Source organism: Idiotropiscis lumnitzeri, chromosome 10 (assembly GCF_059441095.1).
Source record: "Idiotropiscis lumnitzeri isolate Australia: NSW breed Sydney's pygmy pipehorse chromosome 10, RoL_Ilum_1.0, whole genome shotgun sequence".
NCBI classification, from domain to species: Eukaryota; Metazoa; Chordata; class Actinopteri; order Syngnathiformes; family Syngnathidae; genus Idiotropiscis; species Idiotropiscis lumnitzeri.
The window spans coordinates 6,330,227-6,608,523 of record NC_142400.1 but is presented as its reverse complement, the minus strand read 5'-3'; the positions used below and the strand labels follow the sequence as shown (position 1 = coordinate 6,608,523).

The 278,297-nt window shown below is 41.4% G+C and overlaps 25 protein-coding genes and 3 long non-coding RNA genes across 43 annotated transcripts; 9 read left to right on the top strand and 19 right to left on the bottom strand.

Annotated features, from left to right (window-relative positions):
• Window positions 1-4,358: 4,358 nt before the first annotated feature.
• On the top strand, window positions 4,359-13,077 carry tbx20 (T-box transcription factor 20). Of its 2 annotated transcripts, none has more exons than XM_088306739.1 (8): window positions 4,359-4,655; window positions 6,187-6,490; window positions 7,478-7,642; window positions 8,964-9,072; window positions 9,540-9,698; window positions 10,068-10,144; window positions 11,369-11,481; window positions 11,753-13,077. In XM_088306739.1, exons 1-8 carry the CDS (start codon window positions 4,526-4,528, stop codon window positions 12,076-12,078), a joined length of 1,383 nt encoding a protein of 460 aa, XP_088162865.1. In that variant the 5' UTR covers window positions 4,359-4,525; the 3' UTR covers window positions 12,079-13,077. The 2 variants fall into 2 exon arrangements, with proteins under 2 accessions (XP_088162865.1, XP_088162864.1); XM_088306738.1 differs by having other exon boundaries at window positions 11,366-11,481.
• LOC148328856 (uncharacterized) lies at window positions 6,062-8,080 on the bottom strand. Its single transcript, XR_015845596.1, has 3 exons — window positions 7,946-8,080; window positions 7,590-7,635; window positions 6,062-6,455 (listed from the first exon to the last, which is right to left on the bottom strand). It is a non-coding gene; the product is annotated as an uncharacterized LOC148328856 (long non-coding RNA).
• Window positions 13,078-17,894: 4,817 nt separating the features above from the next.
• On the bottom strand, window positions 17,895-22,619 carry LOC148328854 (homocysteine-responsive endoplasmic reticulum-resident ubiquitin-like domain member 2 protein). Of its 2 annotated transcripts, none has more exons than XM_088307727.1 (9): window positions 22,486-22,619; window positions 21,443-21,724; window positions 20,904-20,981; window positions 20,481-20,561; window positions 20,269-20,393; window positions 20,114-20,188; window positions 19,201-19,527; window positions 18,859-18,982; window positions 17,895-18,249 (listed from the first exon to the last, which is right to left on the bottom strand). In XM_088307727.1, the coding sequence occupies exons 2-9, from the start codon at window positions 21,587-21,589 to the stop codon at window positions 18,091-18,093; spliced, it is 1,116 nt and encodes a 371-aa protein (XP_088163853.1). In that variant the 5' UTR covers window positions 21,590-21,724; window positions 22,486-22,619; the 3' UTR covers window positions 17,895-18,090. The 2 variants fall into 2 exon arrangements, with proteins under 2 accessions (XP_088163853.1, XP_088163854.1); XM_088307728.1 differs by having other exon boundaries at window positions 22,548-22,599.
• A 113-nt stretch (window positions 22,620-22,732) lies between these two features.
• pkdc (protein kinase-like domain containing) lies at window positions 22,733-24,872 on the bottom strand. Of its 3 annotated transcripts, none has more exons than XM_088307729.1 (3): window positions 24,705-24,872; window positions 23,988-24,373; window positions 22,733-23,767 (listed from the first exon to the last, which is right to left on the bottom strand). In XM_088307729.1, the coding sequence occupies exons 2-3, from the start codon at window positions 24,362-24,364 to the stop codon at window positions 23,176-23,178; spliced, it is 969 nt and encodes a 322-aa protein (XP_088163855.1). In that variant the 5' UTR covers window positions 24,365-24,373; window positions 24,705-24,872; the 3' UTR covers window positions 22,733-23,175. The 3 variants fall into 3 exon arrangements, with proteins under 3 accessions (XP_088163855.1, XP_088163856.1, XP_088163857.1); XM_088307730.1 differs by lacking the exon at window positions 24,705-24,872 and adding an exon at window positions 24,461-24,692; XM_088307731.1 differs by lacking the exon at window positions 24,705-24,872 and adding an exon at window positions 24,529-24,689.
• Window positions 24,873-25,133: 261 nt separating this feature from the next.
• On the bottom strand, window positions 25,134-35,682 carry dpy19l1l (dpy-19-like 1, like (H. sapiens)). Its single transcript, XM_088307432.1, has 22 exons — window positions 35,118-35,682; window positions 34,864-34,888; window positions 33,555-33,642; window positions 32,951-33,088; window positions 32,134-32,254; window positions 31,581-31,674; window positions 31,292-31,349; window positions 31,126-31,217; window positions 30,757-30,856; window positions 30,550-30,627; window positions 30,089-30,175; window positions 29,944-30,003; window positions 29,771-29,851; window positions 29,390-29,491; window positions 29,251-29,322; window positions 29,089-29,174; window positions 28,785-28,809; window positions 28,243-28,362; window positions 27,993-28,167; window positions 27,592-27,691; window positions 27,383-27,508; window positions 25,134-26,579 (listed from the first exon to the last, which is right to left on the bottom strand). Exons 1-22 carry the CDS (start codon window positions 35,317-35,319, stop codon window positions 26,417-26,419), a joined length of 2,193 nt encoding a protein of 730 aa, XP_088163558.1. The 5' UTR covers window positions 35,320-35,682; the 3' UTR covers window positions 25,134-26,416.
• Window positions 35,683-37,057: 1,375 nt separating this feature from the next.
• On the bottom strand, window positions 37,058-39,063 carry gbp (glycogen synthase kinase binding protein). Its single transcript, XM_088307787.1, has one exon. It carries the CDS (start codon window positions 38,944-38,946, stop codon window positions 38,437-38,439), a length of 510 nt encoding a protein of 169 aa, XP_088163913.1. The 5' UTR covers window positions 38,947-39,063; the 3' UTR covers window positions 37,058-38,436.
• Window positions 39,064-67,983: 28,920 nt separating this feature from the next.
• Window positions 67,984-145,592, top strand: LOC148328850 (neural-cadherin). The gene is made up of 34 exons (XM_088307087.1): window positions 67,984-69,172; window positions 104,839-105,027; window positions 107,323-107,548; window positions 108,994-109,198; window positions 111,429-111,540; window positions 111,614-111,863; window positions 112,425-112,567; window positions 114,296-114,468; window positions 114,544-114,712; window positions 114,955-115,125; window positions 117,821-117,993; window positions 118,299-118,466; window positions 120,801-121,050; window positions 121,748-121,875; window positions 122,126-122,312; window positions 122,393-122,536; window positions 127,606-127,889; window positions 129,138-129,767; window positions 129,967-130,963; window positions 131,890-131,983; window positions 135,084-135,268; window positions 136,198-136,433; window positions 137,300-137,577; window positions 138,362-138,579; window positions 140,240-140,367; window positions 140,689-140,819; window positions 140,904-141,015; window positions 141,115-141,295; window positions 141,711-141,880; window positions 141,958-142,222; window positions 142,833-143,016; window positions 143,239-143,489; window positions 143,642-143,799; window positions 144,677-145,592. Exons 1-34 carry the CDS (start codon window positions 68,254-68,256, stop codon window positions 145,175-145,177), a joined length of 8,610 nt encoding a protein of 2,869 aa, XP_088163213.1. The 5' UTR covers window positions 67,984-68,253; the 3' UTR covers window positions 145,178-145,592.
• A 489-nt stretch (window positions 145,593-146,081) lies between these two features.
• On the bottom strand, window positions 146,082-153,430 carry ccne2 (cyclin E2). The gene is made up of 12 exons (XM_088306742.1): window positions 153,078-153,430; window positions 151,331-151,369; window positions 150,668-150,749; window positions 149,836-149,892; window positions 149,209-149,351; window positions 148,985-149,120; window positions 148,728-148,874; window positions 147,829-147,924; window positions 147,601-147,735; window positions 147,207-147,318; window positions 146,937-147,094; window positions 146,082-146,716 (listed from the first exon to the last, which is right to left on the bottom strand). Exons 1-12 carry the CDS (start codon window positions 153,170-153,172, stop codon window positions 146,600-146,602), a joined length of 1,317 nt encoding a protein of 438 aa, XP_088162868.1. The 5' UTR covers window positions 153,173-153,430; the 3' UTR covers window positions 146,082-146,599.
• Window positions 153,431-154,120: 690 nt separating this feature from the next.
• tp53inp1 (tumor protein p53 inducible nuclear protein 1) lies at window positions 154,121-163,846 on the bottom strand. 2 transcript variants are annotated; one of them, XM_088307430.1, is made up of 4 exons: window positions 163,569-163,846; window positions 160,746-161,064; window positions 157,586-158,069; window positions 154,121-157,435 (listed from the first exon to the last, which is right to left on the bottom strand). In XM_088307430.1, the coding sequence occupies exons 2-4, from the start codon at window positions 160,876-160,878 to the stop codon at window positions 157,216-157,218; spliced, it is 837 nt and encodes a 278-aa protein (XP_088163556.1). In that variant the 5' UTR covers window positions 160,879-161,064; window positions 163,569-163,846; the 3' UTR covers window positions 154,121-157,215. The 2 variants fall into 2 exon arrangements, with proteins under 2 accessions (XP_088163556.1, XP_088163557.1); XM_088307431.1 differs by lacking the exon at window positions 163,569-163,846 and adding an exon at window positions 161,635-161,775.
• A 3,397-nt stretch (window positions 163,847-167,243) lies between these two features.
• Window positions 167,244-173,024, bottom strand: nagpa (N-acetylglucosamine-1-phosphodiester alpha-N-acetylglucosaminidase). Its single transcript, XM_088306823.1, has 11 exons — window positions 172,837-173,024; window positions 171,557-171,777; window positions 170,124-170,391; window positions 169,679-169,818; window positions 169,483-169,591; window positions 169,222-169,350; window positions 168,950-169,155; window positions 168,820-168,867; window positions 168,521-168,649; window positions 168,310-168,361; window positions 167,244-167,846 (listed from the first exon to the last, which is right to left on the bottom strand). Exons 1-11 carry the CDS (start codon window positions 172,923-172,925, stop codon window positions 167,633-167,635), a joined length of 1,605 nt encoding a protein of 534 aa, XP_088162949.1. The 5' UTR covers window positions 172,926-173,024; the 3' UTR covers window positions 167,244-167,632.
• Window positions 173,025-173,808: 784 nt separating this feature from the next.
• On the top strand, window positions 173,809-178,412 carry ndufaf6 (NADH:ubiquinone oxidoreductase complex assembly factor 6). The gene is made up of 9 exons (XM_088307619.1): window positions 173,809-174,043; window positions 174,732-174,831; window positions 174,983-175,105; window positions 175,423-175,479; window positions 175,602-175,704; window positions 175,773-175,906; window positions 176,058-176,159; window positions 176,558-176,614; window positions 178,044-178,412. The coding sequence occupies exons 1-9, from the start codon at window positions 173,871-173,873 to the stop codon at window positions 178,170-178,172; spliced, it is 978 nt and encodes a 325-aa protein (XP_088163745.1). The 5' UTR covers window positions 173,809-173,870; the 3' UTR covers window positions 178,173-178,412.
• LOC148328845 (beta-2 adrenergic receptor) lies at window positions 175,337-185,485 on the bottom strand. Of its 5 annotated transcripts, none has more exons than XR_015845691.1 (3): window positions 185,469-185,485; window positions 181,166-183,323; window positions 175,337-176,463 (listed from the first exon to the last, which is right to left on the bottom strand). XR_015845691.1 is itself a non-coding variant. In XM_088307618.1 (2 exons), exon 2 carries the CDS (start codon window positions 183,287-183,289, stop codon window positions 182,255-182,257), a length of 1,035 nt encoding a protein of 344 aa, XP_088163744.1. In that variant the 5' UTR covers window positions 183,290-183,323; window positions 184,110-184,908; the 3' UTR covers window positions 181,118-182,254. The 5 variants fall into 5 exon arrangements, 1 of the variants encoding a protein (XP_088163744.1); XR_015845692.1 differs by lacking the exon at window positions 185,469-185,485 and adding an exon at window positions 185,299-185,368; XR_015845690.1 differs by lacking the exon at window positions 185,469-185,485 and adding an exon at window positions 184,110-184,908.
• A 5,350-nt stretch (window positions 185,486-190,835) lies between these two features.
• plekhf2 (pleckstrin homology and FYVE domain containing 2) lies at window positions 190,836-199,355 on the top strand. Its single transcript, XM_088306414.1, has 2 exons — window positions 190,836-191,052; window positions 195,454-199,355. Exon 2 carries the CDS (start codon window positions 195,465-195,467, stop codon window positions 196,191-196,193), a length of 729 nt encoding a protein of 242 aa, XP_088162540.1. The 5' UTR covers window positions 190,836-191,052; window positions 195,454-195,464; the 3' UTR covers window positions 196,194-199,355.
• A 153-nt stretch (window positions 199,356-199,508) lies between these two features.
• On the bottom strand, window positions 199,509-205,095 carry wdr73 (WD repeat domain 73). The gene is made up of 8 exons (XM_088306411.1): window positions 204,958-205,095; window positions 204,109-204,176; window positions 202,193-202,281; window positions 201,920-202,008; window positions 201,765-201,832; window positions 201,527-201,688; window positions 200,426-200,770; window positions 199,509-200,224 (listed from the first exon to the last, which is right to left on the bottom strand). The coding sequence occupies exons 1-8, from the start codon at window positions 205,014-205,016 to the stop codon at window positions 199,974-199,976; spliced, it is 1,131 nt and encodes a 376-aa protein (XP_088162537.1). The 5' UTR covers window positions 205,017-205,095; the 3' UTR covers window positions 199,509-199,973.
• pdcd7 (programmed cell death 7) lies at window positions 202,288-205,046 on the bottom strand. The gene is made up of 2 exons (XM_088306410.1): window positions 204,958-205,046; window positions 202,288-204,176 (listed from the first exon to the last, which is right to left on the bottom strand). The coding sequence occupies exon 2, from the start codon at window positions 204,050-204,052 to the stop codon at window positions 202,757-202,759; it is 1,296 nt and encodes a 431-aa protein (XP_088162536.1). The 5' UTR covers window positions 204,053-204,176; window positions 204,958-205,046; the 3' UTR covers window positions 202,288-202,756.
• A 749-nt stretch (window positions 205,096-205,844) lies between the features above and the next one.
• Window positions 205,845-208,060, bottom strand: cfap418 (cilia and flagella associated protein 418). The gene is made up of 6 exons (XM_088306415.1): window positions 207,784-208,060; window positions 207,550-207,643; window positions 207,105-207,169; window positions 206,963-207,028; window positions 206,773-206,868; window positions 205,845-206,479 (listed from the first exon to the last, which is right to left on the bottom strand). Exons 1-6 carry the CDS (start codon window positions 207,912-207,914, stop codon window positions 206,320-206,322), a joined length of 612 nt encoding a protein of 203 aa, XP_088162541.1. The 5' UTR covers window positions 207,915-208,060; the 3' UTR covers window positions 205,845-206,319.
• A 972-nt stretch (window positions 208,061-209,032) lies between these two features.
• On the bottom strand, window positions 209,033-211,975 carry cd83 (CD83 molecule). Of its 2 annotated transcripts, XM_088306416.1 has the most exons (5): window positions 211,878-211,975; window positions 211,684-211,808; window positions 210,514-210,751; window positions 210,208-210,305; window positions 209,033-209,698 (listed from the first exon to the last, which is right to left on the bottom strand). In XM_088306416.1, exons 1-5 carry the CDS (start codon window positions 211,915-211,917, stop codon window positions 209,624-209,626), a joined length of 576 nt encoding a protein of 191 aa, XP_088162542.1. In that variant the 5' UTR covers window positions 211,918-211,975; the 3' UTR covers window positions 209,033-209,623. The 2 variants fall into 2 exon arrangements, with proteins under 2 accessions (XP_088162542.1, XP_088162543.1); XM_088306417.1 differs by lacking the exon at window positions 210,208-210,305.
• A 595-nt stretch (window positions 211,976-212,570) lies between these two features.
• On the bottom strand, window positions 212,571-227,023 carry LOC148328838 (uncharacterized). Of its 2 annotated transcripts, XM_088306404.1 has the most exons (27): window positions 226,019-227,023; window positions 225,388-225,648; window positions 222,965-223,049; window positions 222,816-222,878; window positions 221,479-221,642; window positions 220,297-220,434; window positions 220,163-220,216; window positions 220,015-220,068; window positions 219,792-219,845; window positions 219,660-219,713; window positions 218,430-218,483; window positions 218,307-218,360; window positions 217,481-217,534; window positions 217,313-217,366; window positions 216,976-217,020; window positions 216,135-216,188; window positions 215,940-215,993; window positions 215,813-215,866; window positions 215,641-215,712; window positions 215,536-215,571; window positions 215,337-215,381; window positions 215,233-215,265; window positions 214,517-214,663; window positions 214,207-214,383; window positions 213,993-214,083; window positions 213,827-213,904; window positions 212,571-213,512 (listed from the first exon to the last, which is right to left on the bottom strand). In XM_088306404.1, exons 2-27 carry the CDS (start codon window positions 225,406-225,408, stop codon window positions 213,313-213,315), a joined length of 1,989 nt encoding a protein of 662 aa, XP_088162530.1. In that variant the 5' UTR covers window positions 225,409-225,648; window positions 226,019-227,023; the 3' UTR covers window positions 212,571-213,312. The 2 variants fall into 2 exon arrangements, with proteins under 2 accessions (XP_088162530.1, XP_088162531.1); XM_088306405.1 differs by lacking the exon at window positions 226,019-227,023 and having other exon boundaries at window positions 225,388-225,829.
• Window positions 219,616-223,673, top strand: LOC148328839 (uncharacterized). The gene is made up of 2 exons (XR_015845575.1): window positions 219,616-219,910; window positions 220,131-223,673. It is a non-coding gene; the product is annotated as an uncharacterized LOC148328839 (long non-coding RNA).
• Window positions 227,024-227,034: 11 nt separating the features above from the next.
• snrnp48 (small nuclear ribonucleoprotein 48 (U11/U12)) lies at window positions 227,035-230,303 on the bottom strand. 2 transcript variants are annotated; one of them, XM_088306413.1, is made up of 9 exons: window positions 230,022-230,302; window positions 229,632-229,745; window positions 229,508-229,568; window positions 229,350-229,430; window positions 228,306-228,488; window positions 227,632-227,753; window positions 227,446-227,561; window positions 227,256-227,372; window positions 227,035-227,178 (listed from the first exon to the last, which is right to left on the bottom strand). In XM_088306413.1, exons 1-9 carry the CDS (start codon window positions 230,163-230,165, stop codon window positions 227,088-227,090), a joined length of 1,029 nt encoding a protein of 342 aa, XP_088162539.1. In that variant the 5' UTR covers window positions 230,166-230,302; the 3' UTR covers window positions 227,035-227,087. The 2 variants fall into 2 exon arrangements, with proteins under 2 accessions (XP_088162539.1, XP_088162538.1); XM_088306412.1 differs by having other exon boundaries at window positions 227,035-227,372; window positions 230,022-230,303.
• Window positions 230,304-230,373: 70 nt separating this feature from the next.
• LOC148328836 (sorcin-like) lies at window positions 230,374-234,347 on the top strand. Of its 2 annotated transcripts, none has more exons than XM_088306420.1 (8): window positions 230,374-230,760; window positions 231,832-231,882; window positions 231,964-232,033; window positions 232,317-232,360; window positions 232,437-232,584; window positions 232,729-232,842; window positions 232,939-232,997; window positions 233,453-234,347. In XM_088306420.1, exons 1-8 carry the CDS (start codon window positions 230,722-230,724, stop codon window positions 233,477-233,479), a joined length of 552 nt encoding a protein of 183 aa, XP_088162546.1. In that variant the 5' UTR covers window positions 230,374-230,721; the 3' UTR covers window positions 233,480-234,347. The 2 variants fall into 2 exon arrangements, with proteins under 2 accessions (XP_088162546.1, XP_088162544.1); XM_088306418.1 differs by having other exon boundaries at window positions 230,378-230,760; window positions 231,829-231,882.
• Window positions 233,503-240,460, bottom strand: LOC148328835 (uncharacterized). Its single transcript, XM_088306406.1, has 11 exons — window positions 239,971-240,460; window positions 239,315-239,692; window positions 237,717-238,079; window positions 237,232-237,585; window positions 236,487-236,504; window positions 236,158-236,221; window positions 236,040-236,083; window positions 235,797-235,947; window positions 235,052-235,165; window positions 234,815-234,882; window positions 233,503-234,211 (listed from the first exon to the last, which is right to left on the bottom strand). The coding sequence occupies exons 1-11, from the start codon at window positions 240,358-240,360 to the stop codon at window positions 234,188-234,190; spliced, it is 1,968 nt and encodes a 655-aa protein (XP_088162532.1). The 5' UTR covers window positions 240,361-240,460; the 3' UTR covers window positions 233,503-234,187.
• Window positions 240,461-240,715: 255 nt separating this feature from the next.
• Window positions 240,716-243,834, bottom strand: mettl25b (methyltransferase like 25B). 2 transcript variants are annotated; one of them, XM_088306409.1, is made up of 8 exons: window positions 243,383-243,834; window positions 243,182-243,303; window positions 242,837-243,053; window positions 242,685-242,747; window positions 242,458-242,598; window positions 241,401-242,053; window positions 241,004-241,188; window positions 240,716-240,935 (listed from the first exon to the last, which is right to left on the bottom strand). In XM_088306409.1, exons 1-8 carry the CDS (start codon window positions 243,491-243,493, stop codon window positions 240,850-240,852), a joined length of 1,578 nt encoding a protein of 525 aa, XP_088162535.1. In that variant the 5' UTR covers window positions 243,494-243,834; the 3' UTR covers window positions 240,716-240,849. The 2 variants fall into 2 exon arrangements, with proteins under 2 accessions (XP_088162535.1, XP_088162534.1); XM_088306408.1 differs by having other exon boundaries at window positions 241,433-242,053.
• Window positions 243,835-243,943: 109 nt separating this feature from the next.
• isg20l2 (interferon stimulated exonuclease gene 20-like 2) lies at window positions 243,944-246,940 on the top strand. The gene is made up of 4 exons (XM_088306085.1): window positions 243,944-244,126; window positions 244,636-245,247; window positions 245,927-246,127; window positions 246,230-246,940. Exons 2-4 carry the CDS (start codon window positions 244,672-244,674, stop codon window positions 246,338-246,340), a joined length of 888 nt encoding a protein of 295 aa, XP_088162211.1. The 5' UTR covers window positions 243,944-244,126; window positions 244,636-244,671; the 3' UTR covers window positions 246,341-246,940.
• A 1,003-nt stretch (window positions 246,941-247,943) lies between these two features.
• On the top strand, window positions 247,944-257,428 carry bcan (brevican). Its single transcript, XM_088306082.1, has 14 exons — window positions 247,944-248,098; window positions 249,968-250,047; window positions 250,275-250,673; window positions 250,749-250,926; window positions 251,416-251,543; window positions 251,617-251,865; window positions 252,033-252,506; window positions 252,744-253,355; window positions 253,902-254,006; window positions 254,069-254,227; window positions 256,053-256,135; window positions 256,206-256,350; window positions 256,850-257,032; window positions 257,109-257,428. The coding sequence occupies exons 1-14, from the start codon at window positions 248,094-248,096 to the stop codon at window positions 257,228-257,230; spliced, it is 2,922 nt and encodes a 973-aa protein (XP_088162208.1). The 5' UTR covers window positions 247,944-248,093; the 3' UTR covers window positions 257,231-257,428.
• LOC148328832 (uncharacterized) lies at window positions 249,824-254,221 on the bottom strand. The gene is made up of 3 exons (XR_015845560.1): window positions 253,062-254,221; window positions 252,736-252,925; window positions 249,824-250,953 (listed from the first exon to the last, which is right to left on the bottom strand). It is a non-coding gene; the product is annotated as an uncharacterized LOC148328832 (long non-coding RNA).
• Window positions 257,429-258,076: 648 nt separating the features above from the next.
• hapln2 (hyaluronan and proteoglycan link protein 2) lies at window positions 258,077-261,339 on the bottom strand. 2 transcript variants are annotated; one of them, XM_088306083.1, is made up of 6 exons: window positions 261,102-261,339; window positions 260,139-260,248; window positions 259,584-260,062; window positions 259,188-259,304; window positions 258,905-259,087; window positions 258,077-258,739 (listed from the first exon to the last, which is right to left on the bottom strand). In XM_088306083.1, the coding sequence occupies exons 3-6, from the start codon at window positions 260,023-260,025 to the stop codon at window positions 258,462-258,464; spliced, it is 1,020 nt and encodes a 339-aa protein (XP_088162209.1). In that variant the 5' UTR covers window positions 260,026-260,062; window positions 260,139-260,248; window positions 261,102-261,339; the 3' UTR covers window positions 258,077-258,461. The 2 variants fall into 2 exon arrangements, with proteins under 2 accessions (XP_088162209.1, XP_088162210.1); XM_088306084.1 differs by lacking the exon at window positions 261,102-261,339 and adding an exon at window positions 260,932-260,950.
• A 6,235-nt stretch (window positions 261,340-267,574) lies between these two features.
• On the top strand, window positions 267,575-277,385 carry rhbg (Rh family B glycoprotein). Its single transcript, XM_088306072.1, has 10 exons — window positions 267,575-267,938; window positions 272,176-272,362; window positions 272,543-272,693; window positions 273,197-273,344; window positions 273,749-273,915; window positions 274,387-274,524; window positions 275,027-275,160; window positions 275,270-275,391; window positions 275,923-275,996; window positions 276,829-277,385. The coding sequence occupies exons 1-10, from the start codon at window positions 267,761-267,763 to the stop codon at window positions 276,904-276,906; spliced, it is 1,377 nt and encodes a 458-aa protein (XP_088162198.1). The 5' UTR covers window positions 267,575-267,760; the 3' UTR covers window positions 276,907-277,385.
• The last annotated feature ends 912 nt before the right edge of the window (window positions 277,386-278,297 follow it).

The following is a 278,297-nucleotide window of genomic DNA, read 5'->3' as shown; positions in this document are numbered from 1 at the left end:
ACAAACAGAAACACTACCGGAGGTTCTAGAACTCTGAATTTTATTTCTAATTTTTGGAAATAATATACCTTGATCTTGTATAAAAACTTGCTTTGTTCACTTATATTTGCAATTGGAGTGTAAAGCGAAATGCCAACAAGATGTGGACATCTGTAGGATATAAGTATATATTTTGAGGAAAAGGTCGTAATCTAGCAAAAAAAACTAAAAAAATTTTTTTTTTTTAATGTTTAAACAGTATCGTTTTAAAAATATATATATATTTTCAGGGAAAAGGCATAATCGGAAAAGAAAAGCCGCCAATAATTGTTTTTGAGTTAAAAAAAAAATCTTACATGATGACGCGTGAACATTTATTTTAAATCAGAGGTGGAAAAAAGTCGTAATCTGCATTTGAAGTTAAAAGTAAAAAAAAATGTGTAAAAAAAAATCTTGCATGGAAAAAAAAATCTAAAATGTTATAACAAGGTGAAAATCAAAATCGTGAGTGGGGGAAAAAAGTCAAGGGGAATGAAATGACATTAACCAGGGTTAAAAAAAAAAAAAATCTGCATTTTGCCTGAAAAAAAACATTGCAATCTTTTGTCACAAAAGAGTTAGTCTTGCAAGTTGTAAACTTAGTGAAAAAGTTGAATGGTAAAAATCCCAGGAAAAAAATTGTAATCATGTGTGGAAAAACTCACACTCTTGAGTGAAAAAAAAGTTGTCATTGCCATTGTCATTGGCGGAAAAAAAATTTGAAACACAATTTTGTACAGAAAAATGACTTTGCAATCTTGTGAGCGGAAGTTGCAGTCTTGTTTGGGAAAATGTAATTTTACATAAAAAAAAAGTGGTAGAAAAAAGTAATGGAAAAAAAAGTCAACGTGTGAAAAAGGTCAATCTCAAGTGAAAGTCAGCGCCTTGCCTGAAAATGGAAACGTCTGAACAAAAATGAAGTTGCCAATGAAATTGTAACCCCACATGGCATCAATGAACTGACAAAGAGGAAACAGCAATGGAACGCGACACTCTCCTCTCGAATTGTTTGTCTTCTTCCCATTCTCAACTTGGTCCCCTTTCGCCCACCGCCTGCCACCAGTTACCAAAAATAACAGGCACAGTTGAACTGAAGTGAACTAAAATGTCGTGTTTGGGTGAACAAGTGGATTATGGTGGAGGTTACAATTAGGGTGGGGGGGGGGGGCTAAGGGGGGCTCTTGGGAGTAGGGGGGTTTGGTCCTGCATTTGAACTTAACCCGACTGACTGACGCGGCAATTAACATCAAAAGCAGCAGCACAGTGTGACGCTGCGCTAATTAGTCATATGAACCAGACAGTCTGTGTGTGTGTGTGTGTATCCGTGTATGCGCGTGTCGGTGTGTGTGTGTGCGTGTGTGTACTAACAGCAGGTGGATGAGAATGGACTGTGAAGTGTTGTTCAGTCATCTAATTGGAATTTATTTTCACTGGAATGAATGGAAATGGAAGTAATCCATTCCAGGGCCAAAGTGTTGGACGTTTTCATTTTCCCGCAGCAAAGAGCTAATAATATGTTCGCATTTTCACAGAGGATAAAGAATACATGCCTGTGAATACGTTCACGTTGTCTGTCTACATGTGTTGCACCATTTGTGTTCAAATATACATTGCATAAAGGGTTATAACACAGCAACATCTACGCTAGTTTTGTTCGCCCATCAATGGGATTTTGTATTTTGTGTTAGCATGAAGATAACAAAAGTTTTAATGTGGTTTGTTAAACTAGAGAACACAATGTTTTGACTCAGGGTGGACTAGAAATAAATGATCTTTTGTTTTACATTCACTGAACGTGTCACCTATAGAAAAACAAAGTAACAATTTGCCAGGTGATAGTATTTTTAATATAGTCTTTCTACTTTAGCCATAAATCGCTTAGAAAGGATCCGGAATGAAAAGCGTGTGATGGGTGAGTGGCACATAACAAGATCTGCGTTGCACTCAGGGATATGACAATGAAAGCATCTCCGCCATTATCCCGGCGGATAAATGGCCTCCGTGCCGCGAGGTCGGCCGCCCGCGACGGCCAATTCCCCTCAGAGTGGAATTTGGTGGAAAAATAATCGCCCCGTGATTGAATTGCCCGGCGGGACGTTTGAGCTCGGCCCGTAATGAAATGGCTGTTGTCGCGAGCTGACCTTTTTGGCCCCGCGTGGCCACTTTTCCGGCAGATTACGCCGACTATTTGCCTACAGGAAGACGTGTAATGTATGTACATGCCCCTGTTTTGTCAATGTAAATCCCCATTACCGCACACAAGATTCTGTTTACTACACAAAGGCTGTCACCCGTATGCCTGACCGGGCCACGCTCAAATCTGTGTAGAGCCCCCCAAACTCTGCTTACAGTCTTTGCCTGCATGGCTAAAATGCTAAACTAATACAGTTTAAAGTGTCTTGAAGTGCTAAAAAGACACATTTTCCAATTCTAGGCCTTTGCAAAAAAAAGTTGCAATAAACGGTGAATAGGCTTTTTTTTTTTAAACAAAGGTAGAATCTTGCAAAAAACATTTTCAAAAAGGATATGCTTCGTTCAAAAAAATAAAGTTGGATTTTGTCAGGAAAAGGGTGTCATCTTACAACAATAAACAAAGTTTTTCTTGCGAGGTTTGGGACAGCGCTAAAGGCTAACTGCTAACATCTTCTCTTAGTAGAATTGTGTCAATTTGGCTAAAAGCACTCAAATGTTCAGATATTTTTGACACCACTCCTCAGAATTGAAAGCAACACCCGAGGAGCCGTAATTTTGACATATTTGGAGTACGCGCTATCAGCTAAAAGTGAAGCTCGACTATTGAGCATTGTTTTGAAATGCTTGAAAAAGATTAAGGCGCTGAAGGCTAAATGCTAATGTTTGCTATTTGTTTTTATCATGACTAACGCGTAAAATAGTTTCAACTTAACTAAAAGTGCTAAAATGGAAAAAAAAAACCTCCCCCGGAGGAAGTTGTATTTGCTACATATTTGGTACAGGTGCTTAAAGGCTAAATGCTAACGTTTAGAGCTAATCCTCCATCATTATGGCGGATTAAACTGTGTAATTATATTTCCTGAATTGTACAACTTTATTGTTCTCAACAACCTCATTTAGTGAAACATCATTTCTCATGATCCTGCCCTGTAAATATGATTTAAAACGTGCCGTTTTGAGAGTCTTGCAGTTTGTGTGAGTGACTTGACTGTTTGGCTTGTAGCCGCGTTGCCCCTCCAAGGCCCCGCCGGCTCCTCAAAGTGTGAATAATATCCAGCGAGCAGCGCAAGGGAAAGCTTTTAGCACATTATCCACTGCAGACGCCAGCGCACGCTAATCCACTTTGTCAGCGCGGGTCTCTTATTAAATATCTGCACAGGCGCATTTGCATTCTGGACTCTGCTAAAGGCTTTAAGACCTTCGCACATCGTTCTCCAACATGGAGGACACACACACACACACACTCGTTTCTATTACTTTAGAGGACACACCATACACACACACGATTTTAAAAATTTGTGTTTGTTAATAATGGTCTTTTGCTGTTTTGATATTTTTGGGGTGGGTTTAAGCAAGCAATGAAATACAAATTTTGCTTTTTGTTGTTTATGGCTGTGTTGATGTTTTTGGTTTGCTTTTGCCTGATTTATTGTTTTTAAGTAAATCTAATGCATTCTGTTTTTTGTGAACTTTCTTCCCTTTTCCATCTTAAAGGACAGTCAAGTCAAAAAAAAAATAATAATATGGATAAAAACAGGTGGATTTTGCTGCTTAATTCATATTCCACCAACACAATATTAATCATAATACCATGCTAAAACTAGTGTGGACGCATAGAACATATTAGTGTTGACTTGACTTCCCCTTTAAGAAATCAAATACTTTTTTTTCTGCTTCAGGTGTTTTTATTTTTACTGAATGTTTTAAACATTTGCATTTGATTGTTTTTCTTGGTTGCTTTTGTGCTTTTTTACGAGTAATTATTATTAGTAATTTATTAATTTGGCTTTGGGATATTTCAAGCAATGCAGTTTAGATTGTTTTCCTTTATTTCTATTTTTTGTTGTTGTTACATTCTTCTCCTCCAATGCCAGGAAGCTTGTGTGATTCTAACAACATGCTAATGTGTTTTGATACCCAAGAAGAAGAAGTCAAGGATGATAGCAGATGACTTCCTTTTGCAGCTCCTGCTGACCATGACGTCTTCATTGGCCCTTCCCACAAGGCCTCCTCTGATTGGCTACTGTGGCGGGACAGCGTGACAAATGAAACCTCTGCAAAATGATTGGAGTGAAAGAAAAAAAAAACTCAAGTTGGCTCCAAGCTTTCCACAAAAGTCTGTAAAGCACCTCCAGATCGGCCTGGAAGTCACCTGCAAGTCGTGGATGTCCGCCTCCTCTTCCTGCTTCTTCTTTTTCTCCTCCATCATGCGACCACACTGGCCTTTATAAAGCAGATCAAGCAAAGGGATTTATAACTGTCTTATTGTCAAGCTTGTGCGGAGTTTCTTCTTTTTTTTTTCCCGCGGAGCGACATGGAGTATAGTAGCTCCCCGAAGCCGCAGCTGTCCTCGAGGGCCAACGCCTTCTCCATCGCCGCGCTCATGTCCAGCGGCAAGCCGAGCAAGGACAAGGACGGCGGGGACAGCACCATCAAGCCACTCGGTACGTGCAGCTGCCCAAAGGAAACATGCACTTCAACTCGTTACGTTTGCTTTTGGGTCAACTCCACTTTTTAACTTCGTATGAATCGGAGTGGAAGAAAGTAAAAGAATATGGGGAAATGTGGCATTTTTATGATTTTTTTTTTTTTTTGCCCCTTGACATTTTTTTAAGTTGGGATGTCTAAAAGCAAAAGTAAGACGTTATAATGTTGATTGTATTAATGTTGGTTATAGTAGCAGTAAAACGTAAAATTACAAAAAGAACACGAGGCATATATTTTAATAACTTTAATATACGGAACAGACATTCTGTTCCGTGCCGTATTTGTATTTATTTAAAGCTTATTATGGGGTTAATAATAATAATGGGACTCTATTGCTGTGGCGGGAAATTAAGAGATCAAATTTAAACGAGAACACTGGACCTGTTTTGATAGTTTGGGCATTTTAAATGCATGCTCTCTAAATAAAATCCCCCACTGACAATAATTGTATTTATAGGAGTTATGTTGTGAGTAGTCTATAGAATAAAAGAAACACGTTGAGTTTATTCACGCACAGAAACAAACATAAAAAGCAAAATGAAGAGAAAGTGATCAATCTGCAGTGGACTCTTAATTATTTCTGTGTCAAATCTACATTTGATGACTTGTTTTTTTATTTATGTATTCTATGGTATTTTATTCAAACATAAAAATACGTTTAATGACAACTGCATATTTTATGGCAGGATCAGGCGTTGATCTATAAACAGGATTTTTCGTTTAGTCACGTGTTTTACTTAAGACATAGCGACAAATATTGACTGACAACTTGGATTCGTACAAGTAGACTATCTCTGTTTGCATTGTGTTTGTTTTATTTTCGGTATTATAGCGAGTTAGTAACTAAAATGTGGAATAATGTCTACTTGTATTCATACGTTGATGTGTAATATTGTGTTAAGAACGCCGTATTTAATGACAAATCACTGTCGTACTGTTTGTTGTATTTTTTTTATTTTAGCTTTTATACTGAGTTTATATAAATTGCAACAACGAGTAGAGAAGAGCATTTCGTTTCACGTAGTTATTGAGATAAATGCTGTCTGTATTACAGTAGCATTTTTTTTATATAAGCATGAACAACCTAATGTGACAGATTTTTTTTCTATACAACTGTCATTAGTTTGTTTTAAATGAAAGACAATTATTAAACGCAGATATATTAAAAGGCACCCATGAAAAAAACGTATGAGATAAAAAATTAAAAACGGATCTAATCAATCAGAGCGTTACCTCCCTTATTCCCTTCATAAGATGTATAAAAATAAATATATATTTTGATTTTGTGACGCTATACAACATCTATCACCAATGCCAGCATCGCGGTATGCAACATTATTTACCCTTTAATTTCCTTTATAACAAATTTATCCCCGGGCGGGAGTGACATAAATCTCCGTATAACTTTTAAACATAAAATTAGAAAATGTTGTGTTGAATTTCACTTTCGCAAATTAATGAATTCAAATTCCATGTTTGCCTTCGCAGAGCAGTTCGTGGAGAAGTCGTCGTGCAGTCAGCCGCCCCTCTCGGAGCGCTCCTCGTCATCTTCCTCTTCCTCCTCCTCCTCGTCATCGTCGTCACTGGACGTCCTGCAGCCGCTGGCGGGAGAGCTGGTCGGGAGCGTGCCGCTGTCAGCCGCGGGCGCGTGCACGGAGCCCCTCATCCCCACCAGCCCCGCGCTGCCGTGCAGCGAGGAGATGGCCAACATCTCGTGCAGCCTCGAGACCAAAGAACTCTGGGACAAGTTCCACGAGCTCGGAACCGAGATGATCATCACCAAGTCGGGAAGGTGAACAAACGACGTTGTTGATATATGAAAAAAATGTAATTTCATGGTTTTGTTTCATTTATTGATTTTATCTATGTTTAACTTTCGAAATCCAAATGACTTGTTAGAAAGCTGAATGATTTGCGAATGGGCACGTCATTGTGTTTAATTTTTAAGTCAAAATCAGATGAAAAAAAGAGTAGATCATATTGGTACAAAGAATATGAACAATAATACAAATTGAGCCCAAGTATTAAATATTTACAGCGTTAGGTGTAATTTGAGTTAATGAATTACAAAAGTAAAACGTCAACATGGTGGACATTTCGATATTATATTTGTCCATAATTTAACAAATTGTGAAGGAGTCACTTTGCAATGTCTTTTAATCGAGTTTATTATAATAATAAAAACACAATACTAATAATACAGTTTATTTTACAATGCTGTCCTCAGAAATCTACATTGCTCACATTCGTTCAAATATTTTTTAGCTCTGAAGATGTTGTGTATTTAATGATTTTTGACATAACTGTCAATGTTAAAAGAATATCAGTAGTAGAAATATTTACATTCTCATCAATTAAAAATAATGCCTTACTGATATTTAAACATTTATTAAAACAATGCACATATTGGCATGACTATTTTTTACAGAGTAAATATATGAGCGGCACGGATTTTTGGTTCTTTTACTATTTATTTTCAAAATATTTTTCTACGTCATAATTTGAGATTTGAGTAGTGTGCACTGACTCGCCCCAAACACATTATTCATTTGGTGCACGTAGGATGTCTAAATGTATCGTTATATTACAAAAGAAAATACTGAATATTATGATAAGTAGCCTATGTATTGCATACTCCTGGACTTGCATATCTATTTTTTTCGTCAGTGTATTGACCTTGAGAGTCCTGAAAGACGTTTCTAAAATAAAATGACTGATCATTTTAAAAAATGCTAACAGTATAATAATGATGAAGTGTGTGGTTTTGTGTGTATTCGAGGCGGATGTTCCCGACCATTCGGGTGTCTTTTTCGGGTGTGGAGCAGGAGTGCAAGTACATCGTGTTGATGGACATCGTCCCGGTGGACAACAAGCGCTACAGATATGCTTACCACAGATCCTCGTGGCTGGTGGCCGGCAAGGCTGACCCTCCTCTACCTGCCAGGTAAGAAAAATAAAAAATATAAACTATTAAATATAAAACCGTCGATGTTGTTTGTATTTTCCTTTTCTGCATGGTAAGGCTCTAAATTGCATTAGACAGCAGTTAGATCCAGCCAAACAATTTGATTGGACAACTACAAACCGCATTCTAACTGTAAGTATCACTGCGCCTCCGGGTGATCAAACAAGGTCGTTTGATTAGCTAACCTGCTAACGCAGCTAAACACTGTACGATCGTTAATTAGCTTCATTTCTTTACCTACGGACCACCATGAGTGACGTCGTGTAGTCGGGAATAGCTCACCAAATGATGCAAAATCGTGATGTGAGGTGGCTCAATCGTCCAAAGGTCTCAGTGAAAATGAAACGAGCTTCATTTTTTTCACCCTTTGGCCACTGTTAAAGCGATAACTCCAAGTTTGTGGAACTACTTGTCATGGCGGAGCTGCAAATCGTGACGTAGGCAGTTCATAATTTCGTTGTCGCACATTGCGCTGAACTAATAAATTGCGCTTGTAGAACTTTTGTAAAAAATATTTTATTTTGGACCGGCGAGCAACCGATGTTATTATAGAGAGTGCGGCATCGCTTCCCTGAAATATGATATTGCTTAAATATTTTTATTGGGAGTCGCAGTGTCGTGTCAGTAGTTAATGGAATTTGAAATAATACCTGAACTGGATGTTTTTCCTTCACTCTTAAAAGTATTATAAGAATGTTGTTTATCGCCAAATCCTTTCCCAGAATTGAAGATACTTAATTTTCCACTAATTTCCACCTATTTCGAACGTTTTGCCAACAATATATATTTTTTTACAACAAACCAGGGGTAAGTGAAATAATATGCCGTACAATTATATGACTTCAGTCAGTGGGATGGAAATTTGTTTGACACCTGTGCTTTATGGGCCGCAGATGATGTTGATCATGTGCATTTATTTTATAGTTGGAAAGCGGTAATTACTTTTCGTGAAATACCATTTCCAAAATACAAATTTGATTACCTGTGGAATTAATGGCAATATGCAAACAAATTACCAACGACAGTGTAATTTTTCAACAATGCATAGAATTACACAAATAACTAACGTTTAATTTAAAACAAGGAAATTAAACATTTAATTCATTTTTTTATTTACTTTTGATATTTCCCCATTTTATTATATCAGAAAAGACCAAAACGGCCAAAACGCAGCATATAATTTGAATCATTCGCCAAATCCGAGCGCTTATTGGCTACTCGTCTACTGATTTTTAAGGGCTCTGGGCGAATCAGAGGCGAGCATATGACGCCTGTGCTTGTGGTGGTGTTGCGTTCACAGGTTGTATGTCCATCCCGACTCTCCGTTCAGCGGCGAGCAGCTGATGAAGCAAATGGTTTCTTTCGAGAAGGTCAAACTCACCAACAACGAGCTCGACCAGCACGGACACGTCAGTTTGTATTTTGGTTTCCATATTTTGTATTAAAACGCATACTGTGGAATATTTAAAGTAAACTTTGATATGCATAAATATGTTGGCTTTGCAGGATTGAGGTAATAAAAATAATTAAATGCTTATTTCTAAGAAGGGCTAATATTTACCATAATAAGTTTTTTTTTTTTAAAGAATGCGGCGCTGACAAATATTTTATATGCATTTCATATATGTGAGTTATGAGTTATTCCAAATAAATAAATATGATCTCTTTAAGCAGATGAAAGCTAATTAAAAAAAAATGCAAATCCAATTTTTTAACAAGGAATGGCCCATGTGTCAAAATTGGAACCACACCTTGATGTAGAAAAGTATTAATTTGAGGGACAAGCCTCTAATAATTATTTTCTGTTCTTAAAAATGACCAAAATGCAGTTAGCCCACTGTAGTTATCCGTGACTCAACTGTGTGTGTGCCTGCAGATCATCTTGAACTCCATGCATAAGTACCAGCCTCGGGTTCACATCATCAAGAAGAAGGAGCACACGGCCTCGCTGCTCAACTTCAAGTCGGAGGAGTTCCGCACATTCGTCTTTGTGGAAACCGTCTTCACCGCAGTCACTGCGTATCAGAACCAGCTGGTGAGTCGTCACCGCCACAAACCCCTTTCACGTGGCCCATCAATTTTTCCCAACGCTCATGTGAAGGGTTCTGATATGGAATTTAGGGACAAAGTTGATTGTTTTTACAATGGGAAGACAGTGTGAAAGCAATGTGTTATGGTATATAAAAGGGGTGTGAAATTAAACACACTTCTACCACCCGGGTGTGAAGTTGAGCACACGTCATATGTGATTTTCCTGTTATGTTTTTTTGTTTTTATTTTGCGGGATATCTGAGTGAAGTTCAAGGTTTTTCTATTGAAGGAATTTGTGTTTTTCCACTTCAACTAAATCTGTATACTGTTCAACATGAAAAGTAATGTGTGTGTACGTATGTGTGTGTGCCAGATCACCAAGTTGAAGATTGACAGTAACCCCTTCGCCAAAGGATTTCGGGATTCATCACGGCTGACGGACATGGAGAGGTACAGGGAATTCTGGGAACGCCATTTTGTGTGCGTGTGCGTGTGTGTGTGCATGTATTGTGCAGACAGGTTGTACCACGGCACCAGATTGATCTTATTGTTCCAAGATATCAATCAAAAAGGTGCGGAAAGCCTTCTAGAACATCTGAAAAATTGTTTGGGATTAATAAGAGGCGCTTAAACGGTGGCAGGTGTTAGTTGATCCCCATTTAACGTGAGTTTGAATGTGATTGAGTAATTTACAACAGAGGCCTATCCCTAATCATAAGAGGGTGTGCACACTTGTGCAAACATATTTCAGTTGTTTGTTAGTACTTTGACTATTTTTTTAAATGTGTTGTACAGGTTAAAGGTCACAATAATTGTGGGGAAAGTATTGAAATAATGCTTCTTGGTAATTTTTTTCCCGTCATTTCAGCAGGGGGGGGGGGTGTAGACTTGTTATAACCACTGTTATATCCACACACACTTGGAGGTGGTGTCAGAGTGTATTTGAGGGCTGTGAATTGGAGCTGGTCAATTGATCTTTGGGGAGCAGCAGAGGGAAAATGTGATTAGGCAACAGTCGCCATGCAGCTGCACTCAAACACACTTTTAATCCAATTGGACGACTCTGAGTGATTGAAGCCAGCAGGCCCCGCCCCCCTTCCCCTCCGTCTCGCAGTGCATTATGGGTTTTTGCCATAGGGTCGGCCTGATAAAAACACACACATTTGTACTGGTCTGCTGACACATATTGCACTTTACTAACCTGATTGGAGGGAGGGAGGAGGGGCTAATGTGGACACATGGATGGCATCATGCACGCATCATGCAGACCACCACGTATGCTGAAAACACACACACACACACATACACATACAATAACAATTTGTGTCACTGGGCTTGAGAAGTGCAGCTTGACAAGACTCAAATGAGCTAATGCACTTGGGGATGTAGAGGGTACACGTATACACATAAAAAAAACTGTTGCAAACAAAACAATGTCAGATTTGATTATCACATGGCTGATGTCACATCAAGGAAGAAACTCTCTCTCTTTTTCTCTCTCTCGCTCTCTCCCTCTCTCTCTCTCACATATACCCCTTCAAGCCAAATCACTGAATCGAACCCTCCTTATTGGAAACATGCACACCCCTACTATATATGTATATAAGTGTGGTGGTGAGAATTGTAAAACAAAGAGATTTATTTTGGGCTCTTGCTCTTGGACTTCTGCTGCAGGGAAAGTGTGGAGAATCTGATCCACAAGCACTCGTACGCCCGCTCGCCTATTAGAACATACGCCGGAGAGGACGATCACATGCCTGATGACGGACACCCGCCACATGCCAGAGGTGACTAACCCCATTGTTATTATTATTTACATTTACGACAAGAGGCCGCTAATGTTTGGTGACGCAGCATGTGGCTCATTACTCAAGATTATTCCAAACATTTGTTTTTTTACCATGAGGCGTGTCAATTAGGAATACATTGTCACACCATCTGAACAGAGCCCGCAAATTATTATTCGATTTTTTTATTTGCCATGCCCACTCGTCCGAATGACCAAATTATCAGCCACCCGCGAACATCAACTGAACTATATCATTTGGATGTGCACAGGCTCAGCATTCACGGCCTCGGACAACTTGTCGCTGAGTTCCTGGGTGAGCGGCGGCACGTCAGCGGGCTTCTCTGGCTTTCAGCACCCTCCGTCGCTGTCAGCCATGGGGGCCGGTGGAGCCGCCTCCCTGCCGCATCCCATCCAGGGCTCGCTGCCCCCCTATGGCCGTCTGGGTGTGCCCCTGACTCCCGGCGCCCTGCAGGCCGGCGGCCCGTCCTTCCCGTCCTTCCACATGCCGCGCTACCACCACTACTTCCAGCAGGGGCCCTACGCCGCTATCCAGGGCCTGCGCCACTCCTCCGCCGTCATGACACCGTTCGTATGACTCCGTCCCGCCCCCTCCCCAAATTTCAGACCACCTCACTCTCATCTTGTGTAAATAGCTCACCCGCCTCAGAAACTGTCACGAAAGGATGAAGAGAAAAAAAGGACCAGAAAGCGGAGTCACCCATGTTTTCAAAAAACACAGTTTAACCTCAATACATTGGCTCACTATAGAGACAAACAAACGCGAGCGCGCATGTTGGACTAAAACCTTTCAAGAAGAAAAAAAAACATTGCTTCACTTTTGAGTTGTTGACTTGACTAAACTTTCTGGCTTGTTAGTATAAGCTAACTGGCCACATATTTGTCTGTTTTTTTATTTGAAAGGGATAAGAAAAATGTGTCAGTCTTCCTCGATCTTGCCAGCAATGCTTGTCATGTCATATTCATTCATTATTATTTGATTTCAATTGCAGTGATTATAAAAAGTCTACACACCCCTATTCGAAAGCCATCTAAAATGTGCTTCACTCTACACAAATTTCATATTTGTGAGAGAAGGTAAATCTATATATATAGGCATTTGAGCTGGGGTGTGTAGATGTTAAAATTGGCATACAAATGTTGGAGTATACTGGAAACATCACTTCAGTGAAATGGTAACCTCGTTTTTTTGATGACTTTATCCTCACAATTATTTAAAGCAATCCTTTTAATTAAAAAAAATTATGAAATTATAATTTCAACTCCGGTTTCATGAACGTCTTCCTTCATTTATAATTTTTATATCCTAAATACGTGAAGGGGAGTATGAATGTGTACAAAAATACCTTTTTTTTTGTCCAGGTCAGCTGCATATTTATTGTTTTTCAAGAATGTAAAATGTACAAATGACTCACTTGTTTATTTGTTGTCATCTGAGCAACAAACAATCTTGCGTTTGGTTGACATTCTTTTTTTTAAGTGCAATATATTTATTTTGTTGTCTGAAAATGTTTAATGTATCACCTTGAAAAAAAAGTTATTTGTCAAACTTGAGAAATATATATCACCACCCAAAGGCTGACTGTTCTTTCTTTTCAACAAATGCTGACTTTGTTTTTCTTTTCACTTGCACTTTACATGTGATTAACACATCTATTTATTATGATTTATATATATGTATAAAGTGTCATTGTTAATGTTATGGCGTTATAATGATTATATAGATGACGCTGTTGCTCTTCTCTCAATACGATTTGTAGTCTTAAAACTAGTTAGCGCTGAAAATACAATACTGATCCTACAGCGCACTCTAGTGGCGATCATTGTGTAGGCATATTTAAAATGAAGTAATTTTCGTGCTGCTGCCCAAGGGAAAATAAAATTAATGAATTAATAGAGAAAACAAAGAAAAAAATCTAATCTAAACAGCAAAAAAATGATGATATATAAAAATTAGGTTTCCAATGGACGGTTGAAAAAAAAACAATCAATCAGCAAAAAGGAAAATAAAAATGAAAACAAATTCAACACAGAAGTAATAATATATTTTTACTCCTATGAAATTAAAAAAAAAGAAAGAAAAAAATCAAGTGGCAAAATTTCCATTAGTTGTGAAAATAAACAGTACAGTAAAATCAAAATAAATAAATGACAAACATTCATGAATGTGGCAAATAATTATATTAAGTTTGAAAACAACTTCAGAATAAATCAATGCATGAACATAAAAAAAGACAAATGAAAATAAAACCTGCATGTACAAATATTTTACACAGACACGTCTTTAAGTAGTGTCATTTGAAAATAGGCATCAGCGGAAAATAAATACACAAACAATTTCAAGCTCGCCAGTGATTGGATCAGAGGGCAGGCGAACGGAAAGGTGACACCCCCCACCGCCATGACGCATGGCCTGGCAAACTGAGGCTGTCTCTTGTCCATTCTTACGTCCTTGTGGTTTCTTGTAATGTCATCAGTCGCGACCCGAGCACAGTTTCAATTGAAAGTACAAATAAACAAAGAACGCACCAAATACCCGGATGTTGTTCTTGTCTAGAGATATCTCAAACCAACCTCCGGGTATTCGCGTGTCCATTGACTTTTTATATGCATAGAATTTATTTTATATAATATACAAGTCCCACATTGAATTAAGTTGCAGGACCAGCCAAACTATTCAAAAAAAAAAAAAAGCGCGACAGTAGAAAGTACAGAAGTTGACAACCTGTACTTTTTCAGCCTTTTGTTTGGTTTTTTTTGTTTTTTTTACTATATACTCTGTATTCCTATAACAGTTCAGTGTGTGGGTTCTTTTACCATCTCTGCCTTCAATTTAGCATTTTGGCTCATTTTCCTCTACTCAGGCTTTTCGCGATCGCTATGGGACAAGCTAACAAGTCAGCTTGGGAGTGCCGGCAGGCGGCGGCCATCTTGCTAACAATATGCTAATAGGTTAAGAGCAGGCCGGGTGATGGATGGCGTGTCTGCGGGCATTTAGCGACAAAGTGCTTTCAAAAGCCAAGACGCCACCAAAGTGCTTCAAGGACAAGCGACATGTTTGTGATGAAACGTGAACTAGACAGGAAGTGGACGCGGGATTTAAACGAAACGTCGCCATAACGCGTTTAGCATAAAAAGCTCCCAAATATTTACATTTATAAACTGATTTTTGCGAACATGCACACGACTTCGCGTCGACTGAATTCGCTGTCTGAATTCATGACTTTGTTCACACTTTTATAGATGTACACTTTTATATATGGTGTTATTTTTTGGTCACAAAGATCTTTTGAAATCATGAGTTAAATTAGATGAACAAAAATTATTTGGCATTTGTGGGATGCGTTTTCTTTTGAGTATCTTTTAAATGTGTCATCATACTATACCGGGGATGTGCAATTTAAATGTTGGAGGAGACCACAATTTTTTATCCGTACTACTTTTTGGGCCGCATTGGACCACGTATTTCCAAACCAGATGTACGACAAAATTAAAAAAAAACATTAAATGTGAGAATTCATTTTGTGCATTTTTTTTTTTTTTACACAAAAATCCACTCACTGAAAATGTTAACATTATTGCCGTCCCGCACATCATTCCAAATCCACCCATAAATATTAGGCCTGCTCACGTTGTATAGGGCAATATAAACCACCGTCTTATGTTTAAAGTGTCATTTTTATTTCTGGGAGACTTTTGGGGTTTTGAAAAAAAATTCTAAACAAAATTTGGATGCGACCTGTGGGCTGCCAATTTGCCCATCCCAGTACTATACAGAAAGACCACTTCTTTAAGTACACGTATAACAATAACATAATAGTAATTGCGTTACTACTGTCTTATATTAGCGATTACTCTAGTTGTCTTTATTGCTATTATGATAAAGTGTACTATTATTATTTCTATTGATGATGTCAAAATGAGAATATTTTGTAGTATTATAATTAATATTTCTGTAATTATTTCAGTAAATTAGCATTTGGAATCTATTGGGGTGTACCAAAAAAAAATAAACATTTGAATAGGAAAATTTTTTGATTTATAGAACCAAATCTTTGAATTGTATCGCACCCTACGTATCGAAATAGGTACCTAATCGAGAGATGTACACCAGATATAAATTGGCTTGTTGTCGCTGAAGATTTGTTGTTTCTTTGAATTTAATTACATTAGATTAGTTGGGCTTTGGCAAGTTTTCATATGTTGTTGCATATTAATAAACACAACGAAAGCTACAGACATGCCATATTAAATTGAAATCCATCCATCCATTATCTGTTCGGCTTCTCCTCACGAGGGTCGCGGGTGTGCTGGAGCCTATCCCAGTCGTCTTCGGACAGTAGGCGGTTTACACCCCAAAATGGTTGCCAGCCAATCGCAGGGCACACAAAGACAAACAACCTCACAGTTACACTTAGGGCCAATTTAGAGTGTTCCATCAACCTACCACGCATGTCTTTGGAATGTGGGAAGAAACCAGAGTTCCCGGAGAAAACCCACGGAGGAACAGGGGGGAACATGCAAACTCCACACAGGAAGGCCGGAGTCGGAATCGAACCCTACACCTCTGCGCTGCGAGGCCATCGTGCGAACCAGTTAATCATCGTGCCACCCCCGAATCGAATCATTAGATCTTAAATCAAATCATCTATAGCGTAGGTATGAACAGTCCACGTGGGAATCTTAATTTATTGCAATAGTTTAATTCAAAATGTGACTGATTGTAAGGTCCAGTAAGTCCACTGGAGCAAGTCGCCAGCGTTTCGGTGTGCGATTAGTTGACTAGATACTACTTATGTGCACGTGTATGTGACCTACTACAAACTCTGCAACTGTCACACACACACACACACGCACACGCACACGCACACGCACACGCACACAAACAGTGTAATGAAGTGAGTATGTCCTCTAAAGACAAGGTTTGATACGAGGGAAACAGTCTGCATAACAACAACTTATTAGGATGATGAAACGTCCTACAAGCATCCAAACACTCTTAAAAGAAAGCTCAGCTCAGATAAGGAGCGAGGGAAGGCAGGCGGACACGGGTGGGGCGCTTACGATCCTAACCCGATTGGATCGACGACTCGAGGCGGGGAGGGGACGTAACCAAATCAAAACGTCCGTCAGGCCCATGTCATGCATAATTAATTGAGCCCGCTACACAAAAATCCATGCTGATTGTATTAGGACCTTTCAGAGAACTCGTCCGAAGTGCATAGCGTCATGTCGTTTGATGCCGCGGCTTATTCTTGCTCTTTTTGTGCACATTCACATCTGATATTAAACTAGTATGCTCAACTCTGAGAGTTAATTAGTGGTGTTAAATGCGTAAAGAGAGATTATTGTTATTATACATGCGAAATACGATGCTGCTGACTCTTTTTACTCTTGGTGTTCAAATTATTTCTAGTTTGCCCCGTATCAATAATAGTTATGTTATTGGCATTTAATTGACCATATACTTCTGTGATGTGTGCCTGTATGGTATTTTGCTACATGCAATGCTGTTGACTATTGTAGCTGTGCTGTTCGCTCACTTTTAATCAGTGGCGGGCCGTGCATTTCACAAGTAGGTCTTAGGTGAAGTCATACTTCGTCCGACTTGCATCAATCCCTCTCATATTGGCATAATTTATGACACTAAGCTGGAGAAATAATAAACAGAAAGACACTTACACACTACTGAGTGTTGGACAACCTAGCTTCTTTTGAAAGGTCCGACTTGAAAATGGCCTTGCAAGTGGATCTGCAATTATCCACACTTTTATCCATTGTGGTTTAAAAAAGCAAGAATATATTTTTGATTTTCGAACGTACGCCAGTTATGACTTCCGGGTGTGTTGATTACGCATAGCGCTGCCGCCTCAGTCGTCAGTATCCAATCACAAGACGAGTTCATCACCTTCAACTGCAACTCACTGTACCACCTCGCGATCTGATTGGCTATCACAACTGCCGATCAACTCTGAAAGCCCATTGTCTTTCACAAAACAGATGCTAACACGATTGTAGGCCTCGGACGAATAGTGCGTGCTACCGGTATTATGAAATCTGCCTGGCAACCCAACAAGCTGAATTCTGATTGGATAAAAACGTTCACCTAGAAATGCGCTAGAATGTAATATGACATTAACGTGAACAATATCATGATTTCTTGATATATAAAAAAACGTAAGCATGACTGTAGCCTTTTCTGGGTACGCATATTTTGTTTTCCCCTTTTTTCACATTAGTTTAATATAAATTAATATCGACACTCACTGGCCAATCCCTGCTCTGCCCAGGAATATTAAGCACCGAGGTCCTCCCTATACTCTGCACCTTTAAAATGGAGCTATGCTGACACCTACAGGACTGCAGAGGACATACAAGAAGAATAAAAAAAGATAACGCAAAACTTTTTATTCTCCAAAACAGAACAAAAAGACATGAATTGCATTAAATGAAATAAATAAAATAACTTATGTTTGAATGCATCCATTCACAGCTTGATAGATGTTATATTTCCAAATATCCTTTCATCAGGCCTCATAAAACGTACATGGGTCAACTAGATTGCAGGCTGATTGAGGCCTGTTAAGGACTAACGAGGACGGAGCGCTGGGGGTAAGACAGGTGGTCTTTGGGGCCACCCCACTGGAATAAGTGAAGCGAAGAAGGTTCTGACAAAGGAGCACGCCGTGGTGAGCAAGCCGGGGTCCTCTAGCGGGGCGTCCGCCGAGCCATCGTCCATCACCCGCTCCTGAAGACGCACAAACATTCTCTTAATCCCTCAGGTCTTGTTGAATTTGACCATCGTTGTCACCTGTTTGAGGCTAGTTAGTAATTTCGACATTTTTTGGCTTTGTTAACTGCATGATGTTTTTACCAAACTTCATTTTTTGTCATTACAACAAAATGTTAATTTATTTTTTCATCCTTCACATTCCAGCTTGTTTACACGATGTGCAGGTTGTGAAACAACCTCACAAATAACTTTTCTTCAAAACTGGTGGATGCATTAGTACAATATCACCTTTACAATGCTAAGAGTACAGTTCTTCTACAGCCAGCAGGGGGAGCGTCCACATAAGTCAACGTAAAAGTGGTTTTAAATTTGCAAGGCGGTGTTCTGAAAAAATTGTTGCTAAAGGGGTCAAAAATATGAATCGAGCGACCAAATAGCTAAATTGGCTCAACTGCGCTTTTTGTAAAGTCGGTCCTCTCTGTTGGCAGCTATGTTGCTAGTGTGAGCGTCTCACATCATGACACACTTTGAACGAGAGAGCGCAAAAAAAAAAAATAATAGTCTCAAAATATGATGAATTGCTCAGCCCTAGTTTCTGTTTGTATTGAATAAGTCAGAACAAACCAGTTCCCGTATGCCCTGTTGCATCTCTGCTTCCTCCCAAGCTTGGGCTTGTTGAGGATCCTGAAAGTTTGGCGGGTCTTGCTGCTGCTCCACCGTCCTGAAGGGAAACCAGCCAACCTGGTGCCTAAAAAGAAAAAAAAAAAACATCTAACTTCTGCTTCAAGGCAGAATTTAGCGTTTAAAAGGGTCATATTATATTAAACTACTTTTTGACTTCAGTTGTGCATCTAGCGCGACTGTCAACTCATTGAATTTCTCAACTGCCCATTTCTAAAATTTCCAATGTTAAAGCCTGCCTAATTCACGGCCAGCATGCACCTCGCTTCTCTCCCAGTGACTCACAGATAAACCAGCATCATGACCCCCACCACCACCACGAAGCGGCCGAAGGAGCAGTGGAAGTACACGAAGATGAGCAGGACGCAGACACGAAACAGTGCGTACAGCCAGTCCAGCCAGTCGCGGTTGGGCTCGACATCATTAAGCACGCCGCCGCCGCCCTGTACGTTCATCTGGATGTTGGCGTTGGCGGCGGGGGGCAGCTCCAGGTTCTCCGGCAGGGGTTCGGCAGCCAGCGGGGGCTGCACCGCTTCGTTGGACCGGGGAGGCTGCGGGTGTGAGGTGGCAGGGGGCATGCTGGGAGTCTGCAAGGCCACCACTGCCGCTTGACTGCAAAGACAAAGACAAAGGGAGAACATTTTAAAGAAGAAACTAACATTATGAAAAGGTCTGTTGAATTTTTAACAAGATCATAATTAGAGGATTAAATATATTGGTCAAGGAAAGCAGCCTTATCTTTGATGTCCTATTTTCAAATATAGGGATAAAAATGAAAACATTTTTAAAATCTGATTCATCAATTATTAATTAAAGTCAGATTAATAGATTATTAAAATAATCATTGGTTGCAGTCCAAATTGCTGTAGTGCATTAATGACGTGCATTTGTTCTTAAGAATCTCGAATAAAACCACATCACTGTTCAACTCCCGCAAGTGCCATTCATGCAATTATTTTTTTTAAGATTGATAATTTATTGTGAGATTTAAGACAATTTGCAATCATAAATCTTACTTAAATGCGTTTAAAAATTAGACTTTTAAAAGATGGATTTAATTCATTTTAACGTCAATTAAGGCCTTGTTTTACAACTATGGATTTAATGCCATATAAGGCTTTTTAAAAATCCGCATGGAACTCTGTAGGTTAGGCTTGCACAACAAGCAACATCCCAGAGTGAGGCATATTATACTCACTACTGCATGTAGTAGTGCCTTGCGTACATCTGCTGCCACCAGAGCATGTGCGTCAACATCTGACCACCTTGAGGACTGAGAATGAATATGTTCAAGAAAAAGAAGCAAACTTGTCATCTCAATGAGTAAAATCCCAAGTAATGTGCTCTGCGTACAATTGAGGGATGCCAGCGGGGCCCTCAGGGTTCAAGCTGACGGTGCCACCACGATGCCTGAGATCACCAGCACCTCCCGAGATGGAGGCACTGTCACAAAGTGCTGACCTTGCACTTTCGGAACGCTAACAAAGACGAGAGGAACAAGCAGAAGTTGATGCGTGAAGGAGACGAGAACACAAACAGAGGTAAGGTGGGGGTTTTGTACTCACGTCAGCGCTGTGGGGTGCAGGTGAGCCTGGCGGGGTGCGAGAGTTGCACACCAGATGCAACATGTGATACTCGTCATGTGGCTGGTCGACATGGTACAGAGAGTCCATTTTAGGTTCCATTGTGTTTTGTGTATGTGCTTGCAGGTTATGTGGAGAGTGAATATCTACCGTAAAGAGCAACTTTTTGCATGAAAAGAAAACGGTTAAAAAATGACTTTGCTAGCAATCGGACAAGAACTCTCGGACCAATTCATTTTTGAAGGCCATCGGAAATAACCAAATTGAGCCCAAAATGTCAACCCCAAACCAAAATGGTTGACTTCCTGCATCTTTCCCGGCCGGCAGTCCATATTGCGCCACTGATTATGTATTTTGAAATAAACAAACATGCTCATCTGATGTCCTGCTGTGGTGAACGTGTACCTGTCGCAGCACGTCTCGCAGCCGCAGGTGGTCCTGCAGGAGCTTCCCCGAGTACACCAGCCGCTGATCTCTGGAGCGCTGCAGTACACAGTGAGGGCATCTCTAATAGACCATTTCAAAATGTTTTTAAACAGCAGGGGGCATGATACTTCTGGGTGGTAGAAAAGTGACTGACTACCACTGACTTGAACAGATGAAAATCATTTGTAGTTTGATATTGCGTTGCCAGATATACAGTGCCCAAAAAAGTGGGGGTTTGAATTCCTGCCTGAAATGTTCTAATTAAGCCCATGCAATCTGTGGACCAATCAAGTTTAGTTTCAGCTGCTCTCCCTACTTAGTCTGAGCAACGTTTAGTCAGTCCCTCTTGACTTATGTAAAACCTGGACGTAAACAGGATTTTAGGGCACATGAAAGAGCATTTTAGGGCTTCCCCTCCCAAAAGTTTTAGAGTGTACTGTACATGGCAGCATGGTGAAAAGTCCTATACCAACATTGGTTACATGAAGTCATGACATAGACATCCAAGCGTGACTCACAGGCTTACTGGGGTACACAGTAGCGATGTGACTCTTGAGCTTTTCCACCGTCCAACTCATGAGGCAGTTGATGGTGCAGTCCTCAAGCTTCTGGTCGGGAGCCTTGATGACCAAGGTGACCGGGGTGTCTGTTCCCCCTGACTCCATAGCTCATCGTCGTAACGTCGACAAAGGTCAGTAGCGGGTAGGAATTGGCGACCACCAGAGGAGGAAGCTCCCTTCAAAGCATCATTAGGGGATGCTTGCCCTTCTACATCATTGGTTGGGGCTGTGCTTTATTGTCTTTAAGGATATTAAGTGAGAAAAGGAAGATATTGAAACCATTCATATCCACTCACAAGACACTGAAGGGATTTAAAATTACATTGGAACTATTATTCAATGAGTTTGAAGAACTAGGTTTACTTGTGTATCAATTTAAACTTCGTAATTAACTGATCTTATGACATTGACATCTTGGCCAGGTCACCCCTGTAAAAGAGATCCCAATCACATTGTTTATTTTCGAGTTAAATCAATTAATTCGAGCTGCCTGGTAATTTGTCGTGTCCGACACTACATTAACGAGTATCCACCATATTGCTCTGGAGGCAAATATTGTTGTTCCTTATTGCAAAATGCGTGTTATAGATATGATCTATTGAGTGATACTTTGTTCATCCACTATTAACTACAGCAAAAAGTAGAGATGGAGCCCTCAAAGTCTAATTACTAAAATTAGCTTCTCTTGATGTTGTGATAACTTTATGACGTCACATAAAAGCGGAATTGGTCAAACACAGGGACGATTTAGGGACCAAGTTTAGTTTTTTCACTAATTTAAATGTTATACACGTGGAACGGTGGGAATATTTGTAACATATATATCGTACCGAAGTAAAAATTCACCAGCGTTAGCTCGGCGGCTATCGCTGCCAGCTGGCGTTAGCTCGGTCGCTAGCAAAATAGCCCCGATTCTCTCCAGGGCGACTCGCGGCTTTAACAGCATGACTAAATAAGGCAAACGCGACATAAATGTAGCGGCAATCTATTTGTTTGTGTACCTTTTTAAATGGCTCGATGGTGAAATGCCGCCGTCGCCGTTTTCTATTTTTGATTTACTCGCCTGCTGTTGTTGTCGATGACGTCATCGTAAAATTCAATGTACGTCATGATTCCGCGTCATGATACGTCACATGCGCGACATCTGTGCATTTTTTGTGCAAATTAAGGCCTTAAAGTTGGAAAATAATAAACTGTTGGGTGCAAACTGTGGCAGACCTTCCTTTTAAATAAATTTTGTAATACAAATTTTAGCCATACATTCACAAGATTTATCAAATATCATTCACGTGACATTAATTTAACTTTACCTCTGAGTAAGTTTTTAAAATCAGTTGCAACCTACTTGCATACACGAACTTGGATGTAAAAGAAAAACTTTCCTAGTTAAGTGCAATTTGCAAATTGGATCATACTTTTTAAATACAAATTTCAGGCATACTGTATAGTACATTCACAAGTTTCTTATTTCGTATTATTCACATTGTATTGAAAGAATATGAGTGTCTATATTTTTCTTCCATCTGGAAGTGTATAAGGTGTTGAAATTAGTTATTTCTACTTGTGAGTTTTAAACAACATGAATTTATGGATATTGGGCTTTTGTGATACTGGGTGCGAGAGCCCAATAACCCAAACCTTTTGTGAGCATTGCATCTATAAAAGCGTTCAAGATGATGCTTTTGTTGCATTCAAAGCTTGAGCTTGCGCAGAACCTCCTCGGCCAGCCTCTTGTTGTAGCGGTTGATCTTCCAATGTCCTGGCATCCACCCCAGCAAGAAGCGGTGGAAATCAGTCCACGCAAAGGTGAACATTTCCCTCCACTCTTTCTCCAGTGCCGCAAAGTCCACCTGAGTGCTCACTGCACACTTTAACTCAGAAAAGTAGTGGTCCAGCAGGTCCGGCACCTTCTTGTCACACTGCCTTTCTTCAAGGCAGCTGCCCAGGAAGTATGCAACGTCTTTCATTCCACAGCCACCACCTACATACTGAAAGTCCACAGCCGCTACATCCCGTCCATCGGGGGAAAAACAAAAATTGGCCAGCTTGGCATCACCATGCACGATGGTAAGGAAGCGGCACCCGTTCAGCGCTTCGTCCACGGCGCTGGCCGCCGCCTTCAGTCTGGCATCATCCATGGCCTCCAGCTCATCTGGGCGTGTCTCCAGGTGCCAGTAAGTGCCCACTGACCACAGACCCTGCGGGGTTTTGCCCAGGAAGTGACCATGAAAGTGGGCTAGCCAGCTGAGGCATGCCTTCATCTCATGATCTTTCACATTGGTCCTGTCAGGACAACAAAAAGGTAATGTAGAGCAAAATACTGTATCTGGTGAAAATTTCCAAATGTATTCAATTTGTTTTTGTTATAAAATACTGCACATTTGTGCGGGGGTGTGCGTGTGTGTGTGTATGTGTGTAGGGGTAAAATATACAGCTGCTTACTACATTGTATCTTTTTTCCATCACAAAGATGCATGATTTTTTTTTTTTAACAAAATAGTACCTTCTTTGGTCATAACCAGCCACATCCAGGTCTTCCAGCACGATGAGCATCTCGTCTCCATGGGAACAAGCGGTGAGGCTGGCGGGTATCCTACACTTGGAATTGGTGGCGTAGTTCTGGTACCAGTGGGTCTCCACCTCGTAGGACCTCACCTTCCTCATGTGGGAGCGATGGGCGGCGGGGTCGGCGGCGGCGTGTTCGTCCCCCTTAGGAGGAAACTTGACGTGCTTGACGACCACCGATGGCCGCTCGCAGCCTTCCAGGTGCAGGCGGACGATCTCACCGTAGCCGCTCCACAGTGTCTGGATCTTTGCGCCGACACGCAGCGAGGCAGCACCGCACGCCCGAAGGACGGCTTCCTGGTGTTCCGGCCTCATTTATGGTCACTGTTGAGAATTAGAGAGAATATGAATTAAAACAAATGCTGGAATTGCACGACGATTCAACTTGGACTAACTATGGTTGCAAACTACCTCAATCGCTGCACTTTCGCGAAAGCAGTAAACGAAATTAAATCCCGTACTTGATCACAAAAACACACCTGGCAACTGGCTAATGCTAAAGAATTATACGGTAAGTCCATTTGGAGCAACTTCATTGGTTGCAACCAGCTGTGTCTCGGCACCTCCGCCAAATATTCTTAAATCCCGTTCGTCCTGACAACGGATGTTTCGCTCATTACTTGCACAAATCCTCTTGTATAATTTCAATACTTACCTAACCGGTTTCTAGTTCTTGGCAGAAAACCTTTTAAAATCTTCCTCGATATCGAAAGTGCAATGAGCACACTTGCACTGGAATCAAATAAGTCCGGAAGTTTAGTACGGCGAGTCCAGTTGGACAAACATGATAGTGGCATGCTGAAGTTCTCAAAATTGTCGAATTGAGTATTAATCACATTAAAACGTTCGTGCATTAATAGATTAAATATAGAAAAAAAGAAACAATCGTCACCCATTACAGAAATATTGCAAACGTGACTATTATACTTACGGACCGCTTCTTGTTCTGGGCCGGAAATAAGGCAATCTGGTTCGGTGCCACTCTGCCGTTGTTTTTTTAAAGTAGCAAACAACCTTAATAGTTCGGTTCTTAACAAAACTGACATCAACCATTCATAAGAGTAATAATGTAAAACAAAACAAGTCAATTGTACCCTTTATTTCAATACAAAACAAATATAAAAACACATGTGCAACACGCCTAGACAGCGAGAAGAACCATAATAAACATTATAATGACTGAAAACAGTAATTTTTGTTCGAGCAACCCTTTGGCACATCGAGGAATTCAGTTTAGCTAGTCACTGCAATGCTAAACTCTTCTTGATGTCACTATAGCTTCATATTTTCACCTTTGCTTTTCCCCACACACTGCTACTGTTAGGATGGGATGAACCGCTACAGTTAGTTTGGCAGTGTGAGAGGCTAAAAATTAAAACAAAAATGGGCTACTTTTTACAACACAAAACTAACTTACCATAGTGCAGCTGTTTTAAGAATAACTTGCCCAAAACGTCATGGAAATTATTCCACACCATATTCCCCCCATAAAACTTTAGATTTTTTTGTAACAAACAAACCAAAAAAAAAGTCTGCAATTAAGTTATATAAAAATAGTCAATTACGACGGCACCACTGTACAAAACGTTTTTGCCGGCGGTAGTAGTCCCTTTCACACAGAATCCGAGGTAGTAGCCAAGGTGTAACCAAAACGAATTAAGTTGATCAAAATGTTTTGTTTCTCAGGGTTTGTGTGAAAAGAGTAAATGAATATAAGGGCAAGTGTTTTGTATAAAAGGTAGTGGTGGAAAAATGATGCGCCGATTTTTGTTGGATCTCTGTACTGAAATACTTCTCCATTGATCCAATTGTGGTACCGAACTATGTCCTACTTTGCTGGCTTCCATGTGACAGATAAAGGTGCATTAATCAGGTGTTGCTCCAAAGCACTAAATTCCTGGTAATATTCCTCTTTCTAGATATAAAAAAAAATAGTTGGATAAATCTTTTGGAAAAAGTACCAGTTTCAAAAGATAAGATAAGGTTTCTCGTGACTAATTGTCTGATTGCGGAAAGCTGATCTACTATATAAAAACGTACACAGATGCAGCAATGTCCCACTTCGCTGGGTTCTGTGTGAAACACAGAGGTGAATAAATCCAGCTTGAGCTTTGATTCACAACACTTTCCGCAATATCCTGCTTTTGCTGAGGTTGCTATAAAAAAAATAAAAAGATCAGGCGGATAAATCCCACAAAATCTGCCACATTTTTTTCAGGGAACTCTGTACAAAAAAAAGGCTACTACACCAAAGAAGAGTCCGCCGCTCCCATCGAGGAGACAATAATAGACGTCCTGTAACAAACTTTCCTTCCAAAAATGATTTAAGGATTCTGGGGCAAGTTGAAAAGCAGAAGTTGAGTTCTGTTATCTGGCATCTTTGGGCACTTCGAGGACTTTGTAAATGTGATTGGCAAAGACGGTGTTGAAGTGTGGCCGTGAGTTCCTGGACAAGTGAGTGCACAGAGGAATTTTCCCCACGTTCTCGAGATCCTCCACGTCCCAGATCTCTGGCATGCTGCAGCCAGACCTTGTTGAATGTGGAAAAATACAATTTTACTCTCAATCATATTTTAAAAACATTGTCTAACAGGGCTATTAAAAAGAACATCTTTTAGCTTTATTCTGAATAGCAATGTGAGTTTTCACAATACACTTTTGACTGTTTATTGTAAAGTAAATAAATAAGGTTACGTTTTTAGGATCGTCAAGGCTCGGTTTATTAAAATAAAGTAATAACGGTCACCTCTACTCTTAAAGTATTTTTGAGACTTCAGTCTATCTGCCCAGAAAGGAATGAAACCATGTTTTAACCAGAAGCTTGACAAAAAAAACAAAACAAAAGGCTATCAAGACTTTAAACGACTTAAAAAGATCTTAAAATGGTCAGCTTCATTTTGTCGCTGTAATGCGTCTTGGGTATTCCATCCACCTTTTAACCAAACCATTCCATTCATATCTTATCACTCATCTGGTTAAAACATTTAATTATTTTTTTGAAGGTAGTCACTTATTGATCCACGTGATTTATTAAAACAATGTCATAATAGCCTGACATTGAACTTACTGTTTCCATGTCGTATTTTTTTGTCAATCATATTTAAAAACATTTATTTTCAATGTTTTTTTTTTAATTTAAATAAACGGTAGGTCTGAAGTCAAATTGACTTTATAAGACTACTGCAGTGAAAATAAACCTTTAATTTCTCAACCATCTGTTCAACACAAGCACTTTTCCAAGATGTTCGACAAACAAAGCAGACACAATAATGCTAAAATATGCCCCAATTTGGCTATTTCACCCCAGCCCTTCTGTGCTGTGATTTCTCATACCTGGTTCTCCTGGTGCACCAAGAATCTTCCAGAACAAAAAAGTCAACTCCCAGTTTGTTCAAGTTGCTCTTGACAGTCTGTGCAGACATGCGGCTATACATGGAGTACACCATCTTGGTTCTCTCCCTGAGAAACACAAACACAACATTGTCATGTTCGCATCACCGTCCAATCACATGATGACTAGTGGTCATGTGACGCCCATTGACCTCAGACCAGCGTCTTCGTAGTGGGGATGGTTCACGATGGGGCGACCCGTGGACAGTTTCACGCTGGCCATCGTGGGCATTGCACCCGCAAACACAGCATCTGCATAAAATGACAAAAAAAATAAAATGTAAAAGCATGTGTGTTCGATTGTGTACTGTAATTGAAAAGTTGTTTAAAAAAAAAAAATCACGACAATTGTAATCAGACAATTGCAATCAATTTCCGATACTTTACAAAGCATAAAGATTGCAAGCTTGCATATCGGTACAGAGATAAAACTCCTTAACCTGTTCTTCATACCAAAAGTTTTGTATATTTATTCATGTATTCCGCCGCCACACAGACCAACGGAAATTTCCATAATCGAGTTTGTGTCGACAGAGCGAATATAATCCGTCACCAGGTAGGGTGTTCTCCTGTATCCAATCCAGCAGCTCCTCCTGAGGCACGTTGCTGAACTCCCCGATGATGCCCCACTGGGCCTCCAAGTTGGCCAAACCCTTCACCCCCATGAGAGCCAGCACGAGGACCACAGCAGCCCGATGTTTGACCTTGTCCCCGATCCAGCCCAGCAACTGCGGAGATGACAGATGAGAGGCTTAGTGACGTTAAAACGCAACCACAGAGCGGCGGTGCCATTAGAAAGCCACCTGTCTGGAGCAGATCAACGATGCCACGATGCACATGTGCGGCGTGAGGAAAAGCTTCAGCCGCATGATGAGGATGGCGAGCACACCGAACGCCAGCAGCTGCAGACTGTGATACGCCATCTGCATGAGCACACAGAAAATGCTTGCCATAAAATCATCTACAATAGTTCAATACAGTGGTATCTTTAGTTCAGAGTTTAATTTGTTTCAAATCAAGTTCCACGCAATAAAATGAATGGAAATGGCATTGTTTTTTTCCTGCCTCCCCCCCAAAAAAAATGTATTTTTCTAATTGTTGTGTGATAGAAAAACATACAGTAATATAAGAATTTAAATCAAATTTAAAGAATTATAGTTTTGCATCATGACGTCATGCCTTAATTAAATGGACATTGTGACATTCCTTCTGGTATGTATGCCTTGACCACCAGGGGGCAGTATAATTTTTCAAAGGGGCCATGAGACAAAAAACGCTCTATACGTCAATGTACCACTGTACAAAATATAGAATATGCGAGGGAACATGGCGGAACATTGCTCACCTCTCCTTTAGTGACAACTTCAGACCTATAACAGAGAAGAGAAGCTGAATTAAGCTTTTACTGTACAATTGTGTCCAAAGTTTAATGTCGAAAATATGTAAGTCATGTGTAATACATTTGCGTGTACCGGATGTTTTTCTTGTATGTGTACCAAGTTCTACTTTGTGTGCATAGTATTGCGTGCTTCTTTTTCCCAAATAGAGTTTGTGTTTTAAGTATACAGTACTGTGACTTCAAATTCCTGGTAAACAGTACAGGTGTACCAAATGAATTGTCATGTCAGTGCACAGTGACATCAACTGACCTCCCAACTTCCTCGTCCTTATGATCATTATTTTGATCAAACACTTTGCGTCCATCCCTCAGGTAGCGGATGACATCCTGCATAATCTAAAAAAAGGACAAATAAAAGATCAATTTGTGCATCATACATTCAAATTGGCCACATGGAAAATAATCTGTTCACCGTCTTCGCTATCAAAGCCACCAGCAACAAGTTGATGGGCAGCAGCAGCGTTTTCAGGTAGCGTACCGGAGTCTAGTGGGGGGGAGAAAGAGGTGGTACAAAACTTTACACTTTACACATGCACTCACTTCAATCTTACCTCCCACTCCATGAAGTCAAACTCTGCAGCGCAGGTGTACATGAGCGTGTGGAAGTCCTTGTAGCTGGTGAACTTGGACTTGATCAGAGCACTGATGTGAGCCTGGAAAAGAACAACAAGTAAATATACAATCATTTCCTAGTTTGAAAAAGTATATTCTGGGACCCCAGTTTAAAAGATTGAAGTTGCTCCTTCTGCGACTCATTTGGAGAGTAACATTAGAAGTGAAAGTAGCATTGAAAAATATTACTAAACAATTCAAACTTATTAACAATAACTTTTTAAAAACAAAAGTAGTCCAGTCTAGGTCACAGTAACATCTGAAGTGTCAGTTTTAGGAAGATGACATTTTTTTTTTTTTTTTAAGAAATCCTGACTAACATCATCCGAAGCACCAAGGATGGTGGACAGCAGGAATTTGAGCAGGACAGTGGACCCCACCCAAACCAAAGCCTGCATCACCTGTAGAAAACAGAAGGAAGTTCAAATAAAGAAAAATATAGATTGTTACATCTAAAGTTGAGTTTTCTATGGGAGATGTAAATCATTCCTACCCATAAAATTAAGCCAGTTCCGAAGATCCGAGTGAAGCAATCCCTCAATGCAATGACAGCCTGAGAAAGAAAATAATTGTATTTATTTTGAAGAAAAGAACATCAACTTAGACACCATCATCATCATCATCTTGAGTCGACTCACCCAAATTGAGAACAGCGAGGAGGCGTAAAAGGACGTGAGCAGCATGGCATTGCCAAACATAAACACAAAGCAGAAGGCCAGTGCGACCTGCAGTTTGAGTAAACAAAAGAGAGGAGGCGCCAGTGAGCATGTTTTTTTTTGCAATGGGGGAGGAAACCGAAATACATGGAGAAAACAAATGCAGGCACGGGGAGAAAGTGCGAACTCCATACTGGAAAGTCATGCTCTGTGCAAAGGCAACTAAAATATATTTAGTTGGGGCCTTCTCTGCCTCTTCTTCTTGTTCTTAACTACACTGCATCAACTCACGTAGAGCTCAGTGCTGCCCGGCACCTTGTGGCAAAATATGAAACTACATTTAAGGCACGCAACTCTAAATTTGGGATTGCATATAGACTGTCGAAACCCATGAACGATGAACTGCGATTTTTGGGGACTGTGATAGTTAAGATCCACCATACCATGTGAGTGACCAACAACGACTGCATCTTAGCCGCACTGAGGTAACCCAGGATGTAGGACGCAAACAGGGAAGCCACCTGAAAAAGGAAAAACATTTTCTAAATAAAAAAAGCCAATATAACACTCATAGTGATAATTTTGTACATTTCGTTCTATTAAAAATGTCAATATGTTCCTTTGGACTTTCTGACTGCCTTGCTTTTTACCTGAGTGAGCAGCACAAACTGGGCAAACTGCCATGGCAGCATGAAGCACAGCGTGGAGATTCCCAGAGCGACCAGGGCTATCCTGCTCGGGTTCCGGGTCCTGGTGGTAGGGGGTGTTAAAGACGGCGAGGGGAAAACCAAGTTAAACACACACCCACTAGTCACTTCATTAAGTACACAATTGAATGTAATCCATAAAAACTACATCAGAAATGCTTTTAGAAAGACCAACAGGTCAAGCCCGGACTTCTACCACGGACAGTCCATAAAACGTGTCAAACAGTTCTACTCCAGTCCTGTAGGTGTCACTAACAAGCAACACAATTCCATCTGCTGCATTTAGTGGATGACATGACAGAAAACGTGTACCTCAAAATAAACGTGAGGAGCAGCATCTGAAGGACCAGGAAGGGGTAGGCAAAGCTTTCCCTCAGAGGAGGAGTCCACATCACACGTGTGCTCTGACACACAAGCGCACAAAAAGGTGAAAGATTAGCTGGTTTTTAACCATAACATTCCAAGAAGCGGCACCCACCTCGCCGTGATTATAGAAGAAACACACGGTGGTCACGACGCCGCCCAGTCGGCTGCCACTAGAAAGGAAACGCAAAGGGACTCATTTATTAAAGGTTAATAACCAAGTCAGATATTTGGTATTGCGACAACGCCAGCGCGGTAATCTTAGTAGATCACACCTAACACACCCAAAAATGAATGTTAGTAAGTCAAAGAGAGGTATGTATCAACCGTCCAATATGTGGTTGGATAAGCGGTGTTGATGATGACACATGACATCATCACACGGCCCAAATTGGCGTGATTACCTGAGGTAAGCGCCGTACAGGAAAAACAGGCTCATCATCACCCCGTTCAGCAGGAACACACATGCCACGTAGAAGTAAGCTGGATCGCCCAAGCCTGACGTAGAGACACGCACCATATTAACATACATACTGTCCGAAAAGCTAAAATGTCAGGTGGAAAATTAAGGGGTGTAATTTAGGTTTTACACTAATATGTCATTAATACAGCAAATAATTAAAGTCAAATATTTTGAATTTCCAAGCAGTTCCAAGAATTTCAGTATCCTTTACAAATCATTAACTTGATCTCTTTTTTAACAAGAACTGACACTGTTGACCCTCTCATGACTCTACCAGAGTCTCATGGAGAACAAATAATCCACTGTTGCATCACATTTATGTAAACTTTGACTAATCGATAAGTGAACCATCTTCAAACAAAGTGTTTGTGTGCCAGTTTCGTTTTGGAGGACTTCAGTCATAACTTTTCTTCTTCCTACCGACCACAGTGGGTACACTTGTCGTGTGTGATCTAATGCAGACGGCATAGGGTCGCCACGGCAACCGTCAGTACCTTCACAACTGTCCACGGGCGTCAGGCCTTCTCCTCTGTTGATGGACCAGCACATCTTGGTGGGAACGCCAAAGTAGCCCATGACAGCTGTGTATACCCGATACCAGCTGGCCAGGACCACCTGGGATACAAACACAAAGACACAAACATAATCAGTAAGCTTAGTGAGCATCTCAAGGTCTGGACCTACAAGTTGGACTTTTTCCTTGTTTTGGTGTTATCTTAGAGAATTACGAACCAAGTTTGAGAAAGGGAAGTGGTTCTGATTAGGGGCTGGCTGATTTTGATTTTTTTTTAGGCTGATGCCAATTCCAATATTTGGCAGAATAAAAATTCTGATAACCGATTAATCAGCTGATTAATTAAAAATATATATAATGAATAAAATACTTACTTTATGCGTCAAGAAAACACTTATGACAAAGATGTGAATTACAGGCAGACAATATGTTGTCCTTGTCTTAGCATTTGTTTACCTCAACAGAGAAAAATCACCCAAAAATAAATCAATACAAATTAAAAAAAAAAAAATCATCAGAATAGTTAAGAATATTAAAATATAACTTAAAAATAAACTTGTCCCAATACGATCATAAATTGTGGCCAAGTACTTAATTATGAGCTCTGGCTTCACTCAGCAGTCTACGCATCTAGGTGGGCATCACCTTTCTCTCCAAAGTTTGGATTTGAAATGCCGGCAAGCTTTTGTGCGCATACGTAACTCAAAAGATTGAAAGGTGAAAAAAAAAATGACACTTACAAAATAACAGCAGCATTAGATGTGTAATCAAAAGCCCCCCACCACCACAAAATGTACCTCTGGGTAAAGATTAAACCTCTTGAGGGTGTTAATGACAAGCGGGTACTCGGTCAGCCGGTCGTTCATGACCATATGCAGGCCCTGCAGGAAGGAAGGCGCCTCAATGATGGTCTTGTAGTACGAGTAGTACAAGCCCTGCAACCCAGAAACAAGACAGACACAGAGAATCAATTAAAAGGCCTCACACGCAGACTGACGAGTGGTTATGAAACAAGAAAGAGGAAGGAGGAAGTACTGCAGCTAATCAACAACACACACTCTGGAAGCAAAGAAATGTTGACTTTTTGTGGCACAAGTAGAACATGTGTGACAAAATGCATGTGCAATTTTTAAATCGGGACATTTTATGCACAAAGTGATTTCTTATGGTTCATGGTTTCGTTTATTGCAGGAAACCGACTATATGTGAAAATGAAATTATTTAAAAATATTTGTCTTCCTTTTACCCCCATGAGTGAAGATGCTTTCATTGTCTTTATGCATGCTTGCACCCACCATATCTAAAAGGGTCCCATTTAAATCTTCACTTACTATGACGCAGTGCACAACCACAACAATAAACGTATTATATTATCTGAAAAGCTGTAAAGCTAGTTTTCACCATTTCGGTCCGGAAAGCCATTTCCTTCTCCAGGTTGGACAAGTGTGAGAAGTGTCTGTCATTCTCAAAGAGCTGCGTGATATGATACCTGCAAGTGGAGAATAAAAATAATAGACATTACCCAGGAAAGGTCAAATTGCATTTTATGTTAGAGGACATTTCCTAGTCATGAAATTTAGATGCTGTGCTGATTCCTCAGTTGAGTTTTTTGCACGCCTGTATATTACTGTATTTGACTCAAACGAAAATGTGTTGCAACTTTAAAGACAGCAAACACAATAAAATAAATAATGCAGAGTCTTACGCTGAGTTAGCCAAAGTTTTTTTTTTTTTTAAAGACGAGCTTTAAAAATGGACATGCCTAATGTTTATTGGATAATTACTCCAAAGAGAGGGATCGGCAACAGAAAGAACTCTGTTGAGTCCTCTGTGCCTGGAGTAACATCTGGTCAGCTGACCTGAGACGCGGGGCAGGTACAAAGAGGAGGACAAGCGAACAAATAAAAAAAATAATCTTAAAATGAACTTTATAATACAAAGGAAGCTCGTGAAAGGAGGCCAGAATCTGAGTTATGTGCTCCCTCCTACATGCTCCAGTTAAGAGGTGAGCAGCAGCATTTTGGACCAACTCGGGACATTTGAGGGATGAAATTAAAGCAGGGATTAGTGTTTGAAAGTGCAGTTGTGAAAATAGAAGCGTTACTTTAGCATCTGTATGTTTTTTTTTTTAATCTGGTTTTAACAAAGAAGTAGAAAATATGTAATAGGCTATGTATCTAGAGCAGGGGTGTCAAACTCATTTTTGTGGACGGGCCACATCGTAGTTGTGGTTTCCCTCAGAGGGCCGGTATGACTGTGAACCCATATAAATTGATTGGAAAGCCAGTTTTGAAATCAGAAGCTAGTAAGTAATTGTTCAACAATTTTTCAATTTATTTTAAAAGGGGAAGATTGGTAACAAATAAATGGCAATATCTCATATCTCAGTGTTGTTAAAAGTGAAGAAAATATGCTAGAAACAGGAAGTTGATGCAGATGATTTGCCCTTTGCGGGCCACATAAAATGAGGTTGCGGGCCAAATCTGGCCCCCGGACCCTGAGTTTGACACCTGTGTTCTAGAGTATAGGACCAGTCCTGGAGGTTTTCTGACACATCTCTGAACTAGATTTAAGGCATTTTCCCAATTTAAACTGTGCATCTTTTAAGGGGGGTGAGTTTACATTAAACTGTTCATTTGTATTGAAATGAGCATTTAAAATTCACCGTTAAACCCGGCACTCGTTAAATAACACTCTTTTTATAACTCACCAGTGGAGATATCCGCTGAGGGCAGCTGTGGGCAGACAGATATACAATTTAGTGGGAAAATGGACACACGTTGTAATTGCAAATAAATTAGTAATGAATGGTGGTTAACAATCTGGAGCTAACGCAGACCGATGAGCTAACGCTAGCCCGGATGTTGACGTACGGTAGCGATGACAAGTTTGCTAGCCGCATATTTAGCCCAGATTTGAGTGTCCAAGTCGAAGCTAGCGACGCTAGCGCACCTCGGAGCTTACCGAGGAGAAGCGTGAATCCCAGCCCGGCCGCTGCGGAGTGAGTAAGCCCCAGTTTGTGCCGGATGCCCGATAGCCCGTTCGCGGATTTCGCATCCCTGCCAGCGGCTCGCTTGGCGCCGCTTTTGTTGCCAACAGAAGCGAGCGATGCACTCTTTTCGCTTTTGTCGCTCTTGCCGCTCTGCTTTCGGTTTTTGGCCGCCATAGAGAGCCGCAGGAGGAGGAGGCAAGCGAAAAGGAAAGCCGGAGGTGAGTGAGAGCTGAGCAGCCAAAGGGAAGCGGTGCGTGCCAGCTCCTGAGCTCCAGTCCTGGAGAAGCTTTCACTTATAACTACAGAGGTGGGCGGATCGGTCCAAATATCGATAATGACACATATGTCGATATCAACTTCATGTATCGATCGCTAACTACCTACTTTCCCTGGCTGCTTGTACTATCCATTCAAATTATATAAACCGCTAATCCTCGCGAGGGTCTCGGGTGTACTGACGCCTATCCCAATTGTCTTTGGGCAGTTTCAGTATCGCACAATACAAGAGCCAAAACAAGCTTTCACGTTATGGCTGTAAGATTGGATCTCAAGCAAATTCGGTGAAACGCTGTCCTCAAGTGCACATTTAGCGCAACTACAGGAAGCTTGATTCGTTACCATGGTGACGCCAAGCTGCTCAACTCAAGCTCACCTACCCTGAGACTGCATTGAATTCCCTGAGGGACTGTAATAAAACTCTGTCATAGCTCCGTCAATTTGGAAGTTTTGGTTTTAGAAAGAACATTCCAAATTGAAAGAAGTGTAAAAAAAAAAAACACGCTGTACACAAGTAGAAGTACAGATACTAGTGTAGAAAATGGAAAATACTGATTCAATACCTGTACCTAAGTAAATGTTGGAAAAACAAGTCAATTATTAAGTTTAGTTTCCCTCATGTTGCAGGTCTCAGAAAGTACAAATCTCTAATATCAAATGTAGGGAGTTAAAGTTAAGAGTCAAGTCAGAATAATGAATACTTAAAGAAAGTGCCGATACCTGAAAACATTTATTTAGGTACAATTTCAAAGTAGTTGAATGTTTTACTTCGAACTTTGTCAAAATGCTAATTTCAATCTTCCAAAGAAGACTCTGTATACATTTTTTGTGACTGTTATTCATTGATTTGTTAGAAATAAACAGTGGTCATGTGAACAGATTTTTATAATGAATACCACCGCACCAATCCACTGGACATCGGCCCTCCACGCCTGATGACCACTCCAACCCAGGATAACAGCCCTCAAGGAACACCTCGACAGCATCTATGACTTTGTCTTCAATATCAAAATGTTGACCGAGCAGTTCATGTTTCAGTCTGTGTTACAAAATTGCCTGCAGTCCTCTCTGAAACCTGTCGTGTGAGCTGGGTCATTAACCTGCAACAAACAAACACCACGTCCAAGTTTCCTGCGACGTTTTAAGAAATATTGATCTCTGCTGAGTGTGCAGCTGTATGAATATAGATGCGCATTTGTTGTCAAGGTGAGACAATTTTTTTTAGGACGCCATGGCAGTCTAAGAGTTGACTTCAAATCAAGTGCTTTGATATTTTGTGTCGTTATGCTTTAGCCTTTGAACTTAAATCTTTGAATTACTCACTTTAATCGCATTTCTCTTTGTTGTGTCTGAGCTCCGATCGCTTCCTCTACTGCAGGGAAAGATGACACTCACACACTCGGTGACAGGCAGAGGGAGCTGCTGTAAACAACATGGAGGACACTGCAAAACATGTTTTTCTCCCCTCTCTTTTTTGCAGCCTACTGTGCTCCTCTGCATAGTGGGGGAAGAGGAGGGGGAGGTATTTATAGACTCATAATGAACATGTGTCCGCCAACACCACGTCGTACACACTCACACACTTTCAATGAGGTTTGAGTCACGAGGCGTTCCCGGAAGTCAAGTAGACAACAAGTTTGGAAAAACAAAGTGTGTTTATTAAGACAACCCAAAAAAAGGCCCTGAATACTCAGGAACATTATCAAGATACTTCGTTACGAAGCAGTCGTGCATTTTTCTTTACACGGAGCACAAATACAAAAAAAAAACATTTAACAACAACAGAACTCCTCGTCGGAATTCCCAAAAAAGTGAAGAGCACCACAAAAGTGTTGTCATGTGACCGTCGACAATACACTTCCCCCCTTTTACAAGCAAACAAACAGACCCGAGTAATAGTAAGCCCTGTGGGAAACGACCTTGCATTCACATGCCACCCCGCGCCCCCAACCCCCACTTATCCTGCATATTTGCCCACCGGGATCCCCTTTCAGAGGACACCTAGAAGCTTCCAACCACAAGAGACTTTTTGTTGTCACGTTGCTTGTCTAAAAAAAAAAAAAAGAGGAAACTTCCAATACTCCTCATAAGGACCATGGATGAGGTGGAGCCTATCCCAGGGAAACATCCACGACTGGTTGCCAGCCTATGGACAATTTAAGCGTATTCAATAAACTTATCAGCTCCAAGTATGCTTCAATTAAGTTATATGGAATGTGGGAGGAAACCAAAAGCCGGGATTTGAACCCCGTGCCGCAAAACTGCGAGGCAGTGGTGCTAACCACATCTACCGTGCTGTGTAGAAAAACTGTTTTAGAAAAATGACACAAGTGGTGTCGTATATGAGGTTTGTGGTGGTGACAGTAGCTGCTCCGAGGGAAGTCATGTAAGAGAGGGAAGAAGGAAAGGAAGGTACACACTTGCTTCCTGTCTCCTCTCCCCGAGTGTAAACAAAATGGCCACACTCACACAAAACACTAAACCACCATAACGCTCCTCCACGATGAAGTTCAGGTGTGTGTGGAGTGTATAAGGCTAGTAGTTTGAACTCCAGTCCCTAAACACGACAACGGATTAAGGGATATGATGGGAGAAAACAAAAAACGCGTTTCCATGTGCGGGGAGCTTTATGAGTCGTCTTGAAAATGGCGTCCATTTTACCCTAAAAAAATCACACACATAAAAAGCCCCGATGTGAAATGTCATTCAAATGAGAGAACAGAGGCGAAATGTCGATGCAAAATTAACAAATTCCGGCTTGTTTACAGCCCCTTAGCCCCCCCCCCCAAGTCCCCCACTTGAGTCGAGGAGATTTTCAAACATAAACAACAGCTCATTAACCGGGCGGCTAACTAGCGAGCTAACCGCCTGTCGCTGACGCAACGGAGCCAAGATTCCGGATCAAAGGAAAATGGGAAATGGAAGGAAGGGGAAACACAGGTACCAGTCTTGAGGAATTTAACGTGAAAATCAAAGAGCGGTCATCTGAGGAGGGGAGACGTGTTTGAAGCCTCGTCAGCATGGCACGTTGTCCGTCGCCTTCGGGAAGTCTCCACAGTCCGCAGCGGAGAACTGGAGCCGTCTCACAGCCTCCTTGATCAGGTTGCCCGAAAGGATGAGCTCCTGGAGCAGGCGGTGCGGGTCGTCCTCGTCGGCGTTCAGCCTCTTTTTGTTCCACGGTTTGATTTGGTCCCACTCCTGGTCGCTCGAGCCGGGGATGTGGTAAGGGCTCGCTCGGCTGCTGCCGCGGTTCCGCAGCCGCATACAACATCCTTGCCGTTTCGGAATCTGCGCCCCCGTGGCGGTGTTGGCTCCAACTCCTCCGCCGCCGACCCCCGCCGAGTTGACCACGCTCCCCACGCCGGTAGTGAGTCCGTGCAAGCAGGCCGCCTTCTTGGGGTGGCCGCCGTTATTGTTGTGGAGCTGCAGCGCCTCGCCGATTCTCGTCACCAGAGCGTCCACCTCTTTGGAGTCGACGGTGACGGACTGCTCCAGGAAGATGTAGTTTTCCTTTCGACAGGGCATCGTGAGCGCCGGTGCGTTTGTTGTTGTTATCGGGGATGAATGAGAGGCACCGCTGCTCCCAGCGCTCGTCCGTCCTCGCTCTCGCCACGCTGCAAACCTCCAACAGGCAGGGTTGATTTGTAAACAATGGGTGACGTGTAAAGAGGAACATACCAAGTTTCCCGCCATGGGGGGGCGACAGGAGGTGTTTCGAAACAAAACCACCTGACTCGTGTCGAAATTCTTTTTGAAACGTTTTCTAAACGCATTTGTGTATCAGATATATTTTCAATAAACAAGTCTAATACCATCAACAGTATCGACCTGATGATTTCCTAACATGTCAATAATCTTCACCCACCCTAACCGCTGTCCTGCTTTTGGACTCTTCTTGCCAAATGGACGTTACATAACTCCCGAGTCCTAACTGCTTGGCAGGGGAAATCAAACAAAGCACGTTTTTGGTCAAATGAACTGAAAAGCAAGCCGTTAACGTGCGAGTTTTATATTTTAACTCCACGAGGAATAACATATTTATCTGCAGTATTGTTTTCTCGAATAACGTCTTCATGTAAACTAAAAACAAACCAACTGGAAGTCTTTTAAAATATATCATAATGGGATAAATTGGACGTATCACCGGGTGTGTTCTTTAAATGCACTTTCAATGCACGCCGTGCAAAAAATCACAACATTTTGGAAACAACGTTTTTACGGCCTAAACCAAAACAAAACCAAGTGATCTGTAAAAAGGTGTGTTGTGGAATTGTGTTGGTACGTGACCTTTTTGTTCCCATATCTACTGCCTTAACAGTGACAAACGTAAGATTGAGCCTAAAACACAACTAATAAATACAGACAGATACACACTTCTTTGTTCATTGAAATATACAAGTTTTCCCTTCACATTGGCATTTGGCATCCTGATGTTCAGAGGTTTTATTCGTCTTATTGCATAGTCTGCATGTGTCAAGTTGTTTGACAATGGGAGAGACAAAGTCTCCACTAACCAATGGGTGCATTGTCTCTAAACTGATGTTTAAATGTAAACAAACAACTGACGTTTTTTAACAGCTATTAGTTCTTGCATTGGCAGTAACAAATACAGAAGTAATGGGATTGTTTGTTTTGTTTTTGTTTTGTTTTGTTTTTTTGCATACATTTGACTGCTTCTAATGAAACATGTGTCCAAAGAACCAACAAAAAGATTAAAAAATAATAATATAATCTAAAAATATATACCCTTTAGCAAAAATTATTGTGTTTTTTTTTGTTGTTTTACTTTTAGCAACATAGACCTCATTAATTTTTAGAACAACATCCTCATTTCAACCAAAACTAATTAATTGCACTGTTTAAAAGATTTTAGGAGACATAATTTGGAGCTGTGTTTTTATTCAAACCATTTTTAACATGCACACAAATGCATATTATTAAAGAAACCATGCATCCATTATCTGAACACATATCCTCAGGAGGGTCGCGGGCGAGCTGGAATCTCTCCCGATTTTCTCCGGTCAGGCGGTGGTGTACACCCTGAACTGGTTACCATGGCACACATAGACGAACAACCAGTCAAAATCCTATTCCATAAAATGTTATCTTAAGTCCCATTTTTTATTATGAGGAAAGAAACTCACCGTTTAGCATACAATTGTCTGTTTTTTCTTATTTTTTTTACCTCTAGCAAGAACATAATAAACCCAATGTGAACACGTGTTGTTGTTTGACTTTATCTACATGCACTTGAATGCATCCCATGAAACAAATCATATTAATCAAACTTAAAGATAAGTGAATAAATGCGTTGCTGTCTTCACGTGAGGCTTTGGAAATAAATGTTGTAGCGCATAGGCACCCAGCATGCATATGCTGACAATAAGCGAGTGTATGTGTGTGTGTGTGTGTGGCTGTGAGGAGTACATAGTGTTCAGTTGTGCTTTCTGAGAAACACTACTGCTAAACCTGATGCGCCAGTCAATGAGAGCCCTCGTAATGCCTCGTCACCATATAAGGAGCGAGTATGGTTGCCATCACGTGACGCGGCAAGCCAATCAGAGGGGCCGCGATGCGGACTTCATGTGTGGCTCAAAGGCAAGTGGCAAGTACCATGGCGGGGCTTGAGACAGCGTCTGCGAGTGCGAGTGGGAGTGAAACCGCAGTTGGGAGTGGTACCAAAAAATGTTGGAAATGAAATTCAGTGCCAGCAACGGCATGAAGCCAAACATTATACTCAAAGCAGCCTGATCACGTTTTAGTAAACACTTGCCTACGAAACAACTTTTACACGGATGGGAAGTGAGGAAGTTAAAACCCAAATGTATTTTTTGATTTCCTGGAAGTGTTGATGCAAGAAAAGTTTTTAGCGGATGCAATAACGTGTTTGTTTCCCCTGACCCAAAAAAGTTTTAGAACCCGGAAACGAAAGCAAGCATTTTATTAATTGCTCTCAAAGTTCAAGTTTAATGTAGACTCAACTGAAAATGGAGCAAGTATTAAGGCGCTGGGGTTGGGGTTACATTTGCCCAAATATTATATTTGGAATAAAAAATAAAAAATCCTATTGGATATTACAATAAATGTCGAGCGGAAGTGGTGTTTAAAACCCAAATAAAAAGGAGTGTTGTGAACATAGACTGGGTAAAGATATTAAAGGGACGCTTGATTGATGTTAATATTGGCATTTACGTCATAGCTTTGCATATAAAAATGACATCAGTACAAAAACGCCCCCTGAAAAAAAACAATGTAGTGATTTAACTTTTTTCTTATGATGAGATTTACGGCTTGTAATTTTTCTTCTGTGCTCTAAAATGGCGACCAATCGCCAGCAAAATGCAAATGCACATTCCTACCCTTGCCCACTTCAACTTGAGAAAGTAGAAACGCGTTCTGCAGAATAGTTTACCACATAAACATAAATGCACACATTGTGTAGCGACTACAAGTTGGATTCTACATGAGCAGAAATTCAAGATGTTTACGCATCATTGTCAACGTGTGAATCAAAATGTCGATGGCGTAAGGTACCTTTAGTTTTAAATGGATGACACACCCAGCAACTATTTAGGGCACGGTGTCTATTATAAAGTTTGACGGTATGCGATAACGTCACAAAAATAACAATTGCAAACCTCTGTACTTTCTGTACTACTTGCGTCACGTCACCTTTTTTCTCTAACACATGCCGGCACAGGCTATTCTCAAACGCAAAATTTCCCCATCAAAGAAAATGCAGACTGCCAAACTTCAACTTCTTTAGAAGACAAGCTCAAGTTGTTTGAAGGGTGAAACACGTTTCGATTGACACTCAAATATCGAAATATGTGAGGATTATTCATATTGCGTGATGAATTGGAGTGCATTATCTTGAGAGGTGTTATACTCGGCATACAGTAAGCACAGACAAGGTAAATAATTAGAATACAGTATAGTGTGGGAAAACTACGGCCCGGGGGCCACATGCGGCCCGTTAAACGTTTTAATCTGGCCCGCCGAATTGGAAAAAAAAAAAAATGAATAAACCTTTTTAATGTTTTATTTTCTAAATACTGTGGTTTTTCAAAGACATATATATTGTTGTAATGCTTTTGGTCACTTTCATTTAAAATTAAATGTATTTTTTTTCTCCGATGAGGTGAGGTTACCAAAACACTCCATCCGTCTGCTCCTGGTCCGGCCCCTCTGTCAAATTTTAGAACCCATTGTGGCCCGCCAATCCAAAAGTTTGCCCACCCCCGCTCTAGAGGGCCTCAACCATTTTCACCTGATCAGTCTAGTTTGTGTTGTTTGCGAGTAGTCCTCAACTATGGCATCGCCAACAACTGCCCTGGCCTCGTCTTCAGTCATTTTCTAAGCAAATTTTGAGCATTTTCATCTTGTCATGAAAACTATAAACAAGGAAAAAAACTGTTACCCCGGGAGAGAATGACAAAAACATCAAAACATTCAAGAGTGAGATTAAAGGTTAAAGCAAATCTTGTTATTGAGCATGTTTTTGTCTTGTTTGTTCCGCTTGTGTTGCTCTCCATCTGTTAGCGGGATTATACCCCAAAGATAGCCGGATCATTCTCGACGCACGTGTTTGGACCACACTTGTGTTCATTTATAGTGGCGGATGTCTAATAAATTAGAACTCGACTATCAAGTGTGTGGCAATAGACCGAGAGCTAGTTGAAACTTGTGAGGTGAGTCGCGAGGTGAGTCGCGAGGAGAAACTACAAAGAGGAGCATTAAAAAGAAAAAAAAATAAATAAATTTTTTGCTCGTTCATTCGCAGGTCACACAGTTCACACAATTGAAAGAAACAAGCGCGGGAAATGATGTTGAAAAATTAGCTTGAGCCACTTGGTGTTTTATTGCCATAAACTCGCCCAACTGTATTTTTTTTTTGTTTGCTTTCATTCTTGTAAAACAATAGGAGAGGATGTGTGAGAAATTAGCACAAGCTTCGCCAACAGAATGATTACGATCCACTACGGAGACGTGGCCTCCGAGCAGAAGAATGTATCCATCGGAAGCGGAGAAGAAAAGCCTGTTTGTTGCCATCATGCCTTCCCCCGATTAAGAAAGAAAAAACATGAGTCATCGTTTAAAGTGTGTCCAACGTTCAGTTTTAAAGAGGAAGTGAAGCCAGCCTTTTAGAGAGGAATGGGGACACGTGCTTCCTCGTTCTGTTTGTTTGTATGGACGAGAAACATATGAGGTGATTGTCAATTTACAATCCTCCACTTTGTGACGGGAAATGAGGATTGTAAAAAAAAAATGATTCATGCGCATTAAAAAGCGATAAAGGTCATCACCACCTGGATATTTGTTGACAGCCTGATTATCAATCCGACAAACACATGTGCAGTAAATATAATTTGTTAGATTAGAAACAAAAGGTTAAACGTAGTTTTTTAAACATTCATTAAATTCAAATTGTGAAAAATGTGCTTCAGAGACATTTTGACTTTGAGTTTACAAATTGTCAAGAAATAATAATAATTTTTGGGCTAAGCTTTAATTTATTTTAAAATGATAATATATCATTTGATTTTCAATGAAATTCATTTGATCAAATTTCACCTGTTTTTAAATTTTATTTAATTTCTGACCCCTAAATATTTTAAATTGATTCTAATTTAATTTGGGATGGAATTTGAGGAACGCAATTGAATTCTATCTCCTTGGATTTTAGTATCTCGTAAACTAAATTAAATGTAATTTCATTTCTGGACTGGACGCTTACTTCTGTTGAAATGTATTCCATTTAATTAAATTTGCAAATAAATTTAAGTGAATTATGGTCAAATTTTATTTTATTTTGATTTTATTGTTAAAATATTATACTATTTTATGATTAGATTAAACATTTCTATTTATTTTGTTAGTGATTGGGTCATGGGCTATCATCAAATTAATTACAATTAATTATTTTTTAATGTATTAAGCATGGGTCATTTAATTTTAGTTCATTTAATTCTAAGAGATCACGACATTTTCAAATGAGAATGAAATGTTATTTTGAGGTTGAAATAAACTGCTTTGCATAATTTACGTAAACACATTTGAACTTTTTTTTTAAAGAATATTATTTTGTTTTTCCTCAACTACAAATGACCTGGCCAATGTGTCCTTTTTAAACATTTAAACAAATGTTTGCCCACCCTCTAGACTGTAATACAGACATTCCAAATACACTGGCCTTTCACCCCCTCCCCAAACAAAATTAAATATTTAAAGGTTCGCGATTAGCCGAACAATTCCAAATCGCTCGTTGTTGATGTCGTCAAACATTTGCCTTTGTGCTGGTGCTCCCGTCTGGAAACCAAAATAAGAGGATCAACTTTGATAGCAGTTGGCAAGCATCCAGACACTCAAGTTCACAGAGTTTGTTTCCTCCATTCAGAGAGAGTGAGAGGGACGAGAGAGTGAGAGAGAGAGTGAGAGAGAGAGAGAGACCGAACATTTTTATACTCTCTCTGCCGAGGAATGCAAGGCACATGGCTGCCAGTACTATGAAAGGATTTATGTGTTGCACATTTGTAAACACGCCCGGGAACGTGATCCCCGGCTAATAGCAGCGTATTTAAAAAAAAAAAGTTTATTAATACACGCAGAAGAGTTTGCGAAATGATGGCATTGAACCCTCCTGAAGGCCACGCAACTCACCAGTGACCACATAAACACCGCTAAGCTAAATGCTACATGCTAGCCAATTGGCATCTGATGTCAATAAACCGCCAATTGAATGATTTTGATGTCAAACTGATGTTGAATTGACATCAGATGCCCACTGGGACTCTTGACCGACTGATTAATGTTGGCTATCGCGTACAAGCTACCTGCTTGAAGGCCATGCCACCGCACAAACACGGCTAAGCTAAATGCTATGTCATCATCTGTGATGTATGCTAGGGGATTAACTGCACATGCTACAATCTAAAAAAATGCTATGTTTTTGTGTTGTTTGTTTTGTACTATATACTACATATAGTATTAACCCAGATTTAGGCCAACCATTTTGTGATTAAACAACATGGCCGAGCTAAATTCTACATGCTGGAGCTCTGTCCACATTCATAGGCTGGGTCCTCCAAAGGCTCCTCCTCATGTAGCCTCTGTGTTCCGCCTAAACTGTAGCGAATTGGTTAATTTTAGCTCAGCCGCACATGTGTCTGCTGAGAGCAGAAGATGTCTTGAACACTGTACGCAATTAGCTATATGCTACAGGCTAACCCTCAGATACAACGTGCTTCTGAAGAACTTTTTGACCCTGTCTCCACCAGCCGCCACCAAAAAATTCCCTGACGCAATCAATGATTTGTTAATTTGCGGACAAAATGGCAGCCACTCTTCAAACATTGAAGTTCACCTCGAGGTGAGGCAGTTAATCATCCACGTGGGTCTTTAAAAAGTACACCCAGCAACCAAGTCACTCACCCAGGTGTTTTGGCAAAGCACATTTTACGTTATATAATCCTTCTCGCATGGGGTAGCTCTTCACATGATCCTATGCCAATAATTTATTGATTCCTGTTGTTCCTGTTGTGACCACTACACCTGCTGGACGGCGCTGTAAGTAAAACACGTGGACAAAAGTAATCGGACAAATCTCATGACTGAAGTTTTACGCTATGTTCCAAAATGAGTCAAGCAAAAGTAGAATATATTGAAAAAAAAAAACCTACTCAAGTACTAAATAACATATGAGTCTCTTCTGATTTATTATTTTTTAAATCAGAGCATCGATGTCAAATGGACAATATATAGAAAAGGAATGTAAAATTCAAATACTGCCCTACAATACTGCTTGAACTAGATTACATATTATATCTTGAAATTATTCAACCTAAATAAATGATCTTATATTAACTAAAAAAGTTAACAAAGAATGTTAACACTTGTGGAACAACATAAGGCTCACCAGGCCGGGATTACATTGAACACTACAACCTGTTTTCTCAAATCGAAAGTGGAGTTTTTGTAGGCTGAAATGTCAACATTTTTAGGCAGACACAGATGACAGCGCTTGCCTTTTTTTTTTTTATCCGTTTATTTTATAGACTTCTTACAGATATCTGTATTAGTATGTGTGACGTGATGTGTGAAAGGCACACATGGAAGAAAGTTGTCTCTTCTATTACAACTCTGATGTGGCTTTTTTTGCAGGATCTCTGCGTGGAAGAGGCTACTGAGTATTCAAGAGTTCGTTGTGTTGTCCATCCTTTTTTCCTTTGTCTGTGTTCCGTGAGAAAGACACAAATGAATGTTGGCACACCCATGCAGCTGTTTTGCAGGATCACTGTATGAAATTGGTTCGCGGATCTTGGTTGTATTCAAGATTTTTTTTTTTTTTTTTTTTACTGGCGCGTTTCTTTCATTTGCCCCTTTCATTCACACTGTCTGGCTGCTCTTTTCCCCGTGTTGTTATTCCGTTTGAATACTCAGCTCTGATTTTGTAGAATCTCCATGTGAAAGAAGTCTTTTTTTCCACATAAATCCACTTTTTTTTTTTTTTTTTTTTTTTACTGAGAAGCTTTTCCCTTCACGAGCCCCTTGCGCCCTCACACTCCCCATCAGTTTTCGTTTGGAACACGTGCTTGACAAGCCGTAGTGTTGCTTCTTTACGAGGAGGACTCGGCATGATGCAATCGGCAGCTCTGTACACATCAAGTGTGTTACATAATGCCAGTAAGCGAGACCAAAACATGTCTTTTGTGGGATGTTCCGCACAAGTGAAGAAGACAAGCTGTGCAGAGACAGTACAATTTGATTGACTGGCCGGCTGGAGGAGCGGAGCGAGGAGGGCACGGTGACCCTCACACACACATCCTCAAATTACTCACTGTACACACACCACTCCCGAAACACCAAATTATGTAATGTTCCTTTACGCCACGTGTGTGTGTGTTTGGATGTATGTGTGTGTGTGTGCGGGATTGCTGACTGGGTGAGTTTTGGAAGGCAGACTGAGACGACTCGTGTTTTCACTTCATGAACCCACTGAACCCATCATATGGTTTGCATCTAATAATATTCCCATGATATAATATTATATATGGCATTTTGATCCTCTCTGGTTTTAGTTTTATTGAGGACAGTCTGTACAGTTACATACACTGCAACCACACTGATAATAATAAACATTGTGAACCCCGTTGCACGACGCTATATGGCAGATATTTATTGCATTTTTTAAATGTTTTTTTTCCAGTATGCATGTAAGTTTTCAAAATTATTATTTATTTGCAGATGTGCAAAAAAAAAAAAACGCCATGAACTGCGTCATCTTTTCTCACAATCTTACCACACTCACTACTAAAAATCCCGACACATACTCTGTTCATTCTATACTGTTCACCAAAATTTGCCTGACTTCCAACTTTTGGCATTTCTCTCCTTCCCTCAGACTCGAGGAGAATCAGTGCTTAAGCGACTCAAACGCTATGCTTGGTGTCCGTCTGAAATCCAAATGAGTGTAACATCGCCATCCAACTTTGTTTGGGGCTGTTTATCTTAAGTTGGAACCGGTTCCTTTGACAAGATGGAAAGATTTTGAAACGGTCCCCCCCCCCCAGAAAAAACTTTTGCCTCTGCTGGAAAACAAAACAGAAATACTGGAAAAGCCTATCATAGAATACCTGAAATCTATCTTTAATCAGAAGCATTTAAAATGATGTACCACACCAAACAATGTGATTATGATTATTGTGATTATCATCGCGTCGCCTTGAAAACACTTTTTTTCTAATGGCTCCATTGTATAAAGCCATTCAAAAAAATAAGTGCGATAAAGTTTATACCACTTATAAGTCACATCTATCAAGATATATGATGTTGACATTTTGATATCACAAAACTCCGGCCTTTGAACAGGGTGTGTAGACTTATTCTATCCATTGTATGCCTGTGTGTTAAGGAAGCCGTTTTTTGAAGGTTTATAATTCCAGTGACACACATGCTAATGAACATTAATTATTGTCCAGCGATGTCAATATTATGCCTCATTAAAATAGTGGTAGTTAAAATTAAATGACATTTTGGTTCTTAAAATTCTTAACAAATTCTAATACATTATTATTACTACTAATATTATTAGAAACATATTTACAGTTCAAGTGGCGCACACGTGCACACTCAAAATGAAACTAATATATTTATGATTGCACATTGGAGCTTTATTCCGGTTAGGTGTTAAATTACCCAATGAAACACACCCACACACACACAAACACAAACACGTACAGATGTAGCTGAAAAGTCATTTGAGCTGATAAGACGTTCTCGTTCTTTCTATTTCTGCTCTTATCTAATAGGAAGAAATAGGCCGCAATCCAATTCGCTTTTATTGGGGGCAAGGGGAAGCAGGTAGAACTGGGAGATGGACGATGACCCATCACGTACGTGCATGCATACGCGCACACACACACACACGGATACGTGCACAACACAATCGCTTGGGCTGTGCATTAAAGCGACCGGTGTTTCTGCCTTTTTTCTTTGTGAGTCAATGAGGAGAAATGCAACAAGTTACGTTGGAGATAATCAGGAGTCAGGGTGTCTGATAAATGGTAGATGTATAAAATATAAAAAACATCATAAGTGTTGTCTTTTTAGATACAAACACCAGATGGACAAAAGTACTGGGACACCAGGAGAGCGAAAAGGGTAGAAAAGAGAATTTTGTGATGTCTAAGGTCTTGGACGCTTTTACCTTTCTCTGTGTTCTCCCGCAGCAATCTCAGCCAAGGATGTTTTTTTAATGACCTTCGGCACTACAGGAAAAAAGAGAAAAAAAGACCTTGTTTTGTAGAAATTATGTGTTTAATTACAAATCCACATGTTTGCGTGCAGCTCATATAAAGTACCATCACTGCACTGTTTTGGTTTTTTGTTCTTTTTTGCAGGAGTGAACTGTTCAATAACATGTGGTCCAAAAATAAAGCATTCAAGATCCAGCAAGTCCTATCCCAGACGAAATACTTTCAGCAATGTTCAATAGTGTGCTTTTGCTGATAAACACGCACGTTGTTTTACTGTTTTGGCTGACCTTATCAAACAAGTGCACACACACAAACTGTCGACGATGTGCATGGACATTCCCGCCTTTCAGTTCGATTACGTAACACTCTAAACTCACATTTTTCCCATACCTGGGCCACCTGGGTGAAAACCAGGAATCCTAACTACTAGAGCGTCTGTGACTGCTGCCATGTGTTTGTGGAGTACTGTACTTGTTCCTAAATGAGGAATGCTTATTTGGTGTGAGCCACGTTTTTATGACACAGTTAGAGTATTTAAAGGCTTGGAACATTGAACATATGTGTGCCCAAGTTTTTTTTATTTATTTTTTTTGCTGCCGTACTGGAGTGACTCCAACAACTTGGCTAATAAAGATTCAGAGTTAGAGGAGTTTGTCCAAAGTGAAAATTGATCAAAATGTCTTGGGGCTGTTTCTTTTTTTTGTTTTTTTTTTAACATTACAACAGTAATTGGAGCACAGTCACAGTATCATTTTTTTGAACAAGATAATTTTGTCTTAGTTTGTGCATGAAAAGTAGGGTTTTTTTACAATACGCCAGAAATTCATTTGGTGTATTTGCCTTTTACGGTGATGGGTGCAGTCAGTAAATGAAAAAAATTGCAAACCATAAAAATACAGATTTTTTTGTCTACATGTGTTGTGCACCGTTTGTTTTTCAGATATCCGTTACTTAAAGCATTACTACATGACACATAGATGCAATTTGCTCGCCCGTCTATGGCGTTTTGCAATATGTGTTAACATTATGCTAGCAACAATATTTTATCTTTCATTTCAAAGTAAACTTCAACTGAGAGTGTCAATAAATCCATTTTCACATTTCTCAAAAATATATTTTTTTTTTATGGCACGGTTATGTTCGAAAGTAATCATTCATTGTCTCAGTTAAAGAGATGCAACAATAAAATTGACAATGTAAGTACTGTAGACAATATGCTGCCGCAGAAATTCAAGTTAATTTGAATCTATTTTGCCACACTAGAGAAAATCGCAAATAGGTGAGTTTTCTCCAAACATGTATAATGTATATCATTGGCATAAGCATCACTCACAGCTAATTTGCTTCCATGCCGACGCCCCTCACAGCAGGTCATGATGCCAAACAGAGTCAACAGTGACTGAGCACCAGTGAGCTGCTATCACACACACGCGCACACCCCCGCACACACACACACGCACGATCCAATGCTATTCCTGGCCCCGATGTCCTTCTTGGAAGCTACCAACCTCTGTGAAACTTCACACTGACCTGACTTAGATGCTGAAAATAGAATGTGAGCACATAAACTGGCTCACGGTGTGACGCTGCAAAGTCCGTCGCCTCTGTTTGCTAGCCGTCTGCGTCCGGTCAATGACTTCTTGCTCCAGGAGAGTCAGTGCATCAATATTTGTTTACCCATTGGCTTCTTAAAATATGCCATAATTGGTGTTAAATTGGTGTTATGTTAATTTCTGTGGTGTCATTCTATGAATTAGCATGCTTCAGCTGTCATTTTAGTCAGACATCAACAGTGGAGGACCCCCAGCTGTGGACCTCATTGTTGAATGTGCTGTTACCATGGTAACTGAAAGAATACAAAAAGGATGCTTGTCAGAGGAAACATGTTCACTTGCATCACTATAGCAATCAATAGCGCATAGTCACCAGAATCACTATATTTACAGCAACCAAGCATCATCTGCTTCTGTATTTCCATGGCAACCAATGGGCAAGAGCAACAAAAGCATCCTTCAAACCTGCATCACTATGTTAACCAAAGCATCATGCTCACCTGTATCTCCATGGCAACTCAAGCACCAGCCTCACCTGCATCACCATTGTGAACAAAGCACCACCACCTGAGCTGCAATGTAATGGCAACCAAAGCATCCTACTCCCATGTATCTCCATGGCAACCAATGAAGCCAGAAATACTCGGGTATAAAAGCATTCTATCTACCTGTATCACTACAGCAACAAACATCTGCTCACCTGCTTCGCTATCCACCTGTATGTCCATGGCAATCAAATCGTCTTCCTCACCAGGATTTATTTAAATTTATAAATCCTGCCCTGACGCTATGCTGTATATTTCCGCTAGAGGGCAGCATGTATGCATGACACGTCTGCTATGAGGTCTGAAATTATTTCCCCCTTTTCATTGGATCTAATTGAAAGCTTTAATTTACGTACTCATACTGTACTCCATGTTGCTAATTGAATGCACTGCTCTTTCCAGTACAATAGATCACCTTATGATACCCTTATAATGGCTACTTCATTAAGCACACCGGCACAAACTGTCCATTAATTTTATTTCTGTAATTCCCTCAAGCGCTATTTAAGTGCACTCCATTTATTGTTGATCAGATGAACCTGGTGTGAGTCATTCACAGCAGGCCGTTAACCTCAACATGTCTTTTGCTGAGATTGACCACTTCCATCACCATACGTGCTACATTGAACGACTGATTGATTTATTAATTGATTGTTTCGTTTTGCACGTGGCTATGCGCACAGACTGCGAAGTGAGAGCCGTGCGCACAAGCAGGTATGAATATTGCTCATTTTCTCATATGTAAATAATAACAACGCCTCGTTAAAGGGGAATTGTGCCCCTCAAATGCACGTGAGATTACCACGTAATTCCTACTATAGCCGTTAGGGGGCTGTATTGTGACATTTTCTGTTGGCAAGACAATTTATATGGGTTTTTGGTTTCATTTTAGTGTCGCGTTTTAAGACGGATAGATAGCTAGCTAGCTGGCTAGTTAGCTAGATAGCTAGCTAGCTAGCTAGCTAGATAGATAGCTAGATAGATAGATAGATAGATAGATAGATAGATAGATAGATAGATAGCACCATCTAGTGTTAAAAATAAGAAGTACAAGGTAAGGCGAGCACAAGTTTAATGACCATTTATTTGATATCTTTGATATACAAAACTCTTAAGGTCCTTGTACTGGAACTAGTTAAATGACTGTTTTACTAGTAACGTTTTTCCCAGTACTGTACGACATTATTGTACATTAGTTGGGCAAGTTAGGCATACTAGTAGGCCAACTACATGTGACTCATGTAGCAAAATTACTAATGGTCATTTTGGTATTACTGAGGCTACTAATGCGTAACATGGTTACTATCTGGCCCTATTATTGTTACTAGATCAGGACAGTTGTTCACTGGTAAAGTTTAATTACATAAGTAGGCCTTTGTGGCAGCGGAAAACGTTATTAGCAAAACACGGTCATTCTACTAGTGTGCTGGATTGTCTTACTCATGAGGTCAAAGAGGCTAGTACACTAGCATATGGATCTTTAGTGGATATGAAGGATATGGAATAAATGCTTCAACGGCTTTCAATTCAAGCTTAATATTGTGATGCATGCCTGTTTAATTGTATTACTGTATTACAATTTGTGTGTGGGCCACAAATCTCCCGCGAGGCAGCCTTTGTTTCTTCCTGTTTGAATGTGTATCAGCAGCAAAGTCATGTGATCAACGTGGCAGCCAGCTAGCATAATTTACACCGTTTGTGTTAGTGTGTGTGAGTGCAGTAAATCCATGAAGGAGATGAAGTAACAGGCGGCATGCTTGTAAATGTCCGCTGACATTTAAATGATCAACAACAACAACCGGCAGCAGTCATTCACTCCTGCTGAATCGTCACTTATGTGCAACCGCGGCAGTCGCGTCACTGCGATAAAACTTTGTCACAAGGTGACAGGCAAGGGATAGGGTTTTAAAAAGATGGTTAAGGTTTTAAAACAAAGGATGGAGTTTCAAGTTAGGATTTCAAGTCATTGTTACAGTGCCCCAGTTGGGTTTTAAACAATGATTAGGGTTCAAAGTTGGATTTAAGGGTTCACAGGAAGCTTTCAAAGTAGAGTTGTGAAGTTGAGGTTTTAAACCAAGCTAAGGGTTTCAAGTTAGGCCTCAAAAATAGGGTTTCAAGTGAATGCTGTGGTTTTAAAATTGTGTTTTAAAACAGAGTTCATGTTTCAAGTAGGTGCATCAATATTAGATTTGGCAAGAATCTTAGGCCTTCAAATTTGGATTTCAAGTCAGGGTTGGGGTTTCCAAGTAGGGTTTGAAGTCCAGGTTAGGGCTTTGAAGGAGCATTTCAAGGTAGTATTGGGGTGCCAAGTTAGGTTTTTAATGGTAGTTCCAACATGGATTCAAGTTTCAATTTAGGATTTTAAATTAAAACGATTTTAAATCATAATTTCGGATGTCAAATTAGGATTCATTTTTGGAATTTCGGGTTTCAAGACAGGATTAGGGTTTTGACCGTTCAGTGGTGTGTGGTATGGTCTCTCCGTTGTGTATTTGTGTGCTGAACATCCGAGTGTGGATTTATTTCCCTCCTGGCTCGCCTTCTTCTTCCTCTTTTTTGATTCATGTTGTGTATGCGGCCTCAAGGTTGACGCCGTCTTCTTCCTCCCGCACTGACGAAGATGACTTATGCGCGCGCGCGTGTGTGCGACTTGTTCGTGCGCGGAAGTTTTACGCGCGTGTTGCCACATCCCGAGGCCTCATCCATCTCAGTGACGCTGCCGTAAATTATCCTCGTGAAAGCGCCCAAATGATTGGTTGCCGCGCCTCCGGAACCGGCGGACGGTCAGGCCGTGGAGCCTCTTTTGTCCCGTACGTTCGAATGCCCATTTCCGAGACGGCGGCATGGTTTCAAGTTAAGGTTTCAAGCCTAGGGAAGAATTTTATAGTAAGTTCTCAAAACTGGATTAGGGTTTCAAAAATGAGTTTCTCGACAGTGTTAGAGTTTTAAGCCAGTTTACAGTCTGGGTTTGGTTTTTTTGACGGGGTGAAGGTTTTAAATGAGGTTTTCCAGCAAGGTTAGGGTTTTTAAGAAGGGTTTCAAGCAAGGATTAGGGTTTCAAGGTTGAGTTAACATTTCACATTAGTGTTTCTAGCCTGGATTTGTGTTTCATGACAGAGTAAAGGGCTCGTGTTAGGGTCTCAAATGAGGGTCCAGAGCCTTTGTTAAAGTTTATAAGTAGGGTTTCAGAGTAAGGTTTCAAACCAGGGTTAGGGTTTTGAGACATTGTTAACTTTTCCCATTAGTATTTCAAGCTTGGATTAGTGTTTCATGACAGAGTAAAGGTTTCATATTAGGGTTTCAAATTAGGGTCCCGTGCCTGGGTTAGGGTTTTTAACTCATTTCCTGCCATTGACGGATAAAGACGTCAAAGATCCATTTTTTTTTTTTGTTTGTTTTGACTGGGCTGGTAGTAAAAGGGTTAAGTAAGGTATCAAGCCAGTGTTATGGTTTCAAAGTAAGGTTTCAAGCCAATGTTGGTGTTTTGAGACAGGGTTAACATTTTACATTGAGGTTTCAAATTTGAGTTTGAAATTAGGGTTCCAAGCCTTTTTAAATTAGATTTCAAGCTAGAGTGAGGGTTTGAAGACAGGATTAACATTTTTAACGTTAGGGCTTCAAGACTGGATTTGGGTTTCATGATAGGATAATGGTTCTTAAGGCTTTTAAATTAAGGTTTCAAGCAAGAGTTAGGGTTTCAAATTCAGGTTTCAAGCAATGATTGTTTCAATACATGACCAGGCCTTCGGTTTGGGTTTCAAGTTATGTTTATGGATTCCAATTGGGGAGCTAAGAGAGGATTATGGTTTTAAAACAGGTTTAGGGTTTCAAGATAGGGTTTCATAACAGGTTTAGTGTTGTGCAACCAAACCAAAAAACAAAACATAAAATTTTCTTCTTTTAAAAGCTCATCCGTCGCATCGCATCTTCCGCCCCGCTTACACCGAACGGTCACCGCGTCGAAGTTTGGACGCCGCCGTTTGTTTGCACCACCATTAAATTGGAACTTTAAATTTTTTATTAGAATTTTTAAGTCTTTTTCATCCCATTCAGCCTTTCTGCCGTCGTCTCGGTTTATGGCAAACACGACACAGATGAACCGAAATGGAAACGTAACAAAAACAAAACAAAAACCTCGGGAATGCTTAAGAATGTGTCTTTGGATAAGTGAAATTAATTTATAAAACGTGTAGGATGACGGCAATCTTTATATTGTGGATCAGAATCAGAATCAGAATCAGAAATCCCTTTATTGTCATTGTACTCAACTGTAAAAAAAAAAAAAAATGTCAAATGAAGCTAACACAATGGTTGCTTTTAGATAGACTCGCAATGTATTGCACACACTTTGTGGGAATCGGCCAATCAGCGCTCAGCTGAGTGATCGCTTTCACAAAAGTTGACATTGTGGAAATTTATGCCGCGCAGGGGCCTTATTTCATGCAGGCTTATATGTGTATGTGTGTGCGTGTGCATGTGTGTGTGCACGTGTGTGTCTCAGGGGGTGTGTGCGTGTGTGTGCAGGGGTGTGTGTGTGTGTGTGTGTGGGGCCACTGGGAGTGAGAAAGAGCAACATGATGCTGTAAATCCTCATCTTGTGCCTGCTTCCCTCTTCCTGAGATTACACATCACTGTGTGTGTGTGTGTGTGGGGGGGGTGTGTGTGCGAGTTTGTGTGTATTTGAGTATGACTTAAAATAAATAAATAAAAATATCCTGCCCACAAGTGTGTGTGTGTGCGTGTTTGCGATAATAATAATCCCCTTCCTTGGGGTGTGTGCATGTGTGTATACTGTATGTATGTATGCATTTGTGTGTGTTTGCCGCATCCTCCTTAAATTCAACCCCAATAGACAGTTTCACATCGCCAACATGAAATTTGGTAGACATGTATATAAAATGTAGACCCACAAAAAAGCCTAAAGAAGCCATGCTGCAAAAGATAAAGGAAGTCTGCCCTATTAGTTTGAAGTAGCCCATCTCCAAAGCCTTCAAAAATGGCTCCATCAGGCAACATGGAACATTTAAAAAAAAGAAATCCTTGCCTTGAAGCCAGTTTCACATTGCAACATTAAATTGATCCTTAAAATAAAAACTCACAACGTATTTTAGACTGACTGATGATGCTCTCTTCCGAAGGATTTAAGTTTCCATGATTGCATGTGGGCGGTGCGTTTTTGATAACTCTCCATAAAACAAGAAACTGTCATAAGTCAGCTCCACAAGGTCAGACGTCGTGTGTATTATGATCACCACGCCTTGAATAGACACAAGAGCTCCACCTACTGGCAAAGACTGACTTTACGCCCACATTTATCATAAAACTGTCGTGTTATCGTAAAACTGACAATTTTAAAACCAAAATGTTCCCCCAAACGGTACAGTATAATTTCATCTAACGTGAATCTGTTATTTTAATGCTATCAAATAATGTGAAACTTTCTGTGAGACTGGCTAATGAACATTATGTCACAGTAATCATAATCCTTTAAACAACTGCTACTCTAACACACATAAACAGAGCAAACAAACATTTTCTCTTACTCTTTGATTTTTTTTTTTGAGGAACTATTTCTGCCTCTTCTTCTTGTTCTTAATCGCGCTGCATTTTAGGAGAGCTCAGTGCTGCCCCGCAGGCTGTGGCACAACGTGGTACTACACGCACGGCACACAACTCTAAATTCAGCTATAAAAAATTATTGTGTAAAAATCTACGACGATGCGGTTGCTTAAACAACATAGCTGATCTAGTAATAATAATAAAATCTAAAAAAAAAAAAAAAGCTTGTCTATGCTTGTGACAGCTGCTGCAGGTTTGCGTCAAGTCGCACAGACGCTCGCTCAGTTGTGCCGAGTCGGCACTCCTCCCGTCACATCAAGTCAGCTTTTTACCTCCCCATCCCAAAAGTTCACCGTGTGTGTGCGTGTGTGTGCGTGTGTGCACAAGTGTGTACGTGTATACACTAGGGAGTTAAAGACAGATTGAGAGCTTGTGTGGTTGTCTGAGCTTTTACTTTTTGCAGACTTTCAAGTTCATGTTTGTGCATTTTCCCCAGATTGAGAAATTGAGAGCCTGGGTGCGTGTGTGTGTGCGTGTACGGGTGTGTGTGCGTGTGTGTGTGTGCTCGAGCTGTCGCCCAGGATTTACCCTCACTGAGAGTTAATCTGAGTGTCGGCAGGATTCTCTAAAGGTTAGAGAGACGGGGAAGGAGTGTGTTGGAAGCATCGCGGCTGACCTCATTTTCAACGCAAAGCAAACACACTCAGACACACAAAAACACACACACCTATGTGGTGTCGAGGACAAAAACAAAACATGCGTGAAATTGGTCAAATTGTGCTTTCAGCCTCCACCTGCAGCAGCACACAGCATACACTAGCAAGGAGACATTTGTTTTTAAATGTTGATTAGTTTGTTCGTTTAATTAAAAAAATGTTTTCAGGAAGCAAAACAAGACAGATATTTATCGCTTCTGTCAAAATGTACCCCAAGGTTACCCTCGTAAATGGCAAGTTCATAATCATGTCATAAAGTTTGGATAAGTTATCAATAAAGTTTTAGAAATGACTTTTGAACAATTATGCGGGCTCACTATTTGGCAACACGTAGGTTACAGGTTACATCAGTGTGTGTGTGGTTGATTAGTGGGGTGACATAAGTTAACACACTTAGCAATTTTTTTTTAAATGGCATAAATATTGGAAAAAATTGAGAATGTGTTTTGAAATTTGCTGATTTTAATATATTTTGTGTTTTTTTAATTTAATTGTTTTTTGTTTTCAATTTTTTGGGAATATTTTATTAAATCCAAATACGAACACAAATACACTGATGCCTTGAGTTACAAGTCAAATTGGTTTTGTGACCAAGCTCATATCTTTCAAATTGATTTTTCATGTCTTAGATTTTTGCTTTTATCTTAACTCATTCACTACCAGCCCAGTAAAAAAAAAAATGGATCTTTGACGTATTTAGCCGTCAATGGTATTGAATGAGTTAATATAAAAAGTAGGCTAAGTGACAGTTTGTATCTTGAAAAACTCACAAGTCAAAGCATTCGTATCACAAGGGACCACTTCATTTTAGTTTTTGGGATACGAAAGAACCCTGGACTAAATTTTCAGAATAATCAGTGTGGTTAAAACACACCCTACCTCACGGGTAAAGTTCATGTGGTTACATTTAGTGTACGTCCAGTCATCAAGTGACATCCAAACACAGCATCAGCATTGATTTCCTCACATTTTAATTAAAACTAAAAAAAAAAAAAAGGAAAGCGTAGCGCAGTGTGAGTGGTCGCTGGCGTTCACGCCTCTTTGAAGCCACGCCAACTGGCTCCACTCCAGTGTGCTCATCTCATCCCAAACCAGGAAGCACGTCCATCCCTTTTTTTTTTTTTTTTTTTTGCTGCTGCAGTCGTGCACCAGCGTGATCGTTTAGAGGAGGGGGTGTCAGACAAGCGGCCCTCAGGCACGCACAACCTCTGCGACCCAATTTATCACACACATAGACACACACACACACACACACACCTAATGTGGGCAGGTCAGCAGTCAGGTGACAAACAACCGTCTCGTTCCTGCGTTCTACTTTCATGTCGTTCGAGCGCTACAAGGAATGACATCATTGGCTGTTTTTACGATGTCGGGCTACGATGTGCAGCATAGCTACTATGTTTATCTATGATGTGTAGCTATTTAGCTACAACGTATAGAAATTGTGCTATTGTTGCCAGGCGAGGATGTGTGGCTACCAGAATTGTGCACTTGACCCCTTTTGCTGGTCAGACCCTCGCCCTCCGGCCGTGTTCTAGCTACCGTTGCGGCCTCAACCCTCCGGCCTTTTTCATAAAAATTGTCGGCCATCCACTCCACTAGTTGGCAGTGGTGCTCTCCTTGCCCATTGTGAGCAGCGAGTATTAACTCTATGGTATAGTTTTTTTTTGCAACAAAAATTATATTCATAACTGCGGCGGAGAGTGGGTGGTGGGGGCGTGAATTGTTTTCTTCTTGCTAGGGGGGGCGTAACAGAAAATAATTGAGAAGCATTGCGCTATATAAATAAAGTTGTATTATATTGTATAAAAGTGACTGACTTACGGTAGGAATTAATTCTACAAAAAAACGCTGCAATGTAAAGCTACAGTGTAACACCACAAAGTAATGTTTCTGAGCCACACAAGAAATTACACTCGTTACTCTGCCGAGTTACGATATCAAGTTACGCTATGAAGTTGCTACATAGCTACAAAATTACGCTGCAAAGATGTCCTACGGAGTGCACTACAAACCTACGCTACAGAATATATGCTGTGAAGATTCACGACTGCGTTACACTACGGCGTTATGCTCCAAAGTCACGCTATAAAGTATTGCTACAAAGCTATGCTACTGAGTTAGGCTACAAAATAATGCTACAAAGTAACGTTAGAAACTACACTCGAATTATGCTGAAAAATAATGCTGTGAAGTAATATTTCAAAGTAAATCGACGACAAAATGCTAAAAAAATAATGCAACAGAGAACTGCTATAATATGCTACGAAAGTTATGCAGCTATGCTACATGAGTTTTGCTTAATAAGTTCCAGGAAGTTGCAAAGTTAATTAATGGGATTCCTAATGATTCCTCCAACCGGGAGGGAATTATCAAATGAGACAGGATATCTTCTTTGAAACTGTGCGCGTGGGTGCCTGCGTGTGTATGTTTGCGACAGGCGTCATGTCGTCCGGAGATTTCATGAGTTACGTGCTGAATTGTGGAGGACGTCTGGTGGTGCGTTCAGGGACCTCTGGGTGCTCTGGGTGTCCTCGTCACTTTCCCGTCTGTCTGTCGCTTTCAGGCGAGCAACAGAGATGAAAGAATTTAGGCCGATGAAACAGACTGGATGAGCGTCACACGTGCACACGCGCACACACGCGCGCACACGCACACGAGTCACTCAAACGCTATTGGAATTTCCTTTGGGATCAATAAAGAAAAACTATGAATGTGTCAAATTTAAGCGCCTTTCCCGTTTCTTGTCAGAGTGAGGGAATAACGGAGAAAACGAATGCAACTGTGAACTTGGAAAGCAATTGTGAACGATTTTTTAAAATGCCTTCCTCGGTAAAATCAGGAGCAAGAAATATCAGACAGTAACTAACGACAAAAGAATTGGGTATTTCTTATTATTTGCCATGTCGTCCAATTAAATGCCTTCATTTCTTTTTGAAATAAAAAAAAAAAATAATGCTAGTATTATACTTATACCATGTTTTAAATATGAGCTAAAATGTTTGGGGAAATTCATTTCAAAGTAAAATGATTTGTTTTGCTCTCTAACCTGGGGTGAGATTTACTGCCTCTGGTCATTTGACATTAAGTCCTCGTGAATATTCAAAAGGAAGTCACCGAGCAACATCACCCTGTGGTTGCGTTTAAAAGTTGTTGGGGTTCACGCTTCACTGACCCGACGCACTTCACGGCAGCAAGTCCCCCGGCGGCCATATTTGCAACATCCATGTCGTAATTATCATCATAGCTTCCATTAATAAACATGTTGCGTACCTGTTAGCATGTTGCTAACATGCTAATCTTTACATGGCCCTCTCAATACAGGATTGTCATGCTAAAATTTTAAACTGCGATATGCTATCACGCTGATGTTTAGCATTGATATGTCTCTTCTTTCTGTCCGTCCCACCTGTTTTTCTTTGGCCTGTCTGTCTCCCGGCTGTCTCTCGCCTAGCCGGATCCCCTGCCTGTCTTTCCAGCCTGTCTCTCTCTCTCTGGCCTGTCTCTCCCATCACATCAGTTGTGCCGGTGGTCCGTTGCTTCCCGCCGTCATGCGGAGAAACGCCTCCGCTTTTCCGCTCGGCTGGTGCGGAACAAAAGGAAGATTTTAGATATTCCTGGTGTTAGGACAACAACAGCAGTGAAGACTGTAAATGGCTGAACGAATCCATGGAGGACAATTAAGATGATCCACAAAACTCATCAAAAGCTAATTTTATTCAGAGATGACTTTACGTGTCTCTAAATGTTTTTTTTGTTTTTTTTAAAAAAAAAATGTGAACCAGTGTTATTGTTTTCCTTGCTCTCGTGTTTCTGTCGACTGTGACGATGTTTAACCCCGATTTCCAGTCCCAACTCTGCCTTGAAACCCTGACTTGAAACGCGAACCTTTGCTTGAAACCCCAATTTGACACCTTGACCCAATTTTGAAATACAAATTTTAAACCCCAGATTGAGACCTGAACCATTGTTTGAAACACTAATCCAGTTTGAAACCCTAATTTAAATCCCTAATCCTGTTTGTAATTTTAACACATAGCCTTGTCTTGAAACCCTAATTCTGTTTTGAAACCCAAAATTGAAACCCAAATACTATTTTGTAACGCTAACTTGAAACAATTTTAAAACCCTAACCCTGACTTGAAACCCTACTTTTTCCCCGTTGAAACTCTAACCTAGACTTGAAAAGCAAACGTGAAGACCTAATTTGAAAAAAATTGTTTTAATCCTGTTTGGTAACCCAAATTTGAAACCCTACCTCTTGTTTAAAACCAAACTCAACTTTTCTCGTCTGGTTCCTTTCTTGACTAGTAAGTGTTCCTCAAACATGTTCTAATTTTTGTGGAGGGTGGCATTTGGTTGTCGTTATGATTTTACTTGTCCTCTCAGTAAATTGAAAAAAAAACATTTTCCCCATCCTCGCTTGGTTCCCCCCGCCGTGAACGTGCCCTAGTCTGGTCTCGACGAAGCGTTCCTCTCTCGGGAAGCGTCTCAGCTGCCCGTCGCGTTGCATCATCATCATCATCAAAGTGGCGCGCTACGTGGTGGCGCGGCGCTGTGGTGGACGTATTACAGCGCATTAGCACACGTAGCAGAGTCGACCATGATGGCGGATCAGGCGACGGGATTCCACGCTCGCCGATGACTCCTTTTATTCCTTCAGTGAGAAAGTGATGCTTCCCGGTCTGTCTTTGGAATCAGTCACTAATTCCCAACTTCCCACTCGCTATATAGGGATTTTCATATACTGCCAATATCAAAAGTCTCCACACCCCTGTTCAAATGCGAGGTGGTTTTTATGGTATGATGTGTGACTACTGAACAGCAATACGAAATGTCGAACTCACTGCATATGGAACGATACAGTAACTATGGAGTGATTCCCAGCGCAACCCCAGTCAGAACGCGATCCTCTTCTTTCTCTACTGGGACTTCCTGCCACTTCCTTTTTCGCCTCCAGCTTTACTTGTGCCTTCCTGCTCTGACAAAGTGCTTTTTACCCGCAGCATCTGCTTCATCCTGATCATCTTTTCCCTACACGCGTCCCCCGTGGCCTCACCACGCCGTCGCTAGCCATGCTGCCTGCTATCTGTCATGACTGCTTTCATGTGTGACCTAACAGCTCGTCATGGTCCAAATACTTTTGTGCAAACTCCACATTTTCTTTTTGTCGATTCCCTGTATGTTTTCCAGTGGTTGCGTCCAAACTCTGTTTTTACACCTTTTAAAGGGGAAGTCACCCCCCCAAAAAAATCTTAACAAGAATAATCAAGAATCATGGCATTCTGATCTGCTTCAGAAAACAGCTGAATGATTGTTACCTGAGTCTTGAGCAACTGTGATGTCATTTTCAGTTGACAGAAGTGATAAAATGGCCTCCCCCCTGAGATTTTGCTTCTGAATTCATATTCCACAAACGCAATATCAATAAGAATACCATGTTTAGAGTAGTGAAAGCACATAGAACAAATTATTGCAAATATTTTTTGGGGTTGACCTCCCCTTTAATTTTCTGTCAGTAACTCAACACTTTTGTCCGCACTCAAAATGTCACTTTGTGTTGCGGTCCCAAATACTTCTTTCCTATGTCCCTATTTTCTTTTCACTTCATCCAGGTATACCAATGCATTTATCCAAAACCTAAAATGGACTGTTATTCACAGCACATGTCCCATTTTATTTTTGGTTCAAACTCCTTTTCTTTCTTTTCTCTTCTTATATGTGTCACATATGTCTCAAGCTGCATCGTTTCGTCTTTGCACTTTTGTGTGGTAACTGTCCCAATACTTTTGTCCAACACTAAAGCGATGACAATATGACTTCTTTGATGACGATTACGATCACTGAGGTCAGCCAGTGGGGTGCACGGACGTGATGTTGAAACACAGACACACTGACTGAGTGACTGGTTGATGGCCATTTCCTGTCCGTCTGTGTGTTTAAACGCTTGAAGATGTGAGAGTGCGTGGAACAAGACACAGGCGCAACTCGTGTGTGCGCGCGTGTGCGTGTGCGTGTGAGCGTGTGTATGCGCTCGTGCGCAGACATGAAATAGTCTGTGTCAGGGCTTTCACTGAGTTGGAGCTCCTTAGAAGTCGGTGGCGTCACATTCGGAACTGGGAAAGATGTGGAACAAATGTAATAGACGGGAAGGTGCCACAGCTGAAAGAAATAGACATATTGTGTTGTTGTTTTTTTTTCACAATTCAAAAGAATTCCCAGAGGTCTCTTAGTAAAATATCTGACACTCTTGTGTCAAAATCACAAAGGATAAAGAATGACAGCTCTTTTAACATTCAACTTGTCACACTTTTCTTAAAAAAAAAATCCAAAGGACGCAACCAGGGGTGGCGCCTCGCTGTTTTGACAACTTCACTTTGTGGTCGTGTGACTTCACACAAAACAGTGCGATCACGTGACTTCACTGTGCGTCTTCAATTTCAGGAGGTCAAAATGATTTTTTTTATTTCTTGTTCTTTTTTCCAAAACTTGCAAAAGTGACTGGACAAGGATTGTTGGCTTCCATGCTTGTTAATCATCTTAGCATTTATGCACATATAATATACACGCACGCACACAAACACACACCTTATTTTTATTCACTTGCCTGCTAAGCATTCTCGTTATTTATTGCAGCTAATTTATCGACACACATTAGCGGCTTTACCACGCGTGATGCAAACACACCACGTGCAATATTGCACATTATCCCTTTTAGTGTGCACATGTAATCCCTTTACGACGTGTAATTAATGTCGTTGTTGCTCCGGCAGCTGCAGATTGAGGACATCAAAATATATTTTTAGTTAGCATTAAAAATGGTAATGATGTTTTTTAATTTATTTTTTTTTGTCCACGCAGGCACATGAGGTGCTTTTATAGCCCAAACAAGCCTCCTCTAGCTACCACACATTTTAAAAGCCCAACAGCAGAAAGGAAATTGTTACATTTTATGCAAATGATCCCTTTTAAAGGTTTAACCACAAAGTAGATATTTTGTAAAAAAAATAAATAAAATTGCATAATTGTGATGGCTTAAATCGTCATATTTGTTAGGTTTCTTCATCCTGGTGAATTATTACAGCTGCAATTGATGTCAGGCGTGATTCCACCTCAACAAAAAAAAAATACTTGCTAGGGCACGCTAGAATGTTTGAAAAATTCAGCCCATTGGAGCCTGTTTTAATTGATAACATGAAATTCAGAAGGCATACCTACAATAAGTCGACTTACAAAATAAAATGTCTTAAAAAGCCAAGTCTGAAGAGAGGAAGTCTGAAATTTGCTGTCGTTTGGCCATTTTGAGGGATGCTTCAAAGAAATATTTTGTCTGATTGCTACCAAATTTAATACTCGGAAAACCGGAAATTTACTAGGCAAGTCTTTCATGCGCGGAGCTTTTAAAAAGCCTCAAGAAGACACAGGAAGTCCGCCATTTTGGTTATAAAGCAGCCATTTTAGGGTCAATTGGTCAATTTCCTGGAACTCTTTGAATGTTTTGGAAATTCAGACCGTGAAGTCTGTTTCATTTCGCAACATAAAATTTTGTAGCTCTTTTGATCTATCATGAGTGGAGACCCACAAAAAGTCGGAAGAATTCATGTTGGAAAAGACACAGAAAGTCTGCTATTTTGGTTTAACGCAGGCAGTTTAGGTTAATTTCTTTTAAGGGCAAACTTATCCAACAGACTTTTCCCGATTGTTACTAGATTTGAACCACATATATGAAAAAAAAGAATCAAAATCAGAGTTTTTGTTCTTGTTTGTGGAAAACAGCAAGTTTGAAGACTTGTCAGACAAACAACAAAACTTGACAAAAGCAGCCCCAGAAACCATTTTAATTCCGCAGCTTGACATTCGGAAGTCATGCCTATCATAAATCGAGCCGCAACAAGTCTCTAAGCAGCCATTCCAGAAAAGAATCGGGAGCCGTTGACTCTCATTTTTGCGTTGAGTCCATCCGAACATCCCTTCAGTTCGTTTTCTGGGGAAACATCCCATCGCATCCCATCATGCATCTGTGCACAGAAGATGCGGGCCCCACGAGATTGACAGCTCTTTGAAAACACCGTTATTAGAGGCAGAGTGGAAAGAAATAGCTTCAAACACCCACTCAGTGTGCGCGTTTGTGTCTCACAATGTGTGTGTGTGTGTGTGTGTCTGGCGCGCCTTCAACTCTGAAGAGCCCAACAGCCATCACATATTTTACTCGGCTACATTTTTTGATTCGTTTGTCAGGCCTAATTATAATTACAGTGAGCGGCCGTTAAGTGTGTGTGTATGGGCTGCATGGGCGTGTGTGTGTGTGTGGTGTGTGTGAGGTGTTAGATAACCACACACTTTTGCCTGTCAGTCACCTGTGATTGGGAAATGCCGCACAATTTCGAGTGTCATTTGGCGGCTGGTCTCCATCTGCTGCGAAAACGCGCACACGCTACACTTGCGTGTCACTCAGGTTGATGGTTGTCAGATTGCCGCGTGACATTTTTGAGAACAGATGCATACTGATTTGAACCATCTGTCGATGGCTGGATATGATCGACAAGGTGCGGGTCATGTGACTTGACTTTGCGTTCTCGATGTTATGGGTGACGCAGTGTGGTCATTTGACTTGATAAATGATTTGGTGTGGTCATGAAGCTTCATTGTGCGGTCATGAGTGTTCAGGGTATGGTCGTGCGCATTTACGGACGACACGGTGCGGCCATGTGACTTGACTGTGCGCCCATGTGGCGTCACCGTTTAGTCATGCCGTTTCACAGTTTGCCGATGTGACTTCTGACAAGACGGCGTTGTCATGTGACTTGGTGAAGACAAAGGTGTGGTCATGTGACTTCACCTTTGCGTTGAAAGTTGTTAAGCAATAAAGCTTCTACAAACACTTTTGAATATCAGATGATGTTTGACCAAATTTAGACATAGGAGGTTTTAGCAATACGTGACTCAACACAGTTGGGATGACTTCAGCACATGTTTCCTGTTAACTTTCTATTTTCCTTAATGTTCCAACAAATTCCTTCAAACGTCCAGAGATTATTATGTTTCCCGGTGATAAGAAGAATCCTGTTGATTTGGGTGTGGTTTTGATGTCCCGTTCTCTCCGTTTTTCCGCCGTTTACTCATAAACGTGAACAAGCTAATAAAAAGAGCAAAGTGATTCCATTCATCCCTTCACATCATTTTGCCATCTCGCCACTCGCTCTCAAAGCGTCGCTTTGCTTTCATCAGGCCGCCGCCGCCAACATGTGGAGATAATTCTGACGTCTCCGAGGGGGGGCTTCCTCTTCTCGACGCAGCTTTGAGCTGTCACAAATTTCAAAGCAAAGAAAACACATTCAAGTCTGAAAAAAAAAAAAAAAAAGTGTGCTTTTTTTTTTTTTTCCAATTCGAAACATCTGAGCTGACGGATAAGCTCCGCTGGGGCTGGTAACAAGTGATGTCATCGCAAAGCAATTAGTCAAAACATAAGAGCGACCATCTTCGCTCCATTTGAGATCAATATTTGATCAATGATCAGTCAGCATGTAGATTGATCACAGGTGTCAGTGTGTGTATTGATAAATTTTGCTGTGCTGTCACCTAACGACTTATTTTATTATTTGATTTCCTTTTTGTGTCCAATCAGATTACACCATCAATGTGTTACCAAATCATTCAAATCTGACGAGGGCCTCCACAATCAGTACTGCTGCTTGATGTTATTTAACTATAATAGCAGTGGAACTGTTTCTTTAACTGATTTTTTATTAACTAAATATACACAATTTCTTTAACAGAACAGATTCCAAATTAGCCTTGATGACATCAGCATTTTTATATCCTCTGATTGGTTGGTCACAGCAATGTGTGTTATAGCCAAATTCGACCAACAAAAATTATTATTATTTATTTTTTTTCTTGGAAAAATGTTGGACTCCTGCAGAGGACGTACATAGCACGTCTACGTGCTGTTTTATTGTGTTTACTGTGACGTGATAATGAAGTCCGCACCTCTTTTCTGAGTTTGGTCATGTGACATTTGCAAGCAGAGCCGTGATTGGTCATTACCCGAGCCCTAATTGACGACTCCCCCTTTACACAGATGGGTTTTGCTTTTAAAGAGGAGTAAACCGCAAGTATTGGGACTTTTCTTAACCAAAGCTTTGTTCTTGATGATTAACCCAAGTAAATTCTAATCTAGAGATGTCGTTGGGATCATCGGAGATACTAAACAACTCATTTGGCCCCTTCATGCCCCCCACCACCCAAGAGCCGACACTGTAGGTAGGACCAAATCTGTTTTCTCTCTCCCGAAGCTGTCTCTTCCTGCCTGTCAATCAAATTTCATTCCTGCTCCCCGATTGGTCCATATCCGCGTGGGGTGGGCGTTGCCCACCCAGCCACATGGAACCCGTTGGGTTGCCTCTCCCGGTCTCCTTTCTCCCCCCCTTTTCACTCTCATCCAGCCTCTATCCAGCGATGGATAAAGTCGCCTTTTCTTAACGATAAACGTTTCACATTTTTATATTTATATGCATTAAAAACGTATTTTTCAAACTCAAATAGAACAATGTTAAACAGATCACGTTTCATGGAGCAGAGGATGGATTTTGCGGTCCCGAATGCAGATTTAGGAGTTGGAAGTTTGACTAAATAGTCTTTTTTGAGGGGTTAAAATTGGAGTATTGAAGGACTACTGTTGTTGTTATTATTTGTTAATGGAAACATGGCCCAAAAAGAAGTATCCCTGCACTTTCTCCTCCTCTTTCTCTTCATTCACCTGCTTCCCGCTTCCTCTCGTCGGTCTTACTTCTCCGGAAGAATCTCTGAGAACTCCCCGGCCGGGACGCTTGTGGACGGAGTGGCCGTGCCGGTGTTAGCCGGCGTCTGCCCTGGTAGTGAGGCTACGCTGAAAGGGAGCTACGCGTCCGACTTCCGGCTCGTTCTCCGACACGGACGCCGCCGCCACCTGGTTCTGGTGTCATCCAAACGTTTGGACCGGGAGTTCATCGCCATGTACGAGCTGACCGTGGAGCGGTGTGCGGGGGGTCCGGTGCGGCTCCAGGTGGAAGTGACGGATGTCAACGACAATACGCCCCGCTTCACAACCGCTATTGGAACCCTGCAGGTGGACGAGTTCACCCCGCTCGGCACCGAGTTGGCCCGGTTTGACGCCAAGGACGGAGACGCGGATGTAAACGGACGCGTCACTTTTTACGCACAACCGGAGTCCAACTTGCTCCACGTGGACGCTGAAAGCGGACAGGTGACGCTGGTGGGTCCCCTCCGTGGGCTGAGCCGAGTCACAACCTGGCTTTACGCCAAGGACGGCGGGGAAGAGCCGCTGGTCGGCGGGCCGGTCGTCCTGGAGGTCCTGGTGCGCCGCTCGAGCAGTACCAATGCAGCCAAGCGGAGGTCGCGCGCCCTGGTTGAGGAGGTGACCTACGCTGTGAGCGTCCCCGATCAAGCCGGCATCGGGGATCTGGTGTTCACGGTGCCCGACCGGAGGTTCGAGCAGCGATGGTTCGAGGTGAGCTCCGACGCCGACTCGCCGGTGCAGATCGAGAGGGATTCCGGGAGAGTGTTCCTGGCGCGCAGCCTGCCGGAGCCCGCGGAGGTGATGATCAAGATCCACAAACACAGAGGTATGAACAACTCATGATTTGATCAGATAACGACTCTTTTGCATCTGCAGTGAATGTTTCTCATTGATACATTGATTGCGCAAGGTTTTTGCGCGCTGACTTTTGGATGGAATATTCTATCTGGTGGTCCTTTTGAACTGACTATTTCGGAGATTTATGATTTATGAATAGTTAATTAAAAGCCCCCCCATCTGAATGAACTAAATTCGTAGCAAAATGAGTGTCTGTCTGCGTGTGCAAAGATAATGCTCACTTTTATCTGACACTATCAAAGCTACTGATTTCACAAATGTTCTTTACTGCCCTTAGTGGCCAATGGCCAGTAACGAAGTACAAGGACTTTGTTCTTGTACTTCACCACCGGTATATACCTGAAAAATCAGCATTTGACTTGAGTATGTTTGGAAAAAAAAATACACTTTCTCCACTTACTTACAAATGGGTGTATGTTTTTTTAACATTGACAGTAAAATTAAAAATATATTTATTTTTATTTTTGCACTCGAGTACATTTCAGAGTTGGTATTTTTAACTTTTATTTTAGATATATGATGGTAAATCAGCACTTCTGGGATATCTATTGTACGCAAGTATATGAAGTTCTACTACACTATATGACTACTTTGTTCCACCAATAGTTTGTTCACATTCCTCTGTGCATAGATAATGTTCACTTTTGAGTGACACTGTCAGTTATTTATTTAATCTTTTTTGTAGTTGTAGTTTCAAGTAGTGTACATCATGACAGTTGTTTAATATTTGTCCCTACTTTTATGCGCAAACGTGTTCGTGTGTGTGAGCACTTCAGCACACTTGACACACGGTTGCTGCATAAGCATAAAATACAATGGACTATAAAGGCCGTCGCTCATCAAGTGTGTGTTTTTGGCACTTTGTCTTTGTCCTTGTTTGTCTTGCAAAGTTGTTTACGTTTGACTAGTCAGCTGTGAGATTTCATGCTCTCATGCTAACGAAGGTGTGATAATTGGGGGTTTAAAAACATGCACTCATTGGTGTTTTAACTTGATACAAAGGTGTGTTTGCGCTAAGAAATGAACTGTAACAGTTAAATGCAACACAGCATACCTTAGCAATCAGTAAGAAAGAAAAAAAATCATGTTTCTTGAACAAGATGGAGATTTTTTTCCTTGGCTGAGTTGTACAAGCAGCACTGAATAGAGTGCCACCAAGGTGACAGTTGTTGCCTTTTTAGCTATGGCATCACAGCATTTTGGCAAATGCACGCCAGATACATGATGGTTCCGATTTTGCTGCAGTCGGACAAAGATGTACGGCAAGTTTATCTTTAAAGGACCTTTGAAAATGTCACAATCAAACCAAAACGACAGACTTCCTGGTTCTTTTTACGCATGGCTTCTTTAAGCATTTTTGTGGGTCTATTTGGGATCAATTTTTACACCAAATTTCACGTCGCCAAATGCTCAATTTGGTAGCATCAAAGACCCCTAGAAATTGCCAAAATGTCCAAATAACGGCTAATTCAAACAAAAAAGACAGACTTCCTGTGTCTTTTTAAGATTCTTGAGACTTTTGGTGGGCCTCCTCATGACAGACATGACAATAAAATTTTATTTCACTTGTCTAAGGACAAAATGAAAAAATATCAAGGTGGCTGTACTGAACCTTTTTCACGGGGGTGAGGGGATTTGCCTTCAACCAAATGTAAATTTTCAAAATCTGCTGAATTTGTGCATATGGAAAAACCCATGAAAATTTCAAGAGGGCCTTGCTTGCTTTGGCCATGAAAATGTCTGTTTTTTTTTTAAACTTGATTGACATCATGTTCATGTAAAGGTTAATGATCATCCAAACTGCGAAGTGGAGATTGAACTCTTTTCAAAACAAAGTTGCGCAGTACTGAGGATGACAATGTCCTGTTTGACAAGATGAAACGACATCCAGATGTTGGTCTCACCGCCGCCCCCCCCTATAATCCCACCGTCCTCCTGCACTGCCACCAGCAAAGTAAATGTTTAAGCAGGACTCTAAACTGGCCCCATCTGGGCGGCGATTTAGCATCCGGGTCACGTTTGTTCAATCAGTGCGAGCTGGCCGCGTGGCTATTGTTTATTTGCGCTAATTAGCCATGTTTGCTCACCTGGACATTTCGCCAGGCCCCGCTTCTGACGGTGGGGGGGCGGCGCCCATACCCTCGGGCTACTCCGACAGGAAGCTTTGTTTTTGTTACGGCAGACGGGCCGCGCCGGCCTTGCCTTTTGTGTGATTTGTGGGACATGCTGCTGAACGCCGCGTAAACTCCAGCTCTGATTGAGGCGCTCTGCTTTTTGTCACCGGTCAAACCAGGGCGGATGTGTTGCCACGTCAGGGTCTGATTGGTCCCCCTTGGTCTCTGGAATCAACAAGAGACAAGGGTTTGATCCATGGTTGAATGTAAGCTAAGCTAATGTAAGCAAAAGGTAGCTAAAATTAGCTAACATAAATTGAGTTAACAATTTTTACTTTCAAAAGATTAGTGTTCAATTCATTTGAGGTATTTCAAAAGTTAATTAAAACCAGCTAGGTTATGCTAAATGAAGCTACTAAGTGACATTGTTAACGTGGGCAGGTACTCAGTTTGAATAAGGTATTGGAAACGTAAACTATGACCGGCTAGGCTAAACTAAGCTTATGCTAAACTGAACCGTGTTCAATCCGAGTAAGGTATTGGAAAATTAAATTTTGCAGTTTTAACCCAACATCTTAAATAGACGGAGATGTTCAATCTTAATTAGATTGTAACATTTTGGAAATGTATGCCAAGACCTGCTAGGGCCTAGCTCAATTTAGCTTAGCCTAGCAGCTAGCCCAAGATAAATTAAGCTAGCTAGTAGCAGACCTCTTAAATGGCCAAGTTATTTGGAAACCTTAAATAAGACAGGCTAGGCTAACAACAGATACTTTAACCGAAGACCACTGTTCAATTCTTGCTTGAATTCTTTTCTTTAACCTCCGCTGTATCAAGCTAGCAGCAGTCCCCAATCTATATCAAGGACTCCCACACCATATTGGGAACAACAAGTTATGTAATTATGCCGCGTTGCAGTGTGAAATCTTATTTGTGGGGACATCCTGACGCCCATTTTTCACTGCTCCTCAACGTCAACTAGCCTCTAGCGACGCACGTTGAAACTAAAAGAGAATCACCATTTGTTTTCCTCTTCAATCGGTTAAAAAAAAACAAAAGAAACAGTTGATCACAGAGACAAACAGTCATTTATAATCCCTTAAAGTTGTCTTTGCCGCGCGAGAGAAACGATTATTTCAGCCAAATAAAGATCAGTGCCGCATCGAGACAAAAGGGATTGTCATGTAATGAAAACGCGGCCAGAAAATTTCAAAAGCGTAACTTTGATTATTTCACACAACAATACTCGGAAAACAGCAGAAAGAAACATTTTTAACTGCAGGAAGACAGAGCTCATACATGCCTCCTTTTCATAGAAAGATGCCTCAGTATTTCCGCAACGGAGTTTCAGTTTAGTTGACAGCATTTACCCGATCCATCTGCGCTTTTCACACAGAACCCAGCGAGGCCGAAAACTGCTGTGAATATGTGCACTTGTAAATAAAGAACTTATTTAAAACAAGGCTTTTATTGCATCCACAAAAGTCTTTCTCAATATGTACCAAAAGTGTTTATGTGAGTGTCGGAATGAGAAAAACGCTCCCATCGGCCACAGTTATCGCGGCCGACTCTTCTCTCATTAAGCCGTTAACTAATATTTATAGTCGCAGTCGCGCACTGTGGATACACACACACACACGCATATACGGCGGCCGGTTGTGTCGCCGCTTTTTGTGTGTGAGCCCCGAGGTGACACGGAAGGTTTGTCGCTCCGGTTTATTCCATTGTCTTTATTTGTGGATTTAGCCAAAGGCGGGAAGCAACCTGCCACCGCTGTGAGTCCGTTGGAGTGTGTGTGTGTACGTGTGCTCGTAACAGCAAACACTATTGGATTGTGTCATGTGTCCTGGAGGCAGCCGAGCTTCACAGAGAGTGCATTTGTGTGCCTGTCATTGTCACAAACATTGATCACACCACTCTCGATACGCACGTTTTCTCGCTAGTGCGTGTGTCTGCGTGTTAATGTTTGTGTGTGCGAGCGTGCAAAAATGCCACGGGCTAAATTATGGTGGCCACATGCTGACACTCCCGAGATGACCTTTTAAAGGAGAACAAAGCAGAAACACATATAAAAAAAAAATATGCGTTTTGTTTTTAGCGTGAATGCTAGCCAATGCTTTGCTAGCTTTAGGTTTCGTCTGTAATAGCTTAGCATCAGAGGTGGCTAGTAATCAGTTGTCGCAGTTACCGTGAAAAAGTAGCTTAATTACTTTACCGTTAATCGCTCTAAAGTAATGAATTGTGATCTTGCAAAGCAACTGGAGTCGGATTACTTCACTGAAAAAACATGTTCGATAAGACGTAAGGTGTTACTTTCTACAGCGTTATTGGCATCACTGGTTGTAACACATTGTACTGGTTGGAATAGTTTTTTGACGCATACTTTTTTATTTTACTTGAGTGTTAAGAAAAAATTCTGCTTTTACTCCACATTGCTTTTATATTTTTGTCTACACTATGTGATGATCATGCTTCGATTTGAAAATAAATATAAAATAGTAACAGTACTCTAGCTACTTTAACCACTTTTGCTAGCATCAAGCAAAGGGACATCAAAACCGTGTCATAGTGTTTAATAGAAGAGGCAAAGAAGGTCCCCAACTGCCGTAAGCTCCAATCGTAGCAGTAAATATATATATGTCTTTGAGTCCATTGTTTTGTGCATTATATGCTAGCAGAGAGCTAGCGGACTTTCACGAGGATTAAAAAAAATAGCTGGTTTGATTGAATATTTTGGTCTTAAAAAATATAATCCACTATGTTTCCCTAAATACTGAATACTGGTACCTTTTACATGGAACACTCTTGAATTTGTCGCAGAACTTTTAAATCAAGTGCACACGATGTCTGTAATGCATTTGATGGCCTTGAGGTGGCGCTATCAATCACAGAGTAGCTTTGTGTGCGTCCTCGGTTCTCTGTTTTGTTTCGCTTTGGCTTTAGAGGAACGTCCTAATGGCTTATTGACAGCCAATCAACCATAGCCTGGGGCGAGGCCAGCGAGGACAAGGTCGTCCAATCAGCATCAGCACGCATCCCTTGGAACCAAGAGCCCAAATAGTCACCATGGAAACCTAAATCTCATTCCCTGAAATTCTCTTGCCATCAACAGAACTTCACAAGCATAAAAAACTCGTTTTCTTCATGATATTTTTTTTATGTGGAATAGGTTTTTGAATTTCACTGTTGTAAAAGAAAACGAGGTAATTCCTCCATTCTTACAAAAATATATTGCAAAAATATGTTTAAGATACAAATTATTAATGATATAAAATACTCATTTCAGATGTGCAAGTGTAAAAAGTTTTGAAAAAAGAAATTCAAGGATTTAAATATTCCATAGTACATAAAAAATAAAAAAGTAGGAAATATTGTACCTTGATTAAAAACTAATAGAGTAAATTTGACACTTATTAAGTGACTTAAATCCAATAAAAAATTATTTAAAATTTTGATGTGTCATTTAAAATGTAATACTTGAATACAATTATGTACATATGATATAATTATGTCATAGACATAAAATGTTTCATGAAATTTCCGACAAATAGAAATGAATCAAATAAATATTAGCTTCACGAAAAACATACTGGATGTATAAATAATTGGAAAATACATCAATAAAAAGAGGGAAAAATAATATAATAGATGCAAGTGAATAAAGTATCACAGCATATTCCATTCATGAAAAATAGCAACATAAAACAAGAAAGTAATAAACTAAATTTATATCCATATGGCATTTATAAAAATATCTAAACAGAGTTTAGTGGATTTCTAACAGTATTCAATAATAAAGACATGATGCTTTTCTCAGCCGCAAGCAATCTCCTTTTCTGTCTTTGCTTCTGACAGCCAATTATAAACATTTACCAGCGACACATTTGCATAATATTATACTGTAAATAATAAAACCAAACACATTTGTGTGCACGTGTGTGTCTAGTGTTGACAAACGTGTGTGGGGGTGTGGGTGTGCGTGTGTGTGTGTGTGTGTGTTTGGGGGCGGGGGGGTTGAGTGCAGAAGTCCCTAAACAATTAACATAAAAATTTGAGCTCAGCTGTGATGTGTGTTAGCATGTTCGATGCTGCACGTCTGTGCGCACACACACACACACACACACGCACCCCCACACCCACGCGCCCCTGTTGGGCAAACACACATAAATGCAGTGCATGTGTGTTGACGTGCGCTGGCTAATTGTCTCCATGTTGCTCCTCTCCTCCAGCTTAATGATGCGTATTTGACTTCTCCCTCTTCCATCCTTATTCAACTTCATGTGTAATGTTGGATGGAAAAAAATGACTATGTTCGTGATTTCTGGAGCTTTATTGAGACAAAATTAGTGCTTTGATGCTCTCCTTCAGCATATTTATGCCAAAGAAATGTGTCAAAGTGAGTTGAGGAGCTTTATTTGGACAAAAGTAGTGCTTGGTTGCCATCCCATTTGTGTCTGCAAAGGATCTATGTTGAAGTGAGCTGTGGAGCTCCAATTGGACAAAAGTAGTGCTTGACTTCCATCTTGCGGCATCTTGGTGACAAGGAAGATTGTTGAAGTATGTTGAGGTGTTTCAGTTCGACAAAGGTAGTGTTTTGCTGCCATCCTTTGGTATCACAAAACTATGGGGAGTGAGTTGAGGAGCTTCTCCAAGACAGATGTACTGCTTTGCCACAATCTTGCGACATTTTGGTGCTGATGAACGTTGATGGAGTGAGTTGAGGGGCTTAATTTGGACAAAAGTACTGCCTTGTTACTCTCTAGTGACATATTGGCGCCAAGGACGGCTCACCACTGATTTATTATAATTATTCTTATTAAAAGTTTGACGAACAGACTTGAACAAAGTTATTTGAAAGGCAGCGTGGCCAATGCTGTTAGAAAGCTTGACGTCTCCTCTTGCTGTCCGTCAATCTCCAGCGCGACACCCCGTGCTCTATCTGGCCCCCTCCCAGCGGACCCCCCCTCTAGGGCAGTCCCTCTGCAGGCTAAGAAGAGGACCAGGGGACAAGCTTTTCTTCCATTGCCTTGCAGCTTATCTGCTCCCCGTGCGTCTACCCCCGGGGGATCGGGGCCCCCAAGGCAACCCGGTGATCAGGAAGTCAAGAAGTTTTTTTTAATATATTCACTTTAAAAAACTTTGCGGAGAGACTTCAGCTATGTGCAAAGATATTCAACTGTAAATGTACTTTGAATTCTAAAGAAAAACAAAATTGATTTAAGTACATTTTTTTAATCTGTAATTTTCCTATTTCTTTAAATTATAATACATTTTTTAGATCAAGATATATATTTATGCATGTTTAAAATGTATGAATTTTAGGAGCCTCAACAATATCTTATGTACAGAATTTTAAATTTCAATTAAATTGACTTTAAAAGGGCCAAAATAACAAATAAAAAAAACTGATTTATAGGGGGATATTTTTAAATATATTTTTTAAATAATGTATTTTTATTGTTTTTTTTTTTTTATTTCAATTTGAATTGATGTTTTAGATTTTATTCATCTATTTTTTCGCCTTATTGACTGTCAAGTACCTTTTGGGGTAGTTTTCTATTTGCATTCCAAGCAGACGGAAGTCTGCTCTTCGAATAAATATTATCAATGGTCCGACGTAATATTTAAATTAAAATAGACTTTAGGCACTGTCATGGCGTCGCCTGCAGTGTTGCATTCTGGGATGTCTGTGTCATTGCCAGGTTACGAGGTGACTTCAGGTCTGTTTGTAGTCAATTAAAGCACAAAGGAGAAAGTACAAGCGGGACTGTTGTAATAATTACTTCAATCATGGCTGACTCCCATCTCACACACGCACACACACACACACACACCCCCGCACGCACGCACACGCACACAGCCAGCTGTCAGCAGTCCCTGGAAACCTGACCCACATGCTTCCCTCACCACATGGACACATTCTGGCTCGCGCACGGACGCACGCGCACACATTAAATACACAAACACTTGCTTTCATGTTTTCATGTCAGCTTCTTTGCTACGATGTGAGTTAATCACATTGTCTTTTGTTCACAATAGAACTAATTTCTCAAATTATTAACATTAGCAATTGCTTTTTAAATCCAAATAACTTCCTGTCAGGAGCCGTCCAAACAGGAAATGCTGCAAACGAGAAGGTCGTTTCATGTATTATGACAATGAACCTGTGTGCACACACACACACACACACACCCACACCCACACCCACACACACGCACGTTTCGCTGAAAATAAAGGTCTAAACTTGTTTCAAGAGTCGCATAGATAGCTCTTCAGGGAGGACAAAACACACACACACGCACAGATGAGCCCGAGGGTGCGAGCGGTGGTCGTCTTGTCAGAGCTGATTTGAAGCTGCAGTGTCGCAAACACAAACCTGCTTCATATTGGATTACCAGCTCGACGATGAAGAGGTGTGCGCTAACACGTTTGTGTGTGTGCGTGTGTGTAGTTTTGCTTAGTTGTTTGTGTGTGTATGGGGGGGGGGGGGGGGGTTCCGTGCCAAGAGGCCCGGCCTCAGCAGTCGTTAACACCTACTTGAGCCTTTTGTGTGAGTGCGTGTGTGCACGTGGGGGTGGGTGTGTGTGTGTGTGTGTGTGTGTCACCGATGATGCTCGTCATAAGCGGAAAGCACAACATTGGTTGTCTTCTTGTTGTGCGTGAATCTTTACGTATTTGATCTGCACTGTTTCAGTTGCCAAGGCAATTGTAAAGGTCACAGTCAGAAAGCAATAACGTATTTTTTTTTTTAAAGAAGAAAAGTTGTGACCTCCCTGGACGAAAGTTGTTTTGAAGAAAAAAAGTTGCAGTTTCATGATAGTCAGATTTTTTTTTTCCTCCAGAAAAACTTAAAATATTATGAGATTAAAGTAAAAAATTTGGAGTGTGAAGCGGTTTGGATGCAAATCGGCACTTCCAAATCCGAGACCACAAAGGGAGGATGAAGCGTGAGATCCGATGAGGTGGCTCGGGCATCTTGTCACCCGGCCGCCTCTCTCGTGAGGTCTCCCGGGCATGTCCCACTGAGAGGAGAGCCCGAGGACGACGCAAAACACGCTGGAGAGACGATGTCTCTCAGCTGGCTTGGGAACATCTCGTTATCCCGCCAGGAGGAGATTGACGAAGTGGCGTGGGAGGGGCAAGTCTGGGCTTTAGATAAGCGGGAGACAGTGGATGCATGGATGGAAGTCAAAATGCCCTTTGTATGTCCTTCTTTCACTTTTATTTGTTCTTACAAGATTATACCATTTTGCTGGTTATATGAATTTTTCTCTATATTAAAGAAAATGTCACTCTTGGAAAATGAAAACCTTTTTTCCTCATAATTATGATGATTAAAAACTTACTTTTTCTTGGACTTTCCCCTTTTTTTTCTTGTTCGATATTCTTTTTTTTTTTTTTTTTACATTTCCTGCAGTATACCACAAATATTATAAATTCCCCAAAAATAATTTTTGACTCACTTGAAAAAAAAAACGTCTTCTTGATAAAAGCGCTCTATAAATAAATATGAGTTGAGTTGAGAAAAACTTTATTTATTTATTTATTTTTTTAATTCCAAGATTCGAATTTACTTCCAGAACAAAAAATAGTGAAATGATGATTTCTCCTGATTCGCGTTTCTTCTGGAGATGACTGCTTTTTGAAGTTGGATGATTAAGATGAGGAAGGCGAGGAGGCGCGTTTGAGTGTTTCAAGAAGATTCAGGATGCCATCTTGCTGTGTTTGATCTTACAGTCTCTCTCTCTTTCTTTCTCCACTCTAATCTGGTAATATTTGGACTTTGCAACTTAATTTTTGTAATATTCGCCAAAGCAAACATTGGTTACTGCCAGCACACTTCCTTTTGCTCAATGAGACATGAAGCGGCGCCTTTGTGTTCGTGGTTGTGTGTGTGTGTTTTTATGGGTGTTGCCTTCCAGTTGCGTTGATGACAGACGCCATGTTGGCGTCCCCTCAGCTGACACTCAATCACCTCTTTGAATGCACTCACTCGTCGACCGCAAGATTTTGCACACCTGCGAACCGCACTGCATCATACTGACATGTTCTTTGTTTTGTTGCCGTGGCGACGCAATTCCACCAAAGTTCTCATTGGAAAGATAAGTTTTCCATGCTCACATGCGTCTCCCACTTCGCTTAGTCCGCTGGAATTGGACTCCAACTCACCCACGTGATGATAAGCGATCTGGAAAATGGGATAGATGAATAGATGGCATGCAGATGTCCGAGGAGGCCCCGCGTCGGGAAACGCCGCCGAGGGGTGTGGGGAGGTTAAGGGTTGATGACAGACGGTGGCGGGTGATGGACGGCGGCGGCGCGGCGAGATGACAGCGGCGACGTGAGCACGCTGGGGCAGGTTAGCGAGGAGACGGGAGAAGAGGAATGATGACAGAGGGGAGGAAGGAGCGCTTGAACCTGAGAGAAACTCAGAAGTTGCTCGTTAAGGGGCCCCCGCTAGATCACAGATTTTTTTTTTTTTGTGACCATTGTTCTTTGTGTGTGTTGCTGCACCGTTTTTGTTGAAGTAGCAGTTGTATGAAGGTTTCGTCAGACTAACATTTATGATCATTTCCTTTAGTCTGAGGCATTTTGAATGACATGTTAGCATTAAATCTGGCATCCACACGTTTATCAATGCATCTCCGAGTACTGAATGTAGCTGACAATTTTGGTGAGGGGGGGCAAATAAAAAAAAAATCTCGGTGGGGGCCACCATCTTGAAATAACGTGTAAGGCCGTTGCGTTTTGAACCTGAATTTCGGTCTGGTAGCTCAAGTAGCTCGTGCATGGGGAGTCTTTTGCCTTGTGAGGCAAAAAAAAATATCAAACAAGTTAGAAATTCGTCTCAAGGCCTCATGGGGAAGAAGACTCACTAAAATGACTTTTTGCCGAGTTGAAAGCTCTAGTATGTGGCAGGCTTTAAAGTAGCGCTTATATGAAGGTTTGGAACTGCTGTAACATCTATGCTAATTTCCGTTAGCCTGTCAATGGCATTTCACATTATATATGAGCATTAAGGTAGCATATAGTGTTCAATTCTATTGTTTTATGTTTCAGGAAACTTCAACCAGGAGTGACAAACACCTTCACGTAAACTTAAAAACAAGAAAGTGAGAAGAGGTGCTAAGAGTATTAAGTTAAATATTTTTAAAAGGTGTTAAGAGAGGTACATTTTGCCTTTGCTGTCTCACGTGGGCTGAGCACAGCGTCCAATTATTATAATCAATTTAAGGATTCTTTTCAAAAACATACAGTGGGATACACTACACATTTTTCTACATTGCAAAATTCTGAAAACCTAACCGAATTTCCTGAAATCAATTTTGCTAGCCCAAAGCTAATATACAAGCATAACATCACAGCTGGGCTGCTGGAAGTTAGCATTGATGTTACAATAATTACAAACCTTCAACCACAAACTTTAACACAAACAGGGCACCAATATACAAAACAAAAAATAAAACATAAACAGCGTGTACAATTATGCTAGCAGTAGGTATGGCCAAAAATTTGATTTTGATGGTTTAATAACAGCTCCATTTTGTGAAGTGACGTTAGAGCCGAAATGAACTGATTTTAGCCATGCTAGCTAGCTAGCTAGCTAGTCTCCTCGTTATCTGCCTTGGTCGTGAGTTTCTCTGATGTATTTTGCTAATTCATTCGACATTGTAGCTGGTTGCCAACAGCGTTACAGTAAAATACAAACATTACCTTGAATTTGTTAATTTTCTATACAACAATAATTCAAGCTAGCAACAGCGCTAACAATGAACCACAATATAGCATGGGTTTACTTTAGTTCTGTTTTCTCCGGTTCATGTAAAAGTACTGAGTGTCATCTAAAACCCAACCTTTTTTTTTTTTTTTTTTTCAAACGCACCCTGAGAACATGCAAAATCTGCTGATCTGTGCTTTTTAAAATTCCGTCTAATTAGCAAATATTGTTAATGAGCAGCAGTCCAACAGCTGGAGGCAGCACTTGCGTGTCCTTAGACGTCCCTCGGAGCCTTTGACCACTCGCAGTCACGAGCGTCCGACTTCAAACCGGTTCTGATCTGACGGCTCACTCGCCCAGTGTGAACATCCTCTTCCTTCATCTTCGACTTTCTTTTCATCCTTCCTTCTCCCCTCATCCTCAGGTCAAACACACACGCGGACACATTCACACACACACACACAGTCGCACACATTTACAAACACGCGCACCTGACTCAGCATGGTGCTTTTTTTTTTTCGGGCCCAAAACAAGCTTGATGGAGTAAAGCTGAACATACAGCCTGCAGACACATCAGAAGCACCTCCTCCACTTCCTCTTCTTCATCTCCTTATCTTCATCTTGCTTTAAAGGAGTCCCCCCCCCCAAAAAAATTGCTCCACAATTTAAAAGTTCAGAAGTTGTGTTATGGAAATTTCTCTGACATTGTTTTGACCAAAATTCACAACGGATAAAGCATTAAAGTATACTTCACAGCCCCTATGCTTTAAATCCCTCTTTTTTTTGTGGCCGTTCTATCTCTCCGTTACCATGACGACCGAGGCTGCCCAACTTCAACATCACTTTCGCATATTGAGCGAATTTCCAAACTCTCCAGCAACTATTTTTCTGCAAAAGTGATGAGAACTAAAACCAGTTATTGGAGAAAATGGAAAGCCACCGCACCCACTGGTAAAGATTTGATTGCGTTTTCACTTGTGGAGGCAGCACTTCGTCATCAAACTGCCTAATTCTACCGTAAACACTGTGGAAGCTCTAAAATGAAATGATCAAACTGAATCATTTTTGAGGTTATTATTAAAGGAGAAAACGTTCCCGGTGGTCTAAATATAGATATCAATGACCAGACTCAAAAGTTTTTCAAAATGCGCAATACGTATTTTGCGATTTCATCTTCCACTTCCGGTTTAAAAAACATGAATAGAAAATAATCTAGCCGTTTTTTTGTAGTGTTATTGCAAACTCTGAAACTCACTCCATAACAGGAAATATTCCCCCCATAATCACCCCTCAGAAATAAACTTCCCATCAAGATTTGAAGGTATTTTCCTTGGTGGAGGCCGCACTTCATCTCCGAGCAGCGAAATTACACTTGACAGTGTAGCGTCATGCACCTCAAATATGTCGAGTATTTAGCCTGACAATGGTAGTTAAGGCTTATTTGTGCTGGCATTGCAGCTCTGCTTACCTTTTGGCTTTGGAATGATAGCTCGTTCATGGTTCTAAAATACAGGTGGGGAAACGGTTTGTGGGCGGGGATTATGTGAATTGGATGAATTCTGACATTACAGTTATACAATTTGTAGGTTTTTCTCCTTTCTTGCCCTCTTCTTCCTTCAGTCTCTTCAATCCATTTTTATGCATGCTTGAGCATATGTACCTAATGAAGTGGCCTTATGGACTCCTCACTGCTCACTTTTCCTCCCTTTCTTCTCTCCTGCTCCTTCTTCAATCGCCCATTCATTGATTTTCTTTTCCACTCATTGTGTTGAGGGTGAGGCCATGCAAGTTTGTGAGATTCAAACCTTGAGCCACTGATGGCGTGCCCGAGGTATTAGTCCTACTTTTACCATGCCAACCTCCATCTCCTCCTCCCACCTGTATTGTCATCCCGCCATTCTTCACTTCTTCATCTTTTTCAATGCAGTTTGCGTCACATTACACCCCTGCTGCTAGACACACAAACACACACAAACGCAATCACACGCGCACATCAACTCAGGGTCAAAGTTCGCCACTGAAAGGGGTCTTTGATCAAAAACATGTTCCATTACTTCCTTATTCTATCACTACTTCCTTGGGCGACATCCTCCGATATGTGAGGACCAAATGCGGTGTTGAGGCTAAAGTGTGTGTGAGTGTACGTGAGTGTATGTGTGTGCCCGTGATGGGGTGTGTGTGTCTGTGTGCCAGCTGGCGTTGTGTTCAGAGCTGGTGGAATGTGTACCGCAGGGCTTCGGAGTCTGCGACTGGGACCGATAAGGCAACCGGACACACACACACACGCACACGCACACACAAGGATGATGTTGCCAAAGATGCTTTCAAGTGAACACACCACACACTCACACACACACAGGCGGGAAAAGTGTTTGCTCAAGTAGTTCAAGTAGCAGTTGAAGTTGCTCAAACAAGTCATTTTGGAAGAAATAAAATGAGTAAACTGGCAGCCGTGGTTAGTATTTGATGTGCCTCACAGTTGTGAAGTCCTGGGTTCAAATCTCTGCTTCTAATGCCGTTTTTTTTTTTCTAGTGCTCCATCTTCCTCACACTTTTTCCAAAAACATGGATATTAAAGATGAAGTTCTACAAAGGCGTTAATATTTACCTATATGTATGCATTTAAGTGTGATTTTTAAATGTCGACAAGCTATAACAATGGAACACCGCACTACTATGAAAAGTCACATTTCTTTGAAATATGACAAAATTGCCAGTAAAAAAAAAAAAAAATTAAAATGTCCGCAGGGGAGCTCCCGTTTTAATTGAATGAGGTTTTTATTGGGGTCATCATGATGTTGAATGTGTGTGCGCTCGAGACGGACTCCGCTAACACCCAATTTGTCTCCATAAAGCTCAAAAGATGAGAAGAAGTGGAGCAGACTGTGAGTAAGGAACAAGATGCAGATTTGGCAGCTAATCAGGAGAACAGAAAGCGTCACCGCTGCGCGATGCCGCTAACGACTTCCTGCTCGGCTAATTGGGAAATAAAAGTATGGCGTGGAGAAGAGCCACTCCTCCTATTTTCTCCATTTTCACATCTTCTCGCCCGCATCCACTTATTTGTCCTGGTTGCGTTCCTCCTCCCGCTTCCTCCTCGATTGCGTGCTAACAGGATTAGCGAAGCGGCGTACTTAATTAGCAGTGATAGCGACAGCGTGCCTCATTAAAGTCAAGGCCACAAGTCTCGCCACCCTTTGGCTTTTTTTCCACCCTGCCTCACAAATAGCTTTAGCTCATATGCTAACACTTCAAATATATTAGAAGGAAAGTCAATGTTAGCTTCCAATGTTAGCTTCAACAGCAGCGCCATCATTTCATAAGTTGGAATTTATGTTACCTCTATTGTTAGCTATGATGTTAGCTTCAAACGATAGCCTTCAGTATTGGCTTCAGAAGTTTCTTCCAATAATACAGCTAAGGAAAACCATATCTTCTCTTTCAACATCAACTCCACTGTTATCTTCCGAAGTAACTTCTAATGAAAGCTCGATCAATAGCTTCCAAGTTAGCTTCAATGTTACTTCTAACATTAGCTTCCAATATTTTTCAAAGTTACCTTTAACTAGACTTTTATTACCTCTAACTTTTAGTTTGCAATGTTAGCTACTTAAGTTAGCTTCCAAAGTTACTTCAAATGTTACCTCACTTGATAGCTTCCTAACATTACCACTAACGTTAGATCAATGTTAGCTTCCGATCTTTGCTCCAACAATAGCTTCAAATGGTTTCCCGCTTCTGGTTCGTTAAATAATTAATACTGTGTTTTTGGATTACAGGCCAGAAACCCACAACAGCTGCTGTTCACTTGAACAACAATAATCCTGCTCACCGGAGCACAGGCGGCGTTTTGTTTATTTGTACTACACGCACACACAGACACACTCGCGCAAGCAAAAACAAAGAAAAACACACAGCAGCGGCATCCATCTGTTGTGGGATGGTGTCAGATCTCCTTGGCTGCCAGGATGGCCGAGTGGTCTAAGGCGCCGCGTTCCGGACCCAGTCTCCCCAGGAGGCCTGGGTTCGAATCTCGTGGCTGCCAGGATGGCCGAGTGGTCTAAGGCGCCGCGTTCAGGACCCAGTCTCCCCAGGAGGCCTGGGTTCGAATCTCGAATTTCCCCTTTGTGGGACTAATAAAGGCATTATTATATTATTATATTATAAAAACCCCAAACCGACACCACCGGAATCTGCTCTGTGGCCTGGCGTACCGCAGGGCTCTGGCCGAGGCCACCGCCCACCCCTCTGCTGCATGCCGGATTAGTACAACAGGCATCTGGTCAGATTTAACGGCCCGCTGAGAGGTGAGGAGCTTTAGCTGGCTAGCGCTGAGCTAACATACCCGCCAATAAACAAATGGGATGATTTGTCTCGGAGCACCTAAACAACACCAAAAACAGTTGAGATAATAAAATCACATTAAATGTGCGCAGTACGTAAGTGCCATGTGTTATGTGTGGAATAGTACGGGGGTAATGCTAAGTAGCTTGGTTTTAATGTGACACTTGGGTTTGAAAAGGGAATGAAATGTACAGACGAAAAACCACGTATCATTGAAAAGAGTGTATTTAACTCCCTAAAAATAAAAAAAGGAAAATTTTATTTCAAACTAGACGAAACTAAAAGCCCTCCCAAAAATAAATAAATCCACATCATGCAAATCTGCAGGTGCCGACTGTAATATAATCAGGATTCGATCCTCATGACTGCACCCATGGCAGTGGAAAGCTTTGGTACACGCGTTAGCTCTCACATCTGACTTGTTTTTCCACCCTACTCGCTCTTTTTCGCCTTTCTCTCTGACGTGCACACAATCATGGACAACAACGAGGCACTCTAGAGAGGCCTCTCAAGCCTGAAGTCCGGGTCCACATTTCAGCTGTGAAGTCGAACTAATAAAGTCTTCCGACTCTTGCTCTTCCACCTTTCTCCATGTGACATACACTCACTCACGGCCAACAATGAGGCACTCTAAAGTGGCCACGCCCGCAGATTTTCTGAAATGTGTTTTCTGGGCGTAGACCGAGCTAGCTAGCTAATTGCATGCTGCAAATGCACTTGATTACCACGGACCAGAACAAAGGCGTTCATGGTTTTATTTAGCGGGGAATGTGCTTCATCGGGCACGGTTTTGGCCACGCCTCCAAATAAATCAGGAAAACTGACATGAGTTAAAACAGTTTGACACTTATACCTCCACAATGCAGGACAAACTCAGACTCACTTTTTCAGCAATCATCTCCTAACATGTAATGTATTTAGAAACTAATTTAAGCACAGTATGAAGCATTTGTACTTTGTTACTTCTCACCAGGGTTATTAACTCAAACGCCATTTTAAAGTCGACAAATGCTATCTTTATCTTAAATGCGCACACGTAAACAATCAAAGCTGTCATGTGAATGCAGCAAAGATGTGTGAATGCTGTGTCGGGGTCTCTGCTGCACGGGCCAATTATGCCCCCCCGACGTGGGCTAAAGAGCCCCACAAAAGGCTCCATTGAGCGGGCGTGACAGGCTGAAAGGGCGCCGCCCCGCCTGATCTGAGCGGCCGCTTGCGGGTCCTCAGAGACGCAACCTTTTGTGTTTGTTTGCGCTTGTGATTGACAGCAATTATGGGAGGGTTCATGCGGGAGGGCACCCGCTTGCGTGCTTGTTGTGTGCGCTCACGCATTCAACAAGTGTGTTCATATACATCTGAAGTAGAGGATTGTTTGTTCCGCGTTGCAATTGAAACGTCTCATTTGAATGGAAAATGACGCAGGCTGACGATGAACGAGAAAATAAAATCTCTGCATTTGGAGTCATAAAAAAGATTTTTTTTTTTAAATTGCGTGTCAGTGTAATTTTAATGATATTATATCATTTAAATACACCTCAAAATCCAATTTCATTATCTACAAAAAGGCCGCATTATCGTATTGGACGTGTTTCGAGGGGGTTCCTAATGAAGCGACCCGTGTGTTTTTCGGCCTTCTACGAGGACCCGGGTGCTAATTAAAATTCTCGCCTGTTGTCTTTTTGTATTTTCCACCGTCAATGTTTTCACACAACAGCGCCGCCCTTTAACCTCGGCTGCCAATCACACGTGAGGGGGGCGGGACCTTGGAGGTGGGAAACGACATTGGGGGCACAATGGGCGAGGGGCAGGAGGGCACCCTGGGGTCCCGTGGGTGACGGCACGCAGCTGGCGGCACTTATGTGTGTGCGTGTCGTGTGTGTGCGTGTGTGTGTGTGAGTCATTATTGACATGACAGAGGGCATAAACTGTGTGTTTGTCATGCCCTTCTTGTCCCCAATACGCCTCATTGTCTCTTAAGCATGAACACGCACGCACACACACCCCCACACATACACACGCGGTAGCAGCTTCATGGCTGGCTGCTTTGTGTCATTGAATTGATGCGTTTCTCATCTTTTTCATGCCCCTCAGACATTTTGTAACATATTCTGTGTAATTATGACGAGTCGAATGGATGACGTGTTTAACCATTTGTGGTCCCTGCTTGTATTATGCGCTCATTCAAGTGCATGAAGCCCTCAATATGCGACGGTGTTATGGAAATGTGAAGTTAGGCAGATGTGTTATGTCTGAAGACGTTTGGTCAAGCTCAAACCTTATCAGAGTTTGGTGATGAAAATGTTTACATTTTTGCATTTTGGCATCTTCCTCGTGGTTTGAATTTGGTAGCCATGGTTTGTCTTTGAAGGACACCTTGAAATGGAGAAAGGAACCTAAAATGGAGGCTTCGAACCAAAATGGTTGACTTCCTGTAATTTTGTTCAGGCATGGCTTTTGTCATAGAATTTTATAATGTCACCAGTAGTACTAGTGGCACTCGGTTGGTTATCAACTAGTGTCAACAGTTTTGCCTACTAGTATGTGTAGAAATGTCATGTATTCGTCAAAAGCAGTTGTGGGAAAACCTGACAAGTTAGACAGTTGTTCTAGTAGCGCAGTCATTCTCAACCTTTTACACCAAGTACCATCTAAAAAAATACTGAGCGCTCAAAGTTCCTAATACAGTAGCGTAGTAGGTCTAAGTGTTCATGTAACTAATATACTGCAGGTCGCTAATATTTTGCACAGCTTGAAGTAAAACTGTGCTAAAAAAAAAGTACAGGGACAGTGATTCTTTCATCTACCACTGGAGTGAGCCCGAGCACCACTCGTGTTACTAGTTCCGCACTTTGAGAATCTTAGTGCACATAATTGTCTGACACGTGAGGGCAAAGAGCGCACTAGTACATGGACGTTCTACTTTCAGAAAGCCGTTTGGACATTTATTCTTTATCATCCAGCGTGAGATGTAATGTACTAGTATCATTTTGTGCTCACTCGTAAGAAAATTGATCACGTTAGTAGACCAGATTGGGAACACTAGTAAAACGGCTGTGACATTTCTGCACATTTGTTGAACAATTTTGGATTGTTACTAGTAAGGCAAAACTACTAGTGGATGTTTTCCATAACGCAACTAGTGTGTGACGTAGGACTACTTGCTTTGCCTACTAGTGCATCACATTATTTTATTTCTTGACTAAGCTTGACTGTAATTGCGTACTAGTCGGCCAAAAGTGGGACTAAGTAGTGCAAAAAACGTTCCTAGTCAAATATAGTTGTTCTATTTGTGGACAAAAAGCGCACTAGTACTTGGACCTTAAACTGGATTTGAACGATGTGGAATAAATGCTCAAACATCCCTATGTTAAATCTCAGTCTGCTGCATTTGCACGCTCAAGACGCCATCTCACCGGCGCATAATAAATGTGACATCACTTCCTGCGGCGAGGAAACGTCGAGCCGACACGCTCATTCATAATTTATCGCAAAAACTATTTTGGAGTTTGTGTGTTTTTATAGGATTTTTTTATTATTTTTTTTTTGGGTGGTTGGGGGGCTTTACAGCAAGTGGCGTTTCCATGGTAACCAAGGTTCAGCCCGACTGTTCCGACGCGCGCGCACATACACTCTTGGCCTGTGTGTTTAATTAAGTCCATTAAGAGTCTGATGGGCTGGGATCAATCCTCACCTGAATGCTTGCTGAGTAATTGAAGCGTTAACGGAGGGGGATTGGGTGGGAAGGGGGGCGGGGGGGGGTTTACGGACAGATCAAAGGCGTTGTTAATTAGCTGCGAGAGAGAGCGAGGAGCGCAAATTAATGAGGAAGGATGCTGTCATTTTGTTTGTTTATTATTATTTTTGTAATTTTCACTTGAGTATGAGCGAGGGATGATAAGCTGCAAATGAAGACATTTCACGCCAAGCGTCACCCTCACCTGAGGTGCGAACCACCATAAGAGGAGGAGGAGGAGGGAACGATTGAGTGCTATAGCAAAAGATGTGATGAGAAAAGATAGAAAATCAATTAAAAACGAGAAAAGGAAGGAAGGAAAACCGAGGATAAGGAAACGATGAGGAGGGGGCAAAGTGGTGGCAAGGAAGTTGAGGACAAGAAGAGACCCGCAAGTGAAGCCATCGGAGGGGAGGCAAGGAAGCCAAGAGAAGAACATACTGGGTAAGTAAGAGAAGTCGAAGAAGTAGACAGCAAAAGTGAAGACGAGGAAGCGAATGCAACAAAGTTAAGTGAAGACGAGGATGCAGCGAGAATTCAGCTGAGACGAGAACGTGAAGGCAAGATGAGACCAAAAAAAAACCGAGACGAGGGAATGGAGAGAAAGAAGCAAAAGAGAAAAATGTCCAGACCGGGAAGTAAAGATGTGGAAGCAAAGGAAAACAATTGGATGCAAGGAAGTTGAGGTAACAAAGTGGCGTGAAGGAGGCGAGAGGAGACCAGGAAGTGAAGGATGCGAAAACAAGGAAGCCAAGTGAGAGGGATGAGAAATGAAAATGAGGATAGGACAAAGGATGGTGAGATGAAGAGTCAGCCTGGTGAAAGAATGAACAAGTTACAGCAACACCCACAAAATAATGAAGTGTGTGTGTGTGTGTGTGTGTAGCCTGCAGGGTTGCTGCAACTCTTAGCCCTGATGTCCATCCGGCCTCGATTACAGCAGGGCCCGCCAGGCTTGCATCACACACACACACACACACGCTTACGTGCACACGCACGCACACACCAGCTCTAAGAGTGTTTTCCAGTTCACAGCAGGCTTTATAACATATTATCTTCTCGTCTTTCATCCTCCTTTTCTTCACATCCTCCTCTCAGCCACTCCGTCCGTTTTTTTCCCCTTCCGTTCATCCCTTTTTTTCTACTCTTCCTCCTTTTCTGATTTGCGTCCATTTCTTCTCTTTGTTTTTTTTTTCCTCACATCCTGCTCTCATGCACTCCTTCTCCTCCGCTCTTCCCTTCTTTTCTTCATCTCCTCTAATTGGTCCTTTCCATTCCTTCTCCTCCGTTCATCCCTTCACTTCTTGAGCTTTACCTCTCATCAGCTCCGCATTTCTACTTCATTCCTCGTTTTCTTCGCATCTCTCCTCATCCCCTCTTTTCTTCACTTCCTCCTTTCATCAATTCCCTTCTTTTATTCTCTCCCACTAATCCCCCTTTTCTTCACCTCCATTCATTTGATCTCCTCTCCGCATCCCTTCGTTTATCTCTCTCCTCCTCTCACCCACTCCTTCCGTTTCTTCTCCTCCGCTCCGTTCGTCATTTTGCCTCTCCACTTTTCTTCTTCATCCTGCCGCCTCTCATCCTTCATCCAAATTTGTTTTATGTTCCTTCTAATGCACCTCCTTTTTGTTTCATCTCCGGCTTGGCATAACGGAGTCAAAACACATTAAGTATGAGGGGGAACGAACGTGGTTATTGTCTTCCTTTTTTGTCGCCGCTCTGCGTCTCCCCCGATCGACTGGCTGAGATTGTGCTCCTTCATAATGGAGGAGCGTTCTAGAGCGACCGGGCTCCATGACAAGTTCCTCCTGGTGTCGCCGCGTCCTCGGGGAGGTTGAGCTGCGTCTGCAAAGATGATCCCGCTCGCTTTCTGGACGCTTCCGCGTGTCGGGTCTCCTCTATTGTCGTTCACGACTTCAACTGCAAGTTAATAAAATACGATCATGTGAACAGTTGCGTATATTAACAAAGCGCAATATGTCAACCTGAGATTGATTGTAGATGCGAACTGGGCGGATGCAGCAAGAAAGCGCCCTGACTACAAATTGTGCTAAGGCAAGCCGAAGAAGGGTTTTAAATGATGGCCTGTCATCGGCTACAATTTTAAATTATAAAATGCTAACTTGCTGCTAGTTGGTATGCTACAACCTGAGTTCACAATGGAAGATGTGGATTTTACACATCGTCTGTTTGAATGTAATCAGGTTTTATCTAATTTGACAGTTGATAAAAAACGACCTTACAGATGCAGCAAGTTAGTTGCTTACAATACAAAACGGGCAAATTAATTAGGGAGAATGCCAACGAGGTCAAATGCTTGGATGCTAATAGTATGTGAGTATGCTATATAGCAAGATAGCAAAAGTTCGATTGTGTTCTAAAGTCAAATGCTGTTTCAAATTAGTTGATAAAATGCTAACACACACGCTAATAAAGATTTTATCTCATATTCTGTTTTTGGGAGGATTTAGCACCATGTCCTGGAGTAGGCTACTATTCAAATAATAAAGCGCTAACATAGTAGCAGTTGCTATGTTAGCACCAATTGATAGCAACCCAAGCTTACGAAGGACGATGAGTTTTTTGCCAGTAGCCTGTCAACAGAAACCTACTAATGCAGATTGTTATAGATTTTGTATGTGTGTGTGCGTGTATGCGCGTGCGCGCGCACGTGCTTTTGCGTCCCATCATTGCAGATGATGAGTCAGGCAGGCGTTAGCATTTTCTTGACTGTCTCTGGGATGTGAGTCACCTTCACTCTGCCGTTGAGTCCAACAGGAGCTGAGAAGTGGATGAAGTGAGACATAATGAGAACACTCAAATGAAACAGGGAAGGGGGAAAAAAAATAAACCAACAAGGAAAAGTTCAACTTTGGTCACTTCCAATGTTTTCATTCACGACTGCTTCTCCTGAGACGATCCTCGGAGCTGATGCTTGTCTTTACTTGTTGTGAGATTGTGTTGTTGTACGTGACACATTTAACGTCATTGTGTTCATGAAGAACTGCTGGCCACCACACAATGGAACAATGCTAACTGCTAGCATGCTAGTTGTTATATCCTATCCGGCTGCTAGGTGCTGTTTAAAATTATGACGCCAAAGATTGATTAAATGCTAACACGCTAACACTTGCTAAGCTCCCACCTGGGTACAAAAAGCACTAAGACAGCTCAATATAGATTTTACATCATCATATGCATCATGTAATTCATGCCAAGTATACTAGTTAAAGTTTTAAAATGGATAAAAGATGGTGACAGTTGGCATATGATCTTACCCCAAAATGTGCTCAATAAGAACCGCTAGGATTCTCGTCATCTAGCACTTTTTCTACAAATTGATAAAATGCTAACATGTTAACAGCTGCTAGGCTAAGAAACCTTAGTTGAGGGAAATCTATAAGGATTCAAACATATGCCCTGTTGTTTATTACTATTTCAATTCCAAATTTAAAATGCCAACATGCTAACAATTACAACGCTAACATATAGCAAAAGCTGAATATAAAAAATTCTAAGGGACACATTAAAGTTTAAATGTATTGTCTGTATTATCTTGATTGTCACTTTTAAAACTTTTCTAATTTGTTGCAACACCTTGTAGTTTCTGGAATCCTATTTTTCAAAAGTCACACACATATACACAGACACACACACCATGAGATGCTCAACAATCTGCTTTGCGGCAAACACTTCACAATCGCCTACAATGGGCTTAAGCCATGACAGGACTCAGGAGACACACCCACTGCTCAACAGACACACACACACGCACACACACACGCACACACCCCCACACACAAACCAGCAGCTTTATAAGATTGGGCCAAATTGGCTGAATGCTGCTGTTTGTTAGATGTGTGTTGCTGTTTGTTTGCATAATGGAACAAATCTGAGCCTTTGTGAACGTTTGTGTGTGCGTGTGTGTGTGCATATGCTTGCGAGATTCACAAGTGCATCAAAGTTGTTCAGAGACTCAGCGTGGATTAATTCCATTCATCACAGTTTGTGTGTTCTTCTATTTATGTTTCTGTGTAAGCGACCTCACAGGATTTGCACGTCTTTGCATGTATGTCCATGTGTCATAATTGCTGCATCAAGTCCCCTTATGAATAGTTTCACTTCCTTGACATATGATAATAATTAATAATATTTATTAATCCAGGTTTTTCAAAGATTTTTGTTTTTGTCATTTTAATTGGGTAATAGTTAAAAGTTGAACTGATAATTTGCTAACATGCTAATTTTGATATTTAAGAATACAATTCTTTGTTGAAAATGCGGGAATTAAATATAGTAATATTAATTGATTAATATTAAATATTAAAATATTTAGTTGAATTGCCCATCTTAAAATTTTTGCCAAAATGTTTGCCTTGAAATTTCAAGTTCATTCACCATTTAAATTAATTTAGTTTTTTTTTTTTTTTTTTAACTGTGTAAGAACTTCTTACAGGAAGAACCATGGACCAAATGGTAATATACTAAAAATTAGCCGGCAGACAATGTGAGTACAAAAACCATTGAGGAAGATCAATAAGGATTTAGTTCATGTCCTAAGTCAGACACTATTTCAAATGACCATTTGAGCAAATGCTAACCTGCTAAGAGTTCGTTCTACTACCCAATTTTTGACAAATGATCTTACTCTGACTTTGTCTGGCTCATCAAAGGAATGTGAAACTTCCATTGAGCTAAAAATGGTAACGACACGCAGAGAAAAATACACAAACATGCTGGAAAAAACACACACGTACTTACACACTCAGATGAAAGGACGTGCGAAATGACACTGGAGTGTCGATGCGTCTTTGTCACTGCAGATGACGGCCGGCGATAATTCCTTTTGAGTCATGGAGAGGAAATCCCTTCACCAAAGTTGAAAGCGCTACAAGCTGACAAGCAAACACACGTGCACATTCGCGAACACTAAAATAATTCCCAGTTGTCTAAAAGTACCGAGCTGCCTTAGCAATTTTTGAACATGGGTTGCTTTCTTGCCATATGGTAGCATGCCAACAGTTAGCATTTTATCAATTCTTAAGTGAAAGAGTGTCGCAATACAGTGAATGATATAAGATACTCGTCGACGGTTTAATAATTTTTGTGCTTAGTTTGCTATCTTGCTCAATGTTAGCATAATAGCATTTTATTGAATCTCATTTGAAAGAGTGTCTCCCTAAAGAGAATGATATAAGGTACTTATCAGTGGTTGTGCTTCAGTCGCTATTTTCGTATATGTTGGCATATCAACTGTTAGCATGTTAGCATTTGATCAATTATCATTTAAAACACAGCGGACTGAAAGGCATAATATAAAATCCTTATGAATATGCCTGAGCACTTTCTAAATTCAGTTTGCTCTGCTATTACTGCATATGTTAGCTTAGCAACTGTTAGCATGTTATCAATTGTCATATATAGGGATGAGAGCGTCTCCCAGGAGAACACGCATGTACAACGGCGTGACACGCGCTTGTGGCGGACGCACTCGCACACTTGTCAGCGCGCCGCGCCATCAATAATGGACGAGGCGCCGCATTAAACATTTAGAACTTTATTTTTTAATGGCTGACAAAAGTCTTCAGATATTCATAATTCAGACTAGCCCCGCTCTTCTCGCGCATCGTACCGGATCCTTCTTCCTCCTCGGGCGCTGTGACCACGCTGCACACAAAGCACATATCCTGGATCCTCCTCATCCTCGTCCTCATCCTCCCAGGGGTCCTCTGGAACTGCGATACACACCCTTACATTTGCCTCCCCCCCAAGCTTGATTCGGTTGGGTTCGCTAGTTAAAGTAGCGGCCCCCAGAAATTTTTTAAAATGTATCCCCTGAAGCAAGTTTTACTCAGACATGAAATTTGGTAACGCACAAAAAAGTTCCCATAATGACACATTAAGCTTGCCATCTGGGTTTGAACGGGACATTTTAGGAGTCGAACATGTCAGCTAGGTTGCACTTCCTGGATTAAAAAAAATCTGCCCTCCAAAGCCAGTTTTACTCATGAACATGCAATTTGACAGAAATGTCTGTCATGAGTAGACCCACCAAAAAAGTCTAAACAAGCCTTGAAGCCGTGCGCCATTTTGTTTTGGAACAGCCATTTATGTTAAATGCGCGCATTTTGCAGTCCGTCCTCCGGTATGTCTCTCTGAAACACACACAAATGTCTCAAAAAGAACCCATCCTATAAAATACACAATAAGTCTTTTGGACATTTGGTTCAAAATTTGCATTTTTGGTTCAATTTCCTGAGACTTTGCAAAGGCAAACTCCTCCCAGAGAGTTTGTCCAATTGCTACCAAATTCAGCACTTTTCAAAATGGAATGTGGTTGGCATGTCTGTCACAAATGGACCCACAAAAAAGTTTATTTCAAGTTACCAGTTCACGATGATAATTTCCAGGATTTCCCCGAAAAAAGCAAAATTGACTCGGTTGCATTTCTCGATTCATTTGAAGATTCACTTAGCAGTAAGACTTTTTAAAAAAAAGATTTTATGGGCATGGCTAGCAAGAAAAAGCCCATAAAAAGTATCAATAACCCATGCCCAAAATACAACAGGTAGTCTGCTAGTTTGGTTTCAGGGGCCACTTTCTGTGGTTTTGGCTATTTCAAGATTGGATCACTTTGCGACTCGCAAAATTGGACTCACTGACCACTTTTTGAATCATTTTCACCTTGCAGTAAAGGTCAGTTCAGTATGCAATTGAATGTATTTCCAATTGAGAACTTTTCTCATTTTTCATCATGTTTACTTTTGAGTTTCATCTCCTGGCGTAACTCTTGCACGACTTAGCAGGCCTGTGCACATATACACAGACACAGACACACACACACATGCACACGCACACATCAACTGGCCTCTGGAGAGTCAGTCTCCACCCGTCTGTTCCTCGAAGGTGATTAAAACAAATGCTGTGAATTATCAGTAAATCCTGTTCGACCCGGACGCTTGCCCCACTTCCCATGATGCCTTTCCCATCCATTTCTCTCTTTGACATCACATTTTTCTCCGCTTTGATTTCATTCTCTATTTTCCTCTTTGTGTGTTTATTTTTTTTTACGTTTGTTTTGGTTGCTTCAATATTTCTTCTCTTGGTTTCCTTGATGTTCCTTCTCCCTCTCATCTGGCCGCGCCGCCATTGATCGTCGATCGCCACGAGGCGTGTGAAGCTGAAGCGGACTGGAGCCGAGTGCCTCCTGAGCGGCTGCATCATGGGCCCCGCAGGGTCTGCGTGGCTCGGCTCCGTGGGAAAGAGGGAACGGGTTTGGCGCGAATGGAACAATAACGCCACTGATGCAACCACCTCATCATTTTTCCTCAGTGGCCATATTTCATTTCAAGTCTCACTATCACAGCACGGCGCTTAAATTGACCTCAGATCTGGAAGGAAAGAATATGAGGTTGAAATATGGATGTGAGAGAGTCCACTTGTGACGTGGCTCTATTTTTCTCCAATGTAAAAGAATATTCCTTTGTTTTACATTAATTTAAAGGTGAAGTCAACCCCATTTTTTTTTTTTTTTTTACAAGAAATGTTCTATGCAAGCCTACTAATGGGAACATGAAATTCTGATTAATATTGCGTTTGCGAAATATGAGTTAAATAGTCAAATCCACCTGTTTATGTCCATCTCACAGGGCGGCCATTTTGTCACTTCTGTCAACTAAAAATGACATCACAGTTAGCCAACAACCAATCATGGCTCAGCTTCAGAAAACAGCGGAGTCATGATTCATCGTTACCTGAGCCCTGAGCAACAGTGATGTCATTTTCAGTCGACAGAAGTGACAAAATGGCCGCCCCCTGAGATGGCTAAAAACGGGTGGATTTTGCTGCTTAACTCATATTCCACGAACACAAAATCAATCAAAATGCCATGTTTTGACAAGTGAAGATTTTATTGTAAAGAATTTTTGGGTTTTGCCTTTATTCCAGAATTTTGTTATTACAGCCGTTTTTAACATTTCAGTCGCCACAAGAAAGGAAAAAAAAAAAAACATCTCAGAACGCTGCTGTGTTTTGGGTTCCTTTTCAAATCATCTTTTCCTCCATTTTTTTTGTTTTGTTTTTCTTCATTCATCGGGTTCTCTTGTTTTAAAAGCGCATCTTCTCCACGCTAACCACAACTCGCAGCCCTAAGTGACTTTTCATGTTGCTCCTCACTTGGCCTGCACGCTTCTCTTGAGAGTCTCCGGCAAGATTCTTATAGACGGGGTGCCGGCGGTCAGATACACACAAACTTAAATGCATATAAAGACACACACACTTGCACTAAAGCACACGTATACGTCACAATAAGAGCCATACAACAACCGCCCAATTGGATCTGTGTGGTTGACTCACGTAGCCCGTCTTCACTGTTACGCACGACACTGCGCGTAGGGCTGTCACTAACGAATCTTTTTCGAATCAATTATCGTATCGATTTTTCAATCTATTTTGTCGTCATCACTTTTATATAAGCCAGGGTCTGTTGTCATGCTCTGTTGCCAGGGTAAGAGCCCTGTTTAGGCTGTTTGGATGTGCCGCAGTGGACACAAGAATTTATTTAAAAAAATAAATAAATAAAAAACAGGAAAAAATAAAAGCTACTGTCACGCTCGCCTGGTCGTTATTTATTATTTGCTCACCTTTTCAACAATAATCACGTCATGTTACACTCACTCAATCACTGCTTTACAGCGTGTTTAGAGAGCTAGCTATGCTATGCTAGTTAGCTGGAGAAGCTTTAAATGTAATTATTAGCAACCATTAAGTGGAAGATCTTTTGCTCTTATTCTTGTTCACTGATGGTGATTAAAAATGAGTTGTTATTAGAAGTTGGTATCCACCAAACGACCGGCTTATCGGCACGTGTACACGTTTACAAAACTCACTCACTCACTCAATTTCAAGGATTCTCAAAAAGTTAAGATATTAGCCGCGGACATCAGTTTAATTGAATGACACCAAATTGATGGGAAATATCTGTCATAACGATACACCCAAAAACGTCTCTCTCCTTGAAAAAGTCAGCCATTTTGGTTTGAAGCAGTTGTTTTATGACTCTTTCTTCGACAAATTTCTAGAATAGAATTCGTATACGTGAGCTTCATTCCGAAGCATGGAAACCACACAAATGAGAATATCGAAGCTTTTTGCCTTTCTTTTTTTGCCTGTGCTGTCTTATGTTGGCAGAGCATGGTGTCAAAATTTGACGATCACTTTGAGGATTCGCCATGAAACAGGCATGCCGCTTTAATTATTATTATTTTCATTTCCTGCATGGCTCATCATCAGCAGTGCAAATGAGGTTTAATTAAGTGTGTGCCTGCAGGACTTTGTCTTTCTGTGTGTGCGTGCGGGGGTGTGGGCGTGTGTGGGGGTGTGTGTGTGTGAATGAGAGTGAGTGTAAAGTAGGCCAGTCTATAAGGTTGCTAATTAGGATGCAGCAGGCCTCTGTCCGCTGGATCCCATGGACCAGATGGAGTGCCCGGTTCACCAACAGAAGCGTGTTTGTTTGTTCGCTGTTCGAGGCGAGTTTGATTCAATGACCTCTCTGTAACTTCTACGGGAATCTGAAGTCGCACACTTTTGCTAGCGATGACGCGCACACGCATGTTCACGCACACACAGATGAGGCAAATAGAGAGTGTTTCTCACATGTCAACTTGACATGTCGCCATGGCACCCAGCCCTCCGTGAGGACACCTGTGCCGCTGCGGGTTGCCATGGAGATGTCTCCCACCCTGTCAATCACACACACGTACAAACACACATGAACGTTTGCAGAGTTAAAATGGTTTTTCAGCCCTGCAAGCTCAACCCACATAAGTGGAAGGAAATGATAAGATGGATGGAGAGAAAAACAATATTTTGACTCGAAAATGATGACTTGTTTGGCGTAGACAAAGCGAAAAAAACACTTGTAAACTTACAAAACACTTAAAAAAGTATACCATCGAATCTTTTTGCATTGTCTCTCGCTTGCACAGTTCTCCAAATAAAGCATTAAACTGACACGTAAAAAAAAAAAAATGTAATTCTGTATATTTAAACACCAAAATGTTCAAGCAAACCGTCTACCAGGAGTGTCAAACTCATATTTGTTGCGGGCTACTTAGTAGCTACGGGTTCCCTCAGAGGGCCGTTATGACAATGTTATGATCGTATTATAACATTACCACAACAAATTGATGGATTACTAGTTTTAAAACCCGAAGTAAAACCTAGTAGGATGTTCAATTAATGTTGAAGTTACTGTAAAAAAAAGTGAACCAAAAAATTAATATCTGAACATAATTATTTATTACATGCAAAAAAATTGGTTCAAATTTTCAGCAAGGTCCATGGAAGGTGACGCAAAATTTGCTTTCATGGACCACATAAAACGATCCGACGGGCTGGGTGTGGCCCCCAGGCCTTGAGTTTGATACAAAAAATATATATATATAATTACATATAATCCCAAATGATGTAGATGGGCTAACAGAAATTAGCATAGCTGTCAGGGTAATTCTATACCTTCACACACCTGTTACTTTAAACCACATGGAGTAGCAACACATACAAACACAGCATACAAAGAAGGCACATATTCTTTCCGGCTGCTTTGTGCGAACAACACATTTTACTAATTGGGGACCTTCTCTGACTATGCATCTCTACTAGCGGCCTTGCTTGTTGTGGCACAACGTGGTACTACACTAAAGATGTTCAACTCTAAATTTGCATTTGTATACTGTGAAAAACATTTTTTTTTTTCTTAAAGATTGCTTTAAACGATGAACCCCACAAAAGTGGGGGTTACTTGTAATAATAAGCATATTGATCCTTGGCCACCGTAATGAATATGAGTTGGCAGAAGGTTACTTCTTCTCTTGTATGTCTTTGATTTATTTCTTTTCCCGTCATCCCGTCTGCCCCCCTCCCTCCCTCCCACCTCCTCCTTCCTCCCTCCTCCCCCAGAGGCATCTTGTTTTCCTTCCCTTTGCTAATTGACGCTCCTCCGGTGAAGCGGCATGCAGGAGATTCTTCGCCTTCTTCGTCTATTTCTACAGCGCCTTCACGCTGAATAACATCAAGTAGCAGTCGGTTCGCGTCTGCTTCCTCCCGCGTGGTGAAAAGCTGCCGGTGTGACACAAACATGAGTACACCAACGTGTACACGTTGACGTTAAAAGACTTTTGAGCATCTTTCACTTCCTATGCTTATTTGGCTTAAGCTGATCTGAATGTTTGTCATGATGAACTTCAACAATGTTCCAACTACAAGCTGGACACTTTTTTTTCCCCAATAGAATCTCACGACTGAACGAACACTCTGTCATCTAAAAATTAGTTAAAAGAGACATCACAGAACCCATTTCAGACCAACATAGTTCCAATCGAGGCCCATAACAGACCAACACAAAACCGACAGAAACAAGACAGAACCGTTGTGAAACCAACGTAGAAAAACTACAGAACCAACACAAAACTGACATAGGGCCAAGATTTTACTGTTCATGAATCCAAGCTAGAACAATTCCAGCTCCCAACTACAGTAGAATCAGCGCAGGACCAAAACCAGACATAACAGAACCCACATAGGACCCGCAACCTAGAATTGTCCCAACGCAGGACTAACATTGGACCAACACAGAACTATCACAGAACCATCATAGACCCTCTCAGAACCAACCTAGACCATCACACAACCGACATGAGACCTGAAAAGTTCTGGTGGATTTCTACCGGTCCTTTTAATTTTTATGCTTGTATCATATCATACCAACAGTAACTACAAGACTGTATCTTCTCAGTTGAACTATTTAATGGAGGCCAGAAAAATTAAGAAATGGCCATGGAGCCGTTTTCAGCCAGATGCAGAAGAAGAATGAGTTCAAAATTGTTCCTACTCTTACACGGTCTGGAGGGTGGTGCTGCCTAGACCATGTGACAAAGTGTGAGCTGGTGGTCTTAACTGCATTCAATTAAATATGTTCGCCGCAGAGTGCCAAAGATAAGAAAGCCAAGTAAGAGAGAGGTCACACCTAATTATCTGTGCCAAAGAAGGCTAATCTAACAAACGGACGTAGGAAAACCACAATGAGGAAGAGTTATCTTGTTCATGTCACGCTCGGTCAGGTGGAGGCGTGGCTAATGAGGAGAGCATTAAGGCAAGTCAACTCACATTCAAATCTGGTCCTAAGACTCATCTACGTCGAAGTTCATTGAGCCTCGAACTCATTGGGCCACGGGAAGTGACCCCCGAGGGCATCTTGACTCTCGCCAAACTCGTATTCATGAGCTCCTTGGCGTGCGGGGGGGTCGGCCCCACCCGGAGGGTTTCGCTTTCTGCTTTGCGCTTTTCCCGCCGTCACCTCGGCGCATGAAAAATGCAGCGGACACCAAGTGACAAAAGAGCGACGGAAGGCAGCCCGCATCCTAACAATCCGTACGACAAGCGCTCCTTTTGTGTCTGACAAGCGTCAAGTTAACACGCGTGAAAGCGCCTACGTGTGCGTCCCTGCGGTCAGCGCTCGGCTTTTTAACATGCGTCTTCCGGTACGCTCCAGCAAGCTGTCTACACGTGCATTGCTTTGACTTTTTTCAGGCGGTTGCTTCACTTTGTTTCGCAAATACTGTAGCCAACTAGCACAACGGTGTGTGTTGATATACTGCACGTGTATTGCATATTTAGTGTGTGTAGACTGTAAATATATGTGGCCAGTTTTACTAATGTAACAATATGATATGTTGTTGTTATCGGGTGCACCAGTAGGGGGCACTGGGGGGCAGTTGGGTGTGTGTTTAAGCCTGTATTTATGATTAGAGGGAATGGGAGAAGCGGGTTGTTGCAAATAAAGGCTGGCCGAGTTGGGTCAGAACAAAGAAACTGGACGTGTATTTTTCTTAGAAAACCCCACTTAAACAACTAATATCCCAAATAGAGTCGAGTGTGGAGTTTATGGGCTGAACTAAAAAGTAAAAGTGTGTGTAAATATAGATGGATATATATATGTATATTTTTTCTTTTTTCACCAATTTCTCCCCCTCGAACGCCCTCCACCCATTCTTCTCCACACCTCCTTCTACCTGCTCCTTCTCCCTCCTCCTCCGCGGTCTTCCTGAGTTCTGAGCCGTCAGGCTGCGTTGATGTTGATTGTGCTAATGGGCCGCGTTCCATTACGCCGCTGGAGGGGTACAGCGTATGTAAAACAAGACACTTTAAATAGACGCCATTATTCTGCATTTAACCAGTCAGGAGTGACAGGCATCCAGGCTGAGGAGGACGTGAGGAAGAGTTCATCTTCACTTCTTCCTCCGCTTCACTGAAAAAAAAAAAAGTGAAGCCACTGTCATTTCGCTAAAGTGCATTTTTACAATTTTGTCGAAAATTGTGGTTCACTTTCAACACAAATCAACCAATCAAAGGCGTTTGTGTTACTTAAACAGCATTCATGTTTTACACAGAAGGTGCATGTCCATAGAAAGTGAAACTAAATATATCTTGTAAATTTGACTCACCACAGAAAAAAGTGTTGTTAAGAACCCCTGCAAATTTTCAATGATTAAACAAAAATTAGCCCATAAAATGAGGTTTTACAATCTCACAATTCTCGCAGCTCTTCAGCATGTGCTGTAATTACATCCGACTCAACTGTCGCCTGCCAATCAAACAAAATGAGAAGGCGGTGGCTGGAAAATATCCCACAGAGTTGTCGCGGGCTTTCTTGGCCCCGACGAGAGCCGCTAGCCACCGGCTAGCTTGTGTAAACGGGATTCTAGAAGTTTGTAAATCTGCGGTGTCATCTCTGCACTTGTCGTTCACATTACGGAGACGCTTTAGGCAAAATCCACCATTTATTAACCACGGCGGTATGTGTCGTTTAATCTGTCTCACACTAGATGACAGACTTTTGAACACAGACTTCCTGCTCACTGAATACCCACAATGCTTTGCGTTTCAATTTATCGCCGTAGGCAGAATAACACAAAATACTCACTACTTGCGAATTCCGATAAAGAATCAAGTTGGTTTGTAAATTGTGGCATCCAGAAAAGGTGCATTTCAACGTGTGGGCTAGCTAGCTAAATGTAGCTTACAATTGCACTGGATAACTGCGCTCGAGTGCGTTCCGTTTTTGCCACGCCCTTCCCAAAATATCTGAAAAACTGTAATCGTGAAAAAAGTTTAATGCTGTCCATAATTGAGTATTACATATAGTTTGGCACATACTTTCAGCAATTATTTTCAAATATGTGGACTGTATTTACAAAAAAATCTCTAAATTAAATTTACAGGGGCTTTTAAATATTTGTATTTGATTTTTTTAAAGTTTTTTTTGAGATGTAACAATCAATAAATATTGGTCATTAAAATATATTATATTTTTCCTCGAGGCTCGGTGGCCGACTGGTTAGCAAGATGGCCTCACAGCGCAGAGGTGCAGGGTTTGATTCCGGCCCCGACCTTGCTGTGTGGAGTTGGCATGTCCTCCCCATACCTGCGTGGGTTTTCTCCGGGTACTCTGGTTTCCTGCCACATTTTAAAAACATGCATGGCGGGTTGATTGAACACTCTGAATTGCCCCTAGGTATGTATGAGTCTGAGCGCGGGTGGTTGTTTGTCTATGTGTGCCCTGTGATTGGCTGGCAACCAGTCCAGGGTGTACTCCGCCGGATAGGCTCCAGGACCCCCCCGCCACCCTAATGAGGAGAAGCGGTACAGATATATTTTTACTGGTATTAATGTAAATATTTGCAAATGTGATACTTTTGATTAGGATCAAATAAAACCAGTTAATACATTTAGCTGTAGCAAATTAGTCATTTTTTTTTAAAGTTGGTCCAAAGTATCATTTCTTTTCAGTGTTCCTCTGACACAGTTTGTTGGCAGGAGTTGACACAGAGTTGTTGTTTTCCAGTGTTCTCGTCAAATCCCTCCTCGGGAAAAAAAAAAAAAAAGCACACGACCTGGAGTTTCAAAACAAAAACCTGTGTCTTTTTTTGTAGTCATGAAAAAAAAAAAATGTCGCTGTTTTCTACCGGGTAACAGGAAGCAGATAAAAGGCGTGATGTGAGCTCGTTGACTAATGTCAACGCGTCCCCTTGGGGCCTGCAGAGACGCTGGCTTTCATGATGCCAACTGAACAACGCGCAGCGCTTGCTAGTTTAGCTACAAAGCACGGCGGCGTAACAACAGCTAACGACGGTGACAAAAGGAAAACAACAGCTAGAACACCTAAAACAACAGTTGAGTTTGTCAAGTTGACGGCATGATGCGGTAGACGACTAAAGCGCCGCGTCGTAGTGTAAGCAAACAGCTAACTAAACATAAATGCAGCCCAAAAATCATATCACTATGCTTAGCAAACAGCCAATTTGACGCTAAATGGCAAAAGTCAAATCAAAACGGTTGAAAATGGCGAAATGCATCGTTATATGATGAGCAAATAGTAAATGTGACACTGTCAAATCTGCTTGGCAACACAATCTAGCTGAATTTTGATTGGATAAAAATTCTCACTAAAAATACAACCCAAGGATATAATATGACATCAATGTGAAGAATATGATCGTGATTTCTTGATTATGTTAGGCCAGCAGAGAATGCCTTGCCGGTCCACCACTGGTAACATTTCTTTCCACATATGACTTCCATCAGCCTTCTAATCGGCTCCAATGAGCTGATGATTGTCACTTGTTGCTTTGATATGCGACTGAGTCTCTTTCTCTCTCCTGCAGGTGACGAGTGGTACCTGTGCCGGTTGACTCTGAGCTCGCTGAGTCAGGCCCACCTGCAGTGGACCATGTTCCCGGCCCCCTATCTGGCGGCCGTTGGTCCTGACGCCGCCGCCGGGTCTGTGGTCTACCGCTTGTCGTCACGGCAACTTGACGGCACCCTCGGACAGCCTCAGTTCCTCCTACTGGACGGTGAGCATTTGTACATTAAATGTTTCAATCCTGTTTTGTTGTCTTTATTGAACTTTTGACTCAAAATGGCATTATTACCAAATTCTGATGTGGCCGTCCACGTGATGAACTAAATCCGCCGAAACTTAATCACTGAAGTAGTTATGATGAATATTAAAATGTTGTCTGGGATCCGTGTTTCATTCTGAATTTGTGTGCGTAGTCATTGAAATGAATTGATTTGCTTGCTTTGCTTTTGAATGTTGTTAACTGCTGTATTTGTAATTGCGTTTAGGTGTTTTGTCTGTACTTGTGTGAAGCACATTGAGTTGCCTTCTCTACGAAATGTGCTTGATAAATAAAAATGCCTTGCCTCGCTTTAGTTTAGCTAAGCAAACAACGTGAAGCCTTTTACAATGAAAGTAGTAATAAATGTTAAATCCAAAATATATGAATGGTCATATAAATTCATCGCCCTTCCGATAGCGTGAGATTAAATCCTGATATATATGCAAATGTGGTCGTTTATATTTATCCTTATACATACATGACATGCTTACATGCAAATAAGAATGTATATGTATTACCTGTCATGCGAATTTGCATGTGGCAAACCTGCTTTTGCTCAGAGCGCCGCAGATTTATATAAATCAAAAGTGACTTGTTGAATTTCAATTAGCGTCATGAAACAGGAGAGAAAGGGGGAAAAAAAAATACACTTTCAAACGTTGCGACCCCAAGCCGCTGCTAAACGCTCCCCCAGGGGGCCGAGCAATCTCCCACGTTGGGGAATAATAGGAGCGTCTCCGGAGAGGCGGCAAGGTGGGCGGATGGGTGCCGGTGGCTGTGAATTTTTGTATTTTTATTTTTTATTTTTTTGGAGCAAAAGAAGAAGATATTTTCAGAGTTGATTTTATTTTTTATTTTTTTTACTGCATCCCTCTGGCATAATGTGACGACACGCGGCCTCGCAAGTAATCCGCTAATTTGCCTTATTCTTATATGTTGCCAACGTGGATTTAAGTGAGACGAAGTCCCACTTCACTTAATTCTATTTATACAGTCACCACGTTGTGAGCTACAACATTTCATGAGACCCGATGCAAGAATGCTCCTCTACAAAAATGATAATGCTCACGTTTCAGATGAAGAACTAAAAAAAATATTAGTCAAAATATTTGAACCAGCTTTCAGTTTAATCAATTTAATACTGCGTAAGTTTTGGTGGGGGCTGCATTTGAGACCCCTGAAGTGTCGACTGTGCCCGTCCAGCAGGATGCACACGCTTCACATCTTTGGTGAGCACTGAAAATGGTGATCATCCACCACAATCATGATGAGCATCATCATTGAAGCGGCAGGATGAAATGATTGACGGGTGGGATGCAGCTGCGACCAGTGGAGGCCCTCTGGTCAACAGCTGAGGATCCCACTTCCTCTTCTTCCGTCTCTTAATCGTCGTCATCTTCATCTATCCCTCTTTTACCTTGGCCTCTTTGCAAAACTTTTATGAACCATGCTGCTTCAAAAAACAAAGGATTTTATCGAAAAATTATTGATGCGATAATTAGTAGAAAACCGTATTCATGTTTTCTTTATCGTTAATAGTTAATGCAATCATTTATGCAAAGATATCAGATATTAAATACAATAAAATATCGTAATTAATAAGGAAATATTGATTAAAATGTTAAATTACATTTTCATTTATTTTTTAATTAATTTCACATATATAAACTACTTACAAGGCAGTAATAATAATAGAACACACACGCATATTTACATTAAAAAGTCTCAATTTTCTTCATTAATTGATGAAATGGAATTTATTTTATTTTAAAAATAAATATATTTAATTTGTTTGTGTTACTAAATTTAAGTAAACAATATGTTATTTTTATTTATTTATAACTGTTAAATTATTTTACGAATAATATGATATATTCATGTTTTTTTCATTCATCCTAATTTAATGTAATAATTTTCTTTTATTTTTTTTCATAATTTAATTTTTGCAATTGTATTTTAATGCTTTAAAGAAAGTTATGAATATTTTTGTAGTTTTTTTCTACAAAAGTAATTCAAATAACACAGAAGAATAGAAATAATAAATAATACAGCACATCTATATTTTAGTATTGCTGTATGTATGTTTTTTCTTATGCATTAGATTTGAATTCAGTTTATTTTTGTTACTGTTTATTATTATTGTTTTGAATATTTTTGAATGTTTTTGTGCAATGGTTAATTCATAAAATACAGTGCATAAGAATATATAAAAAAAATATGGAATACATTCTTTCTCCCTGTTATCAGGCGGCCTAGACTGTTTTGAAGTGGACCGGCGCTCAGGCGATGTCAGGACCACGGGGCGCCCCCTGGCCCCCAGCCATGAGTACCATCTGCGGGTGCAGGCCGTGGACGCGGAGGGCCGCAAAGGTCCGCCGGCCACCGTGTCGGTTCTCGCCGGCTTCCGCCCGCCGCAGTTCACCAACGCCACCTACCAGCTCAACGTGGCCGAGAACGTGGCGGTTGGACAGCCGTGAGTGTCAACCATGACTTTTTTCATCTGAATGACTGCATTATTCACTTTGCGTCGCTGATTGATGGAACCTGGAGACAAATAACATGACATGACATGATAATTAGAGTGAGGCTTTGTTTGTCTTTGGGATACATTACAGAACCACTTCCGATAGGTGAGAAAGTTGTGACTTTTGAACTTGGTTTTCCCACTCCCACATCTTTTAAATACATTTAAATTTATTTTAAAAAAAAATATTTTTTTTTTATTAAACATTGTATATTTTAATACTGAAAATTTTACCCAAACAATATTATTTTGATAAGATAAATCTGCTGGCGAATTACTTTATTGCTAACATATGATGTGAAACGCCGTAGACAGACAAGTGGAATTTAGTTTAGCTGTAATGTGAATTATGAACTGCAAAAAAAAACAAACAACAACATTATTTAATGCACATGGAGCAACGACACAAACAACAAATACAAAAAAAAAAGGAATTACATATTTTATACATAATCTCAAAAGTCCAATAGCTTAAATCTCACATATATTGCAAAATACCATAGAGAGGCTGGCTCCAAATTCGGACATGAGTATGATGTGATTTTTGTCATTATGGATGGATGGAGGGATGAGATGAAGATGAGGAAGAGGATGGAGGATGGAGGTTAGGGGCTGCATGACGGATGAAGAGGACCCAGATGCAAGAGTGTGTGTGGCCCGAGGCTGAGAGTTTGAAAGTGTGGCAAATTCAAATATTTATTAAAAGCGAGGTCTGGATAAACATGAAGGGATGTGTGTGTGTGTGTGCGTGTGCGTGTGAGTGTGTGAGTGTGTGAGTCCCTTTGGGCGTCTGGCGCAAAGCACATTGTGTTAATAATATCCAAGTGTCCATGCCACCCTGTGAGTCGTGTGTTTGGGGGGGCATGTGTGTGTCGTGCATCCATTTGTGTTCATTTGATGTGTCGCCAATGTCGCATTGAGATTGCATTTTTAAAAAAAAAGCCATTTTGAGCCTCGCTCATTTGCTAAATCAAGGGGAACTACATTTCCCACAATGCCCTGCAAAAGAATCACTGACAATGTTTATCACACTGTTCAGTGGAACCTGTAGCTATGATTTTGAAAACGCATTTTCTTACAGTGATTCTTGAAGTGTAGTTGTAGTACCATTAATGCTACATGAGCTCCCTCTAGTGGTGCGCAAAAGAATCAGTGCTCAAAGACAGTTCCGTTGTATTTAACTTTTACGATTAATACATTTACAGAACAGATTTTCATTTTCAATGCCGACGTGGTTAAAGACAGCAGAGTAAAACACCGGCCCAAAAAAACAAACAAAAAAAAGCAAATATAAATACATGATGAACATAGTTACATATTTATTACAGATATTTTATCTATTCTGCTGAGCGAGAACAACTACACATTCCTCCAAACTGTGTTTATGTGTGCAGCGTGGGCGCAGTCCAGGCCGTGTCCTTTCAAAAGAAGACGCTGGCCTACGTGCTGCAGTCGAATCCCGGCAATCTGTTTAGCATCAACCAGGAGAGCGGCGCCCTCAGCCTCACCCGTACCGTGGACTACGAGAGCGGACACAACGTGCACACGTTGCAAGTCCGAGCCTCCGAGCCCGACACTGGCCTCAGCGGCGTGAGTGAGGTACGGGAAAAAACAAAACAAAAAAAAAAAAAAACAACAGACACGACAGGCCACGACAGGATATTGTGAATGCAATGAGATCCAATACATGAGCTAATAATGGTCAAATTACCGATACTCAATTTTTATTATCAATATTGTGCTGAAAAATGTAACTAAAAATATAATTCCCAAAAGTCTCTTTTGAATTTTCCTTAACCACGCAGTAGTAAGAATAATCAGCAGAATTTATATAGAATAAAAAATATATTACAAAAGAGTCTTCAATTAAGCTTAAATTCATAATATGGGAATTTGGCAAAAGTACCTGGAGAAATCCACTCAAGAACAGGCAGCGCCATAGGTCAAAGGTCAAGCATGAATCCAACAGGGAGATGTATCGTAATTTAATTAATTAGTTTATTTTAGTTAGTAGCAGGACTCAAGTCCTTTCATTTTCAAACTTGTCTTCAATGATGCCTGTTTCGCTTCCAAGCGCAGCTGCTGAATCAGACTTTGTGATGCAACGCTTCGACTTGCCGCTTGTGCCGCTCATCACGCACACTCGCGCCAGAGCGCGCACGCGCCGCCATTGCCCTCATTTCCATCGGGGCACTTGATGAAAAGTCAGCACATCAAAGCTGCGTTCACAAGCTCAGTGATCAGACGCCCTCGCCGTCACGTCAGCACTTATACACACACGCACTCTTATTATACACACACAGACTCTCATATGCACACATGCTTATACACACACTTGTGTAAATGTGCAGAAACTTAGCTGACTCTTCATGGGAAGCTCTGAAGATGTCATAGCGCTTCACATTAATACACACACACACCCCCACGCCCTCACACACACACACACGGACAGACACATATACCTGGAGGAGTCCATTATCACCTCCCCTGCTGTCCAAATGTTGGTAAGTGCTTTAAAATGGCTACCAGTGGCCCCTAAAGGCTCCGGATACTCTATTAGATTGGCTGGCTAATCCACTACAAGGGGGTGTGTGTGTGCGTGTGTGTGTGCGTGTGTCATACGTGCACACAGCCTGCTTCTCCCTCACACTATTTATAGCGCACATCATGGTAACATCTATAGGATGCGTTGCCTTCAGCCCCAAAGGACATTTTAGAAGAAATGTCACCCAGCGCACAACATTGTGGAGTGATCCTACTTGAATGTTAATCAAAAAAATAAATAAATAAATAAATTCTTTACATAATGTAAGACCCTTGTTAATATGGTTTATTTCACATAATTTGGTCAGGACAATTTTTTATTCTGATGAGTAATTGTTTCCATACCTTGATGGGTGCTGCTGTTTTGGTTAGCGACAATACTACTGGTATACAGATTTTTGAGCGGTTGTTTGTTTAGGGTTTTTTACAGGATGCAAGAAAGTCTGAATTTAGAGTGGAGCATTTTCCTTGTAGCACCACAACATGCTGAGTAGCACTGACTTCTACTGGACAATCCTGTGTAATTAAGAGGAAGAAGAAGAGGCAGAGAAGGTTTCCAACTAAACTCTCGTACTCTGCGTCATTCCCACAAAACAGAGAAATTATAGGCCTGGGAATATTGCTGCATGCTTTGTTTGTATGTGTTGCTGCTCCGTTTTATGTTAGAGCAGCAGACGTCTGGATCGTACCTGCCATGATAAACAGGTGTCTCCAGAACACAAAATCACATAATTACGGAGCGATCACACATGTCAGAGTTTACTGGAATGCCAGTTGTTACAAAAATGACATTGTCTCCCCCAAAAAAAAAGCTTGGTGACTTGTTTTCAACATCCTTAAGACTCGTCGCTTTAATTCATGTGGGAGATCGTTTACCTGCCTCCATAGGTGCTGCTGTTTTGAGCATTTCATGCTTAGGGTGTTAATTGGGCCACGGCGTCTATTTTTCAGGCGATAACGTATTCTGCAGCTTCCGTCTGAAATTGCCGGAACAGTTTATCGAAGCGTCCGCACATCCCGAACTTCTCCCTCCACTCCCTCGTTGCCGTTACCAAAACATTTGGCATGTCGAAAAGCTCGCGACTGGAAAATGAGCAGCCTCTCCTAAATTAAATTACGAGCATGGAAAACTGCATATTGGTTTGCGCTCCAACGGATCGAAACGTTTGCGACAGTGAGTCAGGATCAGGATTGAGAGCAAGAGAAGGAATTTGTCTTCATTTTCTCTCCAAATAAAACAGGGAGTTTATAAATGTACTTCATAACGCCAAGATGCTTCCTACAGGTCGTTGTTTACATAACAGATGAGAACGACTGCACCCCGGAGTTCCTGCACTCCATTTACACACGGGACAACGTTCCCGAGAATGTCGCACCCGGAACGTCACTGCTCCAAGGTAAAATTGCATCACAAAACATTCCATCTCACGTCTCCATTTTTAGAGCATCAAAGTCTTATATCATCATCAGTTCTGGCCCGGGACTGCGACTCTGGCGTCAACTCGGAGCTCTCCTACTCAGTCCAGGCCGGCAACTTTGACATCACATCTGCGGGTGTGGTCAGCGCCGCCCGCCGGCTGGACTACGAGCGGCCCAATCACGTGTACGAGTTCATGGTGGTTGCCGTGGATGCAGGAACGCCACCGCGGACCGGCACCGCCTCCATACGGATCCGGGTGGCCAACACTAACGACGAGATTCCCGTCTTCTCACAGATGGTGTATGACGAACTCTCTCACTCTGTGTAAACAGGAAAAGATGGGCGAAAGGAAATTGGGTTTTTTTTTGGTTATCAGGTTAGCAGAAGATGAATCCAATCTACATGTTACGAGATAATCAGAAGAAAAAGCAAATGTATTATTTAGTTGAAGAAGAACTATGTTCCTAAATTAGTAGAAAATGAAAATAAAGAAAACAGATCATTTTTTTCCAGACGAGTAGACAAAGAAAATCCTGCATGATAACCGTTGCCAGATTAGCATACGTAGGAAGAAGCTAGGCTATCTTTTATCAGATTAGCAGTAAAAGAGTTTCTGTTACAAGATCGTCAGAAGAAGTTAGGACGTCTGGCACCAGATTAGCAGAAGAAGAAAATCACAAGTTAACTCTTGTAGGATTTGTAGAAGTTAAGATAGCTAATACCAGATTAGTAAAGCAGCAAAGCTAGCTCTTAAAGCTGTTTGGCTAACTTTTACCAGCTAGGTATCAAAAAAAAGAAGACGCAAGGCTACTTCATCCACGCGTTAGCTCAACTGAATTTAACTTTTTTTTAACTTTTCAGATATAAGACGTTCTTAAGTGAGGACGCGGGCCCCGACACCCTGGTCGCCATCGTCCACGCCAACGACCCCGATGGCGACGGCGTCTCGTATGCTATCACCGGCGGTAACGAGGACAGCAACTTCCTGTTGGACAACCAGAAAGGTGAGGAAGACTCTCTATTTTGAGTTTTGAGTACCAGGTGGTGGATAGGCCATCGTGAAACAGCAGATTTTGAGGTCCTCAACATACCTAAAAACCCTCATGTCTTGTCAAGAACAGTTAGCCGATGCCTCAGATGATTCATTGTAATATTGGCTATCCCTGTGTATTTGTAGCTGTAATATAATCAACCTAACACAATTTTAATTAAAGAGTTAAAGTGGAGGAGCAAAAAAAAAAAAAAAATCAAAATGTAAACCGACTTATAATAAATTCCAATTATTTTGTCACTGGTTTACGTAAATAATAAACACCCCGTCGTTTTTATGAGAAACACAAAGCCGTGTTGGCGCTGGTTCTCCCTGGATAGTCGCTATGTTGTTTGTTAGCGTGCATTAGCATAACAACATGCAACAGTAACAGAAACATCAACGCACACGCACTCGTGCACACCAGTACAGCGGGTGTTGCCCCGGTAACCAGTATATTGGGGACAACGCTAGCGAGTCCCCGAACAGGCGTGCATACATAAAACGTGAATACACACATAATTATTTATTGATATTCAGCCGTGTTGCTCATGTTTATCTTTTTGTGTGTTTTGCACCTTATCGCCCAGCATGCACTCCTCTGCTGCACACACAGGGACACACACACACACGCACGCACACGCAGATATCCAGACACATAAAATACACACAGCAAAGCGCTAAACACATAAATGGCTATAACAGTGTTTTATTGTTACGCACACACAGCAGATAGCCTTTGGCTTGCTGGGATGTTGGGCTTTGTCACTTCAAAGTGTGTAGTAAGTATTTTCATGTAGATGCACTCCCTGGCAAAGCTGCTTATGTGCAAGTTTGTTTGCTGTGTTATGCTAATGCACACCTGATTGTTCGCACATGAGAACCCGACATTGGTTTTTCAACGAGGCGGACTAATGTGGGGTTTTTGCCACCCACTGTGAAAGTTGATGCTAAATAATATTCATTACGATATAACGGACATGTGAGGCTCTCGTCCCAATTTGGTTTGAAGTACAACTTCTGGGGACAAGTTATGGTAAGTAATGTTCATGCAAGAAATACAAATCAGGCATAGCAGTGAAGTTAGGAAGTATCTTTGCTTCATAGCCTTGTAGCTAACCGCACAATATTGGGAAAAAAAAAAGCCATATGGATGTTGACTATTGCGATAACGATATTATTGCGATATTTACCATGTATCAAAAGAAATTACAATTCTATTATTTATTAAAAGAAGTAAATTTTTTCATGCGGCAAAATTAGCAAGCTCTATGTCTTAGCTAATCGATAGCAGATAATGTCCAACTATTGGGTGGTGATGCACATTTAAATCTGAATCTGACTCGTCAAATTCAGATAAAAGCTTACAATTTCAGTAGCAATATCGAAATTCTTTCAATATATTGTGCCGCCCTACTTGCAGCTAGGTGGTTATAACGGTCCCCCTATTTCCGTTTCGGGGGCTGACAATTTTTCTGAATAAGGTCCGAGAGTCAAGGCTGGAAAGCTAGCCAGATCGCGGCTGGAGGGTGGGGGACTGACGGGAAAAAAAGGGTCAAGTGCCCAGCTCTGGTTTAGGGTTAGATTTCGAGTAGGAGTTGATTTTTAGGGTAGGAATTTGGGCTTGGATGTAAGGTTGGGGACATCCCCAAATCATATTCCTTTATTTCTGCAAGATTGTCTTAACGTCTTATGTTTCAAGGTATCATTAAGCTACGGCGGAGCCCTCCTCCTAGACTAAAAGGTCCTCAATACGTCCTCACCATCACCGCCACCGATGACAACGCATCCGGCGGCCCGTACCCTCTCAGCAGCTCAGCTCAAGTCATCGTCGGAATCAACGACATCAACAACAACAAGCCTGTCTTCCAGGAGGTGGCGACCATTTAATGAATGTCTCAACTGTTTCAAGATTCAAAGTGAGCTGACGGTTGTTATGTCTGTTTGTAGTGTCAGAACTACAGTCTGAAAGCCGCCGTTCTGGAGAATCAGCCCCCCGGGACTTTTGTGCTGAGGGTCCAGGCCCAGGATGCTGACATGGGGGTGAACGGCGAGGTCAAGTACGGCATCATGCACAGGGATGGGGTGTCGTCTGGATTTGACATCCATCCAGACACTGGTAGGTTTCAGCGCCATGTCTTCATTGGTGTAATTACAAAATGCAATTACACTTTATCAATTTTTTTTTCATTCAATTTTATTTTGTTTTTTGGGAAGATTGAATGTTATTAATACCATATCAGTTTACTTCCACAAGGAAAAAATATAGAAGTAAATTCACTTTGAAGCATTGTTACGTAAAAAAATTAAACTTGTCTTGTACATCAAGCTAGCATTTCATTTGGTGTCTACGTTTGTCAGGAGTGATCACGACGGCAGTGAGTTTTGACCGAGAGCGTCAGCGTGAGTTCACGCTATCCGTAACTGCCACCGACCAGGCTGAGGAGCCGCTCATCGGCATCTGCCAGATCACCGTCCTCGTCGCGGACCAGAATGACAATGACCCCAAGTTTGAGAACAGCCGCTACCAGTGTGAGTGTTTGGTTACCATTTAGCATTAGCATCTCTTGCTAGCAGAACCATCTCACAACACGTTAAAAGATTGAACTGATGTAGGAAAGTTTCGGACAGTTTTGACACTGTTTGAGTTCCTTGGACTCGTGTTTCTTGTTGCGTTTTTTTCAATTATTGGTTTTATTCAAACAAATCATTTTAACAGAACCTAGCATATGCCGTTGCTAACGGGGTTTTTTCAGAAACCTTACACGAGTGTCAAGCTTAAGTTAGACTTTCAAAGGACGATTTCAAGACGGTGTTTGATTGAAATGAGGGTTTTAAACCTGGAGTAGTGTTTTAATTAAAGGGGGTTTCAAATCAGGGTTTAAATTAATTGTTGGGTTGAAATGGTTTTCAAGACAAGTTGAGAGTTTAAAAAAATGATGAGGGCTTTAAAAAGCCGTTTCAAATCAGGAGCAGGGTTCAAAATTTAGTTTTGAGTCACGTTTAAGGTTAAAAAGTGGAATTTCAAATTAGGGTGCCAAGAAAGGGTGAGGGGTTGAAATTAGGATTTTAAATCTAGATTAGTGTTTAAAATGAAGTCCGGATCAGGGATGGGCAAGCTTTTTGATTGGCAGGCCACAATGGGTTCTAAAATTTGACAGAGGGGGCCCGATCAGGAGCAGATGGATGGAGTGTTTTGGTAACCTCACCTCATCAGCGAAAAAAAAATAAATTTAATTTTAAATGAAAGTGAACAAAAGCAATATATATGTCTTTGAAAAACCACAGTATTAAGAAAATAAAACATGAACAAGGTTTATTCATTTAATTTTTTTTCAAATTCGGCGGCCCGGATTAAACTGTTTACGGGCCGCATGTGGCCCCCGGGCCGTAGTTTGCCCACGCCTAGTTTAGATCCTTCTAAAACCATCAACTGAAAGCATTTAGCTGAATGTATATTCGGTATATTTCAGACGAGGTCTTTATTTGAGCTAACAGCTCTCACTTGTACTCGGGTGTTCTTAGCGCACATCTGTTGCCGAGCTCATTCATATTCACAGTTAGCTCACGCTCACACATTCTGCGCTCGCTTCCGAGCGCATCGTCCCTTGGATTTGTTTCGCCTGAGCCTTTCTGTCGGGATCAGGTGAAGTTTGTCAGTCGGCTGTTAGCCGTCAGTCTGCATCTGCGTCAGGCCGGGAGGCGGGCGGGGATGAAGGAGGGATGAAGGAGATATGAAGAAGCTCTTCAGGCTTCAGTGTTTGCTTGTTTGTGATGTGTGTTGTTTGGTGTGTGTTTTGATAAGCGGCGCGTCACAAGTCGTCCTCATCACATTAGCGCATGCGGACCTCATTAAATATTTAGCGCACACGTTTGAATGGTTCTGGCATGTGTGAGGGTGCGTTGGTGTGTGTGTGTTTTAGAATTCATCGTCTTACAATAAAATCAATATTTGATTGGTTCATTAAAGTGAATGAACACCAATTGCAATGTTTGAACTGAACTGCTTCCCAAACGTCGGAGCGAAGGTTGTTTTTTTTTCCAAACAAGGTTTATGGTTACAAATGAAGGTTTCATGAGTTAATAAAATGAGGCGAGGGTTCGTAACAGGAGTTAAGTTTATGATTTTTTTTCAAGCCAGTGTTGGGGTTTCAAATGAGAGTTTCAAGAAGCCAAGTTTAAGGTTTTAAAGTAGGGCTTCAAGTTATTCATGTAAGGATCAGGGATTCAAAATAAGATTTTGAGTTAGGGTCTTAACAAGGGTTGATGTTTCAATTTATTGTTTTAACAGGACATTATTAGGTCTTCAAAAGGGGGTTTTAAGACTTGGTTCGGGTTTTAAACAAAGGACTGAGTTTCCATAGCGGGGTTTGGTCATCAAATTGGGGTTTTAATCCGAGTTTAGGGTTTCAAACGAGGATTAGGGTTTTCAAGTTAAGGTTTGGAGCCTCGATTAGGGCTTCAAAATAGGATTTTAAGCCTGTGTTTGGGTTTTCAAACGATGATTAGGGTTTTCATTTAAAGATGCAAATTGTAGTTTCAGACATGGGTTACGGTTTTGAGTTTGGGTTTTAAGAAGTGTTAAGGTTTCTAACAAATAGTTGGGGTTTCAAAGTAGGGTGTCAAAGGCGACATTTACAAAGTAGGATTCCAAATTAGGCCTTCAAATGACGTTTTTAAAATCAGTTTTAAACAAGGATTATTACATTTTTAAATTAAGGTTTCTAGTTATAATTTTTCAAAACAACGGTTAGGTTTCCAATGATGGGTTTCAAGCTAAGGTTAAGGTTTCACGTTTACGCTTCAAATTAGGATTTCACGCACGGGATAGGTTTCAAACAAAGTGTTGAGGGTTAAAAGTAGGGTTTCAAATTATGATTAGGGTTTAAAATTAAGGTTTCAAGACAGGATTTGAGTTTCAAAAGTGACGGTGATGCAGTAAACACAGTATCAGCAACGCAAACATTTCAGTTTTTTGTCTTTGCCTGATGAGCGTTGACATTTGCCGTCCAGTCAGCAGGAAGTCTGCAGGATTTCCATAAAAGTCCAAATGTCAGCTGTTGACTTTGCAGCACGGGGCAGAACAAATCCGACACAATGCTGCGCTCCACGTTATTTTACACATCTGCTGTCATGTCGGTGGCATCAAATATTTAACGCAGCCGCGGCGTGTTTGCCTCGCTCGATGTAGACTGACGCCCCTGTGCGTCCTGTCCTCTCCTCTCAGACTTCCTGCGAGAGGACACAGCCGTGGGGACAAGCTTCCTGCGGGCGGCGGCGCACGACGATGACCAGGGCAGCAACGCGGCCATCGCGTACTCGCTGTCGCCGCAAAGGCCGGCGTACCTCCACATCAACCCCAGCACAGGATGGGTTTACGTCAATCAGCCCATCTCGCAGGTGTGTTGGTGATGGACTCAGTTCAGGATAGTAAATCCTATTAACTGTTGATAAGGGAGAACGCAAACCATCAAAAGCCATCTTAGGCATCTTTATGACAACTTTATTTTTTTTATGTTACACGACTGAAAATAACCGGTTCTAGTTTTTAGCATAGAGTTGGCAAATGCTTCGCATTTTTATGCTAATCAATTTTGACAGTAGGAACTTGACCACGATTCAACAATATAACACATTTTAAAAACATTAAATATATAATAATACCCTAAAAAAAACAGCCTCTTTGGTCTATTTCTTCATGCCAGACGTCAAAGATCAGCCAACAGATTGTTGCGTCCGACGGCGGCAACCGCAGCAGCTCGGTGGAGCTCACCGTCATCATCACCAACGTCCACAACCAGCCGCCGCACTGGGAGCAGCCCGAGTACTGGGTCACCGTGCCCGAGAACACCGTCAGGGACGCCAAGATCCTGGTAAGTACTACTCGAAACATTCTCACACTCGATACTTAAGAGGGACGGATGCTAGTGGGAGAAAAGAAAGACTCTGGTCAGTACGTAATTCAACTTTTGTACTTTTACTGAGTAAAAGTGTAGATTAATGTAAAATATTATTGACTTTATTACGAACAACACCTTATTACAGATGAGTCGGTACAAAAGTAAAACAATAAATTACTTATGTGCAATATTGTCAAAGCTGTGTGTTTTTTTGTTTTTTCAAGCTCACCAGTGAGAAGTGGCATGCTATGCCTTAACAAATCAAGCTAACTAGCTCCAAGCTGGTTAAGAAAGTGTAACGACTATTGGGCTGTGGCATATCCGCTACAAAAGTATCACGTCGTGTCCACGACAGGCCACATAGTCACCCAATCCTCCTTCAGTCCCTCTTTCGCGGCTGCTTGCTAACGCTAGGCGCTAAGCTAACTTAAGCTAACATGCTACTACAAGCTGCGCGGTGCAGGTCCTCTCCTCTCTTTTTGGTTAAACTGAACGTCCTCAACATTAGGTATGGAATCCAATGAGATATCTTGGATTCTGTGTAGTTTATCCTCACTAGGGTGGCGGGTGTACTGGAACCGATCCCAGCTGTGGTTTAGTAATAAGCGGCGCACACCCTGAACTGCTTGCCAACCAATCGCAGCCAATGAGAACATTTCATCCAGTTTGGATGTGAATGTAATGATATTGTCTACCTAATGAAGTGGCCCCCAAGTCTCCCTGTTTGGCTCCTTGCTCTCCCGCTTCAGTGCTAATCACACACCGGAGGAGCGCTAGTTTTAAATTTAGCCGTCCTGTTAATTACACCGCTAACGAGGTAGAGAGGCAGTCTGTCATGTTGTGTTAATAATTTTTTTTTTTTTCAGAACGACATATGTGCTGAGATTATTTTTAAACTACTTCACAAAAGTTCACTTTTCTCCACCAAAACTTTGTATGTAGCATAACATGTTTGCGGCGTAATGGTTGTTGGTGGACCGGAATTACGAATTTTTCGAGATATATGATATTCAGATATCGATGTGGCTGTGATTTATGATATTACATGCAAACAATTATTGTTACTTGCCTGTTATTTGTGATCACCGCCACTTTGCGCAATAGAAATAAACCGAATGAAATACTCCACACAGTCCAAAATAAGTCCAAGGCGCCTGGCCTCAAGCAACATACTGTACCTGTTATTTTTTGAACACTTCTCTCGTCAGTTGTTCATGATAATCCCACAGGGTCAGAAAAAAAAAAGTAAATGAGTCGTATAATTAATTGGATCGCTACTCTCTCCAGAATCTATTGCTGTTAATTTAATAACCAGCACCTCCTACAATGGAAATAAACTCAACGGCTGGAAATAACCCACAGTGTGTTAAGCGTGTTGTTTAAGTGTACGGAAGACAGTCAAGCTGAGAGTCTTTCTGTGTTTTAAGTGCTCAGACAGCGTTTCTCACTCAGCGTCACAACAGGAAACGCGGTACCTTCCTTGGAAACATTCCTCCTGGAGCTTGTTTTTTTTTTTTTTCCATCTTTTCTTGACTGAGGTCAAGTTTGCTTTTTTTGTTTTGTGTTTTTTTTTTTTTTTCTTTTCAAAGTGGAGCGCAAGAAGGTAGTTGAATATCGAATTCAACAATTAGAGAGCTGTACACCTTCAGAAAATGATATGTTCCAAATCCAAATAAAACCACGACACGGAACCAACATAACTCCAGGAGACAACCAAAATAGTACCAGCACAGTCTAACAACGGAGAACAACGCACCACATTATCAACATAGAATGTTCAGGAATGTTCTGTGATGTTGGCCCTTTGAGGCTGCTCCTTGCTGTCCTTACAAGGATGATGTGCAGCCTCGCAGTGCTCAAAGGTGAAGCGCGCCAGGCGTTCTTTTCACGCGTCGCTCGCTCGCTCGGCGTGTCTGATCTTTGTCAAGCGTCGACGTGAAATAAATGAACGACCTCCAACGTGTCGTGTCAGGAGCAGGAGGAGCTCTCATATTCCATCCAACTTTCACGTCAGCTACTAGAAACACAAAAAATACTAAAGTGAAGAGCAAACATCAATGAAAACATCCTTTTCGTTAGCTGTCATCAATCAGAAGCAATTAGAAAATAAAACCGCAAATTCACAAATTCAGAGAACCAACATAGACCCTTTACAGAACCAACAGCCCAAATACAGAAACACGGCAACAACATAGACCCAGAACCAACACAGACCAAATACAGCACCATTAGCATCATCAACCAGACGCAATCAAATTCGAATTATGCCTCATCTAACAAATGCCGTCCGCTTGTTCTGGTCCCCAGACGGTGAAGGCCACATCCGCCCTGGGTGACCCGCGGGTCACCTACAACCTGGAGGAGGGTCAGGTGCCCGAGACTAACATGCCTGTGCGTTTCTACATAAAACCCAACCGCGCGGGCGGCTCGGCGTCCATCCTGGTGGCCGAGAACCTGGACTATGAGACCACGCGTTTCTTCGCTCTGAGGGTTCGAGTCCAGAACGTCGCCGCCGTGCCGCTCGCCTCCTTCGCCACCGTTTACGTCAACGTGACAGGTGAGGACCTGGGTCAAATTCCTCATTGAAGGCGGTAAGGTTTTCAAACTACGCTTTTGAAGTTGCTCTCATGTTTGTATATTATGTGCTAAAACAATGCATCATGCATTCATTATATTAACACTATATTTAATTGTAATTGATGATATAATGATATTTGAATAGTAAGCAAATGAATAATTTGGGGGGTATTTATTTATTTATATTTAATTAATAATTTTTATTTATATTTATTTGACATTTCATCCGCTTTAATTTTCATTTTATAATTCATAAATATTAAAACAATATATACTATAAATATAGTTAATAAAATTACATTTAATTTCATTTAAAATTTAATTTAATTTAATATATATTATTTTATATATATATTGCATATACAATAATATTATATCATATATTATATATATAATGATTTACATACAGCAAATAATAATTAATTCAATTTTACTGTATTCTTATTTATATATTAAAACTAACTTTTTTTATAAATAAATTAATCATTCTGTTGGATTTTTCATAATCAATTACCCAACTATTTAGGAAAATACATTTAACTGTTTTTTTACATAATAACCAACCAATTTTGGGGGAAAAAATGCTAAATTAAGCCAACAAATACAGTACAATTGATCATGTAAACGCTTAACGATGCCCTCCAATACAGCTCTACCATGATGTCTTCTTTCTACAGACGTGAACGACAATGTCCCTTTTTTCCTGTCCTCCACGTACGAGGCCACAGTTCCCGAGGGGGCCGAGGTGGGCACGTCGGTGGCTCAGGTGTCGGCCATCGACTTGGATTCTGGCCTTCATGGCATGGTAATAACCTTCCTATCGCTCACATGATTATTACTCGCTTTAATCTGCGGGGCTATGTGCGGAATCACTCAGCAATTAAATAGAATGTGAAGAATTAAACAGATTTCATGCTTCAATTGCTATTGACATTGGACTTCTTTTGGTGTGCGCGTCTGTAGTCCGTTAAATAAAAATCTCTTTATAGGGATTAGCGAGTAGGGGATGAGTGAATAGTTCTGAACACAGCCATGGTCTTTCCTGGTTCGTGCAGGTCCACTACACCATCTTGAAGGATGAAAGTGGAGACTCTGGGCTGTTCGCCATCCATCCAATGAGCGGCATCATCACTACGCGTGCCTCCTTCGACCGAGAACAGAAAGCCTCTTACCTCATCGAGGTGCAGTCGCAGGACGGCTCAGAATCGGCACGACCAGGACAGCAGGGACAGCCCAACACCGGTAACCACCGCAGAACCAGCACAGAACCAACACAATCCATGATAAGGCTTTTCTCTCTGACTGACTTGTCGACCTTTCAGACACGGCCTACGTGAGGATCTTTGTGGCGGATGTAAACGACAACGCGCCGACATTCCCGCGATCGGTGTATGAGGTGAGCGTGGAAGAGGACAAGGAGGTGGGCTTCGTCATCATCACCGTCACGGCCAACGACCACGACGAAGGTCAGTCACGGCCTATGAAACCTCAACACAAGATGGCACCAAAGCCACAGGTCATAGGAAAAGGGTAACAAGTCACAAGCCGCATTGCAAACCCCCTTCCCCAAAAACTATAGCACCAACACAGACCCAACAAGACAAGTCCGGAACTTACATGAACCACACACGGACCCAACTTAGTTGAACACTGTACTAACACAGAAAAGCGCACAAACACCGAGTCCACAAACCAACATAGAACCCCCCAAAACTAAAACAGAATCAACAAATTGTAGACCCAGTAGAACCACTGCGCCAACACAGGTAAAATTCCGATCCAACATGCTGCGGCACCAAAATGATCCAAACAACATCCTACTAAAACATAACCAACCAGAATTCAACATAATGGCATCCCCGCATGGATCCAATTAAGTAAACCCAAAATAGACCAACGTAGTACCATCTTACAATGAACAAAGTCCATAATAGAACCCACTTAGACGGATCCAACCTGCTATAGAACCAACCTAAACCCAATCACATCCTATTAAAGCAGAATCAACCCAAAGGCCTATTTAGACAGGAATTTGCCCGAGGTTTTATTATCTTGGTGTCTGTGGTTGTAACGTGACTATCCAAACTCCACACCACCCCCACCACCACCGCCGACCTCCTCCCCTCGTTAGCGAGCGCCACCACGCTCCCCTGAGCAGGATAGTTTTGATGTTTTTGTTTGTGTTTGTCCCTCGCTCGTCTTCCTCCTCCGCTCTCCACCCATGAGCAGCGGGAGGCCACAAATCAACAAAACAGTCTCCCATCTTTGTGTCGTCGTGATGACGGCAGATGCTGGCGACTGCCTGGCAGCCTCCAAGGGCTTGGCTTGTTTTCACTTTTCTTTTTGTACCTTTCGCTTCATCTGCGCTGTCGCACGAACGTGGGGTCTTTGCGTCCGTATTGTCTTGATTTACTTTATTGGGTAGAGTCGCACAATCAAACGTGAACCTCGTTTATGGATTGTTTCACACAACACAAAAACACAAGATCTAAAAGCATTCATATAGAAACTGCTAAAGACATTAAAAAAATAGATAAAAAGAATGTACTTTGATAAAAATGTAACTCATTCACAAACATATGATTAAAAGCCATTTAAACGTAAACAGTAAACAGGAGCTGTCTAAAATTACTGACGGTGAAATTAATTATAATAAGTATAAAAAGTATGAGTGGAGAAGCATAGTTTTAAAACTGGATTTAAAATCAATTGAATTTCGGCCTGACTTCACCATCGTTGGTCGCAAATTCCACTTGCATAACAGCCGAATGCTGCCTCACCATGTTTGCTTTGAAACCTGGGCTCCCCGAATCAACCCGCAGATATTAGAGCCCTGCTGAGTTTATATTCAATTACTCTTTCTTTAGACCCAAACCATTCAGTGATTTATAGACCAGTAGCAGATTTTTTTTTTCTATCAGCTGAGCTTTTAGGACTCAACACAGCACCAACCTACAACCAGCATACAAACATCACGGTCTTAGATCAATAATAGAGCAAGCACAAACCAACATTGGACCAATAGAGGACCAACAGACAAAGGCAAATACAGAATCAACTCGAAATACATACAACAATTATCTCCGTATAGACCAGGGGTGGGCAAACTTTTTGATTGGCGGGCCACAATGGGTTCTAAAATTTGACAGAGGGGCCGGACCGGGAGTGTTTTGGTAACAAAATACATTTAATTTGAAATGAAAGTGAACAAAAGCATTACAACAAAATATATGTCTTTGAAAAAATACAGTATTTAGAAAATAAAACACTAACAAGGTTGATTCATTTAATTTTGTTCAAGTTCGGCGGGCCGGATCAAAATGTTTAACGGGCCGCATGTGCCCCCCGGGCCGTAGTTTGCCCACAGCTGGTTCAGACCCACCATTGTCGGCCAATATAGTACCATCATAAATACAACCTAGGACAAATAACAAACCAATAGTACTAATACTGGTCCAACTTAAAACTAACATACGACAACCATCACGGACCCAACATAGACGGGCCAACATCGTAACAACATGAAAAAACAGGACCAACATTACAACACAGCACCAAACGTCGGGATTTTAGCTACTCGAGAGGCTACAGAAAATCCTTTAATATATATACAGTTATTTCTTAATCTTGATGTGCAGTCCGTAGAGCAAAAGAAAAGCAAAGTACGGGATGGATGAAGCCCCTCCTGTAACCACCCCCCCCCCCGACCCTCCCTCAACTCCACTCCCTCCCCGTGCTGCCCCGTAAAGCTGATTAGTTGGTGCAGCTCTTTGTCACCCTGTGTGATTTCTGCATCCTACTCGGCCCTCCGACTGGAAAATGTGCCGAACTAAGTGCGTCTGCTAATGAGATCAAAAGGCTGTTTAAGATTCTGCAGAGTCGGCTCTTTAGCGCTGGTGTCGCCTGGAGCTTCGCGCACACACATACACGCACTTAAACACTTCAACACATTTACAAACAACGCATACACACACACGGGCGAACACACACGCCATGGATGAGCACACTCACTCTATTCTTACACACACACGCACACGCACGTTTGTGTCTAGTAAGCCACTAAGAACCCACACAAACAATACAGAAGCATATCACCACCATCGTACTTAGATAAACCAAACCAGGACCAAAAACAAATATAAAAACAACATCCATCCATCCATTATCTGTATCGCTTCTCCTCGCAAGGGTCGCCGTGGCTGCTGGAGTCAATCCCGGCTATCTTCAGGCAATTAAGCGGAGTCCACCCTGAACTGGTTGCCAGCCAATGGCAGTTAAAAAAAAATAAATAATATAGAAACTGCAGAAAACCAACTGTAACAACACAGAACCATCACAGACCAACTCAGGACCAACGTAGACCCATCACAGAACCATCATAGGACCAACAAAGTAACAACACAGACAGTAAGTGAACCAACCCAGAATCAACATCAGACCATCGGAGGACTGACAGACCCAACACAGAAACATCACAGAACCAGTGCAATAGAAGAAATACAAAACCAGCAGTCAAAACAGATCCAGTATAGACCCAACACAGCACCAGCACATAGACTAAAACCACAGAACCAACATGGAACTCATAGAACGGTAATAACAGAGACTAAGAATAAAACATAACCAATATTTTAGAAGCAGAACAAACCAACATAGGAACAATAAACAGCCACTTTAATCGACAACACAAAACCAAAAGCCAACATATATGCCACACAGAATTAACATCATCACCACCAACACAGAACACAAACAACAACACAATCAGTGTCCCAACATGGACCCACATACACCCCCCACATGTTGACACAAAATCACCACGGAACCATTACAGTACCAACATAACTCCACATAAAAACCCCGCAAACACACCATGCGGTCCGAAGTACTTTTTTTTTGTATCCTGATGGAGTGAAACTTTGAGCTGTGAGTGACGACGAGTCCTTCAGAGCGTGGACCTGCAGTCACAGCTGGGGGACAACTTCCCCCTCAGGTCCACCTCACAAGGAGCCCTCTACTGACCTTCATCTCATTTTAGAGCCTCCTGCTGGGTTGCCAATTAAATCAGTACCGGTGTGTGTGTCCGTGTGTGTGTGTGTGTGTGTGTGTAGGTGCGCGTGCTGGCATTTGTGTGTGTGTGTGTGAAGAGGGCATCGCCATATGGCCCGCCTGATCATTAGTGAGGCTGCTGCAGGCAAGGAACCACTGGAGCTACTCCCCTCGTGCACAATTCAGCACCCACACACACACACACACACGTACACATTGGTCACCGCAGATCGTGCTCAGAGTGTGTGAAGGACCACACACCCCCACACACTCTAAAAAGTGCGCATGTGCACACAGACACACACACACAGTTGGAGTGTGCGTTTGATGAAGGTCCTGCATGTCTCCACAGATGGTGATAGCCTGCTAAATTCTCCTCGATGCCAGTAAATGTTGAGCGAGCCTCGACCCAGACGGACCTGCCTCTGGGCTCCCATCATGCATCTGTCTGTGTGTGTGTGCGTGTGTGTGTGTTTACCAAGGCCAACTGTGCAAAACACATTTCTGTTTGAATTCTGCTGATATTTTGTTTTGATACGTGATGTGGATGGATAGATAGATGGATGTTTGGATAAATGCCCCATGGCCAAACTCAGCACCTGCACATTAACGACATAGCACCGATGCAATAACAACATAGGAATAACATGCGGTATAAAGAACATAGAACTAAAATAAAACATAAAATCAATGAAGGATCATATCAGTGCTGATATAACAACACAAACGTATCACAGAACCAACACAAACACAACAACCTACTTTAACGCAGGTGCTGGGTACCCCCCCCCCCCCCACCCTCCCGGGGTCCACCGACCGCGAATGTTTGTGTCTTTTATCATCCGTTGTGTCGAGCACTTTGCGTCGCTTCCAAAATAAGAACTTTAAATGATTAATTGATTCGAAACATGAAAACAACACAGAAAAACGCAACGTCTTCGCCTGAAAAGCACGACAAATCCAACCTCCAACCAACATAGGACCGTCTCATAAGCAACATAAACACAGAACAACATTGAAATGATGTCAAACCAACACAGACGCAAGGGGAACCAACGATGTTCAGCTCATCTCATATTTTGTGTCATTCCTTTGCCGATAGATGGATTGCGAGATAGAACCCAGCGCCAAAACTCTTATTAATCATGTGTATGCCCGCGCAACGGATATTACGAATATTCATGAAGATGCATATACAACACAAATGTATGCTCATTTGCATGGAGTCCCATGGCAGGTGACAATAAAAGATTTGCAAACAAGGTATGGAAATGTGCTGTTATCGAAGTACAACACGTAACTTGCCACACAATTGTCATAGATCACAAGAAATGTCGTATATGTGTCCCTAATCAAGTGTCCGGGGGCTGACGATACATTTATTGTCATTTTATGTGCCATCACTCAATATATTTGAGGTCATAGTCTTTGTGTGTAGTCCGAAACCATCTTAAGATGATCAATGCCCCCCCCCCTCTCCCTACAGGTGCCAACGCCAAGCTGCGCTATCAGATCGCCGCGGGCAACACCATGGGCACCTTTGACGTGGAGCCCGAGGTGGGTACCGTGTTTGTGGCGCAGCCGCTGGACTACGAGATGGAGCGGCGCTTCGAGCTGCGACTGGTGGCTTCGGACGGCAAGTGGGAGAACGAGACGCTGCTGGTGGTGCAGGTGGTCAACCGTAACGACGAGGCGCCCGTCTTCAGCCTGAGCGAGTACCACGCCGTCGTCCAGGAGGAGCTCACTGAGCTGCCCGTGTTCATCATGGAGGTGCGTTGTTCATGTGTGCAAATTTGAGGAAGTGCCCAAATGCAGTGGCGGGCCGTGCATTTCACCTGTCATCCTACTCTTGTAACACATTACAAGTGCGTGACGGCGGTCCCATCAGGAGTCAGACGTCCTCTGAAAAGTTTTCTCCTCCTCCTCCTCCTCCTCCTCTCCTTCCTCCTCTTCATCCGCCATTGGTCACACCTTCCCGCCGTAACGCTCTCAGATTAGCAAAATGGAGGAGCGCCGCAGAGGGCAGGGAAATAATCCGCCGTGTCACCCGATCCGCCGCCCGGCCCTGCTTCCCTTGGAATTGATTTGATGTGCGCCCACCCGCTCGCTTTGGCGTGCCATCCGCTGCCCTTTTTTTTTCTTCCCCGCATGTTCACACAATCCAACAGATGGGAAAATCCAATTTGAAACAAATGGTTTCCACATCACCCGTGCGCTGGCCTCCTCCTCCTCCTCTGTGTATTCTCAACCTGCAACGCTCGTGTTTCGTATATACATTTAATTTTAAATAAAAGTGAACAAAAGCATAACAACAAAATATCTGTCTTTGACACAACCAGTATTTAGAAAATAAAACATTAACAAGGTTTATTCATTTAATTTTTTTTCAAGTTCGGCGGGCCGGATTAAAACGTTTAATGGGCCGCATGTGGTCCCCGTGCCGTAGTTTGCCCACGCGTTTTGCCCCTTTAATGAAAAAGCTGCCATAAAAAATAATTCATATATTTTCTCAGATTAATTAATAATTTGCTTTGGCACACCTGATGAGCCCTCACGGCACAGTGGTTAGGAATCCTTAGTCTATCTCGTCGCCTTGGCAACGCACATACAAAAAGGAGGAGACGGTGGCAATGGGATCACATCAAAGCTTTCTGTAAACAAGGAGACAGAACACTCAAAAGTGTCATTTTGCTTTCTCTTACGTGTCGACTTTGCCATTAAGTTTTAATTGCACACTGACAGCCGGGTGGCGTCGCCAGGGGAGATAAAAGGACCCAAAGGGGAATGTTTATTTTGATGTGGCTGCTTAATGAAAAACATTGTGATAAGACGAGAGCGCAAGACCAAGGTGGTTATTGGATTGCTTGGTCTCAGTATCATGAAGTATGATGAAAATGAATTAAAGCTTCATAGGCTCAATCGTCATTCTTAATTGGCCATGGTTGTGATTGTCCGTTTCATTCCTTGCTTGTCCTGCGATCATGGAGGACTGCGGTGATTCTATTCCGATTTTTCCAGGTGTCCGCCACTGATCCTGACCAAGACGCCGACCAGACCGCTCTGCGCTACTCCCTCCACGGACAAGGAGCAGGCGGGGAGTTCACAATCAATGAGCGCTCTGGGAGGATCTACGCTCAACGGCGTCTAGACCGGGAGGAACGTCCAGCCTGGAGGTTCCTGGTCCTGGCCACCGATGAAGGAGGCTCTGGGCTCACAGGATTCGCAGACGTCCTGTTGGAGGTCCGCGACATCAATGACAACGCGCCCTTCTTCCCATGCCCGGCGTTGGAAGTGGACGGCTGTTTTGTAGGCCAGGTGGCTGAGAACTCCCCCGCCGACACCTCGGTCATGGAGATGAGAGCTATGGACTTGGATGACGCCAACGAAGGCAAGAACGCGGCGCTGAGCTACAGCATCGTCAAGAACGTACGCAACGAGATCAACCTCAACCTTTTCTCCATCAACGCCACAACGGGGACCATCTACACCGTGCTGCGCTCCCTAGACAGGGAGGCGGAGGAACGCTATCTGGTGGTTGTGGAAGCCCGGGATGGAGGGGGCTTAGCCGGGACTGGGACTGCCACCATCCTGGTTTCGGACGTCAATGACCACCCTCCGATCTTCTCCCAGAGGGTCTACAACGCCCAGGTGAGTCCACCACTCTCTCATAACATTAGCCTCAAGGTTTTTTCCTGGCTGATTTTGAATCAGAGGGGTTACCATTTTCACGATTCCCATAAGAATTTTTTTTTTTTCTGCAGTTTCAACAGTTTGCTCGAAATTAAGCAGTAGAAGTTATTATAAAAACCCTGATCATGATGCCATTAACACCTGCTATGTCCTTCAGGTAACCGAGGACCTGGAGGTGAACAGCGAGGTTCTCGTCGTGTCAGCGACTGATGGCGACCAGGACGAGAACGCCATGGTGACTTTCAGCATTGTTGGGGGTGACGATGATCGGAAGTTCTTGGTGGAGACTGACAAGGTGAACCGACGTGGCGTGATCAAGCTCAAGAAGAAAGTGGACTTTGAGAAGCCCCAGGAGAGGACTTTCAACCTCACACTGAAGGCCGAGGATGCAGATTTCTTCAGCCTGGCATACTGTTTGGTGCAGGTGGAGGACGCCAATGATCACGCTCCGATCTTCTTACCGCAGTTCTACGAATCGCCGGCCATGTTGGAGGACGTTCCCGTTGGTACAATTGTTGCCCAGGTGATGGCTACCGATCTGGACTCTGGACAAAACGGACGGTTTTCTTACAGTATTGCCAAGGAGTCCGACCCCTACAATCAGTTCCTCGTGGACCAGTCCGGTTGGGTGGTGGTGGCTAACTCTTTGGACCGGGAGAAAATCTCTCAACACCGGGTCATGGTCCTCGCCACGGACGCTGGCAACCCAGTCCTGACTGGCACGGCCATCGTCATGGTAACCGTGCTGGATGTCAACGACAACGGGCCGGAGTTCGAAGCGCACTACAGGCCGGTGGTATGGGAGAACACGGCAGCCCCGCAGGCGGTGTGGATGAACGCGACCTCACTCTTGCTGCACGCCACCGACCGCGACCTTTCCTCTAACGGCGGACCTTTCTCCATACGGCTTCTTACTCTCACCGCGGACGCTGCAGACTTCAACCTAACCGACTTCCGCAACGGCAGCGCCGCCGTCACCGCCCTGCGTACGTTTGACCGCGAGCGCCAGAAGGAGTACCGACTCCCCATCCTTATGATCGACAGCGGCTCGCCCGTCATGAGCTCCACCAGCACGCTGACGGTCGTCATCGGAGACCGGAACGACCACCCCCACTCGCCAGGACACGTCAACTTTATTGTGTACAGTTACGAAGGTATGTGCCATCCATTTCTTTCAGTTCATGATCATCTTTAGACTACTGGAGTCTTGTTGGTTCACCGAAACAGAAAACTCCCGTCTTATCACCCGTGGTCGTGAGACCGTATAAATAAGGTGTGGCTGGTGAATGTCTTGCATAACGACCGGTTGTTAACCTGCCGGGTGGAAAATGGATTTTTCGTGGCCACTTAACACATGGGGAGAGACATTATTTGGCTGAAAAGAAATGTGAGGATATTGTTGTAAGCAAGTGATGCTGTAAAACTCTTTCTCAGTTTGACATGGTTTCTTTCAAACCAGCATCTCCGTCCAGAATTTGGGACATTGGTGTCTTCAAAGGAATGTGCCTTCTTTTGGAGATGCAAATCTAACTGCTGACTCTGAATCCAAAAAGGCTGACCTCCTAAGTTGTGCCATTATTGGAATATTGAATCATTTCCTGCCGTGTTTGGAACACACTGCTGCGTAGTATGCTGCCAAGATCACAACAACAAAATAATGGTCCACATAAGTTCAGTCTCAAAACTTTTTGGACGTTATTTGGAGTGACTTGCAGTTCCTTTGACATTTGTCGTCAGCTGACTACAACCAGGATTTGATGATGAACTTTTTTTTTGTGACTGGTCGTTCTAACCTTTACATTCCCCCAACGTGTCCTCGACACCAGCCAAACACCACCACCGCTGAGCTCATAAGACATCTCTGTCACAGTCGAGTGCTTCCGCTGTCTCGCTGCAGAACACATCACTCATTTAGTGGTTCAGACCTGCTGTCAGCAACCCTAACTTATTGCAAGGAACTAGTTTTTGTTTTTTTAATGGATCCCCCCTTTTAATGTTTTTTTCCCACATATGGCACATTCCCTTTGATTACTTTTCAAAGCAAATTTATTGTTTTGTACTTTCTTTTGTTGGAATCCAGGTATCCTGCCAACGACAGTGCTGGGCCAAATCCCGTCTCCAGACCTCGACGACTGGAGCGAGAAGACGTACCGATTTGAAGGCAAACCATCCAGGTACTGAAGGATGTTAAAACTCATTCACTCCCATTGACGGATATAGACGTCAAAAAGTACATTCATTCTTCCAGGGATGGCAGTGAATGAGGTAATGATTTGAGTCGAGCTATGATCCAAAAAATGTCACTCTCCTGTGAAAGCAGAGAGAAACTGAAATGGCACTGCTCAATATTCGCTAAGTAGCTATAATACGGCATTTGCTCATTCTCTACCAATCACCAGCCACTCACGCCCAGACACTGAAGCCCAGTTTCATTTAGCGACATGACTATCATGAGTCGGCTAAAGTAAAATAAACTATGTGTGCCCTGTGATTGGCTGGCAAGCAGTTGAGGGTGTACCCCGCCTACTGCCCGTAAACAGCTGGCATAGGCACCAGCACGTTCGCGACCCTCATGAGAATAAATCGGTTCAGACAATGGAAAATGATCTTAATTCATTCACTACCAGCCGAGTAAAAAAAAAAAAAAAAAAAAAGGATCTTTGACGTCTTTAGCCGTCAATGGTAGTAAATGAGATAAGTAGTTCTGCCTGAAAAGACTCAAGAAGTCATTTTGGTTTGAAAGGGGCTATTTTAGGGTTAATTCTAGGGGTCCTTCAATGATGAGTTTGTGGCCAGCATCCACTAGAATAAATTTTTAAAAAAACAGCACATTTGCCATTTTGGTTTCCAGTGTCCATTTTTAACTCAACTTGGCCATTTCCAGGGACTCAGACAAAGCTGTCGTAAAGATTTTGTCATTGCTACCAAATTTCACGCAGGAGTACTATACATGAAACTAATACCTCCACTCCAAATTTTCAAATGAAGTCAGTAAAGTTTTGTAGATCAAAAAAAAAAAAAAAGATTTTCCTCTGCACATTTGGAGATGAATGAGGTTAAGAAGAAAAAGAGGGGGAGCTTGAAGGGAACGTGACAGATTTAAACCAGAGCGAGGCAGATAGTACAAAGGTGTACCGAGACAAAGAGACGGCGACATGGAAACTTGCGGGAGAAGAGTGCATAAAAAGAGTGGAGGAGGATAGGAGCTATTTATACTTTGCGATGTTTTGTAATTTCCCTGTGAAGCCTCTGACTTGACACCTCCAAGGAGCGACCGCCAGCAACAAAGAATATCCGCCCCAAGGTGCTGCTCAACCTGATCCTCACAACTTGTCATATTTTCACAACTAGTGACCCAAGGGCTTTTCCTTTCTTAACTGGGGAGGGGGGGCGGAGGGGGCTTTTGTGGCTCTCATTAAACGGGTGTCTATTTGAGGAAGGTCATCAAAGAAACGGTTTGCCTTGAAGCTGTTGGCGTTGGCACCAGCTTGCTACCATGGAACTATGCTGAAGTGAGTTGAGGATTTTCATTTGGTCCACTTGTGGTACCAGGGAGCTATGTTGAAGTGAATGATTCAAAATTCCCAAACGGCTTCCCATCCTGGACTGCTTGGTGCAAACATGATTGCTTTCAGGGTGTTCCCATCACGCTATGGATCGCCATGGCAACGCGGCAGGTGACGCGCTTTGGCGCGGCACGTGACGTCTTTAGGTTGAAATCCGAGCGTGGCGGCGGTGCTGTCGACACGTCGGACACGTTTTGGCTGGCTTTCAGTCGCCACTAATGAGCCCATCTGGCGTGCAGTCTGAAGGGCGCGGCGGTGGAGCCGGCGTATGCGTGTTTAACGCTACACGAGTGTGATGGCGCGCATCCAACATGGTAGCCGGGCCGCGTTGACGTCTCCCGTGCGGCAGAGCGTGAGGGTTTCCACATCAAGACGATACGAGCACGCGTGTTGGACCGCGGCGCACATCTGCTCTTCAACTAGGCCTTTAATAATACGGGCGTAAATACAGGGTGAGCCAAAAGTTGTTGCAGTATGCATTAAAAAAAAAAAAAAAAAAAAAAAGCACGAGTGTAAATGCATTAACACTTTTTTTGTTACAATTACATTAATTAAACCCAAAAATTAATTTTTAAAAAATTGGTTTTCAAGGCAATTTTTGGGATGCGAAAGATGGTTTTAAAATCATGTTTTTAATGGTTTGGGATGGTGCGTGTGTCCTGGTGGAGACCCAAAGAGTGTGCTGAGCACCTTCCTTCCTTCCTTTCATCCATTCATGTACCCTGCCTCACCTCCTTCCTTCACATCCTCCCTGCCACCAAGCCCCCCTCCACTCCCGTCCTTCGTTAAGTAAGTTCTTTTAAAAAGCATTAATGGACTTTTGGCCCACCCCGTACAAAATATGCTCGATATCGTACAGCCCAGAAGTGAAACATTAGTGACTTAGCTTTGTGGAAAAAAAGCTCGATTTAATGCCGAGATTTAATATTTTATACCACTACAGGATGTCTGGGCAAGGTGCCACGACATAACTCGTCCTTACCCGTTGCTCGGGCAACCAAGGTGCTAAGAAAGATTATTTATTTTATTTCATGTTTTTACATCACTAAGAAAGTAATTTATATTTGTGGTCTTTATTAGCTTTGGATATAAGCCATCTGACCAGGGATTCACAAACTATGGAGATTAAAAGTATAATGGTGGTCTGATATATTAATTACATATTTATTTTTATTAAAAAATGTAATCAAAAAAGGACAATTTCATTGTGCAAGTATGCAGAAAACATAATGGAAAAAATATCGTGTTTAATTTGGAACTTTGCATGACTAAACTAAACGGTGCTTTTATAGCCAATAACAGACTTTGTTGATGATGTTTTTTCCACATGTGGGGGGGCGCCACTCTGTAGGGATGTTAAAACCGGCATGCAGATTCAAAAGTCTGGAAAACAAAGAAAGGAATTGTAGTCAAAAAACGCGTTGCCTTTCATTTGAGTTTACATGGCTTTAATGAATTTTTCAAACATTTAATTGTAGCATTTTTATTTCATAAATCATTCATATATTTGATCTTGACAAATTCCTTTTATTTATTATTTTATTATCTGAACAGTCTCGTGATCTTGACTGAAATATGCAGGGCTTTTTTTTTTATTGGTCCAGCTGTGATTGAGCCCTCTGAACGCTCAGATTTGACCAATCTCAATATTGTAGTTTTACGTGTAAAATGTGACTGGCCAAACATTTAATTTAATCTTTCTGTCCAGGTTGTTCAGCGTGAACCATAGTTCTGGCCTGCTGAGCATCAGGGAAGGGGTCCCGCCTGGCTCGTACCAGCTGCAGGTACGCGTGTCCGATCCTGCCTGGCCGGATGTCACGTCCACGGCACAGGTGGATGTGATAGAGCTTCCGCGGGAAGCGCTGATGAACGCCGCCTCGCTCCGACTACGCAGTAAGTATGCAGTCGGGAAAGCTTGTGCTTTCTTGTAGGTGGAGTGGTTGCTTGTCAGTTAGTTAGTCGGTAGAGTGGATGGGTTAGTTAGTGAGTCAATTGTTCATCAGCTACTTGGTTGGTTAGTTGCTCAGTCAGTTATTTAATTATTCAGTCATCCAAGTAGTCAGACAGTTGACTGATTAGTTTATTACGCTATTTCGTGTGTTGGTCCATTAGTTGGTCAGTCAGTTGCTCCGTCAGATAGTTACTTAGTCAACTTGTTATTGAGTCAGTCAGTAGCTTGCGTTTGTCTGTCAGTTCGTTCCACAGACAATTTAGTCAGAAAGTAGGTTATCCGTTAGTTGGTTAGTCAGCTAGTCAGTCAGTTGTTAGTAGCCTCGTTAGTCAGATTATTCAGTTATTCAATTGGGCTGTTACGAAGCTAATTTGTAATGTCAGTAAGATGTAGTTAGTTGGTTACTTGGTTAGTTAATTAGTTAGTCATGTAATTCAATTGTCACTGTTTTTTGCCTACATTAGTTCGGCAGTTGTGCAATAAGTTGGTTAGCTGGTTAGTCAGTCAGTTAGTCAATTTGTGAATTAGTTGAGTAGTTTGTTCGGTGTTTATTGTATTTTTCAGTATGGCTATTAAGTTATTAAGGTAGCTATAAATGTAATTAGTTAGTCACCTAGTTAGTAATTCATGTTGTTAGTTAGTGTCTCCGTTAGCTAATTCATTTGTTAGATAAATCAGTTCGCCAGTTTGTTAATGGGTCAGGCACTTAGTTAGTTAGTCAGTTGGGCTGCGAATAAAGTATTTTCTAATGTTGTTCGTCAATTATTAATGTAATGCGTTAGTTTGATAAACCAGTCAGAAAAGATACAATATATAGTTCTCAAAAGGTGCTCAATGTTGTCTGAGAGTGGGCTCTTTGTTCTGCTCACAGGCCTGACAGTAGAAGAACTATTCTCAACCAGAGGCGGAGAGGAGAGCCGCTTCTCCCGTTTGGGTCGGACGCTGGCCGATATCCTGCAGACGGCATCAGAGAATGTCCACGTCTTCTCCATGGAAGACGCTGACCCAGAGCAGGGAAGGGAGCTGAGCGTCTGGTTCGCCGCGCACGGCTCCCCGTATTACAAAGCCGAGAAGCTGCATGGCTATGTGGCGGCCAATAAAGCAAAGGTGACCAAGTCAACATCACTACTTTTAATCACTTGGACTTTGATGCACATTATGCATCTAACTTTAGCTCACTAAAAATGCATCTCCATATTAAACAACAACTTGTGTTTGTTTTTCAACCCCAAATGGTGGTTACTGAGGTTTGTCAGTCATTCAGTCAGTTACTAATTAACTTACAATGATTAGTTATCCACCTGGTCAGTTAGTTTGCTGGTCGGCCATTGGTTGATCAGTTAGTTAGTCAGTCAGTTAGTTTGTGGGGAAATTAGGTTAGTTACCTAGTCCGTTTGTTGTTTGGTCAGTTAGTTAGTTTTCTATATTTATTTTAGTTAGTTAGTTTGTTAAACATAGGACAAAATATGTTTGAAAGATTTGTTTGCACATGCACACATAATACAATGTTAGGCATTTAACACATTCCGGGTCAATACTGGACAGCGGTTTCACACTTAAGTGTGTGCCACTAAGTGGATGTCCATGTGACGCACACCCACACACGGTGTGCACACAGGAACACACGTACATGAATACTTAAGATGCTTTAAAAGCCTGAGAGCAGCTGCTTGTTTGACCCCAACTCAATGTGCTGAGAGTCAGCCATCCATGTACACACACTCACACTAAACTGTCACTCAGCAGATCATAGACCTCCACCAAGGTCAAACTATTTGGATTAACATCAAATTGTACACATCGTGATACACGCCTCCCGCATGCATCTGGATTGTGACATTATGTTTCTAAACGACCCCAGTCGGTAATCCGACCGCCAACAACCACACCATAATCAATTAAATCTAACTCTAACCCTGAAACAAAATCTTATATTACAACTAGTACACCATTTTTGGTATCGTCCTTTTCAGCTGGAAGCCGTGCTGGGTGTGTCCATCTCCCAGGTGGGTGTGGACAACTGTCCCCACGCGGACTGTGCTCACTCCGGAGGATGCTCCACTCAAGTGTCCTTTGGTCACACCCCGACGGGCCTCAGCTCTGGCAACGTGTCTTTGGTTTCCCTCCCGGCCAAGACCACGGCGCGCTGCGGTTGCCGCGGACGTGAAGCCACGCACCTGCCTTGCTCGTCCTACCCAAGCAACCCCTGCCTCAACGGGGGCACCTGCCAAGATGGTCCGCTGGGATACAGGTAGGTGTGCAGTGGGCCACTCGAGCTTCTGTTGCAGTCTCCATTTTTACTCGGTGTGTTTTCTTGTCAAACATCACATGGCACATCCAATTTGTGTGAATCTCTTTGAACTTCACTTTCTTTTGTCATTCAGTCAATTAGTTGGCTAGTCAGCTCGCTAACTAGCCTGTCAGTCAGGTACAGCAGTTAGTTAGTTAGAGTCGCTTGTAAGTTGGTAAGTTAATGTAGTTCAATTGTAACTGTCTTTTTTTCTTTCATCAGTTAGTCAGTTGTGCAATTAATTGGTCAGCTGGTTAGTCAGTCAGTCAATTTGTGAATTAGTTGAACAGTTTTCAGTCACTCATTTACTCACTAATTAGTTATTGAGTTGGTTGGTTAGTTAGTTAGTTAGTTAGTCAGTCAGTCAGTTAGTTAGTTAGTGTAGTTCAATTGTAACAGGTTTTTTTTTTGCGTACATTAGTTAGTCAGTTTTGCCGTCAGTCAGTTATTAACAGTAATTGATCAGTCAATCAGTCCATAAATTGGTCTACTTTGTGATGTTGTTAAATGGTTGGTCAGTCTGGTGAAATAGCTAATCAACTGTTCTGTTAGTTCATTTAATTGTCAGTGTGTAGTTATTCAGCTAGTTAATCAGTCAGTCAGTTGTTTAGTCGATTAGTCAATAAGTCAACTAGTTGGTTTGTCTGCTTTCTGGGGAAGTGGTCAGCCACTCTGTTATTAGTTGCTTCCGGTTGTAAGATAGAAAAAAGATGGCCGTATTAAATCACGTATTTCCACACTTCAGATGCAAGTGTCCACCCATGTTCGACGGGCCCGAGTGTCAGCAGACCAAGCACAGCTTCGGCGGCCGGGGCTACGCTTGGTTCCCGCCCTTGGCGCCGTGCTTCCGGAGCCACATCTCCGTGGAGTTCCTGACCGAGGCATCTGACGGGCTGCTGCTCTACAACGGACCGCTCGAACCTACCGCCCAACCAGGAGAGCCCCAAGACTTCATTTCTATCGGTGAGTCAGTATATCGATTGGGAAGAAGGGAAATGACTGAATGAAGATGATAGAGTTTGAAGTCTTGATGCTGCTGCCAAGATTTGAATGTAGGCTCACTTCACTTCCCCGCCACGCTTCTCTGCCCAAAGAAACACCCCCCCAGTTCACCTACGCACCTGCATTATTTATTTATTTATTTTACACATTTTATACATTCATTTTCAAATAAAAGGACTACCTACCTGGAGTTCCTAAAACCTTGTATTTGTACTTATCAAACATGCTGATCCTCTTGTTCTCAGCAACAATGGATCGGATCAATGTGGCGTGTCAGCAGACAAAGAGCATCATGGGACGTTAATGTCACCTCCCGGTGGTCCTGATGTGGCGTTATAGGATTAGCACCACCCCACTGCCGCCTCTGGCCTATTCCCAGACACGTCTTGCATAATCTGCCGCCATTAAACTTATGTAATTATCTCGCCCACTGGCTTGTCGTTGTTTCCCGGCATGGGGGGGGGGAATCAAATATGGCTGCCTCATTGATCACTGGAGTGCTTTTGTCATTAAAGGCGTTCGATAGCGATGGCGGACATGAGGATGTTGAAAGCAGCACGGAAGAATTGACCCGCTGCTTTCGTGCTGTTTTTTAATGAGATTCATCAGCTAACACAGCAGTTAAACACAAAAGCCCATCACGTTACAGCGCAGACGGAAAGTATTTGCAGTGCTTCATTTACTTTGTCCAAAAAAAATATCAAAATTCTAAGCACGACACTCTATAATGAAAAAAAAAAGTTTGGAGAAATGTTTGCAAATTTAATAAACATTAAAGCAATTTTTGTTTTGGAAAAAAAGTTTGCATTCCATTTTGGAAGATGGCAGTGTGAAAGTGTAGAAAAAAATGAAACACTCTGAACATGTTTACATTTAGAATATACTCGGATGGATTCATTTATTTTTTTACTGAAATTTCTTATCGCAAAACCCCATTGTAACTGCATGAAGATTTTTTTTAAACTTTGAATTTTTTAAAATGTGTTAATAATAATAATAATTATAATAATAATAATTTTTGAAAATTTCAAATGAATTAAATTGATTTTTGTAAATGACGTGACTTTCCGTGTGGCTATAATGTAATGAGATGTTAAAAAGAAAATAAATAATTATGGGGGAAAATTAATGTATTCCATTTTACAATAAAATATTTATGTATTAAGCTGTACAAAAAAATGCATCTAAATGGATCACTCAAATTTATGCACAAAAATTTATTTTTTATTTTTATTCATTTATAAATGAAAACATAACTACTTATTCAACACAAAATAACTGCTTTTTTATTAATACGTTTGCAGAAATCTAAAAAATTGTCATTTTGAGGGGTTTTTCATATAATTTTGAGGGGAAAAAAAGAATTTTATAAATTATTGTTTTATTATTATTTTTTTTTAAACAACAACTAATTCACTAATCACTACTTTTTTTTGTTGTAAATGTGGGCCAGATTAATGAATGGAACAGGCTGATGGTGTCCCGATACTTCAGTCCATTTGACTTTTGGTGTTCCGAGCCTTCTCAGACGCTTTCTACGCTGCAGACTAAGTTGATGCTGCCCCCTAGCGTGCATTTCTATAATGACTATGTGGAATCATGAAATTGTATTTCCACGCAGAGCTGAAGAATGGCGTTCCGGTCCTGAACGTGAATCACGGCTCCGGAACCCTCACCCTGCAACTCCCGCCCAAATCCAACGTGGCAGACCGCCGCTGGCATCGACTCGACGTCATCAGCGATGGCAAGGTTGGAACTAGTCACGTGCTCTTTATGTCATCAACTTCTACAAAGACAATAACATGGAGAGGTGGCAAAAGTACTACTACTTAAGTAGAAGTGCAGATAGACTCTGGTAGAATAAAAGTACAATCTTTGTATTTTTGATGAAGTAAGAAATATAAATTACACATATCTGCTTTCAAATGTAGGAAATCAAATAAAAAAATATGTCAGTAATATAAATACTCATCTTGAGTAAAAAAAAAAAAAAAATCAACTTGAGTAACAAACTCTTAGCACCTGGTGACTTCCGCTTACTGCTAATAATGATTAATGCGTGTCGTTTAGGCCGTGCAGCTGGTTCTGGATCAGTGCGCCGGGGCGCCGGTGAGCGAGCCGGAGGGGGGCGGTGGCGGTGATTCCCGGGAGGCGGACGAGTCCGGCTGCAGGGTGGCCGGACAAACGCCAGGAAATGAGAGGTGACGACCACAAGAAACGACACCGACTGTTGCCATCCAACCGTCCATTGCTGATCCCTTCGTTCTCTTATTCCTCTTTTGCAGTTATTTAAACGTGTATCAGCCTCTCCAGCTGGGTGGCGTCAAGCAGACGTCACCTCAACCACGTTACGCAAGTTTCAGCGGCTGCATCCGCAACCTGCTGGTTGACACTCAGGTACGAGTGCACAAAATAAATCGAGATGGAATCAACTGTCAAAATGAAGTTTTGATGATTCACACTTTGTGTGTGTGCGTGTGTGTGGTTGTCACTCAGGTGTACGACCTCGCGCGACCCGGCGAGAGCGTGGACAGCACCCCGGGGTGCAGGGCGACGGACGGCGTGTGTTTGACGGCGGCCGGGCCCTCCTGCGGGGCCCGCGCCTCCTGCCTCGCCGACTGGGGATCCTTCAGCTGCGATTGTCACCCGGGACACAGCGGGCACAAGTGTGATGCGAGTGAGTGTGTACGTGTGTGTGTGTGCGTGTGTGTGTGTGGGGGTGTGTGAGAGTCTGTATCTTGTGTTTATGTTGTGTTTTGTGTGTCCATTTGTGTGAAGTGTGTTTGAGTTGTGTATGTGTGTGTTTTGGCGTCTTATTGTGTGTTTTCATTGTGTTAACGTACAGTGTGATTTTGCGTGTGTTTGAGTTGGTGCCCATCTCATATAAATGTAGTGCTTTGGTGCCATCTTGTGGTATGTCTGTTGAAGTAAAGGGAGTAGCTTTTTTTTAGACAGATCGTTGAAAAGTAGTTTTTCTGCAAACTTTTGGCAACTAAAAGCAGTTGTAAATTTTTGTGGGTGGGAAAACTGTATCCCTTTTCTGTTTGTGTGTGTCGAAATCAAAGTTCCTCGTGGTTTGTTTTACCCTTCAGTGGTTCCGGAGTTTTCTTTGGACTCCAACAGCGTGCTGAGGTTCCATCTTCGAGGTGGGGGCAACACCAACCGACGCACCGACATCCAACTGCTCCTGCGCACCCGCGCCACCTCGGGCACCTTGCTCTCCGTGACGTCCCGGGAAGCCGACGAGTACATTGTGTTGGAGGTACCAAGAGTATTTACTGTAAAATGAAAATAATGCTGGAAGTGAAACTCTGACGACGATGTCATCCTCTTGCCCAGATCGCGGAGGGGCACCTGTCGGTCCGGGCCGACCTGGGCGACGGGGCACACGCCATGCGGCTCCCGGGCCAGCGAGTGGATGTGGGCCAGTGGGTGCTGGTGGGCCTCAATCGTCACGACAACCTGTTCGTCCTCCGGCTGGAGCAGGGTGGCGGCTCGCGGGAGATCCAGGCCCGATTGGGGAACCGGCGGGAGCTGGTAGTGGACCCGGCAAGCGTCACGGTGGGGCGGGGACCCCACGGGGAAGAAGACGGCGACTTTCAGGGTGAGACAAGAATGGATTGGTGCTCTGTGTGTGTAAAGTTTAATATTACTGTAACATCGACGGCTAACTACCGTTTGCCGGTCACTGGCATTGCACATTTTTTTCTCGCATTAATCTCGCAGATGTTTGTTAGCTATAATATTATGGTTTGGGTGAACATTATAATTACTATAATATATATGCTAATTTATTTTAACTTGACAGTGGTGTTTCAAAAAATGTATTAGCATTAAGATTGTGGACGTTCTATGAAATTGTACTGTATGGTTTGGTGGAACATTTTGTTGTTTAAATATGCAATATTTGATCATCTTTTGATGTATACAACAACCTATGTGTTGCTGCACCATCTGTAAAAGTAGAAGTTAGTTGAAGTTGTTATCACTGCAACAACTGTGCTAATTTTGGTTAGCCTGCTGATGGCATTTCCTGACCCTAAACCCTAAACCCGAACCCTAACCCATCCCTAACCCTAACCCTGACCCTGACCCTGACCCTGACCCTAACCCTAACCCTAACCCGGACCCGGACGGGTTTATTTATTATGACATTTTGTGCGGGTTACTGAGTGTGTTGGCAACAGAATTATATAAGTGTGTCTTGTGTTTAGGTTGCATGCGAGACGTTCGTTTTAACGGCCGAGTGCTCCCTCTTGATGGGCAAAGCGGTGGTGAGCTGGTGAGTGTGCTGGAGAAGCGCGGCGTCACATTGGGCTGCTTTAGCGACGCCTGCCGGGCACAACCCTGCCCCGACCCGCTGCGCTGTGTCGACTTGTGGAGGAAACACCAGTGCAGGTACCCGGCTTGACCTTTAATCAACTATACTGATGCTAATGCTAGCACATAGTTTGAAATATTTCCCTTTGAGCTAAAGAAGCAGTAACATTCAATATGACAGTACTGGTGTATATTCTTTATCCCCTGCAAGGAGCTGAGCTTTTGAATTTCGCAGAGCAGCGAGATGAAAGCAGGCATTAAAGACTACTTTTGACCGCCGCGTTTCTCACGTTCTCTCAGGTGCCCCGGCGGTCAGGTGACACTGACGGACGAGTTGGGCGCCGAGCGCTGCGTGCCGTCGCCGTGCGTTCCCGCCTCGTGTCGCAACGGCGGCGTGTGCCAGCCACTGTCGGCCGACGGCTTCCGGTGCCGCTGCCACGAGGGTTTCCGCGGGCAACGCTGTGAGCTGGGCCAGTACCAAGGACACCGGCTGGCCGCCCTCAGCCCCAGCTCCATCCTGGCCATCAGCATGTGTCTGCTCGTCTTCTTTGGTCAGTTGAAATCTTAATGGAGTCTTTTTTTTTTATTATTAAGTCTTTGGTTGATTATTAATTAAATTACAATTTTGGGGACAATTTCAAAATGTGACCCCTTGAGTCCAAAATTTGTCCAGCCGTGATCTGAGTCTTTCACGTGTGCGTAGCCGTGCTGGTGGCGGTGACGGTGTGGAACCAGAAGGGCAGCCGCAACAAGTTCCGCAAGCGCGGCGTCTACCACATCCCGGCCGAGCACCAGAGTTGGGAGGACGTCCGCGAAAACATCCTCAACTACAACGAGGAAGGCGGCGGCGAGCAGGATCAGGTAGGCAATCTCCAGCAACCCAAAACTTGCTTCCTGAACTCCCGCCTAGCTGTGTTTCCACCCAAAGGTTCCAGGGACTTTTAGTTCTTGGTCATTACACCAGCATAACATTAATTTAAAAAAAAAAACTAATTGGTAACCCTTAACCTACTTTGAAACGCTAATTTGAAACACGAACGCAAGTTTAAAACCTTAATTTGTAATCCTCGTAAAAGTAAGGTTTCAAATTAATTTATCATCGTTAAAATTCATTGAATTTGAAATTTAACTCATAATTTGAAACAGGAACCCAGGTGTGAAATTCTAACTTGAAACCCTACTCGTAATTTGAAATGCTAACCCTAATTTTAAACCCTAATTTGAAGCTCTAACCCGCTGTGGAAAGCTTGACTTGAAACCCCAAACTTACTTTAAAACCCGAACGCTAATCCTACAATAGTTTGTCACCCAAATTTGAACCCCTACTCAAATTTGAAATCCTAACCCTAATTATGAACCCTAATTCCAAGCCCTAACCCAAGTTTGAAACCATAATTTGAATACCTTACCTTAAATTATTTTATTATTTGAAACCTTAACCCTACATTAAAACCCTAAACCTAATTTGAAACCCTAATCTTTAAATCTTGTTTTGAAACCCTAATCTTTAAATTAATGTTTTGAAACCCTAATTCTTAAATTAGGGTTTCAAAATCGTGAAGTTTAAACCCAAATTTGAAACACTGACTCAAGTCTGAAACCCCGACTTGAAATCCAAGTACTACATTCAAAACCCTACTTCTAGTTTGATACCATAACTCAAGTTTGAAATCTTAACTTGAAACCCTACCTACATGTTTTTATTGACTTGTGTTGCACGTGTGTCTCTTTTTCGCAGAAGGGCTATGACATGACGGAGCTGAAGCGTCCTCTGCGTTCCAGTCTGTCTCAGTCGTCTTCGTGCACCACGGCCCCACTCATCAAATCGTCTCCAGGCTCACAGGAGGAGGTGCGCCCCCCCGGCGTCGCCTGCGCGCCCTACCTCAGCATCCCGCAGCCTCACCTTCACACGCATCCCCCACCCCCGCCTTCATCGTCGCGCTCCCACATGGACTTCAAGAGCTACGTGTCTCGCATCGTGTGGGAGGCGGACCACGATGAGGACGCACTCCCTGAAGACGTCTTCCACAGGTGGCGGGAGGAAGGATCCGGAACCCCAGTAGGAAGCCTCAGCTCTTTGGGGTACGCCGACGAGGAAGAGGAGGACGACGAAGGGGAGACGACACATGAGCGGCTGTCGCGCTGGGGACCCAAATTCCAGACGTTGAGCGACATGTACGATCGCCCGCAGGTGACAATCTCCTACGGGACCTCCGCGCGTCGGCCTCCCAGCCACTAGGGGGCCACCTGACATTCTCGGCTCCTTCTCATTTCTGGACATTACGACGCTTTTCCCAAAAGTGCTCCAAAACTGGGAGGCTGGATACAAACTGGACACCAGCCGCCATCTTTATTGTTTATGTTCACAGGGCAGAAACAATCTTAACTAAATAATAACAAAGGAAACTATTTTCATCTGAAAACTAAAGAATACATTTTCCATGAGGTGATTTTGGGTGAGAACCTATTTCCCAGTTTTTAATTAAGTTTAAAGCTAAAACTCATTTTCCTTGTAAACTATGCACCTGAAGTATGTGTGCGTATTCTTTCAATTGAAAAAGTCTCGAGTGTTTGTTGCTTATTTGAATTGTATGATACAATGTAAATATGGACATTTTATAACTACCTGAAACAGAATATTTCCTTTTGTACATGAATTTTAATAAAAACTTTTTCCCTGAGTATTATCTTTTTGCTTTATTTACGCAGATGATTAACTTTTTTTTTTAATTATTTACTTAAAAGGTTGCAAAATTATGATACATTATTAAATTATATATATATATATATATATATATATATTATATATATATAAATATATTATATATAAATATATTATATATATATAGAGATAGAGATGTGTGTGACTATATAGTGCCATCTTGCGAACACATTTGGTAGTGCAACAATAAAATTGAGGCGTGGAAGTAATTGACAGTGTATTAAGATACTTATCAATCTAATGTCATGAGGGAAATGAAGTATAAAGTGCGAATAGCAAATGAAAAAAATAAGGGCAAACTGATTCTACACATTTTCCTCTAAAAAAATATACATACACACACGCACATCTATATTCTGTTTGTTGAATACTGCAGTCTTTTTCCAAAAGTTCTACCTGCACCACACAAAGTATGACCACCTGAGGTTCCATAGACTTTTTATTCAAGGCGTTTGTATTTTCTGGAACTAAAAGCAACAATTCAATGCATAGTAACACTGAGTTTGTTAATTTTATTTAAAAGATTACAACATTCTGTAAAAGAACATTCCAAAAAAGTGGAACTATATACACAAACAAAATATATGTTTGAGCATCTCAAGGCACAAATGAGGACATATAGTCATAAATAGCTCTCGAGATTCCCATTCATGTTTTTTTTTTTTTTTTTTGTGGTTAAATTCAATAAATATGAGTTCATGACAGCGCGCAAGTGGCGGCGATGGCTCAGGTCAAGTTTTCAGGAATGAAACAGTCAGGATGAACATAAAAAACAAAAAACAGGTGGTTGCCACTGTGACCACAGAGCTGCATTTCCCTCGCCACCAAGTGAAGGAGCACCAGGAAGTCTTGCACAAAAATCTCCTTTTGTGTGTTTAAATTAAACTTGTTCTTTTTTTGGGGGGGCTGCAAAAAAGTCCGCTGAGGTCCCTCCCCTGCTCAGTGATTAGCCGCTTTCTCCGTACTGCTGGGCGGAGTCAAGACAGTTGCCACAGCAACCACTGGCGATAATGGGCAGTTGGCGGCGTCCTGAGTCTGGCGCTCTTGAGCTTTTCTCTGCGAGAGGCATAAATCGGAGAACAATGATTAATATATTTAACTTTATTTGTGGTTAAAGAAATAATAATAAATAACTAACACTTTAACCCTCAAGTATTGTCAGATTTCCACTTTCAGTTTGTTTGGAGCCATTTTTTGGTTATTACAAATAGACAGGAAGTAGAATCGATTTCTTCATAAATAAAGTGGAGGACTAAATAAATAAATGGCGGCTCACCAGGAAGTCCAAGTAAGTGACGTGCGTCTGGATGTTGTGTCGGTCTTCGGTCTTCACTCTGGCGAAAGTCTTGAGCTCAGGTTTGGCCTCCGAGCGCAGCGTGTCCATGAAGGGGCTCATCCACCGCACGCACTCGGACACGCTTTCCCATGTCAGGCCTGATGAATTAAAAACACACAGACGCTTATCGAACGGCCTCAACTAGTTTCTTTACTCCGGTTAGCATGTCAACTGTTAGCAGCATCTCAGTGATCTATCTGTGGAACCCACCGGAAACTTTGTTGACGATGTCGAAGGTGGAGAAGTGGCAGAAGGCAGCGGCGGCAAGGACGCTGTAGCTGAAGTCCAATGAGTGGATATCCATCATGCACAAGTCCAACAGCTGTGAGAACAAAATCACATTTAAAAAAAAAAAAAAGTAATAACAGCTTCAGAACAGAAAAGAAATTAGTGTATTAAAAGTATAAAACAAGTGAATAGAAATCTCAGTCCAGAATAGTCAGGCACTGGGACATTCATTATACGGATGAATTGATCTTTTTTTAATTTCACACACGTAAAACCTCTTTGATGAATTTGTATCAAAACAAGACACAAACCTTTTTTTCGGAATGGTTTTGATGTGCTTGTATGTGTTGTATGTGAGCAAACAGCAAGTCGTTACCTGCGTGATCTGGATGTATGTTTCCTGCGAGAACTGTGGCACCAGGAAGTTTTCATCCTCCTTCTGGGCCTCCACCTGAGCGTAGAGCTTCAGCCAAGAGATGGGCGTCTCCGGACAAAGATTCCAGTCTAATGCCTACAAGAATTTAAATAAATAAATAGAACATTTAAAAAAAATAATAATAATTCAACAGGTCTCTGGAATGTAGTTAAGAATGCTGGGCGCCACCTTGAGGATGTGAAGCTCTGTGCGCTGGATGTCCCACACTTCGCACGCGCCAGCCGTCACGTAGGCAAACTCGCAAATTTTGGGAGGGTAGATCTCCTGCAGTAAAGGACATTCATGTGAGACATTTTCAAAAATGGACCCTCAAATTGTCAATACAAAAATCTTGGAAAATGGACAAGTACGTACAAAGTGATTGATTTTATAAAAATAATAATAATAAAAAATTCACGTGGCGCTGATAATCAATGTTTTTAAAAGTTTCTATTTCTTTTTTTAAATTTTGTGTTTGTAATGCCCATACATCATTTATCCAATTGGGCGGTGATGCAAATTTAAGGTCGTAGTCAAAGTTATTAAAACACACACACACACACACACACACAGTATTTTTCTACACTTAATTTTATTTTCCCCGCTTTTAAAAGTTTGATAATATCCATAGAATGGGTATTTAAATTGAAAATAAAAAAATTTGTTAAATTAAAAAAAAAAAAAATATATATATATATATATATATATATATATATTGAAAAAATAAAAAGGTGTCATTCTAATTAGAATTTCATGAAATATTAATATATTTAGTTTATTTTAATTTAAATATAATTAAAAAAACTAATTTGTATATGTAGTAATTAAAAATTTAAATATAAAATTTTATTTCTTATTTAAATCAAAATTATTTTTGTACATTTTCACCCATGCATGATAGGCATTAAACATTAAATAGCTTATCTAATGATAGATAAAAAGAAAAAAAAACATTTTTCCTTTTGTACTTGGTAAAACTAAAAATAGTAGATTAAAAAATATAGTAGTATAGTCGTATTAAGCACAGGAGTCAAATGAATACGTTTACTTTTAGCTAAGTGCACTCAATGCGGAAGGTAACCCCTGACCTCGATCTTGGAGGCGATGAATAGCGCGGTGATGCCGATGAGCTGCAGGTAGTCCTTGTTGATGTCCTCCTGAGTCAGCATGAAGCGGTCAAAGAAATCCTGCGCCAAGTACGCCGTCTGTCGGTGGAGGCAGTACACTTCGCTTACCTAAGAAAAAAATAAAATGAAATACATTTTTTTTTAAATTTTTTAAAAAAGATAGAAAAAAAAAAAGAATCAAAATATAATGCGCATGTTAACGTGTATGTTGTTCTAACCTCCAACAGCCAGTCGAGGAGGATGGCCCTCATGCTGGGCTGCAGTTTGCAGTGTCTCTGCATATAATTCTTGTCGTGAACATACTTGAGCTCCTTGTTGAGCATCTTGATCCACACGTCGTCCGAGCTGGCCCAACTGTGACGACAAGCCCCGGCATATAGTAAATGCTGTGCTCGGCGCAATTTAAGGCGGCCATCTTAGAGTGGCATTGAAAGGCGGTTACCTGAGGCAAGGTAGGGGCGAGGCCTTGATGAAGAGGTTCCTGAAGCGATACTGCTTGAAGCTGGACGGGTCAGCAGGTTCTAGTTCTTTGTGCGGCGTCTCGATGAGGACGCACGGGCTCGGTCCGTCCTCTGACCAACACGTCTACGCCGCCGAAAAAAATAATATCCAAAGTCAACACACATGGCCGCCATGAAAAGATCAGAAATATAAAAAAAATGGCTGACTTTACTTTTTTCAAAAAGCTATCCTATTGGTCAGTCCAGATGTGTGGGTGCTATTTTTACAAAATATGAATCCATTTTTCAATGTTTTTGGAAAACAAGAAAAAATATTAACAAACAAGAGTTCAATTGCCTCTGTTCCACCTTTGCGGATTACCATGATACGGTTACTAAAAATCCACACAGACAAACAAAAAAAAAAAATTTGTTGGAGGCACAATGATAATTTTTTTTGGTATCGATATTGCGATGGCGAGTTAAAAATGACTAAGGCGCTTGTGTAATAGACTAGCGAATAGGTGTGTCAATACAATTAGATTAATGAAGGCAAACAAGAAAGAGAGAGTCATCTCCTTTCACCACACAATCTGTGAGCTAATGACGTGCAAATAAAAGCCACAAACCTGAATTTCATAGCAGCTTTGTTTCTTGGCAGCAGGTTGACTCTTCTTGGAAGGCTGCTGCATAGACACATGCAGAAAAGTCACACAAACTGACACACGGATATATTAACTCCTTTCTGGTCTGAAATGGGACATACTATGCAAAAAAATGACTTTTTAAAAGCCTCTATACTAATAGTTCTACTTTTTTTTTTTTTTTTTTTTACAGATTCTAAATAAGTCTGAGTGCGCTTTCCTCAATATTACCAGATAGTGATGCAACTTTGTGGCTAATTTTCATAATCCCATACTCACACAGATTCTGCACCCATGACTTTGGCGTGAGGCTGGCTCAAGATCTCTAAGTGAGCAAAACCGAAGCGCTACCACGTCGAAAACCAAAAGTTAGCACAGCTGCAGCATTAGCGCACTTTAATGTCCGCGGGTTCAGGCTGGACACAAATTGAGTCTTGGAGACGCCATAACAAAAATTGCCTAGATTTGTTCGGATGTTTTAAAATAGTAGAGGGAGTCGAGAGAAACTTGTTAAATCTTTTACATTTTAAGCATCCTAGAGTCCCTTGAAAATAAAATAATTAAGATAAGTCTGTCAATGGCATCATTATTAGGGCGGAATATACCATTGCTCACTTATACAATACAACTTTATTTATATAGCGCATTCCACAACAGCTGGAGCTGTAACAAAGCACTTTCCATATGGTGTCATATAGCAATTTATTTGAACTGTTGATGAAATAAACAAAAAAAAAAAAACATTCAGAACGGCTCCGTAATGTAATTTGTTACCATATAAGTAAATGCGTTTCAAGCACAAGACGTGTCAACTAACCTCGCACTTCCTTTTCCTCAGTGGCGCTCTGATGGCTGGTTCGGGCGTGTTTGAGTCTCTGGCTTGAAGGGTGAAGCGACCACTAAGGAGACACATGACCGTCAAGATTATCATCATCCATTTTCAATCACACAATTAATAACAAGAGATGATACCCCACATTAATAGTCCGGGTTGCCACATACTGTATGTGTATGAGTGTTTTATTATCCACTTGTGTGTGCTACTGCTATGTGTGGTAAAGGAGCCGTTTATAATTAGTTCCTATTAGCACCTCAATGGTGTTTCGCAAATTTAATTTGTTTTTAAAGTGAACGGGGGGGGGGGTAATACTACTGAAAAAAAAATGATATGGTCTTTTTATTCTTATGCTATATGCTCTTGGAACATACGCCAGACGAGAAACTGGCATTACAATGTAATAAGATGAATCACAACAATATATGGTACGAAAAGTCATCAGCCTTACAGATGACTTGCCTTGACTGACTCAGAGAAACATTTACATAATGTGATAATGGTCTTGCCCCACCCGGCCCACCCTAATCCCACCACACAGAGGGCGGCGGGAGGGAGAACACCCGTGCCCTCTCTCTCTCTCCTGAAGAACCCCCACCCCTTCTCTCACCCCTCACCACACAAACGGCAGAATCGGGTGCTCACCTGCGTCTGGACATGGTTGTGGTGACCGTGCTTGTGCTTCTGCAAACGAGACATAAAATGTCAGTGTATACATCAAATAGATGGAGGTCTCGAGATGAAGTCACATTCTGGAGCCGCTGCGGCTGACCGTCACCAATGCGCTAAAGACCCATGATGTCGTGTTTGACTCACAAGTGGCAATTATAAGTCAACAAAGGTCTTTAAAAAAAAAAAAGTCAGTGGAACGCTTAGAAAGCCCAATACTATATACACATGAGGTTCCATTACACTACTAATGACAAAAAGGTACAAATTGAAAGTACAAAATGAAGGATTTTAAATTTGTTGGATTTTTGTCAATACTACTGTATTACAATTACTGGTATGTCAAAGTCGTGTGGAATAAAAGTGTACTAATACTTATATGCTTTTGTCCAAATGTTTTCACACATTTGCTGACTTGCATTTGCCATCTGAGTTGACAATTGTCGTAAAAAAAAAAAAAAGAACGATAAGAGTCTGACTGTGACTCCTACATTCATTATTTTTACATCAATTCTATATATAAAATCATTCCACATTACTTGTAGTCATTCTGACTCTTGTATTCGTTATTTTATATTAAATCATTGTGTCATGCTCGACTCGAATGACAAATACTGAGGTGTACAAACCCATGACACTAATACAAAAGCTTATAAAGACTTAGTCCACTTGGATTGAACATTACTGGTCGTTCCAATTACATCGCTACACAAGTAAATACAAAAAGGCACAAATTCAAAAACCATAAGATACACACATGCGCTTTAAACTAAACAAAATGGGGGATTTAATCATAAAAAAATGAATATGAGACAGATTGAGTGCATTGAGAAAGACGAGGGGGGGCTGTTGTTCCCTCGCTTCCAAACAAAAAAAACTCAAAAAATACACTCCATAAACGCAGACTTTAAGCCTGGAATGTTAGAATAAACGTTTCTAATCCTTATCGAGGAACTTTAAGCGATGGGAAACGGACGAAATGTCAAGTTTAAGCGAGAATAGAAACGCAAAGACGCGCCAATTCGGGCAGCGTTAAGCGGGAGCCCCGCAAACCTCGACTTGCTCTGCGGCCACAAAGGAGCTTAAAAAGCCCCCCCAAACACAAACATGTCGACCTTTTTAACAACCCCAACATCTACATTGAAGCCTTGTCTTCCATATTAAGCACATTTGAGGCCATTTGAAAGCGGTTAGGCGTGTTTTAACGCGAGGTCAAGTTTGGGAGGGAAGCTACTGTAATTAGCTACTGTTAGCTGGTTTGCTAACTGGGTCAACATTGCTATGTAGGCTGTGAGAACCAAAAGTCGAAATACTAACACGAGACAGTGTTATTCCGTCGTACACGCCGCGAATAACAACGGCGAGGGGTTAAATAGTACGTTTGAAGACGAGATTCTGGAGCGTTTTGCCAACGATACTTTTGTGCTCGTACGCGTCAACTGTCGTTTAAAAAAAGTGCGAAATGGTGCCGAACGCGGCATTAATATGGCATGCAAGTTAACAAATGGATGTCAATGTATTCCTTTTGTTACTTTAGGGGATAAAACGGAAAACCGAGGCCGTTTTTTTCCGTTAAATCGCTTTTTTGTCGCGCAAACCATCGCTTGCGCGTGGTTAAACAACAAAACGACGACGAAAATTACTTTGATTCCACCGAGCGCGATACACAAATGCAAGAGTGTAGAAGTTTGTCTAAAAGATGTCATCAGAGCGTCGTTCTTACCTCCAGAGGGAAGAATGAATGAGTGGATCAGCTGTCGCGCCGGCGCCAATCCTTATATCCGCCAGTTCTACCGCGCCGCCACTGCGCATGCGCATTCCCGGTTCGTATAGAAACGCGCTCAAAAAGTTTGAAAACGAGCGGAAATATTGGTGACGCGAACCCCCGGAGCCGGTGCGACTTAACCGCGACGGAAACGCAAATTCAGGAGAAACATAGGCCACCTCGTCGAAGCTTTTTCTCCGCTTTCCCCCCTTCAGACAGTGTTTGTTTCAATCGGCGGCAGTACTTCACGGTGTTTTTCCACGGAAATACGGCTTTCCGTATGTTCCGGTTGGATTTAAACGACGCGGCACACCCCCTGAAGTAGTCTGGGATGAAAATTGCACGGCAAAGTGATCGAAAAGCGGCATTTTTTAGCAGTTTTTCACCCGCAGCTGGAGGTACTTCCGCGTCTGGGGGAGGAGTCGGTGCAACACACAGCCAATGGAAGCACGAGCCGGGTGTGCACGTGACTCTCCAGCCTAAATGTAAACAGACGAGCACGTGGAAGTGCTGTCAAACCTGTCAACAAAGTGAAAAATTGGACTTTTCAACTGTGTACCTACTTTTTTTCATATAGGACACATTGTGTAGCAAAGTAGATGCCCTACACATTATCTTTGTAAATATATCTGTTTAAAGAAGTTTTTTTTAAAACACAAAATACAATTTAGGCCATAATATCAATGTCCTCCAAAGGTTCGCAATGGGGTAAAATATTGAGGTAATGTGATATTCGTGGTAGTACGAATAGTCGTTATTTCCATTTAATCAGTGACCAAGCTCTTTACTTAAAGCACCCATCACGGATCACTCTCAATTAAAATGAATGGAAATTAAAATTAATCCATACCAGCCTCCCTAAAAAGCCTAACAAAAAATTATAATCCATTGAAGCAAAACAGATTATCAAAAGTTTACTTTATAAAGAAAACGTGGCCATCAGGGGGCAGTATAATAGCAATGCAGACAAACGAAGAAGACTTTCACAAATGAACAATGGGTGAGTATGAAAACATTTATTTTGCAGCTAGTAAAAGACCACACATATGAACTATTACAGTTTGAAAACAGAAGACCCCCACATAACATCAGATTTTCAAGCCAAGTGAATTGAACAGTCGTACATTTACAAAATACAGAGGAAATGTCGATAAATAAAGAAAAACAAGTTAACCATACAATTCCTACACCATGTTTATTTTTTATATTTTTTTTTCCTTTTGGCAAAGTGCGGTATTATTCCAGTAAACTACACAAGGAAAAAGAAAGTGTAACACTTTGTGAAAAAAGAAAAAAATACAAGTACAAATGCCATATATTTCACACTTGAGAATAAACAAAAACTGGAGGTTTTGCTACATGATTCCGTCTGCTTGCTTGCAAGTCTTTAGGACAAAAGGGCGAGAGAAAGAGAGAGTGAGTGGTGCATAGTTGACATCCATTTGGGTCTTTTGTTTTCTTGTAGAACTTTGAAAAACATAAGACAGAAACTAAAAGTCCAAGTTCTTCATCGATGCATTGTCCGAAGAACATCTCAACCTGGAAGGCACGTGATGCGCAATTTTTCAAGGCATTGAACAATTAAAAGAAAAAAAAAAAGACACGAACAACAAATCCCTGTTAGTTTTCGTGACGACAGACCGATTGAAATAATAACCTGCAATCCCTTCTGTCACAAGATATTACAGACAAAAAAAGACATGATTGCTGACATTCAAGAAATGACAAAAACTTTCAAATGCACCGATGAACCTCATCAGGATTTGTTGGTGCTTTAAAATGACACAGAAGTCCCAATTGTTAGCATTTGTCAAATGTGCCCTTTACGGTATATTTTTTTTTTAGGTAAATAATCATCTTAAATATAACATGAGTAGTATGCAGGCAGGTATAGAATACACTCCTTATAGTCAGGAAGCTAATTTCTGCCCACTTTTTCCATGACATCCTCTAAAATTACATTTGAAAGTAAAAAAAAAAAAAACCTAAACATAATATATATACCGTTTACTCCATGAACAAAAAATGAGCAATTTTGACCATCACGCAAATGTGGATTATTATTATTCATCCTCATTATCATGTTAAGAGCGCCAAGGCCAACAACACAAGTTACAAATATCATCTTAATAATATCCCACTAAAAGATTACAGATCCTCGCTACCCTTTTTTTTTGGTTTAGTTTTACAAAGAGTGTATTTACTACACTAACATATGACAATAAAAAAAAACATGTCTCAATCAACAGTCCAGGGACCAACACTAAATGTCTCACGAGCAAAAGAATGCAGAAAGAAAAAAAAATCATCAGCTGTCAAGTAAATCTGCAATTTCCGAGTAAAAAGTGATTGGTTGTGACCCTGAGAAGTGGACTGCAGATTTATTCAAGAACTAAAAAAAAAAAAACATTGGAATTTTTTTTTTCTGACCATATTCTTGTTTTTCTTCTACCCAACTAACAACTCCTCTACCACCATGACTGACGCACGCACACACGCATATAAACTTTTTCATACTGATATGTAATCTGTTTTTCATTTTTCAAAAAAAATATTTTGGACTTTTTTTTAAAATACATTTTCTCTTACATTTCTATTCATTGTAAAGCTACCATGAAAACAAGGCAAGTTTAGTGATATCTAACCCAGTTGTTTTTTTTTGTTTGTTTTTTTCAAAGTTATTTTCTTCCTCTTTTACATTGATGAAAATATTGTGAAAATGACAAAAAGTCAGAGGCAGGACCACATTTAAATATTTTACACCTTAATTTTCCCTCATTAGATGCATTGGAGTGAATATCCTGTTACAATAAAAACAATCAGTTCGGTTCTCGCACGAGTTGAAGACTTGAAGGGGTAATTAGCACCTTCAAGTAGGGTTCGAGTCAGAATTTGAGCTTCGTACATGAAACATTTTGAAAGGAAAAAAAAAAAGACAAACCAACACAAAGCATTTTAAAAAGTTCCAGTTTTTCTCTTATGGTAGAAAAGTGGAGGAAAAATGCATTAGATTTGCGGTGCGGTACTAGAAGTTAATGTTCAGGCCACCTTTCACAATATAAATACGTACAGCCGCAGTGGCTATCGGAAAAGGACAGGCGGTTAATATTCCAGGAGGGCAAGTGTGCAAGGGGCTTCACTCTTACACCTCTTGTTTTTTTTTTTAAACTCATGCTTACTCATTCCAAAAAAAAAAAAACAAAAAAAAAACACAAGGGACAGTGTGTAGAATTTGGAGCCATCTAGTGGTGAACTAATAGAACGCAACAACCAGAGTTTGACGCTCGTGCTTACGGTGCCAAAGCGAGATCTCACATCGCAAGCCTACCACCAATTTCTTCATCAGAAGTGCAAGCAAAATAACATTACAAACGACCTCTAGCATTCCCTGAAATGACAAAGTAAGCGCATTGTATTTGTTAAACATGCCGTAGTCATGATGTTGAACTACGTTTGCAAAGTTTGTCTCCTTCGGGTATCCGGAGCAGAGATGGCGGCGAAACACGGCAGCCTCCTATAGGGGAGACGCCTCCCATGTAATATTACTGCCGATTTGTTGGCCTACAATTAACTAAAAAAATTAATTAAAAAAAAAAAAAACAATGTAATATATTATTATATATATTATTGAAATTAATAATGAATGAGCATTGAAAACTCAAACCATTCTTTACACTGTCCCTTTAATATGAGGAAAATGCTACATTTTCTTAGCGACATGCTAACAACTTTTGGAGTTTCAATAGCAGAAATAGTGTGAGCAAATAATGGAGGACATGTGATTAAAAAGATCCTTGCCAAACACAGTAACTCGAACCCTGCCTTCAAGCGCTCAAATGTGACGAGGGATGTTCAAGTATTGTGATAGGTTGTCGGGTGATGATGTCGACATAATGCGACGGGATAAAGTGAGCCTGCCTCTGAGTAAAGTGACCTACAGCGCTGATTCTACATGTGAGGAAGAAGAGTCCATGAAGTAGAAGACACACAAAACGGCCTCCCACGCTGCTTATTTACCCAATCAGGCGCCTCGGGTGTTAAAATGGCGTTTTGGACGTGCTGCTGGTGCTTGTTGTGTGACACGAAGGCGGCGCCCTCAGAAGTTGAGGTGGCGCTGCCTGGGCTGGTGCAAGTGGGTGGGGCCGGCCTTGGGCGGGTGCAGCAGATTGAGGCGGCGCAGCGCGTTACGGGAAAACAGCGGCTGACCGGCGAGGCCCGGGCGTTGCGGCAGGAAACCGGCGCGGCTGGACAGCGCCGCGTAGCATGCCGAATGGTGCAGACCAGCGCGACGCTGGACTGACGACACATCGACTGGCCTGCGAGGGAGGGGGAGACAACGCATGAGGACGATCTAACCCCAAACCTCTGAGTCGCAAATCCCAAACTCGAACCCCGAAATCTCTAACAATAACCAACAACCCAAACACTAATGACCTCATCTTTAAACCAAGTGGCAAGATCATTACCTGTGACCCGAACCGTCCAGAGCACGCCTGCCTTTTTCCTTGGGGGCATCAGCCAGTTCCAGGTCCAGCGAGCGCTGCAGTTGGTTCTGGTTGAGCCTGGGGGGGCTGTGGTGGGCGTAGACCGACATGCTGGGGTGTTCTATCAGCAGGTTCTCCAGAGGACTGGTCTCCACAAGGACAGACTGGACGCCGCGGCCGGTGAAACATGGTGGCGGTGTGACGAACCAGCTCTCCTCCAGGGACGATGCGTCCAGACGCAGGAAGCCACTCTCCTCCTCTTCCTCCCCCTCGTCGTCCTCGGCACCGCCGTCTGGGTCGGTGTCGGCTGTGGAGTTGAGGGAGGTGCAGGAGGCGTAACGGATGGGAGGGCTGGCCATGGGTGAGGGGATCATGACTAGGTCCTCATCGTCATCCTCGTCATCTTCGCCCTCCCCGACGGTGGAACCGGATAGGCCGTCGGCACGCTGGTTTGAGCAGCTGTCAGCTGATGACACAACAACAACCAATAAGTTTTAATACTTGATAGTCTAATTCAGAGGCACGAAAGCTTGTCACATTTTTTCTTCCAAAAGCGCCACAAAAAGTATACTAACCAAAGGCAAGGGACAAGATGTTCAACTGCCCCATGCTCAAATATGAAAATCGGGTCACAAAAATGTCAGGTCATTCGTATCAAAGAACCCAGTGTTTATCCATTATGTCATTTTGATGAAAATTTAAAATACCATCGTCATATTTTTTATTTATCAAAAGTTGCTTGTATTTAGTCATTGACATTTCATTTTCTGAAATTTGCATTCCCTAAATAACATTTCAAATTACCTAACTGAATTTTTTACTATTTAAATGACAAATCAATTCAAAACGTTTTTATTGATTTGATGTCATTTTATTCATGATGCCTCAGTATGGCAACAAATAATGCACATATGATTCTTGGAGAACAAAGTCGGGACAAAATAAAGATGTGTATCAATGAATAAAGGTGTAGTGCCTCGTAAGTATCAACAGGGGGCGCTGTGTTCATGTTTTTTTCCGCTCATTATAAGAAGCAAAACATCACGTGACCCAACCTGACCACAGACTCACTAATAGCAGCTCTACAAACGCACTCCCAACACTGATAATATTTTTGAAGCCCGAAAAGAGCCAAAACACTCACGCGCACACACTCGCTGCAGCTTTTTATGACTCACCCAGACAGGAAGTTCGAATCTCAGTTGGCAGGACACTAAAAATAACCCGTCTGATGTTTTCATTAAAAAATATATACATATACACGTCAAAATACTGGAAATCTTCGACTTCAACTTCAGAAATGTTTCTTTTTTCCACCTAATCGCATCTAGTCAGTCAGTACATGACCAAGGGGATGATGCAACAACCTTGCAAACAAACCTGCTCACTGTTTGTTTACTTCCTGTTTGGAGACAACCGACACACCCATGTTTTTAGCCACAAGACACTTCATTAGGCACTGCAAATAACTCAACTTTCTTAACACAACCCTAACAGCAATGCTTGAATTCCTAACCCTAACACGTGACGTGACTACACTCTAAATCCCTAATTCCTAACCGGCAACCACAACCCCAAACCAATTCCAAATGGCACTCCTCAATCCCTAACCCCAAACTTCTTAACGCACTAAATCCTTAACCCTAACACCAACACTTCAATTCCTAACACAAAACTTAACCGCAAAATGTCATTTTAAATCCCTGATCTCACCACTAACACGTGCCCAATATTAACCCCAAAATCCTTAATCCCTAATCCCATCATTTGATGAGGCCACACCCACATGTTTATTCAAAGGACACTTACATAAAGTACACCAGCAAATGACACCCAAAGCAAAAAAAAAAAAATCTACCTTGTTACTATAATTAGCATCTTTGATATCGTTCAAAACGGGAGATGGGGACTATTTTAATCTCCTGGGATGCTCCTTTGTGACAAAAACAAATCAAGCCGTCATTAAATATTTACACGCCAGCAGCATCTGAGACGACTCGACTCGTGTCACGTCGGGTCAAGGCGTGCGTGTGTGTTTTGACTGGCACCTATTTTCGGTTCCCAAGAGGCTGGCGTGCCTTGTTGCCTGTGTGACCTCCATTCTCACTTGACTTATTTAAATACACAACTGTTTATAGAGCAGGGGCGCGCAAACCTTTGTGGGTTCATGTTTAAAAAGGACGGATGGGGCTAGGTCAATCGGAGATAACTATGACTCGGGGGAGGAGGGGGGGAGACGTCGACCACAAAAATATGTTGACGCAAAACCTTTGCCCTGAGGCGTTGTGTGCCCGATTGTATCCAAGTCACACAGCATTTCTGGGCCACTCAAACATCCGTTGTAGTCTATCGAAACCATCAAGTTGACATTGCAGTCAGTGACATTTTTATTCTTTAGCTTTCGACTCAACATGAGATTGTTGCTGTTCTGCTGTTCTCTGGTGTATATTGTATATGTGTTTTCATTTTTGTTCTAATTTCCCGCTTTGTTACAGCTGTTGTAAAATGTGCTATATAAATAAAGTTGTACTGTATTGTATCTCCCTGGGGCACGTCTTGTCAGGTGTTGGCCACGGTGATTATGTTTGGCATAGTTTTAACACGCCCTCATTTTTTTTAATCCAAGTTTGGTATCACTAGTGGTTGAGAATTGGCGTCTAGCATACACACTCAGGTGGTTGTAGTTCGTGCCTGAGATTTGGTTTGGATCCAATTACTTGATTATTTGGTGGAAGCGTCGATAGGATAATCGATTCAAAAACCGTAAATTCCTATCCGTTATACTTTCACATCATAACACCACCGCTAAATTTATGCTCAATCGCTAATTATGAGGTCATTGATTAAAATGGTACGAACGATGCAGCAGCACCAGTCGTATACGTCAAAGTCGACGGTCATGACACCGCTAAAAGTCTAATACTTAACAAAAAACAAACACCTGTGTTACATCATTTTCACCAACCTTCTTTTTCAAAGGTCTTAGAGCCACGATGCAATAAATAAAACAATAAGTTGGTAAACTAAACGCTCATTGTCCAGAATTAAAGAACCAGGCGGGCCTTATTCGGTTCACCGTGCACACCCACGAAAGTCGGTTGCCGGTTGGGCAGGTTTGAGCACATCAAAAAGTGAGACTCACTCAGGAAGTTGACCAGGATCCAGTCTTCCTCGTCCTCTTCCTCCTGGGGCTGCTTGTCGTGGCGAGGGCGGCGGCTCAGGTCAGGTGTGGCAACATCGTCGCCAAACAGGGCGCTGGCAAACCTCTGGAACATCCTGCTGGGGCACGGGTGTGGCTCAGGGAGGGTTGGAGAGGCGCTTCGGTCATCAGCTGCGGGCGGGCAAGCGCTGGGCCGGGGCGCTAAAGTGCATCAAGGGCGAGTGGTCGCGGTTCATCGGAGAGCCAGAGGGCCGCACATCGTCAGACGTTTGGTGTAGATGTGATGAGAGAGAATTGACACCTGAAAGACACAAAATGACAAGCTTTTAGCATGTCAGGGTTTTTATGACAGATATTTTTAAGCAATCGCTTTTTATGGCCTTTGACAATGTACAAGGAATTACAAATTTTGTGTTGCACGCTTTCAGTGTATTCCCACATTGTAACACATGTCAAGCACCACTAAGCTTTGCTGAAAGTGATTCCAGCATAAGTACATGCAAGAGGCAGAGAAGGTCCCCAATTATAAACTCCAGGAATAGTCGTCGTTAGCAGACCGAATATCTGCTTGTGAAAATTGTTGCTGTTTGTGATGCTGCTCCGTGGTTGTAAAAGTAGCACGTGCTTGAAGGTTCAGTTAATAAGGTGACATCTATGCTAATATCCGTTAGCCTATCTATCGTGATTCACATTATACGATTCAAGCCTACTGTTTCATGACAGCCAAGAGAGAACAGGCAGAGCGGGATAATTAAATACTAATTCATTCATCATTTATGTGTTTTAATATGTTGATATATCATCTCTCTCACAGGCTTTCTCCTCTCACATAAACATCTGTAATGTTTACCCTGCAAGAAACGGATATTACCTCAAATTCTGGCTCTTTTGTAAATATTAGGGATTATCCTGTCCGCAGCTGCAATGTTTCAGCTGTTAAACGGACAAAAGGGACGCTGTTTTATTCAGCAGAAGTAAATAGAAGACAGACACAGACAGCCAGCCAAAGACACACACACGCACACACGCGCACACAAAGGAAGCTGAACAAATTCACAGTTGGTCGGCACGTTGTAGCACAAAGCACTCATTGAGCGCCACAGGGTTAGTTTATTTAAAGCCATGACAACAACACTTACTGAGGGCGAATATGTCTGTCCAATATTTCGGCCATCTGGACTTTACAAAATCGACACAAATATCGGATTTATTTGGCGGTACGTAAACTCCCCACAACGTGTAAAACGGAGTCGTGACGCATTTAAGACCTCTACATCGGGGTCGTACATCGCCATAATTAGGCTTCAACTTTCAAAACAGCGGAAACAGTATGACTATTTAGCATTGTTTACTATTATTTTGGTAAGATATAAAATACTCACAGTCGTACAAATAAGTAAAACAAAGCAGCATCGACTTTTGTTGTCAGCACTCGCGAAGCTTAAAGTTAGCTCGCCGTTGTCCCTTGGAAAAGTGTTTTCCGCTTCTTACAATACCACATCGCAGCCTATTTTAGCGTAAATAGGTGAAAATGCGTGCCGTAACTTGAGTTTATAGTGCAACTTTGTCTACTTCCGCGAAGATTCAAATCATTTGTCGTTATAGAAGTCGCGTGACGTTGATCGTACGCATGTTGTTTGTTTACCCAAATCGAAAAGTGCGCATGGTTGTGACTGTGATTCGTCAGAAACTGCACTTCGTGGACCTTTGTTCTTAAAGGTAGAAGAAGAGCGCTCCACACACACAGTTCTTTACCATATTTGAACCAAAATATGCTTTGACTCGCAGACAATTGAATGCGTGCTAGCGAATTTCAAATGTCCGATTTGTTCGCTAGCACTTGAACGCACACGGGTTCAGTGCGGTTGTGCTGAGTTCAGGATCTCTTCAGATTCGTACATTTTCTGAATCTGTAGAAAAGGGGATTTTACTAGAGCCGTCGATGAATTCTAAACACCGTAAACATGTTTAGACAAGAAAAAACAAACAACAACCAAAAAAGTGCTCACGGATAAACAAGCACCCTATTAAAGAGTAAACAAACATCCAACCAACGCACAATGGCGGCAGATTAAAATTATGTTAAACCTGGTAGCAGATTAAAATAATATACAGTTGGAGGTGTAGATTTGTGAGCATTTTTCGATTAAGACCAAGTGAATTGCTTAAATTAACGAAACGTAAACATGGATTGCTTGATCAAAGATCAGCGGGTTCCATTGGAAAATATGCATATATTTTGCAAAACTACCGTGTAACTTCAGAAACCAAACAAATATAAAAATGTTTTTCTACAATGGTGACACAGACCGATTGGTCGATTTATCGGCTATCTCGTTTGGGCTCGAGGTGATAGGTCTTAAAAGTGGGGGTTGTGAAGCCTGTTTGTGTAAGACGGTTTTAGCTCGTTAGCAGCCGGGCGTGGAAGAGGAGAAGAGAGGTGGGGGTTGTTATTCGACACGGCTGGGGCAGAAGCAACCGACATCTGCATGAAAACAATGTTATCGCGGTGCACAAACGACAATCAAATGCACATAGAAAAAGTGCACCGTTAAAAACGCACAAAGATGACTTAAAAGCGTCGAGCAGCAAACATCCATCCATCCACCCATTATCTGAGGCGAACTCGAAAACAACGTACAACAACATTAAGTCTACTGTGTCTTATTGACCAGAACCCCAAACCCCAATAGAGCAATAACTGCACAGTAATGACGAGTGTAAAAAATATAAGTATAAAATGCACAGAATGGCGAGCGCTAGAGGAGTGTGTGTGTGTGTGTGTGGAGAAAACAAAGAACCCACCTGCAGCTCAGCCGACGACGTAAAAAAAGAAAGAAAAAACGATATTTAAATTCCTTTTCGAACAGGAGGTAGATGTGTGCCTTTTTCGAAAATTTAAAAAATCGATGTTTTCTTCATAGAAGAAATAAAGTACAAAAAAGGCGTACGTTTAGGAACTTAACATCGGCTGTTGTGTCTTCTTTTCCCCCCCGACTGCTCCTTTTGTTATTGTTATGTGTGTGCAGGCCTCCTCAACAGCTGATTGCCGTTACGTCGGGGATAGGCGGGCCCAACCTAGCGTCTCGACCAATCGCGGGGCACGACACCGATTGTCACTAACACACGTGACCGTGTTCACTGACGGACATGACTGGGCAACGCTCGCACTGGCCGCAAAACACTGCAATGTTGCATAAGACAGCCCAATATCCGGTTCTGCTAGCGTTTTGTAACGTTCATAAATGCAATCAAAAATGATTATTCCTGTTATTACTGTAGTTTGAAAATGTTTAATAGAGGTAACTTTTATGTTTGTACGTTTGAGTCAACGACACGTTTGAAACGAAAATAAAACGAGGAAATTTTTTTTCCAAATGAAAGTCACATTTTGCTTAGTTTTACTTTCGAGAAAAAAAGGCATATTTTTTAAAGATGGACGTATTTTTTAAGACCATACGTCATATGTTTGAGAAAAAAAAAAAGAAATATAGAAAGCGTCGTTTTTGCTTAGCGGGACATAGATCGGACAGTCATCCGAATAGCAGTGAAAGGAAATACAATGTTTTCTTAAGATGGAACCCGGGGCCAGCAAATAAAATTGAACCCCGTGCAACTCCATACAACCAGGGCAGAGAGCGACTCAGAGCAACCAAGGCAAACACAAAGAGCACAATAGTGGTCTAAATCTAAACAACAAATATATGCACATTTCATGAGAGATGAAAAATAACCTTCCCTTCTACTAACATGCTAAAGAGCTAAAGAGATGATCAAGCCTGATTATGCCACCATTTTTGGAAATGGGAGCTAGCCCACTGTCGCAATGACGAATCGGGAAAACTGTCGAGTGTAATAAACGACTACCGCTTATACATTGAAACTGGAATGAAACCTTGATTTAGACCATTCATTCAAAACACATTCCCTTTTTTACATTTAAATTGAGAATGGCAAAATGGAGTTAGCCCACTGTTGTTCTCAGTGGATCACATCTTCCCGATTGGGGACTTTCCTTCACATGAACCAGTGTCCTTGTTTTCTGTGAATCTTGACTGGAATCAACTAGGGGGGGAAAAAAAACCATAAATTGAGATTGGGAAAAACACACACACAAGATAAGGCCTGCTTGACTGATCTGACGTTTTTCCATTTGCGTGCAAACAGGTCACACCTGGACATGTGATGACATCACAACACTGATAAGAACGTCCTTGACGGCCACTGCATTACATCCGCTCCAGCGCTACTAGAACCTTTCAAAATATTGCACCAGGAGCATTGCATTGCTCTTTAAATCAGTTTTTTTTACATTATTGAGAGTTCTGTAATTGAAAGATTAGTTTCAGTCATTTATTTTTTTTGAGAGTTCTGTAATTGAAAGATTAGTTACAGTCATTTAATTATTTTTTTTAATATACCTTCATGTCATTAAATAACCGCTTCATTGAATATTTTATATATATAAATAAACAGTTTGCATGCACTTTTAACACATTTCAGTGAACAATGAAAACAAATCATAAAGATTAACTTAATTCTAATTGATGTCCTTTTTTTAAAAAAATCACGACGTTCATGAAAATTAAAAAAATAAATAATAAATAATTAATGAAATAATATTGTAATGCAACCACACCACAGTGTCTATAAAAAGTCACATCCCTATTTAAAAGTCAAATGTTTTTGACATATAGACCAAGATGAATTGTTTCCCACCACTGAATTTTTCTATTACCTTTACAACTGAAGTTTAAAAAAAAAACATCTTTTTGAGAAGGGAAACACCTGAAATAACGTGGTTGCGCAAGTGTGCACACCCTAATAAATGGGATGTGGTTGTTGAGCAATCATATTAAAATTCATGTTAAATGCGAGACAGGACATACCTCCCACCATGCCTCTGATTAACACCAAATACAGTTCTGATGTTCCTCGTAGGCTTTTTTTTAATTATTATTATTTTTGCTTTCTAACAATAGCCTCATCATTTTGTGCAAGTACTGACTCCTATTATGGTCTGTTCCTAATTTCCCTCCACTTTGTGAACGACCCCAGTTCCAGCTGAAGAGTCACATTATTAGGTCACTTGTTGATCTGGCATTTGAACAGGGGTGTGTAGACTTTTTTTTTTTTTTTTTTTAAATCCACTAAATCCATTTCCTCTTCATCTCAAGTGAGTCACTAGTAAAGCACACAAGTTGTTCAAGGAATGGTAGTGGACAAAATGTCCTCCCAAGTTAGGAGCAGTGTGTCAGTGTTCCAGCAAAACAATAATAAAGGGCCTCCTCCATATGTGGAGGTTGGCAGGGCTTTCCTTTACATAACGGTGTGTTCCTGCGTGTTGCACAACAGTGTAGCGCGTCAATAACCTCCTTTTTTTTTTGTCTGTGCTCTACTGGGAAAGGGGACAAGATGTACAGTATAGAAAAAGCAACTGTAAAGCGGTGACATTATGCAATTCGTCAAATTGTGGTTGTATTTCCAAGAATCACACATGTTGATTCCATCTTTTTTTTTTGTGAGTGTGTGTGTGTGTGTGATCATTTGCTATATTAATGACAGCATAAGACTCAAGCGTAAAAGTGAGACGCTAGCGTGTAATGTAAAAATAGAAGCACCAAGTCTTCTGTAAATGCTTACAATGCTTGGCTGGGAGTAAACATTTCATTTTTAATTTGTTTTTCTTATTTTTATTGAGGTGTATGGTACAGAGTTTTTGTTTGATTTGAAAAAAAGAGGCTTTTTTTTAAAACTTGTTTTCTCTTTATTATTTTTCCATTTGTATCCATTTATTATTTTAAATATTTGCATTACTAAAATAATTTTGTTTTCTTAGCCCGTAGATTGTTTGGTGCGTTTTTGTTTCTTCTTTTATTTGGATTTCTATTTTTTACCTCAATTATTTCCTTAATTTTATTAATTTACCCTTTTCCGTTTTTGTAAATCTTATTTTTTGCAATTTTTTAAACGATTAAATATACAATCATTTTGTATTATTAAAATATTTACTTTATTCTATAATTAACCTGTGTTGCAATTTTTACATTTTTGTTTGTATTTACATTGTATTGAAATGTTTAACATTATAGTTTTTTTAATGTAATTTTGCAGTGTTTAAATCATCTTTATTTAGTGCATTGTAAAAAAAAATAAAAATAAATAATACATTTGTTGGCGGTGGCGAGCTGTGGGAGGGCCCACGGGTCACGACCTTCCCGCACTTGAGCGTCAACACGCTGAAGGGAATGTGGGCGGCGCCCACGAGACACACTGACCTCCCGTCTGACTGTGTGACACTTTTGCTTCGACTTTCTTCCTTTATTCCCAGAATTCCACAAATTTGTCACGCGATATTTACACGCAGTTTCAGACTTTGGGTGGAGTGTTGAGCCACAAATATGTGCACACACCCAGGCGAGCAAATCACATGCATGAACACACGCATGCACGCAAACACAAACACACAGAAACTTCCTGCAAGGTGTTTCATCAGCTTGATTGACTTCAAAACAGTGGCAAAGTTCTCAAGTAACAAAGTCCGCTTGCGTCGCTCCTCAACAACAATCCAATCAAACATGCAAAAATGGATGCGTTCAGTCATCTGAAATGTTTTTGAATTCAATAAATAGAAGCACTCCATGAATCACCTATAATTACAAAAATATTATATTTCACATGTTTTTACTTACGTTCATTATTTATTTTCACAAAGTTGTATACAAAACAAAATATTCCCTTTTACATTCAGAAATTTGAATTTCTATGAGCCTGAAGAGGGGGAAAAAAAAAGCTACAGACCTGACGCCAATGTCCCTTTCCAGCGTTTGAAAAGTCATCAGAATTCCTCAGTGTCATTTCGTCATTGATTACATTAATTCCAGAGAGTTTGAGCAATCTTGATCCCATTTCCCAGGAGCCTCGCCGTTAGCTTGCCCTCCGTCAGAGGTGGTCAGCGGCAGGTAGGCGTAGTTGGCTTGCTTACGACTCACCGGCGAGTGCCTGCACAGCTGCAAGGCTAGAGCCAGCAGGCTGAACATCAGCAGAACGCTCAGGATGATGGTGAGCGTAAACCACGTTGACCTGTAAAGAAGAGAACGGATAAAAGGTTTAAAAAACAAAAAGAAGTGTCTATTGCCAGGAAAAAAAGGGGTTGTGGGAATAAAGTCCCATTTCGTCCTTGGGAAAAACTCATTCATGAGGAAAAAAGAGGCAATATAATGGTAAAATAGTATTTTTTTTCTCCAAAATATAAAAATACTAATTAAAAATAATGAAATTAATAACACATTTAAAAAGCTGTTCTATGTACACGAGTTGTATCAACTAAACAATGCATAAACATGTAAAATAAGTTTTTATTTTCAAGCAAAAAATAAATAAGGAAAAAACCAAAGACTTTGGGGAAATAGTTAAATATCTCGTGTTGTATTTTTTTAAATTTTATTATTTTTTTTTTAGAAACGCCCAATTACTTAAAACGTTTTAATATCGTGAGAATAATGTGGCACATTTGAATGACAAAACGACCCGTTTTGACACTTACTCATTCAGATAATGAGTTTCTTGCTCTTGCTCTTTGGCTTGTAAGCGTCCATCTGTGAAAATAAAAGTTAGAACTCAACAACTGAAGACCCTCTTCAGACAAAGGCAGGATGAGCGCACCTGAGGATAAAGTGGTATTGAGCAAACGTTGGGCCCCACAAACTAGAGAATATTTGGTTCATTTAAAAACATTGTCATTTAAAAAAAACAACCTTTTTCACATTTTGTTCCAGTGAATCCCGGAGAGCAGCTGCAGCCTCCGTGGACGTGATGGCAAGAGCCACCGTTCATGCAGGAGCACGTCTGATTGCAGCTGTTGCCGTAGAAACCCGGCAGACATTCTGAGAAAAAGAAACAAGATACGCTTTACATATCTGTATGATCATATCATGATCACATCTCTTAGCTCCTCTTGGTAGCACAATGCATACATGTTTAAGTTCATTTTGGTCTATTTTCAGGAGTTTGTTGCAGCTCGCGAGCACTTTGGAGTGTCTGTGTTCCTAAGTACCTTGACTGCAGTTCTTGCCTCTCCAGCCGGCATCACAGGCACAACCGCCTGCAACATGACACACAAATGAAACTCTCAGCGCTGGTGAGACAGGAGTCGGTGGTGGTGCTTCGGTGGGGTGGATGCTCACTGGCGGTGAAGACCGCATGAGGACCGCATGATGGCATCTGATTCGCTGCTGAGCTGCAGTTGGCGCCCCGCCAGCCCTCCTGGCAGCGACATACTCCGTCCACACATTGGCCGTGTCCGCCGCAGTCCGATGGCTGGCAACGCGGCGGATGAACGCAGAAGATGGTGGAGACTGCCCGAGCGCAGGACCACCTTATGTCTGTTTTGCTGAGGGCAGGATAATAGTTTCCGACGGCAGCAAGAGGTGTTTATGGCTTACGAGGCGCAAGCTACCATTTGTCCGACGGGTAGTTTGCCAGGATGCCGCCGGACACGAAGGTGGAAGACCCGCCACCATCCATATTGATGGCGTTGATGACTCCATTTTCCTTCAGAAAGTCGGCCATTTCCCAAAGGTTGAGCCTGTCAAGACATGCAACATCTTGAGCCGAGTGTTCAGCAGAGGTGGAGGACTTGAGTCACATGACATGAGTCGACTCGGACTTAAGTCACGTATTCAAAGACTTCGTTGATTGTTTTTTCTAAATCTCTCACCCCCTTTGTCCCGTCTGTCCATCCAGCTGGAACAAGATCACCCTTCCCTCAGCGTCGTGACCCAACGCCGTCCTGGCTGATATAACATTGGTAAAATACTGTAACGAACCTGCCAAAGCACAGAGCACACCGGAGTTCACAGACAACGAAGACACATGAAACGACGGGGCTTGAGGAACCACGGGGACGTGCGTACCGGTCTCCTGAATATCCTCGCACTCAGCCTCCAGACTGGAATTGATGTACACCTCACCATTTCTGAGCAGCCACATCGCACCGCTGACCAACTGAACAAATGGGTTGGACTGGTCCAAAACCTCCTCTTGAGACAGATACCTGCACCCACAGAAGCCTGATTTAATAAAAATATGATTATTATTATTATAAAACATGATGTGAGCCTGGTCACATGATTACTCGATTCGTCCGTGGCGCAGTTGTTAGGATAATCGATTTTAAAACGATTTGATGGTGACAGCCCCAATTAAAAAATATATAAAACGTATTTATAGTAATTACAATTTTGTTTATTAAGATTATAATTAATTTATTGGTTGTGTTTGCTTTAAAAAAAATGGATGACGAATGGACTTGGAAAAAAAAAATAATAGTTCAGCCCCGGTTCTCTGTTCATCTCTTACCCGAACACCAGGGTTCCATCCCTCCTAATGCCAAATTGGGCGTTCTGCACGCCGCCGCTGTCCTGCACCATCCTGCCGTCGCTCACCAAGTTGCCCAGACACTGGCCCGTATGGGTGTTGAAGAAGCCGCCGTTTACCGCGTACAGACAGCCGGCAGCTTGGGACGTCTCCTCCACCGTGGACAAACGGTCACTGCTGCAGCCCCCTGGCTGGCCAGGTTCCAGAACCGACAGAGTCCTTAGCGGGTCGTGGACCACCGTGAAGTGACCTGAAGCCGATCAGAGGGGAGGAACACCAGGCCACACACACACAAAAAAATAAATAATAAATATATTATTTTAGCTGGTTATAGTAAAATACAACAAATTTGCAGTTCCACATTCAATTTATTTGTGACATAACAGAAGATATTACGGCTAGGTAAATTTACCGATTTTTGGGGAACTGACTGTTGTTACTTGCTGAAAATTTTGATTAGTCCCTGTTTTTATGCTCCGGGCCGAAATCAATAATAGTACTACTTGTATTGAAAGGAACTCGCAGTGATGAACGGAAATTGAACAACAAATCTGGAGTGATTGATCATTTGACTCAGCTCTTTCTTCATCACGACAGAACGATTTTGAGTTAACTTTATTTTTTATTGCAGAATTGTAATGTTACACGACCATCACCGTATTTTTACTATAGACATGGCATCTTTAATACGTTTATTAAAGTTAGTTAACAAAAATAAGGTTTTTGAAAATTAAAATGAGAAAAGACTCCAAAATATTTTTTTTTTTATTCAAATGGTTATTTTCATTTTTTCTTAGTTTTTTTTTAAAGAGGTGACAGTTTCAAAACAAAAACATGATGATTGAAAATAAAGTAACATGACCCACAAAAATCCAGAAATTTTAAATACATAATAATACAAATACAATCTATTTTATGAAATGATGCTTTATGTTTTTGAACATTTTAAGAAATTTGCAAAAATGTCAAAATGGATCAATTTAACTCGCAACACAACAGGGTGGTTCATGGAGGTAATTAGCACGTTAAACACAATCAATTCATTAAAGTTAATGATCACATTTGTTTGTCATCGCCAAGTTTTTAATCTTTAAAACAGGCCAGTCTGACTTGCAACATAACCCATCCTGTTCATTTCTTTTTCGTGGCCTCACTATATTAAGCAATTTCTATGGATTTTTACAGTATCAGACACGTCTGAATTTACAGTTGTGAAAAGTGTAAGTAAGACATTCTTCTTTTAGTTTCCTCAACGTTTAAAATTAATTCATTTAAAAAGTTTATTTTAGGAAGTTTGAATGTGTTTAAAGTATATGCTATGGTCTTTATATTGGAGATTTTGATCTATAGCAGGTATTTCTGGAACATTTCCTTTGACAAGTCGGGGGTTCTCTCATGAATGACTGGTTGCTTACCAGTTACGACACGGTCAGGTAGTTTGTACACGAGCAGCCTGGATTCGGCCACTGGCAGAATGCTGTAGTTGCTGGCAGGAAAGCTCTCGTGCGTGCGATTGCCGTGCACGCTGGGCTGACAGTCTCTGACGTAGCGGTGCGAGTGACGAGGGCCGTGGCCATCCGTGTAAGGCTGTAGGATGTCCATGTTGGACAACGGGATGTCAACACTCGGCGAAACGCTTGAGAAGAAGCACAACGTACAGTTTTATCAGAAAAGAGAGAAGAAAGACACACGCAATATTTTCTTCATACATTTTTTTAAAATAAAAATGATTGAAAAAACGTTTTGTGAATACATTTTTATCCACATCAATAATAAACGGAATTACTGCATTTTCCTCCACCCTTTCCATGTCCATTTCATGACATGAGTAAATCCTAATCAAAACTGCAGAAGAAAACCTCTTTCTTGCATGCCGATATACTTTTTGTCCACTTGGCGGCGCCAGAGGGATTGAGCCACATTTGAGGATTCGACAGGTAAATCAATCCACTTGCATGGAAAGCCTCAATGCTTTAAGAAGCTTCATCTCACCATCACTACGGAAAAGATCACGTCACATGTAAACTGGTGACCAGAGATCTTCATTTGTAATTAATTAAATCGAGAATGACAAAACGTCTCCATGTAAATCCGGCTGCGCATTATTTCCTACTGTTGTAATCAATAACTACCACATGTACTGGCTCTGCGCATGCGCACTGAACCTTTCTCCCAACGTCAACATCGACCTGGAGTCACGTGACCGTTTGGCTATATTTTGTAATATGCCACAAAACAACAATTACGAGCAGAGGGTGAGGGGGCAAAAAGACCATGGCCCGGTACCTTTGGACCGGGCCGCGCAGGTGAAAGAAAAAAACTTGCAGTACTTATATTTCGAATCTGAAAAATATTTTATTTTGAAAAGTGACAGATGTTTTGAAATTCCGTCCTACAAATGCGCATCCCCGCAACACCGATATTGATTCGCGGGATCTTGATCTCGTCATAATGCCAATAGCATTACGCTAATATTAAACCCATAAAATAGCAAAATGAGTACGATCACGTACGAAGCCTGCTTTGCACAATGTGGGACGAGAACCCACTCCGGGTGTCGGTCTGCAAAAAAATAAAGAGTTTGGGGACCAAGAGAGGCCAGGATACCTAAAAGTTGCACTTTTGAGAGAGAAGAAAAAAGTTTCTCAAGACTGGGGAGCTAACTAATTCGCATCTCGAGGCACCACGGACTCACCCGTCACCAGGACTTCGACTTGTCCACAGCCGGCCACAAAGACACAAAAGTAGCCACAAGAGTCCTCCAGATATGCATCTGGATGCCATAGGAGCTACTCTCCTCGACTAAAGTGTCAGGTGACTTTTCTTCCTCTTGTTACGCCGCATTGCCACTTATTTCTTCCGAAAGTCACACTTTCGCAAACAGAAAAGTAAACTCCCCTTGGTTTCCGGTCATACCTTACAAAATAAAAGATTGATACAAAATGTTTCTGCGAACCTAGTTTAAAAATCAAAGTAAATTCGTCACTAACAACAACATAAACTATAAAATGAAATAATAATAATAATAGTATTAATAATGATATAAACATAATTAATATTAAAATGTGAATTTAATAATAATAATAAACTTTCATTATAAGAGTGCAGCGACATTACGTAGTACGTTGTATTGTATGGTAAGTACATTGCAGGTGTTTGTACATTAAGCTGTAAAGACATCTGTAATTTAACTCAATGCCACTTTATGTTGGTTTATTATTTTTTTCCTTGTGTTTGTGAAATGCCCAGTCGACTGTTTTACGTCAATTCTGTGGTTTATGACAGTGGTAAAAGCTCTTAAAGAATAAACCTGTGTGTTGCCTATATGATATGTATTGTCAATGTTTGCTTGCCAGTTGAGCATTAATGTAAAATATATGTATATGTAGTTGGCATTGTAATGTTACCGGTGGCCAATGTCTCGCAACATTAAAAAATATGCAATTTGTTACTCTTTTTTCTCTTGGGACTTGTCCTATTAGAGGCGGCTAAAGCACGTTATCATTTTACATGAATAAAATAAAATAAAATGTAATATATTTTATAGTATTAAATTAGATTTAATTCCAATATAATTTAGTGTACTGGTAAATACCATGATACCAAAAACGCCCAATAAAACATGACCTTACACAGTCTCGCCTTAGATGGCGGTATTGAGCCGACAGGCAGTGTCCACCCACCAAAAACATGTAGCGAAGTAGAAAAGCAGGAAGTTGAAGGGTAAACATGGCATCCAGCATCAGTTGTATAAAACATTCACTGTTCTTCACTGTCCAGCGCAAGACATCCCCAACCGGCGCGTGTGCTCGGCGGGCGCCAGAAATTCGGAGTGTGAGAGCCGCGGCCAGTGCCACTGCGGACGTTGCGCACAATGAGAGGTTTTGCTTGGAGCTGGTCAGGTGGGTCCGCTCTCTGCTTGGCTAACAAGTTCAGTTGTGGGAGGAAGAGTTGGAAACAAACTCATACGGAAAATCGAAGGATGCAAGCGGCACTTTTCGGTCCTTAATTTATTTAACTTGCTAAAACCAATCCATCTGGTGTTGTATTTGCTAAGGATATATATATATATATATATAAATATAAATATAAATTTTACAATATTTGGTTTTAAAAAAAAACATGGAGCAATATATCTATTTAGATATTACATATGTAGGCCATCTGTCTCTAGGTGTGTTTTCTGTTTACTGAGTATCAACAATAGTATTCAGCGATTTATTATTTTTTTTTACCAATGTATGATATTCTTTGCAGTGCCCCAAACTCACAGAGATGCAAGGTTGAACATATTTTGATTTTGTTTTAGTAGGTTTATACTTCCTCTTTTTGTTTTCCTTACCCCAATTTGGATGACAGCAGAAATGCAACTCAAATACTGTTAAGCAGTATAATTTTATTTTGGTAGGTTCTACTTCCTATTTCTGCTTCCAAAAGCAGAAGCGTAGTTACATGCTGCCATGCAGAAGCACCCTGGGGCCAACTGCTTACATTCATTATGAAAGGCTCTATTGTTTTATGTCAATATTAATGAATTAGTATATCTTTTATCTGAAAGCACCATCTTGGCATGTCCTCCTCTCCCCTCAGGTCCAGGGACTATGAGGGCTTTGTGTGCTCCCTCCTGCTGCCAGAAGCTGCACGACGCTCCGCCTTGGCTTTGCGAGCATTCAACGTGGAGCTAGCACAGGCAGGTAGTCCATCAGCACTACAGGATGTTAGGGCTATTTTTTTGTGCTATGAAATTTATCACTCCAATCTACCAATCTACTTTAACCTTCTATAATGCTACTGATGTCTGATGGGTGTATTTCTTGCTTGATTGTTTTTCTCTCTACAAGGTGAAGGATTCCGTCTCCCAGAAATCTATTGGTCTGATGCGAATGCAGTTCTGGAAGACGGCTATTGAAGAAATCTACAGGGACAAACCACCCAACCAACCAGTCAGCGTTGAGCTGTGGAGGGTAACAAGCAAAATAATAGAACTTTTTAATACGCACTCAGACGCCACTGTGGAAAGCTGTTTGAGCATTTATTGGATATTCATGTACTAGTATGCTCTTTGGCCTCACTAATAAGACAATTTAGCACACTAATAGAACGACTGTCTCTAATAGGAGAACCAAAATACGTAGTTGTAGTTTTCTCCAGAAAAGTAATTGATTTATTAGTATGTTTTTTCACTCATCGACAAATTACCAGTTTTTTTTTAACACGGTGTATGTTGATATTTTAGTGTTTTTGAGAAGATGATGGATCCAGTGTGGATTCTGTTTTGCAGGCGGTGAAGAAGCACAACCTGACCAAGAGATGGCTGACAAGGATCATAGCAGAAAGGGTAAGGCTCCTTAGACCACAAAAAATGGGAGGTGGGGCGAACAATAAACCACAATGCAACGGTGAGGCACTGTATCGAAAACGATTGGATAGATTGGAATGAATTGTGGCGTTCCATTTCAGGAAAAAGATCTGGATGACAGAGGCTACCGGAACCTACAGGAGCTGGAGTCATACTCGGAGAACGCACAGTCTTCACTCTTGTACCTGCTGCTTGAGTCTTTAGGTAAGAAGGTCTCAACGAGAACAAAAAGATAAGAAAAAAAAAAATTCTGCCTTTGTTTGTTGCGGCAGGCGTAAAAGACGTCCATGCAGATCACGCGGCAAGTCACGTTGGCAAGGCTCACGGCATCGTGACGTGTCTGAGGGCAACATCTCATCACAGCGGCCGGCGCAGAGTCTACTTGCCTATGGACGTCTGCATGCTGGTGAGATAGTTTACTGGTATATGACTTCATGCCTGGATTTGCACTGCTGCTATGGTTTTTTTCCTGTGTATATTTTGGGTGAATATGTTTTTGTTTGTTCAAATATATGTGTTTGTCTTTGTCATTTGTCTGCATGTTTGTGTATTTTCAGCACGGAGCTTCTCAGGAGGACTTCATCCGCCGCAGCCGGGAGCAGAACATTCGGGATGTGGTGTACGACATCGCCAGTCAGGCTCACGTTCATCTGGAACACGTCAGTACGCAAACAAAGCAACACAACAAAACAAAAATGACAGACTTGTAATTTTGTTATGGATATGAAGATACATACTTCCTTTCTACCAATTACTACTTTCCTTTTTAGCCTTTGCGTTCGGTGCCATGTTGTGGTATCCCTTGACATTATGCACAAAACCAATTTTATAGGATATATGCCCTTAGAGCAAGCATGTTGGCTGATATTAACAGCTCTCTTCGGAGGCGCGAACATTCTTCAGTAATTAGCGTCAGAGCGTCAGTGTGAAGGTCGTTCTTGTGGCCGTATGCTGTTTCTGCTTCTGCAATCACACGCACACACAGTAGCTTAAGAGAACAGCAGCTTGTGTTTTATTTTTTGCTTTTGTCTCCTCCTCCCCCCCCTCTCCCTCCCAGGCACGTTCATTCAGCCCCAGCGTCCCGGCAGCTGCGACGCCGGCCTTCCTCCACACGGTAAGTCTTCTCACGGCAACTAATAGACAAATGAGACCTCCTGGCTTGGTTATGTGTCGGCATTGCTTCATTGCATCTGTCGCAAGATGTCTTGGATTTGTGCAAGTTGCTTAACAAACTTAAAATATACCCACAAAACTTCAAATCTACCCCAAAAGATGAGAAGACAACAGCACGCCATCCGTTTTGGGGTCAAAAGAGAATATCTTTATCATTAATCCGAGCAAAAGAAAATTATTGCTCAAGGGATAATAGCACCCTTTGGTTGATTACAAAGTAACAGACCTACTAATATCTCTATCTTTAGTAAAAATCTGCGATATAATTGTGGAGCAAACAATTCAATATAGTGAGTGTTCATGATGGGTCGAAAGACAGTCACGACACAGAAGTCTTTTTATACAAGAAATTTAATGTGAAACTCTCAACTGTATTTAGCAGCAAAGCGCTATTTCCCCTCGCAAGTCTTGACGTAGCGATAGGTAGCGAGCTGCTATCCCATGTAGAATATAGAAAGTGTGCCTTATTCGCCACTAAAAGCTACTTGGCATGAGAAAAGCATGTGATTTTCACGCCGCTGTGGTTATTTTTTGCATGTCCACGTGGGGAAACCTGCAAGGCGTCCTCTCTCAACCTTTTAAAAAATTCATTCGGAATAATTGCAGGCCTGAGCGAGTTCCGTCCGACGCATGAAGGAAACTTTGCAGAATGCATATAAATACATGTGCATTATAGATAAAATGTTAAGAAAAAGGTAATTCCACCATTTTTCTAACCGACGCAACAACGGTGGTATTTTTAATACCTTGTCACGTTTTGCTAGGCAGAATTGGTAGGACTTGATCGTGGATGGACAAAGGATGGCCATTAGTCTCTCAAAATTTTAGCACAAACATTTTCTAATTTCATGAAATAAAATAAAAATCTATATTTACATAGTAATAGTTACAAAAAATAAGGCTAAATTAATGTAACATATTTTAATATGAAAATAATAATTCATGCTCATTTTGTGATATTTTTTATTATGATGTTATTATTATTAAGCAATTATTTAATAAAAGAAATGTTAGCTGTTCAAAAAATGTTTATTTCACAAATATTTCTTATTGGATGAATCAATACAGTTTAAAAAAAACATTTCGGAATTGATTAATAAATTAAAGCATTAAATCTCTTTTTTTGTTAAGATGCTTCATGCTTATTTTTCATTTCATTAATTATAATTGATGTAGCTGTAATAAACCAATCATTATAAAATCTATGTTGAATATTTACTGTATCTAAAATTGTTTATTTCGCAAATATTTGTATTTGAAGGGAAAAAAATTTGATTTTAAAAAACGGCATAGATACCTTTTATGAAAATGATTCAGCCATAAAAAAACAGCTATGAACTTTTCTTTTATTGCGTTTGTGTAAAATGCAGGTGGTGCTAGAGGACTTCCTGCAGAGGGTGAGGAAGGCGGACTTTGACATCTTCGACCCGAGCCTGCAGAAAAGAAACCCCTTACTCGCCATCCAGCTCTACCTGCGCTCTTGGAAGAAGACCTATTGAAGACCCTCGAAGGCCTATATAAAGACTTCTGCGTAGGATCACATTCACGAAGTAGACCGAAAGAAATGGTGGACATTTACAGTGGATATAAAAAGTCTACACACCCCAGTTCCAATGCCCTCAGTTGACCAACGTGCCTGGGAGGGAGAGGGGGGGGGGGTAAAATAAAGAGAATTACGGTTGATGTTGAGTATTTATTTAAACACAAGTAAGCCAAGTTCACTAGTTTCAGGGGATTCATCTAATCATTCTAATGGGAAAGGCCATAGACGGCTTGACGATGTTCTAACATTTTAACCCAACGCATACGGTTCTGAAACTCATGTAGCCAGTACTCACAGAAATGTAATCTTTATAAAAGATTAATGATTACGTTACAGCAGTTTACTGAGCCACTTGCAGTAATTGTGAAACTCTTACTCGTTTGTCTGCGTGACAATTTCATACTGCTCCCCTGAAAAGTAGCTGCAATAAATGAATCGTGATATACCACCTGTTCTCTTATTTACATTTTATATAATTATGTTAATTATCGATGTTTTTATAAAGTACAATGTCAGATTTGGATTTTCCTTATTACAAAACATTGCACCAATTTTTATTAAAAAATGTTGGTATGGCTGGGACGGATTAAAGGCGTTTCCATTCATTTCAATGGGGACAGATGTTTTGAAATGCTTGTTTTGTGTTATAAGGTGGGAGTTTTATCAGGAATAACTTGCGAGCATGTAAACATGTTTGTTTGATTTAAGTAAGGAGTATTTGTAGTTATGTTTTTTGATTTTTTTTTTTTTTTAATTACTGGGATGCTGTAACTATATATGACACTGTCCCCCACGCCCAGCTTGCCTCCATTCATTCATGTATCGATTATGCCCCCCCCCCAAAAAAAAAAAACAACCAATGTGTGGATAAGAATCCTTTTTTTAGACTTTTATCCTTCTAAAGAAAATGCACGTTTGCAATGGCTGTCACGCTAGTGGCCTTACATAACGCTTCCCCACTGTTATGTGAAGGCAGCACGTGTTGCCGTGCATCTTTCATGACGTTAATCTTTCATGATAAGTAACGCGTAGAAAAAAAGTGCAACGTCTAAGGGGGAATGAAGGTGTTTTTTTTTTATTTTTTTTTTTTTTATACAGCAGGCAGGAAGCAACTCAGACGCCAGGAAAATGGGAAAGCGTCCTGTATGGGGTTTTTGTTAGTTATTTTTTTCGGTTCACAGACAAGAGCTGGGATGAAAGCTCATTAGTCTGAAATGAATCCTTTTGCCTTCAGCAGTTTGTATAATTCACATCATTGCTGTTTACACTGGCACAACAGCTGCACGCTGCACTCCACTGACCGCGGCTTTGTGCATTATTGACAGATGCCCTCTATAATTACCAATTAAGCAACTTCTCACCAATGAAAAGATTGGTTCCTCAACGATCGCCTCTCTCGCAAAGGTGTTCATCATTACCGCCTGCCCAACTCACTCGCAACGATTTCTTCCTCACCGCTTGCATGACTCACCCAGAAAGGTAGTTAAGGATACTGAGTATCGATAAAGGCATCTGTATCTGCCGATACCAGAGGGCCGATACTTAAGGCAAACAATTTTGACATCAAGTAAGTCCTCCTTGTCAGTAGTTTGTGTTACACTGAGGCGTTTTGACACGTTGGCAATTTATCATATCACAAAAATGTTTTTAGTCACGATTATTTGTGGGGAAAAGCAGTTCAGATGATGGGTGGATTATTTTCAAACAGGTGTGTACTACAACCACCCCATCCAGCATACCTTTCATCCTCATAAAAATCTGTCTTTCGCTGGCCCGTGTGGAAAAAAACTGGAGTGGGTCCAGTTACGGTTTTTACCAAAAAAAATGGGAACTGCCCAAAACTTTGATTAACGCCGATTTGAAGATGTCGGGAACACTCCAAGATATTTTGTCATTTCTTCCTGCCCCAAGTTGAAATAGTACTCCAGGAAATGTGCTTTGAGGCTTAGTCGTAGCTATCAAAGGTTTTTAATTGGGCCGTCACCAACTCTCACCTGATCGAGTGTGAGTGGACTTTAGGGGTCGCGGCGGCGGTGTCGAGCTCGTCGGCGTAATGGCTGAGAAAGTCTGAAGTTATCTTTTGATGCTGAAAAAGGTTTTAACACTGACTCGTTGCCCTTGAGAGCAGTTTAATAGTTCATCGAAGGGGAAAGCCCCCTTCAACCAACCCTTGGTTTCACCTCCAAAATCCGATCAGGGACTAGAGGCAGGAACAGGATGTTTCTCAAAAGATGCGACGAAGCATGGGCCTGACAGAATGTTAACTGTCAGCAAAATTATTGGGATTTCACAATTTTTTTTATTCTTTTATTGTTTTCCTATTATTGTTTCTCTGTTATTTACATTTAGTATGGTTTCCTTTACTGTCCAAATGGGCACCTAAGAGTTGATTCTCGTTAATATAGCACATCTATCTTTTAGTGGCTTTTGCGCTCCGCTCGCAAATAATCCACGTGATGTAATGGACGGTCACCGTTTTATGAACCCTTGACGCCTCCAGTTTATCATGACGCTCTGATGCCATATAGCTGGAATAAAAAGCATTGAGCAAGATACACATATCTCTTGATTAAAGAGGAGTTTAATCATGAGTCTTCCCCGCGCTTGTACCCATTGTGTCAAAGGTTGCATCTTGCTGAGAATTAGTGCAATAAATTTGAATGTGAGTAGAATAATTCAGTGAGGTTGATATGAACTTCACATATTGAAGTGGACCGCCATGTGTTTGATTACTGCTGAAAATTCACTCAAGAGCCCAATTTCCCATCCTTCTTTCTGAGTACAAGACGAATTGATGTAAAAAGTTGGTCTGTATCACACTTTTTATTGAGCTCAGATGAAGAATCATTTCACAGACTTTTAGCACAGCTTCACAAGACGAGCCTGCCTCCCACCCATTTAATATTCTCAGTGCACATGAAAATGAACGTTCAGCGAATCAAAACTTACCCAATTTGGTTTTGACAACGAAGATGGTGAGGGTGGCGGTGGTATTGACACTGTTGTTCTGAAGAAGTACTTAAGGTCTCAACACACCAATCGCACGTCGGTGCTCGGAAAATCGGAATACGCCGTCCGTTTCATGTAGCGCGTAACGTCGTAAAGTCTGAGCTCTTGTTGGGCGTCGGGAGGGGGGTCGTGTTCGCCTGATTCAACATTTAGAAACAGGTCGGGCTGTGACAGAAGCGGAAAAACTGAAAATATAAGCTAGTTCTCGAGAACTAAATGAACTTTTCTCATTTTCACATCTCCTTTATGGTCATAATGGTTGGCTGGACAGAAGAGCGCGAAGACGAAGTGATCACTCTCATTGACAAAAGACCGCCGTTATTAGGCAGCAGGTTACTTAGTGACTAGCGTCGCCAGTGGCATGGAGGGGTACTACATCTCATGCAAAGTAGGTCCGGAATAGTTGGCGTCTCCGTCTGCTTTTGAGGCGTGTTCTTCGCTCATTTTCCAGTCCGACATGCAGACGCGACCGGTGACCAAAATGGCCGACGTCGGATTGGTGTGTAGAGGCCTTTAGAGGTGACGGTAAAAGTCCGGTGGGTCAGGGGTTAGGTTTGGTAAAAGAGGAGTAGCTAAGGAGGGTTCGAGCACAGAAAGATGGTCAATTTGAATATCTACAATAATTTTGGCATTGGCAGGATACTGGTGAGCATTAGGGAGGAAGAGAGTGGTTAGGTAAAAGTTGGAGGTGGTCTCGTTCGTTGAGGTAAAAGGGGGCTAAGTACCACGCACAGGCAAGGTTAGGCAAAAGTGAAGGTAAGGAGTTAAGGTTAAGGATTAGGTTTATTAGTTGGATTAGGGCAAGGAACGTAGAGAGGTAAAATTAGATTACGCCCCTCTAACAAATCTATCGACATACACCCCGCTGACACGCCAAAACTGATAACACATACGCATCAACAACTTTGCCAAACAGCCGATACCACCCACGATCACCAACAACCCCTCGAACCCACAATATGAAAAGCTACACTTCTCCATGTCTCAACACGTCACGTTTATCAGTCCACAGTCTCAACAAAAAAAAACTCAAGTCTGTCTACAGCTCTTATTGGTGTTTCTCAGTAGCAACTTCTGCGCACACAACCTGAACTTGTGGTCTCGCACGCTGTAAATGATCACATTGCAGCAGCTGTTCGTGGTCAAAATCCAGAAGGCAAAGAAGGAGAAGTTGCACCACTCGTTGCCCATAACGTAGCCCACCAAGAAGACTGCAATGGGTGTGAAGGAAGCAGTAAAGGCCACTGTCAGCGTCCCGATGGTCTTGGCCGCCTTGATGTCAGAGAAGGTGGGCTTGCTGGCTTTCTGGCACTCGGCCTCTGCCAGGTGTTTTCTTCGCTTGGAGTGCTGCCTGATGCTGGACAGTGAGATGATGTTGATGGCCACCGTGCCGCTCAGTAGGGTGAAGTCGAAGGCCGGGAAGATCAGCAGGATGTTCCACGCCTGTGAAGGGAACTCGCCAATAGTTCCCAGGGCGTAGTTGCACATGCGACTGCAGGTGTTGTACTCCAGGACGATCTCGCGACTGAACAACAAGGGCGACACAGCTAGGAAGAAGCTCCCGACCCAGGAGAGCCCGATGAGGATGGTGGTTCGTTTGCGCGTGATCACCGAGTCCTTATGCAGTGGCCTCAGCACGGCAATGCTACGCTCTATCGTCATCATGAAGATGGTGGTGATGGACACCAGCGTGCACCCCGCAAAGATGGGTCCGATGACGGTGCAAGGGTGGAAACTCACCGACTGCGAGTTGTAAGCCATCCACTCGGGCGCAGACTCGCCAGCCATAAGGTAGAGTTCGGTGTACACAGACAGCGGCACCACAAAGGCACCCACCGCTAAGTCGGCCGCTGCCAACGAGGCTTTCAGGTATCCCTGCGGCGTGCGGAAGTGCTTGGTGCCCAAGATGACCGCCAGGGTCAGCAGGTTACCGAAAAGGATGGCCAGGATCAGCAGCACCATGAAGACCACCAAGAGGATTTTGTTGGCCAGCGTGCAGCAGCACACAGTGCACTGCGCCTCCTCCGTGCTGTCCAGCATGCTCGGCGGCCCGGGGTCAATCATTGGACAAACTCGGACCACACGCTCACATTAGCACCTGGAAGATAAATATAATTGACGATTAAGAGTTATGAGACTGGTTAGAGTTATCTGTATGGACTTTTGAGCCAGAGGGTGAAGTTCAAGTCCTGTTTTAGTCAAGATGTTAAAACAGCAACGACTTGGAGCGCTGATGGTCGGATTCGTTGCAACTGGCTAGGACCTAGGTGCTCTGTGCTAGCGCCACTCCCTAAAGGTACTGTAATGGGTAGGAAATGAAACTTTCGGATTCAACCCATGGTTAAGATTTGAATTGAGGGTCGAGGTTAGACGTATTGATTGGGGTTTTAATTTCGAGGTTACTTTTACTAGTGACTGGTGAGGAAGAGGTTTTACACGTTAGATTAAGGATTAGGAAGGAAGAGATTTAGGATTTGGTTAAGGTTATCTTACAGTTTAGGGAGTGTGAGAGTTTATAGACGGGTTTAAGTTAGAGTCAGGTTTAGGTGTTAGCAAACAAACTGATCTGGTTTGGACGCAGAGTTTAACAGAAGTCCTCGTTAGCAACACTTAGCAACAAAACTGCCTTGGAAAAAGGAACACTTAAGGTAGACAACAACAACTCTAAGCTATCTTTTCCAAGTCGTCAGACTTGAAATTGACATTGAAAAATAGTTTTGTTGACAACTTAAGCTTTCCATGACAACAAACGCAAGGACAGATGTTTATTCGTCTCTTCGGCGTAAACAGCCTCTCACTCGGTAGCACAACACGTACAAGGTCATTTTTTTTTGTTTGTATGAGCTAAGAGAAAAAAAATGAAGTGCTTGTTCACTGCAATGACCTTGGTCTTTGTGTCGCTGGGCCCTGGTCCTTCTTACTAAGAAAAAAAAGAGTCATAAAATAAAAAACAGAATACAACACAATAAACAGCAATGATTGGGCCCTCAGGTTCCATTTTTCATGGCCAATACTAAAAAAAAAATGTGGTTAGCTTTCAAAAATCTTGCATTGGATCAGATTTTGACACAATCCCTGTCCGTATTTGATATTGTATAAAAAATAAATTAAAAAATCCTGACGATATAGTCCGTCTAGGCTACCTGCATCCGATTGGAGCTCATTTTAGTGAATTTTCTTGTAGAAGAAGGTCAAAGTATGAGTTCCGGAATTTCCCCGATATGTCTGCTTCATACCAAAATGTCCGACTTCATGTTTGAAAATAATGATGAATTATTTGATATAAGAATGAGTTTTTATAACAAAAAAAATCATCTAAACTGATTCTGAAGGCTTGGGCAGATTTCATTGACATGGCAACACAGAAGATGAAATCTGGTTGGCCCAAAAAAAAAAAATCAGCATTCAAGCAGTGCAGCCAAAAGAGACGCTACAAAATGGAAACAAAATAGACTGAGACTAGCTCTATGGATAGATGGAAATAAATGAATACAATATCATGCAGCAAATGATATAATTTATTTCTGTCATCATGTTGTAATGTCATGTGACTTTATGTGAGTAAATAAGCCGGCTCTGTTGGCTCACGTGAGACTGGCGCAAACGGGCTGGATGGCTGGATGGACGATGACATCATAATCTCAGTTGACGGCTGTAGTAGTAAACACAGGCCAGCTGGCTGGACCGTCTTTTAATCCACACAGACATAAAGAAAAAAGGCGCTGCGACATGAAGCCGCAGCCGTCACATTTGACACCCCGGGCCACGGATAATATTAGGTATACGAGTGCGATCTAATGACGCCCTGGCAAAGAGCAATTTCGTTTCACTGACTTTTTGGTTTCTGATAGGCTCATTACAAATGCAGTGGTGTCTTTTTTATCCTTGTGTAATTTTTTTCAATGTCCCCGCTAGCTAAAAACTTTAAATATAATAATTTTAGTTGAAGTTTAAAAAATGTTTATGTGTATGAAATTCTATAAAGATATATTGCCGGCGTCAAGCCAAATCATCCAATATCACAGTTTAATCATAATTTCTGGGGAAGTTTGATAATTTTCTTTCAGACATACCTCTAGTACTTTTGATATCTAAAATTCCATTAGACACATCCATCCATTATCGAATCCGCTTATCCACACAATGACAAATAAAAATTAAAACCACACCTTTCTTTCTGACGCAGATGATGATTTGCCAATGTTTCAAACTGTCGCCGTAACTAAAGCAAAGGAGGACTTACGCCATTGTCAGATTTTCTTTGCCTTAAGGATCGGAGGCTGGTATCGGCAGCCTCCATGAGAACCTACACCTAAAAATAAGGCTGGTTTTGTTACTCGCCAATCCCTAAGATTTTTTGACCAAGCTTTTCTCAGTCCACACGTGATACGATTATTTTCTTACATTTTTTTTTTTTTTGCAGGGAGGCAGAATTGCAAAGCAGGGTGTACTGAACAAGTTTTATTAACAAAAACACTAGCATGGGTACGCTGGAAATATGCAAGCACTAACAAAGCCCTGAAAAAGATCAGAATTTAAAATAACAATTAAAAAAAAAAAAAGCAGGAAACAAAACAACATGACAGCAACAACGATGCAACAATGATAGAAAGAAACCAGGGACTTAAATACAAGCAAACTGACGTGATAACGAGGCACACCTGGACAGGACGCAAAGGGTTGGAGGGAACTGATTGGTTAATACAAGAGACCAGGATAACGAGAACAGGTGGATACAAAAACCGAATGAGGAAGCCAAATAAAGCACAAAGAAGAAAGATGATGAAACGAAAACCAAAAGCGATGTAAACAAAAACAAAATCCAACAAAGTGTTGTTCTTTCGCTCATGATGCTGTGTTAGTGGTTGGACAAAAATGACATTTCTGGGGTCTCCGCCAAGATTTAAAACAGACTTCACAAATGATGTATCGCAATATTGTTGGGCATGCAGTTTTCACTGTATAGTAGTGCGACCTTAATAACCTCTTTCTCGTATACAGTATATGGTCCAAACTGTTCAAACTATACCAGAACCCCACCCCCCTCCGCTACCCACCCTGTCATTGCTTATCTCTCAGTTTCACATTCATTTCCTCCAGCGGCCAAGTATACGCACACACACACATGCACACATAGTCCCTGCGTCCATGAAGCTGCTCATGCAGAAGGCTCGCTCATATCCAGCTAATCATCTTCCCCGGAGTGCCAGTACAAATAGATGCTTGGCAACAGTTGCACGAATATGTTGACATACATGGATTTTCTTGAGCTATACTTACACTTGCTATATTTTAAAAAAAGAAAAAGTCTACACACCCTTGTTTAAATGCCAGTTTTTCAAGATATGAGAAGGTGTTGAAAAAACTTTTGATCTAAAGCAGGCATGGGCAAACTACGGCCCGGGGGCCACATGCGGTCCGCTAAACGTTTTAATCCGGCCCGCCGAACTTGAAAAAAAATTTAATAAATAAACTTTGTTTAGGTTTTATTTTCTAAATACTGTGGTTTTTCAAAAACAGATATATTGTTGTAATGCTTTTGTTCAATTGCAGACATTTTATTGCATTTTTTTCTCAATAAATGTATTTTGCATTTTGAAGATTCTATTTTTTTTAAATTTACATTTCGAAATAATGATTGTGTTTTTTTTCTTTTTTCTTTTATTTTACTAAAGAAATGTGCAAACAAAATGTATTTTCTCCAGATCTTTAAAACATCTTAATATTTTAAAAAATATATACTTTATTTATCATTTTTATATTTTAATACTTAAAATATAGTTCTAATGTACATTCCTTGTTTTGTTTTATTTATTTTATCAAAGCAACAAACACATCCAAGAATGTCTTAATATTATCACTGTAGTAAAAATATCAAACAATATTTAAGGGAAAAAAAATCACATTTTTAAAAACTTCAAACTGTCACAGGTAATAAATAATTCTATTGTATTTTTGGTTCTCACATTAATTTTACCAAGCATATGAACACACCAACATTTTGATATATTTTGTTTGATATATTTTGATATATATATATATATATATATATATATATATATATATATATATATAATAATCCTAAGAAATCATGCTCGACTTACATTGAGTGTCACTTTGAGGAAGCCATTGGAAGCTGCTTCATCTTGCCCCCCTTCCACCAACCCCGTACCCCCTGCACGCATCCACGCATGCTTTTGGCCGATCCAGCTCCACTACACCACCCCTCCCAAATAATAAATAAAACTCATCAGCTCACGTCCCTCATGGCATCCTTGTAAGCGGATGGCTGGATTATGATGATGATGATGCACGGTGGTCCGCTCAGCTTTATAAGTGTCTCCTCCTGCTGCCTCTATTGGCTGATCATGAGGATGATGACAGCGGAGTTCTCCCCTCCCTCCCTATCTCACCCCCCTGCCCCTCTTTAGGAGTTCCAATGTACACACTCTCCTTTATGTTGACTCACACTGTTAGTGTTAGACTGTACTGCAAGTCCATTAAGGTGCATTAAGATGTTTATTCTGTGGCAATGCATTCATGGGAAGAATTCATCATTCATTAAAATAATGTAGTGGGCGTAAAGAAAACAGACATGTCCAAAACTGCACATAATATTTTCATATCCTCATTCGAACTAAAAGCTAAATCGTTACATCGGTCCTGTCGTTAATGAAAATCCATCTTCTCTCGCAGCATCCTCACTGGTTGGTCGCCAAAAGAGACATGGAGTGATTTGAGCTGTCTGAGAGCTTGCTTTTATCAACAAATCGCCCACACTTTTGGTTTGTCAATCAGTGACACTCATGATTTCCTTTAAGTGACACGAGTTGAAAATCCCATTGAAGTCATCTGTGTGAGTTGTCTACTTGCCTTTTGGCCTTTGCCACAGTGACCTGAAGTGATCTCTTTGTTACAGTGACAAGTATTCAAACGATAAAAATGACTGATCATAACTGTTGTGACAGTTATGAACCTTCAAACAACTGCTGCTTTAACAGACATGGAGCAGCAACACATACAAACAGAGCCTACAATGATACTCGATGTTGATGCAATTTTAGCACGTATACTTTTACTACTGTTGGGTTTTTGGCAGTAATGTACAAACTGTGGTACACTGGCTCCCTCTGGTGGTACGTAAAGGTACACCCATAGCCGAAATTTTGAAATTTTTATCTTCCTATATTTACGGTTCACATTATGCACAATGTTATAGTTTCACTTGTTTAAATCAGTAAAAATAATTAGTTTTCAGACACAGTTCAGTTGTATTCAACTTTGAACTACAATGCATTTCAAAAATTTGTGAACCGCTGTCATGGAGGATGTCATCCACGCGAGTGTGTGAAAATCTTTTGAGTTAACGTTGAATCTTTCGCTTCAGATGCTGACACAACACTTTAATCTGCATCCACTCTCTCGTCAGATCACTGGCCGGGCTGCCGCCGTGACTCCCGGATTAAGGATTACCCGGACAGTGCACACAGGGAAACACGGGATTACATCATGTGTGTGCGTGTGCGTGTGCGTGTGTGCGTGCGTGTCATCCAGTTCAAGCAGTTGCCAGAGTAGCGCCAAAGCAGCGGATAAACCGTAACGCTTTGAAGAGCAGAAATGACACTCAACATTTATTCATATCGCTCACAATGTACTTCATAGATGTAATTCAATGCAAAATTTCTCGCCCTTTTTGTAATAGACGCCGTGGTTTGCATGCATGTGCAACAATCGCAAATGAAACAGTTGCTGTCACGTTTGTCCGCGCCATGAAATGCAGTATAACACGCCTTTCTTTGTTGTCTTCAAGGGCCAAAAGCAACCTGTGTGACTTGACAAAACCTTACAAGTCACAATACACATAATTTGGCTCGCAGCATGACAATAGAGGGAAAGCACACAACCCTTTGATATAAATATTTTCCTATTAGAATCAACATTTGTATTCATCTCGGTCCTAAATCAATATTTTTTGTAATAATAATCAAATTATATCTAGATAAATTCAATAATTTATTTTTTTTAATCAGACATTTAAAGTTTGATTTATTCAATTTATTTTCAACATTTTCATTTCAATATGCAAAAATGCAAATGTTTTTAAAAATCCCCAAAATATTTTTAATATAATATATTGAAAATAAATGTTCGAAAAAAATATTTTATACATTTGTACATGCACGGGTTGAAAAATGCACATGCCGCTGCTGACGACGATGACATTGCTCCATTGCTTAGCCTGACTGTGGCGTGCTGATGGTGGACATTGCAGCGATGAAGAGGAGGAGCAGGGGGGCTATGATGACACAGCGGCTTGTGTGGCACGAGCCAGCGTTCGATCCCCGCACGCCACCAAAGAGCGTGGCGTTAATTCACTGTGACTGTGACATGCTTTGCTTGTTGTCTGCGGGCTTCCATCATCCTCATCCTCATCCTCATCACCCCAGCTGGGTGAGGCCCTGGAGGTTCTGGGGGATGAGAGGAAGGCGGCTAGGCTGGAGGAGCTTGACAGATGGGTGTGTGCGTGCGCGTGCGCGAGCACGCGCAAACTCACGGTCCACTGGCTGGCCTCTGAGTCACGTTTGAGTGTGCAGTGATGTCATCTTTGTTTGGACTTGCGTGTCCGAGCAAGAAAGCAGGCAGGCAGAGGGTGGGGGTGTATTGTGGGAGATGTTTCATCAGATGCGCATGTATGTATTTTTACATTCTTACATGTATTTTATATGAGCCACAAAGTGCAAACGGGTGTTTCTAACCTATACCACTTATCCTCGCTAGAGGTGCAGGTGAGCTGAAGTATATCCGAGATGACTTTTGACAAGAGGCAAGGTTCACATTTAATGGGTTGCCGGCTAATCACAAATTTTGTCATATTGCAAGAGAGTGGGTTTAAGTCCTTGTAAAGTGGGGGGAAAGCCTTGTAAATTAGATCACAGAGAAGAGTGGTCGTGCCTTCAGACACGTGTCATTGAGGTGGCCAAATGGGTCCCCCTAGAATCTTGGGGTGTGACACCAAAACTATCCATCCATTCTTTATTTGTACCGCTTCTCTTCACAAGGGTTGCAAAGTGGTAACACATTGTAATAAATGGTAATAATTATTGCCATTCATGTAAATTCCAAATTATTGGTCCGTACTTCTGATAGTGTTTGGGCCAATTCAACTGCACGTCTAAGTGTATTAATGGCCATCTATTAATTTCCCTGAGGGATGATGATTTGAAATACAATTATTTTGAGTTATAAGCATGGTCGTGGGACGCATTAAAATTGCATCTCAAGGTACCACTTGTATTTGAAATATTCAATCCTTTTGGATTATTTTCATGGAAAATGTGGAATTGCAGGAAAAGTGGAGATTTGAGGGATGAGGGAAATAATTCCCAATATTTCTTGAATGAGATGAACATTTTGAATTTGAAATGGTTTGAGTGGGTGGAGAAATGTGGGAGTTGTCGAACTTCGGAAATGTGCAGAATAATGTTAATAATAATGTTTAATAATTAATAAAAAAAAATTGGTGTTGATAAAACATATTAATGCTCATCCGCTGCACACGCCTGATTTAACGAGCTTTGTGATTTCCGACCCTTGGGTGTACATTGAAGGCATCGCGTTGCTCGGCTGCCATGTTGTTGTGTGTTTTTTCCCCCCTAATCCTCCAGGCAGGCGGAGGCTTGTGGTGTTGCGTTTGTGTCTACTCTGCTCCACTTTCACGGACGCTTTCTGATGGCAACCGCTGTTCTGCTCGCTCCATCCGCCGAACACTTTATATTTTATTAGTCACCGGAAAACAACGCGACAGAGAGAGAAAAAAAGAGCGTGTGGTACGTACTTTTAATGTTTGAACAAAAAAAGTTACTTGAGTGTTGTGTGTGTCATAGTAATGTTTACTAGCTTGGCTGGTTAGCGTTGACTTTTTTTCAGCGGAGCTCCAGTGTTTATCCACCTTGTGAACTTTGCACGGTCGATATCTCTCACTGATATAAAATGGATCAATAGCTTGTAGTTTGGGGTTGAAAAGTTAAAAATTAAAAAAAAAAGTCAACCCCAAACCGCGATAGAGGCGAATAGCTAACTTTCTGTCGAGGCTAGGCTAGCCAGCGAGGCTAGGCTAACCTTAGCAACAGTTGGTCTAAGTTGGACGTCAAATTCCAAGTTTTCAGTTTATATCCGTTCAATAAACGTGTCATTTAAAATTAACAAAGTTGCGTTAAGGTTGGTTTAAAAGTGCTTATTGGGAAGTACTTAATTTGAAGTTTCATTTAATTTGAGGCCAGAGTGGTACGCTCGTCGTGGTGAGCACCTCTGCCTCACAGTTCTCAAGTTCTGGGTTCGAATCTCGGCTTCCGGTGTAGAGTTTAATGTAAGACTCGAAATTGGACAGAGGTGAGAATGGCAGTGTGGATACTTGTCTATATGTGCTCGGACAATTTGGCTATCGTTAAAAATATGAAAATGCTTTTGAAGTTTAGCGAAAGTGTGACCTAGTCTCCTGCTGAGTCGTCTTCCTGTTTCAAAAGGGAAGTTGCAGCTCATCGAGTTGCATTGGGGGGGGGGGAAAGTTGTACCTCTTCTCGGGAGCCGGAGTGGCATGGTCTGCTAAGCTACTTAGCATCCACAAATATGCGTCCTACAAAGAGGTTTATTTTCAACACATCCTTTCCAATCACTTCTAATAGTTCCCATTAGGACCAATGAGACTTCACATACATCGTTGGTGTCGAGCTTAATTTTTGTACCTCCAAAATCATCACTTTTCAGGAAAACCCCCAAAATTGGATTGAATTACAAAGCATGTTGCTTTCAATAATGAAAATGTTGACAGTGAATAGGTTATTTCTATTTCCATTGTTGGGGAAAAATACTTGAATTCTGAAGAAATTTGGAAAGTGTTATGTTCAACATTAGAGTTTAGACTCTTTACTGACTTAGAATTTCAGAAAGATGAGGAAAAGTTCCGTTTAAATATAGAATATCATTTAAAGTCATTGTCTCGAATCTCTGTGGTTGTGAAGAACTTTTAATGTGGTCATTTTACAACTTAGTTGACTCTAAAACTAATTTGTGTTCAATAAACAGTTGTGGGGAAACTCAGCTGTACGTGTTATGAGCGTGTTGGTACTGCAGGCAAGGAGGGCGAGGCGCTCCTCAATGATTTACCTGATCATCTGCCTCCCCCACCCTGCACCTTTTTCCTTCCCAGCACAGTTCCTTGTGTAATCATAATCCAATATGTCAGTGTGTATAAATGGCTGCAGATTACCAGGCGTCACCCGTCGTCCACGGTGCAGTATGTTTACAAAGTGTACAAGTAACACTTTAAGTGTGTGAGGGGGGGCTGTGAATTAGCAAATGCCAAACAGCAAATTTGCACGAGGGCTTTTTGAGTTCATAATAAATGAATAAACAATATATTTTGTTATTGCTGCTGGCGTTGTGTTCAAAAGGCATCACTAAAGATTAGTATTTGCTTTGGGGGATGATTTTCTCTACCCGGAGGTAATAATTTTCACAATGTGACCAAGGTATTCATTCAACAAAATGTTTATCAGTCGTAGACGGCAATGACAGTGATTCATAACCACAGAAAAGAACAAACCCATTATTAGGCCTGTCAATCAGAGGTGAACATTTTTCCGACAGCATATTGTTGCGTGGTGTACCTAATCAAGTGACCTGTGATTTGTCATATTGACGCATAGAAAAACCAGGATGGATTCCGACAAGATCCTGTATTCAGTCCAGGATGATCCAAAGACACGTTTGGACATGTGTCGGCCAATCAGACGACTTGATTGTCGATCTGTGTTACGACTTGACGCAAATTAAAAAAGGGAAAAGAAAAAGTGCTCGCGGACAAAATAGTTTGTCTGAAACACGCCTTCAATCTCAACATTGATCGGAATAACGCAAGAAAGTTATGTAATACTTAAAATGCTTCTTCAGGCTCTTTTCAGAAGTTTGATCAAAATCTAACCGTGTGGAGCTGATATTGAGATTAGCGAGCCTTTAAATTTAGCCATGCTCCGCCTATGAGCACTTACGAAAATGCTGTTGTCTCTCGTAAATCTCATTTGCAAGGTTCAAATTCTTCATTTTCAAATTCATTTTTAATTGAACTTCAAACGTCAAAAAGTTTGAAGACTGAAACAGAGGCCGATGGCCGTTTTCAAGCCCTTCTTGATAACTCATCTTAAAATTTAAATCGCCAGTAACTCAACCGTTTGAAAATTCAGCCCTCAAAGGTTTCACTTAAAAATTGGTAGATATGACAAAAAAAAAATCTGAAGAAGCCTTGCCCTTGACTCTGGAAATCTGCCATTTTGGTTTGAGCCATTATTTTAGGGTCATTTCATTTAGTCTGAAAGTAACCAAATTTCAATCATTTTAAACGAGACCAAATTATTAAATGTACTAGGAGAGGCGTTTTAAAAGTTGTACGGTTGAAGTGAAAGTTTGCTCACAATCCTGATGAGTCGGAAGCAAATTGTCAATCTCGAGGTTTTGTTGTTGTGGTTGTTGTTAATTCCGATTATTACGCATCGCGACATGATGCTCTCCCAGCTGCGCCTCTGCCATTGATGTGAGCTGATGCTGCAGAAGAAGCCATTAAAGACAAAATTCAAACCACTGACGGCGTGACAGCAAGCTGCTTAGAAGGCCTTAAGTGACTCCGGCTCGTTAATGAATTACGCGTTTATCTATAAAACGGCAAAAATTTACTTCAAAGACATTAATTACGACTGTGGATTTGCAAAACTAAAAAAAAAACCCAAACAAAACAATAATCCTTTCTTGCTCTTTAGTCCCTTTTGCGTTTAAAGCAATTTCACCGTAAGAAGTGACAGCGGATGCAAATCAATAATTGCTTCCCGCGTTATCGCCCGACCGCACGTTTTCCGTGCGAAGCGGCCAAAGTTGCAGAAAGCCTTCTCAACAAGCCTTTTAAAGGCTGCCCGTGTGGCGTATTCCGAGCTGCTAATTATTCTTATCCCACCGCCGTGGCGTCTGTGGCTCTGTTGACACCTCGGATGTCCACGCTGGCGCCTCGTTAGCATGCACATGGCGCTCCTCATGTCAACCGAGCTTGTTTTTGATGTTTTATTGATCAGTGGGCTAGTTTGAACACAAGTCTTGGAAAATGTTTAGCATAGCTAATTAGCGTTGTTTACTCGTTCCGATCATAACATAAAATCGAGTAAACTCCCATTTATTGCTGGGGTACTTTCCGGATTTAACCCAATGAGTGAAAACCTGTGATGCATAAACTACACAAAAACATTAGTTACTTACTAAAACATACTTAAGTATTCACAATATATCCACCATTTTCAGTAAATAAAAAAAAAAAGGACTTGCTTAAGCAGTTCTCCAGATAAAAAAAAAAAAACCCAAGCATACTTCAAGCTGTTTGTTCGCCAAGGTCCCAAATGTGTGAGGCCTGCGAGGCGACCGCTCTGGTTTATTAATGTGCACGTCACTAGGGTGGCTGCACACGGCCGCGCTCATTAGCATAGCCGTTGCTAACGCGGCTTGCGTGGAATGCCAATGATCTGAACTGACCTGAAAATCTGCAAGTAAGTGATAAAAAAAACTGAGAAGTGACTTAAAATAACTCTGGTGTTTCTGATAAACCCGTACAAAGGTTTAGGATTAGTTAAAGATGCACCAAGTTGGCCGAAATGCACTACGTTTTGCCAAAATGAAGTTCTTCAGGTCACGTCATGATCATTCCCTGGCACCAAGATGCCACAAAATGGCAGCAAAGCATTACATGTATCTAAATGAAGCTCCTCAACTCACTTCGACGTGGTTCCTCTGCACCAATGTGCCATAAGTTGCAGCAAAGCCCTATTTTTGTCTAAATAAAGCTCCTTAACTCATGTCAACATCGTTTCTTGGTACCACAAGATGGTGGCAAAGCACTGCTTTGGTCAAAATGAAGCTTCTCAACTCGCCCCAACGTTATTCATTTGCACCAATGTGTCGCATGTAGCGGCTAAGCCCTACTTTTGTCTAAATAAAGCTCCTTAACTCACCCGAACATAATTGATTGGCATCACAAGATGGTAGGAAAGCCCTGCTTTGATCTACATTTTGACAGTGCTCACCTGCTCGGACCTGTTAAGTTTTTGTGTTTATTTGCATTCTGGAAATGGGCATGACAAGCTGGACTGGCAGTTTGCATGACATGACGTAACCCGACGTGTGGTTTGTGGGTGCAGGCCGGGCCAAGATGGTGGACCGCCTGGCCAACAGCGAGGCCAACTCCAAGCGCATCTCGGTGGTGGAGGGCTGCTTCGGGGCGGCGGGCCAGCCGCTGGCCATCCCGGGCCGCGTGCTGATCGGCGAGGGCGTCCTCACCAAGCTGTGCCGCAAGAAGCCCAAGGCGCGCCAGTTCTTCCTCTTCAACGACATCTTGGTCTACGGCAACATCGTGCTACAGAAGAAGAAGTACAACAAGCAGCACATCATCCCGCTGGAGAGCGTCACCATCGACACGGTGCCCGATGAGGGCGACCTGCGTAACGGCTGGCTCATCAAGACGCCCACCAAGTCCTTCGCCGTCTACGCCGCCACCGCCACAGAGAAGTCCGAGTGGATGAACCACATCGGGAAGTGCGTTCAGGAGCTGCTCCAGAAGAGCGGCAAAGCGCCAGTCGGTGAGCACGCCGCCGTCTGGGTACCCGACTCGGAGGCGACCGTCTGCATGAGATGCCAGAAGGTCAAGTTCACGCCCGTCAGCCGCCGCCACCACTGCCGCAAATGCGGCTTTGTGGTATGCGGGCCCTGCTCCGAGAAGAAGTACCTGCTGCCCAGCCAGTCGTCCAAGCCCGTTCGTGTCTGCCAGTTCTGCTACGGCCAGCTGATGGCTGGCGGGCGCTCTGACACCGTCTGCGGGCGCACCGGGGACTTTCGCGACGTCTCGGATGATGACGACGATGACGACGATAGCAGCGACTGAGGGGGCGTGCCTTCGGGGCTGATGTTGTTTGAACTGAGACTCTGCTCGCCACGTGCGGTTATCGCCGCCAGCTGGGTGAGGTAAAAGTCAATTACTAAAAGAATAAAGGCCTGTCATTTCGAGAAGTCGTCCTTTTTTGTTTGTTTGTGTTTTTTTTTTTTTTTAGGATTAAAAAAAGGAATTTGCTCAAGTCAAAAATTTTTTTTTTTTTTTTGCTTGGGGAGGTGGAGAAAATCTGTATTTAAAGTAAATTTTTACAGGAAAAAATTTAGCATTTTATTTCAAGAAAGTCATATTTTCGAGAGCAGCTATTTTCCCCTGAGAACTATTTTTTTCAAGAAATGGTATATTTGAGAGAAATACAAAAAAAAGTTAAAATATCAAGTGTAAAAAAATAAATAAAAATAAAGCGAAGAGTTTCCCTCAGAGGAAACAATGTTAGGTTTTTTCCTTTTTTTTCCTAGTCAGATTCTTTTCTTTTTTGTCCCCCCCCAAAAAAATTGAAGAGCAGGTGATTTCTTTGAAAAATAAAAACCTTTTGTTTTCAAGAAGTTGTAATTGTTGTTTTACGAGAGAAATCGATGTTGGATCATTTTCCCCCAGGTCTTTTTTTTTGCAAATAGAAAAGTTTTTTTTTGTTTTTTTTCCCAAAATAAAAAATATTTTTAGTTTATTATAAATTTAGTTTTTTTATTGTTATGATTTAAACTGAGATTTGCCGCAACCCCAAGTCATAGTCCTTAGGTCTTAAATTTGAATTTTTCAAGAAAAGTCGGATTTGTTTCATGAGAAAATCATTTTCTTTTTCAAAAAACAGTATTGAAAAAAACTTCGTCTTTAATTGTTGAAACAATACGTTTTTCTTATCGTCATTGTTTTTGCTTTTTCAGTATTTTCTGTATATTCTCTACAAGATGATGTCGTCGCATGGCTACTTAAGAGTGGCTAACACCCGCGTGCCTCCACTTTCGTCGTCTTTGTGCCTCGTACAACACACTAAACGCCTCCCCACACGGAGTGGAAAAAAAATTTGGTGCTTGCCAAATGTCATCTTGGCAACCGTTTCCATGGCTACACCCAGGGTTCTAAATTAACTTTTTTGAAACATTAGCCAATGCGCCTGGTGACTTTCTAAAGTTAGTAGCCAATATGAATTTCCATTCACCTGAACTGCTTACCACTAGTCAATTTTTAATATATTTTTTTTAAACTTCAGCTGCGCTGTTTTGATCTACCTCCCTCACACTCTTTGTTTCTCTTGCTGGTTGCACTCTACACTCTAACATTAAAATACCGGCATTCGCGCTGCCAATGGGCGTATTAGTGTCATTATGTAGCATTACATCATCGTATTGCATTATTTAACCCACCCGATTCTGACGCTGATGTTGTTTGCGTTCAAGTTTGAGGCTTGACGTGGGAGGTAGCGTCAAACTCGTCAAACGTGGATTCTGTGAACGTATACACGTCATGCCACCTCCATTGCGCTATATCTAATTGGAATTGTTGCACTGAGGAGGCATTTCGAGCGCAGTTAAGCCCCACTTGTGATCAGCGCCAAGTGCTCCCTCACACTCTCAGCGATGTTCTTTGAGTGGGCGGACGAGGCACCGTCACGGAACTCGATGCCCACACATATATCGGACTGATACAATTGATTTTAGCCCACATTTAGCGACTTGGCAGGTGTTAAATTAGAACCTTGGCTACAACATTTATTTTAGTTTGTATTTTTGTTAAAGGTGACAAGTGCAAAAAGCTTTTCTAATTTGTGGCTACTCAATGACTAATCAAACGAATGTACATTTCTTTTCACGTGACTTTTTCATTGTCAGATTTCAACTGTCATCTCAGATTATGATTTTCTTTACTTGAGAATCTAATTTAGAGGATGGCACCTTTTTTTGTGGAAAATTTATTTTGATCTTTTAACAAAAAAAAAAAGCCTTTACTTGAGGTTATGTCTTTTTTTTAGTAAAAAGGATTGTGACTTTCTATCAAAATGACTCTTCTGATGATATTTTTTATTCTTTCTTCAAAAATCAAATTTGCAACTTTTTTTTCATCAAAAACAAATCTTGAAAACTCCCCATCAGCTTTTTGTTTGATTACAATTTACAACAAAATGACTACTCTCCTATTAGATTTTTCCCAAAAGAAAAAAAAAATGCTTATTCTCGTTAGAATTTAAAATTACAATTTAAAAAGACATTTCTTTAGATTGCTCTCAAACAAAAAAACTTATTTTTCTTTCAAATAAATTAGACATATATTTACTTATGTTTTAGACAGATGACATTTGACACTTTTATTGAGCAAATTATATTATCCAAAAAAACACTTAAGAATATAATTTAATTTTACTCTAAATAATGACTACATATTGTCACACTACGACATTACTCTGAAAAATGACTTTTCTTCTCATTATGGCACTTTTCCTCCAGAAAACTGATGCGCTAAAAAAAGGAACTATTCTCAAGGAATATTTTTCTGAAAAATATTTGAAAAAATCTTTTGTAAGACTATTTTTGTAGCTTCTAATATAATTGGAACGTCATACTCAAACAAAATGAGTTTGAAAGCGGCTAAAGAAAGGGATTTTTGTTTTTAATTTAACATTTGTTTCAGACAAATGTGATGTGGGGCACTCCGGTGATTCTTGGGTGCTCTTATGTTTTTTTTTTTTCTGTTTTGTTGTCTGTTAGATGTCTTAAAGGACCATGATAGCAGTTCAAATCCACTTGTGAGTGCTTTTATGATTATCAATTTTAATAGTGAGCTGTGTTATAAATTTGATACACTAACTGCTGCCGTGCTTCCTGAATGCTGCACCAATGAAATTTCATCTTCGTTCCCTTCCAAAGCTGCCCTTCTTGCGGCTTTGGAGCTTCAAGACATGGCTGATTTTGCTTGGAATTGTTTGTGTTTGTCTTTTCAATGTTTAAAGATGTCTAGAAAAAAGGGCTTCAATCAGAATGTAACTTTGAGATTCATGATCACTACTAAGTGCATTAATTCTTGTACGCATTAGCGAATGTGTTATGACCTCTCTTCTTGTTTTAAAGAAAAAAAAAAAGTAAAATCTATGAGTTGCTTGTTTGACTTTTTATTGCACTGATTAGATGAGACCTTAACATGAAAAAGGTTTAAATTTCCTCACATCATGGTCGTGGGTTTTTATTTATCCAGTGTCTTATTTCAAATTTTCATCCTTCCAACAAATTATACCCAAAAGAATATCACATACTTAAAAAGGCTATGAAACTTCCATATGGTAGTTATGGAAAAGAAACAATGACAAATGCATACAAGTAAAGATTCACAAGTTTTATTAGAATAAAAAAAATAGCACTTTTTCCACATTCAAGCACTTTAGAGCAGTAAAAATGAGTGTGGTTTGACAGGCAATTGACGAAAGCCAGCAGCTAAACCATGGCTGTCTATAATTACCTGCAAGTGAAGCCAACGGCGGCCATCTTGTGTTGCCACCTGCTCAGCACCAATATTGAATACATATTTCTTCACTGAGTTTTCACGTTATTTTCTTTCTCTACGGCATCTAGCGTAATCTTGTACCAACAAGTCTTGAGAGAAAATCTCAAATTCATATTTCATCACCAACAAATTCCTCTGAGTGAAACTCACAACAGGTTGTCAGACCCCGTGAAGAGTTAAATGAAAGCAAATGCCGCCAGGGCAAAATGTAACCATGAACCTCTGTAAGTCACAAATCTGCAGTCAAGGTTATTATATACATCCGTGGCTTTAGCCTGCATGTCACCTGGCGTCCGATTGGTGAATCCAATCCCACACGTGCAGCGATGCGTCAGTGGCGGCAGACACGAGTGTCCTGGATTCTTTGGGATGGCAAAGGTGACAAGTGACTGCGACAGCGCCATCATCTTCCGCTTGACTGGAAGACCTCGGAGAACACACGGCGTGGCCGCGGTGCTCGAAAAGCGGAAGCGCGTCTTGGGGTTCCGACCCCCACGAGGATGTGTCATAGATTTGGACCACACCGCTGAAACCTGAAAATAAGAATGCGAAGTTGAAAAGTTTATGACATTTGATTCGCATGAGAAAGGAATGGAAATCTAAATTGTCAAAACATAACTATCCTTGCCTTGGTTGTCACATTAGTGAGCATGGCTTACAATCTAAATAAATATTTTTAAAAAGCACTTTAGCAAATGTGGGGAAATCAAATCCTCAGAATTTCTTACGCTGACCTGACACAGAGATGACGTCATCCAGCGCCGGCGCCCACGACACGCTGACGTCACCCAGGCCGCGATGCGGTGAACACGCCGCAAGCTGAGCCCGACACGTGACGCTCGCCGGGCTCCTTAAGTCGGACACCACCGCCCGCCCGGATGACGACAAACGGACAAGCCTGCACTCGGATGCATCCGCCCACCACACGGCGGAATCGGGCGTCGAGGGAGCAGGCGCCAGTTGAGGAGGGGACGAAGTCCGCGTGTCCACGGTGAGAACGTCGCCGTTGGCGCAGGCGGCCAGGAAGACGTCGTTGCTGACAAAGTGGAAACTGGTGAGACGCTCCTCGCAGGCGGACGCTGTTCGGACAAAAGCAAACAGAAACTTATCAGGGAGCGCTTCCTGTTGTCATAAAGAAAATAGAAAAACACTTTCAATTCTAACAAGTCTGCTTGAAAAAGAAAAAAAAAAAAGACCCATTCATTCCAACTGTTGTCAAACCAAAAGCATATTTTGCCATTTTGTTTCTTTAAAGCAAAAAATATACAAATTATTTCCCCAAGTATTTTTCAATTAAAAAAAAATATATATATATATATTTTTGGCGATGAGATAGAACTTTCCACAAACTTTTGAAATTGTTTTTCCTCCCATCTGTAAAGATGGCCAATAAAAAATAAATGGAAATAAATCTAGTATTATTCTTTTTAAAAAACTGCTCGGTATTCATAGCAATAACTTAGGGATTATATAAAAAAATAGAAATAAAAGGGACCTCGGATGAGCGGAGAAGTCCAGTAACCTTTGGTGTGGTGTCTACCATGAATGCAGTATGAACTGGATTGGACCTTCTGTAAATGTCCAACTATTTAATACGATTTTTGTACTTTTTAGAACTTGCGTCCTCAAACAAGGAACTGAAAGGCAAAATTCACGGGGACTTTTCTAGTCTTGGTTGTAACCTGCTGGTGACTCTTTAAAAATCAGTGGCGACTTCCCGGGCAAGGCTTCGAACAATATTTTGAGGGGGGTTGGGCCACTGAGCTTTAAGTGTCACCCTGAGGTAGCAACAGTGATTCAGACACACGCAATTAACCAGCCTGTCAAATATTTACCAAGCTGGTAGAGCGTCTGTCCTGTGGTCAGCTGCGTCAGCCTGATGTCACCGCCCCGGCACCCGTGAAGAACTTCCGGCTGCGGCGCGAGTCGGGCCGCCATCTTCACGCCACCTGTGCTTCCCTTCGAACCGTGGACGCTCGCCACCTTTGCGATGATGTCTGACGCACGCAAAACCAGTTCATGACTAAGTCATGACAACTGTAAATAGTTTGGATGACATCATCGGGTACGAACCAGTGTCATCGCCCCCGAGGTTCCACACCTGCACATCTGAGGTCAGTCCGTCGTTGGTCACAATTAGCCTTTCAAAATAAAAGAGCAGCAGCACAAACAGAGTCACAGGTTTGAACTGAAGACAGAAAATGTTGGAGTCGGGACTTTCGGCTCACCTCGTTCCCGGGACGTGTTTAAGATCGCTGACAGGGCCGGGAGAAAAGCCACCGTGGAGCACTTTGAAATCCCGCTCGGCGCAGAGACCCTGAATGCATCATCGTCATCATGAATTAACACACAAACAGGAACAAACACACAAATGTAGATATGCAAAAGAACAAGCATATACACAACGATGACGCACACAAGAATATGGCCACTCACACATTTTCATTAAAAAAAAGACCACAGCCCACAGGCTGCATTATTATTACAATCGGTTTATTTACCTTGTTTTCTTCAGCAAAGAGCTTTCGAGGTAAAGACAGCTCCAAAATTTCATTTTTTGTGGACTTGTTGTAACCTGCCACACAGATGGCTGTAGACATAAAAATAAGCAGTTACATTTGCATGATGTGGGGGGGAACCAGTGTCGAACTATCACGTGAAGTTAAAAAAATATATATAATAGAAGGCATACAGCGCCCTCGTGTGGACCAGAATACTACTGCAACAACAAATTGCTGATATAATATTTTGCTCCTTAATTATACAAATGAATTCCCGCAAAAAATGTGGTTTAAAAAAAATTTATTTGAAGAATGTGCCAGAAAAGTTAAAAAATTATTCGAAACATATGGATTAAAAAATGGTGAATGGTGCATAAATAAAATCGGGGGGAAATAATGAGGAAAAAGAATACAGAATACATTTTTGTATTTTTTTTAAAAAACGTTTTTAATCTGATTCATTGATGAATGGATTAGTAAAATAATTGCTAGTAGATAACGGTGATAATAAGTCACAAAGAGGCAAAGAAAAAGCTAAAAAACAAAAACATGAATTGGTTGTTATTAGTCCACCAGAGCGACTGCCCAGGCCGGGTTGGAGGGCGGCTGGGGCAGGATCCACCCCGGCGGGATCGTCGTCCCGTCACAATGATCATCCGGCACCAGGAAAACATCCCACTGTCGGCGTACGTGAAGCAAAGCGTGCAGCGAGGATTCTGTTTGGGCGTAGTACTCCGTAAACGGCAGCAGGGCGGCGTCGACGGGCGCTTCCTCGCCGAAAAGCATGGCGTCCATTTTGTGCTTCTGCCGCCTCTCCCTGTCCTTTCTCAGCGCCCGCCGCTCTTCCTCCTGCACGCCGTCCAACATCACCGTCAGCGCCTTCTCCTCCGCCGTGTAGATGAGCGTCCTCGCCTTGATGACGCGCCGCAGTTCGTCCAGTTGCCGCTGGAACGCAGCGTCCTCGTCCTCCCCGGTGGTCACGCCTCTACGGGCGGCGGCGTCTTTACGCAGGCGCCGTAGCTTCTCCAATGAGCGCAGGACGTCCAGCATCCGCTTGATGTCACTCTGCTTCTTGCGCACCTCGCAGAGGACCGAGTCGGCCGCCACCTTCAGCTCGCGCTCCTTCTTCTCCTCTTCCACCTGGTGGATTTGTCGCATCCGCCACTTGTCCACGGCGCTCTCCTTCTCGACTCGCCGCACCTCCCGCTCGGCTTGGAACACCTCCGCTTTTCGTCTACTTTTCAGCCGCCGCTCTCGCACCCGAGCCACATGCCGCTTTTTAGCTTCAAATCCGTCTGCCAGACTTGACAGTTTATCCTGGAGGTCTCGTTTTAGATGCAAGGCATCCCCGTAAGAGGCGGCCCAGGCGGCGCCATCCTCGTGAAGGTTGTTTGTGAGGCTTTTGCAGGACTCGGACAGCCGGGAAGCGAGACAAGCGGCGTCGCGTAAGACGACTCCAAAATCTGGACGACATTGCAACTGTGGCGTTCCAGCGTCTTTTGTAGTTTCTCTGGATCTTCTTTGTAAGAAATTACTGAGCCATTCCTCATCCTGCTTCTGTTGGAGAGTTTTTTCATCCATGGGAGACTCAGGAAAAAGCTCACTAGTTGCCTGGAAGTCAGTTTTTGACGGATTCCAGTTAAAACTCTGGACGACTGGTGGATACGTAGGAATAGGAGGTGGAACGTTGGGGAAGTAGCCAGGAGGAGGTTGCGGAGGTGGGAAAATGCAAGGGAATCCAGGAGGAGGATGATTGGAGGATATTTCGTACCCATAGCTGCTCGGCATGCTTCCGCCAGTGGGGTAGTGGCTAGGATTTGGGTTATGCCCAGGCGCACCGGGGCCATATGTCCAGTCCATTTTTAATATTATTTTTTAAAACAATCAAAAGGGCTTTAGCAAATGGATTTACTCACTTTTCCCTGATGTCCACTCAATGACTCGGGTGGGAAACTCGAGCTGATACACATGCAGGTCTCTGTACCTGTACAACACAGGCAAGACAGGATTATGATCTTTTTAACCTCACAGCTTTAATCAGAAATATATTCATATATATATTATTCAATTGCATTAGCTTTGAGGAGAGACTGAAGACATTTAAAAGTCATCCAAAAAAGCAAATAGCATGAACGGAAGCCAGCCGAATTACGAAATATGTGAAGTTAGAGCATAGGATGTTCTTATGAGAGATTTAAGATTGGAAACAGTCATGATAAGCAATGATTTCTGAAATTGAGATTAATTCCGAGCGGAGTTGGAACTGTAAAGTCAGAGACGCGCCACGGTCTAAAATTAGCTCTTCAAAGAACCAAGCCAATGAATAAAAACTGGGCACAGAAAGAGATAAGATGCCTTTAAACGTGTTGTAACATAAGAATTCGTCATGGCAGGGCGATGCTTTGAAAAAGTGCCATCTTTCCAAGCACAGTTCAGACTGAAAAGCCGCTGATGACTTGTGGTGAGTAACGTTCACAGAAATAATTAAACGAAGCCTGCATCAAAGCGAATCGAGCCGAAATGAGCATTAGGTGCATTTTAAACCTGTTATGCTTCCAAATTTGGTTTAATGAAAGAAACATTCATTATGACTAGCTGCTTTGCAAAACGAACAATTCTGAGCGGAGTTCAACGTGCAAAGCCGCATAACTCATCGTGCTAACATTAGCACGCTGACTCGTTCGCATTTTCTCGCACTGTTCGTTTTTTAAGATAAAAAAAGCTTGTTCGTAAAGGTTGACAATTACACCTTTTTGGTGACTTACGTTTTTAACGTTTCGATGAACCAGTCGTCTATAACCACATCAAAATCGGAATCTTCCATCCCTTTCCTCGTGTTTATCTTTGTAGTCGTTCTTTTGAGTTCGCCTTCTTGGTTACAGCGCCACCAGCTGGACTGGCGTACGAAGTACCACTAAGTACATTGACATTTCATGAAATAATTCAAAGGTTTATGATCCATTTTGTCTACATTTTACCTAAAGGTATTTACGTAACGCCATAAATGTGTCTTTATTTAGCCATCTATGTCAGTGATGTGTAGTGATAGCCATGACAATTAAATGCCCTTCCAACAGATGGCAAAGCGTACATTTGAGTGTATGCAATTGTTGTCATTTAAACAAAAGAAACACGACCTGACTTGCATAGGAAAAGTCATTTTATGATTAAATTTAGTTAGATTTATTTTTAGTGCTGTCAAGTGATTATGTGTTTTCACTAATTCATCGGAAAAAAATTTCCAGAATTAATTGCGATTAATCAAATTTTTCAAATGCTATTTTTGTGAGGCCTGTCACGGATATTTAATTGAATAATATCTTGGAAGTAATGTAAAATCACCAAATATGAAGTACATTTTAAATCAAAGACTTTGATCCTTGAATATGAATTTATATACGATATCATTTTTGCAGGCATTTTCCTTTGAAACAATTCTCCCAAAAAAGCACATCACTCCAGTAGTGTTGGTTAAAACTGACTAAAATGTTCAACTGCATTAAAAAAAAAAATTTAATCTCCAGAGTTAACGCTTTCATTTTGACAGCCTTAATACTTGTCTATGCTTCTTGTGGCAATTTTGTCTTAATAAATGTCGTGGATATGAATTTTCAATTTGACACTCAATGTAACCACTTAGAGGACTCTAACCCGAGATTAAACATCTTTATATAGACAAATAAAAACAAAAATGTACATATTCTTAACCATATCAACAAGTAAAACCTTCAGTGAGATTCTCATGGGATCATTAAAAATCTCCAAAGATGAAAAAAATCTGGACGTAAATTATTTTATGAAACTCAGCAGTCACAGCTACTGTTTGGTTGACATGATTGGGTTGGAGAAGCAGCACAATTAGGTTTGTCTACTCTGTAGACGGGCCCCAAGCGTTTAGAAAGTGTTAATATTATACGTTACAATATTTTGTTCAACAGCATCTCATAATTGTCCGGTCTGTACAGGTGGCGTTGCCATGTTAATGATACACAACTTACACAAAGAGTCAAAGAAAAGGCAAAAAGTGGATATTTTTTGCTATTACCCAAAATAATTTTGCCATTCAGATCCTTATTGGAGGACAGCAAGTTGTGTACATCTTTTTGTGAGTAGTGTATGAAGACGATTTAGTCCGGGTGTCTTGCACACACCCATCTGAGCTGCGGCTGCAGCAACACGTCTGTGGCCTCCGATACGGTGAGCCAGCTGCATTGGCAAGCGTACGCTCGGACACCCTTCCTCTTCCTCAGTTTGAATCCCAGCTTCCCGTCGTCAGGCATGTTGTTCCTGCATGCACATATAAAAAAGTACATTTAATAGGATTGTCAAGTTTCAACACGAACACCAAAATAAAATTTTAAAACATACTTTTAGAATGATTTAAGTGGACTGTATTGCACATAAAAGTTACATCCAAATTGTAACTAAAATAAAAGTTATTAAGTACAGTTTGTAATTTCAACATAGCCTGCGTAAATGTACCGCACTTTACAATCACGGATCTAGTTGGAAGGGCATTATTCGTGCTCTGTCAACATCGCTAGCAAAGGTACAACTGTAAAACTGTGGTTCAGGTTCACCTGAGGAAGAGGTAATCGCATGACGAGTCCCACTCGCGGTCGTCAAACGTCAACACCCGGAAGTCGCAGGAGGTGCACCTCAGCTGGTCACATGACCTGTCCGCACATACCCTTTGGTCATTGCCGTTCAGAGCAATGTGTTTTTAATTACATTGTTACTCATAGTCAAAGATGAATTGGGTTTTGGAACCTCTTGGATGCGGCAGTTCCCACTCCTTTAGCCACGGCGCTCCCTCCGAGGTAAATGGGACAGCACCTGGATGGATGGAGGGAAGAGAGACATTAAACTCAAGATAGGCTTCCGAATATTTGGGCTGCCTCATTTAGCGCACTTTCTCCCTCCAGGTTGAGATTGAATCTGGTTGTTGTCCTCATGTCCTTTGGGGAGTGGCGCAATCTGAAATAAAACATGCAAAAATAGATCAAATCAAATCAATTAAAATTTGAGAGTTTAAATTCACGGCCGGTCATTTTAGAGCATTTTGGCATTTTCAAGAGCTAGAGGGATATTGTTTTCCATGATTATTTATATATACACAGAATCGACCAAATGCAGGAATAGACTTGCTCCGTTCACAGGGAAAAATGATAAATCAATAAAGAGCGGCTCCAAGGCCCTCCAAAATGTTGATTTTATTTTTTCATTATAAAAAAGAAAATTAGTCAACCATAATTTAACTGTGCAAATGTACAGGTTTTCTCACTGAATTTGAGTTGTTCAACGTTGTAGTGGCTACGATGTTTTAGGTATAAAATTTTTAATCCAAAAGGATTCACCCTATCTTGAGGTGCATCCCTGTGGTCTTCCTCCTGTAATTCCTCCAGGAGAGCATCGATGTCTTCAGTGATGCTTCTTATCTTCTGCCCACATCTGGTTGCACAAGGGATACTCATTAAGCTACGAAAGCCTCGCTATTATTAAACAACAACAAAAACTGATAAACATAGAAAAGCTACAATAATAGAACGTCATCACTGCTCATTAGCTTTAGCCACATTAGCACGGTTTACCCGACATTCCGGCGCTCGTCGTTGTCTTTACCGCACTTTCCGTCATTTTTGGAGCTGGCCAGGCTGACGGAAATGTTGTGACAAAACTTATTTTCCACCTCGTCCAACAGCTCGTCTAGGTCGTCGTCCATGGCGGCTATCTGTCCATTAGCTTCCGAAGCTAATTAAGACGCCATTACAACATTCAGCGTTGCTAAGTAACGTGATTATAAACGGACATGCACAGAAAATCCTTCGAAGTAAATCGCGCCGCTATTCTCTAACTTAGTCTTGACAAACTTACATTAAAAAAACAACATCATAGCATTAAGTACAAATAATAAATTCATTAAGGGCTCGTTTATTGGCTTTTTCGCAGTGTACAAAACAGGAAATTTACGTAATCATTTATTTTGAAAGTTTTAAAGGAAGTACGATCGTACCAGTTTAAGGAAGACACGCGACTTTGCTTTATTACACGGCGGAAATGCGCAACCAATCTTCAACCTATATAACGTCGCTAATCTATTTAAGTCGAGCAACTCTAACGAAAACAACGATAATAACGAAAACAAAAGGTAATTATCAATTCAGTAATAGTTAGTTTTCTTGCTTTTTCGTATCAAACAGTACTTGAAATCGTCGCGTACATTTGTTTTGAAAGTAAGTATGAAAGCAAGTCGAAACCAGCCAATTACAATGGTTAAAATATCCAATTCATAAAACATCTTGGGGGGGGGGGTGTAATCACGGAAGGGGAGCAAAAAATAGAAGTACAACCTAATAGCAAAAAAAGCGAAAATTCGTTGTCGGCAGGATTCGAACCTGCGCGGGGAGACCCCGATGGATTTCTAGTCTATCGTGTTGAAGATTACACATTATTTGATGGGTTGTTTAAATGTATTTTTCTTAGTATACTGCACAGCCGTATGGAAGAAGGAAGGTCAAACATTCATTTGGGAATTGTAGTTTACATTGTTACACAATACGTAGTAACTTTTTTCCCCCTTTTGATATATGTAACCTTTTTTTCCTTTTGACAAATACTCCATATGTAAACAATTTCGAAAAACAATACCCTAGAAAAACAAAACCCTAACAAACATGAACGATATAAAAAGTTATTAGAACTGAATAAAAAAAAAGACAAATGTCCAAAAGAAAAAAAATAACCAAAATGAAAAATCCAAAACTATTATGTTGACACACTAATCCTTTGTGTAATTTAAGCATTTCTTTTTAGTATTGACAAAAGTGGCGTACAAATGTATTGAAAAAAAGAGACTGTATTAGAGGTACATAAGATACAAATATGAGTGGAAAAAGATGTTAAGCGCCATGAAAATGGCAATCTCATTTTCATTCTTGTCAGAAGTACAAAATGACATTAAACAGCTTCAAAATGTTGAGAATAAAAAAAAAGCATTAAAAAATGAAAATTCCTAAATGTTGCACAAGTATAAAAATAAAATAAGCATATTAAAAAAAGTCATTGTACACGTTTATCCATCCCGCTTAAAAATGTCATTAAATTAAATTTCAATTAAAATTGATTTCACTGGGGGGGTTAAAAACATCTAAACACTTGCAGGATTCACATACTGAGATTTTTGTTGGCTTTATTTTCATTAAAAAAATTGGAGGTGGGGGATTTCATTACCATTTTTTTGGGAAAAAGCATATAGAACGTTTTAATTGCATTTTATATTTTTTCCCCAATATTTAGTTACTTTGGGGTGGCAGCCCCCCCCCCCCCCGGTTGTGTTTTTTTCAATTTTTTTGTAAACATGGCAATTTCATTTGCCTTGTATTGTATTTCCTATTGACCTGGGTCAGAAAGTTGAGATCCATGAGCAGAAACTCATATCTTGTCCAATGATGCGTTGACTCCTTGCCACGATTTCTTTTGGTCCTGTTGCCGTTTTCTCAAATGACACTATATGGGTAGGAAACTGTTGTTATTATTATTATTATTATTATTTTTTTTTTTAGAAATGCACATAAACATGATAAACAGCTTAAGTAGCCAGATTTGAAAAATAGCAAGGAGCTAAATTAGCCCATTACAGGTGATGCTGTATATAAAATCAATCACAACTGTATATTTAAACACTAAAATGTTCACCCAAACCACAAAATCTTTTTCAAACGGAAGTATGCTAACACAGTAGTTCTCAAACATTTTTTGCAGAACCTCATTTTTGAGATGAAATTAATTTCAGCCATGCTTTGAATTATTCCGGTCATGCAGTTAGGCTTAACCCGCACAAACAACATTGACTTTATATAGAAAACACGTGCTGGAAACGTTGCGTACGCCATTTTGAAAACCACTGAGCTAACATTATGTGAAATGCCACAGACCGGCCAATAGAAATTAGCATAGATAATCTAACAACTACTTCAACACACAATTTCCATGCTGTTTTGGTGTGTGTTACTTACGTAACTCCCCAGGAAGACAATTATAAGTATCAGTACAGCAGAAGCCAAAATGATCACTCCATTATTAGTTTTCAGGAGTGTAACAGGTATGTTGCAATCTGTAAGTGGTCAAAAAAAGTTCAATATTATTATGGGAGCGTCAAACTGACAGTGCAACATACTCGCGGTAAATTGGGATTACTCATTTCATTTTCTATATTTGACTGTTTGTGCCATTTAAACAACAGCTCAAATGTGGCTTTCCTTGTCTCATCATTTCAAAATTGGGGCACACGTAAGTCTAGGGAAGGTTTCGGCGATTCGCACCCGACAGCTTGAGGACCACTTCTCCCTCTTGGTTCCTCTCGCCAACGGGTGCGTACAGGCGGCATTTGTACGTTCCATCATCACCGCACGTCACATTAGGCAGCTGGATGTCACTAGTGCGGTTGTCAAGCACTACCTCCCGCTTCAGGTCCACGTAGTGCTCCATCATGCCGTCGGGCAGCTTGCGAATCACAAGGCCTCGGCGCTGCGGCGTCAGCGTGTCACCGTGAAGCTGCATCTGTCATATCGAGAAGGTTCACTGAGTGAGTGAGGAGGTAGGAGCGGTGCAATATTTCTTTAGATTTATGTCTCGGCGCTCTCGGCTGGAATCCTTGTACTGTCAAAATGTAGTTCTAAATTTAATGGTTATTTTTTAACACATTTTTATTTGTACCGTAAATGTAGATTTTTCATGTTACTAATACTTGTCCCTCACTTAGGAGGCATGTAACTTGGCTTCTAAGATAATTTGTACACATAAAGCCCTAAACACCGATAGGGTGACGACTTGAGGGTTTTTTTCTACCCCCTTTTTTTTTTAATCCTAAGAGGTTTGAAAAGCGTGATTAAAATTTCTGTTCTTAAATTTTAACAGCTCTTAGTTTCTTTAATTTATGACAATTAAGTCATCTATTGCCAACCCATGTAAAAAGGCTCACTGACGTCTATAGCCGCCCGTTGCAGTGAATGAGTAATGGTCAGATTAGTTTAATTTATTTTTGCACTTTGATCCATTAAGAACGTTTCATTTTTAATGTTTTTTTTTTTAAACGCATTACATTTGTTTCCAACATTTTAAAGACATTTAACATCTTTACACTTATCGGACAATGTTGAAAATGAGATTGGCGTTTTTATGTCACTTTATATCTCTTTACACTTGCTCTCTCTCTCTCTCTCTCGCGCGCGCGCGCGCAAATGTCAACACAATAACAGACAACCCAATGCATTACACTATTAGTGTACAGCACTGTAACATTATGCTCTTTTTAAACATGTATTTCGTTTTATATGGAATTCTAAGACCGTTGCAGGCGATAAATAGTGAAAGTGAAAGAAGTAATAATACACTGACATGCGAAAATTGAAAGTGTAAGCACAATGAAAAAAAAAACCCCTCAACGGACACGAATGTAAAATAGCACAAATGTAGTCGATGCATTTATTTACCTTAAACCAGCTGACAAACAGGTACTGCACTCCTGCTTTGAATTGAGCTCTGCACGGTAATGCACAATTTTCACCCAAAACGGCATCAACGACCTGCACTTCCTCACTTATAGCCCAGGTCCCACCTGGCAGAAATAATAAGTTACTTCGAGTAATATATGAAAGTCGTTCATACTGCATTTGAAAATACTCACTGAGGGACAGTAAGAAGAAGGTCATCGGTATTGCTCGCATTGTTGACGCCGAAGACTTGCTTGCTCGTACGACTGTACCAATCGAAGGTAAAAGTTTCCACTCCCAAAGACGAGTCCTATTGGCTGATATTTGTGCCACTATAAACTGAATCTGATTATCATCGATTTGAATGTGAATTGCGTAACTTGAATATTTGAATTGAAAACTGAATATTTGAATTGAAAAAAGAATTATTCAATTTAAAACGGAATAATTGAATTACATAAATTGCATCATTGTTTAATTTGAATCCGAATTTTTAAATCTACAATTTACTTTCAGTTTTCAATTCAATAATTCAGTTTTTTATTCAAATATTCAAGCAATTCACATTCAAATCAATATTCAGATTCAGTTTATAGTGGCACAAATATTACCCCATAATGGTTGCGCATCCTCTCTGTACCGCTTTCTGATAGTGGCCCAGCTACTTGCAGACCACGTCTTTTTTTATATTACGAAAAATAGGAATTTGAACATGACTAGAAATAAAATTTTACCTTCGTCTTGTTCAGTCTTAAGAAAATTAAAATAAAAACAAATGGTTTTAATGTATCAATTAAAAAAAAAATCAAACCAACAAATCTTTAAGCATTTCACAAAACTCAAGCAATTATTAATAAACTTCACATTTAATGGAGTATTTGAACAGTTTTAACATCATTAACGCGTGATTCCTTTGAGTCATGCTCACTATGTTGTCTTGGAATTTGTGTGGAAAAAAAACACCTGTATGAAGATCAATCCTGTGACAACAGCGAAAAGGACACGGATAAAACAAAACATCAGGCAGTTTATCTGAAACACTTCAGAGCACAGTACATGTATTTGAGATACTTTACATCATATTTACACGCCATCCTTTATTTACTTACCGTGCATCAAGAATATATTCACAGAACTTTCACTTTTTCACCATTTTGTTCTGTTCCAGCCCCAACAAGATGGAAGTTTGAGAGGCCAATCTGTGCCAAGCTTGTGGCATCCCATTTTTTCTTTCTTTTTTTTTTACTTTGAACACATTTGCAAACATTTCATATCATCAAATTGTGAGGATGCAGTGTTGTATTGAGAATGTTATTACAAAAAATGTATTCCATTTTGGAATAAAGATGCAAAATAACAAAATGAGGATAAAGTTAAGCCCTGTAAATACTTCTCAATGACACTGAATGCTCATTTGCTTTTTACAAATCAGAAAATAAAAATGGGAACTGAATGAAAGATTAAAATACTTTTTACCCAGCCAAGAAAATGGACACAAAGCAGAATGTTCCTGTAGCAGAGTGCCCCTTTGGCTCTGTACTCATCCCACTGACGTTTTCATCAGCTTGAAGCTTAAATAATGCAAAATGATGACGACGAAGTGACTCTCCCACTTTGTTAATCTTTAGTTTAGGCGCTGCGGGGTCCCTTAACCAGACCCTGCTCTTTGCGCATCACCGGTGCGTGGATGCTGCAGTCCCGAGCCTCGCAGAAACCCGGAATGCCGGCGACTCCCATTATCCCCGTTATTCCCACTGGACCCGGGAAGCCGCGGGCACCGCGCGGACCCTCCATGCCATTTTTAGCAACGCCAGGCTCACCCGGGAAACCTGAGAAAACAATAAAAGTGGTTTTGAAACCACTGAATGAAAAAGTCCCTCGTTTAAAGAAAGTGTTGAGCGACTCTGTTGTTAATGTCTCAGCACCAATTTTAGCTGCTTGAAAACCACCTAGGACACAATCGAAGGAGTATTTAAATTTCATTCTTAGTTTTGAATAGTAATTTTTTTTTTAATTAATAAAATACATTTGATTTTTTTTTAAAAAATGATAGCTGAAAAATATATAAAGGTGGTCGAAGTTTCAAATAGTAAATAATTGTCTTACTGCTTTTTTAAGCGTAACAATGAAAACATGGTCTCACCGGGGACTCCTTGTGGTCCATCAAGTCCTGGGAAGCCTTTTCCTTGATCACCTGCAATTCCTTTAGGACCCTTTTTACCTGTTCAGAAAGTCACTCATCAACTTCCACTCATGAATTAAGAATGATTTTAAAAATGAGGGAGGGGTGTGGGATCCTGACAGCTGACCTCGTTCACCCTGCGCTCCTTTCTCTCCCTCCAGGCCTCGGTCTCCCTGAACACCACGGGCTCCCTTGGATCCAGTTTTGCCCGCTTTGCCCTGCAAGAGACGAAGGGAAAGAAGCGTGTAAATAAATCTAAAAAATATAATTGATACTTTCTTGAATTCAGAAAAATAAATATCCATTTCTGGTCGTCACATAGAGCTGAAAACTTGTCTTACGGTTTTGCCGGCTGATCCGGCGGGTCCTTTGGCTCCGGGGGGTCCGATGAGCGTGCGGTTGTTGATGGGGCAGCCCTGCGTGCACTTAGCCCGGATGGAGGAGGCGTACTGCGAGAGCTGAGCCGTGACCACGCTGCGGCACAGTTGCAGCACCTGCTCGTCCGACAGCCCGGGACCCTGAAGGCAACATTTGCCAACTATAACCCATTTTCCACCTTTACTTCCATTTCTCATTTTCTGTCCCGCTGAAGTATCCTGGTGCCTATTTTATGCAAACATTCTGAAAGAGTCAATTTCAAATAGGACTCACAATGGGACCTCGTACTCCTTTGGATCCGGGTTGGCCTTTGGCACCAGGGTCTCCAAGGGCGCCACGGGCACCTCGGGTTCCCGGGATCCCGGGAGGACCTCCGGGGCCAGAATTGCCTGTCCGACCGACCGCACCTTTTGGACCACGCTGGGAAGACATGGGAGACAATTTTGTGGGAGGGGAAATTATATAGTAAGGAAACGTAAATGACATTTCAACAATTTTTTTCAGTATATTCATATTCAGCTGATGGTCATGTACGATTTTTGTCCTCACGAGAAAGACAATTCTTTCCCGCAATGGTTTTTTTCCCCCACCATTTTATGACAGTTCTACAAGTTAGTTGGAGAACTTTGATATACAAGAAAATGTTAAAAGGCAAAAACACGAATGGGCATTTTGGTTGTACTTGTACTAAGATTTTTCCCAAAAATGGTTGACAGGGCAACTTGACTAGAATGCACAGAGAGTTTGGAAAATCGGATGAAATTAAATTTTTTTTGTCTCTGAAAATAAAAAAGGGTTTTTGGGGAAGCTTTTTGTGTACTGTCGCATATAAAACATCAGGCAAATGCCTTCAAATTCAAGAAAAACAGTACAAAAATAATGAATAAAAATGTTATCAGCATTTTGAACCAGATTGTAATTTTGTTGAACTTCAAAAAGGGGAAACCCTTGCGGCATTAAAATATTTTCATGTGGCTTGACAAACACACCTCTCCTTTGTCTCCACGATCGCCGACCGCCTCCTGAAAGCACAAATCAAAGTCGATCAAGAGTGATATGTAAATAAGTCAAAGGTGCTTGAAAACAGTTCTACCTTTTGTCCTTTTTGGCCCTTTTGTCCTTTCCTGCCCTTTGCGCCCTACACGAGGAAGTAAAAAAAATTACAGTAATTGAGCAAATAATGAGGAGGAAGCAACGCGAGCAGAATTCCCGGACGGAAATTGTCATTTATGATGATGATGATGATGATAATCAGAACATAGAATAGTACTTGACTGGACGAATGCTCTCACCGTGTCGCCGTCCGGTCCGGTCTCGCCTTTGGGCCCCTGCAGAACACAACACACACATCATAAGTTGTGTGGTTGTCAGTGTTGCAGTGTGTGGTGAGTACTCACAAGGGGGCCCTGGAGGCCTTTTGGTCCTGGCTTGCCTGGTATCCCAGCATCTCCTTGCTCTCCTCCAGGACCCTGATGGACCAATTATTTTTTTTTGTAAATATCAAAACAAATGTACAAAGTGAAAATAAAGGTAGGAAACTTTAAAATGTGCACTGCGGGGCTCACTCACCACAGAGCCCATTCTGCCTCGTGGTCCTCGAACACCACGCTCTCCTTTGCTGCCCTGCGACAATTTCATAAAAATAAATCTTCAGCAACACACGCAACTCAGTGAGAGTGCATAAAGTGTCTGTCACCTTAGCCCCGAAGGAACCTGGCTCCCCCATCAGTCCCGGGACACCTATGGGACCCTGAGAAGATAAAACGTGATGATGCAGATGAGAAGCTGATTGCGCAACTTGTATCGGGGTTTGGCAAACTTTTGTGCTTAAGATAATGTATACAGTAGGTAGAGTGCACCTTAGGTACAGTATATGAATTTAAATACACACATCTTCTCCGGGGTCGCCATCGCTGCCTGGAATGCCGCTAAGACCTTTGGTACCCTGCCAGAGAAGTAATAAACAATTTCAAATGTTAATGATTGCACAGTCGGAGTCACTCAATGCACAATCTACACTCATGTCTCTAAAAGCTGATTATTGGCAACTATTTCCACTTTTCCCAAGAACAAAACGATACATGTGTCAAAAATATTTGAGGGGATCCAACAAGAGTGTTTCAGTTACATTTTTCACAAATTCAAGTGATGTGAAATGTACAGACATTTGATATGTGGAGATTACAAGAAAAGCTCCAGCAGGTTTTGGTTTCTTTTTTTTTTAATGTCAAGTGAAACTAACATTCAAAGCTCCCCACAATTCATTTGCATATCCAAATAACTTCCTCTAGTGGGCGGTGTGATTAGTGACTATCAGCAGCTTGGTTTCTACTAATATGAAAACCAAAGTGTCATCTGATTTGTATGCATTTAAGTCACGGTGTTTTTATTTTCTTTTGTTTTTTTTACACCCTTTACGAAAATGAAAACATTCTCACTATTGCAGTACACTTGCATCTGTCATATTGTAGAGCGCCATCACTACCAGCCGAGTTAAAAAAAAAAGGATTTTTGACGTCTTTAGCCGTCAATGGCACTGAACAGCAAAAGGGATTAGCAGACTTCCTTTCCTGTGTGGGCAGAAGACCTACTACCATGATCTTCGGACAAAGGTTAAAATACATGTCCAGTATATAATTTATTCATACATATATATGTTATTTCACATACTGTATGTAAACAGTCTAAAGAACAAAATGTCATACATAAGGACATATTTAGTGAGTACGTGCCTTTGGTCCACTGGGCCCGCGGCCACCCGGCTGACCAGCATAACCCTGAGGGGGACAAACGAGGAAATATTTTTAAAAAAAATTAATAACTGAATACAACCAATGCAAATATATGTAGGCATTTAAATCAAATAAACAGAAATAACTACAGTGGTGCCGTTTTGATACAAGTACCTCGACCTAGGTACAATATGCTTCAAGCCACCACTAGATCGAGTTATGTAAATGAAGCTGTTCATCATTTTGACTCAGATTCCGTACAAGTTGTTCGAATGAAGGTGAGAATAAATGTGACATATTCCAGGTAAAAGCAGCGGATGCGTGCGAGGTGTCCTACATTGTATCCTCTGTCGCCGATGTCTCCTGGGAAGCCAGGAGCTCCAGTCTGGCCCTGCAGGATGAGACGAGACAGAACTCAATAGTGACCTCTACTGGCCAACGGCATTTATAGAGATTTATCATCCTTCCTCCGAGAATTTTTCATTTTCATTTTCTCTTTAATTACCTTGCGTCCATCTGGTCCTTGAAGTCCCACTTTGCCCTCTTCACCCAATGATCCCTGGATAGCAAAAAAACAAAAACAAAAACAAAAACGCTATCATGAATGAGAAGTAAAAGTTAAATTTGTAGTTCTTGAGCTGTCACTTCATTGCCACCTTTGCAACCCTGGCGACACCCTCACGTACGAGCAGGTGATCCGAACTGCATGTAACGACTGCATTGTAAAAGAGCCAAAGTTAGCCACACATGCTAGGTTTGTAGTCGGCATGGGCTAACAGTAGATTCTTGTGAGGAAAAATATAACGGTATTGCGCTATCATCAAAATGACAGCACTAAACTGACCTTATTTGAAATAATTAGGTTAGCTTATCTTTTTAACATGGTAAACCGTCAAAACGAGTCGGCCCATGTCTAGCTGGTAGCCTTCATATTAGAAAGTTGCTAACGGTAAATGTCGCATGTAGTATTTTTTGGGAATGTTCAAGCAATTCAAAATCTGGGAACGGGGATACCTGACTACCTGGTGGGAAAAGATATGTTGACGGTGTGTTTTCAAATCCAAGCGATGCAGCGCGTTACATTCACTCTAACTTTGTTTCGCGAGCTGTCCACTGTCCAGTTCCCTCTTCGTAATTTATTTATTTTTGCTAAACGGAGTTAAATAATACCCTTGGTGTGGTTTTTCCCAAAACATTGTTCTACTTTCAAGACATGCAGGCAGTTGTGAGATATAAGACAACCATTATTTTTTAAATTGCAAACTCCGCTTTTATAAAAGCATATTTCAGACACACCACAAACAAAAAGAAGTTCAACATCAAATTTTTACCTTGGGACCTTTACCTCCACTTGATCCCGGGGTTCCAGCATCACCATGAGAACCCTAAAAAAACAAAATAATTTTAAAGTTTTATTTCAAAATCAAATTGACAATTCAATTGGGTTTCCTTACAGGGTTACCAGGCCCTCCAACTCCTCCTCGCGGTCCTTCCATGCCGGCGTTGCCCTACAAACAGGAAGCATCATGTAACCATGTGACCCCAGATGGTCAAAATTGTAACACTGTCGTTTGTCTTGCGTATGTGTAGCGTCCCAGCCCGTTGAGAAACCACTCAGGTTATTTTTGGCTCTGTTTAAGCTAGCAACCCTGCCAAAATAGTGAATAGTGAACCCCTCCATTTTCGGGGTTCAGATGTACATTGTAAAAGTTTTAAGTAATATGCCTGCTCGTCTCCGTTTATCAGTGGTAATTTGCTTGCCTATGTGTGCTGTCACGTCAAGTTTTGAAATTTTAGAAATGTTTCTCCTGTACTTTAGTTGATATTTTTGTTTGTATTTTTGTTGTGCTCAGTGACCCTGAAGTGGGTAATTGAGATAAACCACCCACCGCAACCTAAACTCGAGTGGTGCTTTGTATGTGGACTTCTGTACGCAATAAAATAACGAATTGCAGAGACAAAGGTCTTCATTTCATGATTGAAAAAGCAGACTGCACATGCTAACTGAAAGAGAGACATGCACCTGGAAGAACTGGTTCAGTCACTTGTTGATGGTATCAGTAATCGTGAAAAGCGGTTGGGACTGCCCCAACTGCTGTGCCATAAACGACTGTATTGTGTGGAAACGTTCTGATTTCATAATTACAATATTTCACTTGTGATCTGTTTATTGACTTTTAGCTATTCAATTAAATATATCCGAGATTCACTTTACTTGGCTTTGACTGGCCAGAATCAGGAATCTTGCTTTGTTGTCATTACCGAATTTGGAACGTGCGAATGCAGATTGCCAGCTTGGAAATGCTTTATACAGAGAACACCATCCGGGCTACATCATTCACACATTGCTTAGTTCATGTAGGTTTTTCTATGTAACCTGACCGTTATTGCAACAACAACAACAAAAAAAGCAAAAAGCGCAGTAATTTGCGTTGTGCCTACCGGTGTGTATTTGTGTTCCCTCTAACACCTGACATTGCCATTCTGTATTTTAAGTAATCATATAGAAAAAACATTTTAGAAGGCTTTCCCAATCCACTGCGAGGCTTGGTCTGTTGGGGTCAAAAAACACAAAACGGCCATAGGACGAAGTTTGTCCAAGTGGAGTTGCCATACTTCAGCGGCAAGTGGAATAGTTCAGCGTCCTTTTTGCGTAACCTCATAAACGTAAATGCCCGTTTTACCTTCAGACCCGGTCCTCCACGCCCACCCCGGTCTCCTATAAGTCCTGGTTCGCCCTGGTTAAAAAATAAATAATCTGTTTATTTTTTTTCTTATTCTTGTATTTTTCTGGTCTTTTCCGGGTCTTTACTCACCATCCCACCAGAGAAACCGGAACCTCCGTCTTCACCTTCGGGTCCGGGATCACCCTAAAATCAAAAGGCCAAATACAGATACAAACTAACAAACAAACAAAAATACTCCCAAGTGGAAGGTGGGTGTATTTATGTTAATGTACTTGATTTTTTTTTTCAGCCAGTTGTGGTGACCATAGCAACATAATCTTTACATCTCTTCCCGTTATATTGAGTAACTCACCACTGGGCCAGCGTCTCCTCTTCGGCCTTGCACTCCTTTTGTTCCTTGATAACCCTAAAAAATTACAAGTCAGTCGTTTATTTCTCCTCATTTTGATTCTTTTATATCATTTGTAGTTTTTCATTGGACAGCGATTTTGGAGCATCACCTCTCTTCCTTGCTGTCCTGGCGTTCCCATTTTACCCTGCAGACCTCGCAAGCCCTGACAGGACGCGAGGAGAGCAGATAAGTCTTCTGAGAAGTCGTTCTAGAGGTCTAGAGCGTTTTGACGCGTGGGTTTACCTTGGATCCGGCGAAGCCAGCGAATCCCGGCTCGCCGGGTTCACAGTCGCACTCGGTGGGACCCTCCTCGCCGAGGCCTAAGTCGCCACCCGACTCTTCTGAGGATCCGGTGTCAGGGCCTTGGTGCTTATACGGAACCTGAAAAAGTGATATGTTAAGGTCTAGTATTAATATCAGTGATCGCAGCTTGTATTTTCGACACTGCGATCTTGATACCAGACTCAAGTTTACAACGTGACATGTTTTTTTTTTTTTTTAATGAAATCTTGCTATCAATATTAGTTAAAGCAGCCTCCGTTTTACTTGTACACATGTTTTAAATATTGCTATTGACGACACCAGTTTCTAGTTGAACTCTAAACATGTTATCCGTATATAGAGGCATCAGCCATAACAGTTTCTAGTTTTTTTTTTAATTGCTTGCATCACCAATGATACCCTTTATTTTACAACTTAATTTTTTGTTGGATTTTCTTTTTTTTTTTTCTATTAGGAACTTCTAGACCAGGAGTAGGCAAACCTATTGATTGGCGGGCCACAATGGGTTCTAAAATTTGACAGAGGGGCCGGACCAGGAGCAGATGATGGAGTGTTTTGGTAACCTCACCTCATCAGAGAAAAAAAAATACATTTAATTTGAAATAAAAATGAACAAAAGCACTACAACAATATATATGTTTTTGAAAAACCACAGTATTTAGAAAATAAAACGTGAACAAGGTTTATTCATTTAATTTTTTTCAAGTTTGGCGGGCCGGACTTAAACATTTAACGGGCTGTATGTGGCCCCCGGGCCGTAGTTTGCCCACACCTGTTCTATATCATCCTCGATTTTACGATGCAAAATTTATTTTTAATATTTCATAAAATATTTAATAGTTTAATTTGTGCGGGGGAGGCGTTGTGCTCCTGTTGTTCGTGTAAAACGTAAATTTGTTTTTTGAATATTTTTTTTTAAATTTTGAATATTTTCCCTGTGCATATCAATGTGCGTCAAATATATGCAGCTTTTTCGCTATTTTATCCTTGTGCCCCACGATCATCAGGGGTCAACTGTAGTTGCAAAGGACACCTTGACCTGTTAGTAGGGTGCGAGGGACATGAAATTGTGTTCCTCGTCCATATTCTGTATCCGGGTCTGTTGCCCCCACAAGCTACACCACTGCATTTGTGCGCACCCACCTTCCTCCGACCCAGCTTGTCCTCCTTGGCGTAGTGTGACTCTGTGGGAGTGACATAGGGGAAGGCGTCCTCTGTGATCATGGTGACTTGGGTGGGGGCGGGCCCGTAGGGGTCGTAGTCGTCCTCGTCGGGATTCTGGTCCTCGTCATAACCATGCGAAGACTCTGGTGGAGATGACGATGTCGGTTAGTTTGAGATTCACTCACCAGTGGCCATTCTGGAGGCCCTTTCACACAGAGATCCTGCAAAATAGCCGCATTAGAGCCGTAACAGAAAATTTGCCATTTAACCAACTTTGCCTCAGTGGAACATCTTGGTGAATTTTCACACAGCAACAAGGCATCCCTGAATTGAATCATTTTTAACGTCTAAAATCATTGGATTGCGTTCAACACAACAGTTTGAGTCTCAGATCTGTGTCAACACACCAATTCAACTCAGCTTTATTCATTAAGCACTTTAAAAACAATCGCAGTTGATGCAAAGTCCTGTACAAAAACGAAAATCAAAGATATAAACATATAAAACAATAAAACGTGGAATACAATAAAACACTCAAATGAGTGCAGAGTCTCATGCTGAGTTGTAGTCCAAAGAATAGACTTCGGTACCTCCAGAAAAAATTGGTCAGCTGACCTGAGGCACCAGGTAGGAGCGTAGAAGATGGACATGACTACTTAATCAATTTGCAGATTGAACATTATAAAAAAATAAATAAATCCAGCTTTGAGGGACAGCGTGAAAGGGCCCAACAAAATTACTGCCTCAGAGCTCTAATGGAAGATCTGACATTTTATCTGCCTTTGCCTTTCACACAGAATCCAGCCAAGCAGGACCTTGCCACTTTCACACAATCATACGACAGCTCCATAAGTTTGAAGGCAACATAATAGGGACTCGTCAGGATTTGCCTGACTATCGGCGCTGATTTTTTACCATCTAATAATTTAAAGTAATTTATACAGGGCAGATTATTTTACAGGCGGTGTGAAAGGGGATTGATGGCAGTGATGGGCAAATGAAGCTTCAAATCTGCTTCATGAACCAGTTGTAATATTTGTAGATCAACATTGGGCTGAAAGCACACCGACTTGCCATTTCTTAAAAGCTATATTCAAGACAACAGTGCCATCTAGAGGACGCAAAAATACAACAACTGTTTCATGAAGCAAATTTGAAGCTTCATTTCCCCATCACTACGTGATGGCACTATTTTCTTTGTTTCTAATATTTTATAATTCATACAGAACAGCAATTCATTTTTGGTCGAATGTCACCTAAATTCATCTTCAAAGCACATCAGACTTTAAGTACACCTTAAAATCCATGTGACCGACCTGGCTGCCGGGGCCTCAAGTGGTCATAGTCCAGGATTGAGCCCTCAAAGGTGTGATCCTCACCTGCATAGTTCAGCAACACATAAATGATTAATTGATTAATCTGATGCATCCAAAAGATGATATCCGTCAGGTGTGTTGGCCCAAACCCGAGTGGTCTCCGGAATATTCCTCCTGGCAGAGAGCGCAGACGATGCACAGCAGCAGAACGAGCAGCGTCCAGGGTGAGGACGCCTGGGAACAAACAGGTTAACACGTTAAATGAGCTTGTTATCCTTTATTTCCAAAGTCGTATTTTAACTTAGTTGAATTTGGTCCGTGACTGAGCCCGTAGTTCATTTTAATAATTTTCCAAAATAGGACAGAAATTAAGAATGCTGCGCAGGTGTTAGCTAACGAAGTTCAAAGCGTGCCTTTGCTGATGAGGAGAGGAGCTTGTTTCCTCAAAAAAAACAAAAAAAAAACAACACACTCAAACCTGCCATTTTAGCCATTTTGTTTCTATAAATTCAACTTCTCAGACCAAGAAGAAGAAAGGAGCCCGATGGAAGGCCATCATGGTGTCCATTGAAGTAGAATATTTGTGAAAAACGGTGGATTTATTTCAAAAGCAAATGCTTACAGCGACAGTATTGCTCTTTAGTGTGATGCATTTTGGATTCAAATTGATATTTTTTATGACAAGAGATTTCTTTATGATGAAATGCTGACAAAAAAAGCCGTAAATTGACGTGAAATGAAGAAATGGAAAACAACTCATTTATGAAACTAACATATTAATACAGTAAGGCAACTTATTAAATATTACCGAATCGCTGTGTTGTGCTTTTTTGGTGTTATTGTTAGTATATCTTTAAATATATATATATATATATATATATATATATGTGTGTATGTATGTATGTAAAATCTGAATATTTTTGTTAAGAATCATTTTATTGCTGAGTCTTACTGAAGGCACATTAGAAGCTCATTTTGACAATTTTCTTTTTTTTTTTGGGAGGCTTCCCTGCAAACTACTCATATGAGGAGCTGGCTGTTCAACTTTCAACCAATCACATGCAACATGGGGACGTGCTAGTTTGCATATGACTGCAAAATGGCACAAAACAAACAAAAGAAAACAAAGGCAGACATAGAAAGAGGACTAGTTATATATTTGAATCAGATTCAAGCGCAATTACTTTGATGAGTGTCTAAAAATGGAACTTCTAAATATGTTGAGAGTAAAAGATGCTTTTCATATGAAGGCAGAGGGTGGTCTTTAGTGCTCTCAGAAGTACTTTTTTATGTTGAAAATGTAATAAAATATTAAGACATGTCAAGCCATGCAACAATCGTATAAGAAAATACACTGTCGGATAATGAGTGCAATCGTTCTTGTGTGTATTTGGATTGGAGACAAAACGTAAAAGTCGTCTTGCAAATTTGTTCATCTGCTGAAAATACGATTGCTTGATTTTTCTTTTCTTTTTTACATTTTTAAAATCGATACGATGTTATGAGGATTTTTTATTTTATTTTAAAGTTAGGATGCACGATGCTTTGCTTATTCTTCAACATTTAATTACTGATCTGAGCAAGCATGAGTAAAAGGCCAGAAATATTCAGTTTTAATATTTTCTATAAAAGGAAAAAAACATCTTCAATATAAGCACATAAACTTGAGATTGAAAAGTGGCGTGGAAACAACACAGATGACCCCACTGGACCCCAAGGCCAGCGAGGTGACAGAATTAAAGCCTTTCCTTCTTTTCTTTTCTCTGCTTTTTATTTTATTTTTTTTTATTATGGATAGTGCCCATTTTACTTCGGGTTACTTTTGGAACCTGCAAATGTTCATCAAACCACACACCACAGCAGTGATTCTCAACTACAGTATAGATATTTAATGTACAAATAAATCAATGTTGTAAGGCAGAGAAATAAGTGAATGATCTGATTTTGATGTTTGTATTTCGCTTTTACGTGACCATTTTCATAAATGTGCATGTTCCTCCTCCTCCTGATGTGGTCAGAAATTATGTTTTTGAGATCAAGTGTTTTTCCAAAGACTACTTTTGTTTAAACTATACACAAAAAAATCGCACCGTTTAAAAAAAACAAAAAAACTCCAGGGTATTTTGACAATTTTCTGCAATTTCGAAATTACTTAATTTTGGAGTTACGTTGTCAGTAGTTTATATAACAAAATTAAACTCGATTTACTCATAAGTGGCTAAAACTTTTTATTTTTATTATTTTATATTTTATTTTATTTATTTTTCAGAGGTCTCATTTTTTTTCTGCATCTCATGTATAAAATCAGGTGATGACCTGATGACCACGTGCTATTAAACTAGAATTTCCCCTAATTGAGGAAACTAACGAAGGCTTATTGCTTTTTGACTGATGGCTTTTTACATGCTATAAAGCTCCATATTTAAAATAATAAAAAAAAACATTACACTTGTTTAAAAAAGATAAAATAATACTATCCTTTGCGATTTGTTTGCAACCTCAGTTCTTCCTCTGTTCTCCTCTACTCTTTGAGGTCTGCTGAGCCACCACAAGGCCGTATCATCCCGCTCACCTTTTCACTGGAGGCTCCCATGGTGCTGCGCAGCCAAAGTCCTCTCAAAACACTCCACACCGCCGACAGGAACAAAGCACACAAACGAAGCAGCTACGATGCCGGCTCGGCTGGTCCTCACTGCATGTTTCAACCGGTTGCCCTCCTGGATGCTCGTGTCTCTGGCTCTCTGCAGGAGCCCTCAGGTTCCCAGGAGGCTGGCGGGACCCTCGCTGGCGTTTCTCGTCCAATACGTCTTCTTCTCAACAGGGTGAGAAATACCTGAGGCAGAGTCCGGCATTGGCAGAGTAGGAGAGGAGACAGGATGGAAAGTGTGCAGATTGAGGTCAAGCAGGTGTGCACGGGCAAAAGGAAAGAATAAAAATACATCATAAGGACTTGGATTTTTTTGGGAGGGGGGGCTAAATTCAACATTTTCTAACAAATCCCATGGAAAACGACCATAAAATGCTGAATGCCACATTCCTGCGCTGAATCATCTGCAGTTCTCGGAATGCTACAAACTATTTGGATTTTATTTTAGCTAAATGGGAGGTGGTGTATAGCTCATTTTATACATGAATATCAAACGACTCAACCGAGTTAAATAAAAGAAAAAAGTGACCTCTGAACCTCCACTGGTGTTACATACCAGTCCACATTCCGTGGCTTCAAAATCCTGCCAGCCAATCAGGTTGGGACTGCTGAGCCTGATCCACGTTGATAAACAGAAAAAAAGAGCAAAAATATTTCTCACTTTTACGCTCCTCGTAAACTCAATATAGGTATAAAAAGTCATTAAAATAAATATTTAGTTTAAATGGTGATTTAATTCACAAGAAATTACGTCCGATTTAACGAACGTAATTTGACGTAGTACCAACACAAACCGCGAGCGGCAGCAATGCACTTGAGGTCATTTCATACTGCCCAATATTTGAAAAAAGAAGACGTAGATTATTAAAAGAATTAAACAGAAACTGGGTCAGCTGTTGTTTATCAGGTCAGTCAACTACTGCAGTGGCCGTTTATTGCCGTTTCTTAACTTTAACGTTTCTATTATGGTAAAATGATGTTGCGCAACCACCCAACTAACAGGTTGTACCTCTATTCCGTGTTTAAAATGGCCAATTTATCTTCACGTTCTGGCATTCCAACAGGAACGATACGCCTCTCACAAAAAACTCCTGATTGGGCGGCGTCCAAAATAGTGCGAAAGTGTAGTTTGGACTATGACGATAACATTTTCATCAGGTCAGAATAATTAAAACATTCATTGGGGTTATAAAAACCTGACCAGCAAGTCAACAAGACAACCGGAAATAGGAATTTGAATACAAGATGCCGGGATAGCCGCTATCTTAAACTCCATCGCAGTGGCAGTTTCTTGCCAACTGTTATCGTTTATATTGTGGGAACATCCATTAGAGCAAATGTGATAAAAAAAAATTAAAAAAACTAAAACATTGCACCTCCTTGACACAGTACGTATCACCAAGACAATGTTTCCAGTTTATGTGCATACTTGATTGCAGTTTTCTATCTAATTAGTCATTAACTTCCACCTGACCAAAAGACTCTCTTCTGATTGAATGACTGTAATTGAATGTAATTTTGTAGTGCAAACATACTTTTATATGTTCAATCTCAACAACAACAAAACAAATGTTACTGTAAAAAAGTGCAATGTTGCCGTTGCACAACTTTATTGAATTATGCGGTTAGGAACTGTCACGCCTTCCTCGCTCATTTTTCTTTTTCTTTTTCTTCTTCTTGCTGTCGTGGGGTCTGGCGTCTGGGGAGCGGGAGTCCCTGTGAACATCCGGACAGTTAAGATTAATAGAAGAACACGGGGAATTGTGACATCATGGTAATCACAGGAAAACAACCTTTTCCTTTTCTTCTTCTTGCTTTCTTTTTCGCGACTCCTCTCGCGGCTATGGTGGCGTCTGGTCCGCGATCGACGGGACTCGGAGGACAAGGACCGCCGTTCATCCGGCCGACGCCTGTCGAACACAAGTTGGCATGTAATGAACATGTGGACCGTTGCTTGTAGTGGAAAAAGAAGATTCGAAGAACCTTTGGGATGTTCCTTCTCTGGCCTCCTCCTCCTCTTCCTTGTCATCCTCTTCATGCTCATCCTTCCACTGTCTGGCGAGCTCCTCCGAGTGGACCTGGATGACTTCCCTGATAACCTGCGGAGCGATGCGATTTTTACAGCCTCATAAAAAAACGACATTTGACTTTACACCTGGTGGCTCGTACCTCTGTGTAGGACTTTTTCGTGATATGGACGTTTTTGGCGCGGTAAGACTGCCGCCGCCTTTTGTAGTCTCGCATCTCCGCCATTAGCTCCAGATGTGTCTTTGGCTCGTTCTGTTGTTCAGCTAACACAAACAGTTGTTTTGCTAAGAATTCATCTTCAAATGGAATGACTTATTTCCAGAGGTGGCAAACGTCATCACACTCTGTATAGAAGTTAAACTACAGATAGTTGTGTTTAAAAATAAAAATCGTGAAAGTACTGATGCAGCACCTTTACATAGTTTAAAAAAAGTACAAAATCAGAAATTTACAATAGTATAATTCTTGTTTCTATAACTTCGCAAAAAGTGATGCTACTCCTCTCATTTCAACACAGTTCCTGATGACCAAGATGGTGTCGAAGCACTACTTTTGTCTCAATGAAGCACCTCAAATCACTTCAATATCATTCCTTAGCACCAAGATGCCAGCAAAAGAACAACTTTTGTCTAAATGAAGCTCCTCAACTCACATCATTATATAGTAGTTGCCAAAGGATGTCTTAAGCACAAAAACAAAGGATAATAAGTTGCACACACGCCCCAAAAAAAAAAAAAAAAAGAAAGAATCAAGTACAGATACCTGAAAAATCTACTTAAGTGCAGTAACTATTTATATTTTCGCTTATGTCTTACCCTTCTTCAGCTTTGACACCAAATCTACATAGAGCTCCTCATTGCCCGAGTCGGCGACGGCCTTCTCTTGGTTGAGGACGCCGACGACGTGGTCGTACAGCGCCAGCCGGTCGGCCACAGTGAGGTCACACACGGCTCGCTTGTGGTTCTGCGGCACGTCCAAGGGCTGGTAGGAGTACTGACCTGCCGGACCAACAGAGATCAATTAGACACAGAGAAAAAGTGACAATATAAAGCATCAATATTGTCAGTTTATTAATTTAAAAGGCAACATTATGAGTAAGATTGTTTTTGTGTCTGGAGTGCATATTCAACCATCAAATGTGAAACTAACTTGTCAATATTTTGTTAGCGGGCTATTTCTCCAAAAACGCTGACTTAATACCGTCCCAGCATCGAGTTTCTCTGCAAATTAATTGGGGGCTACACTGACTAAAGAGGTGCCATTTTCAAGCAAAGTTTGCGACAGTAATTGACAAAGTCTAATTTGGTCTGCCTCTGTTTGAGTTAGCCTGAGTTGAGTGGAGTAGTGGCTCTCCTTATTTCCCGTGTGACCACATCTGCAGTCTCTACAGTTCTCCAATAACACCACATACCGTGGCTAAAATTGTTGCTAATATTGATCAAAAATAGGACTGAAAGAGGTCGATGAGTCACCAAGTTGGCAACACTGAGAACTAGTGAGCATCCCCTGCGCTTGTCAGTGGTTGGATAGCACATGATTTTAATAAGGTAATGCGCACACAAGTGACAGAACTTCCAACAACTAATAGTCAACCCAGTGATGCAGAAAACACACAGACATAAAAAAAAGTTGTAAAACGCATACCAGTGCTACTTCAACCCCAGCATTTTGTGCAAGGAAATTAATTTGCGTAAGTAAGCGCTCCGCTGCCCTCGAGTGGTCAATCGTGGCAAAACAGTGCAGTACTTGTGGTAGGGATTTAAAGGTCAGTCAAAGGTCATAGTTCGGTAGTAGGTACAGTGGTTAGACGACTGACTGGTTCACAGTGAGTTCAGTTTTGAACAGAACAAAGTCGGTACCTTGCCAGAAGACGCCCTCCATCTTCATGAGTGGTGCAGCAGCTCTGGCCTGTAGGATCACCTGGTTCTGAAGGCTTTTGTCTGCGGGAAGACAGAAGCTTGTGATATTATATCGGAAACACCATAAACGTGTTTTACTCAGGGAAATCGTCACTCACCCATCGTAAAGCTGCGGACGCTGGTGTTGACGTAAGACGCAGAAGTGTCACACATCTCCGCCTGTGTGACAGCAAAATGTTATTTTCCCCACAAGTTAAAGATGAGCCAGCACCATCGTGTCACCTGCTCCTCGGAAGAGTAACCCATCCTTGTGAGGTAACATAATGCTTTGTGCCTCTCCATGCTGCGCACGGGTACGCGATGACCAGGATCGTATGGACACAGCTCCATTGGTTCCTGGTTTGAAAACATGAAAAAATGTATTTTTTAAAAATATCTTTTCAAGAAAAAAAAATCCAAGTTGCGTTCTGGTTAGTACACCCCTTAGTTAATCATCCCCTGACATCTGATTTTTGGCCTGTCTTATTGCAGCCCCCCCCCCCAACTCCACCACCCACCTCGTGTTTTTTTTTAACTATCCCTTCTGAAGTGCTTTTTTTTATATAAATAAACCTGACTTGATAACTCGAGATTGTTGTTTTAGCTGAAATTGTTCAGTTATGTTATGGTTACCTTATCCTGCTCGCAGTCCTGCGACCATCCCAGTGCATCGTACATGTGTTGTATCTGCTTCTGGCAATGTTCGGTAAACTCCACCAACTCCTGTAGGCGCTCACTTCGCTCCGGCAGGGTTGTGATTTTCAAAGAGTCCGACATTTTAGGGGAGATCGGTACAACTAGAGAGAGAAACTCAATCAAAAAATCACCGATGATTGATTCCTGCTGATACAAACTCCGCCATGTTATCTCAGAACGGGTGATTTTCTTCTGTGTGTGTGTTAAAATCGTACCTGTTTATTCACCACGCCATCTAAAGGAAAGTTAGTCAATTGCAGGTCAGGTGGTCAGTCTCGACCAATCAGAATGTCACATAGTGGGTGGCAATTTTCTAACAAATTAAGTTGTTTTTTCTGCCTTTCGAGGCGACTTCTTTTCTACCGAATCACATTTTAAGCTTCTAAATTGTTTTGATGTTTTATATGAGCGGTTAATGTATTGTTTCGCCGACATTTTCTGCTGACACGCCCTCGAAGACGAAAAGGGACGTTAGCTTGTCATTGGTGGGCACTTGCGCGTTTACAAACCCGGAAAATAGGAAAAGAAGCGACAATCCGGTGGGAGGAGCAGCGATTAACCTTATCAGTAACTACTGCTCTACTACTAAACTTTGTATCAACGTTAACATTTGAAATCGTCTTCGACGAGGTTGAAAATGGCTTACGCGGGATACGGCGCCGCTCCGGGGGGAATGGTAAGAAGGGCGAGGTTACGGGGAAGTGTCCCCGAGAAAAATGCTTCTGTCCCGGGTTGTTCTAGTCCTGTGCGAGGGTGGCGCGGACATAGAAGTGGAGCGAGGTTCAATTGATGAGTGTGGGGGGATGCACGGATTTTAACGTTATTACACAAAGTGTGATTTTATTTAACGACTTAATCGATATTTTTTTCCATAAATTAATTACCTAATTGGCTAGAAATTCGCACGTCGTACTAGTCTCTATAGAAGTGTGGTACTTTTAGAATTTTATTTTTCAGTAGTTTTGCCACCACTTACACAAGTTTTACCAAATATAATCAATGGTTATTGATTGAAGATTAATTGCACCAACGTGTCAGTTTAATCGATGATATTTGATCTTTGGTTTTGTTCGACACACCCAATGTATTGTTGTACATGTAATGGAGTGAGGGTATAGGGAATGTCTTTTTTTAATTGAAACAGTTTTTCTCAGTAGCTTTTCTATTTTTCTTTAATTTAACAAACATTGTTTTTAGGCCCTATTGCCATGTATATATATTTTTTGTAACAAACTTAAAACTGTGTTTTTCAGGATATAATTTTTAAGCCCCCCCCCCCCAATTTGTCATTGTTTGAAAAACATTTTGGACCTAATATAAAATGTGCGTTTTTTTCTCCTTTTTTTTGCTGTACTCTATTTTTATTTTATATTCATCTATTTAACAAACTTTTGAATGTTATCTATTTTTATTAATCAAATCTTAAATGTGTATTTACTTAACATGAAAGTTTTTTTTCTGTATTATTTTAACAAAACTTACAATGTATTTTTTCCCAGTAGCTGTTTTTATTTCTACTTATTTCTTTAACAAATCTTTTTTCTCTCTAATATCTATTTGTATTCATTTATTTATTATTCATTAATTAATTTTATTTTCCCCCACCAGCAGTTCTTCATTTGATGAACTTTAAAATCGTGTAGTTCTCTGTATTTTCACATAACTTTGCATATTTAAGCAATGCACTTTACATACATGGATATCATGTAAAGTATTTCAGATCAAATGTTTTGCAACTCTGCAGCAGCAGCAGCAGCAGGATCCTCTTTATGGATACTTTGTGGCGGTTGCCGGGCAAGTGAGTGTAAATTCAAATTAAACACAAGACGATATTAGTCAAATAAATCGTAACATTTTTTTTTCCCTCTTGGTTTGATAGGATGGCCAGATCTCCGCTGATGAGCTGCAACGATGCCTCACTCAGTCCGGCATCTCTGGCACTTATCAACGTAAGAAATAGTAGGAATGGGCATCATTTTTGCCTGGTGTGGAGTTTGCATTCTCACGCACATTCCCCCCAAAAAATGTTAGTTTCACTTGCTTCTATTCATTAGTGTGTAGGCTTGTTTGTCTCCATGTGCCCTGACATTGAATAGAATCAAGTTCATTGTTACCTGGGATAGGCGATAGCTCACAAACTATCATAATGAAGACAAGGCCTATAGAAAATTAACGGATGAATTCTCTTTATCGTTCTTAACTATTTGTGTTTTTTTTTTTTGTTTAACCCAGCTTTCAACATGGACACCTGCAGACTGATGATCAACATGCTGGACGTATCCTTGCTGACGTTAAACACTTTTTCATAAGCTAAAAAGCACTCTGGCTGGCTCCTTGACTGGCGCATGTCAGCGAGACATGTCGGGCACCATGGGCTTCAACGAATTCAAAGACCTTTGGCAGGCGCTCAACGCCTGGAAGAACATTTTCATGTCATTTGACCGCGACCGGAGTGGCACAGTGGAGGCCCAGGAGATGCAACAGGCCATCAAATCTCTGGGTACGTGATACATTCCAAGTAATGGAAGCAGCTGCGTTGTCTTTCTGGCCAGCAGGGCATTGCAAATGATTAAAATCCCTTTGTCCCTTGTTAATATTCCCTGTGGGTGTGTGTGTGGGGGTGTGTGTGCGTGCGTCTGTGCAGGTTACAATCTGAGCGCTAACGCTATGAACATGATAATGAAGCGCTACAGTATCAACGGACGAATTCCCTTTGACGATTTTGTGAGCTGTTGCGTTCGTCTCCGCGGATTGACCGGTGAGAACGTTAAAAAAATAAAAAAATCTTGGATCAGATTTGAATTCTTTGGCTACAAAATGAATACAGGTAAATTACGTGCATGTGTATTTTCAGATCATTTCCAACGCCGTGACACATCTCGAAATGGCAACGCCAACTTCCATTATGACGATGTAAGTGTGGCATTTTGCTGTTTAAATCTGGGTTGGATTTACATTGCATACTTCTTGTGTCACATTAATAAACACTCGCTGTAAATGTAAACTACAGCCAGGAATAATGTGAATATGTGCTACAATAGAGGTGTATGGAACCTTTAAAATTGTTTACACCAAATTAGTGTCTACATTAAATCTGATGTAAAAATCTACATAAGGTGTAAAAAACGTAACTGTGATTTCAAATATGGTACATCAGCGGTGGAAGAACAACAACATTAATTATAATGTAAATATACTACATTAGATGTGCATTCACGATTGAATATGGCGTACATATACATATGCACTATCAAGTGCCAACAAATCCAATTTGGAATTGGGCTAATGGGCAGTACAAATCCAGCCAATAAGATGTTTTGTTTGTTTTTTTCTTTTCAACAATAACAGCAACCTTTCTCTCTGTCCAGTTTATCCAGGTGACCATGAGCATGTGAAAAGGACTCGCAGACGGGACACCTTTTTATTTTTTTAAGCATGGACTCATTTATTTAGATGTATTTTGCTTAAACAGGGGAACCTTCAAAGTCCAACGATATTCGGTAATTACGCCAACTATAAAAATGTAACCAAAAAGTATTCGTGCACCGCAGGCTGCAATACGTTATCAATACGTTTATGCAAATAAATTTTACCCAGCACATGCTAATCCTAAATTCTGAACCGCACATACCGCCGAAAGTCCAGAGCAGAAAATATACTTAATTGATCCTCTACAATTTGTTTACGCCCTGTATAACTTGACAACTTCATTACATTCCAAGGATTCCTGGTAGCTACAATCACCAGCGGCAGCCACTATGGGCACGCAATGCGCATTTTAAAATCGCATTTTAGGCATGGCGCCATCCTGTGGCAACAAAAGGCAATTAATTATAAACCTTTTCAGGTATTTTGAATTGTGGCGAATTACTAAACATCGTTCCTTTTGGAGATTCGACATGGAATGAAACACGTTTGACTTAATGGGTTCCAGTGTCCGATCAATAATTGTGAAATGTACCACTATTTTTCACTCTCCATTAACGCTTGAATATATTGCGCACTATCAATGTATTTCCACGTTTATTATCGTTTTCATTCATTTAGCTATTAGTCTGTAATGTAGAAAAGGTGCTATGAAACTTGTAGGTTCAAGTTGGTCTTTAGACGACAGCAGACTTCATGAACTGGATGGAGAAAAAATATATATATTGATGATATTAAAAAAAACAAATGAATCATACAATATGTATTAGTTTTACTTTGATTGACACAATGCCTATCTGAGGTAAGCGTTAGGCAATAAATACTACTTTGATCCAAGTGTGTGCTGTATAAATTTGAACTCAAAATCTGCAATCATAAAGATATTGATTCATGACCACCTCTCACTAAGGGTCAAGATAACGTTGGAGGTAACTCAGAGAGCTAACAGTTAGCATGAAAAGCTAACATTCTAAGCTATTATTTCTGAAGTTGTTTTGGAACCTAGCTACGGAAATTAACATTGGAAGCTTCTGTTCGAGGGCTCATTGGAAGCTAACTTGATACTGGATGCTAATGTTAGCGGCTGATATTTGAAACTGGAGTTAATTGTAATGTAAGCCAACATTGAAGGCGATGTTGGAATCTAGTGTTGAAGCTAAAGTTGGAATCAAACGGTGGAAACGAATGTTGGCTAGGAAGCCAATGTTGGAATCTAACGTTGGAAGCTAACATCGGAGGTAAAAGCAGTATTGGATTATTTTGGCTTGTGTACCTAATGAAGTGTCCTGTGACAGTAAACACACCTGCTTGAAAGAGAAGCTGGCCACTTGGCAGTCACACGGCAAGCTGATGACGTGCATTTGGAAACGATCTGTTGGAATATTAATTACAAACATAAATATAACTGTTAAGGTGGAGCAAAGCTAAGCAAACCACGTTCAAATGTTATTAACTGTTTTGGCAGTCAAGCATCAAAAGAAAATGTTCAAATAGACCTTGTGACAGTTGTTGAATTATGTAACTAGGTGTAATAAAAGTACCTTTAAGAATTTGCATTCGTGTCAGCAAAGCAATGAAGTCGTCGTATAGTAGCGTGCCTTTGCTGTTGTACTCCAACCACAACGTCTTTGAGCTGTCCTTGTCCAACTCAAACCCTGCAGGAAATGTGTAAACAGGGTACTGAATTGTTTAACTTGGTGTCTCTCAGGGGTCACTACTTGAGCCTCTGTTGTTTTCAAAGTAAGCGGTGCAAATTTTTGCTGCAAATTTGCAAAACTTAAATATTTGAAGTAGTGCTGAAGGTGACGGCATAGCAAATGTACAGATTTAAAAAAATCATTAATAATTAAAAAAAATGTAATTCATAATTTCTATACATTAAATTGTGATTATGTATTGACATATAAATGCATTGATTTATTAAAAATAAAGTCATGCAATTTTGGTTCAATAAATACAATAAAATATTTGTTTACTTTGTTAAATATTTTTCAAATAAATTATATAATTGCATGTCAAAATATACACAAATTGTATTAGAAACATTTTGCGTCAATGCAAACATTTAGAATTTAAGTACATTTATTTTTCAATCAACATTTTAATATTAGGAATTGTTTTTTATATTTCACCGCCGACTATGTTATTTATATTTCAGATGAATGTGTTGATTTGTTAAAGATTTTTTTAAAATATTTATTTCTTTGCCAAAAAAAAAAAAACAATGAAAAACGTATTCACAACTAATTAATCATTGGCTTGTGCACATCAAAGAAAAAGCATTACCCCGTACGGTTAGGGCCTCGTTCATGTTCGCTTGAGTGAAAGAAGGTGGCTGCCTCCTCTCATAGCTGTCCAAGAATTCTCGTCTGGCGGCCGCCACATAGTGGTCCAGCTTGAAGAACTCCACCACATCCAGATCACCAGATTTGTCTGCCTGAGAAGCTCGACTCAGGAAAGTCAACATGCGTACTTACACATTTGAAGGATTGCTCACATGATCTCACCCCACACACATATAAAGGATACATCTGCGAGTGTTAGTAGCAAGCGCGCAGTTCTGACGGTCAGCGCTATGTTTGGGAAGATAAACACCACCATGAGCGTAAAAACAAAGCAAATTTAAAAGGAAAAAATGTGAACTGACATTTCCCGCTAACCGAGTGGCCTCCAGCCTGCAACCTGGCCGCCACGCCCTCAGCATTCAACATCTGTCGTTGATCACACACAAGGAGTGATGAGAAATATGATCAACCACTGTGGTCATAACATTGAAAATGATGCATTTAATCATTCTGAGAGATGTTGTGTTAGGAATTCTCCATTCTTCACTTTTGGTGTCCCATTCATTTTGGAGAACATAGTTTGTTTTGTAGTTGCCCTAATGCTATATTTTTCCTTTGTGTCCCAAGATATTTGTCCAAACTCCTTATTGTGTTGCCTGTGAGTGTATATTTGATGTGCGCTTGTGTTTACCTCTGAACTGTCGTCATCCTGCGAAAGACAGAAAAAGGCGATTATAAATCATATCAACATAATTTGGTGCTGTATTACTCGGAATTTTGTGTTCTCAACGCCAGTCCAGCAGTCTAGCAGTGTAATTTTAAATGTTTACATTTTAGTGCCGCAAGGCGAAATTAAACAATGGATGATAATATAATATACCGTAATTCAATAGCACGTGAAGAATTCTAAGTTTCTGCACCAAGATTTCATGCTCAATGGACATTGTGCAGTATGTGCTTTGGCCGCTAGGGAGCAGTATAACACATACAGTCCCCTCCAAAAGTATTGGAACGGCAAGGTCAATTAATTTGTTTTTGTTGTACTGTCACCGAAGACATTTGGGTTTCAGATCCAAATCCAAGTTTCAGATAAATATCATGAAATGAAATGTGAACTTTTGTCTCATATTAATCTTTTCATATCAAACCCAGATGTCTTCAGAAAACAACAACAAATGAATTACCCTTGCTCTTCCAATACTTTTTGGAGATGACTGTATAAAGATAAAGATGTCCTTTATTAGTCCCACAATGGGGAAATATATATATATATATATATATATATATATATAAAAAAATACAACCACACATCACTACTGCAATATCACTGACATTTTCATTAGCCCGTTTATGGCGTTTCTTGGTATGTGTTCGCTTTAACTCGTAAGTTGGGGCACTCTTACGTCTAGGTACAATATAACTTTCGAATTACATACGGTGACACAGGCATCCTGTGGGAAGGCGTCGCAGCGCAGCTCTTGGGGCCAGGAGACACCGTAGCGTCCCATGCATGATTCGGAGCTGTCGCGGGCCTTCTGGCAGAAGCTACGGCAGGGGCGGCGGACCTTGCCGTACGAGCACTGCGGGGCATAGGCGGCGCACAGGAAGGGACGGATATCGGCCGAACAGGTGGTCTGCGCGATGGAGTGGAAGAAGGACATCTTGACCGCGGCGTCGCGCTGGCTGGCGTGGCCCAACTGGTTGGGCGTCAGCGTCTGGTTGTAGGACAAACCTTGGCACATGGGGATGGTGAGGGGCTCGCAAATGCCGCCGCCCTCGCCCACGCCAAACTGCAAAGAACGTACCAACTATATCAATCATCTCCAGTATTGAATATGTTTGAAGCATGTCCTCTAAATTTGACGCACAACCGAGAAGCGGGTGCCGCAAGAAAAAGTGCTACACAACTTCTTGTTCTTACGTGCTGACATGATGCAGTGGAGAAAGCGTCGCATTTGAGTGACTCGGGCCAAGCGTAGCCAAATTCCCTGAGCATCGGCTCACAGCTGGAGCGGGCCAGCTCGCACAAGGTCCTGCAAGGCAACCGGGCTTTCCCCGCCTTGCATTCCGGGGTAAGGACGGAGCACAGGAAGGTCTTGAGGTGGGGCGAGCATGCCATGTTGACCAGAGTGTAGTAAGCGTTGACTTGCAACCTGACGTCCTCCTGCGTCTTGTGGCCCAGAACGTTGGGCAAGACGGTCTCCGTGTACGGGAGATCTTTGCAGAAAGGCTCCGTAATGCTCTCGCATGTTCCTGATGTCGTCGTCTCGGGAATACTGCCGGCCTGCATGGAGGAATTCATAAAGCCCTTGCTCCAAGTGTGTTCATGTAACAGTTGTTTAAAGGTATATAATTGCCATGACAGCGACAGTAATTTGCATTAGCCCGTTTATAGTGGTTCAATAGCATTAAGCTAGCAGACGTTCCTCAGATGAAAAAACATGGCTTGCTCGAACATTTTTTCTGTATAAATATCAGTGGTGGGCCGTTAAGGCCTTCTCTGGTGGCCTAACATAATCAAGAAATCATGATCATATTCTTCACATTGATGTCATAATATCCCGCTGTTGATTTTTTAGGTTAGAGTTTTTATCCAATCCGAATTCAGCTAGCTCGTGTTGCCAGGCAGATTTCATAATACCAGTGGCGCGCACTATTCGTCCCATTGCCTTCAGATACAATCGTGCGGGCGTCTCCTTCTCGCTGGCCTTACGTTGAAGGTGATGAACGTGGCTTGTGATTGGATACTCACTTGTGAGGGGGCAGCGCTATCGGAATCAATACACCTGAAAGTAGTTACTGGCGACCTTACGAAAACAATGGCTGAAGGAGGCTAAAGTGTGGATTTCATTGCTGATACACTTGCGAGGCCATTTTCAAGAGGGATCTTTCAAGAGAAGCTTGGTTGTCCAACTCTCAGTCGTGTGTAAGTCTTTCTCTATATTATTTCTCCAGCTGTAGTGTCATAAATGATGGTAATAGGAGGAGGATTTATTCAAGTCGGACTAAGCACGACTACACTGAAGGCCTACGTGTGAAATGCTCACCCCGCCACTGATGAATATACAATGTTCAGTTCTCTTTTCTTATGCGTCAGCTGGTGAGTGATGAATAAACAGCTCATTACTCAGTATAATACAATTACCGTAACATCTACGCTTATTTCCGTTCCGTTTATGGTGTTTCAACTTAAACATTAGCATTAAGCTAGCAGACGTTTTTTTAAAAACATGGCTTGGTTTAACATGTTGGTATTCAAACATACAATTTTCAGTTTGCTTTTTTTATGTCAGCTGGCAGTGATGAATAAACAGCTCATGACTCAATACAATATAATTACGGTAACAATACAATTTCTATTAGCCGGTTTATGGAATTCAAATTAAATATTAGCATTAAGCTTATGACTCTGTACAACGAAAACATTAATCGTAGGGATACACTACAGATATACCCATGATAGGTAAAAATCTGCGATACAGACCACAAAAAATCTAGAACCATTTTGTTTCTCCTTACCTGCTCACAGGAATAGTTGGAAAAAAGTTCACAATTCAGACTTTCCGGCCAGTTGAAGCCAAACTTGTTCATAATGGGCTCACATCCAGCGCGGGCCTGCTCGCACTGAGTTCTGCACGGAGGCCAAGGATTTCCCGCCCTGCACTCGGGAACGTAGACGGAGCACAGGAAGGGCTTGAGCTGTGGTGAGCACTGTGACTTGACCAGAGGGTAGAACTGGTGCACCTCCAGGCCTGCGGCATCCTGTGTGGCTTGGCCTAAAAGGTTGGGCATGATCGTCTGGCTGTACCGGAGATCTTTGCATAGGGGAACGGTGATGGTCTGACATGCTCTAGCTGAATCAGCAGAAGAGGATGATGATTGTGGTTGTTGTTGCGCCTGAAAACATTCATTGGTGACCACTTTAAACTCAAGTCAATAGTGCCCTTGGCGAAAGTTAGTTAGCTAGTTTCAAAATGGAGGTGATATTGGATAAAAATGTCTATCATAACACGATGCACAGAAAAGTTTCAAGGACCTATGCGCTAAATTGAACAGGAAGTCGGCCATTTTGTTTTGAAGCAGCAAATTGAAATTGTAAGTATTTTAGGCGTTGAACACAACTCCACCACACATCGAAAACTGTATCTCACGTGGTTGATGTGTTGGCGACTGACCTGCACACAGTTGGACTCAGGCAAAGCATCACACAGCAACTTGCTGGGCCAGGTCAGCCGCTTGGCTTTGATCGAGGCATCGCACTCACTCTTCACCCTGTGGCACATGGCCTTGCACGGCTTCACACGGGCGTCGTCCTCCGAGCATTCCGGGAAGGCCACACGGCACAAGAGCGCTGCGGCGTTGGGAGAGCAGGCCGACTCCACGATCTGACTCAACTGCTGCACGTTGAAGCCCGGGACTCCGGCCGGGTAGCGGCTGGTGCTGTAGCCCACGCTACGGCAGAACGAGGCGGTGAGCGGCCGGCAGTTGGGGCGCTCGTCCCTGACGCCGAATGTCCCGCGAGGAGACGACAGGAGAGCCAACGCCACCAGGAACAAACGCAACATGGCCGTCGTCTCTGAGGGCCAACTTGGGAATACAAAGTCTATGCAAATGTTGTTCCAACAACAGAAAACAGCTGCTCTGTTGGCGAACTTCAACCTGCTTGCAACATCGACTTAGCATCGTGTGCGTGTGTTTGCACTGGGAGGCAAACGGTGGGGGTCTCGGATTGTCCAATAAACGCAAAACAACACATTACACAGATTCACATGCTACACCATCAAACAACCCCAAATTAATTAATTTTTTTTGAGGGGGGGGAGCTTATGAAACAGGCAACACTTCAACCATGCAAAACAAAACTTTTGGTCTACTCCGTTTGAGGCCAGTAAAAATGCTTTGTAATGAATGACTGAGAAGTTTTCTGTCTGAATGATTTATGGCAATACATAAGTTAAAAAAAAAAAAAACATTACTTAAAAATCCCCCAAAAAAGTGAGGCTAAAAATCACTTTAGCTTGAAGCCGACATACTATACAATCCCTTAAAGACGGTCATTCTGGAGTCTTCCGAGCCACCAGCACAAAATTCCTTGGAGAAAAGTTTGGGTCGAAAAGAGGAATCAGCTGACTGTGCACCCCTGCGGAGATGGTACAATTAGTCTGAAACTTGATTGTCCACAGACTCATTTCGGCTGCCGCGGCTCACCGTTCTCCTGCAGGTAGATGATGCGGTCCAGCAGCACCAGCGTCTCCACCACGGGAGCAAGCAGCAGCGCCAGGCTGAAGAACACCACCACCCGGCCCTGCTGCGCCAGCATGGTCTCCAAGCGGCCCTCGTCCAAATGCAATGTAGGGGACAGGCCCACCCGGGCAAGACCCAAGCGGGCGTACCTGAGACGCAACGTGGCGGAAAACATCAAGGGGATTTTTATGTTGGTCAATATTCATCAGGTTTTCAAATATAACTTTCGATGTGAATTCAATTGCAACTTTTGAATAATATACAGTTGTTAGTACTCATTCATTACTGCATTACAACTCTGATCATTTCAGACAGTTTGATTATGATGTAGCAGGTGTTTGTACATATTTGATTGACTCACTCATTGAAGGTCAACAAGTGAGCTTTCTTCACCGTCTGTATTCCCGCTCTGCGCAGATCCGGCCGGCTGTCCGTGATGAAGACCTCCAGTGCGGCGCGGTAGCAATGCGTCCTCAACAGCGCGTTCTCCTCACGCAGCCTCTCCACATAGTCCTCCATGGCGTGACAGGCCGCCTCCCGCGCCTTGTAGGACAGCTGGTGTCCTGGCAACCCCCGCACGTGCGCACTCATCGGGTAGCCAAAGTCCCGGTCAAGGGGTTCGGTGTCCGACTGCAACGTATCAGGGGGTCCGAGCACGCCTGCAGGGGCGGGCTGCTCTCTGGTGGTGAGCTTCATGTAGCAGCACGCCACGGAGGTGATGGCGCGTATGTGAGGACATTTGACGAAATGGCGGAGGAGGGTGGGGCTGAGGTCTCCGCACGCATGCAGACCTGTGAGGACCATGTCTCGCCGGATGCCCGCCTCGGGGACTGCTGCCTCTGCAGTGTGCTCAGGGGATCTGAGTCTCTTTTTACAAGGAGTTAACGAACTTTCGCCATCAGCGTGGTCTGTGTCCAGCTGCTGCATGAAGACCTCCCAGGATGCCTTGGGGTCCACCCAACCCGCCACGTGGTGAGGACACGCCTCTGATGATGGCGGCTCAGAGGAACACTTCTGATTGGCACAAAGGAGCACACAGCATTGAAGATGTTAGGTTACTTGATGACAAGTCTAAATTGTAATTAATAGTGCATAATATCATCAGGATTTAGTAATTTTTTTAATTAAAATTCATATATTCAAAATTTATTTCATAAATAAATACAATGAAATGAACTTGCTCACACCAAATATTTTCTTTTATACTCATATGGTATTTTATTATAGATTACTTAATTTATAGAATAGTATTTTATACTATCGCCGTAAAACCATTACATATTAAAAACTAACTATTTTATGCAGATATTTTTAAAGGTTTAAATAATAGACTCAAAATATTAAATAATCACACTGCCAAAAAAGGCTTAATGTTGCACCCTGGTCAGTGGCTACGTAATTATTTAAATTTAAATTACCTGTTTTTTCCGCCTCTCTTTGTCCAAGGCGCACAGCAGCTGTGCATCAAACTTGGTTGCCATGGCTACGAGAGCAGGGTCAGCCTCGATGGCCGTCACCGACAAGCCAAGCCCGAACGACAGAAAGCGAGTCAGGTGACCCTTTGCCGGATAGAGGAAGAATGTCAGGATTTAATATATTTTACCGTCTATATACAGTGTTCATTTTTATTTTTACGTTAAACAACCTGTCCAGAACCAACATCCACGACTTGGTTGCACTCAGTCTCCTCACAAAGTTGTTTGACCAACTGAAATGCAGTACAATAATACAAATGAAACACTTTTTAAATACCTACATTGAAAATCCTGCGTAAAATCAATGACAGTATTTGAGTACCGTGCCCAGCTCGCGGATCTCATGCTGCTTCTTGGGCTTGACGTGCTTGCGGAAGGCGTGTGCCAGCAGCGAGCTCTGGTTCTGGTTCTCCCGAAACTCTTCCAGTTTAGCTGGGCAGTTGGCGCCGGTTCGTGACCGCTTGGAATTTCTGGGAAAAGCGAGCGAGTGAGCGGTGGCCCGGAAAGCCAAGAGGGACAGCGGCCACAGACTTGAATACCTGAAGAAGACATATATTTATTAGTAAAGTAATTGTTAGTGAGGGATGCAGACTCCTCGTTTGTCTCTTTGTGGCAGCCAAGTCTACTAAAGCTACTCTATGACATAATGTATACAGTATGGGTGTACCTCCTGCGTCCATCTTCAGCATCCAGCAGCAGCCGCTCTGCTATCTCAGGATACGACAGACGCTGAAGAACAGACTGCCAGCTGAGAGGCAACTTGTGCCACAAATCTTCAGTGAAGAACTCCTTTCATAAAAAAATATAAAGACAATTTGAAGACTTACTTAATGTCATGCAGTCAGAAAAATAAATGTTGGCTACTCACAATGACGTATGACTCTGACAGGTATCGATACTGTGAAAGAAAGGAAGTGATTCTTTTGGCCAGATCTTTCTGTTGCTCTGCAGAAAGACTTAGGTTTGAACTTTCCCACATTTTGTCTTGTTGCTTCACTCAACGTGCTAGTCCGAAGCTAGCGAAATGTTAAGAGACTCTTAGATTAAACGTGAGTTAAAATGTCTAGTACGTTAACCCACGCGCCTTGTATATAATTCGTATCCATCTCTAAAATATTATAGCGTATTTTAACCAGTCACGGTGATAATAATCTAGCGGAATTGGTGTGTTTTTAGTCGCGAGCTCCAGCGAATTTTGGAAAAGACACTGCTGCGTTCCATATCTTCTGGTAAATCTGAGAAGCAGAGCAATTAAAGGTACACCAAAAGGGAGACCCAATACAAACATTACATAAATCCTAATTAAAAACATCACTTCACTACACTGTATAGAAATGTTGTCACTGCAGTTTGTCCAATGGTAATTCTATTTAAATGAAATTAAAGATAACGACAAATTGTTTTTTCATGAAGGCAACACAACCCGGAAGTGGATATTTGTCCAAAACACCGGGTTCAACAATATGCTACAGGTCTATTCTGTCTTCTTTCTTTAATAGTTAATAGAAACACAGTCGTAGTTAATATTTTATTCATGACCACAGCAGATTATAAATTCTTGTCGGATGCTGTCTCCGTGTCGTATGCAAAGATTGATATTCCGCAAATAAAGGTATAGTGCGTCTGTTAGCATTAGCTAGCATTGCCATGCCGTTCGTTGATGTCAAAACCTCAATATTGACAAATGGAGGCCGTCTTAGCAATAGTTTTAAAGGATAACCATATGGTGATTTTTTTTTTAGCTTTAAATATGAAAAAAGTACGAAAAGGTGAATGGAGGTATAATGTGCGTTTTTTCCTCAACGTTTAACAGTTCCGAGGTATCAAAAACGAAACAGCATAATATATTACCGGGGTGAAATTGGCTCATTTTAGGGGCCTGCAGTGAGCCTGCCCGCACTCTGCCCCATAAACTACTGAGCCAGTGACGACACCCCCACAAAAGCTTTGTAATTGCCTATAAATGCCACAAAGTGGTGGCAAAGCACTACTTTTGTCAAAATGGAAGCTCCTCTTATCCCAAGTCGGCCCATGAGATGACAGAAAAGCAATCGTTTTGTGTAAATTAAGTGTCTCAATTTTCTTCATTGTATTTTCTAATGTCCTCATTGACGTTTTCAGCCGGAGTGGAAGTGAGCTGACCAAATAGCTGCCAAGATGTCAGACCTCATCCTCAACGTGTGTCACTCTGGAGACTCTTCCTCTTCTGGATCAATGCCAAAAAAGAGGATGCATGTGACCAAGATGCAACAACACAATGTGCCGTTTAAATTGAAAAAACGCAAAAGGAAGAAGCTCACTCAGACGTCAGAGCAAAGTGTCATGTCCACGCGGCGTCCATCCTTTCATGCTGCCACACCAAACCAGGTTTTACCTCATGCAAGGATCTCAAACAAGCCGTCGTCTTCCTCACACCAGCAGCCTTCATTCGCCACGATGAAAACCGACGCCAAAACCTCAAAACAAAACTTGAAACCAATGCCGGTGGCCAGGCGCCAACCATCCGGCATACCGAGCAAGTACCTTGCCATGGACTGCGAGATGGTGGGCACAGGTCCCAAGGGAAGCGTCAGCCAACTGGGACGTTGCAGCATCGTCTCCTACGAGGGCGATGTGGTGTATGACAAGTTCATTAACCCCTCGGTTCCTGTCACCAACTTCCGCACGCGATGGAGTGGCATCCGCCCCTGTCACCTCAGGAGAGCCACGCCCTTCTGCCAGGCCAGGAAGGAGGTGAGGGAAACACTATTTCCTCAATAACTGAATGATGAATTGTTGAATTAAGATTATATATCTATTAAATTTACAATATAACCCTCATTGACACAGAGAATGCAAAAAAATTGCATCCATGGTTATGTGGTCACCCAATCCGTCTTGTCCAAACTCCATATTTTCACTTTATGTGGGTGTCTCAATATTGTTTGTTACAATACCACATTTTCTATTTTCTCCACTATTAACATTTGTAGATGTCCTAATACTTTTGTCAAAACATCCTGTTGGTATCCTCATTTTGTTCCCCAAAAACTTTGTCCTACTTGTAATTTTTGTCAAGTTTAGGTTGAGGTGGAGGAAGACCCAAATGCAGGGAAGCTACGCAGGGGTAACTTAAAGCGTGTTTAATGTAAAGAAAACAAAAAGGCAAACAAGGCACTGGGATAAAGAAAAATATCAAAGTGTTATTCCATTTGCGTGCAGCAGAGCAACAAAATGCCGCTTCACCATGTTTGATGGGTAACCTTGGTTCCATTGATTTATCCAGAGTTTGCAGACCTCAGAGCCTTACAGGGTTTATATTCAATCAGAATTTCTTTCATGGAAAGTAAAAAATACGCACCCTTATCATATCAATATAAACTATCATTTCAATGTTTTAAATGTTAAACTTGTTCCTCGATCCAACTGCCAGATCCTCAAGCTGCTGGCGGGCAAGATAGTGATTGGCCACGCGGTCCACAATGACTTCCGGGTCCTGCAGTACTCGCACCCGGCTGCCTTGACCCGGGACACGTCGCGCATCCCGCTGCTCAACCGGCGGGCCGGCTTTGAGGAGATGGATTGCGCTTCACTCAAGAGGCTCACCAAAGCCATCTTCAATCGCGACATCCAGGTTGGAATTTCACTGAATCGATCAAGCGATTTAAAAAAATAATAATAAATAAATAAGAAATAATGATGGACTGATCACAGCAACCGATCCTTGTGTCCTCAGACCGGGCACAACGGCCACTCGTCGGTAGAAGATGCCCAAGCCACCATGGAGCTCTACAAGCTGGTCGAGGACGAATGGGAAAAAAAGTTGGCGGCGTCGAGAAAAGAGTAGTAGTAGCAGCTGATTGGCTCATTCCACAGGCTCCACCCACTCACTTTCTGCTTTAACTTCTGCCGCCACTTCAACTGAAGGTGATCAATAAGTACAACTTAATATAAACTCATTAGGATGGCAGTGCTGTCTTCATTCTGGTAGCATGTTTTTTTAGAAGATAAAAAAAGAAAAAAATGTGTGACTGCAAACCAAAAAATGCATTTTTAGATCACACTGGTCTTGTTTGTATGGATTTGTATATCGGGAATTTTTTTTTTTTTTTTAATCCTTGTTTTTTTTCATTGTGTTTTAGGTTTTCTCTACTATAAAAGGTGTTTGTCTTGTAAAAAAAACACACCAGGAGAAATCTATTTAAAATCATGTTTATTATTACTATCCTTATTTCAATTGAATAGAAAAATAAACTTCCCGAATAAAAAAATGAAAAATACATTTTCACCGAAAATTAAAAAAATGGAACCAGATTTTCCCAAAGGAAATTATGTCCTCCATGGCAATGTTTAAGTCACCTGAACATTTCTTACTGTTTTACAAGTGTATGAAAAGTTAACCACTCTGTAATGCAGCATAACTAAATACAATTAACAGAATGTAGAATGACTCGTGTCTTTTGTGAGAGTGTCTTTACATGGCACAGCTCAATTTGAACAATCTTCCTTGCAAAGACGTCATGATGTAAAGGCATTTATTTGAAACCGTCGCCACACATATTTTCACCTGGGTTTAGGTCCGGGCTCTGGACCTGGCCATTAAAAAAATCTGACTGCCCTCACCAAGTTGAGCAGACATTTTATTCGTAAAATTTCTCAAGAGCAAATTGTGTAACAGTTTTCTCCTTATAATGTCCTAATTCAACCTTTTTACTAATTGTACTTTCAGGAATGATTTCCCTCCATATTAAAAAAGTAAAGTAGATTAAGCGATTGCCAGCTGCATTCGCAAGAATTCTTGATTTGAAAACAATATGGATTTCTGCTGGGTTAACTTATTGAGAGCTTGATTATTTGCCACCTGCAGTGCATTGCCCAGCATGAGCAGCTAATTCACCTTTTATTAGCCTCACGCAGGAATTTGTTCATGTTGCACATTGTTAGCTGTGCAGATCGCTCACAGTAAGGAGCCCTCCGGACAAAACATGTTGTGATGACGGTTGAATTGTTATCGCCTTTACACTGCCATTAATTTAGTCATTTCAATTTGTGGGCCATGCCGAGTGATTTAATATCACTTTTCAAATCCTGCAGTTGTGCCAATTTTTTTCTTTTCACTACACAGGAGTCCCAACAGTGCAGTTTTCTCCATTATTAATATCAGAATGTGACCCAATACTTTCATCCATCACCACATTTGAACTTCCTGTAGATGTCTCAAGAGGTGCCCCCTTTTGCCCAAACTTTTATTTAGCGTCCTGTGTCTGTCTTAATTCTAATTAACTACCTGTCAGTGACCAAACTCTGCAATTTCTTTCCCCACTTGTCTCAATACTTTGAAATATTTAAGCAGATTAGTTGACCTCACCGTGTGTTCCTGTAAGGCAGCAATGGTGGCACTTTTCCAGGCAGTCAGGGGAGGATGGAAAGCTGGAGGGGGCCGGGGGGGATAAGGAGTTTGACTTGTCCTGCATGACCACAACCCCACCACCCCACCCCCTCTTCTCTCCTTTATCTCCTCTTGCCCGAGCTGTCTGTGTGGACATAACCAACCTACTCCCATTTCTTTGACTTTGGATCTGGAGCAGCACCTGATCAGGATGAAGTGAGTACTCTTTTCCATGACTACATGATTATTATAGTACTTAAGATATGTAAAAAAAAAAAAAAAAACTAGAAGTCTTATTTACTAAGAGCATCATCACTATATGAGGGGCCATTGATCTTTAGAGTCCTTCTGGAATTATGTCATTTATTAATCCCTTCTGTTTTATTGTGAGATAAATTGAGCCGTTAAATTTCATCATTCGAATCAATGTTTTTAAAATGTCCACAAAATAAATAAAAATACATTGCCAGTGATGCACTTGGTTCCAATGTAATGTATATTGTTTTTTTTTTTGTATACACGATTCATCGCCATAGTAGTATAAAAGATAAAGTAGCAAAATGTTTAAACTATAACAATGATTGTCGCATTCCGTGCAGATAGTTTGCGGAATTTATGTGTTTGTTTTTCTCTTTCCCTTTTCACTGAGCGGAGCATGAAAAAGGAAAACGGAATATATATATATATATATATGCACCGCAGCTTTATTGTTGTTATCATGATTTTGCTTTCGTTAAATTGTTGTTCAAAATTCAAACATGCTAATCATGTTAGCTAATTGGCTAAACGGCTTCTGAACTGTAACACAGTTAAGCAAAGGTTGTAATTCTTAAGTGTACAACTGAAGTCATATATATTCTTTCCCCCCCACTCCTTTCGTCAGCACATGACAGTTCCTGGCAAAGTGTGATTGGCCTCTTGGTTCTCTTTTCTCTCGGCCCCCCCCCCAAAAAAAAGGCTATTGAGCCTGCTGTGATATTTGTGTGTGCCTCCATGTTGCCTGGATGCAACCACTTGGCTACTTTCTGCACCCTTTGTTGCATCAAAAAGGAAATCAGATGTTATTTTAGAAACGTCCGATATTTAGTAAATTTTGAGTGGTATGTTTTCTTGGCTGAATCCCAACCATTTACTCGGTTCACTACTGCCACCAAGTGGTCAGGAGTTGCAAAAAAAACACATGCTGTTTAATTGAATCATTACTTAGAAAAAAAAAAATCAGTATTACATGTTGTCGTTTACATAAAAAACAACTACATAATCTAAGGCATGACAGTTTTCCTCAATACTGCAGTTTTTTTTTTTTAGTAAGTCTTCATTACAAAAAAAAAAAAGACAGGGCAATTTCTGTGAATTATTGTAGCCTTCACGCATGTTCTTTCTCTATTAAAATGAAATGCCATGAATACCTTCCAGCTCTTGTGCTCCTTCTGGTGTGGGTGATAGTTGCGATTGTGTTTCTAAATTGTTGCCAAATTAGTTTGCATTTGAACCCGTTACCTTGAATACAAAGAGTGAGGATTGTAACAAAGGATAAAGCAGCAAGAAAGAATATGTATAAAGACAATTATGTTGCTGAGAATAGAATTTTAATACAGTAAATCAATGCGGTGGTGAAGGTTAAAAACAAAAAGGCACTAATGAATGTGTTGGTGTGCACAAAAGCACAAAGAACTAGTTGAGCTTCTTTCAGGCCAGGAGAATAAACTGGGGGGGAAACGTCTGGGAAAAATGTTCCTTAACGGGAAGTTTTCTGGGATAATCCTGAGTTAAAAGAACCAAAGGACACTAAATCTGATTTTGTCAGTCAGGTTGACTCTTCTATTCACGTCTTCTGAGAACTTTAACGACCAATTAGAATGCATCGCACACATTCGAGCTGGAGCTCTAAGTTACAAGCGACGTAACACTTAAGCAAGATTTGTAGTCGTTCATTGTCCGTGTTTGTGAGTCCATTTATTGGATCACCAATTCATGTCAGGTAACGTAGAAAATATTGACTAACATCCAGGCAATGCAGCAAATATGCAAACCAATATTATGAATAACATTTTCATAAAATGTTTTTAATCTTTTTATCTTCAGACAGGTGCCTCTCCACATCATGCTGGCCGCCCTCGCTCTGCTCGTTCTCCCGTTGTCCTCGAACGCCCAGCTCCATCCAGGTAGAATGACATCAGAAGGAATAATTCAATCCACATAGTCACAAAAGGCCACAGACATCAAAATCACATTAATGTGAATGAAGGCCCCTTTTGCCAACTGTCCATGATAAATGCCACAGTGTGCAAATGAAAAATATACAGCCACAAATAATCCGCACAGTGAAAAAATGAAAAGTCCACAACATTAAAATTATACACCTACAGTCCCAAAAACGTTTTCCTTGCAGATGACGCAAACCTCCTCCATGTGACCATCACGTCCGGCCCAAACACGACAGGCGAGCTGGGCGCCTCGCTAACATTGCCGTGTCTGGTGTCCCTGGCCCGTCCACCACCCGCTCCGGCCACCAACGGCCGGCGTGCCGCCCTCTCTCTGCCTCGTGTCAGGTGGAGTCTGGTCGGCCACGACGACGATAAGGAAACCGAGATCCTGGTGGCCCGTGGCGACAGCGTGTTGGTCAGCGAGGCCTACCGGGGCCGAGCCTCGCTGCCGCGTTACGCCGTCTCCCCCGCTGACCTGACGCTCCGGCTGGAGGAGTTGCGGTACGGCGACGCCGGTGAGTACCGGTGCCATGTGCAGCAGGGACCCGACCACGGCCATGATGTCACGCAGGTCCAAGTCAAAGGTAAAATTCAGGCTGAAATAATCACCCTACATAATAAACAGAAGTACTTGAATGATCCAGTCAACCCACGCGCAGGTTTGGTGTTCCATCACGGTGACCCGTCGAGAAGCCCCCATGCCTTTACCTTTGAGCGGGCCCGCGAGGCTTGCGTGGAGCTCGGGGCCCAAATGGCTATGCCGGAGCAGCTGGTGGCGGCCTACCACAGCGGGTATGAGCACTGCTACGCTGGCTGGCTCTCGGACCGCTCAGTTAGGTAAGGAGGAGACAAATCCACCAGAAACTTGAAATTAGTATAAAAGCCAATTTCAGTCATTTGGAAAGCACTCAATTTGAAATCAGATTAAATCTGTGTAAAACGGATATCAAATATGTGTTGAGCAATTTGAAATTGGGAAAAACAAATCAATTTGAAATCAATTTAAAATCTATGCAAAATTAATTGCAAATCAATTTTAATCAAATCCATATGAAAGTTTATAATCCCTGTAACACCAATTGAAAAATTCAAAATCTCTGGAAAAAAATGTTTGGAAATATTTTAAATTTGTTTAAATCAATTTGAAATGCATGTAAAAAAAAATGTGACTGATTTCAAACGCTAAAAAACAAAACAGATTCAAAAGCAAATTGAATTTCTATGTGTTTAATTTAAAATAAATTTTAAATCATTTCAGTTGGAAATCCATGCAAACCAATTTGAAATCCGTTTGAATACAATTTGATACCAGTCCCCTTTTGTCAGGTATGCGGTTCAGAAGCCAACAGAGGACTGTTTGGGTGTTATGGGAGGACTTCCAGGAGTGAGGATCTTTGGAACATTGGATCCTCAGCAGCTCTTTGACGTCTACTGCTTTGTGGGCCACATCGCAGGTCTTGATACTTTTCACATCCAAATGAAAATCCGTTTCCAATACGAACATTTCTGCAAATGTTTATCCAACAGGTGAGGTGTTCCATGGCTCCGCCCCCCACGGTTTTACCTTTGGGGAGGCGAAGGCATACTGCCTGAGTGAAGGTGCTGAGCTAGCCACCCTTGCCCAACTGTATGCAGCCCGGAACCACCGACTGAGCCACTGCGGCTCCGGGTGGCTGAAGGATGGCAGCGTGCGCCATCCTATGGCCACCACCGGGGGGCGCTGTGGGGAGGCGCCAGGCAACAAGACGGACTTCCATGATGTCTACTGCTTCAGAAGTATTCAAAAGACGTTTTCAAACTCTTTTCAGTCACTGTAATGTGATCATTCCTTGCCTGTTATTTATGACGACTGCCGTTTGGCACAAAGGAAATAAGCACACACTCTCCAAGTGTGGTCAAGACTGGCCTAGAATGTGTAATTTTGCTCCAATGTTTCTCTTCAGGTGACTCCTCCACTTCATCTGCGCTCTTTCCTCTGACCAATGAGCCAGAGCACGTCAGTCATCTTCTCTCCACAACGGAAATAGCGCCTCCTAGTGAGGCGGTGCAGACAGTCCATGCTGTCACGCAAGACCCACTGAAGACCGAGTCTTGGACTTCAGATGATCCTCAGTCTGAACCTGAGAGTCATCCAACATCTCCTGCCAGCCTGGAGAGCTTGATCACAAAGACAACATCTGGACCAGAGGACCTCACCAGCCCCTCGGAGGAACACCAGAACACTTCTGCCGCTGATGCTACTCCCAGAAACATGGCTTTGACGTCATCTCACGTTGAAGAACCGAGTTCCTCCTCTACCGTGACACCCACTTTAGAGAACAACAAAACACTTGAAGACCATCCAGAATCTGGAGAGGAGATCCTGATGACCAACTCCTTGGTTAATACGGAATCCTCAGAACCAACTTTGGACTCAAGTAAGTGATTAGAACTGCTACACCTGTGTTGCATGGAGTTCACCATCTCTGAAACCTGTGAATTGCTGAACCAGACCAGGACTTTCGGACTCCAGGTTGATAGGTGCCAGAACTTGGAAGACTCGATGCAACACAGATGTGAAGCACTTCTCAGAAACAGTGCTTATACAGCAAAATATTAGTTGAGTTATTCAAAGTAAAGCAACTGCAGCTTAACATATGTGGTTACCTGAACAGGTGCGGAGATCTCTGGTGTGGCGTCCAATACGCCGGGGACACCCGAGATCCAGAAAGTTGAGGTCCTCACAGTCTCTGACTTCAGTATCGACCGGTCCTCCTCTTCCTCGACCGTAGACTCTGGGATGCCATCTAGCTCCACTCCGGAGATGCTTACCTTCATCTCAGACAGTATGGGTCACCTGGAAGCAGTCCACAATACCACAGATAAAGATGAGGACAAAGCTAGAACTGAACCCCCTGCCAAAGCGTCTGGTGATTGGTCGGGAGAAATTCCAGAAGTAAAACCAGAATCGGCATCAAATCTGACGGACTCACCGATCCACCACACTGATCTCTCAACACCGCCTCCATCGGAGACGATTTCCTCCACACAACACAAGTCTGGAGTCCACATGAAGTCCAGCACTCCACTTCCTGTTGGGTGGAATGAAGCTACGAGCGCCACCAGTAGACCAGCGAGAACACAAGAGGAGACCCACGGTCATGTGGTCTCTCTTCAAAGCTGTTCCAGATGTCACCTTGAAGATCAAACCTTAGCGACTGTAACCGACCCGACTGTGGACAGGGGAGAACCCACGGCCATGGCTGCCAGACAGGAAATCATCCTAGGTGAATGGCTATCAATTAAGTAATGTAACAAAATAAAAAAATTAAAGGAAAACAAAATAAAAATATATATATTGAATTGGCAAAAATGCTCAACTGATGCTGTACTGAATCTTAAATGAAGGAGAGGGCCACAATTTCTCGATGAGATACTGGCGGGGATGCACACTACCAAACCAGATCGATGTATGACAAAAATTCCATTAAAAGAATTTTTTTTTCTCTCTCTCTCACTTGTTCTCTCGTTCTTTCTCTCTCTGTGTCTCTTTCTCCCGCTCTCTCTCTTTCTCTCTGTCTCACACACCAGTTGCCCATCCCTGATTTAGTAAATGCATACCATCCTTTTCATAATGTAACGGCGCCCCCTGGTGGTAAAAGTCTTCAAATCCGTTTCCTTTGAAAATGCGACACTTAAAAAGTCTCGAAACAATAAAGAGTAATGACAAGGAGATGTTTGGCTCATGACCGCCTGGCAAATATTGCCATATTGCCAATACTAAATCTGGTAAATATCGACCTTCTTATACGAGTTTGCACTGTTCTTTTCAGACCTGTGCGGGGACAGCCCATGTTTAAATGGCGGCACCTGCGTCTATGGCGAGTCACCCAAGTGCGTCTGCCTCCCCGGGTACGGTGGCGACTCCTGCCAGTCAGGTAAGGAAAGGCCTCCCCACCTGAATGTGAACATCTCGCCGACATTGCCTCTTGCCCTGCAGATGCGGAGGCGTGTGAGGCGGGTTGGGACAAGTTCCAAAGCTTTTGCTATCGTCATGTGGCCACGCGGCAGAGCTGGGAGGGTGCAGAACAACACTGCCGGACGATTGGCGGACACCTCATGTCCATCATGACGCCTGAGGAGCAACACCACATTAACGGTAAAGGATGAACTATTTAGTGGAGAGGTGTTTAGGAAGTGATTTCAAATGTGTGGTTCAAACCAAAATGGCTGACCGTTTCTTTTGGGGTATTGCTTCTTGATCCTTTTTCGTGGGTCAACTCATTATACACATCTACTCATAAATGACATGCCTAGCAAATTCCATATTGCGAGCTGAGTGAAACCAGCTTCTGGCGAAGACTTTTTAAAAGTACTGACTGTCCCAGCCCAAGACCATTGGATTTTGTGGTACTGAACTATTTTCTTGTTAGTCATCATTTTTGTTGCCATGCCATGCCTACATACATTGACCAAAAATAAAATAATGTGTAGTTTAGCGTCTATTTGATTAGCATATGTGGTTTAAATTTTGTAATAATTGGACAGAATTTCAAGGTTGAGTTAAAAAAATAAATAAACTGGCCAATAAGGATCCTTGGAAACGACCCTAAGATGGGCCTGCCAAAATTCATGTTCCTTCTTTGGGTGTACAAATGCACGTTATGCAAGTGAAACATGAAAAAAGAAACATGCCTCCACATCCCTTCCATAGAACTTGATGTAGTAGATCTGCTCCAGTGTTTAACGGACACCAGAAGCTTTTGTCTATCCTGAGAGAGAAGGTCCGCTTGGATATCGGTTCAAAACATCTACTTACACATTCCTCCGTTTCACGCTTCGCAACCTGCAAAGTGACGATTTTGTTTTGGAAGTGTTGTTAGGGAGACACAACATCAGTCTTTAATGTAACAAGGATGTGGTTGGTGTTTAGTCTGCGCCTCCGGAAGCTCAGATAGTATCTGATGTTCTTCTGCTTCTCAGCTGTCACTATGGACTTCTTAGCTCGTGAGGAAATTGTCCTATTTAAGAACTTTTGGTGCATAGCACCTGATCACGTTAGCATTTGAGCCTGTTGATCAAGTTAGCATACCAGCTGTTCGCCAGTTATTCATGTGATCAATTTGATATTGTAACGGCCTACAAGACATGATGTCAAATATTTCTCCAGGTCATTGACATAATCAGACTTTGTTGTCTTTTTACCTCTGAGTGCAACAAAATGGAATAGACAAAATCAGTTTTAGATACAAAAAACAATGAACAACAGGGGAATTCAGAACCGGTGTCCATCGGGTCTTTTACAGTGCCGGGTATTCATAGATGAAAATAAATAAAATAAGGGAGGTGGAGAGGAAAAAAAAAAAACAACCCTAGACTTCCTGTAAGGCGACCACATAACGGTTTTCCATCAAAGTGCTTTCAATATTCTGGTAGCAATTTTGCTTAATGATGCTACAAATTAGCATACAACTTTTAAAACGGTTGCATCTATATCCAGGCGACCATTATCCTTTCAAGCCTGACATCATCATGTGATGTGAAATCCTTACTCAAATCCATACTCAGGTTGCTATCTTGCTCTATGCTAGGATATCATCTGTTTATTTTTATCCAGTCTCATCCTGGGCACGAGGTTTGATATTTACTCACTCACTAACATGGGTTGCTAGCTTTAGCACGTTAGCATTTTATCTACTCTTATTAACCTAATCAAACATGTCAAGATTTGATGTGAAATGCTGACCCACATCTTTACTCTGGTTGCTATCTTGCTATATGCTAACATGTTAACATTTCTTATTCGGCATGACAAGGCATGAGGTTTGATATTTGGCCTACTCACATTGTACCTCCGGTTGCTAGCTTGATTTATGTTAGCATTCATGCATTTTTAATCCTAATCTTGAGGCATGATCTTGAGTTCATATTCTTTGAAACATACTCACGCTTTGTCATCCATATTTCCTTAATGTTGACATTAGACAAATACAGAGAATATCAGTGGATTGGGCTGAACGACAAAACCATCGAGGGAGACTTCCGCTGGTCTGACGGGAACTTTCTGGTGAGGATGTTTTCTTCCTTCAAAGATCTCGAGTAAGATCTGCCTGTGACGTGGAACTTTTCTGCCTCAGATCTATGACAACTGGCACAGAGGGCAGCCCGACAGTTACTTCCTGTCCGGCGAGGACTGCGTCGCCATGGTTTGGCACGACGGCGGGCGCTGGAGCGACGTGCCCTGCAACTACCATCTTTCCTTCACCTGCAAGAAGGGTCTCTGTGAGTACTACCGCTTAAAAAAAAAAATCAATTATTCAATTAACCAATTGTTTAATTAAAAAATGGAAAACAATAAGTACCAAAATATCCACTGGAATGGAAAAAAACATATTTTAATGATGATTTTTTTTTTTTTGCAATTGAATTGTAATGGCAACGAGTTAGTTAAAGGTTATTTAAATAATGAATTCAAAAATACAATTATTAAATGTATACTGTATGTAAAATTGTTTATCTTACTAAAGGATTTATCAATTATATTTGTAATGGGAAAAAAAACGGGAAAAGTAGATTTTTTTTTTTCAATTTAGACAGGTAGTAAAGTTCTTTATTCAACTAATCGATTATTTGCAATAAATCAATTTGCCAACGCTTTAATGAGTCAAATGAGGGGAAAAAAAAAAACTTGTATAATAATTTATAAATGCATTTTATTGAACCAGTTTTGCGAAGAAATAACTACTTGAATTCAACAAATATCACACGTGTCATTTGCCAGCATCCTGTAGTGAGCCTCCTGCGGTTCCCAACGCTACGCCATTCGGTAAGATGCGGACTCACTACGAGACTTTTGCCAAAGTACGCTACCGCTGCCATGAAGGCTTCGTGCAGAAACTGAACCCCATCATCAGCTGCCTGCCCGGCGGCCGTTGGGAGAAACCCTTGATCATGTGCCTGCCAGGTGAATTATAAATAAATTGTGAACATGTGAAAACCTCACTCACTCACAAGACCTTTACATTTCATGTCCGTTTCAGTTGCTTCACATGCGGACCTCCGGTTCAGTTCAACTGCTCGCCCCCTTCCAGAGGAGGCGGAGAATGTCACCACGGAGACCGAGGTCCACACACAAAGCAGCACCCCAGTTCGGGCACACTAAGAAGAACTTCACTCTCTAAATAACTTTCACGCCGAAACTAACCTTAGGTTTCCCCCCTCCAAAAAAGCGCTATCATCCAAATAATACAGCCGAGTCTCATCAACAAGCAATTTTAGCGTCGCTTTCATTGATGAATGGTGTTTGTGAGTTTTGGTCACAGGAAGTGGTCTATTTTATTAAAGCAAACATGGCGGCGCATTTGTGTTTAACTTATTATTATCTCCGTTATATAGTGTGTTTTTATTTTACAATATAAACAAAGCCATTGACGGGAAAGGGAAAACCTTTTACCTTGATTTTTCTCGTTCATAGAAGAGATTTTTTATTTTAAGTTGTAATAATTGTTAAATCATTTATATAGCATAATAATATATAATACACGCAACAGCTATATTAATGCAACAAACATGAAAGAATATTTGATTTTGTGAAGTTAAAGTCTATTGGTTCAAATATAAAAACATTTAAATAATACAATAATAATTTTTAAATTATAATTAACCAATTAGTATTCTCATATTTTTATATGCTTTTGTAAAATTCTTATATACTTTTTTGTCATTTACAATTACTCATTTTACCAATTATTTCATTGGATAAATTAATAAAAATAAATGGAATGAATACACGTTAATCAACTCATTTTAGGTGAAACAGATCCATGAATGCAACAAATGTTGCAGAATTAAAATATTCACATGAAAATGCATAAAAAATATTTCAACAAAAGTCCTTTATATACTTATTAAATTAATTATAGTAATGCATTTTAAAGGCAATGTTTTATTATTTACATTATGTTAATTAAACAAGTGTTTAATAAATGAGACAACTGAATAAAAAAAATAGATAGATGCATTTTAATAAAACAGTTTTACAACTGTACAGCTTCAATGCAACAAATGTTACAGGAGTCCGAATAATGTATACATGTATTCGCGACTTGGCTATTTACAAGAAATCAATTAAAAAAAATGTACAAATACATTTAAATGAACCATTATTAGGCAAAAAAAAAGGCTCCATAAAAGCAACAAGAATTGTAGCTCAGGGGTGCCCAAGTCCGGTCCTAAAACGCCCCTAAGATGCTTGTTGATGAGTTGATCATTTTAATCAGGTGTGTTGGATGAAGGAAAAAAGGCTGGATAGGGCCGTTCAAGACTGGACTTGGGCCCCCCTGGTGGAAATGCTGGATCGGCCAGATTAAAGAATATCGCTGGAAGCTTTCCGACTATCTATAGCAATAAGCTCCGTAGAGATGTGACGTGTTATCGGGGAACCCGAACGAGCGCACTCCGGGTTCGGAGATGCCCCCGCATCGTGCCCTGGGAGTGCCGATGGGGAAGCGCACGCTGCCGTCTCGCAGCCAGCCGCCGTCACATCGGTCGTAGCCTCTGAAGCGCCAAGCGGCGTACAGATGGCCCACCAGCGCCAGCTCGGCGGACCGACGCCTGCACGCCCGCCCGGCCTCCTCCAGGGAGAACGCCCCCGGGATGTAGAAGATGGAACCTGTGACATCGCACCAGGGAAATCGAAGAAGAAAATTTCACAATTTTTTTTGCATGAGGAGTTGTACCCGTCAAGAAAAAAGCACTTCTGGTGGGAGCAAGTTGGATAGGAAAAGAACTTTTTCTGAGAAACTCAATTTATTTTAGGGGGGGGGTCGAAACTCACCCGCTGTCAAAGAGGTGAAGCAGAAGGCGTCAAAGTGGTCTCTGTTCTTGTCTTTGGGGGAGTAGCTGCGAATACCTGGATGCGTTTGTGCCCCGCATGCGGGGCGAGGGATGATGATGGGGTAGCGGACACTTCCATCCTGGAGCCAGCCTGCTTTGCACCAGTCCAGACCATCCGTCCAGGCTGCACCACAACATGCAAAAAAAAAAAAATTAGTTTGAGGGTTGGGCAATTGCTTTCAACACAAAGGGCTGTGAGCAGGGCGTGTCAAGTTAAACTGTACCTCTGTAGAGTTGCTCATAGGAGGCGAGAATGCCGTCCTGCTCCTCACACGCCACTTCAGCCTCGTGGAACGTCATCTTATAGCGGCCTTTTTGACTCTGATATGGAAAAACCACACCTGAAGACAAAAATCCCACGTCAATAAGTCGCCGCTACGGGAAGCTCGCCAGACCGATCAGTGGCGTGCGGTCAGTCTTCAATGCTTGTTTTTCGTCTTCATTTCAAGACGGGTCTCTTGGATGCGCAGTTTGTTAGTTTCCGTTAACTATAATAACCTTACTCCATGCCTCCTTGCCTCCATGCACTTGGCTCCTCCAGCAGAGAATTATGTAATTTAAATACACACTGAAGGCCCAGGTCCGATACTCACCGCCCGCCACTGCCTCCGATAGCTTACCTTCGATCCTGAGCGTGACCACCACGCTCTCGTCCTCGATGTCATTGATGAGCTCGCATCGGTACCTCCCGCCATCTTGCAGTTGCAGTCCCCTAAGCTGCAGGGAGGCGTCCATGTTGTGGGCCCGGCGAAGGGCCGCCCGCGGTCCGAGCTGGCCGTGCCGCTTGAAGGCGTGAGCGTTGGAAATCATCACAATGTTCTCTGGGCCCATGTGTCCCGGCTCCAGCTTGGTCCACTTGATCTTGTAGTGGTCGGGCTTGGTCTTCAGGATGCACGAAAACGTGACATTCTCGCCCCGGCGGCCGACCACCTCGGCGTAAACGGGAGGCTCCAGGAGGTACTTCAACTTGGAGGGGGATGTGGTGGGGGACGGGATTGTACCTGAGAGCGGAGCCACGAAGCAAGCCAGGCAGCTCACAAGAAGAACCAGGGAGGCACTCATGATGTTTGAAAAGCTACGTGGGACTCATTCAAGTCACCTTTTGGTATACAAACATTCGGTTTTAGGCAATAAAAAATTGACAATTAGCGATTAACTACTAGAAGATATCTCACATGGTGTAGATTTCTGAAGAGGTTAAGTTGTTATATTTGATGATGTTTCGTCCATATTGGAGGGTCTGGCGTTCTCTTTACTTGCGAAATTTTTTGGGAGAAATGGTCGACTGCAGACATGAAAACAAAATCATACATATCCCTCACATGTAAAAGCCACATATGCATTATTTTAAGGCAATAGAGCTTATCATCTCCAAAATGGGGGGGAGGGAGAGAGGGAGAGAGGGGGGGAGGGAGAGGAGAGAGAGAGAGGGGGGGAGAGAGAGAGAGAGAGAGAGAGAGAGAGAGAGAGAGAGAGAGAGAGAGAGAGAGAGAGAGAGAGAGAGAGAGAGAGAGAGAGAGAGAGAGAGAGAGAGAGAGAGAGAGAGAGAGAGAGAGAGAGAGAGAGAGAGAGAGAGAGAGAGAGAGAGAGAGAGAGAGAGAGAGAGAGAGAGAGAGAGAGAAAAGACAGAAGCGATATGGGGCTGTGTGAAGAAGCAATTGAGAGCCAAAATAAGCATTTTAAGTTGCGTTTCATTTGGGCTAAGGGATGGAATTCAATAAATGCAGCCATCTATACAGTGCGACCCCAGTTGGAGGTCATCTGTAAATTTGCCTTGTGTGACAACAAAAGTCTGAGAAAGGTTCCAGTCCAGTACTAATCAGTTTTTATGGCCAAATTTAGCGATTGTGGGTTTTAATCAGATGTGTTTTGTAGTGCGGAAATTACAGTCAGTGGATGTGAATAGGAAATTAGCCAGCTCATACGCTTTTAAATAATGTTTCTGACGTATAAAACATCTGCCATTACCCTGAAATGTGAGGACGTACGCTCTTTAAAAGGCTGCAGAACGGACGGCGATGCAGGAGCAATATTTTTATGAATAACGTTCTGTGGAAGAATATGGATGGATGGATGGTTTACCGAACCATCTGGAAATCTCAAGCTCAGAACAGATTCTATACCAAAACATGACTTACCTCAAATACTTCTCCTCTGAAAAAGCTGATTCTCTGCTGAATTATTGTACTTCCTGTACTGGCTCGACAATCCAAGTCGTGAATGTTGAGCATCAGTCCACTTTCTCGCCCTGTCTCTGGCTTTCTCTCTCTCTCTCCTCACGCTGGTCATGTGGTCAAGCGAGCAGCATTGCCATCGTCCAGATGTTAATGATTAGCAGGGAGGGACCTTCACGGCTTTTCTTTTGTGTTGTGAAAGTCTTATCGGAATGTTGTTGACTAACCATGAAACTGGGGTAAGCTTTCTGATACTGGACAGAACTTTTTAAACCTGAATGCCTTGATGGTCTTCAGATTTTATTGCTCCATGAACAAATTTAAGTCACCTCATGTCAGATGTAGCAGAGTAGCTCCAGAGTATTCCCGTTTGATGCTTAATTTCTTGAAAATTAAAGTACGGTAGAGCTGATGTGACTTAGCAAAATGTTCCAACTTTGTCTTTTCAAGTGACATTCGCCAAGAAGTTTTGTAGCTTGTCATCTTGGCAATTTCCTGTGTCATCAGTTATTTTCCAGACCATTCGGCATATTCAGTCTTTAACAAAAGGGGAAGAACAATTTTGCCCAAGTCGACCAGTTTGTATAAATAACTTGTTGAGGATCCTTGCATATGTTCTGGAATGGGGCTGCTTTGCTCATTTGAGACTGGATGGAAGTGACTTCGGACTTGTTGAAGGCTTAGTAAAGTGATCAGCTTCCTTTTTCTGGGACACTTTGTTGGAGACTTGACTTTAGATGAATTTGGTCGGATCTGAGACAAAATAAATAAACATTTTACCTTGATTGAATCCCTAGCAGGGGAAACTTGTTTTCTTCACCATACAGTGGTGATGTAACTGTCCATGTCATAGCAGGCTGAGCTTGTGATTTATTGACACAGATGGACAACAAGTGTAATCAACAACTCTTCTTATGTGTGTGTGTGTGTGTGAGTGTGTGTGTTCCAGCCTTTGGCAACCAGCACTGAAGCTGGCATTCACGCATCTTTATGGTCGCTCGCTGAGAGGAAGCTGTGTTGGCTCAGTGACACAAGGCCCACATTGTGACACTTTCATTGTGTGTCCACACGCACACGCAGCCGCACACACATTTGAGGTGGACACAAGAGGAAATAAAGGAGTCTTTTTTTGTGTAGCCTAACCATTGTTCTCTTTATCAATGAACCTCTTTATTGGCCTCCAATTAGTATTCACCCCAAAACATCCTGCTGCACTCTATCTATCTATCCATCCATCCATCCATCCATCCACAAAAAAAATACTACAATTATCCATGCCAATGACATATAGTGACAAGCGGAACAATTCAATGCTTGCCCACTAGATGGCAGAAGTTTCAATTAACCTTTACATCCCTTCACGCAACAGAAAAAAAATAGCTTTGTGTTCAACGAAACAGGCTCAGATTCCACATTACCCCCAACCAGCAATGAGGCGTGACTCATCCATTGCCAGCCCAGGTAAAATGAATGGACATTTTGACGTCTATACTCGTCAATGGCAGTGAATGAGTTAATGAATCTTTTATTGGGGGGGATCCTGAAAATTGTGCCTCGCGAGGCCTCACCTATGGCACATACCGGAAATAGCCACTCATTAAATTGTTCACATTTAGAGAGACCAAAACGACAACTACCAATTGATCAACAGTGTCTTGCCATTGTGAGGCATCAAAAAGGAAGTGTCACAGAAAGCATTCAGCAGGTCGCAACAGAGATGCAGAGACTGGAAGAGTCACAGAAAGGTGTAGAAATGGACATTCTTGGAAATTTTCACCTATTGTGAATGCTCCTGTGTGACATCAAGTTCGGCAAAAAGTACTGAAACAGCAATTCAAAAATTTACGTTCCCCTGTAAAGGTCATCTGATCCTGAAATTAATCCAAATTTCGAATACCAGAAAGATTTTGTGAGTGGGGTACAGTATGTGGCTTCGCTCAACACAGATTGGGAAACACGACCTCAAAGCACTTCAGTTCAACAAGAGGCCACGGTACCTTCGCTCGGGGGGCCACTGGGGCAAGATGAGCGCGGCCGATAGGGTGACGCCTGGTCCCGTCCTACCGGATGGTGCGCTGAAGCGGCGCGTGACTCGAATGATGAAAGGCGTGACGAGCATCTGGGTCAACGCCGGCGCTTGAGTATGAAGTATGTCGAAGTGTGATGGCCAATAAGTCAAACGTTCTTTTTACTGCAGACTAGTAGAAACATTTTCTCGTCAAAATGCTGCTGAAAGCTTGAGGGCGCTCACCCTGTGTGAGTGTCACACTGTGTACACTTTCCTGCAGTTACATGCCGATCGCCTGCTTGTCTTGACATATCTGACACACGTGCTCGCAAACATGCTAGAGGTCTATATCGTTTGTTTTTCTCCCCTTAATTTGTCACATTTTGTTTTTAAAAAAAAACAGTGGACCACATAAAAATATTACGCAGGCTTAAAAATGTGTTGACAAGATAATATGTTGTAAAATAATCTGAAGTTTTTTTATGGAAATGTAATTAATTTAATGTGCAGTAAATCTAAGTACATCTATTTGACCATGACAGAATAATACCATATTTTGTAATTAATTGAATGATTATGCCATTCAAAAAGAAATAAATGTTTAACTGAATCAACAAAATTAATGATAAAACACAAAAAATCACATACAATGAATATTTAAATTTTTTAAAATTTTTATTTTAAGAAAATAAATTAATAAAATATAATCATTTACATTTTTATTTCACAACCACATTGTAATTTCAATTAGAGATAATGCTAATTTATAATAAATTAATAATATACAAGGATTTGTTTTCAATATTTATATTATATATCAGCTGAATTGTCAATAATGCACTTTTCCCATTTCTTTGAAAAAAGAATTAAGTAAAAATAAAATAAAATGTATAAAATATTAATGATAAGCTAACCTAACATGCTAAATATATAAAACATGTAACATTCTTTTTATTTGATTGTAATTGAATCCATAAAATTGCTGATAATAAAATACAATACTTTATTTTGTAAATAATTAAATGGGTATAATCCATCTAAAAGTAGAACACAAAATAACAATATAATAATACAAATTTTAATAATAATAATTTAAATAATATGTAATAAAGTAATAGGCAGACTCCACCTCTGTACTATGAATTATCATAGTTACCCCCCCCCCCCAAAACAAGGTTATGACAATACAAAAATATTTGGGCAAAAGTACAGTAGAGTAAAATAATTAGATGAAATATTACATCTGAAGCCATTTTGTACAGCACAAGAAGCATTCCGACGTTGATTGACACTTGTTTTTACACACATTCTGTGTGCATACGTGCACACGAAACTCCATTAAAGGCTTGTGTTCTTCTCCTGTTCTTTCACAGGAACATGCCCGGCAGGTTTGGACCTGCATTTATCTTTTTTCATTTTTTTTTTTCTTCATCTGGTGCCATTGATGCCTCAGATGAACAGATTGTCTTATCAGTAGTGAGGCCCCGCAGCCGCCCCCTCCCCTGCTACTGATGTACTGATTACCACTTGCGCTATGCTAGCGGTAGACACACTTGAGGATGGAGCGCGGGTAGTTCACAAAATACATATTTTATGAATTTAAAAAAAGTTCATATGAAATAATAAGTAGTTAATACAAGAATTAAATCGGATAAATAATTAAACCGTTTCCAATACGGGATATAACACTGTGACACTGATGCTAGCACGTCTATGGAAACTTTGTTTGCTAGCATTAAGCTAAATGGACTTAAAGCTCTATGAGGTTGTTTTTAATGCTCTTGTAATTCTGATTTTTGATGTTTAGTTTGGGAGTAAACTTCCACTTGGAGTGGCATAAAACAACTTGAAGGCTTTTTTTTTTTTTTTTTTTTTTTTTAATTGTCTGAATGACCGCTCGTATCAAACTAATGAAATTCAGTAGCATTTTGGCAACTATTGTGTAGCAATTAACTTGTGTGCTAAAACTGTTGTCTAAAATAGAATAAATATTGCCAATTATCTTCAATTAGGCACAGCGTTAACTATGCTAAAACGTTTACAGATTACATTGCGCTACTATTAACAATTATATTACGACTGTCATAAAAGTATTAAGGATAAATACTTGGAGTTATCTGCAGGTATGATCAGTCATGTCGGCCGGCTGAGAGGTATTCATATTGTGTGTGCGCACGTGTGTGTCATCATAAGACCAACACGAGGTGTTAGCTATGCGCGACCAGTTTATTCACTATATGCCAAACTTGCCAGCAGGTAGCTTAGCATTGTTGATTTAAAAACAAAACAAAACAAAACAAAACAAAAAACTGGGGAGTGATTCTGCTGTGCAGTATTGAAAGAAGTGTGTGTTTTCCCACATATGATTTTCTTCCCGGTCTCTGATTGGCTGAACCAAGTTATGGGGATGGGGGGGGTGGCGTCTTAAAGAACTTATGGAAGCCACTTACTGTCAATTTTATAGACACAAAACCTTTTATGGTCATATTGAAGGCACTTGGATCGAATTTTGAGACCTTGTTGTAACTAATCAAAACTTTAGCAGAATTAAAAAGGAAATAATATGTGTCTAAAAAAACAAGTCAATATAGGATGATTTGAGCCTCATCTCTCCAGGAACTATTTTGTCTTTTTGTGTAATTTCTTCTCCAGGTCTCTGATTGGCTGAAACAGGTAAGGCGTACCTCAGGAGTGTGTGATTTGCCCCCCTGTCTTTCTCCCTCTCGTAAGAGTTGACATTCTTTCAAATCATAACAACATTCCTGCTTTAGCCTGTGGGGTAGATGAGGAGGCTGATATTGGTGTGACTGACATCTCTTATCGAACTTCTGCTCTTTGCTAAAAAAAAAAAAAGGACCCACGTATGTATTTACAATATGAAACCTGTATGACTTTTTCCACTTTGTTTCTTTTTTTTTTTTTGATGATGGAAGATGACAAATGCAAGAAGAATAACTTTTTTTGTACAATTTATGGCTTTTCATATTCTCTTTAAGAATTTTCGAGATATTTTTGAGGACAGCCATCACAATTAATCTATAATCAGCTACTTTTTTGATATTATAGATGTTATAAGTTCTTCGACCAATTCACCAAGTGCTGTTAAATTCATATCAAATTTCAGACTTTGTGACTTTTCGAAGTCAAGTAATTAAAAAAAAAAAACTCTTTACAATAATATTTTTTTATCCATCTCAGGCTGTGGACATTTTGCCACTCGTCGTGGACTGAAAATGACATCGCAGTTGTTCAGTGCTCAGCTAACGACCAATCACTGCTCAGCTTGCGAAAGTCACACGACCAAACTGGGACAACAGGTGAGCCGTGATTGGTTCTAATCATTAATTGGTTAAATCTGCGTGTTCCGAAACCACGAGTATGCCGCGCTCCAAGATTCCTTTTAAAGACCACCTCAAACAAATACAGTGAACCCTCGGTTATCGCGGTTAATGGGGACAGAGACCACCCGCGAAAACTGAAAATCCGCGAAGTAGCGGCGCACCTTAAAAAATGCTTAAAAAAAAAACGTGCGAAGTAGCGGCGCACCTTCAAAAATGCTTAAAAAAAAAAAAAATATATATATATATATATACGGGTAGAGAGAGAGAGAGTGAAATTCATGTTATAACAAAAAAAAAAATATTATTATTAAAACTTATTATTTTTTTATTCCCCAGCCATTATTTTCGTATTTATTCAATTACTTCTTTTTGTATTTATTTAATTACTTCGACTTTTACCTGCTGGTACGCCGTCCGGTGTGCCCTGTGAAATGAAAGGTGGCATTCTTCATTTATTTATTTATTCATTCATAACTGACAGCCTCGCGCTCCGCTCATGCCCGGGCGGAAGGTGTTCCTCTTCGGCTTAACTGCCACGCACGCCGGCCGGTCTCCTCCGGAGGTCTCGCACGGTCCCGAACGGAGCGAAATGTCGCCCCGCTAGTGCCCGGGCGGAAGTTGTTCCTCTTCGGCTTAACTGCCACGCACGCTGGCCGGAGCTCTGGTACGGTCCGAACCGCGCGAAACATCGCCCCAAATCGTGTCCGGGGGAACGTGCTCTTCTTCGTCCACTCTCCTCTTCGCCCACGCTCTTTTTCGGCGCACGCCGGCCGTCTAACCGCTCCAGCGCCCCCTCGTGCCGCTCGGCGAAACTACAATGCCCCCGAATATTTTTTAGACCCGCGAAGCACTGAACCCGCGAAAGGTGAACCGCGAAGTAGCGAGGGTTCACTGTAATCGATATAAAATCCAATCCACAAACATGAGGAATGTAATTTTAGTGACAAAAGTAATTTATTGCTTCCCCTGAAGAAGCCTCCCAGTTGAACTTTACCTGAAACCTTCTCGGGGGTGGGGCTAAAGGTGACCCCGCCCTCTTTCCCGAGGAGGCGGGTAGAGTTAAAAACTGACATGAAAGAGAAGCTCACTCATCTATTTCTTTCCACCCTCACACTTGCATACGCACACACAATCACAAACACACACACACACACACGCACACCCACGCACGCATATTTCAATCTGGCAGTTCTGGCCTGCACCGTGCTTGTGTGACACCCAGCGGGTCCACGTTTCTCCAGCAGGGCCTTTAATCAAGGAGGGAGACAGCAATAATGACGGACGTATCCACCAACATGCGGCTGAAGCTGCCCATCGTCTGCTTCATCATGCAGATCATCCTCATCATCCTCTTCGGAGTGCTGGTCCAGTACGACCACGAGGTGGACGCCAGGAAATGGCACAACCACAACCACTCAGACTACGACAACGACTTCTACTACCGCTATCCAAGTGAGTCATCCCACTTCTTCTTCAAAATTAGCGCACTTCCCAAAAAATCCCTTAGATGGCGCCGTTTAAAAGAGAGAACCAACATGTTGGCAGGACGTAATAAAAAAGTCTTTTATGAGCAGGCTTCAAGGTGTTTATTGCCACTCTCCAGATGACCATCATACTAAACACAACAGAGTATAACACATTGTGAATTTAAAACGACCATGTGGCTTTGCTTAAAGTCAACTTAGCTTCATTTTAACATAATGCAAAAATAACAGAAATGGGCCAATGAGTGGCAAAGGTATTGCGGTGTTATAAAATTGGAGAGCAACTCAGGTAGGCTCACGGGCATATATTATTTATCTTCTGTGAAGAACAACTGACAACTTGCTGTGACCGGCTCCATGTACTCTATTTCCCGTATGCGTGTAATATACTGCCTCCTGGTGGCCAAGGCATGCATTCCAGAAGGAGCAGCACAATGTTCATTGTGATGAAGCCAAAAATGTGGCACAAACTGTTTAGTTCATTTTATTTTATTTATTTAGGTCATTCCTGATTTTTTTTTTTAAATTGCACAATACTAATAAGGGGTATTTTTCTTCTTTAAAAATACATTACAATATTTTTTTGGGTTTTGTGAGGAAGGCTGGAAAGGATTTGAGTCATTTATAATCAATTTATTTAAAAATTGCAATGATTTAATCGTATTAGTGGGATATATTAGATATCCCAAATTTCAAATATTGCGGGTGGTTCCGGAAAGTATCCCTCACTATTAACGGTAGTTCACCATAAAACATAATTTAAATCCAGATAAAAGCAAGCACTCACCAAAACCTCTAGATGGAGACGAAAAGTTACATTTTCTAGAAGTCTGACATTCCCAGAACTTCTGGATGACCATTTGAAGTTTAGGATACAGCCCAAATGTAGTTCCAAGCCGATAAAAAGTTTAGGAACCTTTTACGAAGTGGTCTGCCGTGGCAATCATACATCTTATTGGATGGCAACACGTATCCATGGACTAAAAGTTGTGTGGATTTAAAAACACATTGATAGAAAAAAAAACAACTCTAGTCACATCAGTCAAGTATTTGCATGTGTTATTTTTTTATTTGGTGGAAAATGCCAAGTGTGCTGCTCTCTAATTAGAATCAAATGTTTTACAGCCCATTGATTTATAAAAGCCTTTTTTTCCCCTTGCTACTTTAATGCAAACGAGATGAACAATTGTCATCGTCATTCTTTTACATTATTCCAGCTAAAGTTTCGTAATAGGAATTGTCATGCCTAAATTGGACCCACATTTGTGAGAGAAAACAGCGATAACTCATAGATCGCAACGGAGATCAACTTAACGCGGCTCTCCACTTGGGCACTGCATTGATATAGATGAAGTTTAAACATAATTAATTAAAAATTGTAAGTTAACAAAGCTAAGACGCTTGATTGAACGATCTTGATTACCGTTGTGTTAAGAGTGAGTCAAAAGTGCAGCCAGATCTGGCCCGTTGTCTTCTAAGGGGGCGTGGCCTAAAACAGGAAGTGAATGTGAGCCTCCCACCCACTCTTGTCCACGACTTCCATTATAAAACGTGTCCGTCCAAGTGACGAGTGAGTGCTTGTCGCTTATCTGACTTTCCTGCAGGGGGGAATGACGAGAATGTCAGGAGACAAAAACTTTGATCTAATCAAAGTCTTCACCTACGGCGTCCTAACCCGCTAACTCAACTTACTCAACTTTTCACCTCATGACTTAATATTTTCACAAGGAGAATCCACACAAATTGCGCACAAGTTCTGACAGCAAAAGAAGAGACAAAGCATGACATTCATGTGCGATGGACTATTTGCGCCAGTCCAATGGCTCACTTCTGATCTCACCGGTGATTTGCAAACGAGTAGTTTGCCGTTGATCGGCATACGAGTAGCTTCTTGCCCCGTTCAACAATCGCTAGAGAAAACAAAAAAGTGCAAGAAACTGCCGCACAAATGAGTACAGTGGTTGCTTGATGGGTTATGTTCCCGAACACCCCCGCGAAAAGAGAAAAAGTTAAGGTTAGTCATATAAAAAGACAGCATTTGAATATTTAGCAAACATTTTTTTAAATCACTTTTAAAATAACACAAACGGGATTAAAGACAACATATTGAGGAAAGTGCAACGGATAACACAACAAATGAATAATTTATGAAAGTGAACCTGCAGCCATCGCTTTCTGTAGGCATAAAAAGCAGGATTCCTGAGGACTACATTTAATCAAATATGCACCATCTCAAACCAAATAAGCATGCTGCCATCCAGTGGTCAACAGTGCAATTGCAATATAAACAATAACGAAATGGAGTGATTAATTGTACAAAAAAAATCAAATAAATTTAAATCGCGAGACTGAGTAACCAAAACTCGCAATTACGCCAGTATACTGTATTCCTTTCTCTCAAGGCACCACTGTAAATATATTGCGAGGGATAAGTTCCGGAAAACGTTGTAGAGCTGTAATAAGCATTGCTGTGTGCCACTTTTTTACCGGATCGAGTCGTAATCCCGTAATCCCCTCTTTGCACGTAACGCAGTGAAGTCCTATCGCTTGCGGGTAATACGGTTAGGCTTTAATACGGCTTTTTTAATAAGGCTTTTTTTTTTTTTTCTTAACTCCCACAAAGATTTCTTTGGTAAGCGACTGCACTCACAGTTAGCAAAAGACGTTCAAGAAATAGAAAGGCAGAAGTGTGACCATTTCTACTTTAGCATTCACATGCCGAAGTATCTTTCAATGAGACGAGCACAGCATTTTTTTTTTTTTTTTTTAATGTTCACACTAGTCCATAGCAGCATGCTTTGTCAGTTTCCTTAATCCGTGCTTCAGTTTCACGATGTCGTTTGATCGTGTTTTGACTCCTAATGTGTAATCTATGACTTTCTAGAGGTGACTGTCCTCACAAAGCAGATAAGATCCAATGTTGACACAGCGGCGCCTTCCTGGTCTTTTACGTTTTTACTCGCAGTCAGATGTCGCCCACTCGGGTCACATGATCGGGGTGATTGCATCACCACAGATAAGACGACGCCCTCGCCGTCACGCGAATTGAAAGGCATCTCCATGATTCAGCGTTTTTTTTGTTTGTTTTTTTTTGTGTACGTGCGTTTGTAAATTCAAACAGGTCATTGTGTTAACAGGTCAACCGTCGGTTCGCAATCACATCACGGCTTTAGATTTGGTGAAGCAGCATGTGGCTCATTTTTTTTTTTTCTTGTGGGATATTAACCTAGTGATTTAGTTTTGTTAAGTGTTGTCTCTTCGCGAATGTTGCTGTGAGTTTTGGGTCCACGAGGCCAACAGGGGGATGCTGGCACCACTCACAAGTGTCTTGCCAACTATCTGTTGCCATGGCGATGGTGGCCATTGGACCGCTTATTATTGTTTTGCTCAAGCATTCAGTTCACAGTGTGGGTGTAGGAATAAAAATGATTTTGAATTCATGTATGATTACTATTTCAGTTTCAGTAGAAGTTCATGTTAGGGTTTCAAATTAGGGTTTGAAGGCAGCGGTTAGCTTTTCAAAGTAGGATTTCAAGCCAAGATTGGTGTCCGGGGCTATTGGTATTAAATTTGAGTTTTATGCCTGGATTTAGGCAAAACCAAGATTATTAAAGTTAGCGTTTCAAGTTAGCTAATTTTATGATTTTAAAAATAAGGTTTCTAACAGGGGTGATTGGAATAGGGTGTTGAATGTGGGTTAGGGTTCCAACTTTGAGTTTCATGAGAGTTGGGCTTTCAAACTCTGCTTATGATTTCAGATTTGGGTTTCAAGTAAAGATTAGGGTCCCAGGCCGTTTTTAAGAATTTAAATTAGGGCTTCAAGTTAGGGTTTCAGAATAGATTTGCAAGACATTTTTAGGCGTTCAAAATAGAGTTTCAAGCCAAAATTAGGGTTTCAAATTAGTGTTTCAAGACAGGTTTATGGTTTCATAGAAAGCTTAGAAAATGTTAGGGTTTTAAACACATGAAATTAAGTCTCTTGATGTTTTTTCTCACCTTTTTTAGGCCTACATCAAGTTTGAAAAATTTGGTGGAAATTTATATTAGGATTCTGAAAGTCCTCGATATTGCCTTTAACATGCAAGGCATTCATTGTTAGCTAAAATGTAATCGGCATAGAGGTGAAAGTAAAAGGTTAGGGGGTAAAGAAATGAGCCTTGTGGAATGCCAGCCGGCATCAATTCACACCCAGCGTCTCTCAACAGGCTTCCAGGATGTTCACGTGATGATCTTCATCGGCTTCGGCTTCCTGATGACCTTCCTGCAGCGCTACGGCTTCAGCAGCGTGGGCTTCAACTTCCTGATCGCTGCCTTCGCGCTGCAGTGGGCCACGCTCATGCAAGGATTCTTCCATGGCATGCACAACGGAAAGATACACATCGGCGTCGAGAGGTAAATGTGCAACACGGCAACTTCGGCCAGCATTCTTGGAGAGTTTTGTTTTTACTTAAACAAATTCTTGTGACTCTGATAATAGTAGAAGTATTGATTGCAGCATGATACTGCAATCTGTTTTACAAATTATTTGCACTCGGCTACTTGCCACCAACTGGATCCCGCCGTCTTTTCCAGCATGATCAATGCCGATTTCTGCACGGGCTCTGTGTTGATCTCCTTCGGGGCTGTTCTGGGTAAAACCAGTCCCATCCAGCTCCTGGTGATGGCGTTGTTTGAGGTCACCTTGTTTGCGGTGAATGAGTTCATTCTGCTCTCAGTTCTGGGGGTGAGTTTTTTTGGGGCTTCCATTGTGTACCATGAAGTTCTCCACTGTGTTCGCGACCCACTATTATGAAATTCAAGCCCCAAATTGACTTTGAAAAAAATATATATATTCTTAACAACGACACACATGCATGTTCAAAGTGCCTTTCAGAGCAACTTATTAAGATTTTTAGGATGTTTTACATTTCAAAGCATAGTTTGAAAGTAGCGTTTCAACACAGGGTTCCCAGTTTGGCTTTTTTATTATTTTGTTGCTCATTAAACTAGTTCAGTGTGTGTGCTGTTAAGAAATATTTTCTTTTGCCAAACGGCTTTGGATTGGTTTTCAAATATTTTTCAATTTTGCTAATATTTTGGTGAATTTCTTATAACATTTTCAGTCTTACCTTTTTTTTTTTAAATTTTTTTTAAGGTAAGTTAAAAATTTCACATTTAGGCCTCAACTCAAAGATGAGAGTCGAGAATAATTGCTTCATAAAGAAAAAAAATGTCCTCCTTTCGCAGGCCAAGGACGCGGGCGGCTCCATGACCATCCACACCTTCGGGGCCTACTTTGGGCTGATAGTCGCCCGAGTGCTTTACCGACCCAACCTGGACAAGAGCAAACATCGGAACAGCTCGGTGTACCACTCGGACCTCTTCGCCATGATTGGTAGATTCTTGAAAATGAGGAAACCTTTTTTTTTTTTTAAATTTATTTATTTATTTTTTTATTTTGGAATAAAGCAAAGTTTTGCCATACTCACAAGTAGCACATCATGTCACATTTACAGAAGAAAAAGCTCTTCACTAAATTACACTGTCAATTAGCGTAACAGATAGATGCATGTGATGCATGAAGCAAACACAGACGATGAAAAAAAAAACAAAAACAAACAAATATAAACGTAATTTTGATTTTGGTTTCCTCACAGTGACCATCGTGCTGATTCCAGTGTATTTTCACAGGTGGAGGCAGCACTTCACCATCAAACTACACAATCAATTTACAAGGCAGATAAATGCATGAGGTGCATGCAGCTGACAAAGTGACATTTTGTGATTGTCGTCTCGCAGGTACCATCTTCCTGTGGATGTTCTGGCCCAGCTTCAACTCGGCCATCACAGCCCACGGCGACGACCAGCACCGCACGGCCCTGAACACGTACTACTCGCTGGCCGCGTGCACGCTGGCCACTTACGGCATGTCCGCCCTCACCGCGCACGACGGGAAGCTGGACATGGTGAGAAAAAACACATAGCGTAAAACTGAACCTCGGAAGGTTGTCAGCGGCAACGATAGTCGCGGGGTGCCGCGCTGCCGCTTATAGGAATCAAAATTCAGTGATGCAGCCTGCTCAAGCAGGTGACATCGTCGACTGGTGATGTAGGTAGCGAGCTATGGTTTTTAATTTGAGTTATAAAACAGGGTTAGGATTTCATTTTAGGGTTGCAAACTAGGTTGAAGGGTTCCAAGTGAGGTTTCAAGCTAAGGTTAGAGATTTTATTACCCTTTTAAATGAGGGTTAAGGATTCGAGCCAGCGTTAGGGTTTGGAAATTGAGCTTTGATTCAATTCAGGGTTTTAAAGCAGGGTTTCATTCCAATGTTATGGAATCAAGTTAGTGTTTCAAGGGGCGGGTTAAGGTTTCAAGCCAGAGTTATGGTTTCAAGAAAAGGTTCTGATTTTTATTTATTTATTTTTTCTTGTCTTAGGTCCACATTCAAAACGCGGCCCTGGCCGGTGGCGTGGCTGCGGGCACGGCAGGGGAAATGATGCTAACGCCATTTGGCTCCATGATCGTGGGCTTCCTGGCTGGAATCATCTCCGTGCTGGGCTTCAAGTTCCTCTCGGTGAGAAACGCGTCAAATTCTATCAATGCGGCAAATGAGACCGTTCACAGCAGCACACTAACTGGATGCGTTGTTAGGCACGGCAAACGTCTAAAAGATGATTTTCGTGATTGCACTGCGTCACGCAGGTTCTGAATATTTTGACCCCAATTTAACCCAAAATTAAGGTTGTGAAACTATTAGAAACGACCGACAGGATGATGCAATACAAATTTCCCCATTCATGTTGCATCCTCGTTGCATATTGAATCTCATTATATGGTGTACCTAATGAAGTGTCCACTGAGTTTGCGTGTTGCCTTTAAGGGAGTTCAGTCATTTTGAGCGCCGGTTAAGCTTTGTGTTCATTACATAAATCATGAATTTAGTAAACATTCTTTTCCTGTCTTTTCGTCCATTACAAGCAGTGTTTTTCTATGTCCGCTAGATGGTGCTAATGTGCCCAAGTCAGTCATTGTGAAAAGGTAAAAATAATGCTGAGGTGTGCTTGCAATGTTTTTAGCCCATCTTGGAGGAGAAGCTGAAGATCCAAGACACATGCGGCGTTCACAACTTGCACGGCATGCCGGGCATTCTGGGTGCCATCGTGGGAGCCGTCACCGCCGCCGTGGCCTCCTCGGACACTTACGGAGAAGGGTAAGGCAAAATGCTTTCTCGCTGCTTTGTGGCGGCATACAAGTTGATCTGTTGAGGTGGTCACACCTGTGAGTGTGTGTGTGTGTGTGTGTGTGTGTCCTTCTGGCAGTATGGCTGACGTGTTCCCGGACGTGGCGAGTGGCGACGTGGTTGCGACCTTCCAGGGCATCCGGCAGGCCATCTCCTTGGCGGTCACCCTGGGCATGGCTCTGCTCGGGGGGCTCATCGTCGGTAGGCTCATGTTAAACAAGTTACTCATAGTTGCAAATTTGGCTTTCTAGACAGGGGTAGGGTTTCAATTAAAGTTAAAGCCTTATATTAGAAGTTAGGGTTTCAAATGGGTTTTAAGGCAGGGTAAGGGTTTAGAGATGGGGATAGGGTTTGAAATTAGGGTTTAAACACATTCTTAGGATTTAAAGATTGGAAATTAGGTGGTTATGGGAGGGTTAGGTTTTTAAACGATTAGTGTTTCAAATGAGTGTTTTCTAGACACGATTGGGGCTTCTAAATAGGTTAGGCCGTTAGGGTTTCAAGAGAATATTAAGTATTGAAGTTAGGGTCTATAGGAGAGGGTTAAGGATTTCAATTAAACAAAAGTAAGATTGTTAAATTAGGCTTTTAAATATGGTTAAGCTTTTTATCAGGTTTAGCAGTAAGGTCTCGAGTTAGGGTTTTAAGGCAGGTGTAGAGTTTGAAATTAGGGTTACAAACCATAATAATAATAATAATAATAATAATAATAATACCACCTTCTCATGCCAGGGTTCATCATGAAGTTGCCCATTTTTGGTGCTCCTCCTGACACCCTTTGCTACGAGGACAGCATCTACTGGGAGGTGAGTGGACATGAAATACTTTTTTTTTTTTTTAATTGGTTGGGTTCTATTATGTTAGGTAACTACTAATGCAAAATATTTCATAAATGAATTGATGAGTCCTATAAAACTACTCGTGGGCTTTTCAGTACTAATTGTAAAATAGATTGCGTTTTAGTCGGCCAGAGGTGGCAAGTGTAGTGGAAAAGATTACTAGTAGACACAGTCACTAGTGTGCGCACTTGTTTTACTAGTGAGGGCAAGCAATATTTAGCGGTACAAGACTAGCAACGATCAGACGGGCGCCCGTCAGCAGTGTCATCAATTGGCCAGCAGGTGACGCTGCTGCACTACAGTAGATGAATGAAAGGTTGATCATCTCAGCTGATAGTAGAGACGACGTAATGAAAAATACCCACAATGCATCATGTGACATAGCGAGCAATAGAATGTCTTGTATAATTGAACCCCTCCGTACGAGTCACCGAGCTGCCCCAGTTTCATTTTTGTTTGCATTCATTGGCTACATTTGTTTAGTTTTTTTTTAAATTATTTCATTAAAAAAAAAAAACTAAATTATCCGATTTTCAAGTTTTATTTTAAATAGAAAATTATATTATTTATTCTAATTATAATATTTGAATCATCAGTATTGTTATTTATTGATTACAGTTTTCATCAAACCGGACTGGCATCCCCAATTTGTATTTATTAACTGAGTATGTGGTATTTAAATATATACAATAATTTTGGATATTTAAATGTAAATTCATACAAATTCACAGTAAATATTTCCTTTTTTTTTTTTTTCAAACTGTGTTTCTTGCCTTCAAATTCTTTGTTTTTTGTTCAGGTTCCTGGGGCCGAGGAGGGTCACGATGACCAGCTGACAACTGTCGTATCTGCAGAGACCGAGAAACTCAACGGCTAAACACGCACAATCACAACACAAACCCACGCACGCACACGCACACAAATGTACATAGTCATGCATGCGGTCCTTCGCTTGTCAAAGGGACATTTCCTCTCCATGAGGACAAGAAGAACAGCAGCAGTAGCACGCGTCCACCTCTAGATGGCGCCCTGCTAAAGGCCTGCGTGGGAGGTGAGCCTCTTTGATGAAGGATGTCAGTCAATCTCCTAAATGGGCCACTGCAACATAAAATGCTTACTGTTGAATTTCCACACCAAAGAGCAGCCATCTTCTTCTTTTTTTTTTTTTTACCCCAAACTAATTTTTGTATTATTCCATAGGTTGAGGGTTTTCTTTGATATTCTATTTCCCTTTAAACTACAACAATCATTTTTGATTGGCTCTTAAGTTTCTGAATATTTGCATTTGTATTCGAGCATGTTTTTTCCAGGCACAATAGTGTATTATTTTAGTCCAGATTAAACATTTTAATGTGTGATGCTGGTGTTGTATTCATTTCACACATATTTACGGAACGATAAAGTGAACCCCCAATTCTTCAAAGAGGATAGTTTGCAAACCCAAAATGAAAATCTGTGATACAATAAGACAATATAAAATCAACTTGTTATATATCTATTCTTAAAATGAACGTTTTAGAAGTGCCGTCCGTTCTCGCTGGTGCTCAATATTGTTGCCAAGAAATGGCAGACTATTGGAAAACATCACTTTGAGGAAACGAGAATGGAAATAAGACATGAAGCCTGCTTGCTTCACGCTGTTTATTTGTCACTCCCAACTGAAATGTACAATTAAAGTGACACATAAAACAACAAATATTCATCCCTGTACAATTTAACGCCATAGATGAGTTAGAGCAAATTAGCATAACCGTTACATAACTCATATACCTTCAAGCAACACACACAGAGCAACAACACATACAAACAGCGCATATAACAATACTCACAGGCATATATTCTCTTTGCGCTGTTAGAACAACTATTTCCCCCGCTTATAGTTGGGGACCTTCTCTGCCTCTTCTTCAAGCTTTCCCTAGTAGAGCTCAGTGCTGCCTGGTATGTTGTGGCACCACATGGTACTACACCAAAGGTGCACGACTGAATTAGGACTTGCTTGCATACTCTAAAATCCGGAAAAAAACGATTGCATTGAAATCTATGATTTAGCAAACAATAAACGTTAAAATATTTCACTGGAAATGAACGTATATGTCGTGTAAGTTTGATGTCGTCAAAGCGGAAGGCAATGCAATCAAGTGTTCGTCGCCATTAATCCTTTCAGACTTAAAGAGTATGGAAGGGGTTAATGCGAGCGTTCCAGATGGGCTTTGTCTCTCGTCGCTTAATTAACACACTTTCATTTTGGGGGGGGGGGGGGGGGGGGGG

What these genes read in the sequence shown, in the direction of transcription:
- cd83 (XM_088306416.1), bottom strand. Translation starts at nt 211,917, where the DNA reads ATGCGAGCAATACCGATGACCTTCTTCTTACTGTCCCTCA. An exon ending in TGTTTGTCAGCTGGTTTAAG is followed by an intron (nt 210,752 to 211,683) that starts GTAAATAAATGC and finishes TCGATATGACAG; the next exon opens with ATGCAGCTTCACGGTGACAC. An exon ending in TTGTCTTCCTGGGGAGTTAC is followed by an intron (nt 209,699 to 210,207) that starts GTAAGTAACACA and finishes CTACCCATATAG; the next exon opens with TGTCATTTGAGAAAACGGCA.
- LOC148328854 (XM_088307727.1), bottom strand. Translation starts at nt 21,589, where the DNA reads ATGGAGTCAGGGGGAACAGACACCCCGGTCACCTTGGTCATCAAGGCT. An exon ending in TGCGAGACGTGCTGCGACAG is followed by an intron (nt 20,562 to 20,903) that starts GTACACGTTCAC and finishes CATGTCGACCAG; the next exon opens with CCACATGACGAGTATCACAT. An exon ending in AGGCACTACTACATGCAGTA is followed by an intron (nt 19,528 to 20,113) that starts GTGAGTATAATA and finishes TTGTCTTTGCAG; the next exon opens with TCAAGCGGCAGTGGTGGCCT.
- ndufaf6 (XM_088307619.1), top strand. Translation starts at nt 173,871, where the DNA reads ATGGCATCCAGCATCAGTTGTATAAAACATTCACTGTTCTTCACTGTC. An exon ending in TCAACGTGGAGCTAGCACAG is followed by an intron (nt 174,832 to 174,982) that starts GCAGGTAGTCCA and finishes TCTCTCTACAAG; the next exon opens with GTGAAGGATTCCGTCTCCCA. An exon ending in CTCACGTTCATCTGGAACAC is followed by an intron (nt 176,160 to 176,557) that starts GTCAGTACGCAA and finishes TCTCCCTCCCAG; the next exon opens with GCACGTTCATTCAGCCCCAG.
- rhbg (XM_088306072.1), top strand. Translation starts at nt 267,761, where the DNA reads ATGACGGACGTATCCACCAACATGCGGCTGAAGCTGCCCATCGTCTGC. An exon ending in ATACACATCGGCGTCGAGAG is followed by an intron (nt 272,363 to 272,542) that starts GTAAATGTGCAA and finishes CGTCTTTTCCAG; the next exon opens with CATGATCAATGCCGATTTCT. An exon ending in ACGACGGGAAGCTGGACATG is followed by an intron (nt 273,916 to 274,386) that starts GTGAGAAAAAAC and finishes TTCTTGTCTTAG; the next exon opens with GTCCACATTCAAAACGCGGC.
- isg20l2 (XM_088306085.1), top strand. Translation starts at nt 244,672, where the DNA reads ATGTCAGACCTCATCCTCAACGTGTGTCACTCTGGAGACTCTTCCTCT. An exon ending in TCTGCCAGGCCAGGAAGGAG is followed by an intron (nt 245,248 to 245,926) that starts GTGAGGGAAACA and finishes TCCAACTGCCAG; the next exon opens with ATCCTCAAGCTGCTGGCGGG. An exon ending in TCTTCAATCGCGACATCCAG is followed by an intron (nt 246,128 to 246,229) that starts GTTGGAATTTCA and finishes TTGTGTCCTCAG; the next exon opens with ACCGGGCACAACGGCCACTC.
- LOC148328850 (XM_088307087.1), top strand. Translation starts at nt 68,254, where the DNA reads ATGGCCCAAAAAGAAGTATCCCTGCACTTTCTCCTCCTCTTTCTCTTC. An exon ending in CGGAACGTCACTGCTCCAAG is followed by an intron (nt 111,541 to 111,613) that starts GTAAAATTGCAT and finishes TATCATCATCAG; the next exon opens with TTCTGGCCCGGGACTGCGAC. An exon ending in AGAGGGTCTACAACGCCCAG is followed by an intron (nt 129,768 to 129,966) that starts GTGAGTCCACCA and finishes TATGTCCTTCAG; the next exon opens with GTAACCGAGGACCTGGAGGT.
- pkdc (XM_088307729.1), bottom strand. Translation starts at nt 24,364, where the DNA reads ATGAGGCCGGAACACCAGGAAGCCGTCCTTCGGGCGTGCGGTGCTGCC. An exon ending in GCTGGTTATGACCAAAGAAG is followed by an intron (nt 23,768 to 23,987) that starts GTACTATTTTGT and finishes TTGTCCTGACAG; the next exon opens with GACCAATGTGAAAGATCATG.
- cfap418 (XM_088306415.1), bottom strand. Translation starts at nt 207,914, where the DNA reads ATGGACGACGACCTAGACGAGCTGTTGGACGAGGTGGAAAATAAGTTT. An exon ending in GGGATGCACCTCAAGATAGG is followed by an intron (nt 207,170 to 207,549) that starts GTGAATCCTTTT and finishes GTTTTATTTCAG; the next exon opens with ATTGCGCCACTCCCCAAAGG. An exon ending in GGAACTGCCGCATCCAAGAG is followed by an intron (nt 206,869 to 206,962) that starts GTTCCAAAACCC and finishes ATGTGCGGACAG; the next exon opens with GTCATGTGACCAGCTGAGGT.
- snrnp48 (XM_088306412.1), bottom strand. Translation starts at nt 230,165, where the DNA reads ATGTCGGACTCTTTGAAAATCACAACCCTGCCGGAGCGAAGTGAGCGC. An exon ending in GGAGGGCGTCTTCTGGCAAG is followed by an intron (nt 228,489 to 229,349) that starts GTACCGACTTTG and finishes TTGGTCCGGCAG; the next exon opens with GTCAGTACTCCTACCAGCCC. An exon ending in CGAAAAAGTCCTACACAGAG is followed by an intron (nt 227,562 to 227,631) that starts GTACGAGCCACC and finishes ATCGCTCCGCAG; the next exon opens with GTTATCAGGGAAGTCATCCA.
- nagpa (XM_088306823.1), bottom strand. Translation starts at nt 172,925, where the DNA reads ATGGCATCCAGATGCATATCTGGAGGACTCTTGTGGCTACTTTTGTGT. An exon ending in TGGAACAAAATGTGAAAAAG is followed by an intron (nt 168,362 to 168,520) that starts GTTGTTTTTTTT and finishes TTATTTTCACAG; the next exon opens with ATGGACGCTTACAAGCCAAA. An exon ending in GAAACTCATTATCTGAATGA is followed by an intron (nt 167,847 to 168,309) that starts GTAAGTGTCAAA and finishes TCTTCTTTACAG; the next exon opens with GTCAACGTGGTTTACGCTCA.
- mettl25b (XM_088306408.1), bottom strand. Translation starts at nt 243,493, where the DNA reads ATGTGGGAAAGTTCAAACCTAAGTCTTTCTGCAGAGCAACAGAAAGAT. An exon ending in GCTGAAGATGGACGCAGGAG is followed by an intron (nt 243,054 to 243,181) that starts GTACACCCATAC and finishes TGTCTTCTTCAG; the next exon opens with GTATTCAAGTCTGTGGCCGC. An exon ending in TGGATGTTGGTTCTGGACAG is followed by an intron (nt 242,599 to 242,684) that starts GTTGTTTAACGT and finishes TATCCGGCAAAG; the next exon opens with GGTCACCTGACTCGCTTTCT.
- ccne2 (XM_088306742.1), bottom strand. Translation starts at nt 153,172, where the DNA reads ATGCGCATGCGCAGTGGCGGCGCGGTAGAACTGGCGGATATAAGGATT. An exon ending in ACAACCATGTCCAGACGCAG is followed by an intron (nt 150,750 to 151,330) that starts GTGAGCACCCGA and finishes GTGTCTCCTTAG; the next exon opens with TGGTCGCTTCACCCTTCAAG. An exon ending in CATACATCCAGATCACGCAG is followed by an intron (nt 147,319 to 147,600) that starts GTAACGACTTGC and finishes TTGTTCTCACAG; the next exon opens with CTGTTGGACTTGTGCATGAT.
- gbp (XM_088307787.1), bottom strand. Translation starts at nt 38,946, where the DNA reads ATGCCCTGTCGAAAGGAAAACTACATCTTCCTGGAGCAGTCCGTCACC.
- bcan (XM_088306082.1), top strand. An exon ending in TGATGTCTACTGCTTCAGAA is followed by an intron (nt 251,866 to 252,032) that starts GTATTCAAAAGA and finishes GTTTCTCTTCAG; the next exon opens with GTGACTCCTCCACTTCATCT. An exon ending in GGTCTGACGGGAACTTTCTG is followed by an intron (nt 256,136 to 256,205) that starts GTGAGGATGTTT and finishes TTTCTGCCTCAG; the next exon opens with ATCTATGACAACTGGCACAG.
- wdr73 (XM_088306411.1), bottom strand. Translation starts at nt 205,016, where the DNA reads ATGGAAGATTCCGATTTTGATGTGGTTATAGACGACTGGTTCATCGAA. An exon ending in TTCATCGAAACGTTAAAAAC is followed by an intron (nt 204,177 to 204,957) that starts GTAAGTCACCAA and finishes TGTGTTGTACAG; the next exon opens with GTACAGAGACCTGCATGTGT. An exon ending in TGAGTGGACATCAGGGAAAA is followed by an intron (nt 202,282 to 204,108) that starts GTGAGTAAATCC and finishes TTATGTCTACAG; the next exon opens with CCATCTGTGTGGCAGGTTAC.
- dpy19l1l (XM_088307432.1), bottom strand. Translation starts at nt 35,319, where the DNA reads ATGGCGGCCAAAAACCGAAAGCAGAGCGGCAAGAGCGACAAAAGCGAA. An exon ending in GCCCGTGGACAGTTGTGAAG is followed by an intron (nt 31,675 to 32,133) that starts GTACTGACGGTT and finishes TCTCTACGTCAG; the next exon opens with GCTTGGGCGATCCAGCTTAC. An exon ending in CCTCGCTGTTCTCAATTTGG is followed by an intron (nt 30,004 to 30,088) that starts GTGAGTCGACTC and finishes TTTCTTTCTCAG; the next exon opens with GCTGTCATTGCATTGAGGGA.
- LOC148328835 (XM_088306406.1), bottom strand. Translation starts at nt 240,360, where the DNA reads ATGTTGCGTTTGTTCCTGGTGGCGTTGGCTCTCCTGTCGTCTCCTCGC. An exon ending in CCACTCGGTTAGCGGGAAAT is followed by an intron (nt 236,084 to 236,157) that starts GTCAGTTCACAT and finishes TCCCAAACATAG; the next exon opens with CGCTGACCGTCAGAACTGCG. An exon ending in CGAGGCCCTAACCGTACGGG is followed by an intron (nt 235,166 to 235,796) that starts GTAATGCTTTTT and finishes CATTTCCTGCAG; the next exon opens with GGTTTGAGTTGGACAAGGAC.
- hapln2 (XM_088306083.1), bottom strand. Translation starts at nt 260,025, where the DNA reads ATGAGTGCCTCCCTGGTTCTTCTTGTGAGCTGCCTGGCTTGCTTCGTG. An exon ending in GGTCACGCTCAGGATCGAAG is followed by an intron (nt 259,305 to 259,583) that starts GTAAGCTATCGG and finishes TTTTGTCTTCAG; the next exon opens with GTGTGGTTTTTCCATATCAG. An exon ending in CTTCACCTCTTTGACAGCGG is followed by an intron (nt 258,740 to 258,904) that starts GTGAGTTTCGAC and finishes GCGATGTCACAG; the next exon opens with GTTCCATCTTCTACATCCCG.
- tp53inp1 (XM_088307430.1), bottom strand. Translation starts at nt 160,878, where the DNA reads ATGTTCCAGAGGTTTGCCAGCGCCCTGTTTGGCGACGATGTTGCCACA. An exon ending in GATCCTGGTCAACTTCCTGA is followed by an intron (nt 158,070 to 160,745) that starts GTGAGTCTCACT and finishes TTGTGTCATCAG; the next exon opens with CTGACAGCTGCTCAAACCAG. An exon ending in CTGGACGGTTCGGGTCACAG is followed by an intron (nt 157,436 to 157,585) that starts GTAATGATCTTG and finishes CCTCCCTCGCAG; the next exon opens with GCCAGTCGATGTGTCGTCAG.
- LOC148328836 (XM_088306418.1), top strand. Translation starts at nt 230,722, where the DNA reads ATGGCTTACGCGGGATACGGCGCCGCTCCGGGGGGAATG. An exon ending in TTGTGGCGGTTGCCGGGCAA is followed by an intron (nt 231,883 to 231,963) that starts GTGAGTGTAAAT and finishes TTGGTTTGATAG; the next exon opens with GATGGCCAGATCTCCGCTGA. An exon ending in CCAACTTCCATTATGACGAT is followed by an intron (nt 232,998 to 233,452) that starts GTAAGTGTGGCA and finishes CTCTCTGTCCAG; the next exon opens with TTTATCCAGGTGACCATGAG.
- tbx20 (XM_088306738.1), top strand. Translation starts at nt 4,526, where the DNA reads ATGGAGTATAGTAGCTCCCCGAAGCCGCAGCTGTCCTCGAGGGCCAAC. An exon ending in GACCCTCCTCTACCTGCCAG is followed by an intron (nt 7,643 to 8,963) that starts GTAAGAAAAATA and finishes TTGCGTTCACAG; the next exon opens with GTTGTATGTCCATCCCGACT. An exon ending in CGGCTGACGGACATGGAGAG is followed by an intron (nt 10,145 to 11,365) that starts GTACAGGGAATT and finishes GGACTTCTGCTG; the next exon opens with CAGGGAAAGTGTGGAGAATC.
- LOC148328845 (XM_088307618.1), bottom strand. Translation starts at nt 183,289, where the DNA reads ATGATTGACCCCGGGCCGCCGAGCATGCTGGACAGCACGGAGGAGGCG.
- pdcd7 (XM_088306410.1), bottom strand. Translation starts at nt 204,052, where the DNA reads ATGGACTGGACATATGGCCCCGGTGCGCCTGGGCATAACCCAAATCCT.
- LOC148328838 (XM_088306404.1), bottom strand. Translation starts at nt 225,408, where the DNA reads ATGGGAGCCTCCAGTGAAAAG. An exon ending in ATCGTGGAGACAAAGGAGAG is followed by an intron (nt 214,664 to 215,232) that starts GTGTGTTTGTCA and finishes ATGTCTTCCCAG; the next exon opens with CGTGGTCCAAAAGGTGCGGT. An exon ending in TGGACCACAAGGAGTCCCCG is followed by an intron (nt 213,513 to 213,826) that starts GTGAGACCATGT and finishes TTGTTTTCTCAG; the next exon opens with GTTTCCCGGGTGAGCCTGGC.
- plekhf2 (XM_088306414.1), top strand. Translation starts at nt 195,465, where the DNA reads ATGGTGGACCGCCTGGCCAACAGCGAGGCCAACTCCAAGCGCATCTCG.